This window comes from Pinus tabuliformis, chromosome 3_2, assembly GCF_031772625.1.
Source record: "Pinus tabuliformis cultivar Carrire ecotype Pingquan chromosome 3_2, CPIR1, whole genome shotgun sequence".
Classification (NCBI taxonomy): Eukaryota; Viridiplantae; Streptophyta; class Pinopsida; order Pinales; family Pinaceae; genus Pinus; species Pinus tabuliformis.
Window position 1 is genome coordinate 450,070,047 of NC_142302.1, and position 288,358 is coordinate 450,358,404.

The window sequence follows — 288,358 nt, forward strand, 5'->3', positions numbered from 1 at the left end:
GTCACTATGTGGCGAGATGACCTATATAAATAGAGAAACTAAAATGTCACCATAGAAAATAACACCTTAATAACTTAGTATTTCACCTTCAGAGAAAGATTAAGCACAATTATGCCAACTTACATGCTAAAAAACTCAAGATGTGTATAATTTGTAAAAAAAAATAATCTGAGGTGTGATGTCTGTTAGAGTCGATCTGGTCATCCCTCCGTCAGAGATCATTTCTCTTATTGCATTTCATTTTTAGGTGTCTCGCTCAATTCACTCAGTTGCATTTCGCTAGGGGCATGCCATAATCTGACGGAAGGGTCTTTTCATTCATTACCCCTCATGCCTTATCATTGTTGGCTCAGGTCTGTTCATCAAAATCAAGTTATAAAGTCACTTACAGTCTTGTTTCAGTTTCTAGATCAACAAAGGTCATTTCAGTCATTAGGTCTAGGGTTAGTCAATTTGGTCTTCAACAATGTCTAACAATGCTAGTAGACCCATGAGGGAGGTCCTTATTAAGTGTTCATTTTCAATATTTTCATCATCATATGCTCGACTATGACTTTTCTTCAAAACTCTGTTTTGAAGAAAATTCGTCATTTCACTTTGTAATAAATTGTCATGTAATTTAAAAAAAAAAATCAGTTGTTGAATTCTCCAGGTGCAGCCCTGGTCTTCCTTTGTCAAGACATGCCACTATCCCTGCAAAAATTGACAAAATATTCATCACTCAAGCCAAAAAATCAAAAGGGAAACAAAAAGACAGAGTTTTATTAATTGTGGAAAAAGTGCCAAGTCAAAACATTACAAAGTGGGTTTGTGAGAAGCAAAATTCAAATCCAACAATATAAGATGTTTTCATGGTTTTAAAACATTCATTTGCATCTAAAAGGTCAAAGAGGGTTGAAGTCTAGTGTTGAGAGGGTAAACTTGCAAAGTTTCGAGCCAAAGTTGCATTCAAAGATGGCGCGGTGCATAGAGTAGGCGGCGCGGGGCACTGGGGAGGCGCGACGCATTGGGCGCGATCATCCAGTGTATTTTTGAATGGGCGTGGCACACTGGGATGACGCAACGCATTGGGAAAGCTGTGTGGTGCACTCAGCTGTCTGGCCCAAAAAATTCCAAAACGACCTCCAAATGCCCAAAACATGCAAATTTCTCTTGAATTCAAGTAGGTTGAGCTCCTCCTTCGCTGTTCATCATCCAAGTTTATGGTGTATATTATGTTTGATGTAGTGAATGCTAAAACAAAAACTCAAACCCTACCATGTCAAAATATTCACATGAAAATTGCTCTTTAGGGTTTAAAAAATTGTTTTCCACCAAGGTTACTCTTTTCCATCATTTTCCTTGACTCCATTTTTTCCCCTGTTTTCATTGTTCCCTATCCCAAAATTCCCTTTCCCAAAATTTTAAATGTGAAACCCTAAAGCCTATTCCCACACATAAATCGCAAACCCTCTCCCATATTTCCCTATGAAATCTATCCCAATAGTTCCTAAACCCTTACTATTATTTCCCCTTCCTAACAGTCCTTGTTTCATTTGTTTTCCCCTTAGTGGCAGTATTTAGGCACATCACTAAAGATCAGTTCAGCATAGTTTTCATACACTAGCATCTATTTCTCCAAGGAAGTTTGAATAACAGCAGTCATGGCTTCTGAGCATTCATCTGATTATGAAATGGAAACAGTGACTCACCCATGGAGGAACATGCACCCCGGAGGCCTCATAGAGGTGGTAGACATATCAGAGAAGAACCAATCACCCTCACTGAATTACAGGCCTGCCCTCTTGCCATGTTTTGTTTTCAGCATCAATCATGCTATGAGTTTTGCGAAAAGGTGGCTAATGTTCAATTTCATCATGAGTTGGCTCATCTATTTGTGCTGCATTTACATGGAGATCAGGCTATCTTAGCTGGTTTCACCTTCACACTTACACAAGAATCTGTCTCACTAGCAACCGGCATACCAAACATTGGGGAACCATGGACCAAGAGGAAGAAGATTGACCGGAAGCATTATGATCCATACATTAAAATTGGTTTCTTGAGGCAGCTCGAGTGTTTCCATTATGATATCTTAAAAATGAATATGCTCCACTAATGAAATTAATCACGAAGTATTTCAGCAGTGAAGGACGGCTCTCACGTTTGTATGCTTATCACATAAGGTTGCTCATGCATGTCACCAGGGTACAAATGATGAACATTCCATATTTCATTTGCTGTAACATAGAGAGGATGACCACCCTTGTGCAGCACAAAACCCCTCAGCAGCAACTTAATAGTGTTTATCATTTTGCTCTCATCAAGATTTTGGTGGTTAATTAGCTTGGAGTACAGGGCATCACTTGGGATGATTTCATCTCTCGTGACTTCTTCAGAGCTTCACAAGGATTATCAAAGGTTAAGCATGAGATAGGTGGACCTTCTCATCAGTATGAGCACCATGAGACCGCTAGTGTGCCGGTATTCATCACATATCAGAGGGGCACTAGACATTTGTTTGCAGCAGCGAAGCGAACGTTATCTCCACCCGGTGCAGAAGGGGCCTCACTTCCGACATTAGCACCACAGGTATAGGACAAAGGCAAGAGGCCAATGCAGGATGAGGGGCCTTCAGGTGAACAAGAGACTGGCTTCATCTCATTCATGATGATGATACATATATGGGCCCACAAGGTGTACATCTTAGAGAGATCATTCAGGAGCAACAAATAGAGATCAAAACATTATCCCTTGACTTAGTGAGGGTTAAGTGGACTATGAAATACTTGGAGTAGAGGAACAAATAGCTTGAAGATCAGCAAGCAATCATGGAGTTGTAAAACATCCACGAGAATCGCCAAGCTGCACAAAAAAGAAGAATTGAGCTCACTTCATTGGAGCAAGAGATTAATGATGATCGAGAGTCTAATCTCGAGAGAGTTAACATCCACTTAGAGAGACTTTTGGACAAGGCCGATAAGGACCATGCATTGCTGAGACACATGGATTTCCACTACATGGCACAGAACAAGGTCTGCAAGGCATGAATCAGGAATTTAAAAGCAAAATTAAAGAAGGCAATAAGGAAGCAAAAGAGGCAAAGGGAGCTTGATCATCTTCAGATATTGGCCAAAGCATCTTTAGCCCAGAATGACACTTAATGGAGAAGCTCTAGCCCAAATTTCAAGAAATTTGGGGTGTTTTTGGCATTTTGACAAATTTTGGCACTAAAAAAATAGGGTTTTTCTCCCTATGCGCCGCGCCACATGGTGTGCGCTTTTTCTAGGGAGCTTCAAATTGCAAAACGTTTACATTTATGGATTTTTCATGAAAAATCATGGTTTCTTGTCCATGTCCAAGAAATTTTAGGAAGTTTTGAATCCTCAAGAGGTCAAAAACACTCAAAAAATGACCTCACTGCCCCTATTTTGACACACAGGAAGCAGTCTTGGGAGATTGAAGTTTTGGAGGGGAAAATGACATCCAAATTTAGAAATTCTACTTGGGTTGGAAAGTAGACAAGAAGGGATTTCCAGCAAGCACACTTGGGCTCAATTTGGACTTCAGGAAGTGCCTCAAAATCAGCTCCAAAGTGGCGCGACACATAGAGAATCAGGCGCGATGCATAGAGGATTTTTGCCCATTTTTCACTGTTCAGCTCAGAAATTCACCCAGTTTTGACCAGTTTTGCTTCTTGAAGTTACTCTTGACCTTTCATGATGTAATTTGATAACCATGATGTAATATTGGCACATTTTTACTTGTTCTAGAGGATTCATTCACTAAAAGGTGAAAATTGAATGAATGAATAAGTTTCCTAGCATATAGGGGTAAGTTGTTTGACTACCTAGATTTCAGTTCCTTGTTTAGAATTAGTTCAAACAGCTCCTAGAATGATGAGCTCGACCCCTAGAGGCAAGGGAATAGGTTTGGCTTGTCTATATTATGTAATTTCTAAGTCATTTTCAGGGTTGGATACTTGGGATTGCTTGACACTTCATTGTACATTTCATTTATGTAATTTTGGCAAAAGAAAGACCAGGGTTTTGCAGCACTTGTTGGGATCCATGTGGCTCTATGTTTTGATGGTGTGTGTCTCTATGTATTTGTAAGTTCATTGATGTTTATGTGTATCATTTTCCATTCTCTTGTCTTCTGCAATTAAACAAAAGATTGATTAACGTAGAATTCATGGATTGCTATGCTCTGCCTAGATATTTTGTTTAATTCTTCATGTTTTCATCTATTTGAGGAGGACTCTTGAGACCTTCTTTCCCTCTTTGGCTCCTCACCAGTATGATCCACCAATTCATTCAAATCCAAAGCATCAAAACTACTGCCTACCTTGCCCCTACCCGACCTCTGCAAAAATCTGGCCTCATCCTCGGACCCAAAATTTGCCTTTCCCTTTTTCCAACAAAACCCCTGAAACAATCAAATCAAATCCTTACAGTTCATACCTAGCCTAAGATTAGTTGTTAATTCAGTCATCTCAAGCCCCATTTGATTATATTTTGCTGAGATTGACCCGGAGAGAGCCCTCTCCTATCCTTGTAGGGATAGCTACGAGGCTGAGCGTGGTTTGATGTGGACCTATAACCTTGCCTTTTCAGCCTGAGGCAAATCTAGGCTCTAACATAGTGGTGACTCTACTGGGGAAGAAAATGGTTTGGTTGTTAATGTCATTTGTTTTATAAGCTATAGACGGAGCCTAAAGTTATGCAAGGTAGCCTTTGAAACGCTTTTGATTTGCATTACGCAAGTAGATAAATGTTGCTTTAGTCAATCTCCGATCTAGCTTGTAATCATGACACTTGACCTATAAATCGCCCCAGTACATTTGATAATTCTAAGTTTTTGGATGATAAGTTTAGAATTTGAAAGGCTGAACAAGTTGTTTATGTCCCTTTGATTTCTTGAAAATAACACACTGGCTTCAAAGAGATATACCAGAGCTAATCCAGATCCAAATCCTCCCCCTGTTTATGAAAATCCCAATTTGATTTCAAGAATTGTTCGTCAAGACAGCTTTGTGACTCCCATGTTTAAATCTCGTTCATGTCCTGTAATTTTTAAGTATCTTGAAGAGCTCGATTTTGATGAAAAGTTTGAGTTGTCATTGTTTGAAACCAAATCCGAAAGTGCTCTTGGTTCTATAGTTCCAAATCCTGACTTTGCTGCAGCTCTCGAAGTTGAAAGAAACAATAAATCAATTGAGAATTTTATCTTGAAGCACCTTCAGAGTGAAATTCACGCTTCAAATATCATTGATTTCCTAGAAGCTTCATCTGCATCCCTCGGATCTTCCGTAACGACATCCACCTCAAAAATTCCTACCGAACCTCCCTTCATTCCCACCCTTCCCTTGCAACCTACTATTTCTGATCAAAATTCTGCTGTAAATTCACCTCCATCTACCCCTTCTACATCCAAAATTTCTTCACCTCCGCATACACCTCCTCACACACCTCACACATTAGCTGCACCCACTCCTCCAACTTCACCAAGACCACCACCAAGAGCAATGGCTGCTCGGTTTGCACCTCTCGCGCTACCTCAAGTTTTGGGTGACATGCCCACAAATTATTAGAGTAAGATTCATTTGTTTGATGGCACTCCTCAAGGTACCATGACTCATCAACATGTGGACAAAATGATGTATTTCTTCGAGCTTCATGAGATTGATGCAGAAAATGTGACCATGAGATTATTCGTGCAGACTTTTGTAGGTGAGGTAAGAAAATGGTTCAGAGCTTTGACAGCTAGAAGTATTCCCATATTGGAAGAGCTTCAAAGACAGTTCTTGGATCGCTAGGAAGTCAAGAAAGATCGTCTTTAGATCACTTCTGAATATACCAAGATCAAGCGGAATGCTGGTCAGTCCGTGCAAGACTATTGTATTAGATTTAATGTGGTTTATAATGAAATTCCTGATGATTTAAAGCCAACTAGAAAGTTAGCTTTGCTTAAGTTCCCGAATGGTTTTGATCCAGACATGGCTTATCAATTAAGAGAGAGAGATCCAGCTACCTTAGAAGAAACGCAGAAAATCGCCATTAGTGTTGAGGCGAATTTGAATGACAAGAGAGCTAGATTGAAAACTGAGAAGAGAGTTTCAATAAAGGAAGAAGCTTCTACCTCATATCAGGTGCTCCGCAAGGTAGAAAAGATGATTGAAAGGTTAACACTTGATAAGCCTGAACCGCAGATCTGGAATCCTAATTTCCGTCGACAACATCACCTCAATTCAGGATCAAACAGCGTGAGTAGCGAGCACAAGAATCGACATCACAACAGCAGCAAGTAAAACCACCTCTTCAACAGAATTTTGTTGGTCCTGAATCTGATGATGAAGATCATGTAATATGGGAAGAAAATAACTTCTTTACTCCTGATGATATGCCCACCTTTATCACTGAAGATGATGAGTATGCAGAAATTTCAGCTGTAGACTAGGATGCATATTTTATCTTGGCAAATGACACAGCACTTGAAGAGGAGTTGGATGAGTATCACAGAGGTTATATGCATGCTTTGTCTGCCCATCAGCGTCAGTATTCACTAAGAAACAGAAATTTCCCCATCAATCCAATCCAGAAGAGAAAGGAAGTTCCAGCATCAAAGAATGAACCACCTGTTGTACCAAATAAAGGAAAAGAAGTTGTTGATCCTATGCCTAGCAAATCTCCGCCAACAAATGAAAGAGTCAATCAGCCAATTGTATCAAAAGATAAAGCTAAGAAGAAAGAGGTTCCAACCAAAGAGGTAGAAAATACTTCCACTTTTAGTTTAGAAAATGAAATTTCTAAATTGAAGGTATCCATTCCCTTGACTGAATTGATGAGGAATAGAAATTATAGAGGTCAGGTTTCCAAAATTTTGAACTTTGATCCAATGTCTAATGTGGTGAGTGTGGAAGATGATCAACTTGAACTGATTTTTGGACTAGCATTAAATGGTCAATCTCCAGACAGTGGTGTGCCTCCTTTTTATATCAGTTTGAGAGTGCATGAGTTTGTGTTGCATAATGCTATGTTTGATTCCAGCGCCTCCCATAATCTTATGCCGAAGGCTATCATGGAGAAGTTCGGTTTGGACATTACGAGGAAATACCATGATCTTTATTCATTTGATTCTAGCAGGGTGAGATGTATTGGGCTCATTGAAGACTTGGTGGTCAGTTTGGATCAGATTCCAGCCAAAAATGTGTTGATGGATGTAGTGGTGGCAGATATACCTCCAAGATTTGGAATGCTTTTTTCCAGATCTTGGGGAGCAAAGATTAAAGGAACTATGAAACTTGATTTCTCCTATGCAACGATTCCTTTGTTTGGCCAAATGAGAAAACTTTATTGGGAGCAGAAAATGAAATACATGATTACAAGCAAGGAGAAACCAATTAATCATCTGATTAATTATGTACATACAGATTTAGAGTCTTTTGTTTTGTATTTAGATAGTTTCAATGAGATTGATAGTCAGTTAGTTGCAGAAGATGATATTCCAGAAATAGCAGAGAATTTCATAGAAGTTTTGAAGAAAGAAAGTCAAGAACAAGACAATACCATTCAGTGATCAGAAAAGGATAATGGACAACAAGCAGAAAAAATACAGCAAACATAGTTTCAGCACTTAGAAGAAGATGAAGATGGCCTGTGGACCATGGATTTTGATGGAGCAGTGGGAAATGATGGTGCTGGAATTGGAATTTGGGTACGCAGTCCTTTTTCTGCTCCGAACAAAGTGCCTAGTAATGTGTAGGTATGTTCTTACAAGCTTGCTTTTGATTGCTCAAACAATGAGGCTGAGTATGAAGCTTTGATTGCTGGCCTTAAAATCCTAAGAAAGCTTAATGCTAAGAGGATTTTTGTATATGGCGACTCTGAATTGGTGATTAAGCAAGTTAAAGGCGAATATCAAGCAAATCATCCTCAGATGCAAGCATACCAGAATGTTGCTCTAGACATTTTGAAGCTGTTTTCATATTATACCTTGGCATGTGTGCTTCGTATTCAAAATAGTATTGCTGATGCACTTGCTAAGGTAGCGAGTAATTTGAAGATTCCTATGAACTCAAGTAATAAATTTGAAATCCATGTGAAACATCGTCCGACTGTCCCGGACAATCAAAGAAATTGGCAAGTTTTTCAAGATGATGAGGAGATTGATGATTTTCTACAAAACAAAGGTAAGTTCAAAGATACCTCAATTTATGTAGAACATGATAATGGTAAAGATGATGTGCAGATCAATCAAATGGAAGTGTTGCAGCTCAAGGAGAATGTGATTCCTAAAGGCTTGATACCTTTAGAAGAACTCTTTGATCATGATGACGTAGCCCGCAAACCAACATTGTAGCCAACAGAGAAGGGAGTCGAAGAGGTGAATATTGGAACAGCTGAACATCCGAAGATGGTAAAGTTGTCCAAGACATTGCCACAAAAGGTAAAGGCAAAATATATCAGTTTGTTGTCATCTTTTGCAGATGTGTTTTCTTGGGACTATTCTGACTTGAAAACATATGATACCAATATAATTCAGCACACAATTCCTATTAAGCCTGATCAGAAACCTTTTAGACATAATTTAAGAAGGCTTAATCCAAAATTGCTACCATCGATTGAGAAGGAGGTGAACAGGTTTTACAAATCAAGAATCATCGTCCCCATCCGATTTTCTGATTGGATCCCTAATTTGGTTCCCGTGCAAAAGGAGACAGGTGAGATTCGTTTGTGCATTGATTTTAGGAATCTCAACAAAGTTTCATTGAAGGATAATTATCCGCTGCCAAAAATGGATCACATACTTCAGCGAGTAGTTGGAGCATCTCATATGTCACTACTCGATGGTTATTCTAGATATAACCAAATTTTAGTCCATGAATATGACCGAGACAAAACAACGTTCACCACTCCCTGGGGGACTTTTCATTACGCTAAAATTCCTTTCGGTTTGAAGAACGCAGGTGCCACATTTCAGCGGGAAATGGATATGTCTTTCGAAAATGAGAAGGATGTCTTCTTAGTTGTGTACCTTGATGATCTGACAGTGTTTTCTAATTCAAATGAAGAGCACATGTATCATTTGAAAACTGTTTTTCAAAAGTGCAGAAAATATGGTGTGTCATTGAATCCAAAGAAGAGCTTGTTCACCATGGATGAGGGCAAACTTCTTGGACACATCATATCAAAAGATGGCATTCGTATTGATTTAGCACATGTAGAAGCGATTCAGCAAATTGATCTTCCCCGAAACAAGAAGGAAATTCATTCTTTTAATGGTAAGATGATTTTTTTACGTCGCTTTGTACCTAATATTTTTGAACACCTAAGAGAGATTACAAACATGCTTAAGAATGTCAGTCAAGTGAAATGGACCAAAGAGGCTATAAAATCTTTCAATCTAGTAAAATTGGTTCTTTCTTCAGCTTCGGTTCTAATAAGACTGGATTACACTCAGGATTTTATATTGTTTTCATTTGCTTCGGAGCATACTATGGCAGCTATATTAATGCAAAAAAAATATGAGCATGAAAGACCCATTGCTTTCTTCAGCCGAATCATAAGAGATGTCACTTTGAAATACAACATTATTGAGAAGCAAGCCCTTGCACTTGTAAAAAAATTGAAAGACTCGCGTATATATTCTGCATTCCCATATTTTAGCTTATGTTCCTAATGCTTTGTCAAAGATATTTTGGTCCAAACAGATCCAGAAGGTAGACGAGGCAAGTGGATTGCAGCTTTGTTGGAGTATGATGTGGAGATAAGACCCACAAAACTTGTTAAAGGACAGGGATTCACAAAGTTAATGGCTGAATCAAATCTGCATGTCTTAGACATAAATCTGATTGTTGCTATGTCCGATGAAAATGAGGAAGGTCCGTCAATTCAGGTAGCTGAGATATTTGTTCTTTGTCCGTGGTATTCAGATATCATATATGTGCTTCAGAATTTGTCTGCGCCACCTGGTATGGCTAGAAACAAAGCTAGAACTCTTAAGTTAAAGGTTGTTAAGTTTTGCATTTTGAATTCTGCACTTTATTGGAAAGATCCTCGTGGCATTTTGTTAAATTGTTTGGTGGAAGAAGAAGCGAAGCAGGTCATGGAGGATTTCCATAAAGGAGATTGTGGCGGTCACCTTTTTTGGAAAACAAATGTTATAGAAATTTTTGGGCACTGCAACCCCAAGCATAAATGTCCATAAACCAAGGGCTCCTAAGTCCCTAAAGGTGTTGTTCCAACCCCTAAAGGAACAAGGTCAACTGATTACAGCATCTCCCAGAAGTTCTCCATGAAAAACTACTGAGAACTGGTCAAAACTGGACCATTTCACCTGCTCCATAGGCAAAGTGCATTGCATCCCACCTGAATACACACAGTAGGTGCGATGCATGCCAAAAAACTCTTCTATGGGGTGCGATGGGCGAGAAGGGACAAATGGCAGGGTCAATCCGCAAGGTGGAGGAGCATGGAATCTTCCAAAAACCTCTCCTGTGACACTTGCCTCTCTGAATTCGACCAGGGATGAGTAAGAGATCATCAATCTCCAAGTGGAATCAAGAACTATCAGAGAGGAGACACTAATCAAATCTCAAAAGCTGACTCACCTCCCTTGTAGACATCTATATATGGATCCCTCATCCCAGAGATCCAGAGGCTGGAATTTTGTATCTTGTAAGGAAGTGTTGTTGGTTTCTGGGTGCAATATCATAGTATTGGGTGATCTAAGCTTTTCATGAGGTGAAGAAGGGCTTTCTTGCTAAGAGGATGATGTTGGGTCAGAACAATTGGTTGTAATCCTCTTTGCTCTTTCTTGATTATCAATAAAGCTATTCAAGTTTTCCTCCACATTCTTGTATGATTGATGATTTATGCATTTGTGTGGTCAATGTACATCTGATCCTATATTGTTTATGATAATAGATCTATGTTCTTGGATAGTGTTATGCTGCTTTGATTCTACAGGTACTCTTTGAAGCTGGGTAGACAAGGAAGCGAGTGGCAAAGACCTACCAGAAGAGAGAGGAATCGAGCAAGGAACCAAGCGCAAGACAGAGGTTGGTCTCCTTATTCTTCTCTTATCTATTTCTCATAAAGGAAAATGAATGTAGTTTTTAGTGTGTATGTTTCTAAGGTAGCTACCAGCCTTAGTGGGACTAGCAGCTCTGCATAGACACTAGTTTTTCCGACAACAAAATGCGACCATACTGGGGAGCGAATAGATTGTTTGTTCATCTATATTTGTTTACTTTATAAACTTACAGATGGAGCCTGAAGTCAAGACAGCTAGCCTTCGAACTGCATTTTCTATGCAAGTGCAAAGTAGATCAACGATGCTTCAGTCTATCTCTGGGTTTTGTTTATGAATTAAACGATTAATTTACAAGATCTCTAATTGCCCTCATGGTGGCCCTAGTAACCTCCTTAGATCTACCCCTGTGATTGATTTACTGATTACCACTTGCTCGGCCTAAATACCTGAACTGAACTGCAAACTATGACCCGGAATCCAATCACAGTCTCGTCCCTGGTCCAGTGCACTGTCTATTCTATGAACTTCAAATGCATCACACTTCTCGAGTGTAGTAGGTGCGTTGCATTTCAGTTTCACTGTGTTACAGGTGCGCTGATCAAACAAGGCCTTGTTCCTAAATTTTGGTTTTTGTGTTCACTCTTTTTAGCTTTATTCAAGAGTTTTGTTGCCTGTAGTCAGTACACCTCTATTTGAAACCCCTTTCCTTGTTGTTATTCCACCTCCATTGTGCAAAGAACTGTAAATGTTTTTATGTATTTTTGAGTCATTTTCAGTTCTCCTTTACAAAGAAGTAGCGTAATTGTACTGTCGTTTCTTGATTTGAAAGTGTCGCAAGTGTTGTTTTCAGTCATAGAAGAGAATTTGATTGTTATTGATAGTCGATTGCACTGTTACTCTTGTATTTATTTGAGTTAGTAGTTTTTCAAGTGTCGAAATCAAGTTTTCAATTCCAAATAACAAAGTGTCGATATTGTCCTCATTTTGTTTTGAAAAGAAACTTGTTAGTAATTGTCACTTTGGAAAATAATTCAGATTTGCGCTTAGCTTTCTTTTTATTATTCACACATTAAGAAGGCTAAAAACAAACACATGCATGTACATTTTCATTTAGACTGTTTGTTGGTTTGATTTAGGACAGTGCATATAGTGTGTGCTCTCTGCTCTTTGTTGAAATAACGCCATCTCTCTTTCCTTAGTAGCTAGGATTTTCATTGCAAAAAGAAGATTAAACGACTGTTTATCATCTTAGATTGCATTTTAGGAATTGTACATCTACATCACGCGGTGAAACTGAAAGGAAAATTTCTTAAGCAAGATCAACCATAAAATAAATTTAATGAATCTAAAAACGCTTTGGAACCTAACGCACAACATCTAGAAGTCTATCCTAGAGACATATTCCGGCGTCATAAAGCCTACTAACTATTGTTTTCACTGTTGGTTGGGTGATTCCTCCACTTTGAGCTGATAAGTGCCAGTATGGACTTGTGCTCCCATGTACCGTCGAGTATATTTTGGGAGACCACAATAGGCTTTATCCTTTATCCATAGGAAGCCGTGTCTGCCGCCCTATCAATCACAATGCACTGAACACAACATTCGGGAAGATTGACTGCCATACCATAAAAAGTATTCTGCAGTTTTGCGATTGGTTTGGTAATCCCTCTATCTAGATTTCCAGAGCAGTCCCTTTCGTTCCTTTTCAGACTCCTTAATGGAAAAGGTCCATCTGAGCACTTGTCACTTCAGGCTCATTAAAAATCGAAGGCGACTAGAGTCATCTTTTGTTTTTTCTCGACTCTTAAAAATTGAAAAAACAAGTTGTGTCAAAGCGTCTAAAATTTATTTTAAACAGAATAATCATCACCTTTCCTACGTTGATCTTAAGTTGAGAAAAATGGAGTCCACCAACCAAGGAGTTCCCCTTGGAGGAAATCCTAGTCCCTTCTCCTCTTGGGGAGATGTTGGTGCACCCCATATGGCCACATTGTCTCTTCCAGGATTGAAAATCGGCTTGCCCGTATGGCTCTTCTCAACTTCTATCGTTCAGAACACCGTGATTCCTGAACAATCAAGTCAACAACTAAACGATATTAGAGTTACCCCCCAACCCTCTATTTCATCCAATTATTCCTCTCCTCCTTCCTCTTCGCTTGATGAAGCTGGTAAAGCCCAAAATCAAGTAACTGAGAAGAAGAAGGAGAAGAAGAAGAAAGAGAAGAAGAAGAAGGAGCCAAAGGCGAAAAGGGGCAACCAAGCATCGTCTAGCGAAAATCCACACACTGCACCGACCAGGCCTAAATCGCCATGTGTCATTTGCAAAGGAGACCACTATCATCAAGATTGTCCTTACATCCCTCGGATCTTAAGGGACTGGTCTCCTCGTTTGCACAATCCGGTGTCATCAACCTCTGATGATCATGTTGAGCATACACCATCAACTAGTGAAAGTGAAGCCCTTGGACAAAAAAGAAAATATATATTTCCTTGTAAATTGTGTGAAGGCGATCATGCCGTCCACCGTTGTCCCTTCTTAGATGAAGCTAAAAGAGTTTTGGACGACCATCCGGTTTCACCGTTACGGCTTCCTCCTAGATACAAGAAACTCTTGCCGAGTCCATCACTATTTGAAAATCTGGCTGACACGCCCTTGTGGTCGGCCGAAGCGCCTATCATTGAAGATAAACCATCTGAATCCATACCAGACGAAAGTCAAAAGGTCGAGGCAACAGTTGACCCGGTCTTGCCTTCAGAAGGTCCATCTTCAGATGATACAATCACCGAAGAGAACAAGAACGACACCGTTCAAATTCTCTTCGTAAGCATAAACTCCGATGAGAATGGGGGCAGTCTACTCGTTCCTTTACTGCAGGAAGGAAGTTCGTCAGAGTCGTATCCAGCCGTCTATTCGGTCCCACCTCCAAGCAACCTGGTTGTTTCCTTTGACTAGAATCTACTAGGCAGACCCCGTTTATCGACTAGTGTACCGTTCCGAATCATTACTCAAATACATAGAATGGCCATGGCCGATACCATCATAGATGAAGGGGCTTCTGTGAGTATCCTTTCCTCAATTTCTTGGAAAGCGCTTGGTTCGCCATCGCTTTTGCCTAAGATGAGAAATCTAACAGGCTTTGACAAAGGAACCAGTCGACCATTAGGGATACTTCCCGATGTGCCATTAACATTGAGAAGGAAAATTGTTCACATGAATGTAATGGTAGTCCAAGGACCCCTAGATTATAATCTACTCCTTGGACGAGACTATATTTATTGCATGGGAGCCATTGTCTCCTCACTCTTTAGAGTAATGTGTTTTCCGCACGAAGGAAGAGTGGTCAAGCTCATAGACCAGCTTTCATTCCCCGGTTCACACATAGAAAATAGTCATATACCAACCCTAAATGGTCTTTTCACACAAGGAATGTCTCATCAATCCCCATTCCGTCCTCCTGATGAGAGCGAGTGATTTGGAGGGCATGACTGAAACCCAGGGGGCATGCACCCTGGCCTATTTCAACAGGAAAACCTTGGGTATAGGGTGGGTTTCCGCGGAGAGTATATGACTGGCCTAACACACCCATCCATTTTGGAAAATGGGATTAGACCGGAATAAGATACCTCTGTTGATGTAGGCCTTTCCCGATAAAACAATTTTTTTGCCTGCAAATTGAGGGGTAACCTGAAAAGGTAGGCCTTTCCCGATAAAACAAACGTTTTGTCTGCAAATTGAGGGGTAACCTGGAAACTCTACTTCACTATACCTGGGGGCATGCAAACCTTTTGGCGTGCAAGCAAAGAGCGACCATTTATTTTTTAAATTTATAGGTCCTCTAACCCTTTAAACTCGTAGGATTGGTCGTTTCCTAGCTTGCATAAAGAAAGGATGCAGGGCAAAGCTTTGAAATAATGTCCTTTTTATATGAGACATCCTTATTATGCGACTAGATTAATCGAGCAGTTTTAATGCAGAATTAAAGCTCGTTAAAAAATAAACATAAGCAGTGAGCAAGTGTTTCCCCTAGCGTTTAAGCTCATTAAAAAATGAACCAATTTCCGATAAATAACCATCGTGAATGTATTACTTCAGCCTTTGAAGCCTTGGTCGTGTTCTCATCATCACCTCCACTCTGTATTGGCCGATCATTCACCTCCACTTGATTGTTTACCCCTTTTGAGGAACAACTGCGAAGAGTGATCCTGTTAGCCATCCTTGTGACACTGCCGTGATTGGAAAATTCCAAACCTTACCTGGAATCAACTGCTACCTGAATCTATCACTCGTTCCTCAAAAAACGAGTCTCCTTTAAGCTCTTTTCAACTGACTCGTAAAATATGAAAAGATTTCCTAGCCATTGGCCTCTCCAGCTCGTTAAAGTGACCGGAAGTGCGATCCCTCCTTTAGATTTTAATCTTTTTGGACCTGAGGGATTATTACACAAAAATATCGAGCGCTTGTTTTGTTCGGCTTGTTAAAATTACCGAAAATTCATCCCTTTTGTATTATTTTATACCTTTTCGTACTTAAGGGATTAGATGACGAAAAAGTATTTTTGGAGTTTCCTTTATGTCCCTTTTCAGACTCTCTAAAATTGAAAAGGACCGAGTTATCTTTGTCGTTAAACTCGTTAAAACCTAATAGAGACAAACTTGTCCATAACAAACAAGAACGAGTTTCACTATCGCTAGGCTCGTTAAAACATAGCGATGGGTTCGCTTAAAGGGAAAATTATAGAACAAGCATATGTTATCCTCCTCAAGCTTGACAAAAATAAAGAGGTATTGGTCAACAATGACTGGGGAAAAATTGGGAAGAAAACTTGAAGAAACTTTGTTGGTAGCAAGTCACTCTTGAACATGACACTTTCACTCCGCATCCGAGTCAGGTTGGGTTGTTCCATTCACTGGTCACATCGCCATGGTTCCATCACACCATCCACATTTGGGGTTAATGCTACCAATCCATCTATCAGTGTCGCCGATATGTTCAAGAGAAGTCGCTCAGAGAATTCACCTGTGTCTCACCCACTATAATACATTTTTCGCTCCATTCTTTCATGACCGTCACCCTGAACCATATATCACCAGATATTTTTCACCTCCATTAAAATCATTTTCTCCATTCTGTTTCATTGATGTGGGATTCACTAAGGCCCTCCTATAGCAAATCGCTTCTTGTCGACATCAGCTCATTATCCAAGAAGTCGATCTAGGAACAACCCTTTCAGTACTTTGAAGCTTGCATGCCTCAATGGCAAGTTTCTCACTTCCGGCGACAGGTTTACATCAATGGCCTTCGATCGAAAGATTTTGCGTGGTGTTCGACGCCAAGTACCTTATTCACACCACGTGAATTGTATTGTAGTACCTTGAGGGTCATTCTCATTATCGGTGATTCCTCTCGCGCCTGTTAACAGCTTACATCATTGGCTGGTAATCAGGCGATTTCTTTCCATGTTCGACTCCAGAACATCTCTCACATGGATCGACTTGTACTTTGAGTGAAGATCGATGAGATTGAAGACCCCGGATCTAGTTTCATCCATCCGGGCTGTGATATATATTCAGGAAAATAAAGACATCAAATGTACATCATTGCTGCACAGATAATCATCCAATCTAAAGGATGATGGCTCTACCAGAATCATCAGTCTACACTCAGACGATTGTCTATCCTATGTACATGAAAATGAATTTATAAAGCTAAGCATGGGAATACCCGCCTCAGCTAGATCATGAAAATAATATGAAGATAATGTATTGTATTGTATCTTATTACTGGTCGCCTTCCAGCTCGAAAAAACTTTGTATCCTCATGATAAAGCATTTCACCCGACATCAAAAGATTAACGACCTCATGCTTTAGGGGGCAACTGTTATAGACATTTTTGGGCACTGCAACCCCAAGCATAAATGTCCATAAACCAAGGGCTCCTAAGTCCCTAAATTTTTTGTTCCAACCCTTAAAAGAATAAGGTCAACTGATTACAACATCTCCCAGAAGTTCTCCATGAAAAACTACTAAGAACTGGTCAAAACTGGACCATTTCACCTTCTCCATAGGCAAAGTGCGTTGCATCCCACCTAAATACACACAATAGGTGCGATGCATGTCAAAAAACCCTTCTATGGGGTGCGATGGGTGAGAAGGGACAAATGGCAGGGTCAATCCGCAAGGTGGAGGAGCATGGAATCTTCCAGAAACCTCTCATGTGACACTTGCCTCTCTGAATTCGACCAGGGATGAGTAAGAGATCATCAATCTCCAAGTGGAATCAAGAACTATCAGAGAGGAGACACTAATCAAATCTCAAAAGCTAACTCACCTCCCTTGTAGACATCTATATATGGATCCCTCATCCCAGAGATCCAGAGGCTGGAATTTTGTATCTTGTAAGGAAGTGTTGTTGGTTTCTGGGTGCAATATCATAGTATTGGCTGATCTAAGCTTTTCATGAGGTGAAGAAGGGATTTCTTGCTGAGAGGATGATGCTGGGTCAGAACAATTGGTTGTAATCCTCTTTTCTCTTTCTTGATTATCAATAAAGCTATTCAAGTTTTCCTCCACATTCTTGTATGATTGATGATTTATGCATTTGTGTGGTCAATGTAAATCTAATCCTATATTGTTTATGATAATAGATCTATGTTCTTGGATAGTGTTATGCTTCTTTGATTCTATAGGTACTCTTTGAAGCTGGGTAGACAAGGAAGCGAGTGGCAAAGACCTACCAGAAGAGAGAGGAATCGAGCAAGGAACCAAGCGCAAGACAGAGGTTGGTCTCCTTATTCTTCTCTTATCTATTTCTCATAAAGGAAAATGAAAGTAGTTTTAAGTGTGTTTGTTTCTGAGGAAGCTACCAACCTTAGTGGGACTAGCAGCTCTGCATAGACACTAGTTTTCTCGATAACAACAACGGAAAATAAAATTCTGAGAGCTGGATACTATTGGCCGACATTGTTTTCTGATGTGTTCAAAACTGTCAAGAGTTGTCATAACTGTCAGATTTTTGAAGGAAAGCAGAAATTACAACCGTTGCCGCTTAAGCCCATTGAGGTGAGTGCCCCTTTTCAGCAGTGGGGGTTGGATTTCATCAGTGAAATTCATCATGCTTCTTCAGGTCAGCATAGATGGATCCTCACAGCAACTGATTATTTCATGAAGTGGATCGAAGCAATTTGCACTAGGCAAGCTACGGATGTGGTAATAATTTCATTCCTTAAGAATAATATTTTGTCTCGTTTTGGTTGCCCGAATAATCTAATCACTGACAACGCAGAAACTTTCAAGTCAAAAAGGATGGTTGAGTTTTTTAATAAATATCACATTACTTTGGGACACTCAACCGCTTATCATCCACAAGGCAATGGGTTGGCGAAGTCTTCCAATAAATCTTTGGTCAATATCATTAAAAAGTTGCTGGAAATAAATAAGAAAAGTTTGCATAAGAAATTGGTCTACGCACTTTGGGCAGATCGAGTGAGTCAGAAGAAATCCATTGGTATGTCCACCTTTGAGCTAGTTTATGGAGTTGATACAGTGTTTCCTACCTCTCTCGCAGCTCCGGTAGTCAAACTTCTTTAGGAGGATGGTAGTGAAAATGATCCAATGCAAAGAAGACTAAATCAAATGATCCATTTGCAGTAGACACAGGAAGATGTTTTTCAAAACACATTCAAGTTCAGGAGAGAATTGAAAAGATTTGTGACAGAAAAGCAAAGGCAGACAAATTTCAGTTAGATGATGTGGTGCTGAAGTGGGATGCAAGGAATGAGGAAAAGGGCAAGCACGGTAAGTTTGAAAATATATGGAAAGGTCCTTTTAAGATTGCATCATATCGAGGTCAGAATGCCTTTCTTTGAAGGAAATGAATGGGGAAGATTGTCCCGGAGGGCCGGTCAATGGTCGGCTGCTCAAGCGGTATCATTTCTGAGTTATTTCTGATGTTTACATTGTCATTGTAAATACCATTTTATTTCAGTATCATTGCAAGTGTGTGCTGTGATATTTTCTTCGGTCGGGGGCCTGAAGTGAAGGCTATAATTCTAAAGAAAGATTTCAATTTTAAGGTCAGTTTGTCGAGTCTGTTTTTCAGTCATTTTAGTTTCACAATTGAGTCGGTTTGAGTCAAGTTTTAGTCGAATAAATTGAGTCAAAGATATTTTGTGGATTTCTTGAAATTACAGACTCCATAGCCCAATGGACGAAGGCACTGTCTAGCTCTCCCAGAGATCTGTTGTTCTTGGCACCTCCCTGGAGCTACCATCCCCATTGGAGCCAATGTTAGAGTCGGTCTAGTCATCCCTCTATCAGAGATCATTTATCTTATTGTATTTCATTTTTAGGTGTCTCGCTCAATTCACTCAGTTGCATTTCACTAGGGGCATGCCATAATCTGACGGAAGGGTCTTGTCATTAATTACCCCTCATGCCTTATCATTTATGGCTCAGGTCTGTTCATCAAAATCAAGTTATAAAGTCACTTACAGTCATGTTTCAGTTTCTAGATCAGCAAAGGTCATTTCAGTCATTAGGTCTAGGGTTAGTCAATTTGGTCTTCAACAATGTCTAACAATGCCAGCAGACCCATGAGGGAGGTCCTTATTAAGTGTTCATTTTCAATATTTTCATCATCATATGCTCGACTATGAATTTTCTTCAAAACTCTGTTTTGAAGAAAATTTGTCATTTCGCTTTGTAATAAATTGTCATGTAATTTAAAAAAAAAATCAGTTGTTGAATTCTCCAAGCACAACCCTAGTCTTCCTTTGTCAAGACATGCCAATATCCCTATAAAAATTGACAAAAGATTCATCACTCAAGCCAAAAAATCAAAAGGGAAACAAAAACACAGAGTTTTATTAATTGTGGAAAGGGTGCCAAGTCAAAACATTACAAAGTGGGTTTGTGAGAAGCAAAAATCAAATCCATCACTATAAGATGTTTTCATGGTTTTAAAACATTCATTTGCATCTAAAAGGTCAAAGAGGGTTGAAGTCTAGTGTTGAGAGGGCAAACTTGCAAAGTTTCGAGCGAAATCTGCATTCAAAGCTAGCACGACGCATAGAGCAGGTGGCGTGGCGCACTGGGGAGGCGCGGCGCATTGGGGGTGATCATCCAGTGTATTTTTGAATGGGCATGGTGCACTGGGACGGCGCGGCGCATTGAGAAAGCTACACAACACACTCAGCTTTCTGGCCCAAAAAATTCCAGAACGGCCTCCAAATGCCCAAAACATGCAAATTTCTCTTGAATTCAAGTAGGTTGAGCTCCTCCTTTGCTGTTCATCATCCAAGTTTATGGTGTATATTATGTTTGATGTAGTGAATGCTAAAACAAAAACTCAAACAGTACCATGTCAAAATCTTCACATGAAAATTGTTCTTTAGGGTTTAAAAAATTGTTTGCCACCAAGGTTACTATTTTCCATCATTTTCCTTGACTCCATTTTTTCCCCTGTTTTCATTGTTCCCTATCCCCTAAAATTACTAAACCCCTATCCCAAAATTCCCTTTCCCAAACGTTTAAATGTGAAACCCTAAAGCCTATTCCCACACATAAATCTCAAACCCTCTCCCATATTTCCCTAACAAATCTATCCCAATAGTTCCTAATCCCTTACTATTATTTCCCCTTCCTAACAGTCCCTGTTTCATTTGTTTTCCCCTTGGTGGCAGAATTTAGGCACATCACTAAAGAGAAGTTCAACACAGTTTTCATACACTAACATCTCTTTCTCCAAGGCAATTTGAATAATAGCAGTCATGGCTTCTAAGCATTCATCTAATTATGAAATGGAAACCCAAAGTGACTCACCCATGGAGGAACATGCACCCCGGAGGCCTCATAGAGGTGGTAGACATATCAAAGAAGAACCAATCGCCCTCATTGAATTACAGGCCTACCCTCTTGCCATGTTTTGTTTTCAACATCAATCATGCTATGAGTTTTGTGAAAAGGTGGCTAATGTTCAATTTCATCATGAGTTGGCTCGTCTATTTGTGTTGCATTTACATGGAGATCGGGCTACCTTAGTTGGTGTCACCTTCACACTTACACCAGAATCTGTCTCACTAGCAACCGACATACCAAACATTGGGGAACCATGGACGAAGAGAAAGAAGATTGACCAATAGCATTATGAGCGATACATTAAAATCGGTTTCTTGAGGCAGCTCAAGAGAGTGTTTCCATTCTGATATTTAAAGATGAATATGCTCCAATAATGAAATTGATCATGAAGTATTTCAGATTTGAAGGACGATTCTCACGTTTGTATGCTTATCACATCAGGTTGCTCATGCATTTCACCAGGGTACAGATGATGAACATTCCGCTATTTCGTTTGCCGGAACATAGAGAGGATGACCACCCTTGTGCAGCACAAAACCCCTCAATAGCAACTTAACAGTGTTTATCATTTTGCTCTCATCAAGATTTTGGTGGTTCATTAGCTTGGAGTACAGGGCATCACTTGGGATGATTTCATCTCTCGTGACTTCTTCAGAGCTTCACAGGGATTATCAGAGGTTAAGCATGAGACAGGTGTACTTTCTCATCAGTATGGGCACCATGAGACCGCTAGTGTGCCGGTATTCATCACATATCAGAGGGGCACTAGACATTTGTTTGCAGCAGCGAAGCGAGTGTTATCTCCACCCAGTGTGGAAGGGGCCTCGCTTCTGACATCAGCACCATAGGTATAGGACAAAGGCAAGAGAGTAATTCAGGATGAGGGGCCTTCAGGTGAACAAGAGACCGACTTCATTCTCATTCATGATGATGATACATATACGGGCCCACAAAGTGTACATCTTAGAGAGATCATTCAGGAGCAAAAAACAGAGATAAAAGCTTTATCCCTTGACTTAGAGAGGGCTAAGTGGACTATGAAATACTTGGAGTAGAGGAACAAACAGCTTGAATATCTGCAAGCAATCATGGAGTTTCAAAACATCCGCGAGAATCACCAAGCTGCACAAAGGAGAAGAATTGAGCTCACTTCATTGGAGCAAGAGGTTAATGATGATTTGGAGTCTAATATTGAGAGAGTTAACATCCACTTAGAGAGACTATTGGACAAGGCCGATAAGGACCATGCATTGCTGAGACACATGGATTTCCACTACATGGCACGGAACAAGGTCTGCAAGGCACGAATCAGGAATTTAAAGGCAAAATTAAAGAAGGCAATAAGGAAGCAAAAGAGGCAAATGGAGATTGATCGTCTTTAGATATTGGCCGAAGCCTCTTTATCACAGCATGAAACTTAATGGAGAAGCTCCAGCTCAAATTTCAAGAAATTTGGGGCATTTTTGGCATTTTGACAAATTTTGGCACTAAAAAAACAGGGTTTTTCTCCCTATGCGTCGTGCCATGTGGCGCTCACTTTTGCTAGGGAGCTCCAAATTGCAAAAAGTTTACATTTCTATATTTTTCATGAAAAATAATGGTTTCTTGTCCATGGCCAAGAAATTTGAGGAAATTTTAAGTCCTTAGGAGGTCAAAAACACTCAAAAAATGACCTCACTGCCCCTATTTTGACACAGAGGAAGTAGTCTTGGGTGATTGAAGTTTTGGAGGGGAAAATAACATCTAAATTTAGAAATTCCACTTGGGTTAGAAAGTAGACAGGTGGGGATTTCCAACAAGCACACTTGGGCTCAATTTTGAGTTTAGGAAGTGCAACAAAATCAGCTCCAAAGTGACACAACGCATAGAGAATCAGGCGCAGTGCATAGAGGATTTTTGCCCATCTTTCACTGTTCAGCTCAGAAATTTGCCCAGTTTTGACCAGTTTTGCTTCTTGAAGCTACTCTTGACCTTCCATGATGTAATTTTATAACCATGATGTAATATTGGCACATTTTTACTTGTTCTAGAGGATTCATTCACTAAAAGGTGAAAATTGAATGAATGAATCAGTTTCCTAGCATATAGGGGTAAGTTGTTTGACTACCTAGATTTTAGTTTCTTGTTCAGAATTAGTTCAAACAGCTCCTAGAATGATGAGATCGACCCCTAGAGGCAAGGGAATATGTTTGGATTGTCTATATTATGTAATTTCTAAGTCATTTTCAGGGTTGGATACTTGGGATTGCTTGGCACTTCATTGTACATTTCATTTCTGCAATTTTGGCAAAGGAAAGACCAGGGTTTTGCAGTACTTGTTGGGATCCATGTGGCTCTATGTTTTGTGATGGTGTGTTTCTCTATGTATTTGTAAATTCATTGATGTTTATGTGTATCATTTTCCCTTCTCTTGTCTTCTGCAATTAAATAAAAGAGTGATTAAGGTAGAATTCATGGACTGCTATGCTCTGCCTGGATATTTTATTTAATTCTTCATGTTTTCATATGTTTGAGGAGGACTCTTGAGACCTTCTTGCCCTCCTTGGCTCCTCACCAGTCTGATCCACCCATTCATTCAAATCTAAAGCATCAAAACTACTGCCTACCTTGCCCCTACCTGACCTCTATAAAAATCTTCCCTCATCCCCGGACCCAAAATTTTCCTTTCCCTTTTTCCAATAAAACCCCCAAAACAATCAAATCAAATCCTTACAGTTCATACCTAGCCTAAGATTAGTTGTTAAATCAGTCATCTCAAGCCCCATTTGATTATCTTTTGCTGAGATTGACCCGGAGAGAGCCCTCTCTTGTCCTCGTAGGGCTAGCTATGAGGCTGAGCGTGGTTTGATGTGGACCTAGAACCTTGCCTTTTTAGCCTGAGGCAAATCTAGGCTAATCCTTGTCATTTTATTCACAAAAACATTTCATTCTCTAAAATATGAACTTGTTCAAGCATATAGACAACTTGTTCTCAAATAACAACATGAAAGTAAACTTCTCTAATAGTCATGAAAATATTTTAACACAAAACAACAAAAGGATTTCAATTAAGATTGTGTAATACTAATCTCATCTTCAAGATTTCGATGTTGTTTAAATGGACATGATACCAAGTATTTTCAATTTTATAGTTAAAATATAAAACAAAATCAAATAAAACATTCAAAATACGATCAAATAAAAAAGAGAGGTTATCATGGAATGGACATTGAAATTATAGAAAACATGTTTACCTATCCTCTGGTGTCTTGTCTAGCATTCCTAAAACATTTGTTTGCCAAAAATAACCATGAGGTGAAATAATCACAACATTAAAAACTATAGTAATCCCTACTCGAAACATTTCCAAAGTTGATGGCTCAAGTGCCTCAGCTCCTCTTGTATTGGCAAATCATATGATGTACAAAGTGAACTGCCATAAGATATTTTTTCTAGAAAATCCTTCACAGTAGAATTTAGAGGTTGTTCTTGCACAGTCATCTATTTAACGACAATAAGCAATCGTTTATTGATGAAGTCGATATGATGATAGAAATGTAAAAAGTCATACATAAAAAATAGTGTAAAATATTAGCAAATGAATTTCAAAACAAGAAGATTAGAAAATAAATTCATACTATGTTTCCAAGGCATTGTTCTCTTCTTTCTTCAATTCTTGCTTCTTCTCATCAATATTGAGTTCCACTTCTAAAAATTAAAGAAGATACAATGAAAAGTATAAGATATGGAAGACAGTGAACACTAGAATATAATCTAAAGTTGAATATATATATTTTATAATAGCAAATTGTCAAGAAAATTATAAAGATTAGTCAACAAATTAATAACAACCTCATTTATATGTTGACTCCCATATAGCCTTTCATTTTACAATGTCCAAAATTAGCCTTATAGATTATTTGGCTACTCAAAAATTGAAAACAATAAACGTAGTGTTATATTCATTAAGAGTTTCCAAATTAGGGCTAAATTCCACTAAAATTATCCAAAAATTGCTTCCCCTACTTTATTACAAACGTTGCCACACTTACGGGCTGACTTTTTCCATGATATGTATCTTATTGTCCTCATATGTAGAGCATAGTGGTGGTTATGTAGGTTGTATTTGTACATAAATGAACAAAATATGCCAAAAATGCTTGAAATTAACTAACTTGCAAGGCATTTTTCCTATCATTAATTATTTCTTATTATTTTTCTTTCCTTTTATAAAAAAAAAGGCATATTTAACAATCAGGGGGATTGGAAACACCCCTATAGGTTGGAAAGAGAAATATGTGCTTTGGAAACATTTCTAGTAGTTTTTGAGGCATTTCTAAGGTGTTTTGGTTTACATTTCTAATGGTGAAATATTGGCGGGGGTGAGTTTCCTACTACTTAGCTATTGAAAAATGCATTCCCTCCTATCTTAGAAGTTTTCTTATCTAATATTGCTTGGAAGGAATGTGTTTGTGTGTTAGTAATATTTTCTTAAGTCTTATTTTTACTAAAGTTTCACATAACATGCACACACAAAATTATTATAGAGTGTGTGTCTGTGAGACCATGTTTGAGAATTTATAGAAGGAAGTTCGAGGCAATTTACCATGACTCTCTTGACATTCGAGGTAAAGGAAAGAGATCAATGATCACATATTGCTGCCTTGGGGGAGGGTGGTGGTCGGGCAAGCTACTAGCTTGTGCCAAGAGTTGTGGAGAGATGAGGTTCACGGTTTCAGTGATCTAAATTTCGAAATATATGAGGTATTTGTTAAAGATAAAAGTGTATACATCATGACAAGAGATAATCATCCTCATCATAGACAAACACTCTCAAGGTCACAATAGAAGCAGTATTGTAAGTGGAGGAGTAAGCTAAAGGAATCTCTTCCAAGACACCATTGACATATAAGGAGGCAATACGCATCAGGGATGTGCTTTTTCAGGTTGAGAAGAAGATCAATAACAGTATCTTGGTTTGGATCTATTATTGTCCTTTTCATTTGAAAATAAGATCTTTTTTCACTAAGTTTTATAGATAGTGCTACTTCTCCTTTGATTAACACTTCCACATATGTAAGAAACATATCTCACCTCCCAAAACTCTTCACAATCAACTCATCTAATAGGGACACTAAGATTACCATTCTTACTTGTAATTTACCTTTTCTCTCTTTTCTCCTTAGCAGACATTTTACATGGGGTATTTCAATTTTGATAGCATTATATTCCAATGAAATTATCACAAATTGTTTGAAATTTCTTTGTACAGAAACTCTACCATTTACCAATTATGTGCAATTATGGATTTAACTCAAAGTTCAAATTCAAAACATATTGTGAGTTTCAATAAAAGTTATATCTTTGATAATAAATGATAATAATAGATTTTATCTTTATTTTTGAGATCAACTTATTCTTACCTATTCATAGTTCCATCCCACAAAAGTGGGGCAACATCAAAATTTGAGTGAAGGGATCCTAGCCAACAATTGAAACTTGAGATATACCCAATGCTCCATGCAAGGATTAATACAGCTGCCAACTTCAAGACTATGATATCTCCCTCTGCAAATTAGAAAAAATACCCGACAAAATTGCTAAAAATAAACAAGAAAAAATGCACACAAGATTTAGTGATTATGTGATTTACCTTTTGACTCAGTTACCGAAGAATTTATAGTACGAACCATTTTCTGTCAATGTTTCAAATCCCAATCGAGATCCATCATGAGGACTTTATGAATGTGAATTACCATTTGTTCCAACATTCAATACAGTTGGGCTTCAAGAAAATAAATAAATCAAATGCATTTGGAATTTTTAAATCATTAAAACTCCCTCATCAATGTTTTACCAATTTTATTCAGAGAAACTTCAATATAACTACAAAGAGTTCATGGGAAATATAGAGAAAAATGTGAAGAAAATTCAATGTGACTGCAAAGAGCCCATGGAGAATTTACATAAAAAATAATTGGGAATTAATATTGAGACAACAGACTAATATTCTTGTATCTCACTTCTAAATTCTGTTGAGCAACCTACTAGGGAAAGAAATACATAGTGGAGGAGTTTAGCCAAGCATTATATCCCTTACATTTCATCTATGTAGGGATCAGTTTACATAAGTATATCACTTAACTATATGTGATGTGTCTCTCTTAAACTTAAACACACCAGTTGATTTAGATGGGTTACATGTAATAATTACATGGCACAGTGAGTAAGGAAATTTCAAAAAGAAACAAATTGTCAAAAATAATTTTTGAACTTAGATGATTTGTGATATATGATGGCCAATCAATCATATTAACCATATTTGATGGTCAAGATGCATTTTACCAAGATCTTTTCTTCTCATTGCTACCATTAATGGTGCTTTACTTGACACTTTTTGAGGTACTAAAAATCTCACTATTGAGAATTATAGCTCGGACATGAACTTCTGCACAGGTTCAGTGTGAACATAAGAAGTAGTTTGAGATAACTATGAAAATAATTATATCTTTGGAAAAGTAATTTGATTTTTTAATTCACTTTTGTAAAAAAAGTGAAGTTATTATGTTTAGTAGCTAGGCCTAACATTGTATCTAATGCATAACTTAGACTAGGAGGAATCTTAAAAATAGATTCTTTGCTAAGATTATATAGATAGGGCAAGGTAGAGGCTTTCAACACACTTGGGAAATTGAGTAGGTTGAGCAACATAGAGTGAGAGAGAGAAGGTAACCAGGAAAGAGATGTTTCCAACAATACTCAGTCCCATACGGTCACATGGATAACACAATATAGATTTGTACAGTCATACAAATAGTATTGTTCGGATCCATACAATTATATAAAATGTCTATTACATGTGTCCATATAGTTTGTAAGGGTAGACCAAACATCTATATAACAGTCATTTTTCTCAGTTCAATGTGTGTTTGGTATCCATATATGTGTATGTACAGTTCATATGGGAAGGATAGATCTCATTAAATTTTTATCATATTTGTAACTTAATATGACCTAAGGAATTAGTGACAACCAAAAATTGTAGCCAAACGAAATAGGAGGGCAAAAGAAAATCCCCTTTAAAATGAAATTAACAATGAGTACAAGAGGAACATCAAATGAGATAAACATAGATGTACAAGAGTGTTGTACCAAGAAGGAAAAACCCTAGAAAGTGAGGAAGAGGCAGTAAAAGAAGCATTGCATGAACTAAGATTCCACTACCACCAGAGGAGTTATACATTCATTCTCATCATCCAACTTCATGGTATGGACATCAACACCACATATCTTCCGAATAATTTCCTCTAGAAAGATGCATGGACTAATAGGGTTGTGGTGAGTAATCCTGGTTGACATCAAATTGCTCTTGATTATTGGTTGAAGTGGAGGAAGAAGAAGAAGTAGAACCAATCCTCACATATAGGGTTGACAAACTCCTACAAGATGGGGAGAAACTAGTAATGCTTCTCTGAGTAGGCATTCTATAGTGGTGATGCTTCTAAGCAACTTTGTTTCTCATAGGTGCCCTCAACATGGCACAATCTGGAACCTTGTTGGTGTGGGCTAGGGAGTAATGTTGGATGGTTCTTGCATTGTCCAACCAAGCTTCATGAAGAATTTCAATCCCCCATTGTCCTAGATCTAATGAAAAGAGGAGGCATTATGTTAGTTGCTCTAGAATTTCTCTGAAATAGGCATACGCTGAGAGAAAATGTATTTCTAATTTGCAAGATAAGGCATTGCCAAATGAAGTGTTTGAAGAATGTTGATAAATCTCTTCCCAAATCCTTGTAGATGCAATACAACATGCCTCTTATCTCAGTTAGATATGAGATTTAAACATAAAGTGCTCCTTAGTCTCTACCTCAGGTCAAGAGCAAAGTTTGTAAATCATTTATGCCAAGGGAAGATGGTGATCTATCTCAACCCTCATTGATGTGAGCACATTTGAAGCTACCGAGAGGAAAGGGAAGCGCAACAAAGGGAACTGGAGATAGTATGGCCAAACAAAGGAGAGAATTGTGCCTTGTGTTTTTCAGTTCTTGTCCCATATTTTTGATAGATAAGTGATTAAAGATGTATAAAATAGAGAACTACACCTTGGTGAGCACCAGTATTGCCGCAATAATGTTGCAACTTGTGGGCTTCCTACTTTACTCTTATCAACCTAGTAGTTTGTAACAAACTTGGAAGCGACAATGCAGAATACACAAGTACTAGTTATTATTGCAGGTTGTCACTTAGTCAGCTGGCACAAGATCACTAGGAGCTCAAGCCAACTTCTATGGATACCAGAAGAAGCTCTATATGTGATGAAAGAAAGGAAATATTACTCTACAGAGGCTACTCTAATTGCAAAAAAGAAAAAGACTGAAATGTAAAGTAAACCTATTAAACCCTACTTAACCAACTAATCCTACTTTTGTAGAAAGAACTATGAAAACCATGAAATGAATTCCATTACCTACTCAAGGAAGTAAACACCATCTACTCAAGTTATTTCTAGAAGTAAATGAGAAAAAAACATCTTTTTGGATTTTCAGGTATTTTTATGTGAAATTGACATGCATGTAGTTTATTGTGTGTGAAGGTGGAAGCGAATAGGTGGTGTTGAAGGGTGACTTTGGAGTTTGAGGATATGTAGGATGGTGTAGATGGGTCCCAAGAGGTCGCAGGTGGCCTTCTGGAGGATTTTCCCACACTCGGCATTCAAAAGAAAGCCTATAGGAAAATCTATAGGAGGACACAGGGGATCTATAGGAGGTCTACAAGAGGTCTACAGGAGGATGCTGAGAACTGTTTTGAAGGTTTTGAAGTTTTGAGAGTGGGTGGAAAAGGTAGATGAAGGTTGGGATGATGTGGTAGGGTGCCTAGGTTCCACCAAGGGTCACTAGGAGAGGGAAAGATGATTGGGAGAGAGGAAGAAGTCCTATGGAAAAATGCAGAAAACTAAGGCAGATTTGAGGTGAACTTTGGGCGACCCATAGGGCATGAATTAGGGAGAGAATGTGATGGTTGATGGGCTAAACTACTATAGAAGAGATCTGCTGCAAAAGAACTAACAGCCAACCAATGAGATCAAGCAAGCAAGGAAATGAGTACATAAAAAAACAGAATTTTGCATCAAGCTAGTATAAATTATGAGCCATGGAAGTAAATGCTGAAAAATTCTACAAGGAGAGAAAGAATGGAAGAAGACTTATTGCAAAGATAGAAATGAGCATGGTGGAAGAGATATAAAGCAAAGCATTAACCTTCTAATAAACTTGCAAACACTATAAATTCTATGGAGAAGGAAAATCTGTGTTTTTGGGTTAGCAAGAGGGTCTTTGCCTCAGTTCACGGTACCAAAGGGAGGAAAAGAGTCCAAGGCACTGTTGCTTGCCTTTTGAATCTTCTTTCTATCACTTCTTGACCTGCTATAGAAAACACAAATGGAAACAACCTTCTAAATCACCAAAGGTAACCTATTCTTAACTAAGAAAGAAATTCATCTAACAACAACTAATCCATAAACTAAAACAAAGCATATAAATACAAAAAAAGAGGAGCTTGGATGCTTGGATTGGGCCCTAACCCAAGAGCTTCAGCCCTCTAAGGTAACTCAATGCTAGCTCAAAAAGGATCTCATCTTTATTATCAAAATAGTAATAGGATTACATGAAACTGTCCACCAAAGTAAGCTCGAAGTTGAGTAGATTTTTACAATAGCAAAAGTACAACAAAAATTCGACCCTTGTGAGGCCCTAGGCCTCTCTACTTATACAACTAAAGCTCCCAACAACTTCCTTAAAATCAGGGAGGCTTGGTTCCCAAAACTCGAGATAAACATAAGTTATCCTCCACTTGCTCGGTTGCCTCCTAGTGCATTGATTTGGTTGTTTGTACTCTGAGCTGCATGAAGGGGAATTCGAAGTGGGGAGTAATGAATGAGGGGGATTCCCTCCTATAAATCCTCTCCTTTTTCCACTTAAAATTATTGTTGCCAATTGTCCATTAAATCTTTGACTTTGTCTTCAAAATTCAACAAAAATCTGCGTTAAACACATATTAGACCTCATGGAAGCATAACTAACTCAACTCACTCCATAAGCATAAATATAATAAAAAAACATGCAATAAGCTGAGATAATGGTTGATTTAACTATGTTAGGAGGAAAAGTCAGCCCATATATTACCCATTTATGGGGCTCATCATCACCCCCCTACCAAAGGTGTTGCTCATCCTTTGAGCAATTTAGTCCATCTCCTCATCTTTGATGGCCCTGGTGGCCTCTCTAGTATCCCAAGATTCTGATGTTTCCTCTTCCTTTTCATAGAAGCCTTCTTTCCCATTTATCTCTTCCCACTGCCTCTACTCTTCTTCTTTGGTTCTCCCTTCTAGCATGCCTAACAGTAGTGGTGGACTCAGTTTGAGGCCAATCCAATTGACCTGTAGCCTCTGCATTGAGTGATTGTACATTGGAACTCTCCTTAGTGCCTCCTTCATCCTCATTAGGGAATGATATTCCCTTATCTTTAGACTGCGTGGTAAGGTGTTCCATCTCCTCATACATGCATGCACATAGTCATCCCCAAGTAACCTTTCCATGTCCTCAAAATGTGCAATGGCATGTGCTTGATCACTTATATATCTAGGGGAAATTTGAGGATTATTTGCAAGTAGCTGGTGTGTGCTGATGAGAGCTATGGGATCTGATGGCTCAGCTCTTATCATTAGTGGCTCATTCTGCTCTTCAATCATCAACCTTTTTACTTCAATTGCCCTTAACTCTTCATGGTTCATCCAGGAAGCCATGGCCATTAGTTGTAGGTCCTCTAGCCTAGCATTAGGGTCCCACACATTCATGTCTGTGAGGGCCATATTATGTAGGTAAAATTCTACCATTTTTTCCTTATCTTCTGTTGTGCTTTGGTCACACAGGTCCATAAATTGTTTGTAATCTTGAAAAGGCATTGTGCCTCTTTGTGCCAAAGTCTTGATCTAAAATTGTAGCCATTGGTCCTTGAGGTATAATCCATAGGATTTTGCTGGTGTTCTACATTGCAGTGCCTCCATGGATAAGCTAGCCATGCATGCCAGCTGGGTCTCTTTCTCCTTTAGCTGCCTCCTTAGCAATTCATTTTCAGTTTGAAGTTGGTTTCTTGCAATTTCTTCTCTATGTCTGACAACACTTAACTCTCTGCCCATTTCTCTAAGTCTATTCTCCATATGGCCAACATCCTCAACTCCCTTGGATTTGGCTATTTGCATCCACCTATGTGTTCTTATTCTTTCCTTCTCTAGTTCAAAGAATAGTGGAATTGTAAATGTTTGTGGAATTATCCTTCCTCCTTCAAGAAGATGGTAATAGGAGGCAAGGCTGGGCTAGGGATTAGGTTCTTGTGGCTTTGTAGCTTCCTCCTTCCCCTTTGGCTGCTCTTCCATTTTTTTCTCAAGCTGTTGGGTCTCTTGTAGCCTTGACAATGTCTCCTGTAGAACTGTCTATGCCTCCTGTAGGACTGTTTTTGGGTCCTGTAGTTGCACTTTTTCCTTCCAGGTGGAAGATATAGGAGTCCCGCTTTCATATGTGATAGGGGTTTTAGAGGGAGATTCTTTCCCTTTGTCAATGGGTGAATCTTCAATTGTAATGGGCACTATTGAAGATGGCTGGGGTTTTCCTGTTTTTATCCTCGTGTTTTCCTAGCCTTGAAATACATGGAGGCCAACCTTTTTCTCTTTTCTTTTGGTTTAATTGGTGTGCTCAGGGAAGTGAGGGCAGCTTCTGCCTCCCTTTCCAGGATCTCAGGGGACACTTCTCTTTGTTTTTCCTTTGTTGCCTCATTTTCTCCTCCTTCTGCCTCCTTTTCTATCTCTGTTTGCTCTGTTTATTCCTTTTCTGTCTCTTCATCCTTCTCCTCTTTATCTTAGTTTCTTCCTCCTCCTTTTTTCATCCTATTGAGTCATCAATTACTTCACCTTCTCCCCCTTTTTTCCCTTCTGTCAAAAGGACTAATATCATAGGTGAGGGCCTTTATGTCATCTTCTATTGCCCATGCTATAGGGAGTGTGAATGTATGGAGGGTTTCTTCCACTAAAATTTTGATTAACCCATGGTGAGCCAGCTGATCTGGACTCCCTGCCTTAAACATAATGCTAGAGTCTATGAGGGACTACAGGAGGAAATAGGGGATGCTGAGTTTCTGGGGTGTTGGAGTGTCGTGGCATATCTCAGCTCATGAAGGATTCTAAAATGGTAGCCATAGACTATGCTATACCTCCCTCACAGGAAATATATTTGATGATTTGATAACTAACCTCATCCCAAGGGTAGGGTATGCTTGTCCTTCTAATGCCATTTTTATCTTCTACAGGATGTTCATTGTTTTGGAAGAAGTTTTTCTTGGCAGCCTGTCCAATTGGTTTTTCATCTTTGCTCCAAGGTAATCCAAGAGGAAGGGTAGTAACCCTACTGATAAATTATGGGGTTATTTCCATGGAAAGACCTCTAAAAGTGACAGTGGCATGGGTTCTTGAGTGAGGGACTAAAGAAAGGGAAAATTCCTAAGCAATTTCCTCATCAAACCCTTAGAATTTCTCAAAAAAGGTCATCCAATTTGCCCTTGTGAATATGGCTACTACTTGGGGATGTTCATGGAGCCTGGTTGAATTAGTGGGCTCCTTCCTCATGAATCCTCCTGTCATTGTTCTTATACCCCTTTTGAACACCAAATGTAGAGATGGAGACAAGAATTTTGAAGAAAACAGGAAAACAGAGGAAAACTGTGTTTTTTTTTTTAAAACAGGCAGATTTTTTTTATGTAATTACTCTTCTTCTATGGACTCAATTCCTCCTTAAAATGATATCATTCTTTGCACATAGTGATAATAAAAGTGGGTATGCATGGGACCTACCTCCTTAAGCCAAAAATCGAGCAAAAAACCCGTGTTTTCTTCTTAAAAGAAGCTCACTGCCCCTCCTGTAGAACTGCCTGTAGGTGCTCCTATAGAACCTATAAGTGCTCTTGTAGACAACGCTGAGAATAGGAGGATGGGTGAGATTGATGGAAAATTATGGTTTCAAGGCTGTGGGGTGACAATGATTTTGTTGCAACAAAGTTTAGGAGGAGAGAATGAGCGAAAGGTGGTGAGAGCGCTTGAGGAGGAGTACTTATTACTTCTTTTAGATATTTCCAGTGATGGGGGTGAGTTGGAAAAAATGTACGTTGGCCATATTTGGACCGTTGGTCCCCACCTACCTTGTCATCATGGTTTCTTCCCACAATCACCTCTCATTATTGCATCGGAGTTTGCATACCCTCCACTACCTGTCCTTGGTATCTTTCTCTGAGTTGACTATGCACACGTGTGGGTGACATCTTCAGATGAGTGCAGTCAACTAGATGAAGGTGGCCAAGTTAACTGGTCACCTTTTCCTCATTCAACCTCAACCATATCATTTGCTCATGCATATCTTTCAATTACACAAATGTAAATAGAGGAGCAGGTTAGTCACTTACCTGTGAGTCAAATGTATGTGCTGTGAGGTATTTTGGCTCCTTTTACTACTGCATGCTTGTATTTCCTTTGCTGCATGTTATCTGCTTTCTGATGTATAATTGTTTTCCAAGTGCAACTTTCCTCTGGTTGCATCTAAGCTTCAGATTTCTCCTTCAATCCTCATTGTTGCACTTCTTTCATTGTTGTAGCTTGATTTTAATAAGATCAACTGCTACAGGAATTCATACAGGAGCTCCTGTAGCTGCTTCTCCCTTTGAAATTTCAGCTTATTTTTGTGCTGGGAGTTGTGAGGATGATGCCAAAGATGTAGATGGAGATGGAGAGATACTAGGTAAGCTGCAAGTGAGTTTTGAGGTGCTGCTTCCTCTCTTATTTTATTTTTTTTCTTTTGACTAAAAATTGGTTTTCTGTGTTTTTATGTGACAGGAAGGGAAAAAAATGATGATGATGATATGATGCAGGTGTGGAATGGATGGCAAGGAGGGTTGATAGTTGTAAGAGGGTTTACATGTCCTTTATAATATTTCCTTGCCCCTGAAACTACTTTTTGGAACCATTTCTGGCCCTCTGTAATCCCTATAGGAGCCTCCTGTAGAACACACAGTTTCTGAAAAAGGAGCATAGTGGGGTAGAAGAAAGGTTAGAAATGAGGGAGAAGAGTGAGGAGGAGATGAAATAGGTGCTGGTGTGAGTGTCAGGGCTTTGTGGTATCTTCTCTTGCTCCCTATGTTCCTCCTTCAAACCTGAAATGCACATTAAAATTCAATTTTCTTTTTCTCCTTTTTTTTTTTTGAAAACAACTAGGGCACCTCAAGGAGGTTTTCACCCTAATTGCCTACCCTAGGTACCTCCAAGGGAATTTTTCACCCAGGGATCTTTTTCTCTTTTTCTTTTCTCTTTTTTGTTCTTGGCATCATTCGGCCACCTCAGAAGAGGTTTTCAACCCAATGATGGGACTTAAGCACCTCTTGGAGGTTTTCACTTGAGTCCTTCTTTTTTTATTTCTCTTTTCTATTTCTTCAGTGAGTGGGTGAAGTGGAGGCTAAGACATGCTCCACCACCATCACTGTCTTATTTAGATCTTCAATGAATTCTCGCTTGGAGAGGGGCTTCTTGTAAATTTTAAACCTATGTCCATTGACAAGCATGGGGATGGCTTCCTCATCAATGGTTTTGATCAAAACTGAACCATTGTCATTGCATTTTTCCATAGTGTAGGGTCCCAACCATCTTGTCCTTAGCTTGCCTTTGAAGTCATGATACCTTGAATCATAAAGCAGTGCCCAATATCCCTCTTGGAATTGCTTCTCCTTGATATTTTTTTCATGACTTATCTTCCTTTGAAGCTGAACTACCTCTGTGTGGAGAAGGGCCTGCAATATTTGTTCCTCTAATCCATTGAGCTGGAGTAATCTTTCCTTTTGTGCATGGCTGAGGTCTAGGTCCAACTGAGCTTCCATCCTTAATGTATTGAATTCAAATTCTATTGAAATCAAAGCCTTCTTACCATAGACCAGTTCATAGGGTGTGAACCCTGTGGTGGTCTTCCATGTTGTGTTGTAGGCCTAGGTGGCCTCAACTAATCTGTCCGCCCAATCTTTTCTGTTGTTGCTCACTACCTTGGCCAGAGTTCCTTCCAAATCTCTATTAGTGACTTCCACCTACCCATTGGCTTGTGGATGGTAAGGGGTGGAAGTCTTGTGCTTGATTTTATGATATGTGAGAAGGTCTTCAATCAAATTGGAAGTGAACTGACTGCCTTGATCTGTGACCAATTCTCTTGGATACTCGAACTTGTAGAATATGTTTTCTCTCAAAAATTCAGCTACTTTTTCCTCTGTTGCTGCTTTGATTGCTTTTGTTTCTGCCCACTTTTTCAGGTAATCGGTGCACACAATGATGTACTGCTTCTGTTTTGAAGGAGGGTTGATAGGAACCTCAAATTCCATGCCCCACTTCTCAAATGGTTCAAAGGTCACTTGAGGTTGCATGGGCATCTCATCCTTTGGAGTAGGTTTCCCCATCCTTTGACACTGATCACATTGGCTAGTGTATCTCCTCACATCTTGATGAAGAGTGGGCAAATAGTAGCCTGCTTGCAATATTTTGAAGGTAGTTCTCTTTGCTGCAAAATGACCTCCACAAGGCCCATCATGACAGGTTAGGAGAATTTCAAAGACTTCCTCCTCCTTGACACATCTTCTCAAGATCTAATCTGGGCCAAGTTTGAAGAGATTACCCCTAATCAAGGTGAAAGGGGCACTTTTACTTACTATCTTGCTCTTCACTTTTGAGTATAGGTGTGGTGGAAAATGTGATGAAACCAACTAGTTTGCTATATCAGCAAACGATGGAGAGAGTACTGAAATAGAAAACAAATGTTCATCTGGAATTTGGTCATCCACCATTCCTTCTTCACCTATAGACAAATTTACTCTAGACAAAAAGTCAGCAACAACATTTTCTTTACCAGGCTTATCAATAATGGTCAGATCAAACTGTTGTAATAGAAGCAACCATCTAATAATGAGAGCATTTACATCTGGTTTGTTCATTAAATATCTAATTACAACATGATCAGTGTGCACAAAGGTTTGATAGCCAGTGATATAATGTTTAAATTTGTTTAAAGAATGCACAACAACTAGGAGTTCCTTCTGGGTCACTGTGTAATTTAACTTTGCCTTTGACAATTTTTTTCTTATAAAGTATATGGCATAAGGTAACTTTTCATCAATTTGTCCTAAGGCTGCTCCTATTGCTTTGTTTGAGGCATCTGTGTGAATGTGAAAGGGTAGGGCCTAGTTTGGGCCTCTGAGAATTGGGGCAGTTACTAACTTGCTCTTCAAGGTATCTAGGGCTTCTTGACAGTTTTTGGATCATATGAACTCAATATCTTTGCCTAAAAGGCCAAACAAAGGAGAGGCTAGCTTACTGAAATCTTTAATGAATCTTCTATAATATCCAGCTAAGCCTAGGAAACTTTTGACATGTCTCACCTTTTGAGGAGGTGGGACCCTTTGGATGATGGAAACCTTGTTGGGGTCCACCTGCAGTCCTTGTTGAGATATTGCATGACCTAACACGGCCCCTTCGGTCATAAAAAATTCACATTTTTTCAGATTGAGGGATAGGTTCATCTCAATACACTTGTCTAGAACTTTTCCTAGTTTAGATAAAGCTTCTTGAAAGTCAGAGCCATAAGGGGTAAAATCATCCATATATATTTCCACTGCATCATGAACCAGTTCATAAAATATACTCAATATCGCTCTCTAGAAAGTGGCTGGAGCATCGCATAAACCAAAATGAAGGACTTGGTATGCAAAGGTACCCCAAGGACAAGTGAAAGTGGTCTTATCTTGGTCTTCTGGGCTGATTTGAATCTGATTGTACCCGCTAAACCCATCTAGGAAGGAGAAAAACTTTTTCGCCGCCAGACCATCTAACACTTGATCTATGAAAGGTAAAGGAAAATGGTCCTTTTTAGTGGCTTTGTTTAATTCCCGATAGTCGACACAGATTCTCCACTTGCCATTTTTCTTTGGCACTAGCACCAAAGGAGAGACACATTCACTGTTAGAGATGGGGTAGATGAATCATGCATCAAGTAATTTTTCCAATTCTTCCTTACCAATGTCTTTAATTGATGGATTCATCCTCCTTTGAGGCTACCTGACTGGTTTGCAATGTTCCTTAATGTTTATAGGATGAGTACATACTGAAGGGTGCACTCCCTTCATCTCCTTATAACTCCAGGCGAAGGCATCTAAATGTTTTCTTAATAAGCTGCACAGCTCCTTCTCCTGGGAAGTAGATAGGGATGGATTGATTTTCAAGGTTCTTTCTGGGCCGAACTCTATATTCCTAACACGAAGAGAGGTTCAGTCGGCCACGCAGAGATTAGTTGAGGGGTTGTTTTTGGTTTCTCTCACTATGTCCTCTAATGGTAAGACACTGTGGGGTGGATTCTGAATCAAATTTTCAATCATATCATCCTCATCTTGCAGTTTCCCCCCATGGCAGTTTCTAATGCACAAAGTGGTGCAGAATAGACCTCATCCTTGTCCTCCTCCTCCAACCAGAAAGGTAGACCATGTTCTAGCAAGGGTTGGCCAAGAGGGTATAGGATTAACTGCTTGGACATATGCCTGTTCTTGATGGTCATGTTCCCAGCTCAACAGCTGATGTAGGCATCGACAGTAGCCAACCAGGGTCTTCCCACGATGAGAGGATACCCAGTGAGCTTTTCCTTCAGCTGGAGAACTAAGAAATCAGCAGGGTACTCCCAAAAATCAATGGAGACAATCACATCTTCAACAATCCCTTCAGGGGTCACGGTGGAGCGGTCTGCTAGCTGCAGTACTATTGTGGTCTTCCTCAAGGAGCCCTGGAGGTTATGTTTGAGCATTTTGTCCTTTGTCATCAGATTAATGGCAGCTCCCAAATCAATCAAGGTATGTGGGATCAATGTGCCATTGATGTGGACATCAACTACTCGGCTTCCAGGGTCCAGATATTTTGGACAGATTACCTTCCCCAACATCAGGTCGAATAGTTGTCCTATGACATTTATGGTTGGGGCATCTCTCTTTCACCTTCCTAGATGCCTAAAGCACTTCTCTTTGATAAACCTATTGTAGATAGGCACATCTTTTATGGCTTGGAGAAGTGGTATCTTCACACATAACTGTTTCAATTCTCCCAAAAGTTTAGTTTCTTCTGGGGTAGGTTGTGTTGTCCCGGATAGTCTCTCAGGAAAGGGTGGAATTGCCTTAGGTTCACTTTCCTCTTTATCTTTCTCAACCTCCCTAGGTGAAGGCTGGCTATCTAGGAGAACCTTCCCAGATCGTAGGTTAATCTCCTGAATCTCCACAACATAAGTTGGGCATGATGGTTCCACACTATATACTTGATGAGCCTGTCTATTGTTCAGGTTTGGGTTTGGCTGGGCAGGCATTTGGGGTTTCCTTGGTGGAGCAGAAGGTAATGGTTGTGGTTAAGCAGGTGGTGGAGGCAAAAAAGCAAGAGGAGAGTTGTACTAGGGCCTCCACCCCTGATGAGATGCATTCCACTGAGGTTGAAGTTGAACATAGGATTGAAATGAATGAGCGGTTGGTTGGGCATGATATTGAGATGGGAAGGACCAAGGAGGAGGCGTGGACCAGGAAGGATGAGTAGGAGGGCCCCAAGAAGGTATGGAAGTGACTTGGTTGGGGTTGTAGTATGCCTGAGATGTCCCTTGCATCCCCTACTAGTATGGTCTAGGTCCATGCGATCTCCTTTGGTTCATGAAATAGAGTGGTTCAGTGGCTCCTTCAACCCCTTGGTATACAGCTTTACGTCCGGGCAAGGAAGGGCACTTATCTGTAGAATGATCTTCTTCATAGACTGAACAAACCTCTATAGAGTTCAATGGACATTCATTCCTAGATGCCTCCTAGTGCATCTAGGACAAAAGATGGCCAAAGCCCTCCCTGCTTCCTCTTGTTTTCTTTTGATATGCAAGGTATCCAATTGCATGGCAAGAGTCTGCAGCATCTCACTTTTGAAATCTTCCAACATGTATCCAATTTCACCTTTAATGGATGAATTAGAAGAGGAGGTACTGGCTATGGGTTGACTCCCCCTACCTTTCTTTCTGGCTGCTCTAGAATGGTTTCTAAAAATAGTCTTTATGTCCTCATAAGATAGTTGGTAGATGTCTCCCCCAGCTAGTAGATGGAGGGTGTCTAGAAGGTCTTCCGGAATTCCCTTAAGCAAGACCAACTTCAGAGATTCAGGGTTAAGTGTACACCTGGCCCTTTTGTATTTGAGCTGGAACCTCTCTTCATAATCTTCCAATGATTCATCACTTCCCATTGTCATTCAAAATATTTTTTCTTTGGTATCTTTTGACCTACAGTAGTCTCAATATTTGTCATTAAAGGCTTGTTGCATCTGAGCCCAAGTTGTGATGCTATTGCCAGGTAACCCCATGAACCAGCGCAATGTCGCATCCTTGAGAGTAGAAGGGAATAGTTTCAACTTTTTCTCATCTTCTGCATAGTCATAGTTTCAACAAACTCAAACAAAAAGGTGTCAGGATCTTCTGTAGTCAAACCATGGAAGTGAGGTAGGGCTGAAGGGCTTATATTCTTCATTTTGGTGTCCCCATCAGTCTCCCTGATGGGAAAGGTACCCTCTATTCTCTCTCCATTCCCCCTAGCATTTTTGTTTTTAGCCATTGGCTCAGGAGGGATGTTTTCTTCTTCTTCTTCCCCTATAGGTTCTTCAAATATCTCTAGTTGTTCACCTAAAGGTTCTTCTTAATCACTGCCACCGAAGAAGAGAGAAGGTTGGTTGTGTGAGGTAATGGGGGTGTTGGGCAAGAATTTTCCTGAATTATCTATATTCCTACGAGGCATGAAAGGAAATCCTTTTGGTTGGTTTTTTTTTTTTTACACTGATTGTACCTACAAAACTGAAATGGATTGAACAAAACAAATTGCAAGTAACTGAAGTGAAATTTCTGAAATGAAATTTGCAGAATTGAAAAGGAAAGAAAGGAAATGCAGAACTTAAAAGAAATGACTAACTTACTCTTGTTGAAATGAAATTTGCAAAATTGAAAAGGAAAGCAAGGAAATGTAGAAGCTTAAAGAATTGACTATTCTACTTTTGCTGAAATAAACTATTTAGCAGAATGTTGCAATAAAAAATAGAAGAAAGCAGTAATCAAAAAATACTCTGACACTTCCCCAGCAACGGTGCCAAAAAGTGGTGAGAACCAATATTGCAGAAATAATGCTGTAACTCCTAGGCTGCCTACTTTACTCTTATCAACTCGGTAGTTCGTAACAAACTTGGAAGTGACGGTGTTGTATGTACAAGTACTAGTTCTTACTGCAAGCTGTCACTTGATTAGCTGGCACAAGATGACTAGGAGCTCAAGCCAACTTCTATGGATTCCAGAAGAAGCTTTATATGTGATGAAAGAAAGGAAATCTTACTCTATAGGGGCTGCTCTAATTTTAGAAAGGAAAAATACTGAAATGTAAAGTAAACCTAGCAAACCCTACTAGACCAATTAATCCTACTTTTGTAGAAAGCACTATGAAAACCATGAAATGAATGCCATTACCTACTCAAGGAATTAAACAACATCTACTCAAGTTATTTCTAGAAGTAAATGAGCAAAAAACATCTTTTTGGATTTTTAGGTATTTTTATGTGAAATTGACATGCATGTATTTTATTGTGTGTGAAGGTGGAAGTGAATAGGTGGTGTTGAAGGGAAACTTTGGGGTTTGAGGAGATGTAGGATGGTGTAGATGGGTTCCAAGAGGTCTCGAGTAGCCTTCTGGAGGCTTTTACCACACTCAACCGTCAAAAGAAATCCTACAGGAAAATCGACACGAGGACACAGGGGATCTACAAGAGGTCTACAAGAGGATTCCGAGAGCAGTTTTGAAGGTTTTGAAGATGTGAGAGTGGGTGGAAAAGGTAGATGAAAGTTTGGATGATGTGCTAGGGCGCCTAGGGTCCACCAAGGGTCACTAGGAGAGAGAAAGATGATTGGGAGAGAGGAAGAAATCCTATGGAAAAATGTAGAAAACTAATGCAGATTTAGGGTGAACTTTGGGTGACATGTAGGTCATGGATTAGGGAGAGAATGTGATGGCTGATAGGCTGACCTGCTATGAGAAGAGATTTTCTACAAAAGAACTGACATTCAACCAATGAGATCAAGCAAGCAAGGAAATGAGTACATCAAAAAAAACAAAATTTTGCATCAAGCTAGTCTAAATTATGAGCCATGGAAGTAAATGCTGAAAAATGCTACAAGGAGAGAAAGCATGGAAAAAGACTTATTGCTAAGACATAAATGAGCATGGTGGAAGAGATCTAAAGAAAATCATTAACCTTCTAAAAAACTTGAAAACACTAGAAATCCTATGGAGAAGGAAAATTTGTGTTTTTGGGGCAGCAAGAGGGTCTTTGCCTTAGTTCATGGTCCCAAAGGGGGAAAAAGAGGCCAAGGAACTGTTGCTAGCCTTTTGAAAATTCTTTATATCACTGCTTGACCTGCCATAGAAAACACAAATGGAAACAACCTTCTAAATCACCAAAAGCAACCTATTCTTAACCAAGAAAGAAATTCATCTAACAGCAACTAATCCATAAACTGAAACAAAACATATAAATACAAGAAAAGAGGAGCTTGGCTACTTGGATTGGGCCCTAACCCAAGAGCTTCAGCCCTCTGAGGTAACTCAGTGCTAGCTCAAAAATGATCTCATCTTTATTATTAAAACAGTAATAGGATTACATGAAACTGTCCACCAAAGTAAGCTCGAAGTTGAGCAGAGTTTTACAATAGCAAAATTACAACAAAAATCCGACAAAAATTCGACCCTAGTGAGGCCCTATGCCTCTCTACTTATACAACTAAAGCTCCCAACAACTTCCTTAAAATCAGGGAGGCTTGTCTCCCAAAACTCGAGATAAACATAAGTTATCCTCCACTTGCTCGGCTACCTCCTAGTGCATTGATTTGGCTGTTTGTACTCCGATTTGCATGAAGGGGAATTCAAAGTGGGGATTAATAAATGAGGGGGATTCCCTCCTATAAATCCTCTCCTTTTTCCACTTCGAATTATTGTTGCCAATTTTCCATCGAATCTTTGACTTTGTCTTCAAAATTCAACAAAAATCTGCATTAAACACATATTAGACCTCATGGCATCATAACTAACTCAACTCACTCCATAAGCATAAATATAATAAAAAAACATGCAATAAGCTAAGAGAATGGTTGATTTAACTATGTTAGGAAGCAAAATGAGCCCATATAATTACCCATTTATGGGGCTCATCACACCTATTTATATTCACTTATTGTTCCATATTCCCAACTCATTCCTGCTTGAGCAAGATATTTATTTTGTCTCATGATTACCCTGATAATCATGACTATGATACTGCATTAGTGCCACCATACCCAAGCCTTCTTGTTGTTATTTGTTATAAGTTATGATCTAGTTTCAGTTGATGGGGCTCCCATCTCATGGGTTGCTGAAATGGAATTTGCATCCATTTTCTAGTCCTTTTTTATAAGATCCATCAGAATTGATATATTATCCACTTTGTACTCCATGCAAACTTTATCTCTACTACCCACTTCTCCCATTGGGCATCAATGCCAAAGCTAGTAGGTGGCATTTTCCAACCAGTGTCTGGATATGAATTTGCATGAAGTACTCATGACCAATCCATATTGAGGGTATCCTACATCTAGGTACATGCAACCGGATTAGTAGTCACTTAGAAATTCCATTTTAAAGTTTAAGCATTGTGATTCATAACGTGGAATGTAAACACATTGTCTCATCTATATCAAACTACAATCAAGATAGCTATTCTTGTGTTTAAATGGACTTTGTCATTTGATTCCAATGAACTGTAGGATCCCCTAGTATTTTCCTTCTGCAAGTTTTAGACAACATATCTATTGGGCACAAATAAAATGGCATACAATGTGCACAAAGCACAAGAATGTAACAAGTGACTAGAATGTACAAGGATAGAATAGGTGATATATCATCTCCGAGCACAAGACCAAAACCAAGCCTTGTCAATCCAAGATACTGCATAGGAATACATAGAACAAATACCCAAAGAATTATGGATAAAGGAGACTAAGGAGAGTAGGAAGTTCAAGCAAAAAAATATACTTTCAAGGGAACAATTTATGTGATCCCATTCTCCGGAATATCTTTATAAAAACTTTGCATGCTATTGTTTATATACTCTGAATACATGTTATAATAAACATCATACAGAGTAAATAGGAAAAAGGAAATGAAACGAAAAAATAGATTTCCTTTAAAACTTTTTATTTGTTCATCCTCTTCAGAATCAACAAAAGAAGCTCCCACGGATTCTAAATTGCACTTAGCATGGATGATAGAACCCAAATTAGATCTGTATATGCCTTCATTTCTCCCATTGGAAGCTTATGTATACACTACTCCTTTATACATCCATCCTTTTTTTTTTTTCTATATAAATAATCAAAGATTTCTCCACATAGAACACAAACACTATGTTTTTCATTAGTAGGCACTGCCACTTCCTCACTCTTTTTTATCCAAAGTTGTTTCCACAAGGAAAAAAGTAGAAACAACCTCAGATGTTGACACCTCTTTTCCACTAAGCCATTCCTTGGCACTCACAAACCATTTTCAAGACACTGATTGTGGTACTTTTTCTTACAAATATTAGATACAGTTTGATTTCGAGACACATGCCAATCCATGTGATTGTTATGCTCTTCTTGAAACTTGAAGTGCTAACCGCATGTTGTGCATTGTCTTGGAAAATCCTCATACAATGCACTAAGAAAAAATTCATGACAAACTTTGAGTATATCTTAATTGAATTGAGTTCCAATGATATCTTGAGCAACAACCAGTGCTTTAGCTGGAACTGACTTTGGAGGTGTTGCATTCAAAGATGGGGTTGGAAACAAGGATGTTGTAGTAGAAATGACATGTATAGTTGCATTTTTATCTAAGGATAGATTTGGTATTGTAGCTAAAGAAACATGTATAGATGGATTAGAAGAAGAGGTGGTTGAAGTTTTTGTACATATTACACCCTGTGCCATTAGTGACCATAAAAGAGATGACACATTGCCTATCGAATATGGTAATGTGGTGTTTGAAGTTGTCAACTGTGATTTTTGTGATGTTGATGCTACCAATAATGAAGTTGGTGGTGGGCCAGGAGATAGAGGAGGTTGCACTCCTAAAACCTGGGAAGATAAGTTATTGGGCAATATAGGAAGTAAAGTAGGCCTTGATGCTAAGCCTGAATTAGGATTCATCATGCTACTACTCACAACAGATCCCCTTGTTTGGGATGCTCCATAACTTAACTATGATTTTTGTGGAGGTTGGGATTGCATCAATGCTTCCTAAGATGAAGTAATCTATTGAAATGGAGTAAGGAGAATTGGTGTACTTCCTAAGGTATTGGTAAATGCTATGGAATTTGGTTACCTTGTGAAAGGTTTTGTGGTAATTGATTCAAAAACTTTGGAGTAGATTGGGATTGTGACACTTGCCGTAACTATGGTAGTTATTGAGGAATTTGTTAAATAGGTTCTGATTGAAGTGGATATTGTTGAAAGGGCTATGAATAATGACCTTGGGAATGGAGAGAAGGAAGTTGAACCAGTGATTGACCAGGATTCATGAAATTAGTTTGAGGCTGATGGTTTAGTGGTTGAAATTGTTGATGTTGAAGGGGTGGTGAAAATAGAGGTATAGGTGGAAAAATTTACATAGAAAGTTGTACAGATTGTGTGATAGGGGACAAAGAAGCAAGTCTCTAAGAGTGTTGTCTTTGTGATAAAGAAATGTTACTCGATGATCGTGTCATAGGTGATAGGAATTCAAAGCTTGGAGGATTAGATCTAAGGGAAGATCCATACTTTTCTTGAGATTTTTGTACCATTCCTAATGGAATTTTTGTACCTATTGACCTAGATTCAATTATTGAAGCTATAGGGTGACCAATAGAATGTGTTAAATTGAACGAATATGCCAAGCCAGAACTTGAATTGTTGTGGCGAAGAACAAAAACTTCAATTTTTCTCAGCCCTGATTGTGAAGTTGGGCTATTATTCTGATGTGTCAGGTGAGGAGGACAACCCACTACAGGTTGATTTCCTAATGCACCTTGACTACCTTGCATCAAAGACGATGTCTCAGTGGAAGTATATCTAATATTTCAAGACACAAAACCTAGTTGATTTGTTTTCTCAGTGGATGTACCTTTGATATTTCAAGACACCATACCTTATTGCAAAAGAGAAGATGGCTAGCACTCTTTAGAATCCTACATTAAGAAAACTATAATTTTGTTGGACATCCTTCATCTTTACATGCTAAGGAAATCATTAAAAAAGGAAAAAGGGAAATGGGGAATAATTTGTCATCAAACTAATTAGATCAGAAAAGAAAACAAGGAGAAAATAAGTTTACCCTTCTAGAAGGTCATCTCCCTGTCTCAATCATAAGTCTATCCATATGAGACAAGGGTCCATGGATCTCTTAATCGTTTTTAGGAAAAGTAGGTTCCAAACAAAATGGTTATTCCTGACTTACAGATGCAACGTAAACCACCACACTCTTGGTTGTTGCACTAAGTGATCCCGTATCATCACGATGTCGATTGGGAACTACAAAAAACTTCACAAGAGTCACATAGAATGATTGCATTGTAGATGCAACCTAATTCATAATCTCAAAGTATAGGAGATCAAGTGACTTCCTTTTAATTTCCTGGGCTTGAGATGTTTCATCTGAACTTATAGAACCTCTAATTTCAACCTCTAATGCATCTTCATGTCACCCAATATGACAAAGACACATTATTGAAATCCCTTCAATACCATGGTCTCTTCTTCTATGGCAATGAAGTCATGTTTGTATAACAAAAATATATTCAAATTCAATGGACCAATTAGAAGAAATTCCATTCTTCATAGGCATTGGGTTAACATACCAAACAAATGAAACAATATTATTGTCACTACCATCTTCTATACCTGTTGCATTTGGTTCAAAATTTCTAGCTGCAAGTCCTTGTTCATCCTCTTTCTTCACATCTACTTTTAAATCACTAACGAGATATATCTGGCAAACTATTTCTTTGTACACATTCCCTACATGCTTTAGTATATCTACATCCCTAAAACGAATTTCATGCATCATTGTTGTTGTGCTTTTCAGCAGATGTGTCAAAAAATATAAAACACCATCTAGACTTGGAAGTAATCTCAAAATTCTAGTGTGTTGTGCTACCTCAATCTCTGCCAACTTATTAGCTAGCTCTCATTGAAGGATCAAAGCTAATTTTCCACTTCTCAAGCAAGCACCATGAGAAACAACCTGAAACAAGCATATTTCTGTTGGTATGGCTACAAAAGTAAATTCAAATAAGATTAGAAAATTAAAAGGGATGGATTTTCAAAATAATTTTTAGATTAGTAAATTAAAAGGGAGAGATTTTCAAAATATTTTTCAGATTAGTAAATTAAAATGGAGGTATTTTCAAAATTATTTTCTCTCAAAATAATTTGTTGTCTTAAATAATGAAACCAAGAGCAAGGGTATCTATCACACCAAACTCACTGGAATACAAAATTCCACAAAGATTTAAAGGTTTTATTTAAACAAACTTGTTTTTGAATAAATAAGAACAAGTTCCCTCTACCCTATCATGTTTTCTTGTGGAGGCATTCGAATCAACTAACAAAACAATCAAACCTAGTAAATACAAAAAAAAAAGATATAATATGTTGCATTGACTATTAAAAAATCCAAATATTTCACACGGTTGGAGGCAATTAAAAGTTTAAACTCATTGACAACATTAATCTTTGGGACATGGCACCAAATATTAGTAAAATTCAAACCTAGGAAAGTTATAAACCTTTAAGAATATAAAGAGTAAGGGTTTTTGTGATAATGTATAATATGAACTACAAAAATGGTATGTACAATGCATCCAAACAAATTAACTTCTACTATATCACGATGCTCAAAGAAGATATTGGATTGTGCCAAATTACTATACACTAGCCACATCACTCTTTCACAAAATTTTAGCATATCTTATGACTATAAAAGAAAATGCATTTCACTTCCATACAATTGATCCATATTTGTGCTTATGAAATCTTTACCTAGCTGAGATATTTATCAAAATAAGATTTGACCCTCCACTCAAACCCACAGTCCCATGAGTATTGAGGGAGAAACTAGTATACAAATATATTATTATACTCAAGTTATATTTGATATTGTTAACATTTGGAGTTATTGGAAATTAAAATCTCCCATTTGTTTAGAGTTGTGAAATTCATCATCCTTATTATATTTAGGAGTTGTGCTTCACATTCAGTTCTTTTCTAGCTATTAGATAATCTAGTGCATAAAAAAATCCATAAGATCCAAAATATAATTTAGTATTTAATAAAAATGAAAAATTAGCAAAAAGGAAACCTACTACAAAAACTAATTGAATCAATGGCTAAATCCCTGAGATCCACTATAACCAATACTTGTATGAGATGAATGTTCCAAAGCTTTCTAATTCAATTTAGCCATGGACACTGGCCCATGCCACAAGCTATTGAATCAAAAGATCAGAGAAAAGTCTATCATTAAGTAACATAATTAATAAAATGGGCTAGATTGTATTTCACACATGATGTTTTTATAATAAACAGAGACATTAATCCTGTGTTGAATATTTGAACGAAATGTTATGTCTTCCTCATAACATTCTGAAGTATTACAATTAGATTGAACTTGGTCAATTAATGTGCTCACCATTCCCTTCAATGTGTTCATAGGTTGATTATGGTAACTCAGACCATTACTATTGGAAAAGGCTAAAATATATGAAAACACCAACACAAGCCTACAATATTGACACTAACAATCCTAGATCAAATCTTGCAAGAGAAACTTCTACTACAATGGAAGTTTTGTCAATAGTCTTTAGACAATCTAATCCGGATTACTCTAATGAGCTTTTGAGCCATGAAAAATAGGTAATTTTCTCTTATCCATAGAGTTTAATATTAATGGAATTATACCCATATTCAATAACCATACTAGGTATTTCTCTACTCTAATCTTATATCTTGATATTTGAATGGTTAGGAGAATTTTGGAGCTTTTTGAGTTTGTTGACAAGTACTGAGGAAAGTATGACAAAAGTATTAAAATAGTGAGAGAATATTATGGGTCAATTATTGGATATGTTGTAAGTTCTTTTCAACTTGAAAGTTAGTACAAATTATGTGTGTGAAGAGATAGATATATAACATAGGTTTGGATATTTGGGTATGCCTTGTGTATGATGAACTGTTATGGGCAAGAATGTGGCTTCATAAAACAACATAAGGCAAACACTACTTGAACTACATGATTGACAATGCAGGTCCACTTGGTGGGATAGTGTGGGCCATGAATGAATTCAACAGTGATAATAAATATGCAGGAGTCCAAGTGATTGCCTCTAAGGTCTAAGTGAAATATCACTAAATTAAACAATTTTTTAATGGTTGTGACTTCCCAACAATTGATCATGATTTAAAATCTAAATATATCCAACGAAATTTATTTAGTTCTAAGTAGTATTTTCCATCATATTAAAATACAAGCTTCAATTCCAATGGCTATATTGGGTTGCTCATCAACTCAATCAGTTTGGATAGAAATTGAATGGACAATTGGCATTATCTTTGGTTTGTATCAGTTCATGCAAGACAGTGGTGGGAAAAATAAGGTAGCAATGCAAACATACCAAGAAAAAGATGAATATTTCATGTGAGTGCACCTTTATAAGAATGGTTATAATGTACAATGAACATCACAGTTGGCTTCATCAATCTTCCTTGGAGAATACAAAATCTTGATTACAAGCCACAAAGTGTTATAAAGTAGGAGTGTTTCATTGGGTGTTAAGGTGGGCTAATGTATTGGAAGAAATGGAACAAGATGAATTTTGTGATGAGTTCCTCATTCCTCCTAACAATATATTCTAATTATTTGTCTTTTGGTTGCAAGAAACTACAATGCCCAAGTGGAGAAATGGATCCATATCAACTATTAGAATTGGTTAAGTGTCAAGTATAATATCTATAAATCCCATGATGGTTTAATAGTTATCTAGGAACATATATTTATTTGATGGACTCTTCTCACTCATATAGATTAATGAATTCAAGATCTAAAAAGCCTTAAATTCTATTTGAGAGTCCCTTGGTGGGAAATGGTCCTAATGAGTTTGAGAGTTGATCCATGTTTTTTTAGCTTAGGTGGAACATAGTTATATATGTAGTTGATGAAACTAAATTATATGTCCCTTATATAGCCTTAAAAACTAAACCTCTAGTTTCTCCCTTATCCACTGCCAAAAGAAAAACCAGAGGATGAGAATCCCTAACATCTAGGATGTTAAGAACCTAGGCAGCAAGGGTGCTATAAAATTCAGGGACTCTATTATGGTCCCTTTATTTTACTTTGTCTCTAGATGTATATGCTATAAATATAATTCCCATTTCAAATGTGGATATTCCTATCTTTTGGTTTGCAAATTAATAAACTATATAGGCTTCAATCCTAAGGATAATACTACGCTTCAATTCTAAGGATCCCTAGTAAAGTATATGTATATACAAGTTTGGTTAATGAACATCATGTCTATTTGCATTTGGAAATAGTGATATTTCATGTATTATTGAATTGACTATGGGCATAAGTGTGACTAGAAAACTCTAGTGTTTGTGTGTCATTTGAAAATAAATAAGGTTTTAATTCTACATGAATACAAAAATTGAAGGATAGAATTTGTCATGGTTGGTTGATGATTTTGAATTTTTACATACTTGGGCTAGTGGGTTAAAATCCCACACTATCCAACCATGGATGATATTTGAAAAAAATTCTTAGCACAAGGTACAAGAAAGAAGGTGCAATAGATGACTCTACTGAGGAAATATTAAGTGAGTTCCACAACTACCTAGAAAAGGCTCTACCTACAAGGCTCTTGTATAAGCAGAAGCAACAAGAATGAGAATATATCCAAGCATAAAATATTAAACCTGTGGAGAAAGTGTGAATTCCAGGAAAGTGGTGCAATAAAACCACAAGATGATTGAAACTTGTGGAATTCTAAAATCGAAAATATATGTAAATTTTTAGAACCCAGTTGTTTTAGAATCTCGTGATTTGAAATTGAAAAAGCATTAGCTACAAATAAACTACTCAGTGTAGGTGTTGGTAAGAGAATGGATCCCTTTTGGAAGGATATTTTTTCTAGCCAATTTGTTAATGAGAATTCATGGAGATGTGCCCAACTTGAAATGGATAGTGTGTTGATTTTTGTGTAGCTTAGGAGGTACTCCAAGGCCTAGTGTTTGAGGGTTGGAGGTCAAGGCGCCACAAGTAGGCTTATGGGCTTAGAACCCAATCCTGAGGTTTTGAAACCATAGATGTTTGGGACAAAACCATGATGAGTCTTTGACATATGATGGATGAGGATGATAGCTATTGGCTAAATAATTCCAATGCAATTAGAATCATCTGATTCCAAGTTTTCATTAAGGAGTTATGAAATTTTGAAGTTATATGATGGATTTTTCACACGTGTTAAGGTCGACTTGATGTTAAGTTGACTTAACTAGTTATGGAAATACCTAGAATGACATTTTGAGAAGCCCCTCATTTATGTATAAATAGAGGGTGAGGGAGAAGCATTTTCACATCCAACAAGTGAAACATAAGAGCTCATTAAAGGAGCCTAAGAAATTCGGTCTAGGGAGCAAGGGTAATTTTGTTAGGGCCATGGGACTAGGGCTACCTCAGCAAGGAAGAGAAGGCAGCATGGATCCTTCTAGGGACTGTTTGAAGGGAAAATCACTCTTGCATGGAGGTCAAATAAGAGAGGGCTAGATGAAGGTCTGTTGGGTAGTGAAAAGAGGTAAGGGAAGTATGTTTTGGGTTGGATGTAGGTGAGAAAAAGGAACCATGGTAGGTTGTAGGCCTTACCAACCTAAAACAGGGACAACGTGAGAGGTTTTGGGGCTGCAAAATGCCCAAAAAAACAACATACATTGGGAGGACCCTTCCTTGATGAGGCTAGAGTCATTAAGGGTTTATTTGGTGCATGGTTGACGGTTGCTACAACATTTTGGATTCCCTAACCAATCACAGTTTGGAACAATAATAGCACATCAGACTTGGAGTAACATAACATTGTATTGGGTCCTTGATTTGTGGACTAGAGTGTGGATTAGTTGATGGGATAATTATAGGAGGCCTTACGAATTGTTTGGAGGAGCCCACATCGACTTTTGGGAGGCCTACCAAGCAGCCAAGGTGATAGCAAACACATCAGATTGGAAGGAAAGAGGACAACAACAAGAAGTGTTGCAGATGTTCCCTTGGTTGAGGAGTTGATGGTGTCCTAGGAGAGGACAAGTTGTTGGTGCTCAGATTTGTGAAATAGCTCCGATATTATACAACAAAGAGTATATTGGTGGAGTTTGTGGGAAGCCATGTGTAATGGTATCCCAAGTATGGGGATTCCATAACTAGGTGCAATTTCTACATCATGGACTTGCCCTCTCATGGACTGTTGGAGGGAAACATGAGAGAATACCAAGTGTGGATGAGATTGGGCACTTATGGTCTGCTGGAGGATAGCATGATAGTGTCCAAGTTGGAGCTCAATGAGAAACACCTTGATTGAAAAATGTGGTTGCAGGAGAGGTAGTTGATGAGCTCAAGGGTCTGCTTAACCAAGAGCAGTTTGTGGAGCCTGAGACTTGTGTGTCGAGAAGGACTTCTACAAAAAATGATGGGAAATCCTCCTAGCCTATGTTCATTATGGGAGATGGAAATCTTGTAGTGATAGGTGGAAAACCTCCATGCCCTATGTTGGTCTTCATCATTGGAGCACAAGAAGACCATAGTAAGCTAAAGTTCCTGAGTAGCTGAGGAGCAGCAGTGGGAAGTTGAGATTTTTTCACAAGTGGAGATGTGAACAACTCGATAGGTGTCTCAATGTGTTGTGTCCTTGATGGACTAAGGCACAACTGGAGAGTAGATTGGATAGTTGAGATTTAGTAGCCAAGTGGACTTGGAGAATTGATAGAGGCACGAGCTTTAGATTGGGAGCTGAAGGACTAGGTAGGTACATGGTATGACCAAGAGGAGTTGAGAGAGTGCGCTACATCTACCAGATGGTCAGAGTATCTTGTTGAGTGTAGATTGGTCATTGATGGACTAACACCAAGCCCTAGTTTCTATCTTGTAATAGTGGATGTATGGGGACCATTATCCCTAGTACGTGAGCCTAGACTATTGTATTATATTAGTTGGATTAATATAACAAAGTTGGGTTGAAAAAGTAAAAATTTGTCTATATTTTGTGCATGTGTGATTTACTGTTATTTTATTCCATTGTGCAAAGTAGTTTATGGTTGAGATTCTTGGTTTGGTAGCATCAATGATTTTAAGACTCTAACTTAAACCTAAGGTCGTGGAAATTGAACATGGTATCAGAAGATATCTGAGCTAATTTGAGGGATAGTGAATTAGAGTGCGCACAACAAAGCAACTCAGAGGGAGTTGTGGGTTTCTAGATCAGGGAGCAGAGGGTTCAGCTGAAGACATGGAGATGTGGTCTTGACTGGCTTGGTAGTGAGATTGGCTAGGCGTTTTGGTGGATTGGTGGTGAGCCTGGTGAAAAATGGTTTGTTATGGGGAAGAATGTTGATCATGGACGTTTTTTGATTTTTCATGGATGGTTGGGACAACTTGAAGGTTTCCTTGGCTTGGACGAGGTTAGGTTGATCGAGATGGATTCATTGTTATATACATATTTGGGCACTGCAACCCCAAACTCATATATCCATAAAATAAGGACTCCTTAAGTCCCTAAAAGTGTTGCTTCATACCCTATAGGATCGTGGTCAACTGATTACATCATTTCCCAGAAGTTCCACCTGGAAAACTACTTAGAACTGGCCAAAACTGGACCATATAGGTTGCTCCATGGACAAGGTACGATGCATACTAACTGCCTAATTGGCTAGGTGCAATGCATATTGAAATGGTCTTCTGTGGGGTGCGATGAGCGAGAATAGACAAATGGCAGAGACAGTTTTCGAGGCGGATGATCAGGGAATCTTCCAGAAACTTCTCCTGTGACACTTGCTTCTCTGAATTTTCCCAGGGATGAGTAAGAGATCATGAAATCTCCAAGTGGAACCAAAAACTATCAGTAGAATGACACTAATCAAAAACCCAGAGTTGACTCACACCCTTGCAAGACATATATATATATATATATATATATATATATATAGATGGATCCCTCATCTGAGAGATCTATAGGCTGGAATTTTGTATTTTGTAAGGAAGTGTTGTTGGTTTGGAGAGAAGAGACATTGCATTATTGGGTGATTTGCTTGTTCATGAAGTGAAGAGGGCTTCTACAATTGGGAGGATGATGTTGGATCAGACAGTTGGGTTGTAATCCTCTCTTACATTACTATTAATAAAGTTCTTTGAGTTTTCCTCCATATGATCTTGTATTTCTGAATCTTATTGTTTATGAATGCAATTGTATAGTCAATGTGTTTCTGATTCCGCGTTGTTTATGATGTTTTAGATAGATATGCTTTGATAGTTTTCTATTACTTTGACTCTACAAGTACTCTTTGAAGTGGGATAAGTAGGAGAGGAGTGGAAAATTATATCAAGGAAAGGAGAAATCAAGTTAGGATCAAAGCGAAAGATCCAGGTTGGTCCTCTATTCCTCTCTTCTATCTATAAAATTTAAAGGAACTCTTGAAAAGCTTTCGCTGTTTGTTTCTAAGATAGCTACCCATCTTAGTGGGACTAGCAGTTCGAATCGACACTAGTTTTCCCTGAAACAAAATGACGACTCCGCTGGGGATCGAATAGTTTGTTTTGTTTGTTTATTGTTTGCTTTATAAAATACAGACAAAGCCTGAAGTTAGCTAGTAAGCCTTCAAAATGCCTTTTCTATGCAATTGCGAAGTAGATAAATGTTATTTCAGTCAATATCTGGGTTGGTTTATGAACTAAAAATCTGACTTACAAAGCATCCTAAGTGCCCTTTTGGTAGCTCAAAACCTCATCAGATCCTACCCTTATGCTTTCTGTTTATTGTCCATCATTACTCAGCCTAAATCACTTAACTTAGCTACAAGTTTTGAGCAAAAACCAAGCTCAGTTTCGCTCCCTGGCCCATCGTAGTGTCTGTAACTATGCAACCTGGATGCATCGCACCTCCCGTGTGTTGCAGGTGAGATGCATCCCTGTTTCCCTGTGTTGCAGGTGCGATGATTGAGTAAACTGTTTTTTCTTCTCTGAAATTTGTTTTTTTCTCTCTATTTTCAGCTTTATTCAGTAGTTTTGTTGTTCATGATCATTACCTTCTTGTTGTAACCATCTTCCTTCGCATTATTTTAGCCTCCATCAGTTAGGAATTGTAAACTTTTTTGTGTATTTTTCGACCATTTGCAATCCTCCTTTGTCAAAAGTAGCCTAATCGAATTATCATTTTTGGTGCAAGTGTCGTAATTATCATTTTGAATCAAAAGAAGAGTGTCGCAAAGTCTTCCTCTTCTAAATAGTTGATTGTACTTTTGTCATTGTACTTGATTTTGAAATTATTAGTATTTTAAGTGTCGAAAACAATTTTAAATTCGAAATCGAAAAGTGTCGTCTTAGTCTTCCTTTCGTTTTGAAAAGAGAAAATTGTTAGTACTATCGCTTTGAAAGAAAATAGTTCAAATCTGTACTTAGCTTTCTTTTTGTCATTCACACATTAAGAAAGCGGAAAACAAATACATGCATGTGCATCTGCATTTTGACTGCTTGCAAAATTTGGTTTAGGAAAGTGCATTTAGTGTGTGCTCTATGCTCTCTGCTGAAAGAAAAATCGTTATCTTCTTTCCTTTGTAGCTAGGATTTTCATTGCTAAAAGAACATAAACGACTATTTATCATTTTAGATTGCATATTTAGGAATTTCACATCTACATCACGCGGTGAACCTTGAAAGACAAACTTCTAAGCAAGATCAACCATAAAATAAACCTCAATGAACATAAAAACGCTTTGGAATCTAACGCAACACATCTAGAAGTCTAGGCTAGAGACGTGTTCCAGCGTCATAAAACCTGGTAACTATCGTTTTCATCATAGGTTGGATTATTCCTCCTCTTTGATACGACAAGTGCCAGTAGGGACTTGTGCTCCCCGTACCGTCCAGTATATATTAGGAGACCACAATAGGCTATTATCCTTAATCCTTAGGAAGTCGTGTCTGCTACCCTATCGATCGTAATGCACTAAACACAACATTCAGGAAGATTGACTACCGTACATAAGTCGTTGGTAATTTCTCTATCATTTATCACCAAGGTGTATTTTTCAATTTTACGATCGATTTGGTAAACCCTGTAGCTAGACTTCCAAAGCAGTCACTTTCATTTCTTTTCGACTCCATAAAAGAAAAGGTCCATCTAAGCACTTGTCACTTCAGGCTCATTAAAAATTGAAGGCGACTAGAGTCACCTTTAGCTTTTTCTCAACTCTTAAAAATTGAAAAAGCAAGTTGCGTCAAAGTGTCTTAAAATTCTTTTATATCAGAATAACATTTTCCCCTTTAATTTTTGAGTTGATCAAGTAATCCACAATCATGGAAGAAAGTCAATCAAAACCTCGTCGTTCGCGGAGACTAGTGAGTCAACCATCTTTGACCCTGGAAACAAAACCATCCCGAGCAAAGCATTCTTATTTAACTGAGTCCAATTCACCTGATTTATTTGAAACTTGCGTTTCAACATTGTCAGAGACTACAGTTACTCCAATTATCTCTAGCACATCTGCCTTTACAGAAGAAGTTTTGTAGTTACAAGAGGACATTAGAACTGATCCTATTGTAACTGTAGACACCTCTATTCTTGAAGCAGCTCCACCTAGGACTGATCAAGAAACTGAAGTTCACTTACCTGAACATCTAGAAGTTGAATTCCAGAATTCAGAAGGTGTCACCCCTTGAGTATGTGTTACCGCAGAAGCTACACTTTCTTCGGCTCTAGAAATATTTTACGGACCTGGCAGTCTACCTCTTCCACCTAGATTGATTGCTATAGAAGAGATAGTGTAGGATCTCCCACCCAGTACTCTAGTGCATTTTGGAACTGGTATCCACTTAAATCCTTCTACTACATAAGTTAGTTCTTTTACATCGCAAGTTCTTGTCGAATCGCTAGGAAATCTTTTGGATAGACTAAACATGTCTCAACAACCATCAACATCTCAGACTATGTCAACCAACACAGCTACGGTGGAGCTTCCTGTTGCTATTCCTACAATGGTTGCTGGTATACCATCTGTCCCGGAAATTTATCAAAAGCAAGTCGGAGTCCAATCAGGGACTGTTTCGACAACATGGTCAATTCCTATTTCTTCATCCAGATTCTCATCTAATATTTCTTATGTTGAAACTCAACAAGTCAATCCGATGTGTCTTCAAAGGCTAGTCTACCCTTTAAGTACCAGATTACAACCATATGGTATGTAGTATGCCTTTTCATTGTTCCCTCCTGGAGAACAACCATATGGGAGTTTACAACAAGGTTCAGGTCAAACTAGAATTACATCCAGCGGTTGGGTACCAATAATGCCTCAACAACCAAGGGTTGTATATTCAATGCATCCAGTTCGTCCTGTGTCAAATATTCCCACTACACCTACTATTGTGACTATATTGCAAGTGCAAGCACTACCTGTTGTATGTCAACCTCAAGTTTCTCAGGTTGAAATACAACAACCTCTCATCTTAGTGATTCAATCACAACCTCAGGTTAGTGCCTCCTTATCTAGAGCGACTCAGGCTCAAACAAGTACTATGAATCCACATTTTGGTCAATCATCCAGTATTGGACAACAACAAATGGTTCAATAACCATGGCTGGTTTAATATCAACAACCACAATTCCAGCAATCATACCAAGGACCTGAGCAACAAGTCTTTGTAAGTAACAGGAAATCACATTTCCAGAGTAGTTATCAACAACCATACTATAATGGTTATGCCCATCAACCTTATCAAAGTTACTAGCATCAAATACATTATGCTGGTATGAAAAGACCTACTGCTCAGGCGGTTCCATCTTATCCTGGGTATGCTTCGCCTAACCTGAATCAACAGTTGCCCTTTGTAGCAACTTTAGAATTACCAGATCTAAACCAGCTGACAAATGATCCAATTGCTTATGCCCCTTAGTGGCCTGCGATTCCTCATAAACTTCCCTCTGATATTCCTAAATTCAATGGAAATCTGGGTGAAGATTCATCGAATCATGTGATGAATTTCCATTTGTGGTGTTCATCCAACACCTTGAATGATGATTCGATTAGGCTTCGCCTTTTCTAGTGAATGTTAACAGCTCCAACAGCTAAATGGTATATAGAATTGCCTAGAGCTTCATTTGATAACTTCAACACCCTTGCCACTACCATTTTAACCCATTTTCAGCTACCCATAAGGTACGAAAAGGGACAGAACTCCTTACCAACTTTAAATAGATGACAGCCACTCACATATCTGATCATATTCATGAGTGGTAGCATCGTCGAATAATGGTGAAGACGTACGTTCCTAATCAACTTTTAGCTGAATGGTTTATAAAGTCATTATTACCCTCTATTACAGAGGATGTGGCTAAGGGAGGAGTTCTCACTGAAGAGCAAGTCATTGCTCGTGCGCAATATTTAGAGTTCATCTATACTCAGTCTGGCATGCTCTACGACAAAATTCCTGACGCTTCTAGACTGGAATTTTATGTTCCTCCCCCTCCTAAATCAAAAAAATACTCTCATTCCAGTGATGGTGTGATCAGTATGACAAGCACGAAAACTACAAAGGATACATCTAAGAAAGCCCGTATGATTTCTAGTCAAAATTAGATGAGGAACCTATCACCTTGGAGGTCAATGTTGTGTCAACCAAAAAAGGCAAAAATGCTAAGCAACCAGGAGGCAAGAGGAAAGGGACAAACAAAAAGAAAAAACAAGAGGATTCGACTCCTGAGAAACCTTCTGGAAACCCTATTGGAAGGAAGAAACCTAATCAGCCATGTTTCATATGTGGTGAGTACCATTATACAAAATATTGTCCACATCAAGTTGAAGTCAAGAAGTTTTCCAAAAATACTTCAAATACCTCAGTGGTATTGACTGATCCATTTCCAAATCCAGAAACTAACCTGGTTGCTAGTGATCGTGCTTCCCCATCCCAAGTGCTTATGCTATCCATCTCAAAACAACAAAATGACGCTTTGATATCTACAAGGAATAAAGATTATGGAAATCCGCAATTGTCGAACGACAAGGCTAACGATCAACCAAGTAGTTCAACAACAACTTCTTCGGAAGTTCTTCCACCAATCATTCATGAATTAACAATAAAACCACTTAAGGGAGTAGTACATAAATCGACATTTAATCCTTGTGCTCGAGCAATGCAGAATTATAATATAGTGGGGGATCTGGCCCAATCGCCATCCGCCATGTCGACACTTGAAGTACTACAAAATTTTCCATCCCAAAAATAGGATTTTTTATCAGCAATAGGTGGGATTGATCCAGCGGATTCCAATCTAGTGGCCTTTAATCATAAAGTATATGAACCTCAGTTACCAACACAGCTCACTTTCCTCATACAGGTAAAATCCCTCAACAAAACTATTCATCGAACAATAATTGATGAGGAAGCATCTACCTATATTATGTCAATGAGTTGCTAAAAAACTTTAGGCTCTCCACCATTTTCATGATCATCAAAGACATTGAAAGTGTTCGATGGAAGAACATACACACCATATGGGATATTAAGTAACTTGCAAATCGAACTGGGGGGAAAGACAGTAGAAATTGAAGTCGAGGTCATTGATGGAAACCTTGACTACAACATCCTACTCGGCAGGCCCTGGATTTATGCTATGGCTGCTGTTGTGTCAACATATTTTAGAAATATTGCATTCCCCTTTCAAGATGGAATCATAATCATTGACCAACTCACCTTCCTACCCAACAGTTCTCAAGTTACGATAAGCATTTCGTTGATCCATGGAAGCTCTCAATCGCTTCAAAATAGCAGAGTAGGTCTTCTAAAAGACCCTTCATTAATGTGAACTTTTTCCCTTCTGCCTCCAAGTAATCTAGCAGAAGTGGCCACAATGGAAACCTGTCACATGATATCTTCTACATAGTCAAATAATAAGAAGAATCCAAAACGTTTTGCTAGCATGGATCATCGCCAAGTGCTACCCGAAAGCCCCATAGAATTATTGTAGCAATCAATATTCTGGGCATGGGCGGCAGACCCAAATCAATGCTCAGCAAGCATTTGGATAGATAGTTCTCTATAGTATGGTACCCCTTCTGATCCTTGGTCGCATGTACATTCTACAGACGAAGGAATCATTCAGTCAATGATGATAGGAGAAACACCATGGGAAGATCACCACCATCATTCCCGACCTCAAGATAACAACGAGGATTACTCTAATGACCTTAATCATTCTTCAGTTTTTGATTTTATATCGAATACTGTAAATACGGTGGATTCAAAGCGAAATCTATCCAATATTGAAGAAACTATTGCCATTAATATCTCGACCAAACCAGATGTTGTAGAGAATATACATGTTGGAAAATCTTGTTCTCCTTCAGAACTAGAAATATACTACACTCTCTTTCATGAATTCAGAGATGTCTTTGCTTGGTAATACAAATAAATGCCAGGCATTGACTCAAGAATCATTGAACATGAACTCAAGATGTATCTTGATGTCAAGCCAGTAAGACAACGGCTTTGACCGGTTCACCCGAAGAAAGCTGCTACCATTAAAGTAGAAGTTGAAAAGCTTTTTCATGCTGGTTTCATTTACCCTGTTCCTCTCATTGATTGGGTATCGAATATTGTTCCTGTGATGAAAAAGCAAGGAATGATTAGAGTGTGCATCGATTACAGGGATGTAAATCAGGCTTGTCCGAAGGACAACTACCTTACTCCCTTCATCGACCAGATAATTGATGAATGTGCTAGATGCAAAGTCTTTTCATTTATGGATGGATTTTCTGGATACAATCAAATCAACATCTACCCATAGTACCAGTCAAAGACTACATTTATATGTCCATGGGGCATGTTCGCGTACCACAAACTGCCTTTCGATTTGAGGAACGTAGGGGAAACATTTCAGAGGGCGATGAATTATGCCTTCCATGACATCAAACACATCATTCAACCATATCACGATGATTTACCAGCTCATTCGCCAAAGCGGACTGATCATCCGCAGCATCTGAGAGCTATATTTCTACATTTCCGACACTACAAGATACCACTCAATCCACACAAGTGTGTGTTTTGTGTTGGTTCTGGTCAGTTACTTGGTTTTATAGTTTCTAAGGAAGGAATTTGACTCAACCCTTGTAAGGTTCAGGAAAGCATCGATATGCCTCCACCTTCAAATTTGCTTCAGATTCAGAAACTCCAAGGGAAAGCAAACTTTCTAAGGAGGTTCATTCCAAATTACACCAAACTTGCTAAAGGTTACACATATGTTTTGAAAAAATAAGTTCCCTTCAACTGGGATCAGGTTGCACAAGCTTCCTTTGATGCTTTGAAAAGTTCCCTAGTAAAAGCATCATTAGTGTATGTTCCTGATTATCAAAAAGAATTAACTTGTATCTTGCTGCCACAAATACAACCATCGCAGTGGTTTTAGTACAAGAAGACAATGGAATAGAAAATCTTGTCTATTATTTAAGCTGCAACTTAAATGATACAGAAAGCAAGTACTCCTATGTTTAAAAGCTAGCTTTGGCAGTTGTCCAAGCAGTACAAAGATTTCAACACTATATACTCTTTCACAAAACTACCATCTTGTTAGATTGCAACCCTATGACATACATCCTGTTGCGTCAATTGCGAGGGGGTAAGATTCAAAATGGATAGCCATTTTGCAAGAGTTTGATTTGGAATTCACCAAATCGAAATCAAAGAAATATCTAGTTTTCACAGAGTTACTTTGCGACCTCCCATCGTCATCCAACGATTTAACATATCAAGCATCGATCATGGATGAATCATTGTTTCTGATATCATCAAGCAACCCGTGGTATAGAGATATACTAATCTATCTCCAAACCCAAACCTTTAGGCCTAACACCTCCTGCTTAGAACAACGACGTACTCAATACCAAGCAAAAGACTACATGATCTTCGGTGATACACTTTACCGACGTGGTGTTGATACAATTATGTGAAGGTGCCTCACACATGAGGAGGCCGAAAAAGTCCTGAATGACTGTCATTCAAGCACATGTGGGGGGCATCTATCTGGCTACGCTACAACATAGAAAATCTTGTGAGCTGGCTAATTCTGGCCTACTATCTTCAAAGATTGCATAATAGTAGTAAGAAGTTTCCATGCTTGTCAAATTTTTTATCGCAAAACCAGATTACCACCCACACCTCTGCATCCAGTAGTTGCTATTGTGCCATTTGCCAAATGGGGCATAGATTTCAAGACATGTAACCCCACCTTGGTTGGGGGGCATGGGTATATCATAGTCGTTATCGACTATTTTACAAATGGGTCGAGGAGATGCCTACATTAAACAATAGTAGCGAAACGACTGCTCTTTTCATTTTCAATCATGTTGTCTCTAGGTTCGGTGTTCCACAAGCTATAGTCACAGATCATGGATCACATTTTCACAATCACATGATGGTTGAATTGACTGCCAAATTAGGACTGTCCCATGATAGTTCTACTCCATATTATCCGCAGGCTAATGGACAAGTTGAAACAATCAACAAAGTCCTCAAGCGCATGCTACAGAGAATGAATGGAGCCCACAAACGGGATTGGAATTTAATCCGGTACTCAGCTCTATGGGCATATAGAACCTCGATGAGAAATGTGACTGGGTTTATGCCCTTTCAGTTGGTGTACGACCTGGAAGATGTGTTATCGATTCAATGTGAGATTTCATCTCTAAAGCTCACAATCGATCTACTCCCCGAAACTTCAGAGGAAGAGGCTCGTTCCTTAGAACTAATCCATTTGGATGAAACCTGTCGTGATGCCGCGCTGGCTAACGAAATGCATAAGAAATGTGTCAAAGCGCAATTTGACAAAAATGTCAAGCCTCGTGTCTTCTCCGAAGGCGACCTAGTCTTACTCTACAATCAGGACTCTGATAAATTGGGAGCAGGTAAGTTCCAATCATTATGGATGCACCCCTACATTGTTCAATGGGTGTTAGTGAAAGGAGCCTACGAGCTGGTAGATTACGATGGAATTCCACTATCAAAACCTCGAAACGAGTTGTATCTTAAGCGATACTATGCTTGATCAAGTGTAGTTATCTCTTTAAATGCTTTTGTTTCATTTTTTTTTCGTCAAGAGTTGTCATTTTGGTTAAGTAATCCACTTTGCATATTATTATAGATGTCGATATTCTTGGAAATATTCGTTGGGTACGCCGACGGAGCTAGTCGTAGAACGTGGAACCTATATTTTGCAGCCTGGGCCATCTTTTATCTAAGCGATGAGTTAGTGAGTTTCAGGGGGATATGTATTGGTCAATCAACAAACAACATCGTTGAGTATAGCGCGTTGATAGAGCTTCTCTCTGATACCATTTCGTATGGCATATGCCGACTTATTGTCAGGCTAGATTGACAACTCATCATTCTACAGCATATTGGCATCTATTCAGTTCGGAACCTAGCTATCTATCGTATGTTCCTAAGAGTCAAGATTTTGGAAAGGCAGTTTGATTCCATTGAATATCAACAAATTTCTAGAAACTTAAACACTTTAACTAATTCATTAGTGAATTATGTGTTAGACAGACATTTGCAACACTTGTAAAGAAAAGCATTTTACATCAACATTTTCATCTGGATCATATAACTTAACCAAAATAAACTCTGAAAATAAAAAATATATAACTATTTATAGTTTCACATAATGTTTTGTGTACAAGGAAAATTAGGTCATGGACCAAGTAACTCAAAAGTAAATGCAGAAAAGCATCCTATACTAATGATGCTGGTGATAACATGTCACTGCCTCTGCGATCATACGTAGGAGCCTAGTCCATCAGCTCGAAACACCAGTAGTATGGCATTGTCTCAGAGGTAACTCGTCGGTCCTCACATCCTGGATACCAAGGGTAAGACCCTCGATTTGATCCTGCAATACTGCTAGGGTCTCTGCTATGTCCAAATCACAAAGGACAGCCCTCCCTATAGCTTCTCCTGCTGGAACGCCAGCTACTGCCCTTGGGTGCGTTGCTGGTCTCACTGGCCCAACATCTGCACAAGTACATGAGTTCAATTAGTCTTGATAAATCACAAAAAACATTATACAACTGATAAACAAAGATATGGTCAAAATCTTTACCTATCACACCCCACTGCTCGCCAGCTGGCAACGCTAAATCTGGGTCACCTCGGAAGTCCATCCCGACATACGGATACTCTGAGAAGACCATCTCCTGATGGTCGAACCACTCAAAGAAGGCATTAGAGAAAGTAATATGTGGCTGACCAGCATGTCTGGCCATGAGATCGACCCATCTTTGCATCCTTGGTTCCCTCAGTCCTGGAAATCCTAGTGAAATATGTTGTGGTTTCATCAGTGGGATCCTCTCTAAGGCAAAGGAAGTCAAAATGGAACCATATCCGAAGTTCTTGGACCTTCCATTGTTTACCTTGGAGAGTTTTTCTTTTATCACCAGAAGTACTGCATCACACCAGTTGAATACCTTTGGTTCCAGGCATTCTAAAGCATGCTGCACATAAGATCTGTTCGCCAAATGAAGAGCTGCACTACCAGCCAATCTAGAAAAGGTGAACAAAATGGTCCTCAGAGACCGAACAATGACGTCCTGGATATTGATCTTACCATCTCTACTAGGCTGAGATCCATCTCTACAAAGCTGGCGAATATAATCTCTCACTGATTCGCCCCCATGGGCGGATCCTGACAGTGAAAGAGGGGCACCACGCCTCGATAACCCTATCAAAAATTAGATGTCCTTGACTGTCATTGGGATGGATTTAACTCTAATTTGGAACCCCTGGTTGACTGGATCCCATGCATTGAGGAAATATTGCAACAAGCTGATTTGTTGCCTTGTTCTAGACATATGGAAGAATTTGAGAAAACCACAGTTTCGCAATGCAGTAACAGTACCTTGATCATGCAAGGCAATCATGTCCTGTTCTTCATGCTCACATTCACGCCACGTGACGACCATCTTGATCCAAAAAATATCTAAGTTACAGAAAAAAGATGAATTAGGACCCAAATTTGAGCAAAAACAGGAAGAAATTTCATGATAAATCACTGTGCAAAGTTTCCCTTCTGTGCCCATTGCACCCTGCCTTTGGACTGGGTGAGATGCATAGTGACTGGCCAATGCACAACTCAATATGCATCACACATTTTTATATAGGACATGTGCGATGATGGGAGAACGTTTTCTTCAAACCCTAGGGGCTCAGAAGAAAGGGAAAAATTGCTCAAAATCAAAAAAGGATGGAATGAAAATGAAGAGCTTAGGGTTAGCTCCTACCTAGTCCTGATGGTGTAGAGAATAGTCCATCGAATCTCCCAAAATCAGCTGATGAAGTTTGAGGCAGAAAACCACTCCAGAGCTCAAACTCCCAAATTTGAAATGAAACAGTAAAAATGAGGGGTAAAACTACTTTTTATGTTACTATTCACGTACTCCAAGTAAAATGTTAGCTTTTAATTCATTTTTCAAGCATATATATGTGTATTTCTAATCAATTTGATGAAGCAATTGAGCAGGTTGAATGACCGAGAAAAGAATCTAAATGGTAAACTAAATATCATTGACCAATATCAAGAGCAATGTTCCCGCAAGGTTCAAGCTCATTAAAAAATCAACCCGCACTGAGCACATGTTGGCACAAGGTTCAAGCTTTAAGAAATAAACCCGCCTCTGGTAAACAACCTTTTGTGATCGCTTTGCTATCTACCCTTTTGAAATTTGGTTGTGTTCCTTCCATCACCTCCATTTCTTTCGGTCGACCATACACTTCCACTTGATTGTTTACCCTTTTGAGGAACATCTTCGATGAGTGATTCTGATTGCCACCCTCTTCACACTGCCATGTTTTGAGAAGTTCCAAGCTTACCTGGAACCAGCTGCTACCCAGAAATATCACTTGTTCATAAAAAACAAGCCTCTTTTAAACTCTTTAGACTCATTAAATATAAAAATATTGTCGAGATATTAGCTTTCCCAGCTCGTTAAAGTAAAGGGAACGCTATCCCTCTCATATATTTTAATATTTTTGGACTTGAGGGATTATTAAACAAAAAAATCGAGCACTTGTCTTTGTCGGCTCGTTAAAACTATCGAAACGTCATCCCTTTCATATTAATTTACACTATTTTGGACTTAAGGGATTATGCCACGAAAAATGACTATTGGAGTCTCCTTTTCATCCGTCTTCAGACTCTATAAACAAGAAAAGGGCCAAGTTATCTTTGTTGTTAAACTCGTTAAAGCAATAGCGACAAACTTGTCCACCTAGACAAGAATGAGTCTCAATGACGCTAGGCTCGCTAAACACAAAGCGACAGGTTTGCCCGAAGGGCAAATTATAAACCAAGCATATGTTATCCTCCTCAAGCTTGTCAAAAGTAAATAGGTACTAGTCAGTAATGACTAGGGAAAAATGGGAAGAAAACTTGAAGAACTCTATGTGTAGCAAGTCGCTCTTGAACATGACACTTTCACTCCATCATCATGATTGAGTTGGGTTGGGTTTCCGTTCAATGTCACCATTGGTCCGCCATGACATCCATGGGGTTAACGCTACCAATCCATATTAGTGTCGCCAATATGTTCAAGAGAATTCATTCATAGAATTCACCATCCAGCAAATGCCTCATCCACTGCATTACATCCACGCTTCATTTTTCATGACCGCCATTCCTGAACCTCATATCATCAGATCATTTTCACCTCCACAAAAATCATTTGCTCTATTTCGCATTGTAGATGTGGGATACATCAAGGCCCTCCTACGACAGGTCACTTCTTGTCGACATCAGCTCATTATCCAAGAAGTTGACTTAGAAACAACCCTTTCAGTACTTTGAAGCTTGCATGCCTCAATGGCAAGTTTCTCACTTTCGGCGACAGGTTTACATCAATGACCTTCGACCAAAAGACTTTGCATGGTGTTCGACATTAGCTCATGTATTCACACCATGTGAATTGTATTGTAGTACCTTGAGGGTCATCATCATTATCAATGAATCCTATCACATCTGTAAACAGCTTACATCATTGGCTAGTAATCAGGCGATGTCTTTCCATGTTCGACTTTAGAACATGTTTTCACATGGATTGACTTGTACATCGGGCGAATATTGCACCAGTTTTGAAGACCCCGGATCTAGTTTCATCCATCCAGGCTGCGATATATTTAGGAAAATAAAGACATCAATTGTACACAGAAGCTGCACAGATATTCATCTAGCTAGGGAAGATGACTCTTCATGCGAAGAATCACAAGTCTGCAACAACAGACGATTGTCTGTCCTATGTACATGAAAATGAATTTATAAAGCTGAGCATGGGAATGCCTGCCTCAGCTAGATCATGAAAATAATATGATGATGATGTATTGTATTGTATCTTATACAGGTCACCTTCTAGTTTGAATACCTCGGATCCTCATGAATAAAGCATTTCACTCGACATCAGAAGATTTACGACCTCATGCTTTAGGGGGCATCTGTTATAGACATATTTGGGCACTGCAACCCAAAACTCATATGTCCATAAACTAAGGACTCCTTAAGTCCCTAAAAGTGTTGCTTCATACCCTAAAGGATCATGGTCAACTGATTACATCATTTCCCAGAAGTTCCACCTGAAAAACTACTCAGAACTGGCCAAAACTGGACCATACAGGCTGCTCCATGGACAAGGTGCGATGCATACTGACTGCCTAACTGGCTAGGTGTGATGCATACTGAAATGGCCTTCTGTGGGGTGTGATGAGCGAGAATAGACAAATGGCAGAGATAGTTTGCAAGGTGGATGATCATGGAATCTTCCAGAAACTTCTCCTATGACACTTGCCTCTCTGAATTCGCCCAGGGATGAGTAAGAGATCATGAAATCTCCAAGTGGAACCAAAAACTATCAGTGGAATGACACTAATCAAAAACCTAGAGCTCACTCATAGCCTTGCAAGACATCTACATATGGATTCCTCATCTGAGAGATCTAGAGGCTGGAATTTTGTATTTTGTAAGGAAGTGTTGTTGGTTTGAAGAGAAGAGACATTTCATTGTTGGGTGATTTTCTTGGTCATGAGGTGAAGAGGGCTTCTACAACTGAGAGGATGATGCTGGATTAGAAAGTTGGGTTGTAATCCTATCTTACATTACTATTAATAAAGTTCTTTGAGTTTTCCTCCATATGATCTTGTATTTGTGAATATTGTTTATGAATGAAATTGTATGGTCAATGTGTTTATGATTCTGCATTGTTTATGATGTTTTATATAGAGATGCTTTGATAGTTTGTTGTTACTTTGACTCTACAGGTACTCTCTGAAGTCGGAAAAGTAGGAGAGGAGTGGCAAATTCTATCAAGGAAAGGAGAAATCAAGCTAGGATCAAAGAAAAAGATCCAAGTTGGTCCTCTATTTTTCTCTTCCATCTATCACATTTAAAGGAACTCTTGAAAAGCTTTCATTGCTTGTTTCTAAGATAGCTACCCATCTTAGTGGGACTAGCAATTCGAATTGACACTAGTTTTCCCTGAAAAAATCATGTGATGGACTATAGGTTGGCAGGCTAGAGTCTTCATCAAATCGTGATGTTTCACATCTGAGATTGGTGGGATTTGCATGAGTGGTATTTGATCCAGGAGGATGAGTGCTTGCAGGACTAAATTAGTGGAGATCAGGGATGCTCGGAGGCATTCTAGACTCAGAGGGAGCATATCTATGAAGGTTTGGGATCTTCAGTTTCAGATGTGATCAAGTAGATGCACTACCGATATTTCCATATTCATTCTATAGGGTATGTTGCAGTGGTGGATGTCAGATGGGCTAGTGTCATTTCCGAATGATGATGGTTACTTCCTTGTCTTGGAATTAACTCCCTCATTAAGAGGGAGTGTTTATTTTTGTGTAGGTTGGGAGGTACTCCAATCCCTAGTGTTCGAGGGTTAGAGGTCAAAGCACCAAAAGTAGGCTTGTGGGCTTAGAACCCAAGCCTGGGATTTTGCACCCATATATGTTTAGTCCAAAACCATGATGAGTCTTTGATATGTGATGGATGAGGATGATAGCTCTTAGCGAGATGATTCTAATGCAATGAGAATCATCTAATTCTGAGTTGTCGTTGAGGAGTTATGAATTTTTGAATTTATATGATGGATTTTTCACACATGTGTTAAGGTCGACTTGGTGTTAAGTTGACTTAACTAGTTATGGAAATCTCTATAATGAACTTTTGAGAAGCCCCTCATTTGTTTATAAATAGAGGGTGTGGGAGAAGCATTTTCACATCCAACAAGTACAACACAAGAGCTCATTAAAGGAGCCTAAGGAATTCAGTCTAAGGAGCAAGGGTAATTCTGTTAGGGCCACAAGACTAGGGCTATTTCAGCGACGAAGAGAAGGTAGCATGGAGCCTTCTAGAGACTGTTTGAAGGGAAATTAATCTTGCATGGAGATCGAATAATAGAGGGATAGACTTAGGTCTGTTAGGCAGCAAAAAGAGGTAAGGGAAGTTTGTTTTGGGTTGGATATAGGTGATAGCAAGGAACTATGGTAGGCTGCAGGCCTTACCAACCTAAAATAGGGACAACATGGGAGGTTTTAGGGCTGCAAAGTGCTCAGAACAACAACATATGTTGGGAGGACCCTTCCTTGATGAGGCCACAATAATTAAGGGATGTTTTGGTGCATGGTTGAGGGCTATTACAACATGCTAGACGCCCTAACCAGTCATAGTTTGGAACAGCAGTAACACAATAGACTTGGAACAACATAACCTTATGTTGGGTCCTTGATTTGTGGACCAGAGTGTGGATCAGTTGATGGGCTGCTTATAGGAGGCCTTAGGAGTTGTTTTGAGGAGCCCACATGGATTCTTGGGAGGCCTCCTAAGTAGCCAAGGTGACAACAGGCACATCAGTTTGGAAGGCAAGAGGACATCAACAAGGAGTGTTGAAGATGTTCCCCTGGTTGATGAGTTGATGGTGTCCTAGCAGAGGAAAAGTTGTTGGTGCCCAAATTTGTGCAATAACTCTTCTATTGCAGAAAAAAGGGAATATTGGTGGAGTATATGGGTATCCATGTGTAATGGTCTCCCAAGTATGGGGATGCCCTAACTCAGTGCATTTGCCACAACATGGACTTGGTTTCTCATAGACTGTTGGAGGGAAGCATGATAAAAGACCAAGTGTGGATGAGATTGGACACTTATCATCTACTGGAGGACAATCTGATAGTGTTCAAGTTGGAGCTTGGTGAGAAACACCTTGATGGAAAAAGGTGGTTACAAGAGAGGTAGTTGATTAGTTCAAGGGTTTGATCAACCAGGAGAAGTTTATGGAGCTCGAGACTTGTGTGTGGAGAAGGAATTCTACAACAGATGATGGGCAGTCCTCCTAGCCTGTGTTCATTGTGGGAGATGGACATCTTACAGTGATAGGTGGTAGTGCTTTGTGCCTTATTTCGGTCTTCATCGTTGCAACACAAGAATACCATAGTAGGCTGAAGTCCCCGAGTAGCTAAGGAGCAATAGTGGGCAGTTGAGAGTTGTTCACAAGTGGAGCTGTGAAAAGCTCAATAGGAGTCTCGATGTGTTGTGGCCTTGATGGACTAAGGAACAACTAGAGAGAAAATTGGATAGCAGAGATTCAGTGGCCAGATGGACTTGGAACAATGATAGAGGCAGGCATTGTAGATCGCGAGCTGAAGTACTGGGCAGGTACAAGGTACAAATGAGAGGAGCTAAGAGAGGGTGCTACATCAACTAGATGGTAAGAGTATCTTGTTGAGGGTAGACTGGTCATCGATGGACTAACACCAAGCCCCAGTTTATATCTTCTACTAGTGGATGTATGAGGGCCATTATCCATGGCATGGCAGCCCTAGTCTGTTGTATTATATCATTTGGATTAATATAACGAAGTTGGGTTCAAAAAGTAAAAAGTTGTCTATATTCTATGCATGTGTGATTTACTACTATTTTATTTTGTTGTGCAAATTAGTTTATGGTTGAGATTCTTGGTTTGGTAGCATCAATGATTTTAAGACTCTAACCTAGACCCAAGTTTATGTAATTTTAACATAGTTCATTCCTCAATATTGATTGGAAATATATTAGAGACATGATTTCATTGAGAACCATGGTCATTTTGGAATAACCTGGTGGCTAACCTGTCGTTGGATAACCTAGTGGCTAAAGCTCATATGCCCCTAACCTTAATCTATTCTTTCGTATTTGGGAGACTAATACCAATAGAAAGGTAGGGTGGAAGGACCAAAGACAAAGATTATTGCATAGCTTGTTCGTGAGCTAGATTTTGACCCTAGTGATAGGGAGGAAGAGTAAGAAGGAGGAGGTATGAAGTCGCTCGACCAACGGGAGAGGATGAGGCAAATGAAATGAAAGATGAGGGAATGAAAAAATAGGCAAGGTCAAGATCAAGAAGAAGGAAGGAGCACGCACATAGTCAAGAAAGGTCAGGAAGAAAGAAGGAGCACAACACAAGGTCACCTGTCATACCATTCCTATCCCTAGTTAATAATAATAAGAGACAACAAGGATGGATGAGAGAAATGGGATTATGTTGGAATTGAGAAACATAAAATCATTTGATAGCTTTAAAGATGATATAACATAATTTTATTAATGTCCATGAATGATCAAAAGGGTAGGTCAATGGGATGTTAAGGTACAATCAGTGGTGATAGATTATAGGAGTCCTAGAGCAACTCCTATAAACTAATCTCTAAGAGTTCAAAAATAAAATAAAATAAACTAAACTACTGAACATGGCCCTAAAAATAGCAAGATAAAATGCTACGCATCACCAAAAGCAGGAGAGGAATGAGAGGGGGAAGGGGGAAGCCCTCCACCACTAACAAAGATAGAAGCAGACATCAAGGAGGAAGAGAATGGAAATGTCCCTGTAGGATCATTGATAGTGGAAAATGAGTCAATACACTATCTGAGAATGTCCTCAAGAGGGAGTCCAGGTATGAGAGGTTCAAACAATAAAACGCTACAAGGAAATATAGAATGATCTGTCGATAATCTCCTAACAATCTAGGCCACCAGAAAAAACCTGATGATGATAGACCCTTGGGGGTGGGGGATGGGAGAAAATACCCTGTACTCACTGTTGAGATTGGGAAATCAAATTCCTCAACATCATGGGGGTCGGTCTGCTAGCTGAAGAGGGAGAGGAGGTCCATGTTTTCATAGATCTAATGCGATAAGTATACTAGGTCTCTTCCTATCACCTCCCGCCACTAGCAGAACTATAGAAGGGACATAAGGAAAGAAGGAAGTGATATACCTAATGGAATTTGTTAGAGGAAGTCTTCATAAGATCTTAAGTCCATGACCCAACACCTCCAAGAGCTAGGCATATTTATTCTAGATGGAGGAATTAAGAGGTTAGGGAACCACTCAATTCCCAATAAAGGTAGATGAACCTACCTCTAACCTAATAGTAAAAGGGACATCATAAATATTGATGTCTCTGCCAAATACCAAGCATAAAATTAACGTAAAAAAAACCCTTCAAGTCAAAGTCATAGAACCGCTTGCTCAATATTGAATTAAAAATATATATAAAGCCTTGAAAACATGCATTCTAGATTGGAAATGACCACTCAGTACTTGTTCCCAATCCATTCACAGTTTTAGTATGAATCAAAATAAAAAATTGAAAATTCTTGTGCCAAGTGTTGCATAGAAACAAAGGTCATTTCCTGAGAGAAAAAAAGGGAGTAAAATGTGTTTTTGTGTTTCTTTTTTGTGACAATAGTTTCCAACAAAGACTTGTCTATAATGTTGAGCCATGTTGTTTACGGAATAGTATCCTTCCACCCTTTGGTCATAACAAAAGCAGACTAACTTTGAATGAATTTAATTTGCCAATGATCATTGCAACACCACCTTAGGAACATACTGTGAATAAAAATGACCTTTTGGCAAATGTACAATATAAGATGGCTTGATTTTCAACAGTGTACATGCCTGGGCGCCTTATATGTTCTCCCATTCTATATTCAAATAAATACAAGCACTAGTATATAGTGGTGTTTGAAGGCTCAAAACTTAAAATTCATAACTGGCATTAGGTTAGTAGACAGAGATGTTAACCCTGATTATGGAAGGCAAACATTATGTACAACTTTGCAAATAAGTTGTCTAAAGCCATTATTTTCCTCTATCAAAGAAGCTACAATAGTAAAAGTCCTAGTGTGTAAGGTAGTGGTGGGAGCTCTAGACATGAGTAGAGAAGTTCCTTTTCATACTAAATGCCTACATGCATGAGGACATGAATTTGCGGTGTGGGTATAGGGCCATGGTAGTGGCTATGGAATTTGCAGTTATGATGAATATGCATGCCTAATTTATTAGGAAATAATCTACATCCAATCACGTTGAGAATCCATGTTGATATTATAAAATGGAAAAACTTTTAGAGAGCAGAAGAAAAGTGAATTTGAAAGGGGAGTACCTTACCCAGGAGAAGCTCATTGGAGGGAAGAGACACAACAAGAGGAGGGGCACTTTTGCCATGCTTTAGTTAAAGTTTTCATAATAACTTATTCGAGCCTAATTCCCGGGCAAAGGTTTTCCCTGCACCATGCCATCGAGTACAGTGAATTCCTTCACTACCAAAAACTCCCAGCTTCCATCATACCAATAGAACCCCAACCCCTCATCTCGGTCTAAGAGGAACCTTCCACGACTCAGAGTCCATGAATGAATATTCATAATAGGGTTAAGGAAGGATCACCTCTCTGGGATGTGTAGCATATTAATTTCATCCAGTAGCAGTTCGTTCCAAGATCGAGACCAGAATCCATGAATGAATATTCAGAATATGACCTAGGAAGGACCACCTCTCTTGGATGTGTAGTTTATTCATTTCATCCCGCAGAAGTTCGGTCCCATATTGAGACTATTATATTGTACTTTTACTTCGTTTTTTGGTGCACAACCCGTATATTACTTTCATCATGGTTTTTCTCTCTAATTGGTTCCATATATAACTAGTTCTTCTTATAAATATGATCTTACCCTAAATTCTAGGGCCAAGGATTGCATCCTTCCTTATCTTGTTCTGTGTTGTTATCTATGTACTCCAATTCTTATGCTTACTTTATTACCCTATCCAGCTTAGCTAGTCTTTGTGCACCATCTCAATGCCACATTACTGAAGAACCATAGAGCATCGGTAAACATTAAGCTCTCCAAAAGTAACAACTACCAGCCAAAAAATTAAAATTCCCATTACAAGAAAACCAAAACAACCATGGATAAGTAAAACCAAATACCAAGCAGTGCAGAAGGATTTGTAAACATTATCGTGGAAAGTTTGAATTGGAAACACACGATTCTGCAGTGATCATGCCTTCCAAAGCTAAGAAATGAGTTTTTTTTATCTTTCAACAGGCCCCAAGTTCCATTCTCCCCTGAATCCTAAGCTGTCAGAGTCCAACCACCTTCAAAGATGCCACAATTATCCCTTATTGTTCGAACAACCCACCAAACGCTTGATGGAAGTGACTGACCTAGACCTCTCTAGATATGCAGAGGGAAATTTAAAATGAAAAATAAATGTAAATGTGCAGAAGTGAATTTAAAATGAAAAATAAATGTAAATGTGTAGAATGAAAAATAAATGTAAACATGTAGATGGAAAATTAAGATGAAAATTAAAATAAATTTGTGATCACTAAAAAAATATGGAGGGAAGGAAACAAAGAGGGCTTTGTTATAGGTTCACTAACCCCATATGTTAATAGTAAGAAAGGATCAATTTCCTAGGTTCAAGTGTTTATTCCACATTGATACACACATTTTCTCATTCTATGTATATTTATATATTGAATTGTTAAAAACCAAATTAGAGTGAAAATATGGTGATCATGATAGTCGTTGAGAAGAACCCCATATATATATATATATATTTTATTTATGACAAGGATATTGAGTATGTTAATATGTGTTGTGCTTAATCATTTTAATAGCAACTTCTATGTTGGTTTAGTAGTGATTGTATAAAAATGTTATAATTTTAGCATTATAGATGGATTCATGGAACCCTTTAAGGGGGTTCCTTGAATGCATCTACCTAAATTTTAACATTTTTTATGGATTCAGAGACCCCTTTTTCTCTAAATTTTAACACTACAAATAGATTTAGAGACTCCTGTAGTGAAATGTAACACTTTGGTATCAAAATTGCAATTTTCCATTTCTAGAGTGACATAATTAAAAATTACTAGCATAAATGACCAATTCATATCCTTGTTGTACTTGTTATTTGGTCATATTTTTATTCTTGTACTATAATAGTCATTTACATTAACCATTATTAATTTGTCACTTATTATCTAGTCATATATTTTAATCCTAAACTAAATTAGTCATTTAAGTTAGTTGTTTATTATCTAGTCGTATATTTTATCCCTAGACTAAGTTAGTCTTTTAACTTAGTCATTTTTAGGTCGTTCACTTAAAATTGCTCAAATTTAGTAATTCACTTGAAATAATTGCGGTGACTAACTTTTTTAGTTACCTAGTCACTAATTTCATCATTTTCTGCTAGTGGGAACGTAACAAGAGAGGTAAAGTAAATGGATTTGAGGCATCATATGCCTTGGCTATGTGAGGAATTGTTTCTCTCAATGGTGTGCATGATGTGCATGGATAAAAGGAGTTATCTTAACATAGTTGACCTTATGATCATTGGTAATTATGTTGTAATCATGAATATGTTGATGTTTATATGTATATATGTATGTATATATACATTTGAAATTGGATGTAGACTTTGATTTTGGCAGTGGATTTTGGACTTCTTGGGAAGGAGGTGAATCCTGATACCACTTTGATGGTGGAGGTTTGAGCCTCTAGACTAACTTGTCACTTATGTGGGCATCATATCCTTTTATTTGTTGGTTAAAGAAAATGTGCATATGTATATATGTTTATGTCATGGTAAATATTGTATGAAGTTATGTTTATAAAGCTCCATAAACAATATGTTTATTTTCTGGTTGAAGCAAATGTGTATAAGTACATGTGTTGTCAATGTAAATACCGAATTGAGCTAGGTTTATAAAGATCCATAAGAGGTATGTTTGTCATGTTTTTAATAGTTTTCTTTGTAAATACTACAATGAGTTGTGTTATAAAGCTCCATAAGCAATATGTTTTTCTAGTCATAAGTGTCATAGAACATCGAGGATAGTGTTCCCCCAAGGGGGAGGGGTTTGTAACAACCACGAGTTAAGTTTCCATGTAAATAAAAATAATATCAGGGTCATGAGACACATATTCCAAGATGAATGTTAGGTAAATGCTCTAATGGGCCTCTCTTGTGGTTCAATAATGGCTATGGAAATTGGCAAAGGCATTAGAAAAGAAAAAGAGGAAATAATTGGCATTTAATTATGGGAACTAAAGGAAAATACGAGAAAAGGAAGGTCAAGAGATGCAAATTTTCATGCAAGGGAAATTAGAAGAAAAATGAAGGGAAGTGAAGAAAAAGGAGACATCAATGATAAAAACATGCCTGAGAAATAATTGACAACTTTTTCCCCAACTTTTGAGTAGGTGTAGCAAATGAGAGAGAACAAGAACTTGGGCAAGCAAGTAAAGGAAATAACAAGGAAGGAAAAGGATGTGTAAAGAAAGAAAAGGGAAGAAAGAAGAAGGTTGGATCAACATCTTCAGTAGGAAGATATTGCATGTAACAAGTTTCATGTGTGATTTCCTTGTTGGGATGCAAATGCATAGTGCATGCATTGGTTTATTTACTATGTTTATTGTCATGGGCATGGGATTTGTCTATATTGATAGTGGTTTATGCCTTGTCTTTCCATTTCTTGGATAGACATGGTGTGGTGGGATTCATCCTTCGTTTAGTTTTGGATTTCTAGAAGGTTTTGGAATCGAGTGATGATCTGAAAATCACTTGTGTATGATCTCAGTTAATTAATGTAGGTATTACAGACTCATGTGCTAGTGTCCCTATGTTATTTTAAGCAACAGATCAATAAGATTGCGAAATACATAGGCATTGGAAAACAGTAAGAGAAACATAGCAAGCAAATGCAAAACACAACAAATTAATAAGGAGTTCACCCAATCCTCCTGGTTTACGTCTCCTGGTCCAGCTTTCTGTGGTGGCCTTCTTTTATTGTGTATTTAAGCAGAGTTTTTACAATGAGGAGCTCAATGTGAGTCTCCTGTAGCAGATGATGCTTACTAGGGTGGTACTTGGATTCCCCAAGCCACTAGAGTACACAGAATCCCCCTTACCAAGTCTTGACCTCAACTGGTCTTAATGGGATGAGTCCAATTTGGTACTCAGTTCCCGACAGATATCCTCACAGGGATTGCTTGAACCTCTCAAGCCTTCTCGGTTCTGTCTGCTCGATGCTGCCTTAGCTCTATAGGTCAGCTCAACTTCTGTTCTCTGCTTCTTGCTCTTCTATCTCACTGTCTCCTTGTCTGTTCTCTGTTTGTTCATGGCTTAAAGCCAATCTGTCCCTTGACTGTTCACTTCCTCTTCCATCCCTTCGGTTCTCCTGCCTCTGTTCGCTTGGAATTCCCTGCTTCTATGTCATCGCCACTATGTAATGTTTCACAGGATGTGGCCACTTGTCCTCTCACGAACTGAGCACCAGCTCTTCCTCGAACGGTTCGTTATTTCAGTTACTTGGTGAAATGATTCATCCACCAGCTCAGTGGTCAAATCGGACTTCAAACCTTTATGCATCGTAGCTTATTTCTCCCTCCAAATTTGGTCTCCCATCGGGTGCATTCTCTGTCGTTAGATCTGGGGCCTCCAGATCCTACGGTTATCGCTTTTATCACACAGTTGACTTGCTCAAACGTTAGCCCGCAATGAGAGTGGTTTTCTCTCTCATCCACTGGACACACGTCATTTGGTGTATGGAATCACTTGGTCCTCTGACAAATCCTCTTACCACCCGAAATGCCTCCAATAGTCTGTCGGTTTTGGAGCACGGGACTCGCCTTCTGTTTTAGCGCTTTTCCCATGGTTTTTCGGTTTCCCTTTTGACCGAACACTCGGGGCTTTTCCTCCTTAAGGGGTTTTTCCCAGCGATGTGCAATTAGTGTTTTGCACTAATCGCGCATCAGAAATAGCCTCTATTTCTGGGTTTGAGCCTCCCAACTGCCATTTTTGTGCCATACACAATCCCCATGGGCCAATGGTCAGCGCGCTTTGACCGAAGGTCCTCATTGCTCCATGTTGGCTGCAATTTTCCATTATACAGACGTTATTTCTGATAGCTCATTGTCTACAAGATTTTGAAGTCTGTCATGATTTGAAACAGTCATAGAACTCTAATAATTTTCATGGATCCAATTCAGATCACGACCTTCCCACTGAAAAAGCTTTTGGACCACCAAAAGTTGGTTTTCAAGCATCGACTAAGCGAGGGTACAACCTTCTCATCTGTCCAATCTCTATCCATTTTGCATTGCTTGGATTTGAACCCCTAAGCCCAATTCTGAGGTACTCAACATCTCCCTTGCACGTCGTTCTCACCTTCCTGTCCATAACTATGTCTTCCTACAATTCATTAAGATATTCAGGTAGCAGGTCATCAATAGAAGGCAATTGACTCTCTTCTTCGAGATCCTCAATTAGTGAAGGTTCAAATAGTCTCAAGCTATCTGCATTGACAACTAAGTAGATGTGCATGTAAGCTGGTAGATCAAGGCGAAAAGCATTCTCACCAATTTTCTCAAGTATCTTGAAAGGTTCATACCTGATAGCATTTAGCTTTTTACGTTCACCTTACATCCTATCCTTGCTGATATACAGCGAGACTTGATCACCAACTTGGAAACTATGCTCCATCCGATGCTTGTCATGCCTTGCCTTGTATTTGGCCTATCTCTTTTCCACTTATTCCTATACTGCTTGGTGGATCTCTTGGATTTGTTAGATGAACCTAGTTTCCTTGTCCACATCGTTGTGTCCCTCAACTATTGTGTCCTTACCAAAGACAAAATCCAAGGGTGACCTAGGTGTAAAACCAAAACATGACTCAAAAGGAGATCTCTGTGTGGAAGAATGTTTGGCTCAGTTGTAAGCATGCTGCAAATAACACAAATGTTCATCACAAAGCTTAGGATGCTTGCTACAATATCCTTTGAGTAATTGGATTACTGTCATATTAACTACTTCTATCTGGCCATTGGTTTGTGGATGGAAAGTTGTGCTTTTCTTCAGTTTGGTGTCCATTAGTTCCCACAGACTTGACCAAAACTTTCCCACAAATTGGGTGTCTCGATCAAATATAATGGAAGCGAGTAATCCAAAATGAACCTATACATGTTGAAAGAATAATTTTGCAGTTTTTTCAGCTATAATCTGTTTATTACAAGGTATCAAAATACACATTTTGTTGAACCTATTCACAACAACATACAGATAATCATGACCTTTCCTAGATTTAGGCAGTCCTCCAACAAAGTCCATGGAAACACTTTCCCAAGGATGAGAAGGAACTATTAATGGAGTGTACAAGCCTAATTTTCTATTGCTAGGCTTGCCTTTAGCACACATAGTACACCCTCTTACATATTTGGAAACTGTCTCATTCATTTTTGGCCAATAACAAAATCTTTGCAGTTGTGCAACAGTTTTACTTACCCCAAAGTGACCTAATCTTAGAGAAGTGTTTGCTTCTCGAATTATCTTTACTCTTGCAATTTGTGGAATGCATAGCTTCCCACAATGATATAGGAGTCAGTCCTTAATATGATAATCCAATTCTTCTACTCGTTTGCCTTGACTTAAAGTTGTATATACATCTTTAAAGTCTATATCATGAGCATATTGTTCAATGTAGCTCTCATGCAACACATAATTATGCTTAAGTATAGTAGATGCATTTATAATGGGTCTAGATAACATATTTGCAACTTTATTGTGTATGGCCTTTTTATATCTGATGACTAAATGAAACTGTTTTAGAAAACCCATCCATCCATAGTGTCTTGATTGTTGCAACTTAGTTTGGGAGTGTACATATTGAAGTGGTTGATGATTAGTATGTATTACTATTTCTTTGCCCATTAAGTAATGTTTCCACTTTTTCACACTCTGTACTAATGCATACAATTCTTTATCATATGTAGGATTGTTAACTACTGCAGAATTAAATGGCTCAGAATGATAACATATGGGTTTACCATGTTGTATCAATACTTCTCTCATGGCATAGTCACTGGCATCCGTTTGGATCTCAAAGGGTCTTTGAAGATCAGACAATGCTAGTACTGGTGGTATACTAATCTTTTCTTTCAAGGTGTCGAAGGCTTTCTGCTGTTTTACTTCCCACTAAAACACCTTGTTCAATCCTGTTAAAGCATGCAAGGGAGCTGCAACTAAGGAAAAGTTAGAAATGAACTTTCTTCAATATTGTGTTTCTCCTAAGAAGCTCCTAACTTTTGTAGCAGATTTGGGTTTAGGCTAGTTTACAATGACTGCCACCTTAGAGGGATCTATCTTAAATTCACGATCCCCTACTATATGTCCCAAATAATTCAAAGATGTTTTGCCAAATTCAAATTTTGAGAGTTTAACATAAAGTTTTTCTCTTTTCAAAACATCTAGTGTCTGCTTAACATGCTTTAAATGTTCTTCCCATGTTTTGCTAAATATCAGAATGTCATCCAGATATACAATAACAAAATCATCAAGAAAAGGTCTGAGTACATCATTCATTATTCTCATGAAAGTAGCAGGAGCATTAGTTAAGCCAAAAGGCATAACTAGCCACTCATACAATCCTTGCTTTGTTTTGAAATCAGTCTTCCATGCATCTTGTTCTGCAACTCTGACCTGATGATATCCACTATGCAAGTCTAACTTGGAAAAATAAATAGCTTCTTTCAATTGATCTAATAGATCATCTATGCAAGGAAGGGGATAACGATTTTTTATTGTTATCTTATTCAGTGCTCAGTAATCAATGCACATTCTCCATGAGCCATCTTTATTTCTCACCAAAACAATTGGAGATCCACATGGTGATGTGCTAGGTCTGATGAATCCCTTCTCAAGCAACTCCTACACCTGCTTCTTGATTACTGCATTCTCTAAAGTGAACAACCTATACCTTCCAATGTTAGGCAATGGAGCATCTTGCTGCAAATTAATTTCATGCACTATTTCCTTTTTCGATGGCAGACCTTTAGGTTCTTGAAACAAGATATCATACTCTGAAACAAATTTTCCTAAATCAGCTTGCTGTTTAGCATCACAACCCTCAAATACATTGGTTTTATCAGGTTTCTTTTCCTTTACAACCATCAGTAGAAATTGTTTGCATGAATTTATCATTCTTTTCATCTGCCCTGAGTTTATGAGAGTGTAATTATTCTTGATCTTATGAGCTCTTACAAAGTATTCGATTCCATCTTTAACAAGTAGATACTTGTTCTCAGCTTTATAGAAAATAGCTTTTCTGTCATACAAGTAAGGACTTCCTAAAACAATTCCACATATATATCCAAAGGAATTATGAATAACTCAACCTCATCTACAAATGTTGACCCAAAAGAAAATTTGAGTTTGCATTGTCTAGTCACTTGTAGTTGTGCTTTATCACTTAATCGTCCTAATGGGTATGGTTTCTTGTGAGGTGTAGTCAGTAATCCAAACTTCTTTGCAATTGCTTCAGAAATTAAATTTACTTGTGAGCCACTATCAAACAAAGTATCAATCTTTTGATGTTTGGAAATAACTCGAATATGGAAAAACTCATGTCTTTTTCTATCATTTTCTTCATCAATAGTAGATTGTGCAGAGTTACTAGTAGATGCTTCAGAATTCTTGCCTTTTATACCTGTGGCTGCAATGGTTGTTTCATTCCTTGAGTCTGACCCCAAATCTTCTTGAATAGTTGCAACAATCTTCTTCTTTTTTCCCTCGAACTTCTTAGGTCTCAGCTTTGGATGCAGAATCCAACAATGCTCATCATCATGCCCATCCTTCTTATAGTGAGTGCATGAGAACTTGCTTTTCTGTGCAGTATTGGCCTTCCTTGCTTTCCATTTCTATTTTCTTTTCTCCTTATTCTTGCTTGTAGTGGGTTGGGATGATCCCCCTACTTCTGGATTTCCATTCTTTCCTCTAGCTTCTAGATGCATAGCTTGAACATATACCTCATCTATACTAGTGGGATTAAACATGAGGATAGTGTGCCTCATGTAGCTGTGTAGACCACCGATGTACTTCAACAGAGTCTCGGGTGAGTCTAATGAGATTCCTAGAATCAATGCTCTCTTCCTAAATTCTTGAGTGTAACCTTGTACACTTTTCCCTTTCAACTGACGAAGATTTTGCTAGCTCATCATGGCTTGCTACATGTAGGCCAATGGATAGAACTGCTTTTTGATTACGGAAACAAATTCACTCCAGAAAGAAAGAGTCTTACCATGTATTTTCATGTTAGCTTGGGTCTTGCCTTCCCACCAAACCAAGGTAGTGCCTCCAAGGCATAGGTTGACTAGCTGAATCTTGCTCTTATCTAAATCGATACTCTACACTCTACAATAAACATCAATTTGTCTGATCCAATTGTCCAACTTTTCTGCATTCAACTCTCCATCATATATTGGTAAATCAAATGTAACATATAGTTTAATCAAAGATGTCTTCTTTTTATGTTCAAGGCTATTAGGAGGTGTGAGAAAGCTTTCTTCTTTCTCCTTGCCTTTTGAGTGGTCATGGAGGAGAGACTCTTTTTCTCCTTTATCTTGTTTGGAGCCTGATGCATCTTCATCTTTATGTTTTCTGAAGTCCTTATACATTTCCTCTACCATGGACCTTATGGCCAGGAAAATATCTATAAATTGAGGGTCTGGCCCCACAGAACCTTCCTCTGACATTGTCTTCTGAGGATAGACTCTTCCAATCTCAGTATTAGTTTTGACCAACTTTCCTTCTCCTAATTTGAGCTTTGATCTAGTTAGCATTCAACAGCTAAATCCAGCACAAGATTGTCTAACCTTAACAACCTATAGCTCTGATACCACTTGATCTGAAAATTACTTGTGTATGATCTCAGTTAATTAATGTAGGTATTACAGACTCATGTGCTGGTGTTCCTATGTTATTTTAAGTAACGGATTAATAAGATTTCAAAATACACAGGCATTGGAAAATAGTAAGAGAAACACAACAAGAAAATGCAAAACACAACAAATTAATAAGGATTTCACCCAATCCTCCTGGGATACGTCTCCTGGTCTAGATTTTAGTGGTGGCCTTCTTTTATTGTGTCTTTAAGCAGAGTTTTTACAATGAGGAGCTCAATGTGAGTCTCTTGTAGCAGATGATGCTTAGTAGAGTGGTACATGGATTCCCCAAGCCATTAGAGTACACAGACTCCCCCTTACCAAGTCTTGACCTCAACTGGTCTTAATGGGATGAGTCCAATTTGATACTCATTTCTCGACAAATATCCTCACAGGGATTGCTTGAACCTCTCAAGCCTTCTCGGTTCTATTTGCTCGATGTTGCCTTAGCTTTGTAGGTCAGCTCAACTTCTGTTATCTGCTTATTGCTCTTCTATCTCACTATCTCCTTGTCTATTCTCTGTATGTTCATGGCTTAAAGCCAATCCATCCCTTGACTGTTCACTTCCTCTTTGTCCCTTCGGTTTGCCTGCCTCTATTCACTTGGAATTCCCTGCTTCTGTGTCATTTCCACTATGTAACGTTTCACAGGATGTGGCCACTTGCCCTCTCATGAACTGAGTGCCAGCTCTTCCTCGAACAATTCGTTATTTTGGTTACTTTGTGAAATGATTCATTCGCCAGCTCAGTAGTCAAATCGAAATTCAAACCTTTATGTGTTGTAGCTTATTTCTCCCTCCAAATCCGGTCTCCCATCAGGTGCAATCTCTGTCGTTAGATCTGGGGCCTCCAAATCCTACAGTTATCACTTTTATCGCACGGTTGACTAGCTCGAATGTTAGCCCATGATGAGAGCAATTTTCTCTCTCATCTGTCAGACATGCATCACTCGGTGTATGGAATCACTTGGTCCTCTGACAAATCCACTTACCACCCAAAATGCCTCCGATATTCCATCGGGTTTGGAGCATGGGACCCGCCTTCTGTTTTAGTGCTTTTCGTGTGGTTTCCCAGTTGCCCTTATGACCGAGTGCTCAGGGATTTTCCTTCTTGAGGGGTTTTTCCGTTTTTGGGTTTGAGCCTCCCAACTGCCATTTTTGCACCATGCACGGTCCCCATGGGCCAACGGTCAACTCGCTTTGACCGAAGGTCCTCGTTGCTCTGTGTTGGTTGCAATTTTCCATTATACAAAATATATTTATGATAGCTCGTTGTCTACAATATTTTGAAGTCTGTCATGATTTGAAATAGTCATAGAACTCTGATAATATTCATGGATCCAATTCGGATCAGGTGAGGTGGTCTTAGGAAAATCTAAAGGGTTGGGGGTGGAGATGGTTTTCTCCGAGAAGCCCTCAAAAAGTCGGTGGAGATGGATTTCTTTGGGGCACCCTCAAAAATTGGGCAGAGACAAGATAATTCCTCAAGGTATGGTGGAGGAATTCTAAGGCATCCAAGTTTGGTTTGGTTTTGTGATCTCATGACTAGTTTAGGTGAGATCCCGGTACCTTTAGGTTGAATGTTGTTTAACCTCTAGATTCCCTATTTGATTATTTATCCCATGAGATCCCACATTCATGCTTGGAATATGGCACGGGGGTGATCAGATGAAAGAAAGATTTGGTTCAGCCCCATCTACAGTTGGGTGGTATGTGGAAGTCCCTGACTTGGTTGGATTTTGTATATGTTAATAAGAGATATTTTATCTATGTGATTAATGAGTACTTTTACTTGTTATTATGTTGATTATATGGCATATTTGTCATGGTTCCTATTCTGGTTGCATGTTGGTTATTTGCATGGTTCTATGATGTGCTCTAGTTATGGCTATTGTTCATGATTCTATAAGTTAATGAATGATTAACGAATGCGTGGGCTAACAAGTGTCATTACAGCTAGCTTGAGAGGGAATTGAGATTTCTTGGTGATTCTCATATGGAGTTCATACCCTTACGATCAGATATGCATTCATGACTTGTAGTTTCCATGTTTACCATATGTTTGAAAAAATGTCTATTGTCTGCTATGCCTATTCTGGTCAAGGTCTTCTTCAAGTTTTGAATGGTTAGCATTTATGATTCTAGGAAATTTTGGGAAGCTTTGGGTTGTGGTCTAGAGGCTAGCCTAGAAAGATGCCTTGATCTTAGGACTATTGGCACTAATCTTAGGAATTTCAATCATAATTGCATGGAGGTAGGCCTATGTGTATAGTTGGGGCCTCATAACTTCACTAATGTTGTGTTGTGGATGCAGTTGGTGAGTTTCCCTTATGAAAAGATCTCTAGCTTAGGGAATGACCATATGGGGTGGTTTGTAGGTTCCTAAGTGGTTTGTAGTCCCTAAGGGATGTCAATTTTTTAGTGTGTCATCCCCACTTCCAAAACTAGATCTTGGAGGTTGGGTCATATCATAAGTGTGACACTTATCTCATATTTATACTAGAGAGATTGTAAATTGGGTAAATGTGGGAGGGGTCAATGTAAAGTCTAGTCAACATTACAGAACCACTGCACACGATTTGAGTTGAGATTCCTTTACGAGTATGTTGGGAGCGGGATCCCCCAAGGGTAGTTTTGGGGCTAAAAGCCCATGTTTAAGTAAATTTTTGTAATATTATTGTAAATAATCCGCATTTTGTGGTCGTAGAGTGCGAAGGTGTTATGAGTCATAAAGGGTAGTCCACCCTTAGTTTTGTAAAGTAAAGTCCGCTGTAAGAGATCTACCCATGGTCCACGGACCATGGGATTGTATAAAAAGAGCTAAGCTCTAAGTAGTTTGAGAGACACAAGATGTAAGCAAGTCATAGCCTTAGAGCAGTAAGTCTAAATCTAGGGTTGTAGTGTATATAGAGGATTTGTAGTTGAGTGCACAGAGGCCTAGGGTAGAAGTCCGCAGCAGAGTGCGCGAACCCTTGCCACTGTGTGCGTAGGGTGGACAGAGTCTATAAACACTTGGGAGATATTAATAAAAGGAGTTATTCTATAATTTCTTTTTCTTTGCTTTGTTGATGGGCTCGAATATATTATGTATGAATTTCCTTTATCATGCTTATATGATGCGTGAATGAATGCTATTACATTGAATAATTAAATGCAGTTACAGATATCTAATTATGTCGTGATAACTTTAAGTATTCGACAAAATAAGAAAATCACTTAGAGTAATTGAGGAATCTGCATGGCATGCTTCCATAATAGCGCAAAAGTGCCTGAGCCATAGGCTAGGGTTGCGCGAAGGTCAATCATATACTTTTGCAAAGGTATTGAAAGCCGCAATAGAGGGTTTGCCTTACAAGCCCTAGAGCGAGAGCACCTATGCAAAGGCAGGGTTAGAAGAAATAAAACAACATCACAACCATCTCAGGGTGTAAAAACTTGGTTCCAACATCCCCCCATACTGCTTTGGGTGAGACTTCAGTCTGCGCTCCATGGGTTGATGCCGAAAGGGCCAGTTATGTAGGGATTTGTTTGGCTAATTAACATTGAACCTGGGTTAGGCCCCCTCAAGTCAATGAATGGTTTTGTTGCAAGGACTGGAATCTACATAAGAGATGTGTGATGTCATCTCACTAGAATCCAACTAAGAAGGAGATTGGAGACTAGTTGGATAGGAAAATCCATGAATTTGTGGCACAAGAGAACATAACCCTGCCATTAACAAAAGAACAGATGTTGGACAGATACCTATACACAGAGATCCACGAGATCTTTTTCTACTCCTTCCCTATCGAGCTATATGAGTGGATCGAGAAGCTAATAGATAGCCAAGGAAGGTTGAAACTTGACAGTCCTATTGTGTGGACCCCGGAGCTAGTACGAAGGTTGGAAGCATCAGAGGATAAGATTGCCTACATTGTCGATCATTGGCTCGACCGCATCATAGGAGGATTTGTGACTGAATTCACGGAAGACACCTCAGTTAGTTATAGTGAGGTGAAGCGACACTTTTTCAAGGAACCGCGAGGTAAGTATGTAAAATCTTTGAATACTTGGATTAAAATGGTGTTGTGCGAAAAACAGGCTATGCAGCTACCTTGATGTTCAGGACTACGTGAAGCAGAAAAACTTACAAGAACGAAGGAAAAAAGGGTCCGGAGTATAGACCTTTGATTTCACCTCCACAAACTGACGAAGAAGGGATAGTGAAGGTTTCTCCGTGAAGTTCTTTCAGTTAATAAGACAAGGATTCCCGTGAATACCACCTCCAACTTCACCACCCTCAACTCCAACTTCACCCGTACCACCTCCACCTCCACCGCGGTTCAGTATGGCAAATAGAGTGAAGTTACCTTTGTTCAAAGGCTTGGGAAATGAGGACCCAGACCAATTCTGGTTCGTTGCGAGGGCTATATGGGAAGCTCAAGGTGTTACAGATGATCATATAAAGAAGGCGACACTAGTTAGTGCTTTGCAAGATCGCGTGCTAACCTGGTATATTAAGTACTCTAACGATAACCCGAATGCTAGAGTAGCAGACATCTAGGTAGCACTAAATAGGGAATTTAGTAGGCCTAAATCTGAGGCGCAGTCAATTGTGGAATTCAAAGAGATCATGATGTAACTAGGTGAGACACCTTGGGAACTAGATCAGACGCTGAACTGCACAATCTACGAAGCCAACATGAATTTGAGAGATGGATAGCATCGCGAGTGGTTTGTGGCTTCGCTACTACCACACTTAAGGAGTGTGCTATCGTAGCAAAAGATAACAACTCAGGCAGAGGCCTTAGAGATTTCCATGAGACTACATGAGACTCCGATGCAAGATCCTAATCTAGGAGTTCAGCAGATCCATGCACAACTGAGGAATCTGTGCCTTGAAATGCAAAGTTTGAAGTAGGATAGAACGATTTGACCAGAGGTATGTGAGGAGGTATGGTGCTTGAAATGAAAGAGTTAGGGTCATGACAAAGACGTTGCCTGGTCTTTGCAAACTAGATTGCAAGAGAAGGACCAGTGACTTTAAGGCCATAAGCTCAAGCGCGACCTAGCGCGGGGCCTGCATTATGGTGCTCTCACTTGCAACAGAAGTATGTACAAGCATCACGACAGTTGCTCTGCAACTTTTGTAGGTCAATAGGTCATGATGAGCTTACTTGTAGGAGCTATGAACTAATGAAGGATAGAACTCCTACCTATAGGGTTCAGGCCAAAACACGGCCCCTTGATTGGAGCACAGGGATGGCGCAAACAAGATTTCAAGGGCATGGAAGAGGTTGAGTGGTAAGCACTAGTATTGCAGCAATAATGCTGCAACTCCTGGGGCTTCCTACTTTACTTTTATCAACTCGTTAGTTCATAACAAACTTGGAAGTGACAGTGCTATATGCACAAGTACTAGTTCTTACAGTAGGTTGTCACTTGGTCAGTTGGCACAAGATCACTAGGATCTCAAGCCAACTTCTATGGATTCTAGAAGAAGCTTTAAATCTAATGAAAGAAAGGAAAGCTTACTCTACAGAGGCTATTCTATTTGCTGAAAGAGAAAGAAGACTGGAATGTAAAGCACAACATAGAAAAGATTAATTTACCAACTAACCCTACTTTTGTAGAAAGAGAGATGAAAAACTATGAAATTAATGCCATTAACTACTAAGGTAGTAAACTACATCTATTCAAGCTATTTCTAGAAGGAAATGAGAAAAAAAATATTTTTGGGTTTTTATGTATTTTCGGTGAAATTGTCATGCATGTAATTTATTTGTTTGTTAAGGTGGCAGTGATTAGGTGGCAATGGAGTGTGACTTTGGGATTTTCAGAGGTGTAGGAAGGTGTGGAGGGGTCCTAGGAGGTCTCTGGCAACCTTCTGGAGGCTTTCCCTGCAATCGAACTTCAAAAAGTCACCCACAGGAAATTCTACAGGAGCCTGCAGAGGATCTACAGGAGGATGTCGAGGGCTATTTTAGAGGTTTTAAAGGTGGAAAAATGGTGGGAGAGGGTAGCTGAAGACTAAAGGGATGTGTTAAGGTGTATGAGGTACATCCAGGGGGATCAGGGAAGAGAATGATGGTTGGACTTGTTCAAGAGACGAGAGGAAGGTTTATGAGAAAAGTGCAGAATTTTAGGGTAGATTTATGAGGGGTTGAGAATGACCTATGGAAAATGTAGCAAAGAGAGATGATTTATTGACTTACTACAAGCAGAGATGTACTGTAAGAGATCTACAAATCAAACCCTAAAACTGAGCAAGAAAAGGAACTAGCTGCACAAAAAAACAGAATTGTACTTCATATTAACCTAAATTCCGATATAGGAAAAAGAAATACTGAACAATTCTATATGGAAAGGAAAGCATGGAAAGAGATTTATTGCAGAAACAGAAATGAGCATGGAGAAATAGATCTGAAGCAAAGCATTAACCTATAAATCAGACTACAACACTAGAAATTGCACGGGGAAGGCAAAACTGTGTTTTTGTGGCAGCGAGAGGATCTTGACCTCAACTCATGGTCCCAAAGGGCGGAAAGGAGGTCAAGGCTCTATTGGTGACCATTTTTTATCTTTCTCTTATCACTATTTAACCTACTTTTGAAAACTAAAATGGAAACAACTATGTAAATCACCAAAATCAACCTATTCTTCTAAGGAGAAAAATCTATCTAACAACAACCAATTCATGAACTGAAACAAAACATATAAATAAAAAACAAGAGCTGCTGGGTAGCTTGGGTTGGGCCCTAACCCAAGAGCTTCAGCCCTCTAAGAGAACTCAGTGCTGGCTCATAAAATATTTCATCTTCATTATCAAAATAATAGTCACAATACATAAAACTATCCACAAAAGTAAGCTCAAAAATGAGCTAAGCAAAAGCTGCAACAAAAGTGTGAAAATTGGACTAACATCCAACAACCTAATGAGGCCCTAAGCCTCTCTATTTATACAACTAGAGCTCCCAACATCTCTCCTAAGATCAAGGAGGCTTGGCTCCCAAGACTTGAGATAGACATCAGTTATTCTTCACTTGCTCGACTGCCCCTTTGATGCATTGATGTGGCTGCTTGTGCTCCAAGCCTTCTGAAGGACGATTCGAGGTAGGGAGTCATAAATGAGGGGGACACCCTCCTACAAATCCTCTTCCTTGTTTCCCTTGAATATTGGCTGCCAAATGCTCATTAAACCTTTGACTATCTCAAAATTGACCAAAAATCTGCATAAAGCACACATTAGACTTCATGGCATAATGACTAACCCAACTCACCCTATTAGCATAAATATAATCAAAAACATGCAATAAAATAATGATAATGGTGGATTAAGCTAAGTTAGGAGGAAAAATGAGCCCATATAATTACCCATTTTTGGGGCTCATCATCACTCCCCTACTGAATGTGTTGCTCATCCTCTGAGCAACTAGTCCATCTCTTCATCTTTGATGGCCCTGATAGCCTCACTGACATCCCATGCTTTTGATGTGAGATTGTTATGAAACCAGCTCAATAAAAGATAGAAAAGATAGATCAACGCCTTAGAATTCAACCTCTTCGAGGGGGCAACCTCCTTTACATTACATAAATGAACAATTCTTGGATGTTTCAAATGACAAAACCTCCTTTTTATATATAGGAGTCTAAGGAGTCACAATATAATCTAGCCGACCTAACAATAATAATATAAAGCCACAAAAATAACAATAGAGGGATTTTATGGGCTCATTAATAACAATATGGGGGCAATGGGGGCACAACGATATAAATAAGGGATATAACTACAATAGTAATGGGGTAATCACTAGTATTATAGGGACCCAACATGCCCCTCTCCTTCAAAAAAGTGTTGTCCTCAACGCTTGAGTAGTTCTGGATATTTCTGCACAAAAGTCTCATCCTCCCATGTGGAATCTTCAGCGGATAAGTTCTTCCACTTGATAAGGTACTCTGAAATTGATCAATTTCGTAGCTGTCGAGTTCTTGTTTCTATAACTGCTTCCGATTCCAATATAATTTTTCCTTCCTCGTCAAGTTCTGGCAATATTGTTTGAACTGGGAGCTTGTTTCCTATAACCTTCTTTAAGCATGAAACATAGAAAACTGGGTGCAATCGAGAAGCTGCAGGAAGCTCCAATTTGTATGCCATAGTACCAATCTTTTGCAACACCTTGTACGGACCATAATACTTTGGTGATAATTTATTATCCTTCTTAGCTTGCTTGAGGGACATTTGCTTATATGGTTGTAGCTGTAGGAATACCTAATCACCTACATCAAAACTTCTTTCACTGCGATGTTGATCTGCCTGTTGTTTCATTCTATTCTGTGCCAACACGAGGTTATCCTTTAAGAGTTGGAGGACTTGCTGTTGATGTTCGATGTGATGTTCCACTGCCTGAACCTTAGAATTTTCTCTTAAATATGATGTGATGGATGGTGGTTGATACCCATAAAGTGCCATAAATGGGGTCATTTTTGTTGCTGTATGAAAGGAAGTGTTATATCACCATTCAGCCAGAGGCAACCATTTGACCCATTGTGTCTGTTTATCATATACAAAGCAACGAAGATATCCTTCAAAACATTTGTTTACTATCTCAGTTTTCCCATTAGATTGAGGATGATAAGATGAACTATGAGCTAACTGAGTACCAAGACGAGAAAATAATTCTGTCCAAAAATTTCCAGTGAAAATGGGATCTCTGTCACTTACAATAATCTTTGGGTTTCCATGTAGCTTTTGAATTGTTTCCATAAATGCAGTAGAAACTGTACTGGCTCTAAATGGATGTGAGAAGGCACAAAAGTGTGCATACTTGGTAAGTCTGTCAACTACCACCATGATGACACTCTTTCCCTCAGACTTGGGTAAACCTGTGATAAAATCCATTGATACCTCCTCCCAACGTTGGCTTGGAATGGATAAAGGTTTTAATAGACCCGATGTCTTAATTGTTTCAACTTTATTTTGTTGGAAAACCAAACATTCTGCCACAAAATTTTGAATATCTGATTTAAGGCCATCCCAAAAAAATTCCTTCTTAACGCTGTGGTAAGTTTTTAAAAATCTTGAGTGCCCTCCTAAGGGAGAAGTGTGCAATTCCATAAGAATCTTTTGTTTTAGCTGGGAATTCTTACAGAGGTATAAGCGATCTTTGTACCATAACGAATCATTTTTCCAGCTAAATGTATCAGACGTACTGGAATCTTGTTGTAGCTTTCGAATAAGTGCCCACACTTCTTTGTCATTCTTCCATTCCTCCCTTGCTTCATTTATCAAATCTGGTTGGATGATAGAAATATCGCACAACAATGCTTCCACATCCTCATCCTTTGTTGAGAGTGCATCTGCCACCATATTTTGCTTCCCTTTTTTGTAGATGATTTCAAAGTCATAACCCAACATCTTTGTGACCCACTTTTGTTGCTCTTCAGAGGATAATCTTTGCTCTAAAAAGTATTTAAGGCTATCATGATCCGTTTTTACCTTGAAGTGTCTTCCCATTAGGTAGGGTCACTATTTCTTAAGTGCATGGAGTATTGCCAACATTTCCTTCTCATAAATAGATTTTCTTAGAAACTTTCCCTTGATTGGACTACTTTCAAAAGCAATGGGTCTTTCATCTTGCATTAGAACAGCACCAATTCCATTTCTTGAAGCATCACATTCCACAATAAAGGATTTTGTGAAGTTCGGTGTAGCTAAGACCGGTGCTTGGCACATTGCCTCTTTAAGATGTTCAAAGGCCTTTGTTGCTTTCGGAGTCCATGAAAATGCATCTTTCTTCAATAATGTCGTTAGAGGTGCTGCTATTCTCCCATAATTCTTAACAAACTTGCGATAATACCCTGTCAACCCAAGAAATCCGCACAAATGCTTTATGGATGTGGGGATTTTCCATTCCTTAATGGCTTTAATTTTGCTATGGTCTACCTTAACGCCTTCATGAGATACAATATTACCCAAATATTCCACCTCGTGGACTCCAAGAAAACATTTGGATCTTTTGGCATATAATTGTTTCTCCTCCAATAGTTGTAGCACCCTGTCAACATGTTCAACATGATCCTTCCAAGACTTGCTGTAGATAAGTATATCATCAAAAAATACTAACACAAATTTTCTAAGGAATGGTTTGAAAATTGAATTCATCAAACCTTGAAATGTTGAAGGTGCATTGGTAAGGCCAAAAGGCATGACCAAAAATTCATAATGACCCTCATGAGTTCTAAATGCCGTTTTCGGAATGTCTTCAATCTTCATTCTGATTTGATGGTATCCTGAATGAAGATCCAACTTGGTGAAGTAAATTGATCCATGAAATTCATCCAGTAATTCATCAATGATAGGAATGGGGAACTTATCTTTAATAGTGAGCTTGTTGAGCTCCCTATAATCCGGACACATGCACCATGATCCATCCTTCTTGTGCACCAATACTACTGGAGTAGTGAAAGAACTTTGACTCGGTTGAATTATACCAGCCTCTAGCATTCCTGCAACCATACGTTCAATTTCACTTTTTTGGACATAGGGATATCTGTACGGCCTGATGTTTGGAGGAACACTTCCTGGAATCAGATGAATAGCATGATCATGATCACGCATAGGTGGGAGACCTTTGGGAGTCTCAAATACCTTGGAATGATTGTCCAGGACTTTTTGGAGATCTGGAGAAATAGATGATTCTAATGTGGAAACATCTAGCGAACATAATTGTGCAATTACACCCCTTTGCTCCTTTTTTAGAAGCTTTGTCATACCATTAGAGCTCATTATCTTTCCTAGTTTCCCTACAATACCCCTTAATTCAACTTCCTTTCCTTCCGTAGAAAATTTGATGAAAATTTCTTGAAAATTAAAAGCTATTGTACCCAAGGATTGTAGCCATTGGACTCCTAGTACAACATCAACACCTCCCATTGGAATGGAAAGCATTGGGCTAGTAAATACATATTCTCCCATGGATAGCTTGATATTATGGCACTTTCCAGAGCAACTTATTGTTCCTCCATTTGCAATCATCACTTGACACTCTGGTGCTGGATATAGGAAGCAATTCAATTCTTTTGCTACCCTACAATGAATAAAATTGTGGGTGCTTCCTTAATCAATCAACACTATTACCTTTTTCTTCTTGATTTGTCCTTCTATATTGATGGTTTGAGGAGTGGTAATTCCCGCCAATGCATTACAAGATATGGTCGGATTTATTTGTTCTTCATCTAGGCTTTGTTCCTGGAGCATATCCTGTTCTTTTGACCTTTCTTGCTCCTTTTCTTCTTCCTCTTCACAATCTATGTAGAATAGTGTTGTGGGGGGAAGTATCCAACTCGGAATGACCCTAACCCACTCTAAGGGTGACAGTTCCTTAGCAACAGCTGAAAGCAAAGCTATCTAAAGTTTCTTCTTTATGACATGCAAGAGATAAAAAGGAGAGATCCACTTATCGATGTCTTGCGCAAATGGTTGGTCCAATCTCCTTTGTTTGCCGCTTGCTCCCAGCTCCAAGTCTTTTCACGGGCCCAGCTACATGAGATCCTGCAAATAAGACAAGAAAAGGAAACTACAAGAAGCATGCATTCATAATCGATTCAAGGATTAGCATAAATCAAAGACGCAAGTAAGACAATACACCATTGAAACACATGCGAATAGAAGAACCTCAAATGCTTTATTAATATATGGAAGTAAGGTTCAGGCGGTGATACAACCATGAGAGGTCCAATCCAGCATCACCTTCCCGACGGAGAGAAATCTCTTCTTCACCTCCCTCAAGCAATCACCCAATGCTCACAACTGTAAACCAACAGCAATTCTTCGCGCTAAATTCCGCCCTCCAGATCCCATGGGATGAGATCCTTATATAGAGTTTTGGAGTGAAGATAAGTCAGCTTGATGTGTGACTTGTTGTCCTCTTCAACTCCAGTTGCTCTTCAGTTCTTCACTCGGAGTTTCCACCTTCCACTTGGAGTTTTAGAAGCTCTTAACTCATCATTAGGCGAATCTTATGATCAAGTGTCTTTTTGGAAGCTTCCTGGGCACTGGCACATTGAGAAAAAGATTCCTCCACATGTCAAAGTATGCCCAGCGCAGGTAGCCTTTGTTGCACTTGCAATGCAGCGCAGGTACACCATAGAGCTTTTGACATTCAGCGCAAAAGCTTAGTGGAGCAGCTGCTTTGATCCAAAATTGACCTGTTTTTGAGTGTTTTTCAGTGGAGAACTGATTTGCAGTGCTGTGGTTTGCTGACCTTGTTCCTCTAAGGGTAAGAACAACATGTTTAGGGACTTTGGATCCCTTAGATTATTGACATTTCATGCTCTATGCTGTAAGGCACAAAAATGTCTATAACAGTTGCCCCCTAAAGTATGAGGTCATTTATCGGGTGAAATGCTTTATTAGGAGGATCCGAAGTTCATTCAATCGTCGGGAGGTGACCTGTAACAAAATACAATACAATACATTATCTTTTCATACTTTCTTTTCATGATCTAGCTGATGCGGGCATTTCCCATGCTCAGCTTTATAAATACATTTGCTGTACATAAGCAGACGATCGTCTGATAATAGACTGATAATTCTCTGCTTTTAATTATCATCCTTTTTAGTAGGATGATCATCTGCTGCACATGTCTATGTTTTTATCTCCTGAATATATATCGCAGCCCGGATGGATGAAACTAGATCCGGGGTCTTCAAACTTGTCCGATCTTCACTCTAGTACAAGTCGATCCATGTGAGGATTTCTTGAAGTTGAACATGGAAAGACATCGCTTGATTACCAGTCAATAATGTAAACTGTTAACAAGTGCGAGAGGAATCACCGATAATGATGATGACCCTCAAGGTACTGCAGCACAATTCACGTGGTGTGAATATAGGATCTGACGTCAAACACCACGCAAAGTCTCCTGGTCGAAGGTCATTAATGTATACCTATCGCCGGGAGTGAGAAACTTGCCATTGAGGCATGCAAGCTTCAAAGTACTGAGGGGGTGTTCCTAGATCAACTTCTTGGATAATGAGCTGATGTCAACAAGAAGTGATCCGTCAAAGGAGGGCCTTAATGAATCCCACATCAGTGACACGGAACGGAGCTAGTGATGATGGTGAAAACGATCTGTGAAATATGATTCAGGGTGGCGGTCATGGAAGGATGAAAGATGATGTACGGTAGTGGATGGGACCCGGTTGAAACTTTCTGAATGACATCTCTTGAACATATAACGACACTGATGTGATGGATCGGTAGCATTACCCCATGTATGGATGGTATGGCGAGACCATGGTGAAGGGACCGGTGAATGATAATAACCCAACCCGATATTTATGGAGGCAAAAGTGTCATGTCCAAGAGCGACTTGCTACCATTAAGCTTTGAGGTTCTTCCCAATTTTTCCCCAGTCATTTCTGACCAGTACCTCTTTATTTTTGTCAAGCTTGAGGAGGATAACATATGCTTGTTCTATAACCTGCCCTTCGGGCAAGCCCATCGCTATGTTTTTAATGAGCCTAGCGATAGGGAAACTCGTTCTCGTCCAAAGACAAGTTTGTCGCTATCTAATATTTTTAACGAGCCCAGCGACAAAGACAACTCGGTCCTTATCATTTTTAGAGAGTCTGAAAAGGGTACATAAAGTGGACTCCAGGGGTCCTTTTTCGTCATCTAATCCCTTAAGTCCGAAAAAGTATAAAACAATACAGAAGGGATGAATGTTCGATATCTTTATCGAGCCGAACTAGACAAGCGCTCGATCTTTTTGTGCAATAATCCCTCAGGTCCAAAAAGATTAAAATCTAGAGGAGGGATAGCTCTTCCGGTCCTTTTAACGAGGTGGAAGGCCAAAACTCGGAAAACTTTTCATTTTTTACGAGTCAGTGAAAAGAGCTCAAATAAGACTCGTCTTTTGAGGAACGAGTGATAAACAGGGATAGCAGCAGATTCCAAGTACAGGTTGGAATTTTCCAATCACGGCAGTATTACAAGGATGGCTAGGTGGGATCACTTTTCGCAGCTGTTCCTCAAAATAGGTAAACAATCAAGCGGATGTGAATGATCAGCCAAATGAAAAGTGGAGGTGACGGTGCACAAACACGACCAAGGCTTTTATGGCTGATGAATTTACGGTCTCAAATGGTTATTTACCGGTTCATTTTTTCTGAATGAGCTTGAACTCTGGGGGAAAGCCTGCTCACAAGCTTATGTTTATTTTTTAACGAGCATGAATTTCCGCATTAAAACTGCTCGGATCTTGCGTTTATTTTTTAACGAGCATGAACTTTGCCAAAACTGCTCGTATCTTGCGTTTATTTTTTAACGAGCATGAACTTTGCCAAAACTGCTCGTTTTTACCAGTCATAAAGTAGGAAGGTCTCATGGGAGGTCGCTATTTTTTTAAAAAGCTTCATCTCCCTACGTATTGCTCCATATCCTCTCTTTGTGCAAGCCAGGTATCGGCTTATCTACGGGTTAGCGGGGTTAGTCCTACCTAAAACTAAAAAGCCGCCCGAGCTTGCATTCCAAGAGGTTTGCATTCCCCCAGGTGTAAGTCTAATTTCAAGGTCGCCCCTACTTTTCCGTTAAAAACCTTTGTTTTCAACGGGTGAGGCTTACCTCTTTCAGGTTATCCAAAGATCGTTTTGCTAATTCTTTCAAACAGAAACTTTCTTCGGCGTTGTCTATCATCAGGTTACACAAAGATGGTTACAATTTGTTGCAGCAATTGAATCCCTTTCTTTGGAGGCTGCCCCTACTTATCCTCTAAAACATTTGTTTTAATGGGTGAGGCTTGCCTTTTATCCAAAGATGGTTACTACTTGCTGCCGCAAATGGATCCCCTTCTTTGGTAGAGCCCACTTATTTAGACAAAGGTGAATGACGACGCTCCGCCACACACTTAAATTTAACAAAAGAATCTTTTTCCAGAACAACCCCATTCCTAATTGCCCCTTTCTTCCGCATGAGAGCTCTTCCCGGCTCTTCTGTTTTACGAAGAAGAAGGAGGGGACGGGGTACGGACTAATCATATTCTCCCGCGGAAATTCTACTTTACACCCAAGGTTTTTTCTGCCTCCAGAGCAGACCAGGATGCATGCCCCCTGGGTTCCGGCCTTCCTTTCCCGAATTACTCGCATTCATTGGGAAGAAGAACCGGAGGTAGAGACCTTTCTTGATCAAATAGACCATTCAGGATAGGTATGTGACTATTTGCGATGCGTGATCCCGGAAATGAAAGTTGGTCTACGAGCTTGACCATTCTTCCTTCGTATGGAAAACACATTATTCGAAAGAGTGAGGAGACTATCGCTTCCATGCAATATATGTAGTCTCGTCCAAGGAGTAGGTTATAATCCAAGGGTCCTTGGACGACCATCAAATTCATCTTGACAGCCTTCCCTTTCAAGGTAATAGGCACATTAGGTAGAATCCCTAATGGTCGACTGGTTCCTTTGTCAAAACCCGAGAGATGCCTTGTCTCGGGCAAAAGCGCCGGGCAACCCAGTGCTTTCCAAGCAATAGAGGACATGATACTCACAGATGCCCCTTCGTCAATGATAGTTCCATCCATCGCCATTTTGTATATTTGGACTATAATTCTAAATGGTATACTGGCTGGTAACCGGGGTCTGCCTAGTTGGTTCCAATCAAAGGACACAACTAGGTTGCTTGGTGGTGGGACCGAATAGACGGCCGGGTATGATCCTGACGAAGCTCCTTCCTGCGATAAAGGAGTGGGCACATTGCCCTGATGTTCATCAGAATCGGTGTTGATGAAAAGAATCTGGACGGTGTCATCCTTACTCTCTTCGGTAGGGGTGTCAGCTGAAGATGAATCCTCAGTGACTGTGGTATTTGAAGATGAAACTTCTGAAGGGAGAACCGGGTCAACTGCCGTTTCGACCTTTGGACTTTCGTCCGGTCCGAATTCAGTAGGTTCACTTTCAGTGACTGACACTTCAGCTGGCCCTATGAGCGGGGCAGCTGCATTTTCAACCAACGAAGGACTTGGCGCGAGTTTTTGATATCCAGGAGGAAGTAGCAACGGTGCAACCGGTTGATCTTCCAAAACTCTCTTTGCTTCGTCTAAAAAGGGACAACGACGGAGGGTGTGATTGCCTTCACACAGTTCGCAGGGGAATCTCTTTCCCCTTCGTCTTCTAGAACCTTCACTTTCGCTGGTCGACGGTAAGCATCCAACCTGGTTGTCAGAGGTTGACGCTTCCGAACTGTGCAAACGAGGGGACCAGTCCCTTAGTATCCGGGGAATACTGGGACAATCACTGTGGAGGTGGTCTCCTCTACATATGACACATGGCGATTTGGGCCCGGTCCGTGCTGTGTGTGGGTTTTCGTTAGATACCTTTTGCTTGCCCCCAGGCGCCTTTGGCTCCTTCTGCTTCTTTTCTTTCTTCTTCTTTTCCTTCTTCTTTTCTATGGGAGCCGCGCTTTTGGCGGCTTGACCTTTTGAAGAAGAAGGATCAGAGGAAGGCATATAAGAAGTCGAAGGATGGAGGGTAGCTCTAGACTGGTCTAATTGTTGACTCGACTGTTCAAGAACCGTGGTGGTCTGAACTACAGCGGTTGAGAATAGCCAAACTGGCAGGCCAATTGTCAGTCCTGGAAGCGACAATGTGGCCATGTGGGGCGCACCAACTTCTCCCCAAGAGGAGAAAGGGCTAGGGGTCCCATCATGTGGAATCCCTTTGTTGGTGTGTTCCATGTTCTCAACCTTAAGATCAACGTAGGAATCAGGGGTAATTATGTTCCATTTAAGATGAATTTTATATGACGACGCTTTAGACACAACTTGCTTTTTCAATTTTTAAGAGTCGAGAAAAAGCTAAAGATGACTCTAGTCTCCTTCGATGTATTAACGAGCCCGAAGTGACAAATGCTCGGATGGACTTTTTCAGTTATAGAGTTTGAAAAAGGCCAAAAGAAACTACTCTGGAGTTCTAGGCAAGGGTGTGCCAAACCTTTCGCGAAACCACAGAATACGTTTTACGGTACGAGTGGTCGATCTTCGTGAATGCTGTGTTCACTGCATCGCGATCAGTAGGGCGGCCGACACGGCTTCCTATGGATAAAGGCTTTGTTCCTATAGGGGTCCCCCAATATACGCGACGGTACGCGGGGGCACAATTCCGTATTAGTGCTATCGTCCCTCAGGAGGAATCACCCACCTTCGTAGAGATCGACAGTCACTATGTTTAACGACGCCGGTTCACGTCTCTACCTAGACCTCTACTGTGTTTCGTTATGTTTCAAAGTGTTGTTAGATAAATTCGGTTCTTTTTAGGTTGATCTTGCTTAGCAGTTTGCCTTTATGGATCACCACGTGATGTATGATACAACTCCTAAATGCAGTCTAAGAATGATAAGCAAGCTTTTTCAATTCTTTCAACTTATGAAAACCTTAACTACTGAAGGAAAAGAAAGACATCATCTTTTCAAACAGATCATAGAGCACACACTGATGCACTTTTCCTAAATCGACATGCAAACTGTCAAAATGCACATGCACAATGCAAGTATTTCTTTTCTTCTTCCTTAATGTTGATGTATTACAAAAAGAAAGCTGTTGTATAATTTCGAATTCAATTTCAAGCGAAAGCAAACAAGTGTTTGTCCAATAATCAAAAGAACACCTTAAGATTCACTCGTTTCAACACCAGAAATACTGAAATTCGAACCATATAACGAAAGCAAATGCTCAAGCAGCTATGAACAGCAATAAACTAGCTCTTAGAATCAAAACGACACTTTCTCATAGGTCTAGATCCAAGAGGTCATAGCAAGACTAGTTCACTTTCGCTATGGGAAACTGTGAATGACAGCAAGAAATACAATAAGAACAATCACGGTTTCTTCATACAACTGAGGCGGAATGAAGGCAAAGAAAGGTAGTTTCAGCTGGGTATACAGGTTGACAACAGGCTGCAAAAACAATACTGAAAACTGGGCAACAGACAGTGGGGAACCCCAGCTGCACAAGGCAAAACTGGATCAGCGCAGGTGCTGCACTGTCAATCTGACATGCAGCGTAGGTAGCCCCTTCGGGAGCTGCGTTGCAGTGCAAGTAGCCTTTGTTGCAGCTGCACTGATGAGACAACTCTCGTCTCTCTCAGATTCCGGGTCACAGTTTGCTCAAAAATCAATGGTTTTTGCCCAAATCAGAGGCTATCAGTAAAGTATACACTAGAGGATGATTAAAGGAAGATGAACACTATCACAAAGAGCTAAAAAGAGTCCTTGTGGATCAGCTCTTCAAACCATAAACATGCCCAGCACTGGGCTAGAGTAGCTGCCCTCTACTTTGCATTCGAAGGACTCGAATGTAGTTCGATTCGGTACTCCTTTGTTTAAGAAATGAATAGCAAGAAACACAAGCTAACAACAAGACACGATCCCCAGCGGAGTCGCCAGTCTGTTGTGGGGGAAAGTATCCAACTCGGAATGACCCTAACCCACTCTAAGGGTGACAGTTCCTTAGCAACAGCTGAAAGAAAAGCTATCTAAAGTTTCTTCTTTATGACATGCAAGAGATAAAAAGGAGAGATCCACTTACCGATGTCTTGCGCAAATGGTCGGTCCAATCTCCTTTGTTTGCCGCTTGCTCCCAGCTCCAAGTCTTTTCACGGGCCCAGCTACACGAGATCCTGCAAATAAGACAAGAAAAGGAAACTACAAGAAGCATGCATTCATAATCGATTCAAGGATTAGCATAAATCAAAGACGCAACTAAGACAATACACCATTGAAACACATGCGAATAGAAGAACCTCAAATGCTTTATTAATATATGGAAGTAAGGTTCAGGCGGTGATACAACCATGAGAGGTCCAATCCAGCATCACCTTCCCGACGGAGAGAATTTCTTCTTCACCTCCCTCAAGCAATCACCCAATGCTCACAACTGTAAACCAACAGCAATTCTTCGCGCTAAATTCCGCCCTCCAGATCCCATGGGATGAGATCCTTATATAGAGTTTTGGAGTGAAGATAAGTCAGCTTGATGTGTGACTTGTTGTCCTCTTCAACTCCAGTTGTTCTTCAGTTCTTCACTCGGAGTTTCCACCTTCCACTTGGAGTTTTAGAAGCTCTTGACTCATCATTAGGCGAATCTTATGATCAAGTGTCTTTTTGGAAGCTTCCTGGGCACTGGCACATTGAGAAAAAGATTCCTCCACATGTCAAAGTACGCCCAGCGCAGGTAGCCTTTGTTGCACTTGCAATGCAGCGCAGGTACACCATAGAGCTTTTGACATTCAGCGCAGAAGCTTAGTGGAGCAGCTGCTTTGATCCAAAATTGACCTGTTTTTGAGTGTTTTTCAGTGGAGAACTGATTTGCAGTGCTGTGGTTTGTTGACCTTGTTCCTCTAAGGGTAAGAACAACATGTTTAGGGACTTTGGATCCCTTAGATTATTGACATTTCATGCTCTATGCTGTAAGGCACAAAAATGTCTATAACAAATAGTTTCTTCTCAGCACACTTATGACCTTTAGTGTATTTGCTATCACAACTATAACAAAGCCCTTTTGCTCTTTTTTCTTCCAATTGTTGTGGTGTCAACCTTATAGGTTGTGGAAGACTAGGGGCAACTGCACTTCCGTCTTTATAGTTGTGAGTGGTATGCTTCCTGGTTCCCATAATTTTGCTTTCCATTTTTCTTGCTAACCTGAACGCCTTCTCTAATGAATCAGGTTCCCAAAGTCGAACATCATGTTGGATATTATCCTTTAAAGACCCTATGAACACATCAATCCTATGCTCCTCTGGAATATCTTTTACCCTTATGTTCAATTTTTGGAACTCCTCAATGTGCTCCATGATTGAACCCTTTTGTTTGAGACTTATCAATTGGCTAAAAAAGTGTTGCTTTTTGTATCCTCATAATGTGCTATCAATTCTTCCGTAAAAATTGCCCAAGTGATAAATTGTTTACGAAAGCAAAGCCATTGATACCATACAAACTGATTTGGTTCCAAATATAAAGTTGCCATACGTACCTTTTGTGTGTTTTGCACATTATTGAGATCGAAGAACTGTTCCATTTGTAATATCCATGTGGTGGGATCCTTGCCATCAAACTTCCTCATATCGATTTTTGGAATATGGTGGGTCTTCGATTCAAAATTAGAGTCTATGGAATCATGATTAACATTTCTTTTGTTCACATCATGAGTTTCCTTTACAACCTTTTCACCATTAGTAAGTATTTCTTGTAGAAAATTTGTCAAATTTGTCTTCAAATATGCCATGTCTGTCTTCAAATTTGTCCTCAAATCTGCCTTCAGATCATCCATCTTAGCTTCCATGCCCTTTATCTTAGATTCCACGCCATTTATCTTAGCATCTGTTAGCTTTTGTGAGCATGACATTTGTTGCACTTGTTCTTGTAATTTTGATATATCATGTAGCATTTCTTCCTCTTCTTCATGAGTCATGCTAGAGCTTTCAGGTTCCTTACTAGGTGTTTGCATTTTCTTTCCTCGGGGCATCAGTTACCGATAATAATGCTTTACTATGCCCTTTGAATTGCTTCAAACCAAGCTTATGCAAAAATTTAAAAAAAAAGCTACACACCTTTTTTTCTTTGTAGAAGCCTGATATTGAATCTGATGTATCTCTATAAATTGGAATCATCCAGTTCTAAAACTGTGACCTGTAGTAGCCTTCTATGTCCTCTTTCCAATGCCACTAGTCTGATCCAAATTGGATTCTCCAAGAAAGAGTTATGCACAATCTCCCGCAGTGACCTGATTATAGACTAGTTCCGTAGAGCGAACTTGTATGAAGTCCCACATGTCACTGTTTCAACCTTTGACTCTCAAAAATATATAAAAGAAAACTACAGTCTGTCCTCTTTCTGCGCCTTCTTACGAAATTTCAATCTGATGATCAGAAAGAAGGTTATGACGATTTTCCCCGGGTCACCTGTTTTGAGTGTAATTCAGGAGTCTGCAAAAAGACCAACTTCCTCAGATCATATCTCCGAACATATCACGCGAAAAGCTCTGAAATTTGGACCCAAGGTTTAGCGCAATTTCTTCTCAAATGGGTTTTTCTTGCAACTTTTGAAATGTCACAGAAAAAAAGTTATAGTGAAAATTCCACGATGACCTGTTTGGAGCAGCGAAACCCTAGAATCCAAAGCTCTGATATGAAATGTTATGAAACCAGCTCAAGAAAAGATAGAAAAGATACATCAACGCCTTAGAATTCAGCCTCTTCGAGGGGGCAACCTCCTTTACATTACATAAATGAACAATTCTTGGATGTTTCAAATGACAAAACCTCCTTTCTATATATAGGAGTCTAAGGAGTCACAATATAATCCAGTCGACCTAACAATAATAATATAAAGCCACAAAAATAACAATAGAGGGATTCTATGGGCACATTAATAACAATATGGGGGCAATGGGGGCACAACAATATAAGTAAAGGGTATAACTACAATAGTAATGGGGTAATCACTAGTATTATAGGGACCCAACAGAGATCCTCTTCTTTATCATGGAATCCTACCTTTCTATCCACCTCTTCCCACTGTTGTCTTCTTCTTCTTCTCTTGTGCCCTCTAGCAGTCCTAGGAGCAGTGGGGGGCTTAATTTGAGGCCAATCCAATTGACCTTCAAACTTTGCATAGAGTACTTGTACATTGTCACTCTCCTGAATGCTTCTTTTGTCTAGGTTGGAGAGTGATACTCCCTGATCTGCAAGTTGTGTGGCATTGTATTCCACCTTCTCATATAGGCATGAACGCAGTCATCTCCAAGCAATCTCTCCATGTCCTCAAAATGTGCAATGGCCTGAGCTTGATCATTAACATATTTAAGGGCAATTTGAGGATTATTTGCAAGCAGCTGGTAGGTGCTAATGAGAGCCACAGGGTCTGATGACTCTGCCCTAATCATGAGGGGTTCATTTTGTTCTTTTGCCATCAACTTCTTAATTTCTGCTGCCCTTTTCTCCTCATGACTCATCCATGATGCCATGGCCATCAGCTGCAAGCCTCCTAACCTAGCATTCGGGTCCCATAGGTTCATATTAGTTAGGGCCATGTTATGCAAATAGAACTCTGCTATCTTTGCCTTTTATTCTATTGAACTGTGGTCACATAGGTCGATGAATTGTCTATAATCATTAAAAGGCATGGTGCCTCTCTGTGCCAGAGTCTTGATCTGGAATTGTAGCCACTAGTCTTTGAGGTATACTCCATATGATTTGGCTGGTTGTCTACATTGTAGTGCCTCCATAGACCAGCTGGCCATGCATGCTAATTGGGTTTCCCTTTCTTGCAGTTGTTTTCTTAACATTTCATTCTTTTCTTCCAAGTGAGATCTTCTAATTGCTTTTGTATGTCTTACAATGCTCAATTCCTTACCCATTTCTCTCAGCTTGCTCTCCATGTGGCCAATATCTTCCACCCCTTTGGACTTGGCATGTAGGTTTTAACCCTGTATAGAAATTACCTGCATACGAATTCTAAAACACAGAAAATAAACAATGTGAGAGAATAACACATAAAACACATATACATAGAGATTTTCCCCTGGATCCCAAAACTAGGACTACCAGCTTGATTTTTCATTATGTTCCTTCCAATGTTACAATACATATTTATACATGCCAAAGCATCCAATACCATGGACCGAAAACCATCACATCCAAAACCATGGATTGAAAACCATCGTGTTCAAAAACATGTGCGAAAATCATGCACAAAACCATAGGTGGGTTCGCCCAACCTAACATAAGGTCCAAAACCAAAATTTTCCACCCCATAAATTGGGGTTATGGGTACCCCTCAAACCCCCTGTGATCCCCCCTCACTACACAATTGATGCAACGAAGGGGGGGCTCCACCCTCCCTCTAACCCCCCGGTTAACTATGTGGGCTAGTCGTGGAAAGAATATAACACAACCCAAAATGGTGATCTGCATCCATCTATGGCTCCTTATCCTTTATTTTTCCAGTTCAAAGAGAAGTGGGACTGCAAATTTTTGTGGAATAACTTTCCCTCTTCAAGAAGGTCGTAATAAGAGCCCAAACTAGGCTAGGGGTCAGGTTCTTGTGTCTCTATTGTTTCATCCTTCCCCTTAGTCTACTCTTTTTCCCTTTTCTCAAGCTTTTTAGTCTCTTGTAGCTTTGTTAGGGTCTCCTGTAGAGTAGTCTGTGCCTCTTGTAGGACTGTCTTTGAGTCCTGTAGTTTTATTCTTTCCTTCCAAGTGGAAGATCTAGGGTTGCCTCTTTCATAAGTGATGGGGGTTTTGGAGGGAGATTCTTCCCTTTTGACAGTAGGGGAATCTTCAATGATGATAGGATCTTTTGAAGATGGCTATAGTTTCCCTGTTTTTATTCTTGTGCTTTTTCGAGCCCTGAAATACATTGATGGTTCTCTTTTCCTATTTTGTTTGGGTTTAACTGGTGTTCCAAGGGCAACAAGAATAGCTGCTACCTCCCTTTCTAGTGCCTCAGGAGACACTTCTGTCTTCTTTGCCCCTTTTCCTCTTATTTTGTCTTTTCTACCTCTGCTAGCTTTGTTTCCTCTAGCTTTGTTTTGGTTTCCTTCTCATCCTGTTGAGTTTCTTTCTTTTCTACTTGAGTCTTTTTCATCCTTGTTTTAGGTTCTTCCTTCTCTGTTTTGGTGTCTTCTTCCTCTGTTCTGGTTTCCTCCTCATCTTCCCCTTTTTGCTCTTCCCCCTCACTGTCAGAAGGACTGAGGTCATATGTGAGAGCTTTTATATTGTTAAGATTAGGTATGTTCTATGCTAGAGCAATTTATTTAAATTTTCACAGTTAGCAATCACATTAGCATTATGATAAACTACAGATAGAACATAAATATAATATGCAGAAGACAAGCCAAGACAAGAGGACACAAGATATGGCGCAAGCCAGGGACAAACCCCACAATGTGTGGGGAAACCCTTTGATCAAAACTTCTTTTATCTTCAAAGTTCAGCAGAGAAAGAGAGAGAGAGAGAGAGAGAGAGAGAGAGAGTACAATTACAACAGAAGTCAACACTTTGACTTGTCTAGATCTAAGCATAGATCATCTTCTATAACAATGAGATTAGTTGAAGACATTCTACTTCAACTGATACCTATCATCAAGCGACATCTGGTCCTCTTTCTGCACCACTACATACTACGCCATGCTTCACTAATCACGTTGCTCATGTCCATGATCTTATCCATCATCATGCTGCCCTTCATTTCCATGATCTCATGTTTCCCATGTCCATGATCTTATTGCTTCATGTTACCCATGCATCAAATCAAGCTTCATGTTGCCCATGCATCATATCAAGCTTCATGCTGCCCATGCATCATATCAACACTGCTTAGCGAATATATACCCATGATTGCCCAGCGTGACTACCCAACGTATATACAGTCATGAAGTCCACCTGTGTATATATATTCATGAAGTCACCTAGGTGTCCACCTGCGTATATATATATATAAATTGCCTGAGTGACTACGTGTATACCAGAGTGTGAAAGCTGTGCGGTTACCTGCATGTATATGAATCTATACATTCCTGAAGTCCACCTGCGTATATATACAAATATATATATATATATATATATATATATAAATTTCCTGAGTGACTGCGTGTATACCAGAGTGTGAAAGTTGTGCGGTTACCTGCATGTATATGAATCTATACATTCCTGAAGTCCACCTGCGTATATATATAAATTGCCTGAGTGACTGCGTGTATACCTGAGTGTGAAAGCTGTGCGGTTACCTGCATGTATATGAATCTATACATTCCCGAAGTCCACCTTCGTATATATATATTTCCTTTGCGTGCGTGTAGATTTCTCCATCTAGGATTTCTCCAATGATAATATAGGGTAGGCGATGTGCTCCGACAATGTAGACCGCATCAGATATTATGCCGTAAATTGGTTTGGCGACCATGGGAAAAGTAGCGGATATCTGAAGAATTTGAAGGGTGGTTGAATCGACCCTGAGAGTGTTCATCAAGTAGAAATTGAAGGCTAGCCATGGGAAACATCGAAAACCCTGAATCCAATTCCCTACTCCTACCAGCACCATGAACACTAAGAGCTCCATCGAATCGACCTCTGTATCTCTCTGTATCTCTGTTGTAGTACCGATCTGCCCTTCAAATACCGAGGATCCAAGCCTTTTGTTCCGGACACGTGGAGCTTCCTCGTCCTCATTACTTCATTTATTAAAGTTTCACTTTACAACAGGATGATAAGTGTTATGACTCGGTTTTCCAACTCTGTACGCAAAGCATGTTACTAATGACTTGTGTTACACGTTAACTGTCGGGCCAGCACTCATAATTCTCGTATGTCTCTATTATGAACAACGTATAAGTCTCCTTGATCTATGTTGGATTAGGGCATCCTTCATTAGTGCATCTCCTTCTCCAAAAACCCAAGACGTGGAGAGGAGATCCCATAATGAATGTGTATCAAATGACTTAAAGTCTTCTCTTATTTATACTAAAAATGAGGATGATGAATAGACATGTCGGTTGGGCTTCTAGAGCCTACATAAGTGCTGGTCGGCTTGATAATAATTACATAAAAAAAATAAATTCATATCTCCATAAATACTTATCGGAATCGGATGATCTTTGGATCAATCCTACACCTCTCGGTGAGAGGGGTCCAATAAAAATATCACCTGCCATAAGTAAGATGACCCACATGGAGTTTGGCCCTAGTTGCCAATTTAACATATATCATCTTCTCCTGTCATATTTCTAAAGATCTCCCAGGCTATGGGGATTCTGAAGGTGTGGAGGGCTTCTTCCACCAGTAGTTTAATTAGTCCATGGTGAACCAATTGATCTGGACCTCCTGCCTTCAATTTAATGCTGGAATCTATAAGGGACTGTAGGAGAAAATAGGGAATACTGAATTTTTGGGGTGTGGGAGTATCCATGCCATATCTCAGCTCATGCTTAAGTCTGAAATGGTAACCATAAACTATGCTATACCTCCCTTCACAGGAAATGTACTTGATAATTTGGTAACTAACCTCATACGAAGGGTAAGGTATGCTTGTTATTTTGATGCCATTTTTGTCCTCTATAGGGTGCTCATTTGGTTGGAAGAAGGTTTTCTTGGCAGCTTAACCCAGTGGCCTTTCATCTTTGCTCCAGGGTAGTCCAAGTGGAAGACTAGTAACCCTACTGATAAACTCAGAGATGATTTCCATGGTGAGACCTCTAAAAGTAACAATGGAATGGGCCTTTGAGTGGGGTACCAAGAAAAGGGAAAACTCCTGAGTCACTTCTTCATCATACCCTCGATATTTTTCGAAAAATGGCATCCAATTGGCTCTAGTAAAAATGGCTACTATCTCGCGATGTTAATGGAACCTGACTAACTTTATGGGTTCCTTCCTCATGAATCCCCATGTCATTATGTTTATAATCTTTTGGAATACCCCAGGTGGAGAAGGAGACAACAATTTTTGCAAAAATAGGAAATAGATAAAAAACTGTTTTTTTTTTAAGAAATAGGCAAAAAAATTTAATGCAATTCCTCTTCTTTTTTAGGCTTAATTGTTCCCTAAAATTGCATCACTCCTTGTATATATGAATATCCAAGGTGGGTTTGTACCAAGCCTACCTCTTCAAGTCTGAATTTGAGTGAAAACCCCGTGTTCTCTTCTGTAAAACTGCTTACTGGCCCTCCTGTAGAAATGGTTGTAGGTTCTCTGGTAGAACTTGTTACTGCTCCTATAGAACCCAATAATGCTCCTGCAAAACATTGATAAGAGGAGGAGGGCTGAAAACGACAAAGAACAGTGGTTTTGAGGCTATGGAGGTGGTATAGAGATTACTGCAGCTGCGGGAATGATGATAAAATGGAAACAAAGGTGGTGAATAAGTTTGAGGAGGAGTACTTATGTTTACTTGAGATATTTCCAGTGATGATGTGAGGTGGAAAAAAGGGTATGTTGCCATTATTCGGACCATTGGTCCCTACTACTGTGTCAACATGACTCCTCATGATTTCTACCTGTAATCACTTCCCATCATTTGCATCGGAGTTTATACACCAACCACTACCTGTGTTTTTGGATTTTCTGTGAGTTGACTAGGCACACATGTGTAGGATCTCCGAATGAGAGCAGTCGAACTAGATTAGGGTGGCCAGTTAACTAGCCACCTTTCTAGTTTAATCCCAACCATTTCATTCATTCATGCAATTTTGAATTATACAAATGCAATAGAGGAGAGGGTTAGACACTTACCTGCAGGTCGAATGCTTGTGCTACAGTGCTGCTTGGCTCTTTTGCTGCTGCATGCTCGGATTTCCATTCTTCATGCCTGTATCCATTTTGATATTCTTTTTTGCTACTTGATAAGTGTCTCGTTTGTCTTGTACAGGTTCCCTTTAGATGAATCTTGCTTCGGACATCCTCTGCATTCCTGTGGCTGCACCTGTTTTTCTCTTGGAGCTTGATTTTAAGGGGATCAGCTGCTATAGGAAATCCTATAGGAGCTATTGTAGCTACTTCTCCCTCTAGGATTTTTAGCTTATGCTTTTGTTGGGAGCTATGAGGGTGCTACTATAGATTTTGATGGCAATGGAGAGAGATTTGGTAAGTTGCAGGTGAGTTTTGGAGGTGCTATTCTCTTTATTTCCTTTTTTTTTTTTAACTGGTTTCTGTGTTTTTTCTGTAGGAAGGAAAGAAATCAATGGAAATGAGGTGGTGTAGGTGTGGGATGGAGGGCTAGGATGGTGGATAGCCGTAGGAAGGCTTACATTCTCTTTATGAAAATTCCCAGCTCCTCAAACTATTTTTAAATTCCATTTCGAGCTCTATGTGATTTCTATAAGAGCCTCCTGTAGAACACATAGGGCCTCCTGTAGGATACACAGTGTTTGGGAAAAACACATAGTGAGGTGGAAGAAAGGTCACGAGTGATGGAGAAGAGTGTAGAGGATGTGTAATAGGATTTGTGTCATCTCCTTTTTGCTTCCTGTGGTCCACCTGTAACCTACAATGCATCTTAAAAGTCAATTTTCTCTTCCTTTTTTTCTCTGTTTTTTTTTTTGAAAATACAACTAGGGCACGTCCAGGAGGTTTTCACTCTACTTGCCTGCCCTGGGCACCTCCAAGGGAGGTTTTCACCTAGGGATCTTATTATCTCTCTCTTTTTTGTGTTTGTCATCACTGGGCCGCCTCAAAAGAGGTTTTCAACCCAATGATGGGACTTAAGAACCTCATAGAGGTTTTCACTTAAATCCTTATTATTTTTTCCTTTTTTCTTAGTGAGTGGGTGGAGTGGAGGTTGAGACCTACTCAACTACCAACACTGTATTATTCAGATCTTCAATGAACTCTCGCTTGGAGAGGGGCTTCTTGTAAATTTTCAACCTATTTCCATTGACAAGCATGGGGATGGCTTCCTCATCAATGGTTCTTATCAGAACTGAACTGTTGTCATTGCATTTTTCTACAATGTAGGGTCCGAGCCATCTTGTCCTTAGCTTGCCTCTGAATTCTTTATACCTTGAGTCATAGAGCAGTGCCCAATTTCCCTCTTGGAATTGCTTCTCCCTGATATTTTTATCATGCCATATTTTCCTTTGAAGTTGGACTACCTCTATGTGGAGAAGGGCTTGAAATCTTTGTTCATCCAATCCATTGAGCTCAAGTAGCCTTTCCCTCTGTGCATCGATGAGGTCTAGGTCCAGCTGAGCTACCATCCTTAGTGTATTGTATTTAAATTCTATTGACAGGAAAGCCTTCTTCCCATAGACCAGCTCATAGGATGTGAACCTAGTGGTGGTCTTCCATGTGGTGTTGTAGGCACAAGTGGCCTCAACCAATCGATCTGCCTAATCTTTCTTGCCACTACTCACTACTTTGGTCAGAATTCCTTCCAAAGCTCTGTTGGTGACTTCCACCTACCCATTGGCTTGTGGATGGTAAGGGGTGGAAGTCCTATGCTTGATTTTATGATGTGTGAGTAGGTATTCAATCAAATTGGAAGTGAACTGATTGCCTTGATCTATAATCAGTTCTCATGGATACCTGAACTTATAGAATATGTTCTCTCTTAAAAAATTAGCTACTTTTTCTTCTGTTGCTACCTTGATTTCCTTTGTATCTGCTCATTTTGTTAGATAATTGATGCACACAATGATGAATTGTTTATGTTTTGAAGCAGGGTTGATAGGACCCACAAAGTCAATGCCCCACTTCTCAAATGGCTCAAAAGTCACTTGAGGCTGCATGGGCATCTCATCCTTTGGAGTAGGTTTCCCCATACTTTGGTACCGATCACATTGGCTGGTGTATTTATTCACATCTTGAGGAAGAGTGGGCCAATAGTAACCTGCTTGTAAAATTTTGAAGACAGTCCTCTTTGCTACAAAATGGCCTCCAGAAGGCCCGTCATGACAAATTAAGAGAATGTCAAAAGCTTCCTCCTCCCTGACACATCTTCTTAAGATCTAATCTAGGCCAAGTTTGAAGTGATTGCCCCCAATCCAGGTGAAAGGGGTTCTTTTCCTCACGATCTTGCTCTTCTACTTTGAGGACAGGTGTGGTGGGAACTGGGCTGAAACCAAATAATTTGTTATATCAACAAACCATGGAGAGAGTACTGAGATCATAAATAGGTGTTCATCGGGAATTTGACCATCCACCATTCCTTCCTCACCTACAAGAAGGTTTATTATAGACAAAAAGTAAACAACAACATTTTCTTTACCAGGCTTATCAACAATGGTTAAATCAAATTGTTGCAATAAAAGCAACCACCTAATAATGCGAGAATTTACATATGGTTTGTTCATTAAATACCTAATTGCAGCATGATCAATGTGTACAAAGGTTTGATAGCCTGTGATGTAATGTCTGAATTTATTTAAGGAGTGCACTACAACTAGGAGTTCCTTCTCGATTATTGCATAGTTTAACTCTGCCTTTAACAAATTTTTACTTATAAAGTATATGGCATAAGATAAATTTTTGTCAACTTGCCGTAAGGCTGCCCCTATTGCTTTATTTGAGGCATCTGTGTGAATGTGGAAAGGTAGGGCCCAGTTTGGGCCTCTCAAAATTGGGGTAATCACAAGTTTGCTTTTCAAGGTATCTAGGGCTTCTTGAGAGTTTTCAGTCCATATGAACTCAACATCTTTTCCCAAAAGACTAAACAATGGAGAGGCTAACTTACTGAAATCTTTAATGAATCTTCTATAATATCCTGCTAAGCCTAGGAAACTTTGGACATCTCTCACCTTTTGAGCAGGTGGGACCCTTTGGATGATGGCAATTTTGTTGGGGTCCACTTGCAATCCTTGTTGAGATATTGCACGACCTAGCACGATCCCTTTAGTCATCAAGAATTCACAATTTTCTATACTGAGGGACACGTTCATTTCAATACACTTGTCCAAAACTTTTCCTAGGTTAGATAAATCTTCCTGGAAGTTAGAACAATAAGGAGTAAAATCATCCATATATATTTCCACTGCATCATGAACTAGTTCAGAAAATATACTCTATACTACTCTCTAGAAAGTGGTGGGAACATTGCACAAACCAAAATGAAGGACCCGATATGCAAAGGTACCCCAAGGACAAGTGAAAGTGGTCTTATCTTGGTCTTCTGAGCTGATTTGGATTTGATTGTACCCGTTGAACCCATCTAGGAAGGAGAAAAAAAATCCCGCCAGACCATCTAACACTTGATCTATGAAAGGCAAAGGAAAATGGTCCTTTTTAGTGGCCTTATTCAGTTCTCGATAATCGACATAGATTCTCCACTTACCATTTTTCTTTGGCACTAGCACCAAAGGAGAGACCCATTCATTGTCAGAGATGGGGTAGATGAATCTTGCATCAAGTAGTTTTTGGAATTCTTCCTTAACAATGTCTTTAAGGGCTGGAATCATCCTCCTTTGAGGCTGCCTGACTGGTTTGCAATCTTCTTTAATGTATATGTGATGAGTACAAACTAAAGGGTGCACTCCCTTCATCTCCTTATAACTCCAGGCAAAGGCATCTAAATGGTTTCTTAATAAGCTACATAGTTCCTTCTCCTGGGAGGTGGATATGGATGAGTTGATTTTCAAGGTTCTTTCTGGGCCAAACTCTATATTCTTAACACGGAGAGAGGTCAGGTCGGCCACATAGAAATCAACTAAGGGATTGTCTTAGGTTTCTTTCACTAGATCTTCTAATGGAAAAATAGTGGGGGGTGGATTCTGAATTAAATTTTCAATGATATCATCCTCATCCTGCAATTTCCACCCCATGGTAGTTTCTACTGCACACAGTGGTGCAGCATAGACTTCATCCTCATCCCCCTCCTCCAACTAGAGAGGTAGATCATGTTCTAGAAAAGGTTGGGCAGGAGGGTATAGGAGTAGTTGCTTGGACATATGCTCATTCTTGATTGTCATGTTTTCAGCTCGACATGTGATGTAGGCATCTGTAGTAGCCAACCAAGGTCTTCCCAGGATGAGAGGATACCCAGTGAGCTTTGCCTTTGGTTGGAGAACTAGGAAATCAGCAGGGTACTCCGAAGAATCAATGGAGACCATCACATCCTCCACAATCCCTTCCGAGGTCACGGTGGAGCGGTCTGCTAGTTGTAGTACTGTCGTGGTCTTCCTCAAGGAGTCCTGGAGGTTGAGTTTGAGTATGGTGTCCTTTGTCATCACATTAATGGCATCCCATAGATCAATCAGGGTATGGGGGATCATGGTGCCATTGATGTGGACATCAACTATTGGGCTTCTAGGGTCTAGATATTTTGGACTAATTACCTGCCCCAACATTAGGTCGGACAGTTGTCCTATGACATTAATGGTTGGGGCATCTCTCTTGTGCCTTCCTGGATGCCTTAAGCACTTCTCTTTGATCATATTATTGTATATTGACACATCCTTTATGGTTTTGAGAAGTGGTATCTTTACACATAATTGTTTCAATTCTCCCAGAAGTTCAGTTTCTTCTAGGGTAGGTTGTGTTGTCCCGGATAACCTCTCAAGAAAGTGTGGAATTGCTTTCGGTTCACTTTCCTCCTTATCTTCCTCATCCTCCTTAGGGGGAGGCTGGCTATCTAGGAGAACCGTCCCAGATTGCAGGTTAATCTCCTGAATCTCCACAGCATAGGTTGGGCATGATGGTTCCCCACTATATACTTACTAACCTTGTCTGTTGTTCGGGTTCAGGTTCGGTTGAGCAGGCATTTAAATTTTTCTTGGTGGAGAAGTAAGCAATGGTTGCAGTTGAGTAGGTGGTGGAGGCAAAAGAGAGGGAGGAGAGTTGTACTGGGGCCTCCACCCCTGATGAGATGCATTCCACTGAAGTTGTGGTTGAGCATAGGAGTGAAATGAATGAGAGGTTGGCTAGGCATGATATTGAGATGGAAATGACCAAGGAGGAGGTGTGGACCAGGAAGGATGAGTAGGGGGGCCCCAAGAAGGTATGGAAGTGGCTTGATTGGGGTTGTAGTATGCCTAAGAAATCCCCTGCATTCATTACCGGTATGGTCTAGGTCCATGTGGCCTCCTTTGGTTCACGAAATAGAGTGGTTCAGTGGCTCCTTCAACCCCTTGATATACTGCTTTAAGTCCGAGCAAGGAAGGGCACTTATTTGTGGAATGATATTCTTCACAGACTGAACAAACCTCTATAGAGTTCAATGGACATTCATTCCTAGGATGACTTCTTGTGCACCTAGGATGAAAAATGACCAAAGCCCTCTCTGCTTCCTCTTGTTTCCTTTTGATATGCAAGGTATCCATTTGCATGGCAAGAGTCTACAACATCTCACTCTTGAAGTCTTCCAACATGTTTCCAAGTTCACCGTTGAGGGATGAACTGGATGAGGAGGTACTGGCTATGGGTTGACTCCCCTTACCTCTCTTTCTGGCTGTCCTAGAATGGTTTCTAAAAACAGTCTTTATGTCTTCATAAGGTAGTTGGTAGATGTCTCCCCCAGCTAGTAAATGGAGGGTGCCTCGAAGGTCTTCCAGAATTCCCTTGAGCAGGAACAACTTTAGAGATTCGGGGTCAAGTGTGCACCTATCCCTTTTATAATTGAGGTGGAACCTCTCTTCATAATCTTCCAAAGATTCATCACTTTCCATGGTAATTTGGAAGATTTCTTCCTTGGTATCTTTTGACCTATAGTATTCTCGATATTTGTTATTAAAGGCTTGCTGCATCTGAACCCAAGTTGTGATGCTATTGCCAGGTAACCCCATGAGCTAGCACAATGTTGCATCCTTGAGAGTAGAAGGAAACAATTTCAAATTCTGCTCATCTTCTACATAGCCATAGGTTCGACAGATAACAACAAACTCAAACAAAAAGGTGTCAGGATATTCTGTAGTCAATCCATGGAAGTGAGGTAGGGATGAAGGGCTTATGTTCTTCATTTTAGTGTCCCCATTGGTCTCTCGGATGGGGAAGGTACCCTCTATTCTTTCTCCATACCCCCTAGCATTTCTATTTTCAGCCATTGTCTCAGGAGGGATGCTTTCTTCTTCTTCTTCTTCTCCTATAGGTTCTTCAAATATCTCTGGTTGTTCTCCTAAAAGTTCTTCTGGATCACTGCCACCGAGGAAGAGAGAAGGGTGGTTGTGTGATGTGGTGGGGGTGTTGGGTAGGAATTTACCTTAATTATTTCTATTCCTATGAGGCATGAAAGGAAATCTCTTTTGGGGTGATTTTTGTTTTTCTGCTTGTACCTGTAAAACTGAAATTGATTGAACAAACAAATTGCAACTACTGAAATGAACTTGCTGAAAGGAAATTGTAGAATTGAAATGGAAGCAAAGAAATGACTAATCTACTTTTGCTGAAATGGAAATTGTAGAATTGAAATGAAAGCAAGGAAATGACTAATCTACTTTTGCTGAAATGGAAATTACAGAATTGAAATGAAAGCAAGGAAATGCAGAAATTGAAAGAAACAACTACTCTACTTTTGCTGAAATAAACTCTTAGCAGAATGTTGCAATAGAAAATAGAAGAAAGTAGTAATCACAAAATACTCTAACGCTTCCCTGAAAATGGCACCAAAAAGTAGTGAGCACCAGTATCACAGCAATAATGCTGCAACTCTTGGGGCTTCTTACTTTACTTTTATCAACCCGGTAGTTCGTAACAAACTTGGAAGCGACGGTGTTGTATGCACAAGTACTAGTTCTTACTACAGGCTGTCACTTGGTCAATTGGTGTAAGATCACTAGGAGCTCAATCCAACTTCTATGGATCCTAGAAGAAGCCCTAAATGTGATGAAAGAAAGGAAAGCTTACTCTACAGAGGCTATTCTACTTGTAGAAAGAGAAAGAAGACTGGAATGTAAAGCACAACCTAGCAAACCCTAATTTACCAACTAACCCTACTTTTGCAGAAATAGAGATGAAAGCCTATGAAATGAATTCCATTACCTACTGAGGAAGTAAACTACATCTATTCAAGCTATTTCTAGAATGAAATGATAAAAAAACATCTTTTTGGGTTTTTATGTATTTTAGGTGAAATTGTCATGCATGTAATTTATTTGTTTGTGAAGGTGGTAGTGATTAGGTGGAAATGGAGTGTGACTTTGGGATTTTCAGGGGTGTAGGAAGGTGTGGAGGGGTCCTAGGAGCCTCTGGAAACCTTCTGGAGGCTTTCCCTACAATCGGACTTCAAAAATTCACCTACAAGAAATTCTACAGGACGCTGTAGGGGATCTACAGGAGGATCTACAGGAGGATGCCGAGGGTTGTTTTAGAGGTTTTAAAGGTGGAAAAATGGTGGGAGAGGGTAGCTGAAGACTAAAGGGATGTGTTAAGGCGTCTTAGGTACATCCAAGGGGATCAAGGAAGAGAATGATGGTTGGACTTGTTCAAGAGACGAGAGGAAAGTTTATGAGAAAAGTGCAGAAAATTAGGGCAGATTTATGAGGGGTTGTGAATGACCTGTGGAACATGTAGAAAAGAGAGCTGATTTACTGACTTATTACAATAAAATAGGTACTACAAGAGAGCTACAAATCAAACCCTAAAACCGAGTAAGAAAAGGAACTAGCTACACCAAAAAATAGAACTGTACTTCATATTAACCTAAATTTTGATCTAGGAAAAAGAAATGCTGAAAAATGCTATATGGAAAGGAAAGCATGGAAAGAGACTAATTGTAGAAATAAAAATGAGCATGGAAAAATAGATCTGAAGCAAAGAATTAACCTCTAAGCAGACTACAACACTAGAAATTGCATGGGGAAGGCAAAACAATGTTTTCGTGGCAACAAGAGGGTCTTGACCTCAGCTCATGGTCCCAAAGGGAGGAAAGGAGGTCAAGTCTCTGTTGGTGGCCATTTTGTATCTTTCTCTTATCACTATTTAACCTACTTCAACAAACTGAAATGGAAACAGTTATGTAAATCACCAAAAGCAACCTATTCTACTAAGGAAAAAAATCTATCTAACAGCAACTAATTCATGAACTGAAACAAAACATATAAATACAAAACAAGAGGTGTTGGGTAGCTTTGGTTGGGCCCTAACCCAAGAGCTTCAGCCCTCTGAGAGAACTCAATGTTGGTTCAGAAAATATTTCATCTTCATTATCAAAATAATAGTCACATTACATAAAATTGTCCACAAAAGTAAGCTGAAAATGAGCTGAGCAAAAGCTGCAACAAAAGTGCAAAAATTTGACTAACATCCAACAACCTAATGAGGCCCTAAGCCTCTCTATTTATACAACTGGAGCTCCCAATAGCTCTCCTAAAATCAAGGAGGATTGGCTCCCAAGACTTGAGATAGAAAATAGTTATTCTTCACTTGCTCGGCTACCCCATTGATGCATTGATGTGGTTGCTTGTGCTCTGAGCCCTCTGAAGGAAGATTCGAAGTAGGGAGTCATAAATGAGGGGGACACCCTCCTAAAAATCCTCCTCCTTGTTTCCCTCGAATATTGGCTACCAAATGCTTATTAAACCTTTGACTTTATCTCAAAATTGACCAAAAATCTGCATAAAGCACACATTAGACTTCATGGCATAATGACTAACCCAACTCACTCTATTAGCATAAATATAATAAAAAACATGCAATAAACTAATGAGAATGGTGGATTAAGCTAAGTTAGGAGGAAAAATGAGCCCATATAGTTGCCCATTTCTAGGACTCATCATTGAGGTGGAGGAGGACCTAGTAGAGGTCGAGGACAGTTGATCTGCTACAATTGCAGAGGACTAGGACACTATGCCCATGATTTCACTAATCCAACGTGTCCCTCTTGCAAGTAGTGCACATTGTTTGATAATGAAATGGAAGACTATCCTATGCTGATAGCTAGGATATGCAAAAAACGGGCGCTACTACCTCCATCGACTCAGAACTTGTAAATGATGAGTCCTGAGCCACACGAGGAAGATCCAAACGTAAATATAGTGCTTAGAAGTGGCATCGCAACATGAGATGACAAGGGGAAACAACGAAAAGACAATACGTGGGTTCACAAAGCCTCGGAAAAAGAGGCTAAGTTCAACTTGGAGGATGCTCATGAAGCCTTCATGGAAGCTAAGAAGAGCTTTGCTGAGGCCTCTAACTCAGGAATCAAGGATAAGACTGAGCAGGAGATGGACCCCTCTATGCTCATGACTTTCCTGGAAACGTGTATGAATTTACTGCGTGACAGTAAAGCTGTGAAAGGGTTACAAGAACTCATCAATAGATGCATTGGAACCGTGCTAGGTGAGCCGCGCGTAGTATGAAAGGTTGGCAAGCATAAAACAAGGATACGATGGGAGATGAGACTGACCGCATAGATAGGAGAGTATGAAATGGATCAGGTCATTTGGACCTGGGGTCAGATGTGAATGTCCTACCAAAACAAAATTGGGAGTGAATGGTGAGACCTGCGCTGCAATGGTATCCGATTCAACTAAGGATGGCGAATCAGCATAAGATCATCCCCATGGGGCAGCTGCAGGGGGTGACTGTGGATATTGAGGGAGTGAGAACACTAGCTGATTTTGAAGTAATAGAGATAGTGGATGACAGCAATCCCTATCCTATGCTCCTAGGAATTGGCTAGGCTACTAACATGAATGGGGTAATCAATTTGAAGAAATGAAAGATGATCTTTGATCGGTCCTGTTGAAGGATCGCCCTATACTAAACTTGTCTGCGATTATGAGAGTGATGATGACCTAGACTGTATCTATAAGATAACAATGTTAGACCAATATTGGGTGAATCCCATTGCAAATGGACGGATCACATGGGATGACGAGAGTTCCTACACTTCGAACTCCGATGAAGAAATAGAACACTGGCAGAATCAGTTACATGAAGTAACTACGCTAAATTGCGACATGATGACCCAACTGCTGCGCTGTGTATCATCAGAGGTAAGAAATCTTCCTACTTATGATGGTTTGAATGAGGTAGATATATTTTTGGATGCATTTGAAAGGTAGGTACCAGAAAAGCAGCACTTCCAGGCCTTGGAAAAAGCACTGCATGCTACTCTTGCAAGATGGTAAGGTACGCATAAGGAGATTTAATGACTGGTGAGAATGTAGGAGGATGATGAGAATATGATTTGGTAAGCCTAAGATGCGGTTGATAGACAAGTATGATGGGCAAAACGATCCACATGCACATCTGGCCAAATGGACCCGGGCTTATGGAGAAAAGCCCCAACCTGAGTGGGTGCACCTGTTCTGTCATACCCTGGATGTTATCCCAATGAATTAGTATATAGAACAGAGCTTTGCTATGGGACAGGTGAATGGGATATCCTACACAAAGGATTCATGATGACATTCATTTTTGAGGACGGGTTTGACATCATTGATGAAGTGTTACAAGAAGTGAAAGCAACAATCTTTAGGATACCGCAGTATCCTTTAGACCTGACTCAACATGAATGGGCTACTCAGCTGAGTCGCACGCTAGAATTTTATAATGTAACTACTAAAGAAGAGGACAAGGATCCACGGATGATTAACATTCTGAAAACAAAAGGTCATCATGAGGTTCAAGGACCACAGATTGAGAACCCTGATATAACTGCGCCATTGAAAATGAAACAAGTGAACACTGGTACGAAGGAAAAACCCAACTTCACAAAGATTGGAGACTACTGGGATGATGTGATGGTGGATAAGGTCATTGAATTGCTCCACAAATACTAGGACTGATTCCCTACCTAGTTTACAGACCTGAAAGGAATAATTGGGGACCTAGGAATGATGAAGATCACGTTAAAGTCTAACGCGAAGCTAGTTAAACAAAGACCTTACCATCTCAATCCAAAATATAAGGAGAAGCTCTACTCATAGCTCAACAAGATGCTCATGGAAGGAATCATTGAGCCTGTGGAAGAATTTGATTGGGTAAGCCCAATGGTGGTGCAAGAGAAGAAGAAGAAGGATGAGATAAGGATATGCTTGGATCTCAGAAAACTGAATGACGCTTATGTGTATGATCCTTTCTTGACTTCATTCATGGATGAAATGTTGGACAATGTAGGTGGCTAGGAAGCATATTCCTTCACTGATGGGTTCTCTGGGTACCACCAAATCAAAATCGTGTCAGAGGATAGGAGAAAGACAACCTTCGCAACTGAGTGGGGTTGTTTTCAATACAATGTAATGTCATTTGGATTGAAGAATGTGCCTGCAATATTTTCGCATGTGGTTGTTGTGAAATTCAAAGAATTTATTCATAAGTTCTTGGAGGTATATTTTGATGACTAGACTATATTTGGGTTGGTTAAGCATCATATAGCAAGCTTGCGCCCGATGCTGGATACCTATCGAAGATACCATATCGCGCTCAATCTCAAGAAGTGTTAGTTTTGTGTTCCATGATGGGTTGTCTTATATTCTTTCCATGTAGTTAACAAGGGGTTTGAGGTGTACTTGTAACCCCACTTTATGGGGTCTGGGGTAGTGCCCCGGAAAATTTTGGTTTTGGACCCTATGTTAGGTTGGGCAGACCCACCTATGGTTTTGTGCATGATTTTCACACATGTTTTTGGATGCGATGGTTTTCAGTCCATGGTATTGGATGCTTTGGCATGTATAAATATGTATTGCAACATTGAACGGAACATAATGAAAAATCAAGCTAGTAGTCCAAGTTTTGGGATCCAAGGGAAAATCTTTGTGTATATGTGTTTTATGTGTTATGCTCTGGCATTGTTTATTTTATGTGTTTCAGAATTGGTATGTAGGTAATTTTTGTACAGGGTTAAAACCTACATTTGGTATCAGAGCCAGCTTTGGCTTCAAGGGGATGCCTTTGTTGCTGAGGGGTTTTTGCTCGGGCCTATGGTAGACACTGTTCAGTGGGAGATCTACGAGATCGATTCTGGTGGTGAAAGAAGATGGTGAGTAGTGGAAAGATAGAGATCGAGAAATTTAATGGTTAGAGATTTGAGTTGTGGAAACTCAAGATGGAGGATCTGTTGGTGGATAAATATTAGTGGATCACGGTAGATCTAGGTACTAAACCAATGGGAGTGTCTGATGAAGAATGGAAAAATTTGGATCAAAAGGCAAAGAGCACAATACGATTGTGTGTCTCAGATTTAGTATTGTTGAATGTATCCAGGGAAGCTATGGCGAAGGCTTTGTGGGACAAGTTAGGGACTTTGTACCAATCTAAGTCTCTGGTGAACAAACTATTCTTGCAAAAAAAGCTATATAACCTGAGGATGAAAGATGGAGACTCGGTGACAGAACATCTAAATGCATTTAATACTGTGGTAAGTCAATGAGCATCTGTTGATATTAAAATTTTAGATGAAGATAAGTGCATCAGTTTATTTTGTTCTCTACCAGATTCGTGGGATAGTCTGGTTATTGCAATAGGTAGCAATGCAACTGCCTTGCAGTTTGATGAAATAGTCTTGCTGACGAAGGAGATAAGACGAAAAAATATGGAGAGCCAGAATGGTGATGCCTTGCTTGTACGAGGACAGTCCTAGAACAGAAACAAAAATAAGTCATCGAGTGGGAGATCAAAATCTAGAGGGAGATCTAAATCTCTAGGAAAACCTGTAAAGGTGGTGTGCCAGAAATGCAGAAAGGAAGGGCACTTCAAAAGGGACTATAAATCTAAAGCTCTTGACAAAAGAAAGGGATCTCATGATGCTCATTCTGCAAAGGTAAAAACCACCTCAGATGAAGGTGGGGATGTGTACTTGGCTTCTTCAAGTACACATGTAGATCATGAGGCATGGTTGATTGACTCAGGTGCATCCTTTCACTTCACTCCCCACCGAGAGTGGTTCTGCGAGTATGAGAAATACGATGGTGGTGATGTCTTCTTAGGGGATGATAGGAAGGCTAGAATCGTTGGTCACGTAAAAGTAAGCATTGGCCAGAAATTTAATTTCTAAAAGCAAGCTGGATGATGCAGGTGTAAAAACAGTGTTCGAGAAGGATACCTGCAAGATGGTTCGGGGAGCACTGGTATTGATGTGGGGAGTTCGGATTGGAACTCTGTACAAGCTACAAGGTAGCACTGTTATTGATGGGTGCAATAGTTCTGTGGTTCCTGAAAGTGGAGTAGAATATCTAGTGGTCTCTGGAGAGAAGACCATGTTGTGGCATCAAAGGCTTGGACATATTGGAGAGAAGGGCCTTGAAATACTTCATGGTAAAGGTATGGTAGAAGGTATGAGTAATAGCTCTCTGGATTTTGATTTCTGTGAAAATTGTGTATATGGGAAGCAGAATCGGGTGAGTTTCCCCTCTGGTAGTAAGAGGGTGAAACAAATATTAGAACTTGTGCACAGTGATGTGTTTGGATCTGTGAAGGTTCCATCACTGGGTAAGTCTGTGTACTATGTATCATTTATATATGACTTCTCAAGGAATACATGGATATATTTCCTTAAGAAGAAATCTGGAGCCTTTGACAGGTTTAAAGAATTTAAGGCTCTCGTGGAAAATTAGGTAGAGAAGAAGATAAAGGTCTTGAGGATAGATGATGGTGGAGAGTTTTGCAGCAAGGAATTTGAAGAATTCTATAAGAAGTGTGGTATAGCACGACAGAAGACTACTCCATATACACCTTAGCAAAATGGAGTTGCAGAAAGAATGAATAAGACTTTGATGGAAAGGGCAAGAAGTATGCTCAGTGGTGCCGGGCTAGGATAGGAATTCTGCGTAGAGGCGGTGGATACTGCATGTTACCTAGTCAACAAGTCATCTTCATCAGCGTTGGAGGATAAGACTCCACAAGAGGTATGGACTGGTAAGAAACCCTCTCTTTCACATCTGAGGGTATTTGGATGTGATGCATATGTACATTTTCCAAAGGAGAAATGAACCAAGTTGGATAGTAAATCTGAAAAGTGCATCTTTATTGGGTATAAGAATGGTTTAAAAGGTTATAAGCTTTGGAACCCAGTCACATGGAAGGTTGTGTACAGTCAATATGTGGTGTTCAGAGAGGTAAAAGATGTTATTAAACATGAAGTCCAACCAAAGGAACCTGATAAGATAGAGTTTGAGATAAAGGAGTAAGAATCGGACTCTACAGCAAATGAGGAATCAGAAGATGAAGAGCCACAAACTCCGGTTGTGAGAAGATCAGTTCAAGAAAGAAGGAAGCCAGAAAGGTATAGTCCATCTGCTTTCTGTTCAAATTTTTCTTTATCTATTACTGATGATGATCCCAGAACTATGAAGGAACCAGTGGATTCAGAGGATGGAAAACTATGGAAAGAGGCCATGGTTGATGAAATGGCATCTTTGCACAAAAATGAGGCTTGGGATCTAGTGGAGTTGTCGGCTAGAAGGAAACCCATAGGCAACAAATGGGTGTTCAAGAAGAAGAAAAATGCAGAAGGAAAGGGGAGAAATACAAAGCTTGGTTGGTAGCAAAAGGTTATTCCTAAGTGCCGGGAATTGATTTTGGTGATATTTTTTCTCTTGTTGCTAAGGTAACTTCTATTAGATTACTTTTATCTTTTACTGTTGCTTTTGATTTTGAGGTAGAACGGATGGATGTGAAGATAGCATTTTTTCACGGGGATTTGGAAGAGGAAATATACATGAAGCAACCTGAAGGCTTTGCGGTGTAGGGTAAGAAAGAACTGGTATGCAAGTTAAAGAAGTCTCTATATGGATTAAAATAGTCACCAAGGATGTGGTATCAGAAATTTGATACAATTATACGGGGACTTGGCTTCGCCAGAAGCAAAGAAGATCACTATGTGTATTTTGAATTAATTGGTGACTGTGTTATTTATCTGGTCTTGTATGTGGATGATATGTTGTTGGTTGGAAATGACAAAGAAATTATCCAGGATTTGAAGACCCAATTGTCCTCCAAATTCGACATGAAAGATCTTGGTGCTGCAAGCTATATTTTGGGCATGGAAATTAAAAGAGATCGGGAAAAGACAAAGCTCTGGTTAAACCAGAGGAAGTATGTCGAGACAATACTGCAGAGGTTTAATATGCAGGATAGTAAACTGGTGAAGGTTCTTATTCCTATAGGTGTGAGGTTATCTGCTAAACAGTGTCCCAAGACACAAGAAGAGGAATAGGACATGTCCTATGTTCCTATGCAAGTGCAGTTGGTAGCTTGATGTATACAATGGTCTGTACTAGACCAGACATTGCACATGTAGTGGGAGTATTGAGCAGGTTTATGTCAAAACCAGGAAAGGAGCATTGAACAACAGTGAAGTGGGTTTTCATGTATTTCTGTGGCACTAGTGATTATGGTTTGTGCTACCAAGGAAGACCAGGATTGGATAGAGTGTTGGATATTCGTGGCTTTTTTGATGCAGACTGGGCTGGAGATCTGGATCAGAGAAGATCTACAAGTGGGTATGTGTTTAACCTATTTGGAGGTGTAGTCATTTAGATGAGTAAGAAACAATCTGTAGTGGCACTATCAACTACAGAGGCAGAATACATGGCAGCCACTCATGCAAGCAAGGAATCAGTTTGGTTGCAGAGATTGTGGGGTTAGTACAGGAAGCTATACGGATAGACTGTGACAGCCAAAGTGCAATTTTCTTGGCAAAGAACCCTGCATATCATTCAAAGACAAAGCACATTGATGTTCAGTATCACTTTGTGAGGGATATGATAGAAGACAAAATGGTGTTGCTGGTAAAGGTGGACACTTTGAAGAATACTGCAGATGCATTGACAAAATCTGTGAGCTTTGAGAAGTTCTCTTGGTGTAGAGAGACAATGGGTGTTTCACGGCTAGAAAAATTACTAAGCTCTCTTGTGGCCCCCTTGTGGAAAGAAAACAACAAGTGGGAGAATGTTGGGTTGTGTTATATTCTTTCCACATAGTTAATAGGGGGTTTGAGGTGTACCCATAACCCCACTTTATGGGGTCCGGCACAGCGCCCCAAAAAATTTTGGTTTTGGACCCTATGTTAGGTTGGGTGGACCCACCTATGGTTTTGTGCATGATTTTCGCACATGTTTTGGAAGCGATGGTTTTCGGTCCATGGTATTGGATTCTTCGGCATTTATAAATATGTATTGTAACATTGAAAGGAACATAATGAAAAATCAAGCTGGTAGTCCTGGTTTTGGGATCCATGGGAAAATCTCTGTGTATATGTGTTTTATGTGTTATACTCTCGCATTGTTTATTTTATGTGTTTCAGAATTTGTATGCAGGTAATTTCTGTACGGGGTTAAAACCTACATTCCATTTGGTAACCTATTGGGACATGTGGTTTGCAGACAAGGATGGATGGTAGACCCCGCAAACATTGTGGTGATACTGAACTTGGAAGCACTATAGAGTGTGAAACAATTGCGCGCTACTCTAGGACATACGGGATATTATATAAAGTTTATCAAAAGCTATGCCTAGATCACCGCGCCTATGGAGAAATTGTTGAAGAAGGATGTCACGTTCTGCTGGAACGATGACTGTAAGAAGAGCTTTGATATATTGAAAGAAAATATGGTTACCACGTCGATTCTAGTCTTCCCAGACTGGAAGAAATAGTTTCATGTACATGTCAATGCGTCATGTATAGCGCTGGAAGTAGTAATGACACAAGATAGTGGAGAAGGCTTGGACCATCCTATCGCATTCACAAGCCGTAGATTATCCAAAGCAGAGAAGAACTATTCCACCACTGAGTGTGAGGGGCTAGCTATGGTGTATGTGCTCCAAAAGTATTAGCACTACTTGCTAGGAGGCCATTTTAAGATGTATATGGATCACTCCATGCTGAAGTACCTGGTCAATAAGCCTGTTTTGGGGGGGAGAATCTGCAGATGGATCTTATTGTTCTAGGAGTACGATTTTGAAGTTGTTGTGAAGCCTAGACGATTGAACATGGGACCAGACCATATGTCGCGCATTGAAACAGGGGAGGAACCTACTAACTGGGAAGAAGGATGATGTATGCACAGCTATTGTAGTTCGTGTTGCGGATGTTCATTTTGAGGATATAACCCACTTCCTAACAATAGGAAATGCACTGGAAGGACACACTATCCAACAAAATAAGGAATTAGTGGTACATGTGACCAATTTCTCTATCATTGTGGGGCATCTATACAAGATGGGGACTGATGAGATACTGCAACGATATATACCTAAGTTCGAAAGAAGTAGCATCCTCACAAATGGTCATGGGGGCGCTACAGGAGGACATTATGCAGGGAGAGATACCACACAAAATATTCTATGCACAAGGTTGTGGTGGCCAACCTCATCAGGATTCAAAAGCATATTGCAAGGCATGTGGTGTATGGTAAAGAACGAGTAGGCCATCGTGGAGGGATGAAATGCCTTTGAATCCACAAATGATGTTGCAACCCTTCAAGAAGTGGGCGATAGATTTTGTAGAACCCATTCAGCCACAAGGGAAGACAAGAGCAAGGTACATTATCACTGCAACAGAGTATTTGACTCGTTGGGCAGAAGCGCAACTGGTGAAAGAGTGCATAGGCATGACTACCACGAAGTTCCTATTTGAGCATGTACTGATGCGATTTGGATTCCTGAAGATCCTGATGAGTGATCGAGGTACACACTTCCTAAATGAGACAATCAGTGCACTGACAGAGGAATTTCAGGTATACCACCAGAAGAGCACACCTTATCACCCACAGGCTAATGGAACAGTGGAAGCATTCAACAAAATGCTCGAAAACGTGCTAACCAAGGTTTGCAATGATCAAAAAAGTGATGGGGACCTATGCATACCTACAGTATTGTGGGCTTATCAGATGACATGCAAGAAGTTGACTGGACAAACCCCTTTTAGGCTCGTCTATGGTGTGGAAGTATTAATGTCTATGGAATACATCATGCCTAGTCTGTGCATAGCAACACTCACAAGTATGACAGATCGTGGAGCACTGGAGGAGAGGCTCGTGCAGCTGGATGAGCTCGAAGAAGAAATATTTTTGGTTGGATTTCACCAACAGGTCCAAAAGCAGCGCAAAAAGGCATGGCATGATCGACACATTAAGCTGCACACATTTAAGGTAAATTACCTGGTTTTATTATATGATAGTAAGTTTTATAAATTTCCAGGGAAATTTAGGATGCAATGGTTAGGGCCTTATGCTATTAAGGAGATTACTGACGGAGGAGCGGTACAATTGGTCAAGTTAAATGGAGAACCCTTGAAGCCATACACCGACGGTCACTTGAAGCCATACACCGATAGTTCGGCCATGTGACTAAATGAAAGTAGCATAGTCTTAGTGCTTCAGGTAGCTGAAAGGAGGAGTGGGACTATAAACTACACTGTCCGGGTTGGGGAGTTACCCGATCGGAAGATGATGCGAAGCAAGGACATGTCGCTCAGTCCATGGCAGCATGGAGGGAGTTGTGCTACCCAGGAAGAATCGCACAGGTCAGCCAAAAAGTGACCGTTAAAGTCACTGTTCATGAAAGATGACCAAAGTGAGGTGAAATGGAGTGGTAGGCGGCATTTAAGACGAAATTTATGGCTTAGATCCTTGAAAATATGGTGCCAATCTGGCATTAATGAACCAATTTTGGGGGGAACGGTCGGATTTGAATTCAAAAATTACAAGTGGTTTCCCAACAAAAAGCACTTGGCATTTTGAGAATTGAGTTGTTGTGCTTTCAGGTGCACATGAACTTTGAATTCTTTGAAGATCTAATAGTGAGTATTGCTTTTGAACAATTGTCAAAGGAGGCCCAAACACTAGTGAATAGTGTTGTGTCGATCCGTGCAGAAGTTATGGACACCGAAGGAATGGCAGCAGAGGAGAGTGTGTAGGAAATTGCTAAAAGGCCGAGGTAGCTGCCCCGGAAGTGGCCGAAACATTGGCAGAGGTCCCTAAATCTCCAAGAACATTGAGACTGAATCCCACCCCAACTAAGGAAACTTGTAAGACAAGAAGGGCAAGCAACCTACCATAGCAGTGTGTGTGTCACCAAGACGAAACCCACCAAAGCCCACTGCCCAGGAGAAAGGAAATTCTATAAACCTAGAAGCCAAAGAGGAGGATATCAAAGACATCCCCATGGAGGATGAGGATGTGGGAATGGAAATAGAGGAGGTTGAAGCCTAGGGTGCGAACCTTATTACATGGTTTCCAGAGTATGTCCCTCCACACAAGCCTAAATCCAATGGTCCCAAAGGACATCGATGAAAGTAAGTCTCCCATACAAACCCCTCTGCTACCAGATGAAATCACTTTTTATGGTCCACATTTGGCACGGATGCCTATTTTGAAGCTCGAAGACTGGGACTTGGTAGACCATGAGAAGTTCCCGCACCTGGAAACCAAACAGTTGATGCACCCCATCATAGACACAAATATGGGGATGAATTCACTAGAGCTGTGGAAGTGGCTCAGAGGAGTAGAGAAGGCAAGATTACTTAACCTGCTCTAGGTGTCACACTATAACAACACCCCCGTGACCATTTTGGTCATCAAGCAGCTGATGTGCTTGGTGCATGATGGGTATCTGTGGCAAGACGAGCCTATACCCATCACTGATATGTTGATTCACAAATAATGCACCTGTTGATACAGGAGAAAATCCAGATATGATCTTTCGCAGAAAGGGTGGTGAACTGGCGCTTGCAGAATCAATGAAAGAGAAGTTCAAACTGGTGAAGCAGCCACGTGGGTATGCTATTTCTGGCATTTGCGACCCTGCTGTGAAGGTGGTAACACAAAGCCTTGCAGGAAATGTGATGCAAAAGTGTTGTGTTGATAAGGTACCGGTGCCTATTGTCACACTCGCACAACAGTGCACGAAAGGAGTCCAGTTTAACTGGTCAGACTACCTTCGCGGAGAGTTCCTGGTGAACTTTCGCTAAGTGCAAGAGAAAAGCAAGACCTTCCACTATACGTGGCTCTCGCTATCGATCATGCTTGTAGCATGGGAGCTACCAGAGGAGATCCAATTCCCCTCGGTCACGCTAGACCTTCCTGAAGCAGTGAAGTACGCTTCTCTGTGGGCAACCAAGGACACGGAGCGCGTTCGAGACAGCAAGATATTCTGGATCTTGATGGAAATGAATATAATGAAGGAAATCAATCACAAGCCATGATTTTCACCCACGATATATGATAACCTACAGAGCTATGCTGAATTTAAAGATGACTTCCATCGGATATCAATCAGGGCGTGGAAGGACCCTACGCAGAAGTGGTACGATTTTTCGTACCTAGCCACAGATGATGCCATCGTCGAGGTGTTGGATAAATGGTTGGAAAAGTGGCGCACCACCACAAACTTGGCGTTTACAGTCCACGGCACAAAAGAAGAAGGAAGAGGCCAAGCTGAAGATGGCGCAACTAGTCGAAAAGAGGAAAAAGGAGGCCATTGAGGAGGCCCAAGTAGAACAGGCAGGAAATGAGGCAGGAAAATAGATAGGTGGAGCAAAGCAGGGCTCTAACAATGGCGCATGGTCACCTTCACCTGAAACTGAAACGGAGGACATAGAGCAGCATGGTGTGGACCCTCAGGAGACGTCCGACTGCATTAAGCGCCTGAGAGAGCTAGAGAAGGGAGGGTCTAGAAAGAAATCCAAGGCAACCAAGACCTCACTAGACCCCATCACATTGGCGACGAGTGACTTATATGACATCGGTGACACAGTCAGAGATGTCACTGTGGAGGCCCTATAGCAATTTGAGAAGCAGTAGTAGGTCCTCCTAGAGGCCATCCAGACCGGGCTGCAGGAGTTGCAGACCCGTGCATCACAAGCTAGTTCGTTGTCCACCAGCTTGGCTATCAGCACATCAAAAGCTACCGATATGCTACGCATGAAGGCTTCCAGTGCACTACTGTTGCTGGATGGAGCACTGACAACAGAAAATGAGGCTGACAAGCCCACTTTCAGCACCTTGAGGGGAGTGGGATTGAACCTAGTAGCGCTCCCGCGTGAAGCACTCCACCTCTTGCAGGATGGAGTCATTGTAGAGTTGAGGGCCCATGAGGACCGCGTCCTCTAGGTGATCAATAAATAGAAGATAAATAATGAGAAAATGGCCTTATAGAGGAATGATTCCATGGCTGTAGAGGCCGAGGCGACCAACCAAAGCAAGAAGATCCTACAGGTCATGGAGGAGGCATGTAGAATGGTCCCAGAGTTGACCATTCCAAAGGAGGAGCGAGTCGAGGTCTGCATCCGCAAATTGGCCACAAGGGTGCGTGACCCTCAGATGGAGATGGTGTGGGTTTAGTTGGAGCTAAACCTCCAAATTACATAGCTACAGTTGAGGGCCCAGCCTTCAACACTGCCAGAGGTAAAGGAACAGCGGGCGACCGCTGTCACAGAGGCAGTTGCAATGGTGGAGAGTGTAGTAGCAGACTGCACACAATTGTTTGAACAATCATTTAAGGTCCTGACTAGCCTATAGGAGGACCCAAACCTCCAGAGGATAGAGATGAAAGCACGTGAACTCCAACAACACTATGACGAAATTAAGGGCACATCACGAATCGTCGCGCTGACACAAAGGTTAGCCAAGCTGTAGGAAGCCAAGAAGCTGAAGGAACAGGTGGATGCAACGCTGCACAAGGAAGCAGTGTTGAAGGTGTGACTAAAGCCCTGACTGGAGGAAGCTTATGCAGTCACAGGAAACATTGAAGGCAAGCTTGCGACTTTGCAAGCGACGCAACAATAGATTTAGGCTGACAGTGTAGGAGCAGTAACCGAGAAAACATTTGAAGATGTGAAGCAAGCAGCAACTCAGTGCATGACCAAAGTTGCAGTCATCAAGGTAGAGCAGGATGGGCTTCGCGCAAAGATCTCTGCGCCTATCGAGTAACTAGAGGGCGAGTCACGATGCTTATGTTGGGGGCCTGTCGGGAGAGAGATCCCCCAAGGGAAGTTTTGGGGCTAAAAGCCCATGTTTAAGTAAATTTTTGTAATATTATTGTAAAGACTCTGCATTTTGTGGTTGCGAAGCGCGAAGGTGTTATGTGTCATAAAGGGTAGTCTGCCCTTAGTTTTGTAAAGTAAAGTCGGCTATAAGAGATCTACCCATGGTCCGTGGACCATGGGATTGTATAAAAAGAGCTAATCTCTAAGTAGTTTGAGAGACACAAGATGTAAGCGAGTCATGGCCTTAGAGAAAGAAATGTAAATCTAGGATTGTAGTGTAGATAAAAGCTCTATAGTTGAGTGCACAGAGGCCTAGGGTAGAAGTCCATAGCTAAGTGCACAAACCCTTGCAACTATGTGCGCACAGTGGACAAACTATAAACACTTGGGAGATATTAATAAAAGGAGTTAATCTGCAATTCTATGTCTTTGTTCTATTGATGGGTTTGAATATATTATGTATGAATTTCCTTTATCATGCTTATATGATGCGCGAATGAATGCAATTACATTGAATAATTTAACGTAGTTATGAATATTTGATTACGCAGTGATAACTTTAAGTATTCGGCAAGATAAGCAAATCACTTAGGCTAATTGAGGAATCTGCACGACACGCTTCCATAATAGCGTGAAAGCGCCTGAGCCACAGGCTAGGGCTACATGAAGGTCAATCATATACTTTCGCGAAGGTATTGAAAGCTAGAATGGAGGGTTTTCCTTACAAGCCCTAGAGCGAGATCACTTGTGCGAAGGCAGGGTTAGAAGAAATCAAACAACATCACAACCATCTCAGGGTGTGGAAACTTGGTTCCAGCATCCTCCCATACTGATTTGGGTGAGACTTCGGTCCACGCTTCGCGGGATGATGCCGAAAGGGCCAATAGTTTAGGGATTTGTTTGGTTAATTAATGCTAAACCTAGTTCAGGCCCCCTCAGGCAAACAGAGTACTACCCAAGGAAAATTGATTTTGAGTTGATTTGGAGATATGCAGCCCCGAAAGGAATCCTATTGTCCTTCTCTCGAGTCATTTTCTTATTGATGATCCAAGGGAGGGAAAGAGGAGTTCAAATTATATATATACAAGGCATTGGAAGACTAAGGAGAAGAACATGTTTGTTCACTGTTATGCTAGAAAAATTTATCCCAAGCAATTATGCATTCCATTGTTGAGAGAAATCCATCACTATTAAGAGTTCTCTTTGCTTCTTTTAGAGAGGAGGAGTTTTCAAAGGAGATTGAAGAAGGGAAATCCTTGCTAAGAGCTCTTGAGCACCATTTCTTAAGCAACAATCTTTAAGTGTCTTGATATCTTAATTGTAGCTATTTTACCACTAGAAATCAATAAAGAGGATCCCATTCCTAAACCTTTGTTGAGGTGTTTCTGCTTCATTAAGTATGTTTCATTTTGCTTATTTTAGTTTTATTTTTATCTTTCTCATGCATTATTCTTATTACATTCAATGCTTTGTTAGTTCTTGTTTAAGCACTAACATCATCCAGTTTTTTGTATGATCCTTGTAGGGAACAACCAGGTGTAAGGAAGGTGTTTTTGGGACCCTTATTCAAACAATCACCAAGTACAAAATGATAAATCCACTTGTTTACCTTCTTTAATCTAATTGGTTGTTTTGTAGGTCCTTCTCCTCAGAATTTTCATTGCATTTTCCATCCATAATTTTTGTGGAATTTTGCAGGCCTACCTAGGACCTATTCACAGCCTGAAACTAACTCTATTCATTTTTTCGATCTGGTCTCATGAATTTTCCCATAGACATACGCACGTGTTGCATGTTTTTGCAGAACATAACCTACGCAACACACAGAGAATTTGAAATTTCATTGTAATTTCTCTTTGTAGAGTGTTGTGACAACCTTTAGTGAACTTCCTACACTCTTGCATTTTTTTATATAGTTTATATAGGATACTAGATTGAATTTCTAACCACTATTAGTAGGGAAATTTCTTATTTTTACTTTGAAAATTTTAAAACTCACATAACTTAACTAGGGGAAAGTAAGTGGCCCTAATCCACACATCTTTTCTATCTTAGTTTTCTCAAATCATCACGCATAGCTTAATTAGGAGGAAAGTAAGTGGCCTTAATCCACACATATTTTTGACTAACCAAAGATTTTCATTTTTCAAATTATTATCAGGACTAGGAATAGGCGTTAGTAAAGAAATGGAGTAGCCCCTGCTTCCCTTGCATCCTTGTGATGTTCTTGCGATTGCATATGAAATATTTTTCAAAGCATTCAATTTCCATTTCCCTACATGCTCACATAGTATAATTAGGAAGGAAGGAAGTGGCCCATTATCCACACATGATTTCTTTATTGCAAGTAACAATCATAACATAACATAACTAGGGGAGTTGTAATGGATCACCACATATCCATATTGCTTCACAATTTGTGTGCTCACAAGTTCACTTTCACACACCTGCGCTTGACACACTACGTTCATCTAAAAGTTGCATCAAGGGTATCCACCTTTGGAATTTTCATACTTAGTTTCTTTGAAGGTTACATTTTTCACACCCTAGGTGAAGATAAGCCCTTTTGAAAACAACACTAACACTTGATAACATTAAATTCCCATAAGCCATCATTTGTCATTTTACATCTTGAAACATAGAATTTGTCTTATAAGGAGCTTAAAATACTTCACCATCTAATGATAAAAAATAATGCACTCCAAAAACCCGATTCATAGGGGGTTAGGCTTAGGTCTCAGTGCATGCAGATCTCAAGGAGGCTACCCAACTCATTTGTCCAGGGATATGCATTGTTAAATGACTACCAAGAAGCTCAATATTTGACCTCCCACATGGGATGAAGGTAACCTTAGTGGCTAAATTTTAGGGCATATTTCCCTATAGGTTGAGGTGTGGAAAGCGTTGAGACCCGACATGATCTTGGTAAGGCTACTAGAAACATCGCCAGTACTTTCTCGACACCACCCCAATACCCCGCATTATAAGTAGTCTATATACCTTGGTTGATTCTTGGTTGTTGGATGCATCACTAGTAATTTTAGGACGTGGCCCTAGTACCATACTATAGAATCTTTACAAGGCACAATTAATGTTTGACTGGAAAGGACATAAAGGTCTTTTCAGTATATTTTATCATACACAAAAAGCATAAAACCTTTTTTTGCTTGATTGGTCACATAGCATAAAGTTAAAGTGAGAATTAACCATTTTCACTTTTTCTTTATGTATGTGGTTCATTTTCTTTGATAAAATTCCCATCTCACCATATAAAGTAGCGCACACCCACAAGGGCACCATAGGAGAACCAAGGGTTACTAGTTGCTCTCACCACATTCTAAACCTACCCCCTTTTTCGGGAGGCATGCTAGGTCTCTCTCCATCTAGGCATAGAAGACACCATCCAACCACTTTGATTGGGTCATTCTTTTTTGGAGAAACCTTGATTGGGACCCCTCACTCTCAAAGTACTCCTTTTACTACCCGTTTGGGGAGTCCACATACTACTCCCCAAAGTAGTCCTACTCGTTCTCTTCCACAAAATCCTCCTAAGGTTATTCTAGTATGGTCAATACCAACAAAATCCCATTTGTAGCTTCTCTAAACCTACTAGATCTAACTAAGATCACAAACAATCCAATTTCCCATGATCCACAATGGCCTCCCATGCCAACTAAGATCCCTTAAGAAATTCCTAAGTTTGAAGGTAAATAAGGGCAATATCCTAAAAACCACATCATGACCTTTCATTTGTGGTGTTCATCCAACAACATCATTGAGAAATCAGTTCGTCTGAGAATATTTCAACACACCCTCACTAGTCTTGCCATGAAATGGTATGTGAGCAATATAACGTGATCCCATGACATGTTTGGATCCCTGGATCAATCATTCCTCAATTTTTCCCAACACTTGGTACGTCATGACACATGGTTGAAATTATTGACCCACATCCGCCAAACTACTTCTACCTATATCTTTGACCATGTTCATGAATGGAGAAAACATCATAGTTTATGTAAGGTTGATGTCACACTAGCCCTTCTTCTAGACTTATTTTTGAAATATCTTCTGCCAGCAATCACAAAAGATGTGGCCACAACCATGCCATAAAAAAAAGAATAGGTTATTCACAAAGCTTAACTATTTGAGCTCATCTACACTCAATCGAGCTACCTTTACTCCATTCTTCCTGATGTTCCTTGATTACAATACTTTGGAAAAGATAAACCAGGAGCATCAAATGTGGCAGATGGTTTAGTTGGAACCATCACCCAGAGTCAACATGGAAGCACTTTCCAATAGTCCAGAAATGTGTGTAGTGGAAAACCACACTTTCAATCATTAGGTGGTCCACCCGCAGTCCCAACCAACTCGGGATATTATCCTAGTACACTTGCACCATCTCAAAACCATCCCATGTAGGGTAACCAATATCCTCCTATGTAGGGTAGCTAGTACCTTTCATGCACCATGGAGATTATGTCGACCTCCCAACCCACTTACATTAACCCAGGACAAGGTAACCCTTATTATCCTTTTCCTACACCTCAACAATCTAATCCCTCATCGAAACCAAATACATGGGTTAATTTTGTGCAACCTTCATTCCTTCAATAGTAGCAGGCATTCGGAAGCCTCAACACTATTAACCCTTCAATTGCCAACAACAAGAAAGGAAATAGAAAACAAAAAGGGGAACCTAGTCAAGGGGAAACAATCAACCTCCACATGGACTAATTGGGGGAAATTCCCCCAATCAGAACTAAACTCAAAACCAAGGTATTAACAAACCAAATAATTAAAACAAGAATTCTAGTATTAGGACCAATCATGCGTGCACTATTTGTGGGTAATCTGGGCATTACACCCATCATTGTACTCAACTCCCATAGTTGAAGAGGATGAGAGAGGCTAGGGAGTAGCGGGAATGAACCAAAAACTTGCAGTAATGTAGAATCATTTCCTCCATTAGGGATAAGTAGCCACGCAACAAGAGATCGCCCCTCACCAATACCAAAATCCATCTTAGTGCATTTCTAATGACCCAGCTAGTCATGACATTTTCATGGCCAGAACAAATGTTCTCTGGCAAACACAAAACTGAGACTATGAGGCCTCTCCAGAAACCAATCCTTCCACATCATATAACACTTCTTCTACGTCATATTTGATGATACCATGACCCCCTATTAAACCCATTTTGAAAATTATCAAAGGGCCATTATGTCATACTTCCCATTACTCAAAGGAAGATGCTATAACATTGTTTATGACTTAGCATGGTCTCCTTCATCCATGTCAATGTTGGAGATCTTATAACTCTTTCCAACTTAATGAAAATCCATAAGTTATGCATTAGGCACAATCGACCCCTCTGATTCATGATTTATGGCTTTTTATTTGGAAAACGCTATAATGCAACTCCCATCTACAGTTTCTTTTAAGATCCCAGTCACCATCCTAAAAATCACCATCCATTGATGCATCATAGATGAGGGGGCATCAAATTGTATTATGTCAAACACAGTTTGGAAAAAACTAGGGTCCCTCGAACTAACTTCTTCCCCCATTACATTAAGGACTTATGATAGACGCTCCTTTGCACCTATCAAAATTTTCCAAAATATCTTAGTGGAGCTAGCTAGAAAAACAATGATCATAGAAATTAGATTCCTTGATGCCCAATCATATTACAATATATTACTAGGCCACAAGTACATGTATGCCATGAGTGCAATAGTGTCATCATTATTTCGCGTCATGATGTTTCCCCATGATGGGAAGATCACCACCATATATTAACTAACATACTACAAGAAACGGTAATCCACAACCCCTGATGGTGTGTTACCTTTCATAGCATCCCACATTGAGTTGGTCCCTTCCTTCATCGAAGTAGGCCTAGGGATGTTGAAAGCTTCATCACTTCTAGGTATGTACCAAGGAGACCCACCAATAATCAAACCTAGTTCCACAACCCCATTGTGTACGATGAGTTTGTCAAGTGTTACCTAGTCTTAGACACCAATTCTGGACACACCCAATACTGTGACTATTGATTCATCATTCCTGACATACGCAATAACCCAAACACCTTTCTTATATCCCCCACCTAGTTTTGTCTCACACTAAGTCATGGAAACACTTATCTTGCCCAACATGGCTCTCCAAATACCTGTTTGGTATTTGGCCCCATAGGCCATGTCAACAAACTTAGGTGTTGCTTCGATTGGAGTGAATATTCCTTAGCCGCACCTCAAGGAACCATACCTGTAGCAACACCAACAAGTGCCGCTAAAAATGAGAAACATAAAGGAAAAAAGGTAGAAATCCCTGCTAATTCCTCTTCTATGGTATCTTTGTCATGTACATTATCTGAGGTATCATGACACCCTATCAACTAGTGCCCAGAATTGGAAGAATTAAAATCTCTTCTTCATGCACCACAAGCACCGATGGCCCAACCCCCACCTCCAGGAGATAAGGCCACCTCATTACGTAATATGAAATTACGTACCAACCATCCATGAGTTTTATGCGCATAATACAAATACTATATGCACCATTGTCTAGAACTCCCTCGCTATCAAGGCACATTGGGTTCCCTTGCCCAAGCCAGTATTATGACACCACCACTTCCCAACACCTCAGTGGCGGACATTGTATCCCAAACCATTTACTATCTCTTCAACGAAGAAACCTCACACAAGGACCACCCTTGTGCTCATTGCCAGTCAACCTCACAGCCCATATCTATCTCCTCCAGGATGTTAAAGGTACCTCAAACAACCTCACTTACACACTCATGCATATTTTGTGACAATACATGGAATTTGATTAATCAACGTCGAGAGTTGAACAAAATGAGGGACCTTTTTCTCTCATTGGTCCACCTTCATCAGCTAGATTTCTCAAACAAGTTTAGACACAAGCGCAATCATTATCGCATTTGTTCCCAAGTCCATCATATGAGGAACTGTCCATTCCTCCCTTGATTTTGAGCAGTAAGGAAACATTGTAATAAACTGGCATCGAGACCTCAACCCCTCTCTCGCTGCCAACGCTAAGCTCAATGGGTGACACACACCTTTACCACATGCCCCACCTATTGACATGATCCACTAATCATCGTCATGAATAATGAGAGAGGTTGTTACATTGACCATATATTATATAACCATAGGACCTGCATTGCATGCCGCACACCCTTGTGCCATTTCTACCAGCATCTGTCATTTTTCGGTGACATGTCCAAAATTGTAAAAATTTAAATAGCTTATCATCTTACGACACCCACTCCATGTAGTTCTTGAACAATATTCTCCCACAAAGCAAGATTCCTTGCACCCAAGGACCCTGACACCTTCCCGTGAACCTTTCCCTACACACCATCAAGCTACTATACGAGATATTCTCCCACCACCTGGTGTTGATGACACCCAACACCCCATATGGTTCATATCCTAATCCATAGGAAACCTAATTCATGTCATTTCTCATCATTCTTTGGTGTCGAGATTGCTTCACCCATTGTGAAGGTTGCACCACCCACAACTATAAAAACCCATGCAGTTTGCGCATTGTCAACATCATTGGATTCTATGATAACAACCACTGAATCATTTTCTTACTTGTCAACCAACACGACTCAGTTCCAATTTTCCCAGCCTCATGACCTCTCACAAACTCTCTCGTTATTAGAAAGATCTTTCATTCAAATGAATATATTTTAGATTCCATAATAGAACTAGAATGTCCTTAGGACACCATGTAACATCTAGAGTGGTGGTCAGGAGGAGCCACCACCTTGGCTCCCCCCACCACTACCAAGAGGTTCCCTCACTTCCTCGGGATCTAGAATCAAGTCACAACCTACTTCATTGTGGTGGCTTCAATTCTGCAACCCACTAACGTCCTCATTTTTTTGGCTTGTCTCACATTTCAGAGAACCCATCAAGTGCGCCTTTCCGTGTTTTTCAATACATCTTTTTTAGTGCACTCCAGTTTGCATATTGTCACATAAAGATGTTTTCACTTGGGGTATTGGCTTTTGATGTTATAGGTTCTTTGTAGCTTCTCAGTAAAACCACTCCCCCAGTGCCAATTTATAGTTAAGATATCATTTTTCACTCAGCATGATAGGCTTCCTCAAGATATTTACATATCTTGACATCATTTCTTTAAAATAAACCATAGCGTCCACCATATCAACAACGTTTACCATCACCTTTCACTTGCACATGGTAAACATCTACATCTTTCGATAGCATCTCACCCACATGAATTACCCCAGTTCATAGTTTCCTTCACACTATCAATATCCATGACCATTCCCCTAGGCCTGGGAGCCATTTTCGTCCATGTCTAGAAGATCATCCTCATACTTCTCTTATTTTGTCATTATTTACCAACCCCACTCTGGGGCACTATTCTTGTTACTGTCAGATCGAACTGAATGCAAAAATGCATTCTACATTTTGCCTATCATTCATCCATATTGTAATAGACCATCTGCATCATTCCATCCATCTCATCCACCCCACACACAGAACAACCAATGGGGGCCCCACCCTCTGCAAAAAACCCACCTACGTCATCACGTAGACCACCGTTTCCTTAGGGCACCCATCTCGATGTTTGTACGTTCCAAACCACTTTGAAGTTATTTTGGAAATTGTACAAATATTTTTAAGGAACATGATTCTCAACAATAGTTTTGTGTCAGTTACTTGGCGACAGTCCTAAGTCACCCTTGGTTAGAGCCCACTTTTTACCCATCTCATACACATACCATTGATCACCAATTTCTATTACGATACCACGATAATTAGAATGACAATTCCCACCTGCCCTTGGATGTCGTATTGATTCTAGGGGCATTACCTTAGCGAAATTGTTTTGTCTGCCGCCACTTGCATCAATGCTCCAACCTCAAGCAATTCTTTTATGTCCCTCACATGCTGTCAAATCTCACTATCATGTCTATGGACCCATCCTATTGCAAATGTTTGTTCCAATTTCACTTGGATTTCTCGGAACCATCTTTTGGGTGGTCGGCGCTTCATTCTGTCGATAAAAACACCCATCTTCCAGAATTGAAGTCGTGCCTTGGTTACTCCCACCTGATTGGGATAATCTTCGGTGGCATAGTGGGAACCATTATTTTCCCACTAATGTCATCAACCTCCCTGACATTCAACCTCAACATAATTTTTCATGTCAGGTTAGTAGCATACACTATGACCTTTGCGCTTCTCTCATTTAGTCAAAGGCCCCTGCATTCCAATGCACCCCCTTCAACGGTGTCGTGTATCAAATGCACGGGGGCACTCAATTCAACGTGTTTGTCAGAGGCACTCCAAAGGGTGAAAGAAGTTAGCTTCTTCAGCTAGCAGCATGTAATCCATTTCACAGTTGGCTTGAGAGGATCTTTCCTAGATATTTGTAATACTTCAGGCTTAGTCATCATAACGAGCATGGGACATGCCCACCTTGTATAAATGCTTTTTTATCATCATTTCTTCAGAGCATGATTTTCTTTAAGTTCTCACTGAAGGACCTCTCCCCAATCATATATCCAGTAATCTCCTATCTCTCAAAAATCACATGAGACTCATTTTTAGAACAGTAAAATGTGATGTATTTTGGTTACACGCTTGCTCCTAACCTCATACATCAGGAGGCAACTGTTAAAATGGAAAAATTGTACACACATATATACAGGTCAAATGAAACCCATAGTTAGACAACAACATGTAGAAGTGAAGCTTTTCTAGTTGGAAACATCATGAAAAAAAAAAAAATCAAAGGTTTTCTAAAGTCCAATTTAAAAAATCAACCCACGTGGGTGCTCCAAAGAAAAAAATTCAATACCAGTGAATTTTCCTTCATTATCCGCGTGACTCTCCCAAATTCTAGTCAGTAGTACGAGATCACTCGACACGATTTGAGCTAAGATTCCTTGATGAGTATTGCCCATGGACAGTTGATTTCAAGCCAATTTCAAGATATGCAACCCCCAAAGGAATCCTCTTGTCCTTCTCTCAAGTCATTTTCTCATTGGTGATCCAAGGGAGGGAAAGAGGAGTTCAAATTCTGTATATAAAAGGCATTGGAAGACTAAGGAGAAGAATAAGTTTGTGCATTGTTATGCTGGCAAAATTGCTCCAAAGTAATCTTGCATTCCATTGTTGAGAGGATTCTACCACTATTGAGAGTTCTCTTTGCTTCTTTGAAAGAGAATGAGAATTAGGGAGTTTTGAGGTCTAAAATGGGTCTCCTAAGGAAATTATAAAATAATAGTGGAAATAATAAAATAAGGTTTGGTTACATCATCAAATTTTAGAGGGAAAAAAGAAAAACTATTTTTTCAACTCGGAGTTTCAACTTATCTCTCTATGGGTTTACTCAAATTGTGAGAGGAAACACTTGTTGGATGCAGAATTTGATTCCTCGTCAAAGGAGTACCCATGTTGCATACTTTTGATGGACTCTGCTAAACGAAAAATGATAAATACATGAAAAACGTGATTGCAATCACATTTTTTCATGTATTTCTCATTTTTATTGTAGCATGGTCCATTGAAAATATGCAACATGTGTACTCCTTGGATGAGGAATTAAATTTTGCATCTAACGAGTACTCCCGCTTGAAATTTAAGTAAAACCTTAGGGATATAAGTTGAAAAAGTAGTTTTATTATTTTATTATTTTTTAATCTTTTTACTTTTTTACTCCAAAAATGGTGAATCATCCCCCATGGTTGACATCATCATTTTGAATCCTATTGGTTCTTATAAAGTTATTTTGGTTGTACATTTTTCTTAGGAGACCCATTTTAGACCTCAAAATTCCCCTAATGTTTGTAAAGGAGATTAAAGAAGGGAAATCCTTGCTGAGAGCTCTTGAGAACAAATGCATAAGCAAATCTCTCCAAGTGTCTTGATATCTTATTTGTAGCTCTTCTACCACTAGCAATCAATAAAGAAGATCTTGTTCCTAAATCATTGTTGATGTTTTATTGCTTCGTTAAGCTTGGCTCATGTTGTTTGTTTGACTTTTAGTTTAATATTGCTCATGCATTGTTCTCATTATATTCAATATTTTTTTGGTTCTTGTTTAAGCATTAACATCATCTAATTGTTTGTATGCTCCTTGTAGGGAACAACTAGCTACAAGGAAGGTGTTTTTGGGACCTTTAGTCAAACAAACACCAAGTACAATAAGTACCACTAAATCAAAAGCTTGGTACAAGATGGGGTCATGGAACTGCATTATTTACCTACAGATGAACAAGTAGCAAATATTTTGACTAAAGCTTTACCAAACAAGAAGCTTGAGTACCTTAGAGACAAGCTTGGTTTGGTAGACATCTCTTCCCTAATTGAGAGGGAGTGAAGTTGGATCATTCTTCCCTTTATGTGTCATGCACTAGACGAAGACTAACAGTCGTAAGTCTTAATGGAGGTCATAAGGAAATATGGGAGTCTAAAGGATTGGATATGAATATGAGATTGAAACTTCTTATGGATTAAAGAATCCAGGAAATAAGTTATATATCGATGCTTTTTGAGGATGAGATAGGGCATCCAAGGTAAGAGTAGTTGAAGTGGACTGATATTCTTTGAGGATTTAGGATTGGAAATCCAAGATAAGAATAGTCCTAAAAGTACATATCCAATGAACATCAAGATGGGGTATGTGCCTTAGAGGTAGTGTGACAACTTATGTAAATCTTCCGAGCATAATGCTCTCAAATGAAGTTGAACTTGTCTAGTTAAGGCCTTCAATGACAATGTTGGTTATGATATAGATGCTTGAAAAATGGCTTATCAATCTAACTCTTCTTATGGGAATGCTTCAAGATTGAGATTCCTTGTACTTCATGATGGGATTATGAATACCTCCCTAGTTAAGAGGGAGTGTTGAAAATTGTAACAAGGTTCGGTCATCATAATGACCTTTTTGTAAACATGACATTGTATATTTTGTATAAAGAAAGAAAAAAGAAAGAATTTTTATTTTATTTTATTTACATCATGGGTTTCATGGTCAAGTTTAGTTCAAAAGCATATTCTTCATACTTCTAGGTCTTTCTAAACAAAGAAGAATTTTTGTCATGAATTATAATCCCATTTGGACTCATTGTAACAAAGAAAAATATCTATTTTGAGTCAAGAAAAGCCATTTATTCCTCCAAGATCAAGTCAACCCAGATACGCTGAAGTCGGCCTAAAGGATGATAATTTGACCCCTTAGCAATAAATAAGAGCAGCTCGACTCATTTGGAGCATCCATCCATCACAAGTTAGATCTGCAACAACGAAGGAGGAGAAAGAGCTAGAGGACAAAGAAAAGAAGAAGTCAAAGTTTCTTGGAGATCATCTCTTTCTATCCACACATGTGAAGTTGCTAGGGTTTTTGTGAAGCTCCGAAGTTGGAGGAGGCTGAAATTACAGGGTCGAAATCCTTGAAGTGAAGTTGTAGGGTCAAGGTTTTAAAGTTGCCTTGGAGATCTTGTTGGTGGACTGACTTCGTGCCTCGGAGGATTCTTGGCTTTTGTCATTGGGTCTTGGAAGTCTCATTGTGAACAAATTTTGTAAGAAGAGAAGCATTCTTTCTTGGTTTTCCCCTTGGAGGGGTTTTTCCGTGGCTTGGATCTTATATCTTGTGTACTTTGTTTTGTTGTGATGTTCATTGTTTTGGTAATTTCTTGATGAACAAGAAATGATAAGCAATAAAATTCCAACTAATATCACAAGTAATTATCAAGTTAAGGAAAATCTATAATAATCTGCATGTCTCTTGATTTTCCAACAAATTGACCACATCATCATAAAACTAATAATCCTAGCAGCTATATTTTTCTAGAGAAACCATCTTGGAAGTTTATAGAGGTCAAGCAGAAGGTCTCAATTCTCATCATAAAACTAATAATCCTATAAGAAACCATCTTGGAAGTTTATAGAGGTCAAGAATAAGTGTTTCTTTGCTCAATTCTTGCATAAAGTCCTCAATTGAAAAATTCTATGACACCGTGTAACTGAAAGTTTCTCCTTCTTATGCTCCGAGTTTCAAATTATGCTCCTTAATATTGCTTGCATTTGTTGCACTTGTCTAAGGGGGTTTTTGTATGTTAAAGATGGCACAAATACACAATACACTAGAGGGACATCATTCATGATATCATTATATAGTGACTTACTCTGAAGATGCCTATAAAGTGGCAATCAAACCTATGATCTAAGAAAAATATTTCATTGAAGAATTTATCACACTTGGTACACTTGTCTAGGGGGTTTTTGTATGTTAAATATGGCACAAATACACAAATACACTAGAGGGACATAATTCATCATATCATTATATAGTGACTGCGTATAAAGTGGCAATCAAACCTATGATCTAAGAAAAATATTTAATCAATGAAAAGAATTTATCACACTTGGTACAACCAAATCATCTAGAAAATAGAGAAAATAGAGGAAGAAGCAATGGTAGAATTATATATAATTTCATAAAACATACAAGTGTCCAATAAAAGGGATGCATATGGAGTTAATAACCCATGATTTACTTCAAAGAGTTTAATTTCCAACCTCCAAAATGGAAATCACTAAAAGATATTAGGGTCCTTTTTTTCCTCATGAACGCCTAGATGGATCTAATTGAGCCGGCCAATGGACTCTATTTCTGGGAGTGATGGACATAAAGAAAATTGAAAAGCTCCTCATGACATAGGGCCAATACGTGGTGGGACCAAGTCAACCAACAGGGCTAAATGGATCTTTGATTACCTTTCGCAACAAATGTATATACAACTACGGTGCGATTACCTCTCTCAACAAATGTACATACAACTACGGTGCGTGTATGTCGCGATTGCTTCTCCCATGTAAGAAATTCCTTTCCTCTACCAGGGATAGAGATATCAACGTATCATACCTTCTCCCATGCGTATCAATTCTCCCATGTAAAAATGTGGGGTTGCCTAAGCTTTTAAAGCGTCAACCATCACAAGGGGATCACGAACGATCACAAATTGATATAAGAGACACCACGGATTTAGGTAATACATTCAGCACGAAGGAGCGAGGAAGTTAAGACATGCAGCAATACGTGGGAAGCTGAAGAGAACGTGAGCCATTCAGAGATTTATATAGCGGTCGATTTTCCACATCGATCTGATTAGGCGGCTGTGGAGGATTCAACAGATTTGTTTTCATCTTAGCTCAACATTAATGGCACCTCCAGCCCGAGCTCCAGCTTCCAGCCCTTTAAATTTTACCGCCACAACTACAGCCCTAGCAACCACAGTCACAGCGCCAGCCCCAGTTTCAGCTCCAGGTCCCAGGGCTTTCGATTTCACCACCAGGCCTTTCGATCTTAACGTCCCAGAACCAGTTCCAGCTCCCAGGGCTTTCCATTTCACCGCCACCGCCACAGTTCCAGCTGCCTGGCCTTCCTATGTTACCGCCACAGCCCCAGACCTAACAACATCCGCCGTCACGGCCCCAGACCTAACATCATCATCCGCAGTCACAGCCCCAGTTCCATCGCTCTTCTATTTTACTGCCCCAGCCCAAACAACACCCACAGTCCCTCCCGTAGCCCGAGCCCTAGCACGACCACGACCACGACCACGACCACGACCACGAGCAACAGCTACAGTCACAGCTCCAGCGCCATCCCCAGCCCCAGTTCCAGCCCCAGGTACCAGGCCTTTCAATTTTAACACCACAGCCACAGCCCGAGCAACAATCACAGCCCCAGCCCCAGTTCCAGCTCCAGCGCCCACCCGTCTCTATTTCACCGCGGTATGGTATGGTTTGCTTTGTCTCACTGTGATTTATGTCCTCCTTCTCCTGCTAATTTGCTTTAATGGCATGGTGCATCTTTGAGAGCATTATGTTGGGTACCGTAATTCTGGAAATATTGCAAAATTTTGCAATCTAGATAAATTCAGCAGTTTTCATTTTTATGGTTTTACGCGCTGATGTGGTTTCAAAATTGTCTAGGTTGTGACGCAACTGTTGAATACGTACAATCCCACACTCAGGCGATGGCAAGAATATTTAGTATTGTACGGATCTTTGTAATAACGAACACACTGTCATAAATATATGAATCATTTGGAGTCTGTTCCCGTTTCTTGACAGATAGATAATTCTCCTGTTCTTGATAGATACATAATTCTCTTGTTCTTGATATTGTGCAGCATGGTCGCAAATTTGACATTCCGTGACCTTGATCCTCCACTCCCGGGTGTTCAGGCCTCCGAAGGTAAGTGGCTGCCTGATTTATGGCTCTACATTTATCTATTTATGTTTATATATGTGTACATATATTCATTGTTTAGGTTTGTATGTATGTGCATATATTCACTGTGTATCCACACTGTGTGATGTTGAACAACAATTATAACAGCGGTAGTATTCGTGCAATATGGATTGACAACCGAGTTGCCACCACACCCAAGCGGGCTATTCTTTCTCAGACTCTATATTCAACCAGGAGGGCTAAGAAGATCAATGCCTGTTCTCAGGCAGCGTGAGCTTTTCACACCCGAAGAATTTCAAGCGTTCAATAATTGTGGGCTTCCTATAGTTCTCCATTCTTTTAGGATGTAGCCGCGTCGTCCATAAACGCTGCTAGAGCTAAGTGATTTTAAGATCTGTGTGAAGAGCACGTTTTGTTTTCAAAATAAAAATCAGTCATTTTAATGCGCAACACCGAGAGCTCTGGAGTCGTTGAGCCATGGCCAATGTTCAGACTTCATACTACATTAATGTATTTTCTGTTGTGATCTCTTATCATTGATAAATAATTGCATACTCTATATTCTTTTTTTTATCGGAAGAAAAACTACGCTATCTTTTATATATTGAAAAAGAGACTGCATATACATGGATCTTAGTTCTTTATGATCAATGCTGAATCTCGCATATTTTTTGTGGTATAGTTAAAATCTAAAATCAAAGGAATTAGGAAATGTGAAAACTGCCTGTGTAGTCTTGTTTGTATGAGGCATAGTGGATCACGCCAGGTGACCTCTTTTGGAAAGCATATCAGCAATGTTGTTTTGCTTCCTGAAAATGTGTGCATAAGAGATATGTTGAAAAGAGTGCTCTAACGAGCTAATGCACTTCATCCAGTATGACAACATTTGAGCCTGAAAACAATGGAGACTTTTGACCCAATTAATGCAACATTTTGAATCTCCAAATACAGATTATTGTCACCCGTGTCACTTTCTCAACAAAAATGAAAAAAATGTAGAGGTTCCCTAACAGTGAGGGCTCAGCATGGATAATGACTATTGTTGCCTGTGCCATCAAAGAAACCAACTGGAAGCTTTAGCCAAACATCTTGTGTAATAATTTGTCTAGGTTTGTAAGCACTCTTCATAGGACTTATCTCAGAAAAATATACCACTATTGTCAATGCATATTGTTTAATGTCCACCTTCTTATCTTCAAAGATCTTCTTCATATGCCCCACATGATGTAAAAAAGTAAGGAACATAACTCCTATTGAGTTGTAAACCATAATTTGAAACAAGCCTACAAGTTGAGATGCCTCCAATTCCCATCAATATGAAATATATGAAGAAAACACATCCTCCCAATTAATCATACAAAGCTAGTAGACCATAGAAGCCTCTAGGAGAGAGATTACTCTGGGTGAGTATTTTGTCATGGAGAGTCAACCATCCAAAGCATTTTAGTTTTAATGGGAACTCCCACTTCCATATCTTATGCAACTAGTTGGGTGTCTCTAGTGATTTTTTCCAACCCAAGTCATCATGTTCACACCTGTCTAATGTATAGGTCCCATTCTGTAGCCAAAGAACCCATAATTTCAATGTCTTCTGCTCTAAACCAAGATTGAATATGAGGAGATGGAACCCTATTTGATGCAGATGCAGATATAGGGTATGAGTACCCAGAAGACCTTTTATGATATCTAGGCCAACCTCTATCCTATTGCCATTACCCACCTCCCAACAAAGACCCACAAAAAGCCAATGCCTATTCCTCATCATGCTTGCACCATCTTTAATTCAGTCTTCTATGTCCTTATAAGCCATATATTTTCCACAAATAACCAGTGACCAGATGTGCAAATAAGTAATCTATTAAAAGATAGAGTATTTAGGATCCCCATCCCCAGTGTCATTAGCTTTGGCTAGAGTAGATAGACTAAAGAGATAGATCTTTTTAGGTGCATCTGAAGACCAAAGAAAACTAACCAATATTGCATCAATATTTTTAATGATGACTATCAACAACATATAAATATGCATCCAAAAAAGGGAAATGGATTGTAAGACTTATTTGATCAATATAATTCTACCCCATGGTAAGCCACTTGTGGGACCAATGATTGATTCTAAACTTAATTTTTTTAATGATCAGCCCAAATCCTAAATCTGGTAGCAATTCAATTTTGATGTGAAATCCCAAGTAGGTGAACCTTGGACCCTGTGACCCCAAAAGGTTTCGAGCTCTCTCACTTCCTCATGATCAACTATCAATTACGATTCTTTATAATTCATAAAGAGGCTGGAAGCAAATCCAAATGAAGCAAGAATTTGATGAAATAATTTACACTTTGTGATAGAAATAATTAACACCACCAAATATGAGATCATCTACAGACATGCATTGTGTGACATTTACATGACAGGTCATTTTAATACCTGTGATCAGACCCCTATCCTTGTTGTCAACAATCCTCCTACTGAGGGCTTCCATGACAAGTATGAAAAGAATAGGAGATAGAGCTCACCCTGGTACAAACCTCTAAAAGCTTTGAAAAAGGAAGTGGGAATTCAGTTGATGATAATAGTTATCTATTAATTTAATTTTAATCATGATTTAGTTGTTATTTTTAATTTATTTATTTTTCTTGACTTTCATTTACTCCCCTTAGTTGTTTATTTCTGTCTCATTGATTTATTTGATTCTTTATTATTTAGTTTTGACCATCTGTTGTTTGATCTATAATAGGCTTGTTCTTTTTTTTTTAATTCAATTATTTATTATTTATTAAGTTGTTGCTTATTAATTAACAGAAATTCCTTATTCAAAAATAGTCTTTAGAAGCATTGTTCTCTACATCATCTTCCTTATTTAATCTAATGTCATGATCTAATTCTCTATCTTTTCCTAAGGTGAACCACACTAGATGGTTCAAAAGGCATCCACACATTATCTGATGTGATTGTCACCCAAAAAATTATTACAATACAAAATAATTCTTGTTTAAAAGTAACCATTGCAATCTGATCACTAGAATTAATTGTCTTTGCATCACTCTCCTTATCTAATATGTTGCTTAATATGATGCCAAGATTTAGTTCTCCATATTGAGGTGATGATGAACTACACTAGATGTGATTTCTACCCAAATTATTTCTCTTTATTCAACATTTTTACTCATAAAGTTTTTAAATTTAGGAGTTAAGAGATTGGAGATCAAGTTCCTCAATGGGATGTGTCCACACAAATCATTTGATAAGTGAGTTTTCCATTTTTGGTTATTTAATACATTTTGTTAGTTCTATTTTTTGTTATTTATTTATTATTTTGAAATTTATTACATATATAAGTTTATTTATAATTTTTTATAATTTAAAATTAAATTGGTTAATGATATGTTGATTAATTAGGCCAGGTGGATGCTTACATAAACAAGTATGTAATTCGACTTTGCCTCATCATTGAATCTATGTTCTGGGGTTCTGTACGGGAAAGGAGGGGTAAGAGTCTAAAGCAATAGATAATTGAATGCTGCTGGTGGCAATGGGGGAGGCAATTGCTTTCCATGGCATGGTTTTGTATATATACTTTCTCCCAAATGGGTTAGAACTATGGTTGTGGGGGGGTCAAAAGAGGGCCGCGGGGCTATGAGGTTCTGCCCTTTGTAATTAAGGCCAAGGGGAAACGTGGTAGAGGCATTGCAATTCAAGAGGGGCTAGGGTTGTAGAGAGAGGCAGGGAAAAGTTGAGCGCAGGGGATGGGGTTGTAGATTGTAAAGAAACAATTGATATAGTTGGAACCCTTATGGCATTGAAGGAAAAGCCAGGAACCCTATGTGGAACATTGCCAGAGGGACCTGAGGCAAAGCCATTTCTCTTTGGGCCAAGGGAGAAAGAATATGGAACCACTACAAGCATCCTACCAGATTCAAGAAGGGCATGTGGGTTCAGCGTGAGATGGAGTGGGATGACCGATACATAATCCATAGTAAGGGGGAAGGGAAGAATGATGGGCCTAGGGGTAAGAGTCAGAGACCCCCTCTTTGGATCTGGGGCTCTAGGCCACCAGTGTACACAGGCGGTGAGGTATGGAGGAGACGAAAATCATGCTTGGGCAAGGTGGTGTGTTAAGAAAAGCCTGAATTTGAACCTAACTTCTTATGGGTGTCAACAGTGTCTGGCCCAAGAATCTAGAAGAAGCAGGCATGGTAGGAGAGGCCTGCCCCCCAACAAACAAGGGGCCAAGCATGTCGAAAAATTACAGGGGTCTTAAATTAGTAGATCATCTCATCACTGAAGCAGCAATGACATACGGGAAGGGACTAATGCTAGTATTCAGAAGCTAATGGAAGAATGGGTAGAGGAGGTAAATCAAGAAAGCCAGACAAAGGAAGAGATGGACAACTAGAGGAATCTTGTTATGGATCAAGGGATACTCTAGGGAAAATCACACAGTTTAAGCAAACGCTTTACCTGTACTAGTTAAGTTTGACAGTCGAGGACTGTTGAATCACAAGATAGACATGGAAAAAGTTCTCTTCTAGCTGCACAAATAGGATGTTAGGATGTACAAAATCGACTACCACATCCCTTGCATTATGGAGCTGTCTCCTGTGGCATCTACCTCAGAGGAACAAAGGACTAGACTCCTCCCATGCATAATTTTGGTTTATGCTGTTAGCTTTTAATTTTTATCTTGCAAATGTTAGTTTTTATAGTTATGTAGTGTCTGTACATGAGATAGAGACGTATCTAAGTTGGCTAGAAAGATTGAAACAATTCTATTTTTGGATGACTTATAACATTGACCAGTGGCCAACCTTGGTTTCCCCTGGGGAAAGTTGACGCCACCTGGTTAATCTGTGTGGTGTAAACCTGCTTATTATATAATAGAAAATGGAATGGACCAGCCAAGCTTAACAAAAAAAATGCATATATTATGTAATATTTTTTAGAAAAAAAATTGTGTTCGCAAATTTAATTTGTTCTCTAATAGACATTCTACCCCCATCATTAAGGACATCAAAGATATGAAATGATGTAAACACTCCACAATTAGTGATATAAAAGCTTTGAAATAATGCTAGGAGAATAAATAGAATGAGGAGGAAACTAACCATTATTAATTTTTTGTATTATTATTAAAAATGAGTCAAATTTCTTGAAAAAAAGGAAATGAAGTCAAAGGAATGAAAAGAAAGAACCTCTTAAGTGTTAAGGTTAGAGTAAAAGGTCCTTAAATTAAGATTTTAAAGAAACTTATAAAGTATTAAATATTAAATTTTTTATTTAATTTAAAACAAGCATATACAAATTAAAAATTAAATCTTTTAATTTCATTTGAAAAGAAGAATTAGAAAATAAAAATTCATTTTAAATTATTTAAACAAAGTTGCAATGGGGCAACTCATTTGGTGATCCAAGTAATTTGAAATTTGTGAAAACTGAGAGAGAAGGTTGAAATCCCCTTGTGTGAAATCTGGTTTACGGAGAGGAGGACAAGTTGTAGATCCCTAGAGTTTTACTAGTAGTTAAGTTATATATATATATATATATATATATATATATATATATATATATAATTGAAAAATGATTTGAAATTATGTGAATGGGCTTTGCGAGGAGAAAAAATAGAATGAGGAGGAAATTAACCATTTAAAAATTATAAAAAATGAGTCAAATTTATTGAAAAAAGAAATTCAAAGGAAGGGGAGGAAGGAATTGGTTAAAATTTATAGAAGAAGAAAATATTAGAGATATGATAGGACATGATAAAATGTCTAAAGATTTTAAAGAAACTTAAAAATATTAAAAATAAAAGAATTAATTTAATTTAAAATTATTTACACATAAAACATTAAACTTTTAATTTAATTAAAAATGAAAAGAAGTAACTATTAAAATATTATGAACAAACATTGGATGACAAAAATGATGGTTGATACCCTTTCAGTATCCAAAATCACAATCTTTTCAGAGAGTAGGGATCTCATCCGATGTAGTAAACCCTCACTTTGACGGGGTCTGATTTTCTATTTGAGAACAATAGATGCATGTCATGGCTTTAGCGTCTAGGTAATTGTAATTCGAAGTCTTAGACGCTGGGAGGCCCCAAAAGGTAGTTGATCATGTTAACAACTCAACATGTATGGTTCACTATCAGTAGTTCATTTGACGCTGGAAGGCAGGGTATGTGCCTGGGGACTTCCATTTCAATGGTGGCATTTGTGATTTTTTATGGGATGTGACAGTTTGCAATGAGAGATTAAGTGGGTGTTTTTTCAACAAACTATTTGTCTAAATCTATGACTAAGCCTTTCATGAGGGTTATGGGCTTGTAGGTAAAGTTTGTTTCATAACTCCCGAGCGAGTACCAATTATCAGGTCTAGTTTGGGCCCTCGTTTGTGTTGTTCGTCCTACGAATAGGAATCCAATTCTTCAGATCTTGATTCATTCCCAATTTTTCCTAAATCTTTGTTTGGGAAAACCCTATGCTTCTTGGTGAGGAGGCAGATGTTGGTTCCTCTCTCACTAGAAGTATTCACTCCATGACAAGATTCTCACCAGGAGTGATGTAACTCTTTTTTGTGGGGAAGCAATTAAATTGGAAAGATAATCTTAAAAAGTATGGAAATAAGAAGGATTCATTCATTTCTCTTATTGCAGGATTGTGTGGTGGTGCCAAAGGAAAGGAGGAACCTCGAATTCCAATCCTTTGTCGTTTAAAGGCACCCTTAAGTCAGGTTCTAGCTCTAAGCCTTCAAAGGCTCTTTCAAGACAAACATTTGTGGTAGAGCATTAAACAATCACTCCTTCACTTTAGATGAACGAGGTCTCTACGAAGATAAATATTCTTAATTATAGACGACGTGCAGTTATGTTTTGTTGCAAAATATTTTGGCCTCTGGCTTCTTCCCTTATGGCTTGGATCCATCATAATTGGACCCAGAACCCAAAGATTCTCTTCTGCTCCAAATGTTATTTTATGGTTTTTCTCAAGGACCTTGAAGATCGACAGAGGGTGTTTGACCAAGAACCCTGGTTCTAGGGTCATGCAAATGTTTCAGTTCATCCATGGTTTTTGGAATTAAGCGACTTGTACATGAAGTGTTTGGCTACTCTAGTATGAGTAAGGCTCCCAAACTTACCCCTCTATCGTATTCAACCATATTTCCTCAAAGATATTAGAAACACATTAGGTTGTTTCATCAAAATTCAGAGTGAAATATTGGTAAATGAGTTCATATCTTTCATTTGTATTTGTATGGAATTGTATTTAAGTGAGTGGATATGATCCAGGTGGATATTGGTGGCCACCCAACTATTCCACTTGTACCCCCAGTATTGTACCATTATTTCTTTTAGTTTCCGTAACTGTAGAAAATTTTATTATTTTTGGGAGTTTTTTGGGTCCTGAACTTTGAGAGCCGTTTTGAGGCCCTAAACGATGTTTTTTTAGGAAAATGAGCAAACATGAGGCTTTTTTTTTACATTTATAATACAAGGGTATAGTAATTAGAAAAATCTTTCTAACGAGGTATCGTGCATGTCAAACAAAGATCGTATGCCAAAGTTACGACCTCGAGAAGTTGATGTACCAATTTACCCCAATGAGGTTGATAGTTTTGGTGCTTCATATCCTAGGGTTAGGTTTTTGGATGTTTAGGGTTTTGCATTGTTTCTCAATAATAAATAAGACTTCAAGCCTCATTGTAACACAATTTAGAGGCATGTAGCCCCACATCTCTTCTAAGAGATAAGTTACCATCGCCCAAGCTAGTTTATTTCCATTATATATGTAAGCATATTTCAGTTCTTTTATATTAATGAAATCAAGGTTTATTTCTAGTGCATATATGTGTTTATGTTTATATCTGTATTATGTTGTGTTCCTGCATAAGTTCGTATCAGTGGTATCAGAGCAATCTTCTCTTTCTCTATTTTTCTTTGCATGTCCCTAACGAGGTCATGGTATAAGGATTTCAGGCTCGAATTGGTTGAACCTTTGCAAGAAAAGCCTGCAAACCCCAATGACCTCCCATGGTAGAATAAAGCAAGGACAAGGGATCACAAAATCCCTTCAAAATATTGCTCAAAGAAGCCATAAAATGACAGAGGAACGCGATGATGGACAACTTTTCCCAAATCCTTCGGCAGATGCCCATAGGTGACACATCTTCATCCAACAACCACTCTGGAGGCACCACTCCATTCACGTATAACCTTTGAAATTCCCATATTTGAAGGCCAGATAGATGTAGACCCCGTAGATAGATGGTTAAATCTATTGGAAGGGTATTTTTTGGTTCATGAATTTTCAAATAGGGAAAAGATTAGTTTTTCACTTCTCAAAGCCACCCCCTATGTCAAGGATTGGTGGGAAACCTACTTTGAGTAGAAGGACGAGAGGGAACCCTCACTGTTTTCTACCGCACCCACTTGGAACTCTTTCTGAGATGCCATGAAGGAGGAGTATTACCCTGTTGGGAGCTATGAAGATAAGTACATAAAGTGGACCACACTACGACAAGGAAGGGACCAAGACGTGTTGGAGTTCACAAATATTTTTCATACCTTTCGCACGAAGATGGGTATCAAGGATTCTGAGTGGCATTTGGTACTTAAATACTGCGATTGTCTGCATAAATACATCTAGGATAAGATGGAGTTCGTAGACATCTCCTCACTTGGCATCGCCTACCAATAAACTATTAAGATCAAGTAGATGTTTAAACAAAATAATCTAGACTTTGGATCTGTGAGTATGAAGCAAGGGAAACGTGCCCCCAAACTACAGAACAAAGGACAAATCTGAGGTGGGGTGACCCAATATAGCATGTTGAAGCTGAAAGAAAAGAACAACACCACAAAGACAAAGAAGGACACAAGAAAGTGGTGTGAGTTCCATAAGATCCACAGTCACAACAAAAGTGAGTGTTGATCCAAGCAGTCACTAGTGGCTGAGCTGAAAGATTTAGAATTAGATGTATGTTCCAACTTTGAGTTAGAACTCGATAAGGCGAATGATAAAGGTAAGAAAATTGTTGATGCGGAGCCCAGTGCCATTGTTGCGACCACCAAGATCCATATGATTGATCCAGAAGATCTAGAGGAGGGGGAGTGTCGCTTCTACTCACAGGTTTCCCCATTGCAATTCATTGTCGACAGTGGGATCCAAAAGAACCTCATTTCAGTAGAGGTCAGGAAGTAGTTGGGCATACTGACCACACCACACCCACAGTCATACACCATTAGGTGGCTTCATGAAGGACGAGATCTCCACGTCAGCTAGCATTGTTTCCTTCCCTACGACAGCAAGCCCTTCACAAATGGGTTATTGTGTGATGTTGCTCTTCTTGAAGTTTGTGATGTATTATTAGGCCAACCATACTTGTGGAAGCGTCATGCTATTTATGAGTTAAGGTCTCTCACTCTTATTATTTCTTTGGGTGATAAGTTATACATGATACCAAAACTAGCCCTCCCTACCACCATCTCTTTGGTCTCTGCTAAGCAATGTAGAAATATCATCTCCCAGGCTGGGAAATTTGGTTTCTTTCTGATTCAATATCAATGTAAGGGGAAGATCATGACCACATTCATGGCCCTTGGGAAGGGTTTCTCCATGCAGTAGAAGCAGGTGGATAAGGTCGTGGAAAAATATAGGGACATCTTCTCCTCACCCACATGGGTACCTTGCAATGTTAGGTCAAACATTCGATCGATCTGACTCTTAGAGCACCTCTACTCCACTGGATTCTATCACCACTCCATTATGGAAAATGAAGAGATGAAGTAGCAAGCCAAGGGTTGCTTCAAAATGGGCACATCTGACCAAGTTAATCATCCTGTGGGAGCTCGATTGTACTTGTAAAAAAGAAGGATGGCACCTGGAGGCTCTACATTTATTATTGGGCACAAAAAAAATCATTGTTAGGAACAGGTATCCAATCCGAGAAATTGATGACCTTCTAGACCAACTCAAGGGAGCGAAGTATTTCAGCAAGATCAATTTGAAGTTTGGATATCACTAGGTTCCAATAGAGCCCATAAATGTATGTAAGATTGCCTTCAAATTTAAGGAAGGCATTTTTGAATGGTTGGTTATGCAATTCGGGTTGACAAATGCCCCTGCTACTTTTATGAGGCTAATGGATGACATCATGTGGCCCTTCACCAACTCATTCATGGTTGTTTATCTGGACAACATCCTTATTTTCAACAAGAGTTGGGAAGAACACTTGCAATAAATTCACCAAGTCCTTCAAACCCTATGGAAACACAAACTATGTGCCAACTTAGAGAAATGCACCTTTGGCATGAGTCAAGTCCAATATTTGGGTTATATCATAGGTGAGCGAGGCATGCATGTGGATTTGACTAAGATCAAAGTCATTTTGGATTGGCCCACACTAACCTCTATAAGAGAGCGTTGCAGCTTTTTGGGCCTTGCAAAGTAAATTTATTGGAGGTTCCTGTTGGGATTCCTCCATATCACTTGGCCTTTGTGTCAAATTACCAAGGGTGGAGTGAAATAAAAATTTTCCTGTTCTAAGTCCCAACATAAAGTATTTGTTGAGTAGAAGCATTGTCTCTGCTATGCACTAATACTCACATTTACAGTCCTGCAATAACCATTTGAAATTGAGATAGATGCCTCTAGCTATGCTATTGTTCCAGTCCTCACCCAGCACAGGTATCTAGTAAACTATCATAGTGAGACACTTTCCTATGATAAAGAGATGTATTCCATCATGCAGGGAAGGGGACAGTCATCCACACCGATCACTGACCTCTTCAGTGTATACAAACACAAGGGAAGTTGCAAAATGATCGCCATCAAAAGTGGTCTACATATCTACAACAATTCCACTTGAACACTAAATATAAAAATGGAAACACCAATCATGTTGCAGACTGCCTAAGTCGGCCCTATTAATATGTGGATTGAACCTCAGGCTGAAAGAAAGCAATGTCGGGGTAACTACAAACCACACTTAGCCAAGTAGCTAGCCCTACTAGGCCAAGAGAGGGCTATCTTCATAAGGATCTCAGCCAAGATGACTGGATCAGGAAAATGATATTACGCTAGGTATAGTAGCACAAGGTTTTATTTTATTTTTGAAAGGGTTTTGCTGGATTAGGAGGAGCCAGACAGTTAAGGTTAGGGAATTAGGTCAAAATTGCAGGCTATTCGATGGTGAAATATAGGTATAAAGCTTAGCACTCTAAGGTTCGATGGGTGAGGTGATTCAAGACTGGTGAGAAGCTAGGAAGAGCATGTGATCACCATGGATCCTTCCTAAACTGTAGAAAACATAAACTGGTGAATATTTTCCCAAAGTAGAGCATTAATGTTATGGATTCTTCCTATCAACTTGAAAACATCCACTTGGAAGCAATGAAATGATTAATGAAGTACACAAAAATTTTTAACATATGATCACAAGAGAATAAACTGAACTAAACTTCATACCACACGGATCCCAAAGAAATAGCTATAATTTTTATTAATCTCCTGCTAAACTGCTACAAAATGGTGTACCATCAAGGCATAAGCATCCAACTGAGTCCAACCCTTTAAAATGAGAAATAAGAAGAAGATATATGCATTGTTTCAACCTCCTCCCATCCTCAAGGATTGAATCCCTAAGATGAGGAGCTAATCTAACCAACACTGAACAAGAAACTAGAATCTAGGCATCCTAACAACTTGCCTCTAAAAGTGAGGAAAGTGATTCATTTGTGCTCAAATTGGCTTTAATCTAATGAATCTACCCTCTACTACTAATTATCCATCATATTTACAAGCTAAGTCATCATTTACAATAGTAAAACATTCCATGAGAGAAAATCCATGAACACAGTCAAAACTCAGAAAAATGGCCATCCTGTGCAAAATTTGTCGTACGCGCAGCGCCACTAGCCCAACGCGTAGCGCCACTTCCAGGTCCCTTTTGGAGGCCTTCCTAGCATCCACATTTAGCTCATGATAGCTCATTGGAAAGATCTTAAAGTCTACTTTCCAAAACACCTAGAATTACATCATTTGAAGCTCATTTGACCCCTCAATAGTTGATGCTCCCAAGACTACTTCTGTGTGTCCAAAAAGTGGCAGAAAGGTCATTTTTAGGGTGTTTTTTTTTATTTTTTGATGGACCAGTTTTGCCCCAAAAACATAGAAAATCCATAGGGTGCATGTAATCATCGCTCTAATCTGAAAATGCAAGCCATTTGTCCATTGGGTGCCCCTAGGAAAAGTGCAACGCACGTTGAGCCAGATTTTCTCTGTGTGCAATTTCCAAAATTTGAAAAAGAAAAAATCTCCTCCAAACCTTACCAAAATTGGTGAGCAGCACCATAATCAAGCATCTTGATGGGCCAAAGAATCTTCAGCAATCAAACTAAGCCTATCCTCCTCTTTTTTTCCCTTTAGAGCCTACCTTAGCCTAGCTTTCATCTGTTTGACCCTCATGTTGCAAATTTTGTTCTAGGTCCTATAGTTGTAGGCCATGTGCCTGATGATCTGGTTGTCCTTATTGGCCTTCTGAAACATCTTCTCCAAGTGAAAATTGACACTTGCAAGCCAAATCTCCCTATCACCCTCAATTTCCTTCTTAATGGGAGTCAAAGTGATAGGTGCCTCTTCCTCTTGCATAGCTGATTTACCCTTCTCACCTTGTTGTTTTATCTTGAGAAGTTCTAGCTCCATGAGGACCTACTTGTCATTTAGCTGCTTTTTCTCTTGTTCCAAATATGTGATGACATACTTGGCTCTCTCCAAATTGTTCATCAATGCTTGGACTTGAGCCTCCTTTTCCTATATGATGATGTCCTTTATTGTTTCTTCATCCCGAGCCTCTAAGTCAATTGTTTCCATGCCATGATGAGTATAATGTTTCTTCGGCTCATCATGCTCTATCAAATCAAAGTCTCTCTCTTCCTCCTCATCATCAAAACTTTCCTCCTGCATCTTTTCTTTCCCTTTGCGCAGTTGTTGCACTTGTTCCTGCTGTGTTGATGAAGAAGGCAAAGCCCCTTCCACATCTTGTGGAGAAAGCATTTTCCTATGAGTTGGTGAAGAAGGAAAGGTCCCTTCCACATCCCATGGAGAAAACACTTGCCTATCAGCTGCAAACAATTTTCTTGTGCCCCTTTGGTATGTCAGGTAGCTCCCAGGAACCTCAGTAGCTCTAGTCTCTTTGGCCTTCTCATCTATCTTCACCTGAGCACTGCTAGAAGGTCCTCCTGATTCTTGGGACACTGGTGGAGGAATTTGAGGACCCCTGAAGATGTCATGAGAAATGACGGTCTCACAAGAGATGTTGAGGAGGCTGAGATGATGAAGCATGTCAGACCAGGAGGTAACTCCTCAATACGAATTATGATATTCATTCAGGTTGTTCATTATTATATACAAGAGGGAGAGACTGTTCATTTCATCTCCTGGTGACTCTTCATCTTTTGTATTATTTATTTACATTAATTATAGTTTTTCACCCAATCCATATTATTAGGTGTCAACATTCCCCCCCTTAATCTGAAGGGATGTTGGTGAGTCCAAGCATCGTTCTGAATCTTTCAAGCTTTTCTCTTCCAAGCACTTTGGTGAAGATGTTTGTAATTTTCTCATTAGTGGAACAATGGCAGAGATGGATTGTTTTGGCCTCAACATGATATTGAATCAGATGATATTTAGTATTGATGTGCTTTGTTCGATCATGGAACTTTTTTTTCTTGGCCAACTTTATTGCCGAGGTATTGTCAATCATGAGTGGAGTCGATTGTACTTGTTTTACCTGCAAATCTTCAAGAATTTTCCTAAGCCACACAATTTCTTTTGTTGCCTCATTTGCTGCCACATATTCTGCCTCTATTGTGGAATCTACTGGAACTAATTGTTTGCGTGATCTCCAGGAGATAGCCCCTGATCCAAGACTCATAGCATAACCTAAAGTAGATACCCCAGTTTCTTTTTCTCCATCGAAGTCTGAATCAGAGTATACATTCAAGCTGAAGTCGCCCACCTGTGTATACTTGATTCAAAAGTCTTGAGTTCCCTTCAAGTACTTTAGAACTCTTTTTGCAGTAGACCAATGTCCCTCACAAGGCTTTTGCATAAACCTGGAGAGGATTCCAACAACAAACAAAATGTCTGGTCTAGTAGTAGTAAGGTAGTTAAGACTTCCTACAAGCTGCTATACTTTGTTGCATCCTCAAATTCTTTTCCTTCAATGGATGTGAGCTTTAAGTTTTGTTCCATTGGAGTATTCATAGGATTGCATTTAGTCATGCAAAACCTGTTCAACAGATCCCCAATGTACTTCTTTTGAGAAAGGAATATGGACTTCGAATGTTGAGTTACTTCAATACCAAGATAGTAATGAACATAGCCCAAATCAGTCATTTCAAAACCTTTCCTCAATTCCTTATTTATGGATGCAATGTAGCTTTCATTGTTCCCTATCATCAAAAGATCATCTACATATACAACAAGATATACAATTGTTTTTCCAACTTTCTTGACAAATAAAGTTGCATCATCAAGATCATAATGTTTGAAATTGGGTTTTAGAAGATGCTGAGTTAGTTTTTCATACCAAGCTCGCAGTGCTTGTTTGAGGCCATACAAGGATTTCACAAGTTTGCATACTTTATGTTCATGTCCTTTCACAACAAATCCTTAAGGATGGGACATAAAAAAATTCTCTTTTAGATCTCTATTCAAGAAAGTAGTTTTTACATCCATTTGATGGACTTTCTAACCGTTCTGAGTTGCTAGGGCAAAGAGTGTTTGGATGGTAGCCCATTTTGTAGTGGGGGCAAAAGTCTCCTCATAATCGACCCCTTCCTTCTGTGCAAAACCTTTTGCCACAAGCCTAGCTTTGTGCTTGTCAAGTGAGCCATCAGCTTTATACTTGTTCTTGTAGATCCACTTGTAGCCAGTTGGTTTGGTTCCCAATGGAGGATCAACTAGCTTCCAAGTGCCATTCTTTAACAGGGCATCATACTCCTTTTGCATTGCTTCTTTCCATTCATCATGAGAAGCAGCTTCTTTGAAGGAAGTTGGTTCAAAATATGTAGACAAATTCAATTCAAAATCATAAGGAACATCCATATCAATAGGTGAATCAGAGTCATCTACATCACCTCCATTTTTCGGTTTGAATTTCTAGTTCTTGTCTTTCCAACCTCATTAGGATGAACACTTTCAAGTGTCTTTGTCAGCCACTTTGGGGGACCTTTCTCAGATGGTCCAGGTTGCTCCATTGATTGAGTTGGGACTGAATCAAGATTGAGTCTCCCAATTCTATCAATCACATCACTTAAAGTATCATCCGTTGTTGGAGTTTCATGTGGGGGAAAGAGTGCTTCAGAAGAAGATTCCACAGGTTGATCTAGTATAGGAATCCCCCCTTCAAGATGTGGAATCTGATTATCAAATTCTTGAAATGATTTTTCGTTTGTGAATCTATCCAAGCGATCAAGTTTCTGCTCAACAACATTGTTAGTTTTAGATGATTCAAGAAAGATTACATCTCTAGATACAAAAAACTTTTTATTGACTTCATCATAGAGACGATATGCTTTGGAGGTGTTTGAATACCCCAAGAAGATACACTTACGACTTCTTGCACCAATTTTGTTTCTATGTACCTTTGGTATCAAGGCATAACAGGTGGAACCAAAGACTCTGAGATGCTTTACCGAAGGAATGTGCCCATACCACATTTCATAGGGAGTCTTGTTTCTGATAGAATTAGATGGACATCTATTCTTTATATATACAACACATAGAACTGCATCAGCCCAAAAAATTATTTTTACATTTTTGAAGAACAACATGGAGTGTACCGTATTTAAGATCATCTTATTCATTCTTTCAGCTACACCGTTCTGTTGGGGATTATAAGGCACAATTATTTGATGTTTGATCCCATGTTGGCGAAGATAGTTTTCAAATTCATTTGAAGTGTATTCTTTTCCATTATCAGTGCGAATAGAGCCAATATGAGATTGTGCATCATTTTCAAACCATGTATGAAAGTTCTTGAATGTTTGAAAAGCATCAGATTTGTTCTTCAACAAATAAACCCAACACATTCTGGTGTAGTCATCAATAAATGTCATCATATATTTATTTCCATTTGTAGAAGGAATAGGCATTGGACCACATAAATCTGAATGAATGAGTTCAAGTTTCCTATGTGCTATAGAGTGTGAATTATGAAAGGACTATTTGTTATGCTTTCCTAGAATGCAAGCATCACATTGCTTAAGATTCCCAGGAATTGTAGGCAAACCAGAAACACCAATTTTCTTCAACAAGTGGAGGCTGTCATAGTTCAAATGTCCAAATCTAGCATGCCATAATAAACTTGATGGAAGTGTACCTTCTTCATAATGAGAATTGTATGAGAAATGTTGTGCACGAGCAGAGGTACCCTGCAGCTTGAGAAGCCTTTCTTCTTCTATCCTTGTCATGAAAAGTGAGTGGTCAGATGCTTTTCTCACCTCAAGCTTGCCATCAAACATATGACCTTGCTGGTGGATGTGGACCAAGGGCAACAAGTTTCTCCTCAATTGTGGAAGATATAGAACATGATGAAGAAGAAAGTCTGGAAGACCAGGCAATTTAAGCCTGATTGTGCCAAGCCCTAATGGCTTGAGTTTTGATTGATCTGCAAAGTATACTGCTCCATCAACATTGTCAGTAAATTCTTAAAAAAAATATTTTCTATGAGTCATGTCGCAAGTTTCTCCCGAATCAAGCAACCAATCATTTTTCCAAGAAGCAAGTGAAGCATTAAATAAGTCTTCATTTACTCCAATATTACATTGTGCCACAACATAATGAGCGGATTCAGGTGCTTTACCTTTGTCTGTGTCATTAGTTTTACCTTTGGGTTGGTTTCTTTGCTGCTCAATTTTGTCCCAAGGTAACTTGCATGTGGAGGCATCATGGCATCCATTTCTTTTGCAGTGTATGTAGTGAAAATTTGACTTTTCTCCTTGAGAGTGTCTGCCCCCCTGCCTCTGAAATATATTCCTCTTCCTCTTCGACCACCTCTTCCTCTGGAAGAATCTTGGGTGAGATTATTTTCTTTATGAACAAGGCACACAACCTCTTTAGAAGATTCATGGGCTATATTCTTTCCAAAAGCTTTCTCTCTTTCAGCAAATTGTTTCACAAGGGAGTCAAATGTAATATCTTTGAGATTTCAATTTGCTTGCAATGACTAAAGATAATTGGAGTAAGTAGGATAAAGTGCCTTGAGAAAAGCGATCAGAGGAATATCCAATTCAACCTTAGTGGCTTTGATATCATGCATTATAGATTTTACTTCGGATGCAAGAGCAAGAGGATCATTATTTTTTGATTCAAGAGTGAAGAGTTTAATCATGAGTTGAACAACCTCAAGTGCAGAGTGTGAGTCATAGAGTTCCTTCAGTTTTTGTAAGGCTTCGAAAGCATTTGAAATGGAAAAATATGGTGACTCACCTCTTCAGTTACCGATGCTGCAATCAATGCATAGGCCTTGCTGTTCTTATTTTCCCAAATGGCGAACTCCTTGTCTGAGGTAGGCTGTTCTGGCTCTTTGTCTGCATCTCCAACACACACTCCTTTCCACAACTCATTGAAAATTAGGGTGTGTTTTATCTTCCGAGACCACTCAGGATAGTTCTCCTTGCCAGTGAGAACTACTCCCACAATAGATATGATTGAATGCATTGCAAAATCTCTGTACTGTGGAAAAATATACATCTGGTGCAAAATTTTACTCCTAAAAAAATCTGATTCTGATATATGGAGATAGAGGTATTATGTGGGGAAGGTGTTATACATATCAGTGTACAAAATGCAATACACAATGCACAAGCTCACAGTCACTAAAAATAATCATACCATTTGCGTAGGAGAGGAGGCTCGCATTCATAGGCCACTAGAATATCAATTAGAGCAGTGATATATCCCACAATATCGTCGAAGCCCAAGCTAATGGAGGAGCAGTCATGGTCCTATCCCAAAGAGCTGCTCACCACGGTGTTACCATTCACCTTACCAAGGTCGTTCTCCTCATCATGATTATGTTAGACCTTGAGCTGATGGTATACCAACGAACATGCCCTCAAATCAGGCTCAAAAAGTATCTAGTGAGGAGGATCAGTAAAGGAGCACTCACTCTAAAAAAGATGCGGCCCCGAGAAAAATCAGCAGTAGTATACAACCGTCGTAATCAGATATTTCACAGCGAGGGATTGTTATGTAGTGCCAAACATAGAGCGTAGCTCATAGGTACTTTGCGTTGTTTGTCTTGTGAACAAAGTTAATGATAAGGGGCCACCACCTATTAGCAAAGTTATGTATTCAAACTCTGTTGGCAAGCTGGAGCCTTCTCATGGATGCGATTGTAGGAATGGATGCACTACTGGTGACAGATGCCCTTGCATCCAACATAATGGAGGTGAATACCAGTGAATTGTCATTCAATTCAAACAGATATCTTGTCAAACGGAAGGCTTTGGTCTATGGATGTGGTGATCAATGCAGGTGTCCTCCAAGTTGTCGCAATATAGTTTCGCAGAAAGGTGTGAAGAACCAGTTGGAGGTGTTCAACTCAATGGCAAAGGTTGGGGCGTGCGGTCTTGGGATCCGATTCCTACTCTGCACGTATGAACCAGAGAAAATGAAATGTTAAACAAATGCAATGTAGAGATCAATAACGCAGGTATAACATTATGAGAAACGATAACACAGGTGGATAGAATGCAGAGAAGGTGACAGTTCTGCAAAATAGAAAGAATAGGAGGGAGTTACAAAGCAGAGAGGGAAGCCAAAAATGGCGCTGGCTCTGATACCATGTCAGACAAGGAGGTAAATCCTCAATGTGAATTATGATATTCATTCAGGTTGTTCATTATTATATACAAGAGGGAGAGACTGTTCATTTCATCTCCCAGTGACTCCTCATCTTTTCTATTATTTATTTACATTAATTACAGTTGTTCACCCAATCCCTATGATTAGGTGTCAACACACAATCATCTTGATCAAAGAATAATGATAGAGACTTCTCATCTTCTGAGGGTATGACTTTTTCTGTAAAAAGTGGGCCATCTTCTCAATATTCCTGAACAAGAAATAAGGGAGGTTTAACATCCTCATCCTCATAAAATGCATGAGAAGCCTAATGTGATAGGTGTATAGTCTGGAAAATCTGCCCTCACAAGTGAAATATTTCATGATGATTTTCATCATGGGGGCATACTTGTCTTCAAGAAATCTGAAAGGAAAAGGCTTTTTTGCCTCATTTCTATACCTGGGTTTGATATAAGACTCATAATAGTGTTCATCCAGGTCTTGTGCCTTGTACCACTTCTCCCCTACATTTGGAATCCTAGTTGCATCTACAATAATGGAAGGTGAAACTTTAAATGTCACCCCAGTAAGAGTCACCTTGTTGTCCCAAAGATTGGCTAAAAAAGCCTGGTGAGTTCAGGGTGGTGTTGAACTCTCTCTACCTACTCACAGAACTCATAGCACCCTAGATGTCTGAAACAAGTGATAGCCAACTGAGAGGCCTACAATTCTCTGAGGTTTGATGGCTCTTCTCTGATAATTTTTCCTCCCTTGTGTGGTTTTCTCTGATGCCGAGGTCTATCTATCAAACTATCACTGCCAGTGTTTTCCTCCTCCTCATAGTCTCTGTCTTCTTTGTCCATGTTTGTAAATTTTGAGGCTGTGCACTCCTAGAAAAGGGATAAAGGGAGTGAGCAAGAGTGATTAGGAGTGAGGTTGTGATTTTCTTGATAATGTTCACTAATGATTTATTTGATGACTCAGCCAGTCCATTGCCTTGCGGGTAGTATGCCGTGGAATGACCTAATGTAATATTGTACTTGTTACAAAATTCGACCATCCTCTTTGACTTAAATACTGCAGCATTATCTATTATAATATTGTGAGGGCAACCAAAACGAGACAAGATATTAGATTCTAAAAATTGGATAATTACCGTGTTCATGGCTTGCCTTGTCCGAATGGCCTCAATCCACTTGGTGAAGTAATAGGTAGCTATCAAAATCCATTTGTGTTGTGCTGATGATGTAGGATGGATTTCTCCTGTGAAATCAAGTCCCCACTGCTGGAAAGGTGCATTTACTTCAACTGGCTTCAAAGGAAGAGGAAGCAACTTCCTTTTTCATTGAAAAACTTGGCATTCATGGTAGTTCATGACTATTTTATATAAATCTGAAAACAAAGTTGGCCAATAATATCCTACTCTCAACACTTTGTTAGCTATTGTTTTCCAAAACAAATTACCGCCACAATCACCTCTACGAAAATCATTCATTACCTACTGAGGTTCATCTTCAACCAAACATTTAAGCAAAACCCCTCCTGGATCTTTCCAATAGAGAGCACTATTTAAAATGTAGAATTTTGCAGACTTTAGTTTTAGTGATCTACCTTTACTTCTTGACATTGTAGGAGGCGGGGCGAAAGATGTTGAAGAACATAAACTATATCAGAATACCAAGGTGATTTAAGAAACATTTCTGATACTTGAATGAGTGAGCCACCATCTTTGTCATCTGACATCGCTACAATGAGATTTATGTCTAGAGCTTGCATATTTGATTCAACCATCATTTTTTCCAATCCTTGTCCTTTGATCAGTTTGGTAGGCATAATCTCAAGATCGTACTCCAGCATTGTTGCTATCCACTTACCTCTTCTTCCCTCTAGATCAGTTTTCATGAGAACATCTCTGACATCTACGTTAGGAACATATGCTATGGTATGTGAATGTAGAATGTAGACTCGAAAATCCTTCAATGCTTTTATAAAATCCAGAGCTTGTTTCTCAATGATATTATAACGCAAAGTAGCATCTGTAATTGTTCGACTGAAAAAAACAATTGGTTGCTCCACCTGGTCCCTCTTTTGCATCAACACCGCAACCATAGTGTGCTCAGATGCAAATGAAAATACAATAAAATCATGAGTATAATTAGGACTGATCAAAACTGGGGTTGCGGTCAAAGCAAACTTTACCAAGTTGAACGATTTCATGGCATCCTTAGTCCATTTCACAGTGTTGTCCTTCTTCAACATATTAGTTAATTCATGCAAATGCTCATCTAAATTTGGTATAAATCTGCGTAAGAAATTCACCTTACCATTGAAATATTGAATCTCCTTTTTGTTGCGCAGAAAGTCTATTTGCTGGATTGCCTCCACCCTTGAAGGATCAATGTGAATACCATCTTTAGAAATTATATGACCAAGGACTTTACCTTCTTCCATGGCAAAAATTTTCTTTTTCAGGTTTAGAGAAATACCGAACTTCCTAAATTTCTAAAAAACAATCCTTAGGTGGTGCAAATGCTCATCATCAGAACCATAAAATACTATCAAATCATCTAAATAGACTACCAAGATAACATCCTTTTCATTAGCAAAAGCTATGTCCATTGCCGGCTAAAAAGTGGCACCAACATTCTTCAGCCCAAATGGCATCTTGGCATACTGAAAAGTTCCCCATGGTGTTGTGAAGGCAGTTTTATCTTGGTCTTTTCATGCACCAAGATCTGATTATAGCCCAAGTAACCATCTAGTAATGACATCCATGATGGTCCAACTACTCTTTCCAGAATATGGTCCATCTTAGGAAGAGGTTAATTATCCTTTAAGGACACTTTATTGAGGTTCCGAAAATCTATGCACAACCTTATCTCTCCGGTCTTCTTTCGTACCGGGACCAAATTTGAAATCCAATCAGAAAATCTAATTGGAAAAATGATGCTAGCTTTAAACAATCTATTTACCTCTTTCTCGATGGATGGCAATAGCTTTGGATTGATTCTTCTCAACTTTTGTCTAAAAGGTTTTTGATCCGGCTTGATAGGAATAGTATGTTGAATGATATTTTTTTCATACACTTTCAAATCTGAATAATCCCATGCAAAAATATCAGAATATTCAGAAAGAAACTTAACATAGTTAGCCTTTGCCTTGGGAGACAATGCTTTTGATAACTTTACAAGCTTAGGCTGGTCTACTGTTCCAAGATTTACATCTTCAACTCCTTCGTCCGTAGGAACCAATGTTGGTTTTCTCGCCACATCATCTTGATCAAAGAGCTCCTCTAAAGGTATGAGACCTCTACGAATAACATTATCCTTTAGCTGTAAAACCTCCATCTGATTTACCTCAATGTCTTGTTCATCGGAATCGCAAACATCATCAATGAAAGAATTCTTAAACTTTCCTTCATTCTGCAAAAAGTCATTAATTTCATTGTCATCCCAAAAAACTTGCCAATACCTCAAATTATTAGGAACAGTAGGCCTATGTTTGACATGAATTTCAAATTTGTTGCTAGAATTCATTGGAATCTTCAAATTTCTTGCTGCAGTGGCAAGTGAATCTGCAATGATGTTTTGACTTCAGGGTACCGCTGTCAAGGTGTATTCCGAAAACATCTTCAAGATATCCAGAACTGCATTTTTGTAGGCTCTCATCAGTGAATGCTTTTCTTGATATTCTCCTTTCACTTGTTTAATCACCAACTCTGAATCACCATAAAAAGAAATCCTTTTTGCGCCTAGTTTCTTCAAAACTTTTAGACCTATAATCAATGCCTCATACTCCGCTTCATTATTAGAGCAATCAAAAGCTAATTTGTAGGAACATAGTCTAACATTACTTGGGGCTTTGGCAGGGTGGAAAGCAGGGATTCGAATCCAAATTCCAATACCGGCACCGTCTTTCTCCACAGCACTATCGAAGTCCATGCTCCAAAGGTCGGCTTCATCTTCTAGATGCTGGAATTCTGTTTTATTCTCAACCTTATCTTTGTTGATTACTTCATTTTTTTCTCTTCATTGGCCATTTGCTGCTGTGTGTGCTGCTTAGAAGAAATTGCTATTTTTCCTTTTTCTTGATTAAGAACTGCTCTAAAATTCTCAAAAATTTCTGGTACATCATCTACTACAAGCTAAATATCTACATCATTCAATTTACTATCAGAGTACAAAACAGAAGACTCTAAATCAGTATGTACAACATTTATCGGATGATTCACAGGCTTCTCTTTACTATTGATCATATACTTCATTTTCTTTTACCAGTACAACTTCCTCAATTGACTGAAAATAGGGATTGTAGCATAAGAGAAGTCAAGTTGTAAAGTGCCTTTGAGTTTGGCCCCCCGCGATCTAGATAAGAGCATACCAAATCATGGTGGTATATCAGCAACTACCACATCCATCAAGACATTTTTGGCTGGGATTTGATATAAAGAAACCACCAAATCTTTGACAAGACCAATGTAACGAACTCTACCAGAATCAAATGAGTACAAATCATGATATTTCCGTGTGATATCCAGCCCCAACTTTTCCATAATGGCTTTGGGCATCAAATTGTGGGAAGCTCTAGAATATAACATGGAATTATGGAGAATATACTCATGTAGTCTAAGACTCAGTTAAAAGGGAGGGACTTCGCTATCTTCAAGCTAACCTTCTATGGTTGGACCAAAAATGAGTTTAGGATGATCATCCTCGACATTCACTTTCTAAATTAAAAGATGAAACTTTCTCTACCTCTTTGGCACTGATGTCCTTATCTGTTTTCTCTTTCATTGCACTATATTTTTGCTAATTTTTCTTCTCGTTTGCACCACTACTTGTTGATGGTACCTTGCTGGGATTCAGATCAAAATGCTCTTTTCCTTTCTTCTCAATGTTTGAGGAATCATTCTTTGATTGCACATCCTTTCTTTTCTGAATGTGATTAACCGGTACATCTCTGCTCCTTAGAGAATATTGCCTCTACTATGTAGTCAAACCATTCATGTAACCACACTGATAATCATCAGATTCAGCCTTCAAAATCATATCATTTGTTAAGATGTAGTCCTCATCCCTTTGAATGTCTAGAACTTCTGCATACTCTTCATCTTCGGACAGAAATATGGGCATACCATCAGTAGTGAAAAAGTGATTTGTTTCAATTGCTGGATCGTCCTCATCTTCTTCTTCCATTCCTTGAACATAATTCTATTGTAAGGGAGTTCTGATTAGTTGTTGTTGTTGTGCCAATTGCTCTAGTTCTTTTTGTTCTCTCTGCTTGATTCAAAATTGGAGTTGCTGCCGTCCTCTAAAATTTGGATTCCAAATATGAGGTTTAGGTCTATCTGTGATGGATAACTAGTCAACCATCCTCTCACTTGTTCGAATCAGTGTATCCATTTTTACATCTGAAGTAGATGCCTCTTCTTTCATGGTCACTCTTTTCTCGGACCTCATTCTTTCTCTTTTATCCAACAAGTTTGCTTCTACACTCATAACATTCTTTTGCATGTCTTCTAGTGTTGTAGGATCATGTTCCCGCAACTGATACGCCATATCAATATCAAATCCGTTCGGAAACTTGAGCAAAGCCAATCCCTCTGATGGTTTAATGTTTGTAGGAATAACATTGTATACTGCATTAAACCTCACATAATAGTCTTGTAGACTCTCGCCAAAATTTCTTTTGAAGTTCTCATACTCGGACAATATCTGAAGGGGATTATTCTTCACCTCCCATCGATCCAGGAAATTCCTATGGAAGATTGGTAAAGTGGTGAAAGAAGTTTTTCGTAAGGCTCTGAACCATTTCTGAACTTCACCTCCAAAGCTTTGTACAAACAACCTCATCGTCACATCTTCAATTTCTACTTCATGGAGGTCAAAGAAAACATTCATTTTATCTACGTGCTGCTGATCTGTAATGGTTTGAGTGGCATCAAAGAAAGGTATTTTGGTTTGATAATCAGCGGGCATGGTGCCAAGATTTTGAGGCAAAACAAGGGGTGCATATCGGGCAGCCATAACTCGAGGTGGGGGAGGTAGATGTAAAGCAAGGATTGGGGTACTCGATATACTCAAAGGGGGATTAACAATAGCTGGAGTAGTGTGAAAAATCTGTAAAGATGAAATTAGTGGTTAAGGGATTGTCTGGGTTGCAGTAGATGTAAAGGAGATATTTCAAAAATCAAAAGATGGCCTATTTTTCACCCAAGTGTCTATGCTTGAAGTAAGGTTTTGTAACTAATTGAGAGCATGAATAAGCTATGACCCTGATTTACTTTGTGTAAAAACATGTCTTCAATGGGGTTATCAAGAGATATAGAAGAATCAACAACTGTTTGATTAATCCAACTCAAATACTTACTGCGAAATAAACTTTGCTCAAAATGAATATCAAACTCAATATCTTGCAAAGTGTCTAACCTTTTCGGAAGTGAATGAACACAAGGAATGAAAACCTCACTTGATTGTTCTTCTGCTACATTGCCTTTCTCTATAACTTTCTTAGATTTCTGCCCAATTTTATGAGGATCACTGACAATGGTTGGAGGATTCGGATTTGGAATGGATCTGGTGTAGTTTCAAGAAGCCAGTATGCTCAAATTTGAAATTTTATATATTGCTTTACAACTTTCCAATTCAGCCTAGTAATTTCTAAAACTCATCATCCACAAGCTTAAGAATTCAAATGAAATATATTACCAAGGTGATTAATCTTTTGTTCCCCAATATGGTCGCCACTATGTTATCACCTGGATTGAACCTCGGGCTGAAGGAAGGCAATGCCAGGGTAACCACAAACCACGCTTAGCCAAGTAGCTAACACTACTAGGCTATGAGAGGGCTCTCTCCGTAAGGATCTCAGCTAAGATAACTAGATCAGGAAAACGATATTATGCTAGGTATAGTAGCACAAGGTTTGATTTGATTTTTGAAATGGTTTCGTTGGATCAAGAGGAGCCAGACAGTTAGGGCTAGGGAATTAACTACTTCTATCTGGCCATTGGTTTGTGGATGGAAAGCTGTGCTTTTCTTCAGTTTGGTGTCCATTAGTTCCCACAGAATTGACCAAAACTTTCCCACAAATCGGGTGTCTCGATCAGATATAATGGAAGCGAGTAATCCAAAATGAACCTATACATGTTGAAAGAATAATTTTGCAGTTTTTTCAGCTATAATATGTTTATTACAAGGTATCAAAATACACATTTTGCTGAACCTATCCACAACAACATACAGATAATCATGACCTTTCCTAGATTTAGGCAGTCCTCCAACAAAGTCCATGGAAACACTTTCCCAAGGATGAGAAGGAACTAGTAATGGAGTGTACAAGCCTAATTTTCTATTGCTAGGCTTGCCTTTAGCACACATAGTACACCCTCTTACATATTTGGAAACTGTCTCATTCATTTTTGGTCAATAACAAAATCTTTGCAGTTGTGCAACTGTTTTACTTACCCCAAAGTGACCTGATATTAGAGAAGTGTTTGCTTCTCGAATTATCTTTACTCTTTCAATTTGTGGAATGCATAGCTTCCCACAATGATATAGGAGTCAGTCCTTAATATGATAATCCAATTCTTCTACTCGTTTGCCTTGACTTAAAGTTGTATATACATCTTTAAAGTCTATATCATGAGCATATTGTTCAGTGTAGCTCTCATGTAACACATAATTATGCTTAAGTATAGTAGATGCATTTATAATGGGTCTAGATAACATATTTGCAACTTTATTATGTATGGCCTTTTTATATCTGATGACTAAATGAAACTGTTTTAGAAAACCCATCCATCCATAGTGTCTTGATTGTTGCAACTTAGTTTGGGAGTGTAGATATTGAAGTGGTTGATGATTAGTATGTATTACTATTTCTTTGCCCATTAAGTAATGTTTCCACTTTTTCACACTCTGTACTAATGCATACAATTCTTTATCATATGTAGGATTGTTAACTACTGCAGAATTAAATGGCTCAGAATGATAACATATGGGTTTACCATGTTGTATCAATACTGCTCCCATGGCATAGTCACTGGCATCCGTTTGGATCTCAAAGGGTCTTTGAAGATCAGACAATGCTAGTACTGGTGGCATACTAATCTTTTCTTTCAAGGTGTCGAAGGCTTTCTGCTGTTTTACTTCCCACTAAAACACCTTGTTCAATCCTGTTAAAGCATGTAAGGGAGCTGCAATTAAGGAAAAGTTAGAAATGAACTTTCTTCAATATTGTGTTTCTCCTAAGAAGCTCCTAACTTTTGTAGCAGATTTGGGTTTAGGCCAGTTTACAATGACTACCACCTTAGAGGGATCTATCTTAAATTCACGATCCCCTACTATATGTCCCAAATAATTCAAAGATGTTTTGCCAAATTCAAATTTTGAGAGTTTAACATAAAGTTTTTCTCTTTTCAAAACATCTAGTGTCTGCTTAACATGCTTTAAATGTTCTTCCCATGTTTTGCTAAATATCATAATGTCATCCAGATTACAATAACAAAATCATCAAGAAAATGTCTGAGTACATCATTCATTATTCTCATGAAAGTAGCAGGAGCATTAGTTAAGCCAAAAGGCATAACTAGCCACTCATACAATCCTTGCTTTGTTTTGAAATCAGTCTTCCATGCATCTTGTTCTGCAACTCTGACCTGATGATATCCACTATGCAAGTCTAACTTGGAAAAATAAATAGCTTCTTTCAATTGATCTAATAGATCATCTATGCAAGGAAGGGGATAACGATTTTTTATTGTTATCTTATTCAATGCTCGGTAATCAATGCACATTCTCCATGAGCCATCTTTCTTTCTCACCAAAACAATTGGAGATCCACATGGTGATGTGCTAGGTCTGATGAACCCCTTCTCAAGAAACTCCTACACCTCCTTCTTGATTACTGCATTCTCTAAAGCGAACAACCTATACATTCCAATGTTAGGCAATGGAGCATCTTGCTGCAAATTAATTTCATGCACTATTTCCTTTTTCGGTGGCAGACCTTTAGGTTCTTGAAACAAGATATCATACTCTGAAACAAATTTTTCTAAATCAGCTTGCTGTTTAGCATCACAACCCTCAAATACATTGGTTTTATCAGGTTTCTTTTCCTTTACAGCCATCAGTAGAAATTGTTTGCATGAATTTATCATTCATTTCATCTGCCCTGAGTTTATGAGAGTGTAATTATTCTTGAGCTTATGAGCTCTTACAAAGTATTCGATTCCATCTTTAACAAGTAGATACTTGTTCTCAGCTTTATAGAAAATAGCTTTTCTGTCATACAAGTAAGGACTTCCTAAAACAATTCCACATATATATCCAAAGGAATTATGTCTAACTCAACCTCATCTACAAATGTTGACCCAAAAGAAAAATTGAGTTTGCATTGTCTAGTCACTTGTAGTTGTGCTTTATCACTTAATCGTCCTAATGGGTATGGTTTCTTGTGAGGTGTAGTCAGTAATCCCAACTTCTTTACAATTGCTTCAGAAATTAAATTTACTTGTGAGCCACTATCAAACAAAGTATCAATCTTTTGATGTTTGGAAATAACTCGAATATGGAAAAACTCATGTCTTTTTCTGTCATTTTCTTCATCAATAGTAGATTAACAATGTAAACTTTGAAACGGGAACGGATACTGTTACCCGTTTTGTAAAGATAGCAAAAAAGTGACCCGATTTTGAAAAGGGGTGATGCAGAACACACATGTTTTTTTTAGAGCATAGTTTTTGGCACTTTAATTTTTTTATGCACATTGCATTTTAGAATGGTAGTGAATAGTAGTGATTTTCATGCTGATTTAAAAAAGTGGTTATTCTGCATCGCACCCTTTTTTTAAAAGACCTATTTTTTGACTTTAAATTTTTTTATTGTATGAAATGTAAATAATTATTTTTTAAAATTAATAATTTTGGAAGTGGTCTTCTTCTTCATATTATCTTGTTTTTAATTTTTTTTTAAATTTTTTTTGTAGTGAGGTTTTTATTGTTTTGCATATTTAAAGAAGAATGTCGATATTTTACATTTTCCATATTCTGCATATTTATACATTGTTAATTAAATTTTCAATCCAAATGAAATAATTGTCTGTAAAAAACAAATATAAAAAAATATATAAAAAAGAGAAAAATAAAAAATGTTAAAAAAAATTACCCCATAAACCCTAAAAGAATTTGGAGAAAAAAAAGATTATTATATATATATATATATATATATATATATATATATATATATATACACACACACACACACACACACACACACACACACACATATATATAAGTATGTAAAAATAGAAAAATTAAGAAAAAACATTAGCAAAACTAGGAAAAAAATTAAAAACAAACTAGTTTAAAAAATATATATATAAAATTAACAAAAAAATGAAAAAACTAGTAAAATTAATATTTAAAAAATCAAAAATAAAATCAAATTATAAAAAAAAACCCCAAAAAATATTAAAATGGCCGAAAATATATGTCTTTTCAAATGAAAAAATAAATTAAAAAAAAAAAAAAAAAAAAAAAAAAAAAAAAAAAAAAAAAAAAAACAATTAAAATTTATAAAAAAAATACCTATTTTTGATTTTTTTTAATTCAAATTATTAAAAAAAAAAACCAAAAAATAAATTAAAATTATATAAAAAAAAAACCCAAAAATGCATATTTTTGATTTTTCTCCTTTTTTTTATAAATTAATAATAATTTTCTTTTTAAAACTAACATTTTTATTTAAAAAAAATAAAAATAAAAATTAAATTTTTTGTAAACAAACTTTTTTTTAATTTAAAAAATTATAATTTTTTTTTTTAAATTATACTTTTTAAACGAATTTTTTAACATTATAATTATAATATTTTTTAAACAATTTTTTTTTTAATTAAAAAAATTATATTTTTTTTAATTTCCATTTAAAAAAAAAAATTTAAAAAAAAATTTAAATTTAAATATTTTTTAAAGCATTTTTTTTTATTAAAAAATATTTAAAATTTTCGGGCCCCCTGCCGCGGGCGGCCGGGGGCGGGAGGTCGATTCCCAGAATCAACCTCCCGCCCCCCGGCCGCGCCGGCCACCCTAGGTGGCACGGCCGTGGGCGGAATCGACCTCCCGCCCCCCGGCCGCCCGTGGTGGCGTGGCCGTGGGCGGAGTGCCTGCCCGCAGGCCCCTCCGCCCATGGCGGCGCCACCATGGGCGGCCGCGGGGCGGGGCCGAAAAAATTTAAATTTTTTTTAATAAAAAAAAAATACGTTAAAAAATTATTTAAATTTTAATTTTTTTTTTAATAATTTTTTTAAATATGGAAATTTTAAAAAATTATAATTTTTTTAATTAAAAAAAAAGGTTTGTTTAAAATGAATTATAATTATAATGTTTAAAAATTTGTTTAAAAATTATAATTTTTTTAATTAAAAAAAAATTGTTTAAAAAAAAAATTAATTTTAATTTTAATTTTTTTTCAAAATAAAAAGGTTAGGTTTAAAAAAAATAATTAAATTTTAATTTTCTTTTGTAATAATTTTTTTTTTAAATTTGAAATTAAAAAATTAATTTTTTTTGAAAAAAAATTAAAATGTTTTTTATAATTTGTATTTTAAAATTAAAAAAAAAGATTGTTTAAAATAAAATTTGAATTTAATTTTTTTTTTTCCTTTTTTAAAATAAAAATTTTAGGTTTAATAAAAACTAATTAGATTTTTTTTTTTTTTAAATGAAAAATATGCATTCTTTTGGTTGTTTTTTTTATAATTTGATTTTTTTTGTTTTTTTTTTAATATTAATTTCACTAGTTTTTTAATTTCTTTTCGTTGATTTTCTAATGTTTTTTTTTCATTCTTTGTTTTTACTTACTTATATATATATATATATATATATATATATATATATATATATATATATATATTTAAATTTATTTATTTTTTCCAAATTCTTTTTTTTTAATTTTTAATTTTTGTTAATTTTCTATTTTTTTAAATCTAGTTTTTTTTTTATTTTTTTTTGTTTTTTCTTAATTTTTTTTTTCTATTTTTACCTACTTAATTTTTAGTTTATTTTAAATGTTTTTTGGTTTCTTTTCCGTATTTTTTTTTCTTTTGCCAATTTTTTGATGGTTTTTTATTTTTTTATTTTTTATTTTCTCTATTTATTTGTTTATAATTTATAATTTTTTTTAGTTTTTTAATTTTTACCATGATATATTTTTTTTTTTTTAAGTTTTATATTTTTATTTTGTGTTTTGATTTTATTATATATCTTAATTTATGTTTTGTTATTTTTTTAAACTTTTTTTTTTGTTGTGTTTTTTCATTGTTTTAATTTTTAATTTTTAATTTTGTTTTATGTTTTCATTATTGTTTTAAAATTTAATGTTTTTCGGAGTCATGAAAAAAATATTTTACGCCATTATTTCGAAATGTTGAAATTTTACTTTCGAAAAAAAAAATGTTCTTCCAGAATTAACACTATTCGTTTTGAGGGTGTTTTTTGGATAATTTTTGTGCAAAAAATTGGTTTTCACCACCATTTTTAAAACATGTTGAAAATTTACCCAAGAAAAAAAAAAGTGTTATTCCAGCATCAACACTTTTCGTTTTTAGCACTGTTTTTGATGTTTTTTTTGGGTTTTTTGGCCAGAGTTCCCGTTTTGAGTTTATAGTTCCCGTTTCAAAGTTTATATTGTTGATTGTGCAGAGTTACTAGTAGATGCTTCAGAATTCTTACCTTTTATACCTGTGGCTGCAATGGTTGTTTCATTCCTTGAGTCTGACCCCAAATCTTCTTGAATAGTTGCAACAATCTTCTTCTTTTTGCCCTCGAACTTCTTAGGTCTCAGCTTTGGATGCAAAATCCAACAATGCTCATCATCATGCCCATCCTTCTTACAGTGAGTGCATGAGAACTTGCTTTTCTGTGCAGTATTGGCCTTCCTTACTTTCCATTTCTATTTTCTTTTCTCCTTATTCTTGCTTGTAGTGGGTTGGGATGATTCCCCTACTTCTGGATTTCCATTCTTTCCTCTAGCTTCTAGATGCATAGCTTGAACAGATACCTCATCTATACTAGTGGGATTAAACATGAGGATAGTGTGCCTCATGTAGCTGTGTAGACCACCGATGTACTTCAACAGAGTCTCGGGTGAGTCTAATGAGATTCCTAGAATCAATGCTCTCTTCCTAAATTCTTGAGTGTAACCCTGTACACTTTTCCCTTTCAACTGACGAAGAGTTTGCTAGCTCATCATGGCTTGCTACATGTAGGCCAATGGATAGAACTGCTTTTTGATTGCAAAAACAAATTCACTCCAGACAGAAAGAGTCTTACCATGTCTTTTCATGTCAGCTTGGGTCTTGCCTTCCCACCAAACCAAGGTAGTGCCTCCAAGGCATAGGTTGACCAGCTGAATCTTGCTCTTATCTGAATCGATACTCTGCACTCTACAATAAACATCAATTTGTCTGATCCAATTGTCCAACTTTTCTGCATTCAACTCTCCATCATATATTGGTAAATCAAATGTAACATCTAGTTTAATCAAAGATGTCTTCTTTTTATGTTCAAGGCTATTAGGAGGTGTGAGAAAGCTTTCTTCTTTCCCCTTGCCTTTTGAGTGGTCATGGAGGAGAGACTCTTTTTCTCCTTTATCTTGTTTGGAGCCTGATGCATCTTCATCTTTATGTTTTCTAAAGTCCTTATACATTTCCTCTACCATGGACCTTATGGCCAGGAAACTATCTATAAATTGAGGGTCTGGCCCCACAGAACCTTCCTCTGACATTGTCTTCTGAGGATAGACTCTTCCAATCTCAGTATTAGTTTCGACCAACTTTCCTTCTCCTAATTTGAGCTTTGATCTAGTTAGCATTCAACAGCTAAATCCAGCACAAGCTTGTCTAACCTTAACAACCTATAGCTCTGATACCACTTGATCTGAAAATTACTTGTGTATGATCTCAGTTAATTAATGTAGGTATTACAGACTCATGTGCTGGTGTGCCTATGTTATTTTAAGTAACGGATTAATAAGATTGCAAAATACACAGGCATTGGAAAACAGTAAGAGAAACACAACAAGAAAATGCAAAACACAACAAATTAATAAGGATTTCACCCAATCCTCCTGGGCTACGTCTCCTGGTCTAGCTTTCAGTGGTGGCCTTCTTTTATTGTGTCTTTAAGCAGAGTTTTTACAATGAGGAGCTCAATGTGAGTCTCCTGTAGCAGATGATGCTTAGTAGGGTGGTACATGGATTCCCCAAGCCATTAGAGTACACAGACTCCCCCTTACCAAGTCTCGACCTCAACTGGTCTTAATGGGATGAGTCCAATTTGATACTCAGTTCCCGACAAATATCCTCACAGGGATTGCTTGAACCTCTCAAGCCTTCTCGGTTCTATTTGCTCGATGTTGCCTTAGCTTTGTAGGTCAGCTCAACTTCTGTTCTCTGCTTATTTCTCTTCTATCTCACTATCTCCTTGTCTATTCTCTGTCTGTTCATGGCTTAAAGCCAATCCATCCCTTGACTGTTCACTTCCTCTTTGTCCCTTCGGTTCGCCTGCCTCTATTCACTTGGAATTCCCTGCTTCTGTGTCATTGCCACTATGTAACGTTTCACAGGATGTGGCCACTTGCCCTCTCATGAACTGAGTTCCAGCTCTTCGTCGAACAGTTCGTTATTTTGGTTACTTTGTGAAATGATTCATTCGCCAGCTCAGCAGTCAAATCAGAATTCAAACCTTTATGTGTTGTAGCTTATTTCTCCCTCCAAATCCGGTCTCCCATCAGGTGCAATCTCTGTCGTTAGATCTGGGGCCTCCAAATCCTACAGTTATCACTTTTATCGCACGGTTGACTTGCTCAAATGTTAGCCCATGATGAGAGCAGTTTTCTCTCTCATCTGTCAGACATGCGTCACTCGGTGTATGGAATCACTTGGTCCTCTGACAAATCCACTTACCACCCGAAATGCCTCCGATATTCCATCGGTTTTGGAGCATGGGACCCGCCTTCTGTTTTAGCGCTTTTCCCACGGTTTCCCAGTTTCCCTTGTGACCGAGTGCTCAGGGATTTTCCTTCTTGAGGGGTTTTCCGTTTCTGGGTTTGAGCCTCCCAACTGCCATTTTTGCACCATGCACAGTCCCCATGGGCCAACGGTCAACTCGCTTTGACCGAAGGTCCTCGTTGCTCTATGTTGGCTGCAATTTTCCATTATACAAAGTATATTTATGATAGCTCGTTGTCTACAATATTTTGAAGTCTGTCATGATTTGAAATAGTCATAGAACTCTGATAATTTTCATGGATCCAATTCGGATCAGGTGAGTTGGTCTTAGGAAAATCCGAAGGGTTGGGGGTGGAGATGGTTTTCTCTGAGAAGCCCTCAAAACGTGGGTGGAGATGGATTTCTTTGGGGCACCCTCAAAAATTGGGCAGAGACAAGATAATTCCTCAAGGTATGGTGGAGGAATTCTAAGGCATCCAAGTTTGGTTTGGTTTTGTGATCTCATGACTAGTTTAGGTGCGATCCCGGTACCTTGAGGTTGGATGTTGTTTAACCTCTATATTCCCTATTTGATTATCTCTTTATTTATCCCATGAGATCCCACATTCATGCTTGGAATATGGCACGGGGGTGATCAGATGAAAGAAAGATTTGGTTCAGCCCCATCTACAGTTGGGTGGTATGTGGAAGTCCCTGACTTGGTTGGATTTTGTATATGTTAATCAAAGATATTTTATCTATGTGATTAATGAGTACTTTTACTTGTTATTATGTTGATTATATGGCATATTTGTCATGGTTCCTATTCTGGTTGCATGTTGGTTATTTGCATGGTTCTATGATGTGCTCTAGTTATGGCTATTGTTCATGATTCTATAAGTTAATGAATGATTAATGAATGCATGGGCTAACAAGTGTCATTACAGCTAGCTTGAGAGGGAATTGAGATTTCTTGGTGATTCTCATATGGAGTTCATACCCTTACGATCAGATATGCATTCATGACTTGTAGTTTCCATGTTTACAATATGTTTGAAAAAATGTCTATTGTCTGCTATGCCTATTCTGGTCAAGGTCTTCTTCAAGTTTTGAATGGTTAGAATTTATGATTCTAGGAAGTTTTGGGAAGCTTTGGGCTGTGGTCTAGAGGCTAGCCTGGAAAGATGCCTTGATCTCAGGACTATTGGCACTAATCTTACGAATTTCAATCATAATTGCATGGAGGTAGGCCTATGTGTATAGCTGGGGCCTCATAACTGCACTAATGTTGTGTTGTGGATGCAGTTGGTGAGTTTCCCCTATGAAAAGATCTCTAGCTCAGGGAATGACCATCTGGGGTGGTTTGTAGGCTCCTAAGTGGTTTGTAGTCCCTAAGGGATGTCAATTTTTCAGTGTGTCATCCCCACTTCCATAACTAGATCTTGGAGGTTGGGTCATATCATAAGTGTGACACTTATCTCATATTTACCCTAGAGAGATTGTAAATTGGGTAAATGTGGGAGGGGTCAATGTAAAGTCTAGTCAACATTACAGGACCACTGCACACGATTTGAGTTGAGATTCCTTTACGAGTATGTTGGGAGCGGGATCCCCCAAGGGTAGTTTTGGGGCTAAAAGCCCATGTTTAAGTAAATTTTTGTAATATTATTGTAAATAATCCGCATTTTGTGGTCATAGAGTGCGAAGGTGTTATGAGTCATAAAGGGTAGTCCACCCTTAGTTTTGTAAAGTAAAGTCCGCTGTAAGAGATCTACCCATGGTCCACGGACCATGGGATTGTATAGAAAGAGCTAAGCTCTAAGTAGTTTGAGAGACACAAGATGTAAGCAAGTCATAGCCTTAGAGCAGTAAGTCTAAATCTAGGGTTGTAGTGTAGATAGAGGCTTTGTAGTTGAGTGCACAGAGGCCTAGGGTAGAAGTCCGCAGCAGAGTGCGCGAACCCCTGCCACTGTGTGCGTAGGGTGGACAGAGTCTATAAACACTTGGGAGATATTAATAAAAGGAGTTATTCTGTAATTTCTTTGTCTTTTCTTTGTTGATGGGTTCGAATATATTATGTATGAATTTCCTTTATCATGCTTATATGATGCGCGAATGAATTCTATTACATTGAATAATTAAATGTAGTTACGAATATCTGATTATGTCGTGATAACTTTAAGTATTCGACAAAATAAGAAAATCACTTAGAGTAATTGAGGAATCTGCATGGCATGCTGCCATAACAGCGCAAAAGTGCCTGAGCCATAGGCTAGGGTTGCGCGAAGGTATTGAAAGCCGCAATAGAGGGTTTGCCTTACAAGCCCTAGAGCGAGAGCACCTATGCAAAGGCAGGGTTAGAAGAAATAAAACAACATCACAACCATCTCAGGGTGTAAAAACTTGGTTCCAACATCCCCCCATACTGCTTTGGGTGAGACTTCAGTCTGCGCTCCATGGGCTGATGCCGAAAGGGCCAGTTATGTAGGGATTTGTTTGGCTAATTAACATTGAACCTGGGTTAGGCCCCCTCAAGCCAATGAATGGTTCCGTTGCAAGGACTGGAATCTGCATAAGAGATGTGTGATGTCGTATCACTGGAATCCAACTAAGAAGGAGATTGGAGACTAGTTGGATAGAAAAATCCATGAATTTGTGGCACAAGAGAACATAACCCTGCCATTGACAAAAGAACAGCTGTTGGACAGATACCTATATACAGAGATCCACGAGATCTTTTTCTACTCCTTCCCTATCGAGCTATATGAGTGGATCGAGAAGCTAATAGATAGCCAAGGAAGGTTGAAACTTGACGGTCCTATTGTGTGGACCCCGGAGCTAGTACAAAGGTTGGAAGCATCAGAGGATAAGATTGCCTACATTGTCGATCATTGGCTCGATCGCATCATAGGAGGATTTGTGACTAAATTCACGGAAGACACCTCAGTTAGTTATAGTGAGGTGAAGCGACGCTTTTTCAAGGGACCGCGAGGTAAGTATGTAAAATCTTTGAATACTTGGATTAAAATGGTGTTGTGTGAAAAACGGGCTATGCACCTACCTTGATGTTCAGGACTACGTGAAGCGGAAAAACTTACAAGAACGAAGGAAAAAAGGGTCCGGAGTATAGACCTTTGATTTCACCTCCACAAACTGACGAAGAAGGGATAGTGAAGGTTTCTCCGCGAAGTTCTTTCAGTTAATAAGACAAGGATTCCCGCGAATACCACCTCTGCCCACACCACCTCCAACTTCACCACCCTCAACTCCAACTTCACCCGTACCACCTCCACCTCCACCGCAGTTCAGTATGGCAAATAGAGTGAAGTTACCTTTGTTCAAAGGCTTGGGAAATGAGGACCCAGACCAATTCTGGTTCGTTGCGAGGGCTATATGGGAAGCTCAAGGTGTTACAGATGATCATATAAAGAAGGCGACACTAGTTAGTGCATTGCAAGATCGCGTGCTAACCTGGTATATTAAGTACTCTAACGATAACCCGAAAGCTAGAGTAGCAGATATCCAGGTAGCACTAAACAGGGAATTTAGTAGGCCTAAATCTGAGGCGCAGTCGATTGTGGAATTCAAAGAGATCATGATGTAACTAGGTGAGACACCTTGGGAACTAGATCAGACGCTGAACTGCACAATCTACGAAGCCAACATGAATTTGACAGATGGATAGCATCGCGAGTGGTTTGTGGCTTCGCTACTACCACACTTAAGGAGTGTGCTATCGCAGCAAAAGATAACAACTCAAGCAGAGGCCTTGGAGATTTCCATGAGACTACATGAGACTCCGATGCAAGATCCTAATCTAGGAGTTCAGTAGATCCATGCACAACTGAGGAATCTGTGCCTTGAAATGCAAAGTCTGAAGTAGGATAGAACAATTTGACCAGAGGTATGTGAGGAGGTATGGTGCTTGAAATGCAAGAGTCAGGGTCATGACAAAGACGTTGCCTAGTCTTTGCAAACTAGATTGCAAGAGAAGGACCAGTGACTTTAAGGCCATAAGCTCAAGCAGGACCTAGCGCGGGGCCTGCATTATGGTGCGCTATCTGTGAGGTAGTCGGAAAGCATGGCACAAATAACTCTCACTTGCTACAGAAGTATGTACAAGCATCACAACAGTTGCTCTGCAACTTTTGTAGGTCGATAGGTCATGATGAGCTTACTTGTAGGAGCTATGAACTAATGACGGATAGAACTTCTGCCTATAGGGTTCAGGCCAAAACACGACCCCTTGATTGGAGCACAGGGATGGTGCAGACAGGATTTCAGGGGCATGGAAGAGGTTGAGTGGTAAGCACTAGTATTGCAGCAATAATGCTGCAACTCCTGGGGCTTCCTACTTTACTTTTATCAACTCGTTAGTTCGTAACAAACTTGGAAGCGACAGTGCTATATGCACAAGTACTAGTTCTTATAGTAGGTTGTCACTTGGTCAGTTGGCGCAAGATCACTAGAGCTCAAGCCAACTTCTATGGATTCTAGAAGAAGCTTTAAATCTGATGAAAGAAAGGAAAGCTTACTCTACAGAGGCTATTCTACTTGCAGAAAGAGAAAGAAGACTGGAATGTAAAGCACAACATAGAAAAGCCTAATTTACCAACTAACCCTACTTTTGTAGAAAGAGAGATGAAAAACTATGAAATGAATGCCATTAACTACTAAGGAAGTAAACTACATCTATTCAAGCTATTTCTAGAAGGAAATGAGAAAAAAAAATCTTTTTGGGTTTTTATGTATTTTCAGTGAAATTGTCATGCATGTAATTTATTTGTTTGTTAAGGTGGCAGTGATTAGGTGGCAATGGAGTGTGACTTTGGGATTTTGAGAGGTGTAGGAAGGTGTGGAGGGGTCCTAGGAGGTCTCTGGCAACCTTCCGGAGGCTTTCCCTGCAATCGGACTTCAAAAAGTCACCCACAGGAAATTCTACAGGAGCCTGCAAAGGATCTACAAGAGGATGTCGAGGGCTATTTTAGAGGTTTTAAAGGTGGAAAAATGGTGGGAGAGGGTAGCTGAAGACTAAAGGGATGTGTTAAGGTGTATGAGGTACATCCAGGGGGATCAGGGAAGAGAATGATGGTTGGACTTGTTCAAGAGACGAGAGGAAGGTTTATGAGAAAAGTGCAGAATTTTAGGGTAGATTTATGAGGGGTTGAGAATGACCTGTGGAAAATGTATCAAAGAGAGATGATTTATTGACTTATTACAAGCAGAGATGTATTGTAAGAGATCTACAAATCAAACCCTAAAACTGAGCAAGAAAAGGAACTAGCTGCACAAAAAAACAGAACTGTACTTCATATTAACCTAAATTCTGATCTAGGAAAAAGAAATACTGAACAATTCTATATGGAAAGGAAAGCATGGAAAGGGATTTATTGCAGAAACAGAAATGAGCATGGAGAAATAGATCTGAAGCAAAGCATTAACCTCTAAATCAGACTACAACACTAGAAATTGCACGGGGAAGGCAAAACTGTGTTTTTGTGGCAGCCAGAGGGTCTTGACCTCAACTCATGGTCCCAAAGGGCGGAAAGGAGGTCAAGGCTCTATTGGTGACCATTTTTTATCTTTCTCTTATCACTATTTAACCTACTTTGGAAAACTAAAATGGAAACAACTATGTAAATCACCAAAATCAACCTATTCTTCTAAGGAGAAAAATCTATCTAACAACAACCAATTCATGAACTGAAACAAAACATATAAATAAAAACAAGAGCTGCTGGGTAGCTTGGGTTGGGCCCTAACCCAAGAGCTTCAGCCCTCTGAGAGAACTCAGTGCTGGCTCAGAAAATATTTCATCTTCATTATCAAAATAATAGTCACAATACATAAAACTATCCACAAAAGTAAGCTCAAAAATGAGCTAAGCAAAAGCTGCAACAAAAGTGTGAAAATTTGACTAACATCCAACAACCTAATGAGGCCCTAGGCCTCTCTATTTATACAACTAGAGCTCCCAACATCTCTCCTAAAATCAAGGAGGCTTGGCTCCCAAGACTTGAGATAGACATCAGTTATTCTTCACTTGCTCGACTGCCCCTTTGATGCATTGATGTGGCTGCTTGTGCTCCAAGCCTTCTGAAGGATGATTCGAGGTAGGGATTCATAAATGAGGGGGACACCCTCCTACAAATCCTCTTCCTTGTTTCCCTCGAATATTGGCTGCCAAATGCTCATTAAACCTTTGACTGTCTCAAAATTGACCAAAAATCTGCATAAAGCACACATTAGACTTCATGGCATAATGACTAACCCAACTCACCCTATTAGCATAAATATAATAAAAAACATGCAATAAAATAATGATAATGGTGGATGAAGCTAAGTTAGGAGGAAAGATGAGCCCATATAATTACCCATTTCTGGGGCTCATCATCACTCCCCTACTGAATGTGTTGCTCATCCTCTGAGCAACTAGTCCATCTCTTCATCTTTGATGGCCCTGATGGCCTCACTGACATCCCATGCTTCTGATGTGAGATCCTCTTCTTTATCATGGAGTCCTACCTTTCTATCCACCTCTTCCCACTGTTGTCTTCTTCTTCTTCTTTTGTTCCCTCTAGCAGTCCTAGGAGCAGTGGGGGGCTTAATTTGAGGCCAATCCAATTGACCTTCAAACTTTGTATAGAGTACTTGTACATTGTCAATCTCCTGAATGCTTCTTTCATCTAGGTTGGAGAGTGATACTCCCTGATCTGAAAGTTGTGTGGCATTGTATTCCACCTTCTCATATAGGCATGAATGCAGTCATCTCCAAGCAATCTCTCCATGTCCTCAAAATGTGCAATGGCCTGAGCTTGATCATTAACATATTTAAGGGAAATTTGAGGATTATTTGCAAGCAGCTGGTAGGTGCTAATGAGAGCCATAGGGTCTGATGGCTCTGCCCTAATCATGAGGGGTTCATTTTGTTCTTTTGCCATCAACTTCTTAATTTCTGCTGCCCTTTTCTCCTCATGACTCATCCATGATGCCATGGCCATCAGCTGCAAGCCTCCTAACCTAGCATTAGGGTCCCATAGGTTCATATCAGTTAGGGCCATGTTATGCAAATAGAACTCTGCTATCTTTGCCTTTTCTTCTATTGAACTGTGGTCACATAGGTCGATGAATTGTCTATAATCATTAAAAGGCATGGTGCCTCTCTGTGCCAGAGTCTTGATCTGGAACTGTAGCCACTGGTCTTTGAGGTATACTCCATATTATTTGGCTGGTTGTCTACATTGTAGTGCCTCCATAGACCAGCTGACCATGCATGCTAATTGGGTTTCCCTTTCTTGCAGCTGTTTTCTTAACATTTCATTCTTTTCTTCCAAGTGAGATCTTCTAATTGCTTTTGTATGTCTTACAATGCTCAATTCCTTACCCATTTCTCTCAGCTTGCTCTCCATGTGGCCAATATCTTCCACCCCTTTGGACTTGGCATGTAGGTTTTAACCCTGTATAGAAATTACCTGCATACGAATTCTAAAACACAGAAAATAAACAATGTGAGAGAATAACACATAAAACACATATACACAGAGATTTTCCCCTGGATCCCAAAACCAGGACTACCAACTTGATTTTTCATTATGTTCCTTCCAATGTTACAATACATATTTATACATGCCAAAGCATCCAATACCATGGACCGAAAACCATCGCATCCAAAACCATGGATTGAAAACCATCGTGTTCAAAAACATGTGCGAAAATCATGCACAAAACCATAGGTGGGTTCGCCCAACCTAACATAAGGTCCAAAACCAAAATTTTCCACCCCATAAATTGGGGTTATGGGTACCCCTCAAACCCCCTGTGATCCCCCCTCACTACACAATTGAAGCAACGAAGGGGGGGCTCCACCCTCCCTCTAACCCCCCGGTTAACTATGTGGGCTAGTCGTCGAAAGAATATAACACAACCCAAAATGGCGATCTGCATCCATCTATGGCTCCTTATCCTTTATTTTTCCAGTTCAAAGAAAAGTGGGACTGCAAATTTCTGTGGAATAACTTTCCCCCTTCAAGAAGGTCGTAATAAGAGCCCAAACTAGGCTAGGGGTCAGGTTCTTGTGTCTCTGTTGTTTCATCCTTCCCCTTGGTCTACTCTTTTTCCCTTTTCTCAAGCTTTTTAGTCTCTTGTAGCTTTGTTAGGGTCTCCTGTAGAGCAGTCTGTGCCTCTTGTAGGACTGTCTTTGAGTCCTGTAGTTTTATTCTTTCCTTCCAAGTGGAAGATCTAGGGTTGCCTCTTTCATAAGTGATGGGGGTTTTGGAGGGAGATTCTTCCCTTTTGACAGTAGGGGAATCTTCAATGATGATAGGCTCTTTTGAAGATGGCTATAGTTTCCCAGTTTTTATTCTTGTGATTTTTCGAGCCCTGAAATACATTGATGGTTCTCTTTTCCTGTTTTGTTTGGGTTTAACTGGTGTGCCAAGGGCAACAAGAATAGCTGCTACCTCCCTTTCTAGTGCCTCAGGAGACACTTCTGTCTTCTTTCCCCCTTTTCCTCTTATTTTGTCTTTTCTACCTCTGCTAGCTTTGTTTCCTCTAGCTTTGTTTTGGTTTCCTTCTCATCCTGTTGAGTTTCTTTCTTTTCTTCTTGAGTCTTTTTCTTCCTTGTTTTAGGTTCTTCCTTCTCTGTTTTGGTGTCTTCTTCCTCTGTTTTGGTTTCCTCCTCATCTTCCCCTTTTTGCTCTTCCCCCTCACTTTTAGAAGGACTGAGGTCATATGTGAGAGCTTTTATATTGTTAAGATTAGGTATGTTCTATGCTAGAGCAATTTATTTAAATTTTCACAGTTAGCAATCACATCAGCATTACGATAAACTGCAGATAGAACATAAATATAATATGCAGAAGACAAGCCAAGACAAGAGGACACAAGATATGGCGCAAGCCAGGGACAAACCCCACAATGTGTGGGGAAACCCTTTGATCAAATCTTCTTTTATCTTCAAAGTTCAGCAGAGAAAGAGAGAGAGAGAGAGAGAGTACAATTACAACAGAAGTCAACACTTTGACTTGTCTAGATCTAAGCATAGATCATCTTCTATAACAATGAGATCAGTTGAAGACATTCTGCTTCAACTGATACCTATCATCAAGCGGCATCTGGTCCTCTTTCTGCACCACTACATACTATGCCATGCTTCACTAATCACGTTGCTCATGTCCATGATCTTATCCATCATCATGCTGCCCTTCATTTCCATGATCTCATGTTGCCCATGTCCATGATCTTATTGCTTCATGTTACCCATGCATCAAATCAAGCTTCATGTTGCCCATGCATCATATCAAGCTTCATCCTGCCCATGCATCATATCAACACTGCTCAGCGAATATATACCCATGATTGCCCAGCGTGACTGCCCAACGTATATACAGTCATGAAGTCTACCTGTGTATATATATTCATGAAGTCACCTAGGTGTCCACCTGCGTATATATACATGAAGTCCACCTGCATGTATATGAATCCACCTACGTATATACATTCCTGAAGTCCACCTGCGTATATATATAAATTGCCTGAGTGACTGCGTGTATACCAGAGTGTGAAAGCTGTGCGGTTACCTGCATGTATATGAATCTATACATTCCTGAAGTCCACCTGCGTATATATATATAAATTGCCTGAGTGACTGCGTGTATACCAGAGTGTGAAAGCTGTGCGGTTACCTGCATGTATATGAATCTATACATTCCTGAAGTCCACCTGTGTATATATATAAATTGCCTCAGTGACTACGTGTATACCTGAGTGTGAAAGCTGTGCGGTTACCTGCATGTATATGAATCTATACATTCCTGAAGTCCACCTGCGTATATATATATTGCCTTTGCGTGCATGTAGATTTCTCCATCTAGGATTTCTCCAATGATAATATAGGGTAGGCGATGTGCTCCGGCAATGTAGACCGCATCAGAGATTATGCCGTAAATTGGTTTGGCGACCATGGGCAAAGTAGCGGATGTCTGAAGAATTTGAAGGGTGGTTGAATCGACCCTGAGAGTGTTCATCAAGTAGAAATTGACGGCCAGCCATGGGAAACATCGAAAACCCTGAATCCAATACCCTACTCTTACCAGAACCGTGAACACTGAGAGCTCCATCGAATCGACCTCTGTATCTCTCTGTATCTCTGTTGTAGTACCGATCTGCCCTTCAAATACCGAGGATCCAAGCCTTTAGTTCCGGATGCGTGGAGCTTCCTCGTCCTCATTACTTCATTTATTAAAGTTTCACTTTACAACAGGATGATAAGTGTTATGACTCGGTTTTCCAACTCTGTACACAAAGCACGTTACTAATGACTTGTGTTACACATTAACTGTCGGGCCAGCGCTCATAATTCTCGTATGTCTCTATTATGAACAGCGTATAAGTCTCCTTGATCTATGTTGGATTAGGGCATCATTTTAGGGCATCCTTCATTAGTGCATCTCCTTCTCCAAAAACCCAAGACGTGGAGAGGAGATCCCATAATGAATGTGTATCAAATGACTTAAAGTCTTCTCTTATTTATACTAAAAATGAGGATGATGAATAGACACGTCGGTTGGACTTCTAGAGCCTACATAAGTGCTGGTCGGCTTGATAATAATTACATAAACAAAATAAATTCATATCTCCATAAATACTTATCGGAATCGGATGATCTTTGGATCAATCCTACACCTCTCGACGAGAGGGATCCAATAAAAATATCACCTGCCATAAATAAGCTGACCCACATGGAGTTTGGCCCTAGTTGCCAATTTAACATATATCATCTTCTCCTGTCATATTTCTAAAGATCTCCCAGGCTATGGGGATTCTGAAGGTGTGGAGGGCTTCTTCCACCAGTAGTTTAATTAGTCCATGGTGAACCAATTGATCTGGACCTCCTGCCTTCAATTTAATGCTGGAATCTATAAGGGACTGTAGGAGAAAATAGGGAATACTGAATTTTTGGGGTGTGGGAGTATCCATGCCATATCTCAGCTCATGCATAAGTCTAAAATGGTAACCATAAACTATGCTATACCTCCCTTCACAGGAAACGTACTTGATAATTTGGTAACCGACCTCATCCCAAGGGTAAGGTATGCTTGTTCTTTTGATGCCATTTTTGTCCTCTACAGGGTGCTCATTTGGTTGGAAGAAGGTTTTCTTGGCAGCTTGACCCAGTGGCCTTTCATCTTTGCTCCAGGGTAGTCCAAGTGGAAGACTAGTAACCCTACTGATAAACTCAGGGATGATTTCCATGGTGAGACCTCTGAAAGTAACAGTGGCATGGGCCTTTGAGTGGGGTACCAAGAAAAGGGCAAACTCCTGAGTCACTTCTTCATCATACCCTCGAGATTTTTCGAAAAATGGCATCCAATTGGCTCTAGTAAAAATGGCTACTATCTCGCGATGTTAATGGAACCTGACTGAATTTATGGGTTCCTTCCTCATGAATCCCCATGTCATTATGTTTATAATCTTTTGGAATGCCCCAGGTGGAGAAGGAGACAACAATTTTTGCAGAAATAGGAAATAGATAAAAAACTGTGTTTTTTTTTAAGAAATAGGCAAAAAAATTTAATGCAATTCCTCTTCTTTTTTAGGCTTAATTGTTCCCTAAAATTGCATCACTCCTTGTATATATGAATATCCAAGGTGGGTTTGTACCGAGCCTACCTCTTCAAGTCTGAATTTGAGTGAAAACCCCGTGTTCTCTTCTGTAAAACTGCTTACTGGCCCTCCTGTAGAAATGGTTGTAGGTTCTCTTGTAGAACCTGTTACTGCTCCTATAGAACCCGATAATGCTCCTGCAAAACACTGATAAGAGGAGGAGGGCTGAAAACGACAGAGAACAGTGGTTTTGAGGCTATGGAGGTGGTATAGAGATTACTGCAGCTGCGGGAATGATGATAAAATGGAAACAAAGGTGGTGAATAAGTTTGAGGAGGAGTACTTATGTTTACTCGAGATATTTCCAGTGATGATGTGAGGTGGAAAAAAGGGTACGTTGCCATTATTCGGACCATTGGTCCCTACTACTGTGTCAACATGACTCCTCATGATTTCTACCTGTAATCACTTCCCATCATTTGCATCGGAGTTTATACACCAACCACTACCTGTGTTTTTGGATTTTCTATGAGTTGACTAGGCACGCGTGTGTAGGATCTCCGAATGAGAGCAGTCGAATTAGATGAGGGTGGCCAGTTAACTAGCCAACTTTCTAGTTTAATCCCAACCATTTCATTCATTCATGCAGTTTTGAATTATACAGATGCAATAGAGGAGAGGGTTAGACACTTACCTGCAGGTCGAATGCTTGTGCTACAGTGCTGCTTGGCTCTTTTGCTGCTGCATGCTCGGATTTCCATTCTTCATGCCTATATCCATTTTGATATTCTTTTTTGCTGCTTGATATGTGTCTCGTTTGTCTTGTACAGGTGCCCTTTAGATGAATCTTGCTTCGGACATCCTCTGCATTCCTGTGGCTGCACCTGTTTTTCTCTTGGAGCTTGATTTTAAGGGGATCAGCTGCTATAGGAAATCCTATAGGAGCTACTGTAGCTACTTCTCCCTCTAGGATTTTTAGCTTATGCTTGTGTTGGGAGCTATGAGGGTGCTACTATACATTCTGATGGCAATGGAGAGAGATTTGGTAAGTTGCAGGTGAGTTTTGGAGGTGCTATTCTCTTTATTTCCTTATTTTTTTTAAAACTGGTTTCTGTGTTTTTTCTGTAGGAAGGAAAGAAATCAATGGAAATGAGGTGGTGTAGGTGTGGAATGGAAGGTTAGGATGGTGGATAGCCGTAGGAAGGCTTACATGCTCTTTATGAAAATTCCCAGCTCCTCAAACTATTTTTAAATTCCATTTCGAGCTCTATGTGATTTCTATAAGAGCCTCCTGTAGAACACATAGGGCCTCCTGTAGGATACACAGTGTTTGGGAAAAACACATAGTGAGGTGGAAGAAAGGTCAAGAGTGATGGAGAAGAGTGTAGAGGATGTGTAATAGGATTTGTGGCATCTCCTTTTTGCTTCCTGTGGTCCACCTGTAACCTGCAATGCATCTTAAAAGTCAATTTTCTCTTCCTTTTTTTCTCTGTTTTTTTTTTTGAAAATACAACTAGGGCACGTCCAGGAGGTTTTCACCCTACTTGCCTGCCCTGGGCACCTCCAAGGGAGGTTTTCACCTAGGGATCTTATTATCTCTCTCTTTTTTGTGTTTGTCATCACTGGGCCGCCTCAAAAGAGGTTTTCAACCCAATGATGGGACTTAAGAACCTCATAGAGGTTTTCACTTAAATCCTTATTATTTTTTCCTTTTTTCTTAGTGAGTGGGTGGAGTGGAGGTTGAGACCTGCTCAACTACCAACACTGTATTATTCAGATCTTCAATGAACTCTCGCTTGGAGAGGGGCTTCTTGTAAATTTTCAACCTATTTCCATTGACAAGCATGGGGATGGCTTCCTCATCAATGGTTCTGATCAGAACTGAACTGTTGTCATTGCATTTTTCTACAGTGTAGGTTCCCAGCCATCTTGTCCTTAGCTTGCCTTTTAATTCTTTATACCTTGAGTCATAGAGCAGTGCCCAATTTCCCTCTTGGAATTGCTTCTCCCTGATATTTTGATCATGCCATATTTTCCTTTGAAGTTGGACTGCCTCTATGTGGAGAAGGGCCTCAAATCTTTGTTCATCCAATCCATTGAGCTGGAGTAGCCTTTCCCTCTGTGCATCGCTGAGGTCTAGGTCCAGCTGAGCTACCGTCCTTAGTGTATTGTATTTAAATTCTATTGACAGGAAAGCCTTCTTCCCATAGACCAGCTCATAGGGTGTGAACCTAGTGGTGGTCTTCCTTGTGGTGTTGTAGGCACAAGTGGCCTCAACCAATCGATCTGCCTAATCTTTCTTGCCACTACTCACTACTTTGGTCAGAATTCCTTCCAAAGCTCTGTTGGTGACTTCCACCTACCCATTGGCTTGTGGATGGTAAGGGGTGGAAGTCCTATGCTTGATTTTATGATGTGTGAGTAGGTCTTCAATCAAATTGGAAGTGAACTGATTGCCTTGATCTATAACCAGTTCTCATGGATACCTGAACTTATAGAATATGTTCTCTCTTAAAAAATCAGCTACTTTTTCTTATGTTGCTACCTTGATTGCCTTTGTATCTGCTCATTTTGTTAGATAATTGATGCACACAATGATGTATTGTTTATGTTTTGAAGCAGGGTTGATAGGACCCACAAAGTTGATGCCCCACTTCTCAAATGGCTCAAAAGTCACTTGAGGCTGCATGGGCATCTCATCCTTTGGAGTAGGTTTCCCCCTACTTTGGTACCGATCACATTGGCTGGTGTATTTCTTCACATCTTGAGGAAGAGTGGGCCAATAGTAACCTGCTTGTAAAATTTTGAAGACAATCCTCTTTGCTACAAAATGGCCTCTAGAAGGCCCGTCATGACAAATTAAGAGAATGTCAAAAGCTTCCTCCTCCCTGACACATCTTCTTAAGATCTAATATAGGCCAAGTTTGAAGTGATTGCCCCCAATCCAGGTGAAAGGGGTGCTTTTCCTCATGATCTTGCTCTTCTCCTTTGAGGACAGGTGTGGTGGGAACTGGGCTGAAACCAAATAATTTGTTATATCAACAAACCATGGAGAGAGTACTGAGATCATAAATAGGTGTTCATCGGGAATTTGACCATCCACCATTCCTTCCTCACCTACAAGCAGGTTTATTCTAGACAAAAAGTAAACAACAACATTTTCTTTACCAGGCTTATCAACAATGGTTAAATCAAACTGTTGCAATAAAAGCAACCACCTAATAATGCGAGAATTTACATCTAGTTTGTTCATTAAATACCTAATTGCAGCATGATCGATGTGTACAAAGGTTTGATAGCCTGTGATGTAATGTCTGAATTTATTTAAGGAGTGCACTACAGCTAGGATTTCCTTCTCGATTATTGCGTAGTTTAACTCTGCCTTTGACAAATTTTTACTTATAAAGTATATGGCATAAGATAACTTTTCATCAACTTGCCGTAAGGCTGCCCCTATTGCTTTGTTCGAGGCATCTGTGTGAATGTGGAAAGGTAGGGCCCAGTTTGGGCCTCTCAAAATTGGGATAATCACAAGTTTTCTTTTCAAGGTATCTAGGGCTTCTTGAGAGTTTTCAGTCCATATGAACTCAACATCTTTTCCCAAAAGACTAAACAATGGAGAGGCTAACTTACTGAAATCTTTAATGAATCTTCTATAATATCCTGCTAAGCCTAGGAAAATTTGGACATCTCTCACCTTTTGAGGAGGTGGGACCCTTTGGATGATGGAACTTTTGTTGGGGTCCACTTGCAATCCTTGTTGAGATATTGCACGACCTAGCACGGTCCCTTCAGTCATCAAGAATTCACATTTTTCTAGACTGAGGGACACATTCATTTCAATACACTTGTCCAAAACTTTTCCTAGGTTAGATAAATCTTCCTGGAAGTTAGAACAATAAGGAGTAAAATCATCCATATATATTTCCACTGCATCATGAACCAGTTCAGAAAATATACTCAATACTACTCTCTGGAAAGTGGTGGGAGCATTGCACAAACCAAAATGAAGGACCCGATATGCAAAGGTACCCCAAGGACAAGTGAAAGTGGTCTTATCTTGGTCTTCTGAGCTGATTTGGATTTGATTGTACCCGTTGAACCCATCTAGGAAGGAGAAAAAAAATCCCGCTAGACCATCTAACACTTGATCTATGAAAGGCAAAGGAAAATGGTCCTTTTTAGTGGCCTTATTCAGTTCTCAATAATCGACATAGATTCTCCACTTACCAATTTTCTTTGGCACTAGCACCAAAGGAGAGACCCATTCATTGTCAGAGATGGGGTAGAAGAATCTTGCATCAAGTAGTTTTTGAAATTCTTCCTTAACAATGTCTTTAAGGGCTGGAATCATCCTCCTTTGAGGCTGCCTGACTGGTTTGCAATCTTCTTTAATGTATATGTGATGAGTACAAACTAAAGGGTGCACTCCCTTCATCTCCTTATAACTCCAGGCAAAGGCATCTAAATGGTTTCTCAATAAGCTACATAGTTCCTTCTCCTGGGAGGTGGATATGGATGAGTTGATTTTCAAGGTTCTTTCTGGGCCAAACTCTATATTCTTAACACGGAGAGAGGTCAGGTCGGCCACATAGAAATCAACTAAGGGATTGTCTTAGGTTTCTTTCACTAGATCTTCTAATGGAAAAATAGTGGGGGGTGGATTCTGAATTAAATTTTCAATGATATCATCCTCATCCTGCAATTTCGCCCCAATGGTAGTTTCTACTGCACACAGTGGTGCAGCATAGACTTCATCCTCATCCCCCTCCTCCAACTAGAGAGGTAGATCATGTTCTAGAAAAGGTTGGGCAGGAGGGTATAGGATTAGTTGCTTGGACATATGCTCATTCTTGATTGTCATGTTCTCAGCTCGACAGGTGATGTAGGCATCTGTAGTAGCCAACCAAGGTCTTCCCAGGATGAGAGGATACCCAGTGAGCTTTGCCTTTGGTTGGAGAACTAGGAAATCAGCAGGGTACTCTGAAGAATCAATGGAGACCATCACATCCTCCACAATCCCTTCCGGGGTCACGGTGGAGCGGTCTGCTAGCTGTAGTACTGTCGTGGTCTTCCTAAAGGAGCCCTGGAGGTTGAGTTTGAGCATGGTGTCCTTTGTCATCACATTAATGGCAGCCCATAGATCAATCAGGGTATGGGGGATCATGGTGCCATTGATGTGGACATCAACTATTGGGCTTCTAGGGTCTAGATATTTTGGACAGATTACCTGCCCCAACATTAGGTCGGACAGTTGTCCTATGACATTAATGGTTGGGGCATCTCTCTTGTGCCTGCCTGGATGCCTTAAGCACTTCTCTTTGATCATCTTATTGTATATCGACACATCCTTTATGGATTTGAGAAGTGGTATCTTTACACATAATTGTTTCAATTCTCCCAGAAGTTCAGTTTCTTCTGGGGTAGGCTGTGTTGTCCCGGATAACCTCTCAAGAAAGGGTGGAATTGCTTTCGGTTCACTTTCCTCTTTATCTTCCTCATCCTCCTTAGGGGGAGGCTGGCTATCTGGGAGAACCTTCCCAGATTGCAGGTTAATCTCCTGAATCTCCACAGCATAGGTTGGGCATGATGGTTCCCCACTATATACTTACTAACCTTGTCTGTTGTTCGGGTTCGGGTTCGGTTGAGCAGGCATTTAAGTTTTCCTTGGTGGAGAAGTAAGTAATGGTTGCAGTTGAGTAGGTGGTGGAGGCAAAAGAGAGGGAGGAGAGTTGTACTGGGGCCTCCACCCCTGATGAGATGCATTCCACTGAAGTTGTGGTTGAGCATAAGAGTGAAATGAATGAGCGGTTGGCTAGGCATGATATTGAGATGGATATGACCAAGGAGGAGGTGTGGACCAGGAAGGATGAGCAGGGGGGCCCAAGAAGGTATGGAAGTGGTTTGATTGGGGTTGTAGTATGCCTAAGAAATCCCTTGCATTCCCTACTGGTATGGTCTAGGTCCATGTGGCCTCCTTTGGTTCATGAAATAGAGTGGTTCAGTGGCTCCTTCAGCCCCTTGATATACTGCTTTAAGTCCGAGCAAGGAAGGGCACTTATTTGTAGAATGATATTCTTCACAGACTAAACAAACCTCTATAGAGTTCAATGGACATTCATTCCTAGGATGCCTTCTTGTGCACCTAGGATGAAAAATGGCCAAAGCCCTCTCTGCTTCCTCTTGTTTCCTTTTGATATGCAAGGTATCCATTTGCATGGCAAGAGTCTACAACATCTCACTCTTGAAGTCTTCCAACATGTTTCCAAGTTCACCGTTGAGGGATGAACTGGATGAGGAGGTACTGGCTATGGGTTGACTCCCCTTACCTCTCTTTCTGGCTGCCCTAGAATGGTTTCTAAAAACATTCTTTATGTCTTCATAAGGTAGTTGGTAGATGTCTCCCCCAGCTAGTAAATGGAGGGTGTCTCGAAGGTCTTCCAGAATTCCCCTGAGCAGGAACAACTTTAGAGATTCGGGGTCAAGTGTGCACCTAGCCCTTTTATAATTGAGCTAGAACCTCTCTTCATAATCTTCCAAAGATTCATCACTTTCCATGGTAATTCAGAAGATTTCTTCCTTGGTATCTTTTGACCTATAGTATTCTCGATATTTGTTATTAAAGGCTTGCTGCATCTGAACCCAAGTTGTGATGCTATTCCCAGGTAACCCCATGAACTAGCACAATGCTGCATCCTTGAGAGTAGAAGGAAACAATTTCAACTTCTGCTCATCTTCTACATAGCCATAGGTTCGACAGATAACAACAAACTCAAACAAAAAGGTGTCAGGATCTTCTGTAGTCAATCCATGGAAGTGAGGTAAGGATGAAGGGCTTATGTTCTTCATTTTAGTGTCCCTATTGGTCTCTCAGATGGGGAAGGTACCCTCTATTCTTTCTCCATACCCCCTAGCATTTCTATTTTCAGCCATTGTCTCAGGAGGGATGTTTTCTTCTTCTTCTTCTTCTCCTATAGGTTCTTCAAATATCTCTGGTTGTTCTCCTAAAAGTTCTTCTGGATCACTGCCACTGAGGAAGAGAGAAGGGTGGTTGTGTGATGTGGTGGGGGTGTTGGGTAGGAATTTACCTGAATTATCTCTATTCCTATGAGGCATGAAAGGAAATCTCTTTTTGGGTGATTTTTGTTTTTCTGCTTGTACCTATAAAACTTAAATTGATTGAACAAACAAATTGCAACTACTGAAATGAACTTGCTGAAAGGAAATTGTAGAATTGAAATGGAAGCAAGGAAACGACTAATCTACTTTTGCTGAAATGGAAATTGTAGAATTGAAATGAAAGCAAGGAAATGACTAATCTACTTTTGCTGAAATGGAAATTACAGAATTGAAATGAAAGCAAGGAAATGCAGAAATTGAAAGAAACAACTACTCTACTTTTGCTGAAATAAACTCTTAGCAGAATGTTGCAGTAGAAAATAGAAGAAAGTAGTAATCACAAAATACTCTAACGCTTCCCTGAAAATGGCACCAAAAAGTAGTGAGCACCAGTATTGCAGCAATAATGCTGCAACTCTTAGGGCTTCTTACTTTACTTTTATCAACCCGGTAGTTCGTAACAAACTTGGAAGCGACGGTGCTGTATGCACAAGTACTAGTTCTTACTACAGGCTGTCACTTGGTCAGCTGGTGTAAGATCACTAGGAGCTCAAGCCAACTTCTATGGATCCTAGAAGAAGCCCTAAATGTGATGAAAGAAAGGAAAGCTTACTCTACAGAGGCTATTCTACTTGTAGAAAGAGAAAGAAGACTGGAATGTAAAGCACAACCTAGCAAACCCTAATTTACCAACTAACCCTACTTTTGCAGAAAGAGAGATGAAAGCCTATGAAATGAATTCCATTACCTACTGAGGAAGTAAACTACATCTATTCAAGCTATTTCTAGAATGAAATGAGAAAAAAACATCTTTTTGGGTTTTTATGTATTTTAGGTGAAATTGTCATGCATGTAATTTATTTGTTTATGAAGGTGGTAGTGATTAGGTGGCAATGGAGTGTGACTTTGGGATTTTCAGAGGTGTAGGAAGGTGTGGAGGGGTCCTAGGAGGCCTCTGGAAACCTTCTGGAGGCTTTCCCTGCAATCGGACTTCAAAAATTCACCTACAAGAAATTCTACAGGACGCTGTAGGGGATCTACAGGAGGATCTATAGGAGGATGCCGAGGGTTGTTTTAGAGGTTTTAAAGGTGGAAAAATGGTGGGAGAGGGTAGCTGAAGACTAAAGGGATGTGTTAAGGTGTCTGAGGTACATCCAAGGGGATCAAGGAAGAGAATGATGGTTGGACTTGTTCAAGAGACGAGAGGAAAGTTTATGAGAAAAGTGCAGAAAATTAGGGCAGATTTATGAGGGGTTGTGAATGACCTGTGGAACATGTAGAAAAGAGAGCTGATTTACTGACTTATTACAAGAAAATAGGTACTACAAGAGAGCTACAAATCAAACCCTAAAACTGAGTAAGAAAAGGAACTAGCTACACCAAAAAATAGAACTGTACTTCATATTAACCTAAATTTTGATCTAGGAAAAAGAAATGCTGAAAAATGCTATATGGAAAGGAAAGCATGGAAAGAGACTTATTGTAGAAACAAAAATGAGCATGGAAAAATAGATCTGAAGCAAAGAATTAACCTCTAAGCAGACTACAACACTAGAAATTGCATGGGGAAGGCAAAACTGTGTTTTCGTGGCAGCAAGAGGGTCTTGACCTCAGCTCATGGTCCCAAAGGGAGGAAAGGAGGTCAAGGCTCTGTTGGTGGCCATTTTGTATCTTTCTCTTATCACTATTTAACCTACTTCAGCAAACTGAAATGGAAACAGTTATGTAAATCACCAAAAGCAACCTATTCTACTAAGGAAAAAAATCTATCTAACAGCAACTAATTCATGAACTGAAACAAAACATATAAATACAAAACAAGAGGTGTTGGGTAGCTTGGGTTGGGCCCTAACCCAAGAGCTTCAGCCCTCTGAGAGAACTCAATGTTGGCTCAGAAAATATTTCATCTTCATTATCAAAATAATAGTCACATTACATAAAATTGTCCACAAAAGTAAGCTGAAATTGAGCTGAGCAAAAGCTGCAACAAAAGTGAAAAAATTTGACTAACATCCAACAACCTAATGAGGCCCTAGGACTCTCTATTTATACAACTGGAGCTCCCAATAGCTCTCCTAAAATCAAGGAGGCTTGGCTCCCAAGACTTGAGATAGAAAATAGTTATTCTTCACTTGCTCGGCTGCCCCATTGATGTATTGATGTGGTTGCTTGTGCTCTGAGCCCTCTGAAGGAAGATTCAAAGTAGGGAGTCATAAATGAGGGGGACACCCTCCTAAAAATCCTCCTCCTTGTTTCCCTCGAATATTGGCTACCAAATGCTTATTAAACCTTTGACTTTATCTCAAAATTGACCAAAAATCTGCATAAAGCACACATTAGACTTCATGGCATAATGACTAACCCAACTCACTCTATTAGCATAAATATAATACAAAACATGCAATAAACTAATGAGAATGGTGGATTAAGCTAAGTTAGGAGGCAAAATGAGCCCATATAATTGCCCATTTCTAGGACTCATCACTGAGGTGGAGGAGGACCTAGTAGAGGTCGAGGACAGTTGATCTGCTACAGTTGCGGAGGACTAGGACACTATGCCCATGATTTCACTAATCCAACGTGTCCCTCTTGCAAGTAGTGCACACTGTTTGATCATGAAATGGAAGACTATCCTACGCTGATAGCTAGGATATGCAAAAAACGGGCGCTACCACCTCCACCGACTCAGAACTTGTAAATGATGAGGCCTGAGCCACACGAGGAAGATCCAAACGTAAATATAGTGCTTAGAAGTGGCATCGCAACATGAGATGACAAGGGGAAACAACGAAAAGACAATACGTGGGTTCACAAAGCCCCGGAAAAAGAGGCTGAGTTCAACTTGGAGGATGCTCATGAAGCCTTCATGGAAGCTAAGAAGAGCTTTGCTGAGGCCTCTAACTCAGGAATCAAGGATAAGCCTGAGCAGGAGATGGAACCCTCTATGCTCACGACTTTCCTAGAAACCTGTATGAATTTACTGCGCGATAGTAAAGCTGTGAAAGGGTTACAAGAACTCATCAATAGATGCATTGGAACCGTGCTAGGTGAGCCGCGCGTAGTATGAAAGATTGGCAAGCATAAAACAAGGATGGGATGGGAGATGAGACTGACCGCATAGATAGGAGAGTATGAAATGGATCAGGTCATTTGGACCTGGGGTCAGATGTGAATGTCCTACCAAAAAAAAATTGGGAGCGAATGGCGAGATCTGCGCTGCAATGGTATCCGATTCAGCTAAGGATGGCGAATCAGCATAAGATCATCCCCATGGGGCGGCTGCAGGGGGTGACTGTGGATATTGAGGGAGCGAGCACGCTAGCTGATTTTGAAGTAATAGAGATAGTGGATGATAGCAATCCCTATCCTATGCTCCTAGGAATTGGCTAGGCTACTGACATGAATGGGGTAATCAATTTGAAGAAATGAAAGATGATCTTTGATTGGTCCTGCTGAAGGATCGCCCTATACTAAACTTGTCTGCGATTATGAGAGTGATGATGACCTAGACTGTATCTATAAGATAACAACGTTAGACCAATATTGGGTGAATCCCATTGCAAATGGACGGATCACATGGGATCACGAGAGTTCCTACACTTCGAACTCCGATGAAGAAATAGAACACTGGCAGAATCAGTTACATGAAGTAACTACGCTAAATTGCAACATGATGACCCAACCGCTGCACTGTGTATCATCAGAGGTAAGAAATCTGCCTACTTATGATGGTCTGAATGAGGTAGATATATTTTTGGATGCATTTGAAAGGTAGGTACCAGAAAAGCAGCACTTCCAGGCCTTGGACAAAGCACTGCATGCTACTCTTGCAAGATGGTAAGGTATGCATAAGGAGCTTTAATGACTGGTGAGAATGTAGGAGGATGATGAGAACATGATTTGGTAAGCCTAAGATGCGGCTGACAGACAAGTATGATGGGAAAAACAATCCACATGCACATCTGGCCAAATGGACCCAGGCTTATGGAGAAAAGCCCCAACCTGAGTGGGTGCACCTGTTCTGTCATACCCTGGATGTTATCCCAATGAATTAGTATATAGAACAGAGCTTTGCTATGGGACAGGTGAATGGGATATCCTACGCAAAGGATTCATGATGACATTCATTTTTGAGGACGGGTTTGACATCATTGATGAAGTGTTACAAGAAGTGAAAGCAACAATCTTTAGGATACCGCAGGATCCTTTAGACCTGACTCAGCCTGAATGGGCTACTCAGCTGATTCGCACACTAGAATTTTATAATGTAACTACTAAAGAAGAGGACAAGGATCCACGGAAGATTAACATTCTGAAAACAAAAGGTCATCGTGAGGTTCAAGGACCACAGATTGAGAACCCTGATATAACTGCGCCATTGAAAATGAAACAAGTGAACACTGGTACGAAGGAAAAACCCAACTTCACAAAGATTGGAGACTACTGGGATGATGTGATGGTGGATAAGGTCATTGAATTGCTCCACAAATACCAGGACTTATTCCCTACCTAGTTTATAGACCTGAAAGGAATAATTGGGGACCTAGGAATGATGAAGATCACGTTAAAGCCTAACGCGAAGCTAGTTAAGCAAAGACCTTACCATCTCAATCCAAAATATAAGGAGAAGCTCTGCTCATAGCTCAACAAGATGCTCATGGAAGGAATCATTGAGCCTGTGGAAGAATTTGATTGGGTAAGCCCAATGGTGGTGCAAGAGAAGAAGAAGAAGGATGAGATAAGGATATGCTTGGATCTCAGAAAACTGAATGACGCTTATGTGTATGATCCTTTCTTAACTCCATTCATGGATGAAATGTTGGACAATGTAGGTGGCTAGGAAGCATATTCCTTCACTGATGGGTTCTCTGGGTAGCACCAAATCAAAATCGTGTAAGAGGATAGGAGCAAGACAACCTTCGCAACTGAGTGGGGTTGTTTTCAATACAATGTAATGTCATTTGGATTGAAGAATGTGCTTGCAATATTTTCGCATGTGGTTGTTGCGAAATTCAAAGAATTTATTCATAAGTTCTTGGAGGTATATTTTGATGACTGGACTGTATTTGGGTTGGTTAAGCGCCATATAGCAAGCTTGCGCCCGATGCTGGATACCTGTCAAAGATACCATATCGCGCTCAATCTCAAGAAGTGTCAGTTTTGTGTTCCATGATGGGTTGTGTTATATTCTTTCCATGTAGTTAACAGGGGGTTTGAGGTGTACTCGTAACCCCACTTTATGGGGTCTGGGGTAGCGCCCCAGAAAATTTTGGTTTTGGACCCTATGTTAGGTTGGGCAGACCCACCTATGGTTTTGTGCATGATTTTCACACATGTTTTTGGATGCGATGGTTTTCAGTCCATGGTTTTGGATGCGATGGTTTTCGGTCCATGGTATTGGATGCTTTGGCATGTATAAATATGTATTGTAACATTGAAAGGAACATAATGAAAAATCAAGCTAGTAGTCCCAGTTTTAGGATCCAAGGGAAAATCTTTGTGTATATGTGTTTTATGTGTTATGCTCTGGCATTGTTTATTTTATGTGTTTCAGAATTGGTATGTAGGTAATTTTTGTACAGGGTTAAAACCTACATTTGGTATCAGAGCCAGATTTGGCTTCAAGGGGATGCCTTTGTTGCTGAGGGGTTTTTGCTCGGGCCTATGGTAGACATTGTTCAGTGGGAGATCTACGAGATCGATTCTGGTGGTGAAAGAAGATGGTGAGTAGTGGAAAGATAGAGATCGAGAAATTTAACGGTTAGAGCTTTGAGTTGTGGAAACTCAAGATGGAGGATCTGTTGGTGGATAAAGATTAGTGGATCATGGTAGATCCAGGTACTAAACCAACGGGAGTGTCTGATGAAGAATGGAAAAAGTTGGATCAGAAGGCAAAGAGCACAATACGATTGTGTGTCTCAGATTTAGTATTGTTGAATGTATCTAGGGAAGCTACGGCGAAGGCTTTGTGGGACAAGTTAGGGACTTTGTACCAATCTAAGTCTCTGGTGAACAAACTATTCTTGCAAAAAAAGCTATATAACCTGAGGATGAAAGATGGAGACTCGGTGACAGAACATCTAAATGCATTTAATACTGTGGTAAGTCAGCGAGCGTCTGTTGATATTAAAATTTTAGATGAAGATAAGTGCATCAGTTTATTTTGTTCTCTACCAGATTCGTGGGATAGTCTGGTTATTGCAATAGGTAGCAATGCAACTGCCTTGTAGTTTGATGAAATAGTCTTGCTGACGAAGGAGATAAGACGAAAAAATATGGAGAGCCAGAATGGTGATGCCTTGCTTGTACGAGGACAGTCCTAGAACAGAAACAAAAATAAGTCATCGAGTGGGAGATCTAAATCTAGAGGGAGATCTAAATCTCTAGGAAAACCTGTAAAGGTGGTGTGCCAGAAATGCGGAAAGGAAGGGCACTTCAAAAGGGACTATAAATCTAAAGCTCTTGACAAAGGAAAGGGATCTCATGATGCTCCTTCTGCAAAGGTAAAAACCACCTCAGATGAAGGTGGGGATGTGTGCTTGGCTTCTTCAAGTACACATGTAGATCATGAGGCATGGTTGCTTGACTCAGGTGCATCCTTTCACTTCACTCCCCACCGAGAGTGGTTCTGCGAGTATGAGAAATACGATGGTGGTGATGTCTTCTTAGGGGATGATAGGAAGGCTAGAATCGTTGGTCACGCAAAAGTAAGCATTGGCCAGAAATTTAATTTCTGAAAGCAAGTTGGATGATGCAGGTGTAAAAACAGTGTTCGAGAAGGATACCTGCAAGATGGTTCGGGGAGCACTGGTATTGATGTGGGGAGTTCGGATTGGAACTCTGTACAAGCTACAAGGTAGCACTGTTATTGATGGGTGCAATAGTTATGTGGTTCCTGAAAGTGGAGTAGAAGATCTAGTGGTCTCCAGAGAGAAGACCATGTTGTGGCATCAAAGGCTTGGACATATTGGAGAGAAGGGCCTTCAAATACTTCATGGTAAAGGTATGGTAGAAGGTATGAGTAATAGCTCTCTGGATTTTGATTTCTGTGAAAATTGTGTATATGGGAAGCAGAATCGGGTGAGTTTCCCCTCTGGTAGTAAGAGGGTGAAACAAATATTAGAACTTGTGCACAGTGATGTGTTTGGATCTGTGAAGGTTCCATCACTGGGTAAGTCTGTGTACTATGTATCATTTATAGATGACTTCTCAAGGAATACATGGATATATTTCCTTAAGAAGAAATCTGAAGCCTTTGACAGGTTTAAAGAATTTAAGGCTCTCGTGGAAAATTAGGTAGAGAAGAAGATAAAGGTGTTGAGGATAGATGATGGTGGAGAGTTTTGCAGCAAGGAATTTGAAGAATTCTATAAGAAGTGTGGTATAGCACGACAGAAGACTACTCCATATACACCTTAGCAAAATGGAGTTGCAGAAAGAATGAATAAGACTTTGATGGAAAGGGCAAGAAGTATGCTCAGTGATGCCGGGTTAGGACAGGAATTCTGGGCAGAGGCGGTGGATACTGCATGTTACCTAGTCAACAAGTCATCTTCATCAGCGTTGGAGGATAAGACTCCACAAGAGGTATGGACTGGTAAGAAACCCTCTCTTTCACATCTGAGGGTATTTGGATGTGATGCATATGTACATTTTCCAAAGGAGAAATGAACCAAGTTGGATAGTAAATCTGAAAAGTGCATCTTTATTTGGTATAAGAATGGTTTAAAAGGTTATAAGCTTTGGAACCCAGTCACATGGAAGGTTGTGTACAGTCAATATGTGGTGTTCAGAGAGGTAAAAGATTTTATTAAACATGAAGTCCAACCAAAGGAACCTGATAAGATAGAGTTTGAGCTAAAGGAGTAAGAATCAGACTCTACAGCAAAGGAGGAATCAGAAGATGAAGAGCCACAAACTCCGGTTGTGAGAAGATCAGTTCAAGAAAGAAGGAAGCCAGAAAGGTATAGTCCATTTGCTTTCTGTTCAAATTTTTCTTAGTCTGTTACTGATGATGATCCCAGAACTGTGAAGGAAGCAGTGGATTCAGAGGATGGAAAACTATGGAAAGAGGCCATGGTTGATGAAATGACATCTTTGCACAAAAATGAGGCTTGGGATCTAGTGGAGTTGCCGGCTAGAAGGAAACCCATAGGCAACAAATGGGTGTTCAAGAAGAAGAAAAATGTAGAAGGAAAGGTGGAGAAATACAAAGCTTGGTTGGTAGCAAAAGGTTATTCCTAAGTGTCGGGAATTGATTTTGGTGATATTTTTTCTCTTTTTGCTAAGGTAACTTCTATTAGATTACTTTTATCTTTTGCTGCTGCTTTTGATTTTGAGGTAGAACAGATGGATGTGAAGATAGCATTTTTTCACGGGGATTTGGAAGAGGAAATATACATGAAGCAACCTAAAGGCTTTGCGGTGAAGGGTAAGAAAGAACTGGTATGCAAGTTAAAGAAGTCTCTATATGGATTAAAATAGTCACCAAGGATGTGGTATCAGAAATTTGATACAATTATACAGGGACTTGGCTTCACTAGAAGCAAAGAAGATCACTATGTGTATTTTGAATTAATTGGTGACTGTGTTATTTATCTGGTCTTGTATGTGGATGATATGTTGCTGGTTGGAAATGACAAAGAAATTATCCAGGATTTGAAGACCCAATTGTCCTCCAAATTCGACATGAAAGATCTTGGTGTTGCAAGCTATATTTTGGGCATGGAAATTAAAATAGATCGGGAAAAGACGAAGCTCTGGTTAAACCAGAGGAAGTATGTCGAGACAATACTGCAGAGGTTTAATATGCAGGATAGTAAACTGGTGAAGGTTCCTATTCCTATAGGTGTGAGGTTATCTGCTAAACAGTGTCCCAAGACACAAAAAGAGGAATAGGACATGTCCCATGTTCCTATGCAAGTGCAGTTGGTAGCTTGATGTATACAATGGTCTGTACTAGACCAGACATTGCACATGTAGTGGGAGTATTGAGCAGGTTTATGTCAAAACCAGGAAAGGAGCATTGGACAGCAGTGAAGTGGGTTTTCATGTATTTCCGTGGCACTAGTGATTATGGTTTGTGCTACCAAGGAAGACCAGGATTGGATAGAGTGTTGGATATTCGTGGCTTTTTTGATGCAGACTGGGCTGGAGATCTGGATCAGAGAAGATCTACAAGTGGGTATGTGTTTAACCTATTTGGAGGTGTAGTCAATTGGATGAGTAAGAAACAATCTGTAGTGGCACTATCAACTACAGAGGCAGAATACATGGCAGCCACTCATGCAAGCAAGGAATCAGTTTGGTTGCAGAGATTGTAGTATGGGGTTAGTACAGGAAGCTATACGGATAGACTGTGACAGCCAAAGTGCAATTTTCTTGGCAAAGCACCCTGCATATCATTCAAAGACAAAGCACATTGATGTTCAGTATCACTTTGTGAGGGATATGATAGAAGACAAAAAGGTGTTGCTAGTAAAGGTGGACACTTTGAAGAATACTGCAGATGCATTGACAAAATCTGTGAGCTTTGAGAAGTTCTCTTGGTGTAGAGAGACAATGGGTGTTTCAGGGCTAGAAAAATGACTAAGCTCTCTTGTGGCCCCCCTGTGGAAAGAAAACAACAAGTGGGAGAATGTTGGGTAGTGTTATATTCTTTCCACATAGTTAATAGGGGTTTGAGGTGTACCCATAACCCCACTTTATGGGGTCCGGCACAGCGCCCCAAAAAATTTTGGTTTTGGACCCTATGTTAGGTTGGGTGGACCCACCTATGGTTTTGTGCATGATTTTCGCACATGTTTTTGGAAGCGATGGTTTTCGGTCCATGGTATTGGATTCTTCGGCATTTATAAATATGTATTGTAACATTGAAAGGAACATAATGAAAAATCAAGCTGGTAGTCCTAGTTTTGGGATCCAGGGGAAAATCTCTGTGTATATGTGTTTTATGTGTTATACTCTCGGATTGTTTATTTTATGTGTTTCAGAATTTGTATGCAGGTAATTTTTGTACGGGGTTAAAACCTACATTCCATTTGGTAACCTACTGGGTCATGTGGTTTGCAGACAAGGATTGATGGTAGACCCCGCGAACATTGCGGTGATACTGAACTTGGAAGCACCGCAGAGTGTGAAACAATTGTGCGCTACTTTAGGACATACGAGATATTGTATAACGTTTATCAAAAGCTATGCCTAGATCACCGCGCCTATGGAGAAATTGTTGAAAAGGGATGTCACGTTCTGCTGGAACGATGACTGTAAGGAGAGCTTTGATATATTGAAAGCAAATATGGTTACCACGTCGATTCTAGTCTTCCCAGACTGGAAGCAATAGTTTCATGTACATGTCAATGCGTCATGTATAGCACTGGAAGAAGTAATGACACAAGATAGTGGAGAAGGCTTGGACCATCCTATCACATTCACAAGCCGCAGATTATCCAAAGCAGAGAAGAACTATTCCACCACTGAGTGTGAGGGGCTAGCTATGGTGTATGTGCTCTAGAAGTATTAGCACTACTTGCTAGGAGGCCATTTTAAGATGTATATGGATCACTCCATGCTGAAGTACCTGGTCAATAAGCCTGTTTTGGGGGGGAGAATCTGCAGATGGATCTTATTGTTCTAGGAGTATGATTTTGAAGTTGTTGTGAAGCCTAGACGATTGAACATGGGACCAGACCATCTGTCGCGCATTGAAACAGGGGAGGAACCTACTAACTGGGAAGAAGGATTGTTTAATGCACAACTATTGCAGTTCGTGTTGCGGATGTTCATTTTGAGGATATAACCCACTTCCTAACAATAGGAACTGCACTGGAAGGACACACTATCCAACAAAATAAGGAATTAGTGGTACATGTGACCAATTTCTCTGTCATTGTGGGGCATCTATACAAGATGGGGACTGATGAGATACTGCAACGATATATACCTAAGTTCGAAAGAAGTAGCATCCTCACAAATGGTCATGGGGGCGCTACAGGAGGACATTATGCAGGGAGAGCAACCACACAAAATATTCTATGCACAAGGTTGTGGTGGCCAACCTCATCAGGATTCAAAAGCATATTGCAAGGCATGTGGTGTATGGTAAAGAACGAGTAGGCCATCGTGGAGGGATGAAATGCCTTTGAATCCACAAATGATGTTGCAACCCTTCAAGAAGTGGGCGATAGATTTTGTAGGACCCATTCAGCCACAAGGGAAGACAAGAGCAAGGTACATTATCACTGCAACAGAGTATTTGACTCGTTGGGCAGAAGCGCAACTGGTGAAAGAGTGCATAGGCATGACTACCACGAAGTTCCTATTTGAGCATGTACTAATGCAATTTGGATTCCTAAAGATCCTGATGACTGATCAAGGTACACACTTCCTAAATGAGACAATTAGCGCACTGACAGAGGAATTTCAGGTATACCACCAGAAGAGCACACCTTATCACCCACAGGCTAATGGAACAGTGGAAGCATTCAACAAAATGCTCGAAAACGTGCTAACCAAGGTTTTCAATGATCAACAAAGTGATGGGGACCTATGCATACCTACAGTATTGTGGGCTTATCAGATGACATGCAAGAAGTTGACTGGACAAACCCCTTTTAGGCTCGTCTATGGTGTGGAAGTAGTAATGTCTATGGAATACATCATGCCTAGTCTGTGCATAGCAACACTCACAAGTATGACAGATCACGGAGCACTGGAGGAGAGGCTCGTGCAGCTGGATGAGCTCGAAGAAGAAATATTTTTGGTTGGATTTCACCAACAGGTCCAAAAGCAGCGCAAAAAGGCATGGCATGATCGACACATTAAGCTGCACACATTTAAGGTAAATTACCTGGTTTTATTATATGATAGTAAGTTTTATAAATTTCCAGGGAAATTTAGGATGCAATGGTTAGGGCCTTATGCTATTAAGGAGATTACCGACGGAGGAGCGGTACAATTGGTCAAGTTAAATGGAGAACCCTTGAAGCCATACACCGACGGTCACTTGAAGCCATACACCGATAGTTCGGCCATGTGACTAAATGAAAGTAGCATAGTCTTAGTGCTTCAGGTAGCTGAAAGGAGGCGTGGGACTATAAACTACACTGTCCAGGTTGGGGAGTTACGTGATCGGAAGATGATGCGAAGCAAGGACATGTCGCTCAGTCCATGGCAGCATGGAGGGAGTTGTGCTACCCAGGAAGAATCGCACAGGTCAGCCAAAAAGTGACCATTAAAGTCACTGTTCATGAAAGATGACCAAAGTGAGGTGAAATGGAGTGGTAGGCGGCATTTAAGAAGAAATTTATGGCTTAGATCCTTGAAAATATGGTGCCAATCTGGCATTAATGAACCGATTTTGGGGGGAACGGTCGGATTTGAATTCAAAAATTACAAGTGGTTTCCCAACAAAAAACACTTGGCATTTTGAGAATTGAGTTGTTGTGCTTTCAGGTGCACATGAACTGTGAATTCTTTGAAGATCTAATAGTGAGTCTTGCTTTTGAACAATTGTCAAAGGAGGCCCAAGCACTAGTGAATAGTGTTGTGTCGATCCGTGCAGAAGTTATGGACACCGAAGGAATGGCAACAGAGGAGAGTGTGTAGGAAATTGCTAAAAGGCCGAGGTAGTTGCCCCGGAAGTGGCCGAAACATTGGCAGAGGTCCCTAAATCTTCAAGAACACTGAGACTGAATCCCACCCCAACTAAGGAAACTTGTAAGACAAGAAGGGCAGGCAACCTTCCATACCAGTGTGTGTGTCACCAAGACGAAACCCACCAAAGCCCACTACCCAGGAGAAAGGCAAGTCTATAAACCTAGAAGCCAAAGAGGAGGATATCAAAGACATCCCCATGGAGGATGAGGATGTGGGAATGGAAATAGAGGAGGTTGAAGCCCAGGGTGCGAACCTTATTACATGGTTTCCAGAGTATGTCCCTCCACGCAAGCCTAAATCCAATGGTCCCAAAGGACATCGATGAAAGTAAGTCTCCCATACAAACCCCTCTGCTACCAGATGAAATCACTTTTTATGGTCCACATTTGGCACGGGTGCCTATTTTGAAGCTCGAAGACTAGGACTTGGTAGACCATGAGAAGTTCCCACACCTGGCAACCAAACAGTTGATGCGCCCCATCATAGACACAAATATGGGGATGAATTCACTAGAGCTGTGGAAGTGGCTCAGAGGAGTAGAGAAGGCAAGATTACTTAACCTGCTCTAGGTGCCGCACTATAACCACACCCCCGTGACCATTTTGGTCATCAAGCAGCTGATGTGCTTGGTGCATGATGGGTATCTGTGGCAGGACGAGCCTATACCCATCACTGATATGTTGATTCACAAATAATGCACCTGTTGATATAGGAGAAAATCCAGATATGATCTTTCGCAGCAAGGGTGGTGAACTGGCGCTTGCAGAATCAATGAAAGAGAAGTTCAAACTGGTGAAGCCACGTGGGTATGCTATTTCTGGCATCTGCGACCCTGCTGTGAAGGTGGTAACACAAAGCCTTGCAGGAAAGGTGATGCAAAAGTGTCTTGTTGATAAGGTACCGGTGCCTATTGTCACACTCGCACAACAGTGCATGAAAGGAGTCCAGTTTAACTGGTCAGACTACCTTCGCGGAGAGTTCCTGGCGAACTGTCGCTAAGTGCAAGAGAAAAGCAAGACCTTCCACTATACGTGGCTCTCGCTATCGATCATGCTTGTAGCATGGGAGCTACCAAGGAGATCCAATTCCCCTCGGTCACGCTAGACCTTCCTGAAGCAGTGAAGTACGCTTCTCTGTGGGCAACCAAGGACACGGAGCGCGTTCGAGACAGCAAGATATTCTGGATCTTGATGGAAATGAATATAATGAAGGAAATCAATCACAAGCCATGATTTTCACCCACGATATATGATAACCTACAGAGCTATGCTGAATTTAAAGATGACTTCCATCGGATATCAATCAGGGCGTGGAAGGACCCTACGCAGAAGTGGTACGATTTTTCGTACCTAGCCACAGATGATGCCATCGATGAGGTGTTGGATAAATGGTTGGCAAAGTGGCGCACCACCACAAACTTGGCGTTTACAGTCCACGACATAAAAGAAGAAGGAAGAGGCCAAGCTGAAGATGGCGCAACTAGTCGAAAAGAGGAAAAAGGAGGCCATTGAGGAGGCCCAAGTAGAACAGGTAGGAAATGAGGCAGGAAAATAGATAGGTGGAGCAAAGCAGGGCTCTAACAATGGCGCACGGTCACCTTCACCTGAAACTGAAAAGGAGGACATAGAGCAGCATGGTGTGGACCCTCAGGAGACGTCTGACTGCATTAAGCGCCTGAGAGAGCTAGAGAAGGGAGGGTCTAGAAAGAAATCCAAGGCAACCAAGACCTCACTAGACCCCATCACATTGGCGACGAGTGACTTATATGACATCGGTGACACAGTCAGAGATGTCACTGTGGAGGCCCTATAGCAATTTGAGAAGAAGTAGTAGGTCCTCCTAGAGGCCATCCAGACCAGGCTGCAGGAGTTGTAGACCCGTGCATCACAAGCTAGTACGTTGTCCACCAGCTTGGCTATCAGCACATCAGAAGCTACTGATATGCTACGCATGAAGGCTTCTAGTGCACTACTGTTGCTGGATGGAGCACTGACAACAGAAAATGAGGCTGACAAGCCCACTTTCAGCACCTTGAGGGGAGTGGGATTGAACCTAGTAGCGCTCCCGCGTGAAGCACTCCACCTCTTGCAGGATGGAGTCATTCTAGAGTTGAGGGCCCATGAGGACCGCATCCTCCAGGTGATCAATAAATAGAAGATAAATAATGAGAAAATGGCCTTATAGAGGAATGATTCCATGGCTGTAGAGGCCGAGGCGACCAACCAAAGCAAGAAGATCCTACAGGTCATGGAGAAGGCATGTAGAATGGTCCCGGAGTTGACCATTCCAAAGGAGGAGCGAGTCGAGGTCTGCATCCGCAAATTGGCCACAAGGGTGCGTGACCCTCAGATGGAGATGGCGTGGGTTTAGTTGGAGCTAAACCTCCAAATTACATAGCTACAGTTGAGGGCCCAGCCTTCAACACTGCTAGAGGTAAAGGAACAGCGGGCGACCGCTGTCACAGAGGCAGTTGCAATGGTGGAGAGTGTAGTAGCAGACTGCACACAGTTGTTTGAACAATCATTTAAGGTCCTGACTAGCCTATAGGAGGACCCAAACCTCCAGAGGATAGAGATGAAAGCACGTGAACTCCAACAACACTATGACGAAATTAAGGGCACAGCATGAATCGTCGCGCTGACACAAAGGTTAGCCAAGCTGTAGGAAGCCAAACAGCTGAAGGAACAGGTGGATGCAACGCTGCACAAGGAAGCAGTGTTGAAGGTGTGACTAAAGCCCTGACTAGAGGAAGCTTATGCAGTCACAGGAAACATTGAAGGCAAGCTTGCGACTTTGCAAGCAACGCAACAATAGATTTAGGCTGACAGTGTAGGAGCAGTAACCGAGAAAACATTTGAAGATGTGAAGCAAGCAGCAACTCAGTGCATGACCAAAGTTGCAGTCATCAAGGTAGAGCAGGATGGGCTTCGCGCAAAGATCTCTGCGCCTATCGAGTAACTAGAGGGCGAGTCACGATGCTTATGTTGGGGGCCTGTCGGGAGAGAGATCCCCCAAGGGAAGTTTTGGGGCTAAAAGCCCATGTTTAAGTAAATTTTTGTAATATTATTGTAAAGACTCTGCATTTTGTGGTTGCGAAGCGCGAAGGTGTTATGTGTCATAAAGGGTAGTCTGCCCTTAGTTTTGTAAAGTAAAGTCAGCTATAAGAGATCTACCCATGGTCCGTGGACCATGGGATTGTATAAAAAGAGCTAATCTCTAAGTAGTTTGAGAGACACAAGATGTAAGCGAGTCATGGCCTTAGAGAAAGAAATGTAAATCTAGGATTGTAGTGTAGATAAAAGCTCTATAGTTGAGTGCACAGAGGCCTAGGGTAGAAGTCCATAGCTAAGTGCACAAACCCTTGCAACTATGTGCGCACAGTGGACAAAGTCTATAAACACTTGGGAGATATTAATAAAAGGAGTTAATCTGCAATTCTATGTCTTTGTTCTATTGATGGGTTTGAATATATTATGTATGAATTTCCTTTATCATGCTTATATGATGCGCGAATGAATGCAATTACATTGAATAATTTAACGTAGTTATGAATATTTGATTACGTAGTGATAACTTTAAGTATTCGGCAAGATAAGCAAATCACTTAGGCTAATTGAGGAATCTGCACGACACGCTTCCATAATAGCGTGAAAGCGCCTGAGCCACAGGCTAGGGCTACATGAAGGTCAATCATATACTTTCGCGAAGGTATTGAAAGCTAGAATGGAGGGTTTTCCTTACAAGCCCTAGAGCGAGATCACTTGTGCGAAGGCAAGGTTAGAAGAAATCAAACAACATCACAACCATCTCAGGGTGTGGAAACTTGGTTCCAGCATCCTCCCATACCGATTTGGGTGAGACTTCGGTCCACGCTTCGCGGGATGATGCCGAAAGGGCCAATAGTTTAGGGATTTGTTTGGTTAATTAATGCTAAACCTAGTTCATGCCCCCTCAGGAAAACAGAGTACTACCCAAGGAAAATTGATTTTGAGTTAATTTGGAGATATGCAGCCCCGAAAGGAATCCTATTGTCCTTCTCTCGAGTCATTTTCTTATTGATGATCCAAGGGAGGGAAAGAGGAGTTCAAATTATATATATACAAGGCATTGGAAGACTAAGGAGAAGAACATGTTTGTTCACTGTTATGCTAGAAAAATTTATCCCAAGCAATTATGCATTCCATTGTTGAGAGAAATCCATCACTATTAAGAGTTCTCTTTGCTTCTTTTAGAGAGGAGGAGTTTTCAAAGGAGATTGAAGAAGGGAAATCCTTGCTAAGAGCTCTTGAGTACCATTTCTTAAGCAACAATCTTTAAGTGTCTTGATATCTTAATTGTAGCTATTTTACCACTAGAAATCAATAAAGAGGATCCCATTCCTAAACCTTTGTTGAGGTGTTTCTGCTTCATTAAGTATGTTTCATGTTGCTTATTTTAGTTTTATTTTTATCTTTCTCATGCATTATTCTTATTACATTCAATGCTTTGTTAGTTCTTGTTTAAGCACTAACATCATCCAGTTTTTTGTATGATCCTTGTAGGGAACAACCAGGTGTAAGGAAGGTGTTTTTGGGACCCTTATTCAAACAATCACCAAGTAAAAAATGATAAATCCACTTGTTTACCTTCTTTAATCTAATTGGTTGTTTTGTAGGTTCTTCTCCTCAGAATTTTCATTGCTTTTCCATCCATAATTTTTGTGGAATTTTGCAGGCCTACCTAGGACCTATTCACAGCCTGAAACTAACTCTATTCATTTTTTTGATCTGGTCTCATGAATTTTCCCATAGACATACGCACGTGTTGCATGTTTTTGCAGAAAATAACCTACGCAACACACAAAGAATTTGAAATTTCATTGTAATTTCTCTTGTAGAGTGTTGTGACAACCTTTAGTGAGCTTCCTACACTCTTTCATTTTTTTATATAGTTTATATAGGATACTAGATTGAATTTCTAACCACTATTAGTAGGGAAATTTCTTATTTTTACTTTGAAAATTTTAAAACTCACATAAATTAACTAGGGGAAAGTAAGTGGCCCTAATCCACACATCTTTTCTATCTTAGTTTTTTCAAATCATCACGCATAGCTTAATTAGGAGGAAATTAAGTGGCCTTAATCCACACATATTTTTGACTAACTGGTCGGCCCCAGTATTGTAGCAATAATGCTACAACTCCTGGAGCTTCCTATCTCTAATTTTATCAACCCGGTAGTTCGTAACAAACTTGGAAGCGACGGTGCTGTATGCACAACTACTAGCTCTTGTCGCAGCTGTCACTTGGTCAGCTGGCACAAGTCCGCTAGGGCTCAAGCCAACTTCTATATGTTTTCAGAAGAAGCTTTCTAAATGATGGACGAAGGCTATCTCAAAGGAAATTAACCTACTTTGCAAGAATGAACTGAAAGCTAACAAAACATGGAAACCCTAGTAAACCCTAATCTGACTAGTTTAATCTCTATGATGCAATGGTGGGAGTGCAAACTTCTAGAAATGATGCCATTACTTCTAGTGAGATGAAATGCATGAATTTAAACTAATTTCATTGAAAAGAACACATTTTTGTATTTTTGCTCAAGTGGGTGGAGTTATTGTGATTGTGCTTCTTACTAGGTCTTGACTGTGCAGGGGTAGTTCAAAGGGAAGGAAGGCTTGGGAACGATTAGGAGGGATCTGAGAGGTTCCAGGGGATCCCTCACATCATTCCACAGAAGTCCACAACGTTCAGGTGCTCGGCAACCGTGTTTGCAGGCTTCTACAAGATGTCTGCAGGGGATCCTACAGGAAACTCGGGATTTCTACAGGATGTCTGCTAACTTCTACAGGATGTTCTATAGTCGGAGTTTTGGGTGATGGAGGAGTGAAGGAGCTGTATGGATGGATGGGTAAGATGAAAGAGGAGCTTGAGATGGCCTATGGACAGAGAGAGGAGGTGGAGAGAGAGTGGATAGAGCTGGTTGGTCGATAGAAGGGTAGGGGCAATGAAAGGTCAAAAAGATTGAGCAACGTGGACAGTAGAAGGTTTGGAAGGCAAATGAGCTGAACAGAGGATGAGTAGGTGGCTTAGGAATGGTTCATAAAGATAAGAACACGATGAAGTGGTGCTACGCAGTGTAAATGAAACAAATCACCTTTATCTTGCATGTAAACGAAAGTTCACCAACCTATTCTAACTGTTTTATTAGGAATCAAAGAACAGCAAAGTAAGTTTAAAGGAATTCGTGCATGATGCTGAACCAAAGAGTCATTACTGAAGATAAAATCGCATGGAAAATTCTTCAATCTAAAACATTACATCAATACTCGCATGCATATGTGAAAACAGGGTTTTTTTGGCAGTTGGCACGGTCTACACTTCCGGCCCCAAACAGAGGTGAAAGTGAGCATGCATTCAACCTTTTTGAGCTCAACTTAACTTCAATCTCCCTACGCTAATTCTGAACTAATGAAACAACTGCATTCATGAAACTAACCTACATAACAAAACCGAAACAGTCAACTCAGCAAACTGTATTTTTCAAGCGCAAGTAAAGGAAAGAAATGCAATGATGAAAAAAACAAGTAACAATACAAAGGAAAGGAGGTCTATTGCTCTCAGGTTGGGCCCTAACCTGAGAGATATAGCTCCCCTAAGAACTCAGAATCGGATCCAAATCTGCCTGCCTTTATTAAAATATCATAATCATGAGTCTAACAACATGCCAAAATTGGCTTACAAAGAGCAAAAAAACAGAGCTACAGCTCGTAGTCCAAGATCTATAACAAAAGTTCAAGAGTCTCATCGAAGGCAACAGCCTTAACATTTATACATGATGAGGGCCAAGCTGGCCTCCTCAATTAGTGGAGCTTGGCTGTCCAACTGAAAGTGAACTGCTGTTCTTGTAGAATCCGTTGGCTGCCTTCTAGCTCGGTGGTGATAGCTGTTGGAGCTCGAAGTTGGGGTGGAGATCACAAGGGAAGTCATTCAAGACTGTGGACAACCTCTCTATAAACCCACAATGCTACCTTCGCTGTCTCCTTGTCTCCATTTGCATGGTCTTTGCTCCATTTAATGCCAAAAAACCTGAAATCATCATGTATTAGCTACGTAGGCATAATGACTGCCCTTCTTCCTACAAATAACACGAATATAATAAGAAATGATGCATAAGTGATAAAAATATGAAGGGTTGAGCAAGGTAAGTAGGCCAAATGAGCCCAAATTGTTACCAAAATTTGGGGCTCATCACTAACCAAAGATTTTTAGTTTTCAAATTATTATCAGAACTAGGAATAGGCGTTAGTAAAGAAATGGAGTAGCCCTTGCTTCCCTTGCATCCTTGTGACGTTCTTGCGGTTTCATATGAAATATTTTTCAAAGCATTCGATTTCCATTTCCCTACATGCTCACATAGTATAATTAGGAAGGAAGGAAGTGGCCCATTATCCACACATGATTTCTTTATTGCAAGTAACAATCATAACATAACATATCTAGGGGAGTTGTAATGGATCACCACATATCCATATTGCTTCACAATTTGTGTGCTCACAAGTTCACTTTCACACACCTGCGCTTGACACACTACGTTCATCTAAAAGTTGCATCAAGGGTAGCCACCTTTGGAATTTTCATACTTAGTTTCTTTGAAGGTTACATTTTTCACACCCTAGGTGAAGATAAGCCCTTTTGAAAACAACACTAACACTTGAACACATTAAATTCCCCATAGTCGTCACAAAAGAATTTATAGTTCAGGTTAGGACCAATGGGGTAGGCATCCCATAAGCCATCATTTGTCATTTTACATCTTGAAACATAGAATTTGTCTTATAAGGAGCTTAAAATACTTCACCATCTAACGATAAAAAATAATGCACTGCTAAAACGGCCTTCGCAGGTGATGTACTTCATAATTTGCAGGCTCACTTCATTCCATGGTGGCAGTAAACTGGTTCTACGAACCCCATTTTTGTCTTCTGAGAATTCCTCCTCTGGTGGAAAGAATTCTTTCTTAGCTTGCTGGCTCAATTTCCTTTCTTCTTTATCCCATGGCAATCCCATTTGGAGCTCCGTAACTCGGCTGATGAATTGTGGGGTGAGTTTGAGGCTCAGACCCCTGAAGGTAATGGTGGCCAACGTTTTAGATTTCGGCCTCAGAGCTTGCAAAAACTCTTCTGCCACTTCGTCATCATATCCCTGCAATTTGTCACAGAAGGATATCCATTGTGCTCGTGTGAAGAGCTCCACCACCTCAGGATTTTCTCTTAGCTTCGCTGAATCAGTGGGCTCCCTTCTGATGAACCCACCCGGCATGGTGAAAAACTGTTGTGTTAGCTGGAGGTGGCAAGTGGGAAAGAAATTCGGTCTACTGGGACAGACCGTAGGATTATTCCTCTGTCATGCACATAATTCACAAAGCTTACCCCCTGCAAACCTTTAACACAGCTAGTTACACTGACATCCTGTAGGATGACAGTTCATGCATGGCAGACAACAATTGCAACAATTTTCTTCGACCAGCCTGTAGACGACGATTCTGCCACCTTCAAAAACCAATTGCATGGAGAGTTCAGGCTTACCTTTTTAATCCGCCACCTTTTGACGTGAGGAACCCGACTTCCTGTAGAAACGGTTTCCTGTAGGAGCAGCTTTCCTATAGGAGCAGCGCGCGATTTCTGGGGGATACTGCAGTGGGTCTGCACTCTTGCTGTAGCTTCACAGGCGTTCTGATGGCCGAAGACTCGGAGTATCGAACTGCAGAGGGATCCGGATGATTACTCGAGTCGCAAACGGTGAATGATAAATGCATGAGGTTGATAATCTAGCCGATTAGATTTGAATCGGCGGAATCCGTGGCGCGGGGGTGAGCTATCCCTGCCGGACCGTTGGGCGACGTCACACCATCATTCTTCTGCAAGTTTACTTACTGCCGCATCATTCCCGCAGATCCGCCGCCGCCATTCTCGTTAGAACTCGTTTCTCCCCGAGTGGACGGTTCTCACGTGTCCACTGCCCGTTTTTTCCACGGCCACCATTCACACATCCAGCTCGACCAGCTGACTGGTCGACGTGGCCAATCGATTGACCATACAACCGCTCAACCCATCCATTTCACACTTTGCAAACATTTTCAAAGTAAAATTCATGCAATTCGTCGGAAGAGAGGGTCGAGACACTTACCTGTGCGGCCGCAACACGATTGTTCAGGCTTTTGGACGACGATGAGTGGATTTATTTGCTGCTGGTGGATTTGCGCAGGCCCAGAGGTTCGTATTCACAGGTCGCTGACACTGGATCGGATGCTTCAGCTGCATGCGCCTGCGTTTCCATTGTACATGGTGTGCCCTCTAACGGGCTTAACTGTTACGGGACTCCTACAGGATGTCCTGTAACAGTTTCTTCCTCCTCGGGTGCATGCTGCACGACGAGGGCAATGGCCCCACGATCACGCTCACAGAGCTCATGGATGGCGGAGATGGATATGGTATGACATCTTAGCGTTTTTTATTTCCAAAATTGCTTTTCTTTTGATAACTCACTGATCTGCTTTGATGGTGCAGGTAACTTGGTTGCATGTCGACAGGGACGGTAGAAAGAGGTGACAACAATGTATAAGGGTGACAACAGTAGCTTGCATGCGTCCAAACCGACCCTTGGTCATTAGATCTCCTCACAAAATGAATTCTGGCCCTTCCCGAACTTCTACAGGAAGCTTCCTGTAGAAACACAGAACTTCCTGTAGAAAAGTTGTGTTTCCTGTAGAAAGTCTGCACCTTCCTGTAGCAAGTCTGCATCTTCCTGTAGAAAGTCTGCCATGATGAAATTGTGCACATACCTTGGAGGAACTAAATATTCTTGGAGGAGGTGCTGGTGAGGTCTCCTGGCAGCATGATAAGGATCTTTGGCTTTGCATTAAGAGTCCTCCTCTTCTTCATAGAACACCTGCAACTTGCATGCATTTTCACATTATAAACTTGCTGTCCCTATCTTTTTGCTTATTGTTTTTTTTTTTTTTTGAAAGATAACAGGGGCGCTTCAATGAGGTTTTCACCCTTGCCATCTGCCTTAAGCGCCTCAGAGAGGTTTTCACTCAAGGATCTTTTCAAATCTCTTTTTTTTTTGAAAGATAACAGGGGCGCCTCAATGAGGTTTTCACCCCTACCACCTGCCTTGGGAGCCTCAGAAAGGTTTTCACCCAAGGATCTTTATTATTATTATTATTATTATTATTTTTAAATCTTTAAGGGTATTCCCAAAGCAGAGGCAGAACCCTTCTCTATGAACATCACTGATTTCTCCATAGTTTTGATGAACTCTTGTCTTGAGAGAGGCTTCCTGTAGATCTTCAAGCGATGCCCATTGACAAGCATGGGGATGGCTTCCTCATCAATGGTTCGAATAAGAACAGATCCATTGTCATGGCAGTTTTCCACTGCATATTGTCCTAGCCATCTGGTTCTCAGCTTCCCGTTGAAATCTTTGTATCTGGAGTCATACAACAAGGCCCAATCTCCCGGCTGGAATTGCTTGTCATGGAGATGTTGGTCATGCCACACCTTTCTCTGAAGTTGAACCACTTCTGAGTGAAGGAGGGCCTGCATCCGGTGCTCGTCCAGTCCATTCAGCTGCAATAACCTTTCTTGTTGTGCATGGCTGAGATCTAGATCTAGCTGAGCTGCCATCCTCAAAGTGTTGTACTCGAACTCAATGGACAACAAAGCTTTCTTCCCATAGACCAGCTCATAAGGTGTGAAGCCGGAGGTGGTCTTCCAGGTGGTGTTGTAAGCCCATGTGGCCTCAACCAGGCGATCTGTCCAATCTTTCCTACTGCTGCTCACCACCTTAGTCAAAATCCCTTCCAATGCTCTGTTGGTGACTTCCACTTGCCCATTTGCCTGTGGATGATAGGGGGTGGAAGTCCTATGCTTGATCTTGTGGTGAGCTAGCAGGTCTTCAATTAAGTTGGATGTGAACTGGCTCCCTTGATCGGTGACCAGCTCTCTTGGGTAGCCAAATTTGTAGAAGATGTTTTCTCTTAAGAACTCGGCCACCTTCTCTTCTGTTGCTGCCTTGATTGCTTTAGTCTCTGCCCACTTTGTCAGGTAGTCAGTGCACACAATGATGTAATACCTTTGCCTCGAAGGAGGGTTGATTGGACCCACAAAATCCATACCCCACTTCTCAAATGGCTCAAGAGTCACTTGAGGTTCGAGAGGCATCTCATTCCTTGGAGTCGGTTTCCCCATTCTTTGGCATCGGTCATATTGGCTGATATATCTTCTGACATCTTGATGAAGTGTGGGCCAATAGTAGCCTGCCTGCAGGATTTTGAAGGCAGTCCTCTTTGCTGCAAAATGTCCTCCACAAGGCCCATCATGACAGGTGAGGAGGATATCAAAGACTTCCTCCTCCCTTACACAATGCCTTAAGATCTGATCAGGGCCAAGCTTGAACAGGTTGCCCCCGATCCAAGTAAATGAGGCACTTTTTCTGATGATTCTGCTCTTCTCTCTTGAAGATAGGTGCGGAGGGAATTGTGCTGAAACAAGGTAGTTTGCTATATCAGCAAACCATGGAGAGAGTACTGAGATAGCAAACAGATGTTCATCGGGCATCTGGTCATCCACTGTTCCATCCTCATCTGCAGACAAATCCAATCTAGATAAAAAGTCAGCAACAACATTTTCTATACCTGGTCTGTCAACAATGGTCAAGTCAAACTGCTGCAACAAAAGTAACCATCTAACAATACGAGCATTCACATCTGGTTTATTCATTAAATATCTAGTTGCAACATGATCCGTATGTACAAAGGTTTGATAGCCAGTAATATAATGACAGAACTTGTTCAGTGCATGGACCACAGCCAAGAACTCTTTCTCGGTTACAGTGTAATTCAGCTCGGCTTTGGACAAGTTTTTGCTAACAAAGTAAATGGCATATGGAAGTTTCTGTTCAAATTGTCCTAAAGCTGCCCCGATGGCTTTGTTTGAGGCATCAGTGTGGATGTGGAAAGGTAGGGCCCAGTTTGGGCCTCTCAAGATTGGGGCTGACACCAACTTGTCCTTTAATTCATTCAAAGCCCTCTGACAATCGTCAGTCCATTTAAACTCCACATCTTTTTCCAATAGACCAAACAATGGCGAGGCTAACTTGCTGAAGTCTTTAATGAATCTCCGGTAATACCCTGCTAATCCTAAGAAACTCCGGACATCCCTTACCTTTTGGGGAGGTGGAACCTTCTTGATGAGAGGAATTTTGTTAGGATCCACTTGTAACCCTTGGCAAGAAATGGTATGGCCTAGCACAGTCCCTTCAGTCATCAGGAATTCACATTTTTCAGGACTAAGGGACAGGTTCATCTCAATGCATTTGGTTAGGACCTTTCCTAGATTGGACAATGCTTCCTGGAAGTTGGACCCATAAGGAGTGAAGTCATCCATATAGATTTACACCGCATCATGGACCAGCTCCGAGAAGATGCTCAAGACAGCTCTCTGGAAGGTAGCAGGAGCATTGCATAGCCCAAAGGGAAGAACTCGGTAGGTAAAGGTACCCCAAGGACAAGTGAAGGTGGTCTTATCTTGGCCTTCTGGGCTGATTTGGATTTGGTTGTACCCGCTAAACCTATCCAGGAAAGAGAAGAACTTCTTTCCTGCCAGTCCGTCCAACACTTGATCTATGAAAGGTAGAGTGAAAATGTCTTTCTTGGTAGCTTTGTTCAGTTCTCAGTAGTCCACACAGATTCTCCATTTCCCATTTTTCTTGGGAACCAACACCAGAGGGGACACCCATTCACTATCTGAGATGGGGTAAATGAATCCGCCATCCAACAGTTTTTGCAATTCTTCCTTGACAATGTCCTTAAGGGCTGGATTCATTCTCCTCTGAGGTTGCCTAACCGGTTTACAACCCTCTTTGATGTATATGTGCTGGGTACAGACCGAGGGATGGACTCCTTTCATCTCCTTATAGCTCCAAGCAAAAGCATCTAGGTGACTGGCCAACAGGCTACACAGCTCCTTTTCCTGCGAAGGAGATAGGGAGGAGCTGATCTTTAACGCTCTCTCAGGGCCGAACTCCACATTCTTGACTCTGGGAGTAACAGGGTTGGTGGTACAAAGATCCACTAAGGTGCTGGCTTGGGCGTCCTCCACCAATTTCTCTAAGGATAGTGCACTGGAAGGTGGATTCTGGATCAAAGTCTCAATCAAGTCATCCTCAGTTGGGGGGTCTCTTCTAGTGGTATCTAGGGTGCACAAAGGTGATGAGTACACCTCATCCTCTTCTCCTTCCTCCAACCACAGTGGTAAGTCATGCTCTAAGGAGGGTTGGGCAGGAGGATATAGGACTAGCTGCTTGGACATCAGACCGTTTTTGATGGTCATGTTTCCTGCACGGCAACTGATATAAGCATCTGCAGTGGCTAACCAAGGCCTCCCCAAAATGAGAGGATATCCAGTAAGCTTTGCCTTGGGTTGCAGAACCAAGAAATCTGCAGGGTATTCCCAAGAGTCGACAGAGACCAAGACATCCTCCACAATCCCTTCGGGAGTCACAGTGGAGCGATCTGCTAGTTGCAGTACTATCGAGGTCTTCCTCAAGGAACCCTAAAGATTGAGTTTGAGCATGGTATCCCTGTTCATCACATTAATGGCAGCCCCCAGATCAATCAAGGTGTGAGGTATGATGGTGCCATTGATATGAACATCTACTACAGGACTCCCAAGATCTAGATACTTTGGGCAGATGACTTGTCCTAACATAAGTTCAGACAGTTGTCCTAAGACATTGATGGTTGAAGCATCTCTCTTTCGCCTGCCTGGGTGTTTGAAACACTTTTCCTTAACCAGTTTGTTGTATATTGGCACATCCTTGATGGCTTGGAGAAGTGGTATTTTCACACACAACTGCTTGAGCTCTCCCAAAAGCTCATCCTCCTCTGGGTTGGGTTGTGTGGTGGCTGTTAGTCTCTTAGGAAAGGGTGGAATAGCCTTTGGTTCACTTTCCTGTTTATCCTCCTCGTCCTCTGGGGGAGGAGGTTGGCGATCTGGAAGAGTCTTTCCAGATCGAAGATTGATCTCCTAGATGTCCACAGCATAGGTAGGACATGATGTTTCCCCAGTGTATACCTGCTGGGCCTGTCTATTGTTGGGATTCGGGTTCGGTTGAGCAAGCATTTGAGGTTGCCTTGGAGGAGCAGGAGGTAATGGCTGAGGTTGAACTGGTGGTGGAGGCAAAATGGCGGGAGGAGTGTTGTTCTGGGGCCTCCACCCCGACTGAGGTGCATTCCACTGAGGCTATGGCTGGGCATATGAATGATAAGAATGAGTAGTAGGCTGAGTAGGGTACTGAGGTGGATAAGACCATGGAGGAGGCATAGACCAGGAAGGATGAGCAGGGGGACCCCAGGAAGGCATAGGAGTCGATTGGTTGGGGTTGTAATAAGCTTGAGGTGCCCCTTGCATCCCCTGCTGGTAAGGTCTAGGTCCTTGTGGCCTCCTTTGGTTGAGGTAATAGAGAGGTTCGGTGGGGGCTTCTGTCCCTTGGTACATAGCTTTAAACCCAGGTAAGGTTGGACATTGATTTGTGGGATGGTCCTCCTCACAAACGAAGCACACTTCAACCGAATGCAATGGGCATTCGTTCTTAGGGTGTCTCCTTGTACATCTAGGGTAGAAGATAGCCAAGGCCCTCTCAGCTTCTTCCTTCTTCTGTTGGATCCTGAATGTGTCCAGTTGCATGGCAATGGTCTGTCTCACCTCACTCTTAAGATCTTCTAATTGATTTGCAACCTCATGCTTGGAGAAAGGAATACTAGCTGAGAGAGGGTTTGCTCTACCTCGTTTCCGGGCTGCCCTAGAGTGGTTTCTGAACACAGTCTTGATGTCCTCATAAGGCAGCTGGTAAATATCTCCCCCAGCTAACATGTGAAGGGTATCTAAAAGGTCTTCAGGGACTCCTCGGAGCAGGACCAACTTGAGGGATTCAGGGTTAAGACTGCACCTGGCCCGCTTATAGCTAAGTTGGAACCTCTCCTCATAATCCTCTAAGGACTCATCATTTCCCATGGTCATCTGAAAGATTTCTCCCTTGGTTTCCTTGGACCTACAGTAGTCCCGGTACTTGGTATTGAAAGCTTGCTGCATCTGAGCCCAAGTGGTGATACTATTCCCAGGTAAGCCCATGAACCAACGTAATGTTGCATCCTTAAGAGTGGAAGGGAAGAGTTTCAGCTTCTTCTCATCTTCAGTATAGTCATAGGTTCTACAAAGGACAACAAACTCAAACAGGAAGGTATCAGGATCTTCAGTAGTCAGTCCATGGAAGTGAGGCAGAGCGGAGGGGCTAATGTTTTTCATTTTCATGTCTCCATTGGTCTCTCGGATGGGGAAGGCACCTTCTATTCTCTCATCTTCTCTTCTATTGTCAGCCATAGCTTCAGATGGGATGGTCTCTAATTCTTCTTCTGCTATAGGATCTTCGTATATCTCAGGAGGTTCACCTATAGGTTCTTCTGAATCACTGTCACCGAAGAAGAGAGAAGGGTGACTCAGTGATGTGGTGGGGGTGTTGGGTAGGAATTTGCCTGTTTTATCTCGGTTCCTACGAGGCATGAAATGGAAAGACTTTTTGATTGCTTTTGCTTTTTCTTTGGTACCTGCAAAACTGAAACAGATTGATCTACAACTAACTAACTTGCTGAAATAAAAATGCAGAATTGAAATGAAAGCAGGAAAGGACTAATCTACTTTGCTCAAATGGAATTGCAGGAATGGAAATGCTAGTCTACGCTTGCAGAAATGAAATTGCAGAATTGAAATGCTAATCTATGAAAGCGAGAAATGCTAATCTATGAAAGTAGGAAATGTCTATGCTACTTTTGCAGAATGGAAATGAAATAAACTACTTGGCAGAAGGCAAGAGTAAGAAAATAGAAGAAAAGCAACAACTACTAATACTCTGACGCTTCCCCGGCAACGGTGCCAAAAATATGGTGGGCCCCAGTATTGTAGAAATAATGCTACAACTCCTGGAGCTTCCTATCTCTAATTTTATCAACCCGGTAGTTCGTAAAAAACTTGGAAGCGACGGTGCTGTATGCACAAGTACTAGCTCTTGTCGCAGCTGTCACTTGGCCAGCTGGCACAAGTCCGCTAGGGCTCAAGCCAACTTCTATATGTTCTCAGAAGAAGCTTTCTAAATGATGGACGAACGCTATCTCAAATGAAATTAACCTACTTTGCAAGAATGAACTGAAAGCCAATAAAACATGGAAACCCTAGTAAACCCTAATCTGACTAGTTTAATCTCTATGATGCAATGGTGGGAGTGCAAACTTCTAGAAATGATGCCATTACTTCTAGTGAGATGAAATGCATGGAATTAAACTACTTTCATTGAAGAGAACACATTTTTGTATTTTTGCTCAAGTGGGTGGAGTTATTGTGATTGTGCTTCTTACTAGGTGTTGACTGTGCAGGGGTAGTTCAAAGGGAAGGAAGGCTTGGGAATGGTTAGGAGGGCTCTGAGAGGTTCCAGGGGATCCCTCACATCATTCCACAGAAGTCCACAACATTCAGGTGCTCGGCAACCGTGTTTGCAGGCTTCTACAAGATGTCTGCAGGGGATCCTACAGGAAACTCGGGATTTCTACAGGATGTCTGCTAACTTCTACAGGATGTTCTATAGTCGGAGTTTTGGGTGATGGAGGAGTGAAGGAGCTGTATGGATGGATGGGTAAGATGAAAGAGGAGCTTGAGATGGCCTATGGACAGAGAGAGGAGGTGGAGAGAGAGTGGATAGAGCTAGTTGGTCGATAGAAGGGTAGGGGCAATGAAAGGTCAAAAAGATTGAGCAACGTGGACAGTAGAAGGTTTGGAAGGCAAATGAGCTGAACAGAGGATGAGTAGGTGGCTTAGGCACGGTTCATAAAGATAAGAACACGATGAAGTGGTGCTACGCAGTGTAAATGAAACAAATCACCTTTATCTTGCATGTAAACGAAAGTTCACCAACCTATTCTAACTGTTTTATTAGGAATCGAAGAACAACAACGTAAGTTGAAAGGAATTCGTGCATGATGCTGAACCAAAGAGTCATTACTCAAGATAAAATCGCATGGAAAATTCTTCAATCGAAAACATTACATCAATACTCGCATGCATATGTGAAAACAGGGTTTTTTTGGCAGTTGGCACGGTCTACACTTCTGGTCCCCAAACAGAGGTGAAAGTGAGCATGCATTCAACCTTTTTGAACTCAACTTAACTTCAATCTCCCTACGCTAATTCTGAACTAATGAAACAACTGCATTCATGAAACTAACCTACATAACAAAACCGAAACAGTCAACTCAGCAAACTGTATTTTTCAAGTGCAAGTAAAGGAAAGAAATGCAATGATGAAAAAAACAAGTAACAATACAAAGGAAAGGAGGTCTATTGCTCTCAGGTTGGGCCATAACCTGAGAGCTATAGCTCCCCTAAGAACTCAGAATCGGATCCAAATCTACCTGCCTTTATTAAAATATCATAATCATGAGTCTAACAACATGCCAAAATTGGCTTACAAAGAGCAAAAAAACAGAGCTACAGCTCGTAGTCCAAGATCTATAACAAAAGTTCAAGAGTCTCATCGAAGGAAACAGCCTTAACATTTATACATGATGAGGGCCAAGCTGGCCTCCCCAATTAGTGGAGCTTGGCTGTCCAACTGAAAGTGAACTGCTGTTCCTGTAGAATCCGTTGGCTGCCTTCTAGCTCGGTGGTGATAGCTGTTGGAGCTCGGAGTTGGGGTGGAGATCACGAGGGAAGTGTTTAGTCAATTTAGTGTTATCTAAATTGCTAGTATTTATTGTCAACCCGGGGCTCGTAAGCTGATGAAGTGAGGGTGTACTATATGTACTTAAGTAACCTCTTAGAGTTTTTCTTATCGTTGGGGGTGTTGTTGTGGTTAATTATGTTCCTAAGATGGAGTGAGAATTTATAAACAAGTGAGTGATGGTGTGTGTGTAGAGTGAATCCTAAATGAGTGAAAGTGTGTGTTGAGTGATCTCTAACTATTTGCTTGAAAGGAAATGCTTGAAAAGAATAAGTGAACTGAAATGACTTGAAATAAACTTGAAAGCAAATGACCACTACCAATGGCACTAGACACCGTTCAAGTTGCTGCTAATAAAAGAAAAGAGAGTCACTTTTAGAACCCAAGAATAAAGATTATCTCTCTCTAACTCGATGCTTCAAAGCACATGTACTGTGTAAAGCACGGAAAGAAAGTAGCTTAAGTGGAATTAGAAAAGTGAGAAAAATATGCTTGAAAGACTAATGATAATGATTTGCTATTTCTAATTCTCTACTTCAGCCATATGTACTATGGAAAGCATGATTAGAAAGTAGTGAGGAAATAGTCTAGGAAGCACTTTAAAATCAAAACTTCTACTTTAAAGACTAGTGGTAATGATTTACTCTTTCTAACTCGATGCTTCAAAGCACATGTACTGTGTAAAGCATGGATAGAAAGTAGTGAAAGAACAGTCCAAAAAGCACCCAAACTAGCTGCAAATTAGTGATATTTTGATCTTAAAAGATAATAGTTTATGATGAAGATCATTCATGTATGTTAACAGCTCTTTGAGAAATAAGATTAAAAATCAACTATAAAGACAAAAGCAGCACTTGAATTGTCAACTTCAAATACCATTAGCTGTAAAGCAAACACACACATATAAAAATAAATCCCGGGCTAAAAGAAACCTGCAAAGAAATAACACTGATCAGCTTGAAAAAAAGGAAAACAAGTAAATGAAACTATACATGCTTAAGGAAATAAATGAGAAAATAACGAAATACTGCACATAAAATACTTTACAAAGGCTGAGATGAGCAGGGGCCCTCTGTTCATTCAGCCACAAGAAAACTCAGAGATCTGGAAACTTCAAAACGGTGCTATGTCTATTCCTCCATTTGCAAAAAGTATACAAAACAGAGTGCTGGAATAGCACTAGAAAACAGAGTTCACAAAGCTCTTAAATTCAACACAAGTTCAAAAAATTACAACTAATAAAAGTCCCTTGAGCGTACGCAGACGCAGCAATTTATAGGAGTTTCTAAGATAGCCTACTCGTACAGCTAATTAACAGAAAAACAATAAACAGTCATGCGTATTTATGGTCCCTTGACACATCACGGCTGCGTGGACGAGTTTAGTGGTTCTGTCGTCATGGATAATAAATCCCATGTTGGATTGCGTCCCCTGCCACCTGTAGAACATGGACAAATCACCATTTAAGATGACGTGACCAAGCAGCTCTCAATCACCGTTTAAACAGCCTTGAGTTGACCGTAACTTAACCAGCTTTGACCATGGGTGGAGATGACGTGGATGGCTGGAACAATGGGACAGGAACCTCGAGCACGTTGATACCTGAGTGCCCATGTGGCTCATCTAGCAAACCGACACGTGGATCATTGTGTTTAACAAAAAGGCTGCAGGATCTTCAGATAGCTGCGGGATCATCAGATAGCTGCGGGATTCCTGCAAGTAAGTCAAAATCTAAACAAATAGTCATCCATTAGCAAAACTTGCTTGATCATGCTTATTGACACCTAATGTAATGATCTGAGAGGTTTCATGGTGAAAATGAGGCAAAAGTGAAGGAAAGATAAGGAAGAACTGAGGAAAATGGTAGACAAGTAGGTGTAGAATAGAGGCTCTACATACCCCCACTCCGAGGGTATTGCATGTCCTCATGCAATGAAAACACAATTCAGTCCATCTGCTGGGATGCCTCAGCTAGGACATCCAATCTCCTTCTCTTCCTTTGTGTAGAAACATTAACCTTTGGCCTCTTGAACATGCATCTGAATTTCAAATTGATTAAGGCTCTGTTCAGCCTTCTACATCTCTTCTTGAGTCTGCTGTGTTTCTTCTGCCACATGCTCATGTGAAGAAAGGTGTTATCTTGGATTGCTTTGGCAATTTCAGCTTGCTGCTTCATTTCTTCATTTCTCTGTTTAATGTGACGGTTTAGCACTTCAAGTTCATAGATTTCTTGTTTAAGTAAATCTATTTGCTGCTCATGAGGTATGACATTACTTGGGCCAGCAGTGTTTTGCTCCAATGTTTCAAAATAGTTGTACACCTCTTGTTGAATTGGGTCAACAATTGGTGACTTCCTTGGACTATATTCATGCTCAATTTCAGTTTCAAACTCCGGCTGAAATGGACTGTCTTCTCTTGGAGGAGTAGCTGCCTCATGTGATGGACTATCCTCAAGGTCTGCTTTTGTAGCACCCTTCTCAGGTGTGCTAAGATCAACGAAGAGTGTCCTTGTGGCTTTCCTTTTATTCTGCAATCTACTACTCCTTCTTACAGTGGCAGCACTCTGTGTTTCTTTTTGTGCCTTTTCCCTTGGTTTTTGAACTTTTACTTTCTCAGAGAGGGCAGTTTTCTCATGGAGTTTAGCTACCCTTTGTGCTAAGGGCTGGTTATCCCTTTCTTCATCACTAGAATGCTCTGGGGTCTGATCAGTTTCTTGGATTATAGATTTTCCCTTGTCTTGTTTTTGTTTCTTTTTGTCTTCTCTTTTCTTTTTGGTAGCTTCCTTGGCAAGTTCAGCGAGGGTTTCTGAGATGACCTCTTGAGCACTGTCTTCAGTGGGTTCAATCTCAGGTTCAGGATGATGGACTTCTATTTCCTCTACAGTTTGTCTTTGAACAGTTTCCTCTAAGATATCAGTCTCAGAGATACTTTCTTTTCTCTTCCTTCTGCTTTTTCTAGGTATAGAAGATTCTCCAGGTTCTGCAAAATGATTCCTTACAAGGAATTTCTCCCATGTGTCTTGTTTTTCTTTTAACTGTTCTTCTATCAATAACTTTACAAGACCATGGTGACAGAGGTAAGCTTCTACATTTCGTGGATTTCGTTGAGCCATGGAACACATTTTCCTAAGGCTTTGGAATAGAAAGTAAGGAAGATTTATATCATGTTCTCCTTGAAATTGCAGCATGATTTTACCATGATAAACGTACAACACTCCAAATCTCCCTTCACACGTGAAAAATTTTTGCACTAACAACAATAGAATTTTCCATTCTTCTTTAACATGGGAGATTGGAATTCCTTTGGTGAAAACACTTGTGTCCATACCTGGGTTTTTAAAAATCCGCTTCCATTGTTGATCCTGGACTGCCCGGTTTTTGAACCAACGTTCACCGGTTTGTGGAAGAGAGGTAGCCCTTGCTATGCTTCCTTCGCTGACTGTAAATGTTAAATCACCCACTTCTGCTTGACTGTCTTTGTCCTTAAATGATCTTGCAAAGGCTTTTGTTACTTCTTTGTGGTAGCCCTTAAACTTCCTGATGCACTGTAGCCAATTAGCTTTTTGTAATGCTTCCTCAACCTGAGGGTATGCCTCCAAGAATTTCGAACCTTCTGGTTCAGCCCTTAAAAGCTTTCCCATCGACTCCTCAGCTCTGTTTGAAACACGAATTTGATGGTGACCTTACACAGTAACCCCGTCACTTTACACAGTAACTCCTTGGTTCCTGTTCAGACTTTGTGGAACAGAGGGTATACGGTGCATCAACAGCCTCAGACACCGAGAATTCACGGCTTGAATTAGAGTTAAGCGGAGGATAACAGCGTGGACACAGTGAAACGGTGACTAACAGTCGTAATACGACTGTATCACAGGTTTACTGGCTATACGGCAGAGGGAAAACAGAGGATGGTTTATGGAGGTAATCGTAGTGAGTGAAACGGAATAAGGGAGATGATAGCGAGGAATGGAGTATTATGAGCACAGAGGGTTTCGAAATGATAAATGGAACGGCTATATTCTCCGATTTCGGCTGTGAATTGACACATGGCTGCGGGACGAGAACTGAGAGACGTAATACGGTAGGTTACGTCATTAGGGTACAAGACCTTAATGACAGAAACAGCCATATGTGATTTCAAAAATCGTGGTTATTATGAGCTGGTAGACGTGGAGGATTCGTAGATTTGTGGTCGCATGGGAAAAGAAAATGGGTAATCATTACGATTAGTGGCCAACAAAACATAACCCAGAAAATTCCGCATAATGAAATAACCATAGGTTTAGAGTTTTAAACATACCTCGGATCCGCATTTGATTTGGCTTCTGATGATTTGCTACTAACCTTTTGTTAACTTTATTGCTAGCACATGATCTTTCCTCCTTGTCTTTGATGATTTTGAACTGTAAATATTTTCTTCAGACAAACTGTGTTTCTTGTGCAGGTGCAGAAGGCTGCAGGAAGGCTAAACAGCTGCAGAATTGTTAAATAGCTGCAGGAACTGTAATGAAGTCTTCCAGCTGCATAAAATACTTTAGTTGCCTAAAAAAACTTTATTAATGAAGTGAAATGGAATGAAGGAATGAATGAATGAGTGAGTGGGAAACAGTGAGGTGAAGTGAGGATGGTAAGATGGAAGGAAATGGTGAGATGGAATAAATGAGATGAAAATGAAAGAGAGAGATTTTTTTTTTTGGAAAACATGAGGTGTCAGGTGACCCTGATTTTCACCTCATGTTTTCTGCATGAGACTGCCAATCAGAGATTGGTTTTCAGGCTCATACATTTATTCATTTTTTCCTTTTTTTTTTTCTTTTTTTTTTCTTTTTTTCCTTTTTTTTTTATTGAAATTGAAAGAAACAGAGATTAGGCTGATGGAGGAGAAGAATTCTTCTCCACCAGCCTCATTTCAGAATCGCCTTGGAATAACTTAACAAACTCCTCTTTTGAGAGTGGCTTGTGGTAGACTTTTAACCGGTGGCCATTCACAATAAAGGGAGTTTGAAGTTCATCAATAGTCTTCACTCTAACTGCTCCATTATTAAAGACTTCATCAATCTCATATGGCCCAAGCCAATGAGTTTGAAATTTTCCTTTGAAGTCCTTAAATTTTGAATCAAACAAGAGTGTCCAATCACCCTTTTGAAACTTCTTTTCTTTGATATGTCGATCATGCCATTTGCTTCTTTGGTGCTGAACTAGATCGGTTCTTAGAATTGCATCTTGTCTCATTTCATCTAGTTCATTTAACTGGTCCAATCTGTGCTTCTGGGCTTCTGATAAGCTCATCCCCAATTGAACTGCTGTCTTGAAGGTCTTGATTTGGAACTCAATGGGGAACAGGACTTCCTTCCCATAAACAAGTTCATAGGGAGAATGTCCTGTGGTGTTCCTCCATGTGGTTCTATAGGCCCATAAGGCTTCAGGAAGCCTTTCTGCCCAATCTCTTCTATGAAGATGAACAGTCTTTGTGATGATGCTTTCAAGAACTTTATTTGTGGATTCTACTTGACCATTCGCTTGCGGATGGTATGGAGTAGATGTTCTATGCTTAATCTTATATTCCTCCATCAGCTTTTCCACCATCCTTGATGTAAATTGGCTTCCCTGATCTGTTACAATTTCTCTTGGGACACCAAAACGAGTGAAAATATCCTTGAAAAGAAATTGAACAACTGAATTTTCAGTAGCAGAAGTTAATGCTATAGCTTCTACCCACTTGGTAACATAATCAGTACAAACCAGTATATATCTATTTTGCTTGGATGGCGGATTAATTGGTCCAACAAAATCTAGAGCCCATTTCTCGAAAGGTTCGATGCATACCTGTGGCTGTAGTGGCATTTCATTTGAAAGAGTTGGTCTCCCAGTTCTTTGACAACTGTCACACCTTTTAACATATTGCTTTGCATCCTTAAAGAGAGAAGGCCAATAATATCCTGATGAAAGGATTTTATAGGCAGTCCTCTTATCAGAAAAATGTCCGCCACAAGGTTCGTCATGACATGCCTTAAGGATGTCAGGCATCTCATCCTCCCGTACACATCTTCTGATCATCAAATCTGGCCCTGTTCTGAACAATTCATTGGAAATCCAAGAATAAAGTGAACTATCCTGAATGATTTTCCTTTTCTCATTAGGAAATAAATGTAAAGGTAATTTTCCAGTAACTAAATAATTAGCAATATCAGCATACCAAGGGGTTTTGGTAGTTACTGCAAACAAATACTCATCTGGAAATTTATCCTCTACAGGAGAGTCCTCATTAGTGTTTTGGATTCTAGACAAGAAGTCAGCTACTGTGTTCTGTTTACCTGGTCGATCTAACACAGTTATGTTGAATTCTTGTAAAAGCAAAAGCCATCTTGTAACTCTACCATTAGTGACTGGTTTGTTCATGAGGTATCTAATGGCAGAGTGATCAGTGTGGACAAAGGTTTCATAGCCGGTTATATAGTGTCTAAACTTGTTTATAGCATGAACAACGGCTAGAAACTCCTTTTCAGTAACAGTATAATTTAACTCAGTAGGAGTCAAATTCTTACTCGTGTAATAAATGGCATAAGGGATCAAATCCTTTTGTCCCAAAACAGCTCCTAAAGTTGTATCTGAAGCATCAGTAGAAATGTGGAAAGGGAGTTTCCAATTTGGACCCCTTAAAATGGGTGCTTCAGATATTCTAGTCTTTAAAGCTTCAAAGGCAGATTGACATTCAGGATCCCACTTAAATTCACAATCTTTAGTAAGTAGTTTGAAAAGAGGGGATGCTATCTTAGTGAAGTTTTCAATAAATCTCCTGTAATAACCAGTAAACCCAAGAAAACTTCTAACATCTCTTTGGCAATTTGGAACAGGTAACTTAGAGATGACTTCTACTTTAGATCTATCAACTTTGATTCCATCTCCTGAAATATGATGTCCTAAAACAATCCCTTCAGTAAACATCATAAAACACTTTTCATGACTTAAAGAAAGATTTGTTTCCTTACATCTTACCAGTACTTTTTCCAAATTTGCCAAAGCTTCTTCAAATGTATTACCATAGACTGTGAAATCGTCCATGTATACCTCTACACAATCATGAATCAGATCTGAGAAGATTCCTAGTACAGCCCTTTGAAATGTGGCTGGTGCATTGCACAAACCAAAAGGGAGTACTCGATAGGCAAAAGTCCCCCAAGGACAAGTAAAGGTGGTTTTGTCTTGATCTTCAGGTGCTACCTGAATCTGATTGTAACCACTAAAACCATCCAAGAATGAGAAATACTTTTTACCTGCTAAAGTGTCTAATACCTGATCAATAAAAGGTAGAGGAAAATGATCCTTTAAGGTTGCCTTGTTCAATTCTCGATAATCAATGCAAACTCTCCATTTACCATTCTTTTTGGGCACTATAACCAAGGGAGAAACCCATTGGCTATCTGAAATGGGGTAAATGAAGTTTACCTTGAGCAATTTCTGAAGTTCTTCTTTCACAATTTCCCTAAGATTTGGATTCATCCGTCTTTGTGGCTGCCTAATAGGTCTGCTGTTTTCTTCAATATAAATATGATGAATACAAGTCTTAGGGTCGATTCCTTTCATGTCAGTATATTCCCATGCAAAGGCAGTGGAATGTTTTTGCAACAGTTTAGTTAATTCTTCTTGTTGTAGTCTTTCCAAGTTTTTGTTAATGTTTAATGTTTTTCCTGGAAAGATTTCAACTGTAGAACTACCAAACTCTTCCATTGAGAAGAGAGACATCTGTCTAGAGGAGAGATATTCAATATCTGCATCTAACTGGAACTGTGAAGAGTCATATTCTGAGGATACCTCAAAATTTTCTAATGTATTTAGAATTTGACTGTCCTCACTGATTTCAGAGATGGTTAGAACAGGTTGAAGAGTATCCTCATCATTAATCCACTCATCTTCTCCTATTTCTGTTATTGCCTTTGCGGGAGGATACAAGTTGAATTTCTTGGTAGAATTACCATCTGATATATACATGTCTCCCGACCTACAACTTATGAAAGCATCAGCTGTGGCCAGCCAAGGTCTTCCTAAAATAAGAGGATGTCCTCCTAGATTGTTCTTGGGAGTTAAAATCATAAAATCAACTGGATATTCCCAAGAGTCTAGTGAGACTGGAATGTCTTCCAATACACCATCAGGTTTAATGATTGATCTATCTGCAAGTTGCAACAAAGTAGGTGTAAAGAGAAGGTTAGGAAGTTTTAACTGATCCATGGTCTGTCTACTCATAATGTTGATAGCGGCTCCTAAGTCAATCAAGGTATTTGGGATTTCAACCCCATTAATATGAGTTTTAACAATAGGGCTACCGGGATCTACATATTTTTGCATGGTAATTTTACCCATCATAATGTCTGCAATTTTTCCAACTAGATGTATCCTTTTGGTGTCTCTGGTTCTTTTTATTGTTTTTTTCAAACTCATCTCCTTTATTGTCTTTGCTAGAATGGGAATCTCTTTAATGGCTGTTAACAAGGGAATCTTGATACAGACATTTTTCAATTCATCTAGAAAGCTATAGTCAGGCAACCAAATCTGCTTCTCCACTCCTTTATCAATTTGCAATCTTTCAGGAAAAGGAGGAATAGCTGAAGATGTGGGTTGCTCTACTAAGGGAGTTGATTCTTTTTCTTTTTCTTTAATGCTTGGGTTTTGAAGGGATACTTCAGAACCCTTATTGGCCTTGAGAGATTCTTCCTCAGAAATGCTTGGTTGTTGAGCACTTGTAGAAGGTTGGTCTAAGATTCTACCTGATCTGAGTTGGACCTCATTGAGAGGGACAACCATATAGGTAGGGAATGGTTGACCTTCCATAAGTGGTTGACCTTCCATCACATAAGCACTTTGAGGGTTCTTATTATTGGGGTTTGGTTGAGGTTGAGAGGGAAGTTGATTTGGCCTCTGCTGAGATTGTAACAAGAGTTGAGAATTTTGATTTTGTGGAGGAGGTTGTTGTTGTTGAGGGAATGGTAATGACAATTGTTGACCTTGATTTGGAAGTTGGGGAGCTTGCTGATTCTGAAAGGATTGAGGATATTGATAGAATTGGGCAAATCTCCCATAAGGATTTTGCATTTGCATGCTTTGCAACCATGCTTGGAAAGGATTTTGTGGTTGTGACCAAGGTTGTTGCCAAGGATTCCAATTTGGTGGGGGCTGAAAATTCATAGAGTTATTAAACCCTTGATTTTGCTGCCCCTGCCAAGGTCTTCTTGCAACGAAACAAAGGGATTCAAGCGTACTTGGATCTTCTTGAAAGACTGCTTTGAGGCCAGGGATTGAAGGACATTCCTTGGTCTCATGGGTTTCTGAGCAAATTACACAGGTTTCCACAACTTGTGCTTCCAAGGGACATTCCCTTAAAGCATGCTTCTTTCTACACTTCGGGCAAAAGATGGTCATAGCCTCGGCTTCTGCTTTTTGTTTATTCTGAATCTTAAGGGTATCAATTTGTTCACTAAGACTCCCTAAGATGTCAGTTTTAAATTCATCTAGCATATTACCGATTTCAGCCCTACTCACTGATCCTGTTGCAGATTTATTTGCCCTAAGGAGAGAAGGATCTCTAGGCCCTTTTTGAGTTTTTGATTTGCCCCTTGAGAGATGGATACAAAGTTCTGCTATATCATTGAGAGAAAGTTGAGAAATATCCCCTTTCCCCATCATGTTTAAGATATCTATCCATTCATCCCTAATGGCTTTTAATAAGAGGGCTTTTAAGGTCTCTTCATCCAGGCTGCTCATCTTTGCTCTTTTTAAGTTATATTGAAACCTTTCAAGCAAATCTTCTAAGCTCTCATCTTCTTTTTGCATCATTTTAAAAACCTCATCCTTATGATTAGTAGGCATACAATAGTCCAAATACCTATCCAAAAAGGTCTGTTTCATTTCATCCCAGGTCCTAATGGATTGAGTAAGTAACCCCATGAACCATTTCAAAGCTTGATCTTTTAATGTTGATGGGAACAGTTTGAGTTTCTGAGTATCATCCAGATAGTCATAGGTTCGACACACAACTTCAAATTCAAACAAGAATGTTTCAGGGTCCTCAGTTCTTAATCCATGAAAATTTGGGAGGACGGATGGTGATATGTTTTTCATGGTGGCTCGGGAATCCTCATTAACAATGGGAAACCCAAATGAATTATCCCCGTCTCTATTTCCTCCTATGGGACCTCTACCTCCTCCATTATTATTGTTATTTCCTCCTCCTCCTCTACCTCTACCTCTACCACCTCCTTCTTCCTCTGCCATGATGATTCTCCTAGGGATTTCAAAATCTTCTGGTTCTTCTACAAAGGGTGAATGAGAAGAGATTTCTCCTTCCTCTTCAGGTGAGTCTATTTCCTCAATTACAATTGGTTTTCTGGTAGGAGAAAGAGAAGAGTCTCTTCCTAGTTCAAACTCAATAGAAGGTATAGGAGAGTCAACTCTTGGCTCTTGAATTTCAGGACTAGGAGTTTCGGTTGGAGATAAGGGAGGTGTCTCTTGTCTATCTCTTGAAGCAGATGGACTTGTAAAAATTGAACTTCGAGCTCTAGCTAAAAACCTTCCCCTAGAATCTCTAGCTCTATGCATGTCATTTTTTTATTTTATCTTCAAGTCAAGTTAATAGTTCTTTTTCTGATCTTCCAGTTCACTCTAGGTGCAAGAAGAGAGCATACTCAAGAGACTACTAAATTAATAACTTTCTCCTTTCTGATCCTCCAGATCACTCTAAAGTGCAAGAGGAGAGCATACTTAGATAGGCTATTAACTTCTTTCCTTGAATTTTTTTTATATTTTTTTTCTTCTAAGAATATGGCTACTTAATTTCACTTCCCCGGCAACGGCGCCAAAATGTTTAGTCAATTTAGTGTTATCTAAATTGCTAGTATTTATTGTCAACCCGGGGCTCGTAAGCTGATGAAGTGAGGGTGTACTATATGTACTTAAGTAACCTCTTAGAGTTTTTCTTATCGTTGGGGGTGTTGTTGTGGTTAATTATGTTCCTAAGATGGAGTGAGAATTTATAAACAAGTGAGTGATGGTGTGTGTGTAGAGTGAATCCTAAATGAGTGAAAGTGTGTGTTGAGTGATCTCTAACTATTTGCTTGAAAGGAAATGCTTGAAAAGAATAAGTGAACTGAAATGACTTGAAATAAACTTGAAAGCAAATGACCACTACCAATGGCACTAGACACCGTTCAAGTTGCTGCTAATAAAAGAAAAGAGAGTCACTTTTAGAACCCAAGAATAAAGATTATCTCTCTCTAACTCGATGCTTCAAAGCACATGTACTGTGTAAAGCACGGAAAGAAAGTAGCTTAAGTGGAATTAGAAAAGTGAGAAAAATATGCTTGAAAGACTAATGATAATGATTTGCTATTTCTAATTCTCTACTTCAGCCATATGTACTATGGAAAGCATGATTAGAAAGTAGTGAGGAAATAGTCTAGGAAGCACTTTAAAATCAAAACTTCTACTTTAAAGACTAGTGGTAATGATTTACTCTTTCTAACTCGATGCTTCAAAGCACATGTACTGTGTAAAGCACGGATAGAAAGTAGTGAAAGAACAGTCCAAAAAGCACCCAAACTAGCTGCAAATTAGTGATATTTTGATCTTAAAAGATAATAGTTTATGATGAAGATCATTCATGTATGTTAACAGCTCTTTGAGAAATAAGATTAAAAATCAACTATAAAGACAAAAGCAGCACTTGAATTGTCAAATTCAAATACCATTAGCTGTAAAGCAAACACACACATATAAAAATAAATCCCGGGCTAAAAGAAACCTGCAAAGAAATAACACTGATCAGCTTGAAAAAAAGGAAAACAAGTAAATGAAACTATACATGCTTAAGGAAATAAATGAGAAAATAACGAAATACTGCACATAAAATACTTTACAAAGGCTGAGATGAGCAGGGGCCCTCTGTTCATTCATCCACAAGAAAACTCAGAGATCTGGAAACTTCAAAACGGTGCTATGTCTATTCCTCCATTTGCAAAAAGTATACAAAACAGAGTGCTGGAATAGCACTAGAAAACAGAGTTCACAAAGCTCTTAAATTCAACACAAGTTCAGAAAATTACAACTAATAAAAGTCCCTTGAGCGTACGCAGACGCAGCAATTTATAGGAGTTTCTAAGATAGCCTACTCGTACAGCTAATTAACAGAAAAACAATAAACAGTCATGCGTATTTATGGTCCCTTGACACATCACGGCTGCGTGGACGAGTTTAGTGGTTCTGTCGTCATGGATAATAAATCCCATGTTGGATTGCGTCCCCTGCCACCTGTAGAACATGGACAAATCACCATTTAAGATGACGTGACCAAGCAGCTCTCAATCACCGTTTAAACAGCCTTGAGTTGACCGTAACTTAACCAGCTTTGACCATGGGTGGAGATGACGTTGATGGCTGGAACAATGGGACAGGAACCTCGAGCACGTTGATACCTGAGTGCCCATGTGGCTCATCTAGCAAACCGACACGTGGATCATTGTGTTTAACAAAAAGGCTGCAGGATCTTCAGATAGCTGCGGGATCATCAGATAGCTGCGGGATTCCTGCAAGTAAGTCAAAATCTAAACAAATAGTCATCCATTAGCAAAACTTGCTTGATCATGCTTATTGACACCTAATGTAATGATCTGAGAGGTTTCATGGTGAAAATGAGGCAAAAGTGAAGGAAAGATAAGGAAGAACTGAGGAAAATGGTAGACAAGTAGGTGTAGAATAGAGGCTCTACAGGAAGTCATTCAAGACTGTGGACAACCTCCCTATAAACCCGCAATGCTACCTTGGCTGTCTCCTTGTCTCCATTTGCGTGGTCTTTGCTCCATTTAATGCCAAAAAACCTGAAATCATCATGTATTAGCTACGTAGGCATAATGACTGCCCTTCTTCCTACAAATAACACGAATATACTAAGAAATGATGCATAAGTGATAAAAATATGAAGGGTTGAGCAAGGTAAGTAGGCCAAATGAGCCCAAATTGTTACCAAAATTTGGGGCTCATCATCACCCCCCAGCTAAAATATTTGCTCATCCTTGAGCAACTTTGCTCCGACTCCTTGTCCTTGGCCGGGAATTAGGCTCCGGAATACGCTCTTTCTTTCCTACTCTTGGTGGCTCTGCCTGCTCTGCCCTTGGTGGTGATGAGGGTGCCGCTCCTTCCCTCTTCTTTGTTTCCTTGACCTTGGGCCGGGCTTTTGAAACCGATTGGTCTACCCTTCCTTTCCAAGTAGTTGTTTTTGGGCTCCCCCTCTCGTAGGTGACGGATATCTTCGAGGGGGACCTCTCACTGGGTGAAGTAGGGGAATCCCCTGTAGTGATTTGGCTGCTGGATGGGGGCTGTGGCTTGCCCGTCTTTATTCTCGCACTTCTTCGAGCTTCAAAGTATAGAGGGGTCTCCCTCTTTCTCTTCTCCTTTGGCATAGGAGGTGTGCTGAGGCCGGCCAGCACAGCTGCTGCCTCCCTTTCACGAATATCAGCTTTCTTCTCCTTGGGTTTCACTTTTTCAGGGCTTCCTGTAGAAGACCTTGTTTTAGTCAATTTCGGGCTTCCTGTAGAAGACCCTGTTTTAGTAATTTTCGGGCTTCCTGTAGAAGCCGGTTTCGGCTTTCCTGTAGAAACAGGTGTTGCCGCCTTGGGTTGCTTTGCTGCATGAGTTTTGCTTTTTGACTTAGTTGCGGTCGCTATCGAGGTACTCTTGTTGATGTGGACCTTCTCAGCCTTGTCCACTCTGCCTTGCAACCTTTTCTCTCTTACTGTCAAGATAGGTGTGTCATCTTTCTCCTTGTCATCCTTTTTCTCTTGTCTCTTCTCTTGCTTTTTCTTCTGCTCTGTGGTCGGGGTCTTTTGGCCTTTTTCTTTCTTTACTGTGGCAACTGACTCTTTCTCCTCACTGCTAGAAGAACCGAGTTCTTCAGTTAGCATCTTTATATCCCCGTCCTTTGTCAAATTCCTGAAGTCTTCCCATGAGATAGGAACCTTGTATGTGTGGAGCACATCCTCCACGAGGAGTTTGATCAATCCATGGTGGGCTACCTGGTCTGGTATGCCTTCTTTCAGCTTGGTTGCACACTCAATCAGAGATTGTAGTAGAAAGTAAGGGAGACTGAGTTTGTTTTCTACAGGTAGCTCCATCTGGTGCCGTAATTCATTGAGTAACCGAAAGTGGTACCCGTAGACAATGCTAAAACGGCCTTCGCAGGTGATGTACTTCATAATTTGCAGGCTCACTTCATTCCATGGTGGCAGTAAACTGGTTCTACGAACCCCATTTTTGTCTTCTGAGAATTCCTCCTCTGGTGGAAAGAATTCTTTCTTAGCTTGCTGGCTCAATTTCCTTTCTTCTTTATCCCATGGCAATCCCATTGGGAGCTCCGTAACTCGGCTGATGAATTGTGGGGTGAGTTTGAGGCTCAGACCCCTGAAGGTAATGGTGGCCAACGTTTTAGATTTCGGCCTCAGAGCTTGCAAAAACTCTTCTGCCACTTCGTCATCATATCCCTGCAATTTGTCACAGAAGGATATCCATTGTGCTCGTGTGAAGAGCTCCACCACCTCAGGATTTTCTCTTAGCTTCGCTGAATCAGTGGGCTCCCTTCTGATGAACCCACCCGGCATGGTGAAAAACTGTTGTGTTAGCTGGAGGTGGCAAGTGGGAAAGAAATTCGGTCTGCTGGGACAGAGCGTAGGATTATGCCTCTGTCATGCACATAATTCACAAAGCTTACCCCCTGCAAACCTTTAACACAGCTAGTTACATTGACATCCTGTAGGACGACAGTTCATGCATGGTAGACAACAATTGCAACAATTTTCTTCGACCAGCCTGTAGACGACGATTCTGCCACCTTCAAAAACCAATTGTGTGGAGAGTTCAGGCTTACCTTTTTAATCCGCCACCTTTTGACGTGAGGAACCCGACTTCCTGTAGAAACAGCTTTCCTGTAGGAGCAGCTTTCCTATAGGAGCAGTGCGCGATTTCCAGGGGATACTGCAGTGGGTCTGCACTCTTGCTGTAGCTTCACAGGCGTTTTGATGGCCGAAGACTCGGAGTATCGAACTGCAGAGGGATCCGGATGATTACTCGAGTCGCAAACGGTGAATGATAAATGCATGAGGTTGATAATCTAGCCGATTAGATTTGAATCGGCGGAATCCGTGGCGCGGGGGTGAGCTGTCCCTGCCGGACCATTGGGCGACGTCACACCATCATTCTTCTGCAAGTTTATTTACTGCCGCATCATTCCCGCAGATCCGCCGCCGCCATTCTCGTTAGAACTCGTTTCTCCCCGAGTGGACGGTTCTCACGTGTCCATTGCCCGTTTTTTCCACGGCCACCATTCACACATCCAGCTCGACCAGCTGACTGGTTGATGTGGCCAATCGATTGACCATAAAACCGCTCAACCCATCCATTTCACACTTTGCAAACATTTTCAAAGTAAAATTCATGCAATTCGTCGGAAGAGAGGGTCGAGACACTTACCTGTGCGGTTGCAACACGATTGTTCAGGCTTTTGGATGACGATGAGTGGATTTATTTGTTGTTGGTGGATTTGCGCAGGCCCGGAGGTTCGTATTCACAGGTCGCTGACACTGGATCGGATGCTTCAGCTGCATGCGCCTACGTTTCCATTGTACATGGTGTGCACTCTAGCGGGCTTAACTGTTACGGGACTCCTACAGGATGTCCTGTAACAGTTTCTTCCTCCTCGGGTGCATGCTGCACGACGAAGGCAATGGCCCCACGATCACGCTCACAGAGCTCATGGATGGCGGAGATGGATATGGTATGACATCTCAACGTTTTTTATTTCAAAAATTTCTTTTCTTTTGATAACTCACTAATTTGCTTTGATGGTGCAGGTAACTTGGTTGCATGTCGACAGGGACGGTAGAAAGAGGTGACAACAATGTATAAGGGTGACAACAGTAGCTTGCATGCGTCCAAACCGACCCTTGGTCATTAGATCTCCTCACAAAATGAATTCTGGCCCTTCCCGAACTTATACAGGAAGCTTCCTGTAGAAACACAGAACTTCCTGTAGAAAAGTTGCGGTTCCTGTAGAAAGTCTGCACCTTCCTGTAGAAAGTCTGCATCTTCCTGTAGAAAGTCTGCCATGATGAAATTGTGCACATACCTTGGAGGAACTGAATATTCTTGGAGGAGGTCCTGGTGAGGTCTCCTGGCAGCATGATAAGGATCTTTGGCTTTGCATTAAGAGTCCTCCTCTTCTTCATAGAACACCTGCAACTAGCATGCATTTTCACATTATAAACTTGTTGTCCCTATCTTTTTGCTTATTGTTTTTTCTTTTTTTCTTTTTTCTCTTTTTTTTTTTGAAAGATAACAGGGGCGCCTCAATGAGGTTTTCACCCTTGCCATCTGCCTTAAGCGCCTCAGAGAGGTTTTCACTCAAGGATCTTTTCAAATCTCTTTTTTTTTGAAAGATAACAGGGGCGCCTCAATGAGGTTTTCACCCCGACCACCTGCCTTGGGAGCCTCAGAAAGGTTTTCACCCAAGGATCTTTATTATTATTATTATTATTATTTTTTTTAAATCTTTCAGGGTATGCCCAAAGCAGAGGCATAACCCTTCTCTATGACCATCACTGATTTCTCCATAGTTTTGATGAACTCTTGTCTTGAGACAGGCTTCCTGTAGATCTTCAAGCGATGCCCATTGACAAGCATGGGGATGGCTTCCTCATCAATGGTTCGAATAAGAACAGATCCATTGTCATGGCATTTTTCCACTGCATATGGTCCTAGCCATCTGGTTCTCATCTTCCCCTTGAAATCTTTGTATCTGGAGTCATACAAAAAGGCCCAATCTCCCGGCTGGAATTGCTTGCCATGGAGATGTTGGTCATGCCACACCTTTCTCTGAAGTTGAACCACTTCTGAGTGAAGGAGGGCCTGCATCCGGTGCTCGTCCAGTCCATTCAGCTGCAATAACCTTTCTTGTTGTGCATGGCTGAGATCTAGATCTAGCTGAGCTGCCATCCTCAAAGTGTTGTACTCGAACTCAATGGACAGCAAAGCTTTCTTCCCATAGACCAGCTCATAAGGTGTGAAGCCGGTGGTGGTCTTCCAGGTGGTGTTGCAAGCCCATGTGGCCTCAACCAGGCGATCTGTCCAATCTTTCCTACTGCTGCTCACCACCTTAGTCAAAATCCCTTCCAATGCTCTGTTGGTGACTTCCACTTGCCCATTTGCCTGTGGATGATAGGGGGTGGAAGTCCTATGCTTGATCTTGTGGTGAGCTAGCAAGTCTTCAATCAAGTTGGATGTGAACTAGCTCCGTTGATCGGTGACCAGCTCTCTTGGGTAGCCGAATTTGTAGAAAATGTTTTCTCTTAAGAACTCGGCCACCTTCTCTTCTGTTGCTGCCTTGATTGCTTTAGTCTCTGCCCACTTTGTCAGGTAGTCAGTGCACACAATGATGTAAGACCTTTGCCTTGAAGGAGGGTTGATTGGACCCACAAAATCCATACCCCACTTCTCAAATGGCTCAAGAGTCACTTGAGGTTCGAGAGGCATCTCATTCCTTGGAGTCGGTTTCCCCATTCTTTGGCATCGGTCACATTGGCTGATATATCTTCTGACATCTTGATGAAGTGTGGGCCAATAGTAGCCTGCCTGCAGGATTTTGAAGGTAGTCCTCTTTGCTGCAAAATGTCCTCCACAAGGCCCATCATGATAGGTGAGGAGGATATCAAAGACTTCCTCCTCCCTTACACAACGCCTTAAGATCTGATCAGGGCCAAGCTTGAACAGGTTGCCCCCGATCCAAGTAAATGAGGCACTTTTTCTGATGATTTTTCTCTTCTCTCTTGAAGATAGGTGCGGAGGGAATTGTGCTGAAACAAGGTAGTTTGCTATATCAGCAAACCATGCAGAGAGTACTGAGATAGCAAACAGATGTTCATCGGGCATCTGGTCATCCACTATTCCATCCTCATCTGTAGACAAATCCAATCTAGATAAAAAGTCAGCAACAACATTTTCTTTACCTGGTCTGTCAACAATGGTCAAGTCAAACTGCTGCAACAAAAGTAACCATCTAATAATACGAGCATTCACATCTGGTTTATTCATTAAATATCTAATTGCCACATGATCCGTATGTACAAAGGTTTGATAGCCAGTAATATAATGACAGAACTTGTTCAGTGCATGGACCACAGCCAAGAACTCTTTCTCGGTTACAGTGTAATTCAGCTCGGCTTTGGACAAGTTTTTGCTAACAAAGTAAATGGCATATGGAAGTTTCTGTTCAACTTGTCCTAAAGCTGCCCCGATGGCTTTGTTTGAGGCATCATTGTGGATGTGGAAAGGTAGGGCCCAGTTTGGGCCTCTCAAGATTGGGGCTGACACCAACTTGTCCTTTAATTCATTCAAAGCCCTCTGACAATCGTCAGTCCATTTAAACTCCACATCTTTTGCCAATAGACCAAACAATGGTGAGGCTAACTTGCTGAAGTCTTTAATGAATCTCCGGTAATACCCTACTAATCCTAAGAAACTCTGGACATCCCTTACCTTTTGGGGAGGTGGAACCTTCTTGATGAGAGCAATTTTGTTAGGATCCACTTGTAACCCTTGGCAAGAAATGGTATGGCCTAGCACAGTCCCTTCAGTCATCAGGAATTCACATTTTTCAGGACTAAGGGACAGGTTCATCTCAATGCATTTGGTTAGGACCTTTCCTAGATTGGACAATGCTTCCTGGAAGTTGGACCCATAAGGAGTGAAGTCATCCATATAGATTTCCACCGCATCATGGACCAACTCCGAGAAGATGCTCAAGACAGCTCTCTGGAAGGTACCAGGAGCATTGCATAGCCCAAAGGGAAGAACTCGGTAGGCAAAGGTACCCCAAGGACAAGTGAAGGTGGCCTTATCTTGGCCTTCCGGGATGATTTGGATTTGGTTGTACCCGCTAAACCCATCCAGGAAAGAGAAGAACTTCTTTCCTGCCAGTCCATCCAACACTTGATCTATGAAAGGTAGAGTGAAATGGTCTTTCTTGGTAGCTTTGTTCAGTTCTCAGTAGTCCACACAGATTCTCCATTTCCAATTTTTCTTGGCAACCAACACCAGAGGGGACACCCATTCACTATCTGAGATGGGGTAAATGATTCCGCCATCCAACAGTTTTTGCAATTCTTCCTTGACAATGTCCTTAAGGGCTGGATTCATTCTCCTCTGAGGTTGCCTAACCGGTTTACAACCCTCTTTGATGTATATGTGATGGGTACAGGCCGAGGGATGGACTCCTTTCATCTCCTTATAGCTCCAAGCAAAACCATCTAGGTGACTGGCCAACAGGTTACACAGCTCCTTTTCCTGGGAAGGAGATAGGGAGGAGCTGATCTTTAACGCTCTCTCAGGGCCGAACTCCACATTCTTGACTCTGGGAGTAACAGGGTTGGTGGTACAAAGATCCACTAAGGTGCTGGCTTGGGCGTCCTCCACCAATTTCTCTAAGGATAGTGCACTGGAAAGTGGATTCTGGATCAAAGTCTCAATCAAGTCATCCTCGGTTGGGGGGTCTCTTCTAGTGGTATCTAGGTTGCACAAAGGTGATGAGTACACCTCATCCTCTTCTCCTTCCTCCAACCACAGTGGTAAGTCATGCTCTAAGGAGGGTTGGGCAGGACGATATAGGACTAGCTGCTTGGACATCAGACCGTTTTTGATGGTCATGTTTCCTGCACGGCAACTGATGTAAGCATCTGCAGTGGCTAACCAAGGCCTTCCCAAAATGAGAGGATATCCAGTAAGCTTTGCCTTGGGTTACAAAACCAAGAAATCTACAGGGTATTCCCAAGAGTCGACAGAGACCAAGACATCCTCCACAATCCCTTCGGGAGTCACAGTGGAGCGATCTGCTAGTTGCAGTACTGTCGAGGTCTTCCTCAAGGAACCCTGAAGATTGAGTTTGAGCATGGTATCCCTGGTCATCACATTAATGGCAGCCCCCAGATCAATCAAGGTGTGAGGTATGATGGTGCCATTGATATGGACATCTACTACAGGACTCCCAGGATCTAGATACTTTTGGTAGATGACTTGTCCTAACATAAGGTCAGACAGTTGTCCTAAGACGTTGATGGTTGAAGCATCTCTCTTTCGCCTGCCTGGGTGTTTGAAACACTTTTCCTTAACCAGTTTGTTGTATATTGGCACATCCTTGATGGCTTGGAGAAGTGGTATTTTCACACACAACTGCTTGAGCTCTCCCAAAAGCTCATCCTCCTCTGGGTTGGGTTGTGTGGTGGCTGTTAGTCTCTCAGGAAAGGGTGGAATAGCCTTTGGTTCACTTTCCTGTTTATCCTCCTCATCCTCTGGGGGAGGAGGTTGGCGATTTGGAAGAGTCTTTCCAGATCGAAGATTGATCTCCTGGATGTCCACAGCATAGGTAGGACATGATGTTTCCCGAGTGTATACCTGCTGAGCCTGTCTATTGTTGGGATTCGGGTTCGGTTGAGCAGGCATTTGAGGTTGCCTTGGAGGAGCAGGAGGTAATGGCTGAGGTTGAACTGGTGGTGGAGGCAAAATGGCGGGAGGAGTGTTGTACTGGGGCCTCCACCCCGACTGAGGTGCATTCCACTGAGGCTGTGGCTGGGCATGTGAATGATAGGAATGAGTAGTAGGCTGAGTAGCGTACTGAGGTGGATAAGACCATGGAGGAGGCATAGACCAGGAAGGATGAGCAGGGGGACCCCAGGAAGGCATAGGAGTCGATTGGTTGGGGCTATAATAAGCTTGAGGTGCCCCTTGCATCCCCTGTTGGTAAGGTCTAGGTCCTTGTGGCCTCCTTTGGTTGAGGTAATAAAGAGGTTCGGTGGGGGCTTCTGTCCCTTGGTACATAGCTTTAAACCCAGGTAAGGTTGGACATTGATTTGTGGGATGGTCCTCCTCACAAACGAAGCACACTTCAACCGAATGCAATGGGCATTCGTTCTTAGGGTGTCTCCTTGTACATCTAGGGCAGAAGATAGCCAAGGCCCTCTCAGCTTCTTCCTTCTTCTGCTGGATCCTGAATGTGTCCAGTTGCATGGCAATGGTCCGTCTCACCTCACTCTTAAGATCTTCTAATTGATTTGCAAACTCATGCTTGGAGAAAGGAATACTAGCTGAGAGAGGGTTTCCTCTACCTCGTTTCCGGGCTGCCCTAGAGGGGTTTCTGAACACAGTCTTGATGTCTTCATAAGGCAGCTGGTAAATATCTCCCCCAGCTAACATGTGAAGGGTATCTAAAAGGTCTTCAGGAACTCCTCGGAGCAGGACCAACTTGAGGGATTCAGGGTCAAGACTGCACCTGGCCCGCTTATAGCTAAGTTGGAACCTCTCGTCATAATCCTCTAAGGACTCATCATTTCCCATGGTCATCCGAAAGATTTCTCCCTTGGTTTCCTTGGACCTACAGTAGTCCCGGTACTTGGTATTGAAAGCTTGCTGCATCTGAGCCCAAGTGGTGATACTATTCCCAGTTAAGCCCATGAACCAACGTAATGCTGCATCCTTAAGAGTGGAAGGGAAGAGTTTCAGCTTCTTCTCATCTTCAGTATAGTCATAGGTTCTACAAAGGACAACAAACTCAAACAGGAAGGTATCAGGATCTTCAGTAGTCAGTCCATGGAAGTGAGGCAGAGCGGAGGGGCTAATGTTTTTCATTTTCATGTCTCCATTGGTCTCTCGGATGGGGAAGGCACCTTCTATTCTCTCATCTTCTCTTCTATTGTCAGCCATAGCTTCAGATGGGATGGTCTCTAATTCTTCTTCTGCTATAGGATCTTCGTATATCTCAGGAGGTTCACCTATAGGTTCTTCTGAATCACTGTCACCGAAGAAGAGAGAAGGGTGACTCAGTGATGTGGTGGGGGTGTTGGGTAGGAATTTGCCTGTTTTATCTCGGTTCCTACGAGGCATGAAATGGAAAGACTTTTTGATTGCTTTTGCTTTTTCTTTGGTACCTGCAAAACTGAAACAGATTGATCTACAACTAACTAACTTGCTGAAATAAAAATGCAGAATTGAAATGAAAGCAGGAAAGGACTAATCTACTTTGCTCAAATGGAATTGCAGGAATGGAAATGCTAGTCTACGCTTGCAGAATTGAAAGGCTAATCTACGCTTGAAGAAATGAAATTGCAGAATTGAAATGCTAATCTATGAAAGCGAGAAATGCTAATCTATGAAAGTAGGAAATGTCTATGGTACTTTTGCAGAATGGAAATAAAATAAACTACTTGGCAGAAGGCAAGAGTAAGAAAATAGAAGAAAAGCAACAATTACTAATACTCTGACGCTTCCCCGGCAACGGCGCCAAAAAGATGGTGGGCCCCAGTATTGTAGCAATAATTCTACAACTCCTGGAGCTTCCTATCTCTAATTTTATCAACCCGGTAGTTCGTAACAAACTTGGAAGCGACGGTGATGTATGCACAGGTACTAGCTCTTGTCGCAACTGTCACTTGGCCAGCTGGCACAAGTCCGCTAGGGCTCAAGCCAACTTCTATATGTTCTCAGAAGAATCTTTCTAAATGATGGACGAAGGCTATCGCAAATGAAATTAACCTACTTTGCAAGAATGAACTGAAAGCCAACAAAACATGGAAACCCTAGTAAACCCTAATATGACTAGTTTAAGCTCTATGATGCAATGGTGGGAGTGCAAAATTCTAGAAATGATGCCATTACTTCTAGTGAGATGAAATGCATGAATTTAAACTACTTTCATTGAAGAGAACACATTTTTGTATTTTTGCTCAAGTGGGTGGAGTTATTGTGATTGTGCTTCTTACTAGGTCTTGACTATGCAGGGGTAGTTCAAAGGGAAGGAAGGCTTGGAAACGGTTAGGAGGGCTCTGAGAGGTTCTAGGGGATCCCTCACATCATTCCACAGAAGTCCACAACGTTCAGGTGCTCGGCAACCGTGTTTGCAGGCTTCTACAGGATGTCTGCAGGGGATCCTACAGGAAACTCGAGATTTCTACAGGATGTCTGCTAACTTCTACAGGATGTTCTATAGTCGGAGTTTTGGGTGATGGAGGAGTGAAGGAGCTGTATGGATGGATGCGTAAGATGAAAGAGGAGCTTGAGATGGCCTATGGACAGAGAGAGGAGGTGGAGAGAGAGTGGATAGAGCTGGTTGGTCGATAGAAGGGTAGGGGCAATGAAAGGTCAAAAAGATTGAGCAACGTGGACAGTAGAAGGTTTGGAAGGAAAATGAGCTGAACAGAGGATGAGTAGGTGGCTTAGGCACGGTTCAGAAAGATAAGAACACGATGAAGTGGTGCTGCGCAGTGTAAATGAAACAAATCACCTTTATCTTGCATGTAAACGAAAGTTCACCAACCTATTCTAACTGTTTTATTAGGAATCAAAGAACAGCAACGTAAGTTGAAAGGAATTCGTGCATGATGCTGAACCAAAGAGTCATTACTCAAGATAAAATCGCATGGACAATTCTTCAATCGAAAACATTACATCAATACTCGCATGCATATGTGAAAATAGGGTTTTTTTGGCAGTTGGCACGGTCTACACTTCCGGTCCCCAAACAGAGGTGAAAGTGAGCATGCATTCAACCTTTTTGAACTCAACTTAACTTCAATCTCCCTACGCTAATTCTGAACTAATGAAACAACTGCATTCATGAAACTAACCTACATAACAAAACCGAAATAGTCAACTCAGCAAACTGTATTTTTCAAGTGCAAGTAAAGGAAAGAAATGCAATGATGAAAAAAACAAGTAACAATACAAAGGAAAGGAGGTCTATTGCTCTCAGTTTGGGCCCTAACCTGAGAGCTATAGCTCCCCTAATAACTTAGAATCAGATCCAAATCTGCCTGCCTTTATTAAAATATCATAATCATGAGTCTAACAACATGCCAAAATTGGCTTACAAAGAGCAAAAAAACAGAGCTACAGCTCGTAGTCCAAGATCTATAACAAAAGTTCAACAGTCTCATCGAAGGCAACAACCTTAACATTTATACATGATGAGGCCAAGCTAGCCTCCTCAATTAGTGGAGCTTGGCTGTCCAACTAAAAGTGAACTGTTGTTCCTGTAGAATCTGTTGGCTGCCTTCTAGCTCGGTGGTGATAGTTGTTGGAGCTCGGAGTTGTGGTGGAGATCACGAGGGAAGTCATTCAAGACTGTGGACAACCTCCCTATAAACCCGCAATGCTACCTTGGCTGTCTCCTTGTCTCCATTTGCGTGGTCTTTGCTCCATTTAATGCCAAAAAACCTGAAATCATCATGTATTAGCTACGTAGGCATAATGACTGCCCTTCTTCCTACAAATAACACGAATATAATAAGAAATGATGCATAAGTGATAAAAATATGAAGGGTTGAGCAAGGTAAGTAGGTCAAATGAGCCCAAATTGTTACCAAAATTTGGGGCTCATCACTAACCAAAGATTTTTAGTTTTCAAATTATTATCAGAACTAGGAATAGGCGTTAGTAAAGAAATGGAGTAGCCCTTGCTTCCCTTGCATCCTTGTGACGTTCTTGCGGTTTCATATGAAATATTTTTCAAAGCATTCGATTTCCATTTCCCTACATGCTCACATAGTATAATTAGGAAGGAAGGAAGTGGCCCATTATCCACACATGATTTCTTTATTGCAAGTAACAATCATAACATAACATATCTAGGGGAGTTGTAATGGATCACAACATATCCATATTGCTTCACAATTTGTGTGCTCACAAGTTCACTTTCACACACCTGCGCTTGACACACTACGTTCATCTAAAAGTTGCATCAAGGGTATCCACCTTTGGAATTTTCATACTTAGTTTCTTTGAAGGTTACATTTTTCACACCCTAGGTGAAGATAAGCCCTTTTGAAAACAACACTAACACTTGAACACATTAAATTCCCCATAGTTGTCACAAAAGAATTTATAGTTCAGGTTAGGACCAATGGGGTAGGCATCCCATAAGCCATCATTTGTCATTTTACATCTTGAAACATAGAATTTGTCTTATAAGGAGCTTAAAGTACTTCACCATCTAACGATAAAAAATAATGCACTCCAAAAACCCGATTCATAGGGGGTTAGGCTTAGGTATCAGTGCATGCAGATCTCAAGGAGGCTACCCAACTCATTTGTCCAGGGATATGCATTGTTAAATGACTACCAAGAAGCTTAATATTTAACCTCCCAAATGGGATGAAGGTAACCTTAGTGGCTAAATTTTAGGGCATATTTCCCTATAGGTTGAGGTGTGGAAAGCATTGAGACCCGACATGATCCTGGTAAGGCTACTAGAAACATTGCTAGTACCTTCTCGACACCACCCCAATACCCCGCCTTATAAGTAGTCTATATACCTTGGTTGATTCTTGGTTGTTGGATGCATCACTAGTAATTTTAGGACGTGGCCCTAGTACCATACTATAGAATCTTTACAAGGCACAATTAATGTTTGACTGGAAAGGACATAAAGGTCTTTTCAGTATATTTTATCATACACAAAAATCATAAAACCTTTTTTTGCTTGATTGGTCCCATAGCATAAAGTTAAAGTGAGAATTAACCATTTTCACTTTTTCTTTATGTATGTGGTTCATTTTCTTTGATAAAATTCCCATCTCACCATATAAAGTAGTGCACACCCACAAGGGCACCATAGGAGAACCAAGGGTTACTAGTTGCTCTCACCGCATTCTAAACCTACCCCCTTTTTCGGGAGGCATGCTAGGTCTCTCTCCATCTAGGCATAGAAGACACCATCCAACCACTTTGATTGGGTCATTCTTTTTTGGAGAAACCTTGATTGGGACCCCTCACTCTCAAAGTACTCCTTTTACTACCTGTTTGGGGAGTCCACATACTACTCCTCAAAGTAGTCCTACTCGTTCTCTTCCACAAAATCCTCCTAAGGTTATTCTAGTATGGTCAATACCAACAAAATCCCATTTCTAGCTTCTCTAAACCTACTAGATCTAACTAAGATCACAAACAATCCAATTTCCCATCATCCACAATGGCCTCCCATGCCAACTAAGATCCCTTAAGAAATTCCTAAGTTTGAAGGTAAATAAGGGCAATATCCTAAAAGCCACATCATGACCTTTCATTTGTGGTGTTCATCCAACAACATCATTGAGAAATCAGTTCGTCTGAGAATATTTCAACACACCCTCACTAGTCTTGCCATGAAATGGTATGTGAGCAATATAACGTGATCCCATGACATGTTTGGATCCCTGGATCAATCATTCCTCAATTTTTCCCAACACTTGGTACGTCATGACACATGGTTGAAATTATTGACCCACATCCGCCAAACTACTTCTACCTATATCTTTGACCATGTTCATGAATGGAGAAAACATCATAGTTTATGTAAGGTTGATGTCACACTAGCCCTTCTTCTAGACTTATTTTTGAAATATCTTCTGCCAGCAATCACAAAAGATGTGGCCACAACCATGCCATAAAAAAAAGAATAGGTTATTCACAAAGCTTAACTATTTGAGTTCATCTACACTCAATCGAGCTACCTTTACTCCATTCTTCCTGATGCTCCTTGATTACAATACTTTGGAAAAGATAAACTGGGAGCATCAAATGTGGCAGATGGTTCAGTTGGAACCATCACCCAGAGTCAACATGGAAGCACTTTCCAATAGTCCAGAAATGTGTGTAGTGGAAAACCACACTTTCAATCATTAGGTGGTCCACCCGCAGTCCCAACCAACTCGGGATATTATCCTAGTACACTTGCACCATCTCAAAACCATCCCATGTAGGGTAACCAATATCCTCCTATGTAGGGTAGCTAGTACCTTTCATGCACCATGGAGATTATGTCGACCTCCCAACCCACTTACATTAACCCAGGACAAGGTAACCCTTATTATCCTTTTCCTACACCTCAACAATCTAATCCCTCATCGAAACCAAATACATGGGTTAATTTTGTGCAACCTTCATTCCTTCAATAGTAGCAGGCATTCGGAAGCCTCAACACTATTAACCCTTCAATTGCCAACAACAAGAAAGGAAATAGAAAACAAAAAGGGGAACCTAGTCAAGGGGAAACAATCAACCTCCACATGGACTAATTGGGGGAAATTCCCCCAATCAGAACTAAACTCAAAACCAAGGTATTAACAAACCAAATAATTAAAACAAGAATCCTAGTATTAGGACCAATCGTGCGTGCACTATTTGTGGGTAATCTCGGCATTACACCCATCATTGTACTCAACTCCCATAGTTGAAGAGGATGAGAGAGGCTAGGGAGTAGCGGGAATGAACCATAAACTTGCAGTAATGTAGAATCATTTCCTCCATTAGGGATAAGTAGCCATGCAACAAGAGATCGCCCCTCACCAATACCAAAATCCATCTTAGTGCATTTCTAATGACCCAGCTAGTCATGACATTTTCATGGCCAGAACAAATGTTCTCTGGCAAACACAAAACTGAGACTATGAGGCCTCTCCAGAAACCAATCCTTCCACATCATATAACACTTCTTCTACGTCATATTTGATGATACCATGACCCCCTATTAAACCCATTTTGAAAATCATCAAAGGGCCATTATGTCATACTTCCCATTACTCAAAGGAAGATGCTATAACATTGTTTATGACTTAGCATGGTCTCCTTCATCCATGTCAATGTTGGAGATCTTATAACTCTTTCCAACTTAATGAAAATCCATAAGTTATGAATTAGGCACAATCGACCCCTCTGATTCATGATTTATGGCTTTTTATTTGGAAAACGCTATAATGCAACTCCCATCTACAGTTTCTTTTAAGATCCCATTCACCATCCTAAAAATCACCATCCATTGATGCATCATAGATGAGGGGGCATCAAATTGTATTATGTCAAACACAGTTTGGAAAAAACTAGGGTCCCTCGAACTAACTTCTTCCTCCATTACATTAAGGACTTATGATAGACGCTCCTTTGCACCTATCAAAATTTTCCAAAATATCTTAGTGGAGCTAGCTAGAAAAACAATGATCATAGAAATTAGATTCCTTGATGCCCAATCATATTACAATATATTACTAGGCCACAAGTACATGTATGCCATGAGTGCAATAGTGTCATCATTATTTCGCGTCATGATGTTTCCCCATGATGGGAAGATCACCACCATATATTAACTAACATACTACAAGAAACGGTAATCCACAACCCCTGATGGTGTGTTACCTTTCATAGCATCCCACATTGAGTTGGTCCCTTCCTTCATCGAAGTAGGCCTAGGGATGTTGAAAGCTTCATCACTTCTAGGTATGTACCAAGCAGACCCACCAATAATCAAACCTAGTTCCACAACCCCATTGTGTACGATGAGTTTTTCAAGTGTTACCTAGTCTTAGACACCAATTCTGGACACACCCAATACAGTGACTATTGATTCATCATTCCTGACATACGCAATAACCCAAACACCTTTCTTATATCCCCCACCTAGTTTTGTCTCACACTAAGTCATGGAAACACTTATCTTGCCCAACATGGCTCTCCAAATACCTGTTTGGTATTTGGCCCCATAGGCCATGTCAACAAACTTAGGTGTTGCTTCGATTGGAGTGAATATTCCTTAGCCGCACCTCAAGGAACCATACCTGTAGCAACACCAACAAGTGCCGCTAAAAATGAGAAACATAAAGGAAAAAAGGTAGAAATCCCTGCTAATTCCTCTTCTATGGTATCTTTGTCATGTACATTATCTGAGGTATCATGACACCCTATCAACTAGTGCCCAGAATTGGAACAATTAAAATCTCTTCTTCATGCACCACAAGCACCGATGGCCCAACCCCCACCTCCAGGAGATAAGGCCACCTCATTACGTAATATGAAATTACGTACCAACCATCCATGAGTTTTATGCGCATAATACAAATACTATATGCACCATTGTCTAGAACTCCCTCGCTATCAAGACACATTGGGTTCCCTTGCCCAAGACAGTATTATGACACCACCACTTCCCAACACCTCAGTGGCGGACATTGTATCCCAAACCATTTACTATCTCTTCAACGAAGAAACCTCACACAAGGACCACCCTTGTGCTCATTGCTAGTCAACCTCACAGCCCATATCTATCTCCTCCAAGATGTTAAAGGTACCTCAAACAACCTCACTTACACACTCATGCATATTTTGTGACAATACATGGAATTTGATTAATCAACGTCGAGAGTTGAACAAAATGAGGGACCTTTTTCTCTCATTGGTCCACCTTCGTCAGCTAGATTTCTCAAACAAGTTTAGACACAAGCGCAATCATTATCGCATTTGTTCCCAAGTCCATCATATGAGGAACTGTCCATTCCTCCCTTGATTTTGAGCAGTAAGGAAACATTGTAATAAACTGGCATTGAGACCTCAACCCCTCTCTCGCTGCCAACGCTAAGCTCAATGGGTGACACACACCTTTACCACATGCCCCACCTATTGACATGATCCACTAATCATCGTCATGAATAATGAGAGAGGTTGTTACATTGACCATATATTATATAACCATAGGACCTGCATTGCATGCCACACACCCTTGTGTCATTTCTACCAGCATCTGTCATTTTTCGGTGACATGTCCAAAATTGTAAAAATTTAAATAGCTTATCATCTTATGACACCCACTCCATGTAGTTCTTGAACAATATTCTCCCACAAAGCAAGATTCCTTGCACCCAAGGACCCTCACACCTTCCCGTGAACCTTTCCCTACACACCATCAAGCTACTATACGAGATATTCTCCCACCACCTGGTGTTGATGACACCCAACACCCCATATGGTTCATATCCTAATCCATAGGAAACCTAATTCATGTCATTTCTCATCATTCTTTGGTGTCGAGATTGCTTCACCCATTGTGAAGGTTGCACCACCCACAACTATAAAAACCCATGAAGTTTGTGCATTGTCAACATCATTGGATTCTATGATAACAACCGCTGAATCATTTTCTTACTTGTCAACCAACACGACTCAGTTCCAATTTCCCAGCCTCATGACCTCTCACAAACTCTCTCGTTATTAGAAAGATCTTTCATTCAAATGAATATATTTTAGATTCCATAATAGAACTAGAATGTCCTTAGGACACCATGTAACATCTAGAGTGGTGGTGAGGAGGAGCCACCACCTTGGCTCCCCCCACCACAACCAAGAGGTTCCCTCACTTCCTCGGGATCTAGAATCAAGTCACAACCTACTTCATTGTGGTGGCTTCAATTCTGCAACCCACTAACGTCCTCATTTTTTTGGCTTGTCTCACATTTCAGAGAACCCATCAAGTGCGCCTTTCCGTGTTTTTCAATACATCTTTTTTAGTGCACTCCAGTTTTCATATTGTCACATAAAGATGTTTTCACTTGGGGTATTGGCTTTTGATGTTATAGGTTCTTTGTAGCTTCTCAGTAAAACCACTCCCCCAGTGCCAATTTATAGTTAAGATATCATTTTTCACTCAGCATGATAGGCTTCCTCAAGATATTTACATATCTTGACATCATTTCTTTAAAATAAACCATAGCATCCACCATATCAACAACGTTTAACATCACCTTTCACTTGCACATGGTAAACATCTACATCTTTCGATAGCATCTCACCCACATGAATTACCCCAGTTCATAGTTTCCTTCACACTATCAATATCCATGACCATTCCCCTAGGCCTGGGAGCCATTTTTGTCCATGTCTAGAAGATCATCCTCATACTTCTCTTATTTTGTCATTATTTACCAACCCCACTCTGGGGCACTATTCTTGTTACTGTCAGATCGAACTGAATGCAAAAATGCATTCTACATTTTGCCTATCATTCATCCATATTGTAATAGACCATCTGCATCATTCCATCCATCTCATCCACCCCACACACAGAACAACCATTGGGTGACCCACCCTCTACAAAAAACCCACCTACGTCATCACGTAGACCACCGTTTCCTTAGGGCACCCATCTCGATGTTTGTACGTTCCAAACCACTTTGAAGTTATTTTGGAAATTGTACAAATATTTTTAAGGAACATGATTCTCAACAATAGTTTTGTGTCAGTTACTTGGCAACAGTCCTAAGTCACCCATGGTTAGAGCCCACTTTTTACCCATCTCATACACATACCATTCATCACCAATTTCTATTACGATACCACAATAATTAGAATGAAAATTCCCACCTGCCCTTGGATGTCGTATTGATTCTAGGGGCATTACCTTAGCGAAATTGTTTTGTCTGCCGCCACTTGCATCAATGCTCCAACCTCAAGCAATTCTTTTATGTCCCTCACATGCTGTAAAATCTCACTATCATGTCTATGGACCCATCCTATTGCAAATGTTTGTTCCAATTTCACTTGGATTTCTCGGAACCATCTTTTGGGTGGTCGGCACTTCATTCTGTCGATAAAAACACCCATCTTCCAGAATTGAAGTCGTGCCTTGGTTACTCCCACCTGATTGGGATAATCTTCGCTGGCATAGTGGGAACCATTATTTTCCCACTAATGTCATCAACCTCCCTGACATTCAACCTAAACATAATTTTTCATGTCAGGTTAGTAGCATACACTATGACCTTTGCGCTTCTCTCATTTAGTCAAAGGCCCCTGCATTCCAATGCACCCCCTTCAACGGTGTCGTGTATCAAATGCACGGGGGCACTCAATTCAACGTGTTTGTCAGAGGCACTCCAAAGGGTGAAAGAAGTTAGCTTCTTCAGCTAGCAGCATGTAATCCATTTCACAGTTGGCTTGAGAGGGTCTTTCCTAGATATTTGTAATACTTCAGGCTTAGTCATCATAACGAGCATGGGACATGCCCACCTTGTATAAATGCTTTTTTATCATCATTTCTTCAGAGCATGATTTTCTTTAAGTTCTCACTGAAGGACCTCTCCCCAATCATATATCCAGTAATCTCCTATCTCTCAAAAATCACATGAGACTCATTTTTAGAACAGTAAAATGTGATGTATTTTGGTTACATGCTTGCTCCTAACCTCATACATCAGGAGGCAACTGTTAAAATGGAAAAATTGTACACACATATATACAGGTCAAATGAAACCCATAGTTAGACAACAACATGTAGAAGTGAAGCTTTTCTAGTTGGAAACATCATGAAAAAAAAAAAAAATCAAAGGTTTTCTAAAGTCCAATTTAAAAAATCAACCCACGTGGGTGCTCCAAAGAAAAAAATTCAATACCAGTGAATTTTCCTTCATTATCCGCGTGACTCTCCCAAATTCTAGTCAGTAGTACGAGATCACTCGACACGATTTGAGCTAAGATTCCTTGATGAGTATTGCCCATGGACAGTTGATTTCAAGCCAATTTCAAGATATGCAACCCCCAAAGGAATCCTCTTGTCCTTCTCTCAAGTCATTTTCTCATTGGTGATCCAAGGGAGGGAAAGAGGAGTTCAAATTCTATATATAAAAGGCATTGGAAGACTAGGGAGAAGAATAAGTTTGTGCATTGTTATGCTGGCAAAATTGCTCCAATGTAATCTTGCATTCCATTGTTGAGAGGATTCTACCACTATTGAGAGTTCTCTTTCCTTCTTTGAAAGAGAATGAGAATTAGGGGAGTTTTGAGGTCTAAAATGGGTCTCCTAAGGAAATTATAAAATAATAGTGGAAATAATAAAATAAGGTTTGGTTACATCATCAAATTTTAGAGGGAAAAAAGAAAAACTATTTTTTCAACTCGGAGTTTCAACTTATCTCTCTATGGGTTTACTCAAATTGTGAGAGGAAACACTTGTTGGATGTAGAATTTGATTCCTCGTCAAAGGAGTACCCATGTTGCATACTTTTGATGGACTCTGCTAAACGAAAAATGATAAATACATGCAAAACATGATTGCAATCACATTTTTTCATGTATTTCTCATTTTTATTGTAGCATGGTCCATTGAAAATATGCAACATGTGTACTCCTTGGATGAGGAATTAAATTTTGCATCTAACGAGTACTCCCGCTTGAAATTTAAGTAAAACCTTAGGGATATAAGTTGAAAAAGTAGTTTTATTATTTTATTATTTTTTAATCTTTTTACTTTTTTACTCCAAAAATGGTGAATCATCCCCCATGGTTGACATCATCATTTTGAATCCTATTGGTTCTTATAAAGTTATTTTGGTTGTACATTTTTCTTAGGAGACCCATTTTAGACCTCAAAATTCCCCTAATGTTTGTAAAGGAGATTAAAGAAGGGAAATCCTTGCTGAGAGCTCTTGAGAACAAATGCATAAGCAAATCTCTCCAAGTGTCTTGATATCTTATTTGTAGCTCTTCTACCACTAGCAATCAATAAAGAAGATCTTGTTCCTAAATCATTGTTGATGTTTTATTGCTTCGTTAAGCTTGGCTCATGTTGTTTGTTTGACTTTTAGTTTAATATTGCTCATGCATTGTTCTCATTATATTCAATATTTTTTTGGTTCTTGTTTAAGCATTAACATCATCTAATTGTTTGTATGCTCCTTGTAGGGAACAACTAGCTACAAGGAAGGTGTTTTTGGGACCTTTAGTCAAACAAACACCAAGTACAATAAGTACCACTAAATCAAAAGCTTGGTACAAGATGGGGTCATGGAACTGCATTATTTACCTACAGATGAACAAGTAGCAAATATTTTGACTAAAGCTTTACCAAACAAGAAGCTTGAGTACCTTAGAGACAAGCTTGGTTTGGTAGACATCTCTTCGCTAATTGAGAGGGAGTGAAGTTGGATCATTCTTCCCTTTATGTGTCATGCACTAGACGAAGACTAACAGTCGTAAGTCTTAATGGAGGTCATAAGGAAATATGGGATTCTAAAGGATTGGATATGAATATGAGATTGAAACTTCTTATGGATTAAAGAATCCAGGAAATAAGTTATATATCGATGCTTTTTGAGGATGAGATAGGGCATCCAAGGTAAGAGTAGTTGAAGTGGACTGATACTCTTTGAGGATTTAGGATTGGAAATCCAAGATAAGAATAGTCCTAAAAGTACATATCCAATGAACATGAAGATGGGGTATGTGCCTTAGAGGTAGTGTGACAACTTATGTAAATCTTCCCAGCATAATGCTCTCAAATGAAGTTGAACTTGTCTAGTTAAGGCCTTCAATGACAATGCTGGTTATGATATAGATGCTTGAAAAATGGCTTATCAATCTAACTCTTCTTATGGGAATGCTTCAAGATTGAGATTCCTTGTACTTCATGATGGGATTATGAATACCTCCCTAGTTAAGAGGGAGTGTTGAAAATTGTAACAAGGTTCGGTCATCATAATGACCTTTTTGTAAACATGACATTGTATATTTTGTATAAAGAAAGAAAAAAGAAAGAATTTTTATTTTATTTTATTTACATCATGGGTTTCATGGTCAAGTTTAGTTCAAAAGAATATTCTTCATACTTCTAGGTCTTTCTAGATTATTCTAGAACAAAGAAGAATTTTTGTCATGAATTATAATCCCATTTGGACTCATTGTAACAAAGAAAAATATCTATTTTGAGTCAAGAAAAGCCATTTATTCCTCCAAGATCAAGTCAACCTAGATATGCTGAAGTTGGCCTAAAGGATGACAATTTGACCCCTTAAGAAGGCAATAAATAAGAGCAGCTCGACTCATTTGGAGCATCCATCCATCACAAGTTAGATCTGCAACAACGAAGGAGGAGAAAGAGCTAGAGGACAAAGAAAAGAAGAAGTCAAAGTTTCTTGGAGATCATCTCTTTCTATCCACACATGTGAAGTTGCTAGGGTTTTTGTGAAGCTCCGAAGTTGGAGGAGGCTGAAATTACAGGGTCGAAATCCTTGAAGTGAAGCTGTAGGGTCAAGGTTTTAAAGTTGCCTTGGAGATCTTGTTGGTGGACTGACTTCGTGCCTCGGAGGATTCTTGGCTTTTGTCATTGGGTCTTGGAAGTCTCATTGTGAACAAATTTTGTAAGAAGAGAAGCATTCTTTCTTGGTTTTCCCCTTGGAGGGGTTTTTCCGTGGCTTGGATCTTATATCTTGTGTACTTTGTTTTGTTGTGATGTTCATTGTTTTCGTAATTTCTTGATGAACAAGAAATGATAAGCAATAAAATTCCAACTAATATCACAAGTAATTATCAAGTTAAGGAAAATCTATAATAATCTGCATGTCTCTTGATTTTCCAACAAATTGACCACATCATCATAAAACTAATAATCCTAGCAGCTACATTTTTCTAGAGAAACCATCTTGGAAGTTTATAGAGGTCAAGCAGAAGTGTTCCTTTGCTCAATTCTTCCATAAAGTCCTCAATTCAAAAATTCTATGACACCGTGTAACTGAAAGTTTCTCCTTCTTATGCTCCGAGTTTCAAATTATGCTCCTTAATATTGCTTGCATGTGTTGCACTTGTCTAAGGGGGTTTTTGTATGTTAAAGATGACACAAACACACAATACACTAGAGGGACATCATTCATGATATCATTATATAGTGACTTACTCTGAAGATGCCTATAAAGTGGCAATCAAACCTATGATCTAAGAAAAATATTTCATTGAAGAATTTATCACACTTGGTACACTTGTCTAGGGAGGTTTTTGTATGTTAAATATGGCACAAATACACAAATACACTAGAAGGACATAATTCATCATATCATTATATAGTGACTGCCTATAAAGTGGCAATCAAACCTATGATCTAAGAAAAATATTTAATCAATGAAAAGAATTTATCACACTTGGTACAACCAACTCATCTAGAAAATAGAGGAAGAAGCAATGGTAGAATTATATATAATTTCATAAAACATACAAGTGTCCAATAAAAGGGATGCATATGGAGTTAATAACCCATGACTTACTTCAAAGAGTTTAATTTCCAACCTCCAAAATGGAAATCACTAAAAGATATTAGGGTCCTTTTTTTCCTCATGAACGCGTAGATGGATCTAATTGAGCCGGCCAATGGACTCTATTTCTGGGAGTGATGGACATAAAGAAAATTGAAAAGCTCCTCATGACATAGGGCCAATACGTGGTGGGACCAAGTCAACCAACAGGGCTAAATGGATCTTTGATTGCCTTTAGCAACAAATGTATATACAACTGTACAGTGATGTGTGGTTTAACGGTAAGACACATGGGCAAAGCCCGGGAGGTCTGAAGTTCAAATCTCATTGAGTACAGTGACCTGCTGTGGTGGCGGCTAGAGGGGCGGACCCCCCTACCGTGGGTGTGCTCTTGCTAAAACCATAGGATCTTAGTATACCCGACTTGCAGGTGGTTGGTTATGCTCTTGGTGTTATAGTGGCAGCAATGAGGTTTGATCCTGGGTCTCCCGTGGATTAAACTTGATAGTTACCGATTCACCATGTGGTTAAAAAAAAAAATGTATATACAACTAAGGTGCGATTAACTCTCTCAACAAATGTACATACAACTACGGTGCGTGTATGTCGCGATTGCTTCTCCCATGTAAGAAATTCCTTTCCTCTACCAGGGATAGAGATATCAACGTATCATACCTTCTCCCATGCGTATCAATTCTCCCATGTAAAAATGTGGGGTTGCCTAAGCTTTTAAAGCGTCAACCATCACAAGGGGATCACGAACGATCACAAATTGATATAAGAGACACCACGGATTTAGGTAATACATTCAGCACGAAGGAGCGAGGAAGTTAAGACATGCAGCAATACGTGGGAAGCTGAAGAGAACGTGAGCCATTCAGAGATTTATATAGCGGTCGATTTTCCACATCGATCTGATGAGGCGGCTGTGGAGGATTCAACAGATTTGTTTTCATCTTAGCTCAACATTAATGGCACCTCCAGCCCGAGCTCCAGCTTCCAGCCCTTTAAATTTTACCGCCACAACTACAGCCCTAGCAACCACAGTCACAGCGCCAGCCCCAGTTTCAGCTCCAGGTCCCAGGGCTTTCGATTTCACCACCAGGCCTTTCGATCTTAACGTCCCAGAACCAGTTCCAGCTTCCATGGCTTTCCATTTCACTGCCACCGCCACAGTTCCAGCTGCCTGGCCTTCCTATGTTACCGCCACAGCCCCAGACCTAACAACATCCGCCGTCACGGCCCCAGACCTAACATCATCATCCGCAGTCACAGCCCCAGTTCCATCGCTCTTCTATTTTACTGCCCCAGCCCAAACAACACCCACAGTCCCTCCCGTAGCCCGAGCCCTAGCACGACCACGACCACGACCACGACCGCGAGCAACAGCTACAGTCACAGCTCCAGCGCCATCCCCAGCCCCAGTTCCAGCCCCAGGTACCAGGCCTTTCAATTTTAACACCACAGCCCGAGCAACAATCACAGCCCCAGCGCCCACCCGTCAATATTTCACCGCGGTATGGTATGGTTTGCAACTGTTGAATACGTACAATCCCACACTCAGGCGATGGCAAGAATATTTAGTATTGTACGGATCTGTGTGAAGAGCACGTTTTGTTTTCAAAATAAAAATCAGTCATTTTAATGCGCAACACCGAGAGCTCTGGAGTCGTTGAGCCATGGCCAATGTTCAGACTTCATACTACATTAATATATTTTCTGTTGTGACCTCTTATCATTGATAAATAATTGCATACTCTATATTCTTTTTTTTATCGGAAGAAAAACTACGCTATCTTTTATATATTGAAAAAGAGACTGCATATACATGGATCTTAGTTCTTTATGATCAATGCTGAATCTCGCATATTATTTGTGGTATAGTTAAAATCTAAAATCAAAGGAATTAGGAAATGTGAAAAACTGTCTGTGTAGTCTTGTTTGTATGAGGCATAGTAGTCTTGTTTGTATGAGGCATAGTGGATCACGCCAGGTGACCTCTTTTGGAAAGCATATCAGCAATGTTGTTTTGCTTCCTGAAAATGTGTGCATAAGAGATATGTTGAAAAGAGTGCTCTAATGACCTAATGCACTTCATCCAGTATGACAACATTTGAGCCTGAAAACAATTGAGACTTTTGACCCAATTAATGCAACATTTTGAATCTCCAAATACAGATTATTGTTACCCTTGTCACCTTCTCAACAAAAATGAAAAAAATGTAGAGGTTCCCTAACAGTGAGGGCTCAGCATCGATAATGACTATTGTTGCATGTGCCATCAAAGAAACCAACGGGAAGCTTTAGCCAAACATCTTGTGTAATAATTTGTCTAGGTTTGTAAGCACTCTTCATGGGACTTATCTCAGAGAAATATATCACTATTGTCAATGCTTATGGTTTAATGTTCACTTTCTTATCTTCAAAGATTTTCTCTATATGCCCCACATGATGTAAAAAGGTAAGGAACATAACTCCTATTGAGTTGTAAACCATAATTTGAAACAAGCCTACAAGTTGAGATGCCTCCAATTCCCATCAATATGAAATATATGAAGAAAACACATCCTCCCAATTAATCATACAAAGCTAGTAGACCATAGAAGCCTCTAGGAGAGAGATTAGACCATAGAAGCCTCTAGGAGAGAGATTACTCCGGGTAAGTATTTTGTCATGGAGAGCCAACCATCCAAAGCATTTTAGTTTTAATGGGAACTCCCACTTCCATATCTTATGCAACTAGTTGGGTGTCTCTAGTGATTTTTTCCAACCCAAGTCATCATGTTCACTCAGTCTAGACTTGTCTAATGTATAGGTCCTATTCTGTAGCCAAAGAACCCATAATTTCAATGTCTTCTGCTCTAAACCAAGATTGAATATGAGGAGATGGAACCCTATTTGAAACAATATGAGAAAAAAGGAACATACCCCTACCATGCAGATGCTGGAGTAGAGGAGCAGATAGGGTATGAGTACCCAGAAGACCTTTTATGATATCTAGGCCAACCTCTATCCTATTGCCATTACCCACCTCACCATGTTTAATTCAGTCTTCTATGTCCTTATAAGCCATATATTTTCCACAAATAATCAGTGACCGGATGTGCAAATAAGTAATCTATTAAAAGATAGAGCATTTAGGATCCCCGTCCCCACTGTCATTAGCTTTGGCTAGAGTAGATAGACTAAAGAAATGGATCTTTTTAGGTGCATCTGAAGACCAAAGAAAACTAGCCAATATTGCATCAATATTTTTAATAATGGCTATCAACAACATATAAATATGCATCCAAAAAAGGGAAATGGATTGTAAAACGTATTTGATCAATATAATTCTACCCCATGGTAAGCCACTTGTGGGACCAATGATTGATTCTAAACTTAATTTTTGTAATGATCCAGCCCAAATCCTAAATCTCGTAGCAATTCAATTTTGATGTGAAATCCCAGGTAGGTGAACCCAGAGTCTAATGACCCTGTTGTGACCCCAAAAGGTTTCGAGCTCTCTCACTTCCTCATGATCAACTATCAATTAAGATTCTTTATAATTCATAAAGAGGCTGGAAGAAAATCCAAATGAAGCAAGAATTTGATGAAATAATTTACACTTTGTGATAGAAATAATTAACACCACCAAATATGAGATCATCCACAGACATGCATTGTGTGACATTTACATGACAGATCAGACCCCTATCCTTGTTGTCAACAATCCTGCTATTGAGGACTTCCATGACAAGAATGAAAAGAATAGGAGATAGAGCTCACCCTGGTACAAACCTCTAAAAGCTTTGAAAAAGGAAGTGGGATTTCAGTTGATGATAATAGTTATCTATTAATTTAATTTTAATCATGATTTAGTTGTTATTTTTAATTTATTTATTTTTCTTGACTTTCATTTACTCCCCTTAGTTGTTTATTCCTGTCTCATTGATTTATTTGATTCTTTATTATTTAGTTTTGGCCATCTGTTGTTTGATCTATAATAGGCTTGTCCTTTTTTTTAATTCAATTATTTATTATTTATTATGTTGTTGCTTATTAATTAACAAAAATTCCTTATTCAAAATTAGGCTTGTCCTTTTTTTTAATTCAATTATTTATTATTTATTATGTTGTTGCTTATTAATTAACAAAAATTCCTTATTCAAAATTAGTCTTTAGAAGCATTGTTCTCTACATCATCTTCCTTATTTAATCTAATGCCATGATCTAATTCTCTATCTTTTCCTAAGGTGAACCACACTAGATGGTTCAAAAGGCATCTAGACATTATCTCTGATGTGATTTTCACCCAAAAAATTATTACAATACAAAATAATTCTTGTTTAAAAGTAACCACTGCAATCTGATCACTAGAATTAATTGTCTTTGAATCACTCTCCTTATCTACTATGTTGCTTAATATGATGCCAAGATTTAGTTCTCCATCTTGCTGTGATGATGAACTACACTAGATGTGATTTCTACCCAAATTATTTCTCTTTATTCAACTTTTTTACTCATAAAGTTTTTAAATTTAGGAGTTAAGAGATTGGAGATCAAGTTCCTCAATGGGATGTGTCCACACAAATCATTTGATAACTGAGTTTTCCATTTTTGGTTATTTAATACATTTTGTTAGTTCTATTTTTTGTTATTTATTTATTATTTTGAAATTTATTACATATATAAGTTTATTTATAATCTTTTATAATTTAAAATTAAATTGGTTAATGATATGCTGATTAAGGTGCAGATATGAGTAGTACCAGGCACTAATTACAGTTGTCCCCCACATGCTCAAGGCAAAGGGTGCGATATATGAATGCATGAATGCCTGTTGGGAAAGTGGGCAAGGTGGCAGAGACAAAAATAAGGTAGGGTGGTGGAGTAGGTGAGGCCATTCTACGTGCAGTGCAGGAGGGAAAGGTCGTGGAGAAGGGTGGAGATATAGAGCAGTGGAAGGTCGACCGCAAAAGGCTGTGGAGAAGGGTGGAGATACAGAGGAGTGGAAGGTCCACGTCACAGGAGGAACCTTGGTCATGGACTGCAGAAACTGGGTATGTAATTATACTTTGCCTCAGCATTGAATCTATGTTCTGGTTGGGGTTCTGTAGGGGAAAGGAGGGGTAAGAGTCTAAAGAAATAGATAAATGAATGCTGCTGGTGGCAATGGGGGAGGCAATTGCTTTCCATGGCATGGTTTTGCATATATACTTTCTCCCAAATGGGTTAGAACTATGGTTGTGGGGGGGTCAAAAGAGGGCTACTGGGCTATGAGGTTCTGGGTTTTGTAATTAAGCCCAAGGGGAAACCTGGTAGAGGCATTGCAATTCAAGAGGGGCTAGGGGTTGTAGAGAGAGGCAGGGAAAAGTTGAGCACAGGGGATGGGGCTGCAACCACAACAGTAGATTGTAAAGAAACAATTGAGATAGTTGGAACCCGTATGGCATTGAAGGAAAAGCCAGGAACCCTAAGGGGATGGGGCTGCAACCACAACAGTAGATTGTAAAGAAACAATTGAGATAGTTGGAACCTGTATGGCATTGAAGGAAAAGCCAAGAACCCTATGTGGAACATTGTGAGAGGGACCTGAGGCAAATCCATTTCTCTTTGGGCCAAGGGAGAAAGAATATGGAACCACTACAAGCCTCCTACCAGATTCAAGAAGGGCATGTGGGTTAAGTGTGAGATGGAGCATGACTGATACATAATCCATAGTAAGGGGGAAGGGAACAATGACCGGCCTAGGGGTAAGAGTCAGGGACCCCCTCTTTGGGATATGGGAGCTCTAGGCCCTCTTTAGGATTTGCGAGCTCTAGGCCACCCATGTACACACGTGGTGAGGTATGGAGGAGACTAAAATCATGCTTGGGCAAGGTGGTGTGTTAAGAAAAGCTTGAATTTGAACATAACTTCTTATGGGTGTCAACAGTGTTCTGCTAAGCCCAAGAATCTGCCCCCCAACAAACAAGGGACCAAGCACGTCGAAAACTTATAGGGGTGGTAAATTAGTAGAGCATCTCATCACTGAAGCAGCAATGACATACCGCGAAGGGACTAATCCTAGTATTCAGTGGGAAGAGGAGGTAAATCGAGAAAGCCAGACAAAGGAAGAGATGGACAACTGGAGGAAGAGATGGACAACTAGAGGAATCTTGTTATGGATCAACGGATACTCAAGGGAAAATCACACAGTTTAAGCAAACGCTTTACTTGTACTAGTTAAGTTTAAGCAAATGGTTTACCTATATTAGTTAATGAAGAGTCTCCTCAGTAATGCAATGGAGCAGCTTTCTGGGGATGGCGGTGACTAGGGACTGTTGAATCACAAGATAGACATGGAAAAAATTCTCTTCCAGTTGCACAAATAGGATGTTAGGATGGACAAAATCGAGTGCCACATCCCTTGCATTACCTCAGAGGAACAAAAGGAGTAAATTCCTCCCATGCATAATTTTGGTTTATGCTGTTAGCTTTTAATTTTTATGTTGCAAATGTTAGTTTTTATAGTTATGTAGTGTTTGGACATGAGATAGACACGTATCTAGGTTGGCTAGAAAGATTGAAACAATTCTATTTTTGGATGAGTTATAATATTGACTAGTGGCCAACAGACTTGGTTTGCCTCCGGGCAAGTTGAAGCCACCTGGTTAATCTGTGTGGTGTAAACTTGCTTATTATATAATAGAAAATGGAATGGATGGACCAGCAAAGCTTAACAAAAAAAAATGCATATATTATGTAATATTTTTTAGAAAAAAATTGTGTTAGCAAATTTAATTTGTTCTCTAATAGACACTCTACCCCCACATCAAAGATATGAAATGATGTAAACACTCCACAATTAGTGATATAAAAGCTTTGAAATAATGTGAACCAATTGTGCTAGGAGAATAAATAGGATGAGGAGGAAACTAACCATTATTAATTTTTTGTATTATTATTAAAAATGAGTCAAATTTCTTGAAAAAAAGGAAATGAAGTCAAAGGAATGAAAAGAAAGAACCTCTTGAGTGTTATGGTTATAAAAATATTAAATATGTGCCAAAGTAGGGTAAAAGGTCCTTAAATTAATATTTTAAAGAAACTTATAAAGTATTAAATATTAAATTTTTTATTTAATTTAAAACAAGCATATACAAATTAAAAATTAAATCTTTTAATTTTATTTGAAAAGAAGAATTAGAAAATAAAAATTCATTTTAAATTATTTAAACAAAGTTGCAATGGGGAAACTCATTTGGTGATCGCAGTAATTTGAAATTTGTCAAAACTCAGAGAGAGAAGGTTGAAATCCCCTTGTGTGAAATCTGGTTTATGGAGAGGAGGACAAGTTGTAGACCCCTAGAGTTTTACTAGTAGTTAAGTATATATATATATATATATATATATATATATATATATATATATATATATATATATATATATATATATATAAAAATGATTTGAAATTATGTGAATGGGCTTGGCGAGGAGAATAAATAGAATGAGGAAAAATGAGTCAAATTTATTGAAAAAAGAAATTCAAAGGAAGGGGAGGAAGGAATTGGTTAAAATTTATAGAAGAAGAAAATGTTAAAGATATGATAGGACATGATAAAATGTCTAAAGATTTTAAAGAAACTTAAAAATATTAAAAATAAAAGAATTAGTTTAATTTAAAATTATTTACACATAAAACATTAAAATTTTAATTTAATTAAAAATGAAAAGAAGTAACTATTAAAATATTATGAACAAACATTCGATGACAAAAATGAAAAGAAGTAACTATTAAAATATTATGAACAAACATTGGATGACAAAAATGATGGTTGATACCCTTTCAATATCCAAAATCACAATCTTTTCAGAGAGTAGGGATCTCATCCGATGTAGTAAACCCTCACTTTGACGGGGTCTGATTTTCTATTTGAGAACAATAGATGCATGTCATGGCTTTAGCGTCTAGGTAATTGTAATTCGAAGGTCTTAGACGCTGGGAGGCCCCAAATGGTAGTTGATCCCGTTAACAACTCAACATGTATGGTTCACTATCAGCAGTTCATTTGACGCTGGAAGGCAGGGTATGTGCCTGAGGACTTCCATTTCAATGGTGGCATTTGTGATTTTTTATGGGATGTGACAGTTTGCAATGAGAGATTAAGTGGGTGTTTTTTCAACAAACTATTTGTCTAAATCTATGATTAAGCCTTTCATGAGGGTTATGGGCTTGTAGGTAAAGTTTGTTTCATAACTCCCCAGCAAGTACCAATTATCAGGTCTAGTTTGGGCCCTCGTTTGTGTTGTTCTTCCTCTAAATAGGAATCCAATTCTTCAAATCTTGATTCATCCCCAATTTTTCCTAAATCTTTGTTTGGGAAAACCCTATGCTTCTTGGTGAGGGAGGGAGACGTTGGTTCCTCTCTCACTAGAAGTATTCACTCCATGAAAAGATTCTCACCAGGAGTGATGTAACTCTTTTTTGTGGGGAAGCAATTAAATTGGAAAGATAATCTTAAAAAGTATGGAAATAAGAAGGATTCATTCATTTCTCTTATTGCAGGATTCTCTGGTGGTGCCAAAGGAAAGGAGGAACCTCGAATTCCAATCCTTTGTCGTTTAAAGGCACCCTTAAGTCAGGTTCTAGCTCTAAGCCTTCAAAGGCTCTTTTAGGACAAACATTTGTGGTAGAGAATTCAACAATCACTCCTTCACTTTAGATGAACGAGGTCTCTATGAAGATAAATATTCTTAATTATAGACGACGTGCAGTTATGTTTTATTGCAAAATATTTTGGCCTCTCGCTTCTTCCCTTAGGGCTCGGATCCATCATAATTGGACCGAGAACCCAAAGATTCTCTTCTACTCCAAATGTTATTTTATGGTTGTTCTCAAGGACCTTGAAGATCGACAGAGGGTGTTTGACCAAGAACCCTCGTTTTAGGGTCATGCAAATGTTTCAGTTCATCCATGGTTTTTGGAATTAAGCGACTTGTACATGAAGTGTTTGGCTACTCTAGTATGAGTAAGGCTCCCAAACTTACCCCTCTATCGTATTCAACCATATTTCCTCAAAGATATTGGAAACACATTAGGTTATTTCATCAAAATTCAGAGTGAAATATTGGTAAATGAGTTCATATCTTTCATTTGTATTTGTGTGGAATTGTATTTAAGTGAGTGGATATGATCCAGGTGGATATTGGTGGCCACCCAACTATTCCACTTATACCCCCACTATTGTACCATTATTTCTTTTAGTTTCCGTAACTGTAGAAAAATTTATTATTTTGGCAATTTTTTGGGTCCTAACTTTGAGAGCCGTTTTGAGGCCCTAAACGATGTTTTTTTAGGAAAATGAGCAAACATGAGGCTTTTTTTTACATTTATAATACATGGGTATAGTCATTAGAAAAGTCTTTCTAACAAGGTATCGTGCATGTCAAACAAAGATTGTATGCCAAAGTTATGACCTCGAGAAGTTGATGTACCAATTTACCCCAATGAGGTTGATAGTTTTGGTGCTTCATCTCCTAGGGTTAGGTTTTTGGATGTTTAGGGTTTTGCATTGTTTCTCAATAATAAATAAGACTTCAAGCCTCATTGTAACACAGTTTAGAGGCATGTAGCCCCACATATCTTCTAAGAGATAAGTTACCATCGCCCAAGCTAGTTTATTTCCATTATATATGTAAGCATATTTAAGTTCTTTTATATTAATGAAATGAAGGTTTATTTCTAGTGCATATATGTGTTTATGTTTATATCTGTATTATGTTGTGTTCCTGCATAAGTTCATATCACTGGTATCAGAGCAATCTTCTCTTTCTCTATTTTTCTTTGCATGTCCCTAACGAGGTCATGGTATAAGGAGTTCAGGCTCGAATTGGTTGAACCTTTGCAAGAAAAGCCTGCAAACCACAATGACCTCCCATGCTAGAAGAAAACAAGGACAAGGGATCACAAAATCCCTTCAAAATATTGCTCAAAGAAGCCATAAAGTGACAGAGGAATGCAATGATGGACAACTTTTCCCAAATCCTTCGGCAGATGCCCATAGGCGACACATCTTCATCCGACAACCACTCTGGAGGCACCACTCCATTCAAGGTATAAGTAACCTTTGAAATTCCCATATTTGAAGGCCAGATAGATGTAGACCCCGTAGATAGATGGTTAAATCTATTGGAAGGGTATTTTTTGGTTCATGATTTTTCCAATAGGGAAAAGATTAGTTTTTCACTTCTCAAAGCCACCCCCCATGTCAAGGATTGGTGGGAAACCTACTTTGAGTAGAAGGACGAGAGGGAACCCTCACTGTTTTCTGCCGCACCCACTTGGAACTCTTTCTAAGATGCCATCAAGGAGGAGTATTACCCTGTTGGGAGATATGAAGATAAGTACATAAAGTGGACCACACTACGACAAGGAAGGGACCAAGACGTGTTGGAGTTCACAAATATTTTTCATACCCTTCGCACGAAGATGGGTATCAAGGATTGTGGCATTTGGTACTTAAATACTGTGATTGTCTACATAAATACATCTAGGATAAGATGGAGTTCGTAGACATCTCCTCACTTGGCATCGCCTACCGATAAACTATTAAGATCGAGTCGATGTTTAAACAAAATAATCTAGACTTTGGATCTGTGAGTATGAAGAAAGGGAAACGTGCCCCCAAACTACAGAACAAAGGACAAATATGAGGTGGGTGACCCAATATAGCATGTTGAATCTGAAAGAAAAGAACAACACCACGAAGACAAAGAAGGACACAAGAAAGTGATGTGAGTTCCATAAGATCCACAGTCACAACAAAAGTGAGTGTTGATCCAAGCAGTCACTAGTGGTTGAGCTGAAAGATTTAGAATTAGATGTATGTTCCAACTTTGAGTTAGAACTTGATAAGGCGAATGATAAAGGGAAGAAAATTGTTGATGCGGAGCCTAGTGCCATTGTTGCGACCACCAAGATCCATATGATTGAGCCCAAAGATCTAGAGGAGGGGGAGCGTCGCTTCTACTCACATATGTGGGTGAAGGTTTCCCCATTGCAATTCATTGTCGACAGTGGGATCCAAAAGAACCTCATTTCAGTAGAGGTCGGGAAGTAGTTGGGCATACTGACCACACCACACCCACAGTCATACACCATTATGTGGCTTCACGAAGGACGAGATCTCCACGTTAGCTAGCATTGTTGTCTTCCCTATGACAGCAAGCCCTTCACAAATGAGTTATTTTGTGATGTTGCTCTTCTTGAAGTTTGTGATGTATTATTAGGCCAACCATACTTGTCGAAGCGTCATGCTATTTATGAGTTAAGGCCTCTCACTCTTATTATTTCTTTGGGTGATAAGTTATACATGATACCAAAACTAGCCCTCCCTACCACCATCTCTTTGGTATCTGCTAAGAAATGTAGAAATATTATCTCCCAGGCTCAGAAATTTGGTTTCTTTCTGATTCAATATCAATGTAAGGGGAAGATCATGACCACATTCATGGCCCTTGGGAAGGGTTCCTCCATGCAGTAGAAGCATGTGGATAAGGTCGTGGAAAAATATTGGGACGTCTTCTCCTCACCCACAAGGGTACCTTGCAATGTTAGGTCAAACATTCGATCGATCTGACTCTTAGAGCACCTCTACTCGACTGGATTCTATCACCGCTCCATTATGGAAAATGAAGAGATGAAGTAGCAATCCAAGGGTTGCTTCAAAATGGGCACATCTGACCAAGTTAGTCATCCTGTGGGAGCCCGATTGTACTTGTAAAAAAGAAGGATGGCACCTAGAGGCTCTACATTTATTATTGGGCACAAAAAAAATCATTGTTAGGAACAGGTATCCAATCCCACAAATTGATGACCTTCTAGACCAACTCAATGGAGCCAAGTATTTCAGCAAGATCAATTTGAAGTCTGGATATCACTAGGTTCCAATAGAGCCCATAAATGTATGTAAGACTGCCTTGAAATTTAAGGAAGGCCTTTTTGAATGGTTGGTTATGCAATTCGGGTTGACAAATGCCCCTGCTACTTTTATGAGGCTAATAGATGAGATCATGTGGCCCTTCACCAACTCATTCATGGTTGTTTATCTGGACAACCTCCTTATTTTCAACAAGAGTTGGGAAGAACACTTGCAATAAATTCACCAGGTCCTTCAAACCCTATGGAAACACAAACTATGTGCCAACTTAGAGAAATGCACCTTTGGCATGAGTCAAGTCCAATATTTGGGTTATATCATAGGTGAGCGAGGCATGCATGTGGATCTGACTAAGATCAAAGTCATTTGGGATTGGCCCACACTAACCTCTATAAGAGAGCATCGCAGCTTTTTGGGCCTTGCAAAGTAAATTTATTGGAGGTTCCTGTTGGGATTCCTCCATATCACTTGGCCTTTGTGTCAAATTACCAAGGGCAGAGTGAAATACAAGTTTTCCTGTTCTAAGTCCCAGCATAAAGTGTTTGTTGAGTAGAAGAATTGCCTCTTCTATGCACTGATACTCACATTTCCAGTCCTGCAATAACCATTTGAAATTGAGATAGATGCCTCTGACTATGCTATTGTTGCAGTCGTCACCCAGCACAGTTATCTAGTAAACTATCATAGTGAGACACTTTCCAATACAATTTGGAAGTACCCGACCTATGATAAAGAGATGTATTCCATCATGCAGGCTTGCTGACAATGGAAGCATTACATTCTAGGGAAGGGGACAGTCATCCACACTGATCACTGACCTCTTCAGTGTATACAAACACAAGGGAAGTTGCAAAATGATCGCCATCAAAAGTGGTCTACATATCTACAACAATTCCACTTGAACATTAAATAAAAAATGGAAATACCAATCATGTTGCAAACTGCCTAAGTCGGCCCTATTAATACCTGGATTGAACCTTAAGCTGAAGGAAAGCAATGTCAGTGTAACCACAAACCACGCTTAGCCAAGTAGCTAGCCCTACTAGGCCAAGAGAGGGCTATCTTCATAAGGATCTCAGCCAAGATGACTGGATCAGGAAAATGATATTACGCTAGGTATAGTAGCACAAGGTTTGATTTTAATTTTGAAAGGGTTTTGCTGGATTAGGAGGAGCCAAACAGTTAAGGCTAGGGAATTAGGTCAAAATTGCAGGCTATTCAATGGGGAAAGATAGGTATAAAGCTTAGCACTCTAAGGTTCGATGGGTGAGGTGATTCAATACTGGTGAGAAGCTAGGAAGAGCATGTGATCACCATGGATCCTTCCTAAACTGTAGAAAACATAAACTGGTGAATATTTTCCCAAAGTAGAGCATTAATGTTATGGACTCTTCCTATCAACTTGAAAAAATCCAGTTGGAAGCAATGAAATGATTAATGAAGTACAGAAAATATTTTAACATATGATCACAAGAGAATAAACTGAACTAAACTTCATACCACACGGATCCCAAAGAAATAGCTATAATTTTTATTAATCTCCTACTAAACTGCTACAAAATGATGTACCATCAAGGCATAAGCATCCAACTGAGTCCAACCCTTTAGAATGAGAAATAAGAAGAAGATATATGCATTGTTTCAACCTCCTCCCATCCTCAAGGATTGAATCCCTAATATGAGGAGCTAATCTAACCAACACTGAACAAGAAACTGAAATCTAGGCATCCTAACAACTTGCCTCTAAAAGTGAGGAAAGTGATTCATTTGTGCTCAAATTGGCTTTAATCTAATGAATCTACCCTCTACTACTAATTATACATCATATTTACAAGCTAAGTCATCATTTACAATAGTAAAACATCCTCCATGAGAGAAAACCCATGAACACAGTCAAAACTCAGACAAAATGGCCATCCTGTGCAAAATTTGTCGTATGCGCAGCGCCACTAGCCCAATGCGTAGCACCACTTCCTGGTCCCTTCTGGAGGCCTTCCCGGCATCCACATGTAGAAATTTCTGTTTTCCCACCCCGGTTTTCAGTTTCTCCTTATTTCTCCCATGTAGTTAAATGCCCATTCCCATAACCATACATTTAACAGACTGAAAAAAATAAATATTGCTGAAAACACAAATTCTGGAAATTTTTCAGAATGCTGGAAATTGCAGAATTAAAAATCAGCAATCAAAAACAGCCATTAAAACACATTAAAACACTGATATTTTTGGTCAACTTGACCCTGGAAAAACCCTCTACAACTCTTGGGGAAAACCAGTTTGAGAGCTCTTCTTTATTTCAAATTGCCTTTTTATAGCGAGAATTATTCAGCAAAAAATCAGCAAGCAAATTTACAAGTTATCTCATTTCCCGTGCCTCACAACAATCTGGAAATTACAACAAACAGGACAACAATAAATGTTGTACGGCCTCCGTTTTATGTGCAGAAAAATCAACAAACTTCTCCTCGATTTTTGTGCAAAAATCTGCCTTTCACTATGTGCTGAATCAGTTGTACAAATATGCTCAACTGCTGCCTTGGAATGTGTGCCAAGCTACTGTCTCCTTCTCCTCCCTGCTCAGAAATCTCTCTTGCTCCCTTGCTCTCCTTCTCCCAATCTGCTCATGAAAGAATGAATGACCTTTTCCTCCTTTTCCTCCTTTAATATAACTCCAAGTGAATTTTGGGTGATCCAAGTGACTTTTGGGTGATCTCTAAATCCAATGGCTGAAATAGATTTAGATCAATGGCTGAGATTAAATGCTCATTTAAATCTCACTTTCTATTTTTTAATTCACCCCACTTCAATAAAGACCCACTTAGTCATTTATTTCCAAAGTCACTTTTCCTTTCTAATTTTTCATTTACTTTATAAAAGTTACTTTAAAATTAGACTTAGTAACTTTATCACTTAAAGTCACTTTTAAATTAGATTTAACTTTATAAAATTATAAAGTTACTTTAGGAGAAAAATTAAATTCTTTTGGACACTTTTCCCTAGGCCAAAGATCAAAGCCTTAGGGAACCACCTGTCCTTCGGTACCAAATTTCAACACTCCCTCTTACCGAGGAAGGTGTTCCTCACCACACCCATCTTGTCTCTGAAGTAGACATGCTTGCCCCATGGTAAGGCTTTGGTAAGAATATCTGCAACCTACTCATCGGTGGAAATATACTCAAGTTTCACAACTCCCTTCTCAACATAGTCTCTGATGAAATGATATCTGATCCCGATATGCTTTGACCTGTGATGAAATACTGGATTCTCCGTGAGTTTAATGCAACTCTGATTATCACAGTAAATCACTGAAGGTCTCAACGGCTGACCAAATAAGCCAAACAACATCTTGCGAAGCCAGATGGCCTCACAACTAGCTAGATTGGCTGCCATATACTCTGCTTCCGCTGAACTCAGTGCTACTGACTGCTGCTTCCGGCTGAACCATGACACTACTGCTGAACCCAACCCAAAACAACACCCTGAAGTGCTCTTCCTATCAGAAGCACAACCTGCCCAATCAGAATCAGTGTATCCTGCCAATCTCACTCCATCTCCCTGCCTGTAGTCCAGACCATAATCCACTGTCCCCTACAAGTACCACAAAATGTGTTTTGCAGCCACCCAGTGAACCTTCCTAGGCTCACACATAAACTGACTCATCGTGTTGACTGCAAAACAGATATCTGGTCTAGTGTTGACCAAATACATCAAGGAACCAATCAGCTGCCTATACAATGTGGGATCCACCAACTCGGAATCCGAAGCATGAAGCTTCTTCCAGTTGGTGATCATCGGTGTCGACATGGGTCTACAATCCTCCATGTGGAATCTGCTAAGGATGTCCACAATATACTTCCCCTGCCCCAGGAAGAAATGCCCCTCCTCCTGCCACACCTCCAAACCCAAAAATTAATGCATCAAGCCGATGTCCTTCATCTCAAACTCCGCCGCAAGATCTCTCTTGCAGTGCTCTATGAGTCTCTCTGCACCTGTAATGATCAAGTCATCCACATATAGCACCAGAATGAGAGGCTCCTCACCAATCACAATAAAGTAAAGGTTCGGATCTGCCTCACTCTTTGTGAAATCCATCCCCTGCAAGCATGTATCTATCCTGGAGTACCAAGCTCTGGGAGCTTGCTTCAGGCCATAAAGGACCTTCTTCAGTCTGCACACATGGGACTCCTTCCCATGCACCTCAAAGCCCTGTGGCTGCTCAATGTACACCTCCTCCTGTATGAAGCCATTGAGAAATGCGGTCTTCACATCCATCTGGTGGATCTTCCAACCCATCTCTGCTGCTATTGATATAATGGAGCGGATTGAAGTATATAGAGCCACGGGAGAAAAGGTCTCCTCATAATCAACTCCCTCTACCTGGGAGAACCCTCTAGCCACAAACCTCGCTTTGAATTTCTCAATGCTGCCATCTGCAGCATGCTTTACCTTGTAAAGCCATCTGGAAGTAACCACGGATTTTCCCTCAGGCCTCGGAACCACCTCCCAAACATCATTCTTCATGATAGAAGAATACTCCTCCTGCATGGCCTCTCTCCAGACCTGCTGGCTAGCTGCCTCCTCATAGCTAGAAGGCTCAGAGTCAAGGATGCTGGTAACCATCGCCATATAGCTACAAAACCTCTCAGGTGGTCTACTCTCTCTGACCAGCCTCTTCGGCTCAACAACAGATGTGGCATCTCTCAAGGTGTCCTGAAGCCACTTGGGCTTCCTCTTCCCTGAGCGCACTTCTCCCACTGGAGAATGAAACTCCTCCTCATCATCATCATCAGTAGCCTGAACTCCTGACTGTCTGTCTGCTGTCCTCCTGCCTGCACCCGAACCTGTAGAAGCTGAGGTACCGTGTGAACTGTCCATCAGTGGACTCCCTAGTGAACTGCTCTGTGAACTACTCTGCATGCTGCTCGGAGCACCACCCCTCTGGCTCGACGAGCCACTGCTCACTGATGGACCTGACATCCTCATAGATGTACCTTCGGATCCTCCTGATCCCTGCCCACTGGATCCCTGCGACTGACTCAACTGCTGCTGAGGGTCTGGCTGATCCAGATACTCTAACTCCCATGACCTCCTAAAGCCCCTGTCCTCCTCGAACTTCACATCCCGTCTGACAACAACTCTCCTCTGTGCAGGAATGTAAATCCGAAAGGCCTTTGAGGTCTCACTGTAGCCCACAAAGATACCCTTCTCTGCGGTGGGCTCTAGTTTGGTCCTCTTCTCCTTGGGTATATAGGAGTATGTAATGCATCAAAAGATATGAAGATGACCAATATCAGGCTTCTTCCCAGAGAAAGCCTCCTCCAGAGTCATGTGCCCCAAGGCACGATGCGGACTCCTGTTCTGCAAGCAAACAGCTGTGTTGCAGGCCTCTGCCCACAAGAACAATGGCAACCCCTGATCATGTAACATGGCTTTGGTAGCCCCTATGATGGATCTGTTCTTCCTCTCTGCAACCCCGTTCTGCTGGGGGTTGTAAGGAACAGTGAACTCCCTCCTAATGCCTGCATCCGCACAATAGTCAACAAACTCTCCAAGGGTGTACTCTCCTCCATTGTCCGACCTCAAGGACTTGATCTTTCGACCTGTCTGAGTCTCCACAAGATCTCTGAACTCCTGAAACCGCTTGAAGACCTCACTCTTGGTCTTCAAAAAATAAATCCAGGTCCTCCTGGAGTGATCATCAATGAATAACACATAGTACTCATATCCACTCAAGGAAACATGAGACATCCGACTGCTCACATCGGAATGAATCAAATCAAGTATCCCCATCGCTCTGTTGTCACTGCTAGGAAAAGGGGATTTGGCAAACTTGCCCATCGCACAACCTCTGCAAGTATCAAAGTGATCAGTACTGAAATCTGGCACACCTGTAGTGATCTCCCGCAATGTCCTCAAGGCTCCATGATACATATGTCTCATCCTGCGGTGCCAAATCTCACACAACTCAGAACTGCTAGCTCTGCTGTCGGTACTACTGCTCAATGCCAAAAGGGGTTGGAATGAAAACTTGTACACCTTTGCATGGCGTACACCAATCGCTCTAGCTGAATCAGTTGGAGTGCCCCTGGGATACATCAACACATGTCCTCCCCTGAACAGTACCTCATATCCTCTATCCTCCAAAGCTGAGACGGATATGAGGTTCTTCCTCATCCCTGGCACATAAAGAACCTCTGACACCTTCAAGGGAGGTTTGGACTCCCTCTGAAATGTCACTGTCCCCACCCCGACTACTCTAACAACTCTGTCATCACCGAGTACTACCTCAATATCAGTGCCACTCTCTGAAAGCTCTGAGAAGTACTCACGGACTCCTGTCATATGACGTGAAGCCCCACTGTCCACATACGAGATACTTGAAGATGCTCCGCTAATCGAGGGAAAAGCATGCTCCCTCTGAACCTGTGTGGCAGGTGATCCTGCACTAGAGGACTCACACGTAGTGAACGCAAACTCCCGGTCAAAACGACCTGCAAAGTCCTCAATCTCTGCTGAAGCTGCCACGTCCTGGTTCTTCCCCTTCTTCTTCTTCTTCTCCGGACACACAACTGCATAGTGTCCCATCTTTTGACAATTCCAACACTTCACCTTGGAATAGTCCTTCTCTGTGTTCCCCTGTTTACCTTTACCTTTGCCTTTTCCCCCACCACTGCTTGTGGAATCCTGCTTCTTCCCTTTGCCTTTCTTGCCTCCTGCCACCAGTGCTACGTCCTCATCCTGCTCAACTGGCTTGGCTGCCACAAGCTGTCCTTTCCTGATATCTCTCTGAATGCAATCATCCCAAAACCTCTCCCATGTGGGAAGGGTGTCACGTGTACAAACCCCATCAGCAAAGTTCAACCATGAACGGGGGAGGCCATTCACTGCAATATGCACCAACTCAGTGGATGGAATGGCCTCTCCAATCGCTGCCAACTCATCTCTCACATTGGTAATCTTTGTGAGATATCCAGCTGCACTATCATTCCCCATCTTAATGTTCTTCAGCTTCTCCTTCAGGACCATCTTCTAGTTCTCATTAGTACTGTGGTAGAGATTGGAAAATGCTGTCCACATCTCATGGGCATTGCTCTTTCCTCTCACATGAGGAATGCAATGGTCTTTGATTCCGTCTAGAATCAGCCTCTTACCCTTGTTGTTCTTTTTATTATAAGCAACCAACTGAGTAGCATCAGTAGGCACAACAACAGGGTGTTGTGCTGTATGCACCATGATATCCCAGACTTCTGCCTCCTCAAAGATACTCTGCATTCTCTCCTTCCAAACGCTGTAATTTATATGCCCATCCAGCCTATCCTCCACCCTTAATCCCAATGACATCGTGCTGTCCTAAAACTGAAAAATAGCACTGCTGTAGTAAAGATAAAACTGCTGTTTATGAAAAAATCAGCTTGCTGGAATTTTCTGAGTGAAAAATCAGCAACTGTAATTTTTCCTTTTGCTGTCCCAAACTGCCCTTCAGCACTCAAGCTCTGATACCATGTAGAAATTTCTGTTTTCCCACCCCGGTTTTCAGTTTCTCCTTATTTCTCCCATGTAGTTAAATGCCCATTCCCATAACCATACATTTAACAGTCTGAAAAAAATAAATATTGCTGAAAACACAAATTCTGGAAATTTTTCAGAATGCTGGAAATTGCAGAATTAAAAATCAGCAATCAAAAATAGCCATTAAAACACATTAAAACACTGATATTTTTGGTCAAATTGACCCTGGAAAAACCTCTACAACTCTTGGGGAAAACCAGTTTGAGAGCTCTTCTTTATTTCTGAAAATTGCCTTTTTACAGTGAGAATTATTCAGCAAAAAATCAGCAAGCAAATTTACAACTTATCTCATTTCCCGTGCCTCACAACAATCTGGAAATTACAGCAAACAGGACAGCAATAAATGCTGTACGGCATCCGTTTTGTGTGCAGAAAAATCAGCAAACCGCTCCTCGATTTTTGTGCAAAAATTTGCCTTTCACTATGTGCTGAATCAGCTGTACAAATCTGCTCAACTGCTGCCTTGGAATGTGTGCCAAGCTGCTGTCTCCTTCTCCTCCCTGCTCAGAAATCTCTCTTGCTCCCTTGCTCTCCTTCTCCCAATCTGCTCATGAAAGAATGAATGACCTTTTCCTCCTTTTCCTCTTTTAATATAACTCCAAGTGACTTTTGGGTGATCTCTAAATCCAATGGTTGAAATAGATTTAGATCAATGGCTGAGATTAAATGCTCATTTAAATCTCACTTTCTATTTTTTAATTCACCCCACTTTAATAAAGACCCACTTAGTCATTTATTTCCAAAGTCACTTTTTCTTTCTAATTTTCATTTACTTTATAAATTTACTTTAAAATTAGACTTAGTAACTTTATCACTTAAAGTCACTTTTAAATTAGATTTAACTTTATAAAATTATAAAGTTACTTTAGGAGAAAAATTAAATTCTTTTGGACACTTTTCCCTAGGCCAAAGATCAAAGCCTTAGGGAACCACCTGTCCTTCGGTACCAAATTTCAACACCACATTTAGCTCATGATAACTCATTGGAAAGATATTAAAGTCTACTTTCCAAAACGCCTAGAATTTCATCATTTGAAGCTCATTTGACCCCTCAAAAGATGCTGCTCCCAAGACTACTTCTGTGTGTCGAAAAAGTGGCAGAAAGGTCATTTTTAGGGTGTTTTTTTTATTTTTTGATGGACCAATTCTGCCCCAAAAACTTAGAAAATCCATAGGGTGCATGTAATCATCGCTCTAATCAAAAAATGCAAGCCATTTGCCCATTGGGTGCCCCTAGGAAAAGTGCAACGCACGTTGAGCCAGATTTTCTTTGTGTGCAATTTCCAAAATTTGCAAAAGAAAAAATCTCCTCTAAACCTGACCAAAATTGGTGAGCAGCACCATCATCAAGCATCTTGATGGGCCAAAGAATCTTCAGCAATCAACCTAAGCCTATCCTCCTATTTTTTTCCCTTTAGAGCCTGCCTTAGCCTAGCTTTCATCTATTTGACCCTCATGTTGCAAATTTTGTTCTAGGTCCTGTAGTGGTAGGCCATGTGCCTGATGATTTGGTTGTCCTTATTGGCCTTCTGAAACATCTTCTCCAAGTGAAAATTGACACTTGCAAGCCAAATCTCCCTATCACCCTCAATTTCCTTCTTAATGGGAGTCAAAGTGATAGCTGCCTCTTCCTCTTGCATAGCTGATTTACCCTTCTCACCTTGTTGTTTTATCTTGAGAAGTTCTAGCTCCATGAGGACCTACTTGTCATTTAGTTGTTTGTTCTCTTGTTCCAAATATGTGATGACATACTTGGCTCTCTCCAAATTGTCCATCAGTGCTTGGACTTGAGCCTCCTTTTCCTATATGATGATGTCCTTTATTGTTTCTTCATCCCGAGCCTCTAAGTCAATTGTTTCCATGCCATGATGAGTATAATGTTTCTCCAGCTCATCATGCTCTATGAAATCAAAGTCTCTCT